The sequence below is a fragment of the Schistocerca americana genome, chromosome 1 (assembly GCF_021461395.2).
Source record: "Schistocerca americana isolate TAMUIC-IGC-003095 chromosome 1, iqSchAmer2.1, whole genome shotgun sequence".
Lineage (NCBI taxonomy): Eukaryota > Metazoa > Arthropoda > Insecta > Orthoptera > Acrididae > Schistocerca > Schistocerca americana.
Window position 1 is genome coordinate 81,713,793 of NC_060119.1, and position 288,358 is coordinate 82,002,150.

General features: G+C 43.0%; 1 protein-coding gene across 2 annotated transcripts; it reads right to left on the reverse strand.

Moving 5' to 3' along the window:
- Positions 1-60,175: 60,175 nt before the first annotated feature.
- On the reverse strand, positions 60,176-205,685 carry LOC124548300 (leucine-rich repeat-containing protein 15). Of its 2 annotated transcripts, none has more exons than XM_047125165.1 (3): positions 205,546-205,685; positions 73,361-73,609; positions 60,176-62,647 (listed from the first exon to the last, which is right to left on the reverse strand). In XM_047125165.1, the coding sequence occupies exons 2-3, from the start codon at positions 73,607-73,609 to the stop codon at positions 60,701-60,703; spliced, it is 2,196 nt and encodes a 731-aa protein (XP_046981121.1). In that variant the 5' UTR covers positions 205,546-205,685; the 3' UTR covers positions 60,176-60,700. The 2 variants fall into 2 exon arrangements, with proteins under 2 accessions (XP_046981121.1, XP_046981122.1); XM_047125166.1 differs by lacking the exon at positions 205,546-205,685 and adding an exon at positions 165,607-165,727.
- Positions 205,686-288,358: the final 82,673 nt, after the last annotated feature.

Below are 288,358 nucleotides of genomic sequence, written 5' to 3' on the forward strand. Positions count from 1 at the left end.
AGAATGGCACATCTCTTTCAAAGAACACAAACGTATTTGTCGCATTTCTTTTCAATCATCCAACTGTTGCTTGCATCCAACAGCAATGGTATCACCATTGGTTTATTAAAATTGATTTTTATGTATCTGTTTCGGTTTTGCACATAAATTTTCTGTTTGTTGTTCCACATATTGCTTGAAATATCATTATCATAATCACAATATAGTAACAACCTAGATATCTAAAATGCGAAATCTGTTCAAATATTTCGTTGTTAATTATTATCTTCGACCGTACGGGGTATAGCTTTCATCTTCTGTAATGAGATTTTTAGATTTTAATATATACACACTTGACTTAACTGGTGGTCAGCTTGAGTTCTTTTATTATTAGTTTATAATTTATAAGCGATAGTGCACTTGAATAGAGTATTCATTTTGTCTCCTGGATAAATTTCTGATTGCAGTTCATAAGGCAACATCTATACAAACTTTAAGAAACGTGGGTGAAAGAGAGAGCTCTTGTTTCACTTCCTTATTTATTTTTAGCTTCCTTGCCATTTTTACTCTGTATTTATTACAATTTTTGTTTCACGATACAAGCCTTTGATTGCTCTTACGGGGTGTTGTAGATAGGCACTGTCACTCATTACTGCCAATAACTTATTTCAATCAACTTGATCAAAAGCTCTCTTGAAATCTATAAGTACAGTGCCGATTTCTAGATCCAATATTCTTTTTCCTATGAGTCGTTTTATTGTGAAGATATTGTTAAAAATATTGTCGCTACACCATCGTCCATCACTGAACACACTTTTGATTTTCTGGGAGAAATACTTCAGTTAGAACTGTTGTTCTGTTCAAGATTTTTGAGTATTGGACATTCGCTTCTATTACCCTTTTTGAACAAACAGACAACTCGGAGACGCATATTTTTGTAACTATGGATGCATGCTGTTCCAAATCTAGTTTTTTAACTCATTTGGGCCACGTGTGGATCACGATGCTTGTGTTTTTGCTGTGCTTTGCCGTCTACCACTTCTGGTGTTCTGGGTGAGGTTTAGTGGCTATTTTCTTGTTAGTACCTTGAGCTTTTCTGCTAGCTCTGTACCGTTTCGACCTTGCTTTCTCGGACCATTTTCTGGTCTCAAGATGATTAACTTCTGTAAGATTTGTTAGTGAGAGTCTGTTTTCAATAGCTAAGTAGCTGTCGCCCCCGTTAGTAATTATGTCTTGCCTAATATGAAATTCTGCATGGTCTTTCTCTATTTGCTTGATCCACAGGGCCAGTGGTTTTACGCTTGTTGACTACTTTGCAGGTCTTATACGATAGTCTATAGAGGACCATTCTTTACAGGTAGCCATAGAAAGGTAATTGTCTTCTTCTGATGGCATCGGTGAAGTTTTCTTGGTGTTGGTAGAGATTATGATTAGGTTTGTACCGTCATCTCCCGTTTGGTAGGACTCTTTGTCCGACTATCTTCCGCAAAAATTTCCTCTCTTGTAATTTGATGACTCATATTGGGATCTCCTAAGGGTAGGTACTTTGCTTCGTGGAGAACTAACAATCTGACTGTTACAGTGCCTCAGTTGATACTCATTAACAGGTGTTTCGAGGCGTACATTTTCCCGCAACGATAGTACGCCCTATCTAGTTTTATTCTCCTTTGTTCAAGAGCTACTATTTCACTGAGATCATCTGAGACCCATTCTCCAAGTTATTTGACGGTTTTGGCTCTCTCTAAATGCTGACATTCATTGTTCTAGGTGGGTATTTAATGTTGAAAATGAATTCGAACTTTCCGATGTTGATCAGTATGCCTGGTTTGTGAGCTTTTAAACACAGAGCTTGGAACTGCATAGAAGACCCTTGCATGTTGTATGCCAGTCAGGTAAGGTTACCACCAAAAGACAGACAGGGTTCCTCATGCTGTCTGCTTTGTTCCCCATACTTAATCCGGTGTTCTTTGGCAGAGAGCTGATCCATTCTCTGACAACATTTTCTAGGGCACAATTAAACAACAGATGTACGTGAAATGCCGTCTTCTTGCCTCACACCCGTATAGATTGTGAAACACTCTGAGAGTTGTTCTCGATTCTTGAATTTGGTGTTGAATCTGGTGGCCTGCATCAACCTACTGAGTTTTTTGTTGAACCTTAGTTCTTTCAGTATCCCAAAGAGAATGAACTCCATTTGGAGGTGCACGCAGGTAGCTACCCACCGTCTGGCTCGATTCTTCCAGTGTTGGAAGATGATCCTCACGTTTAGCATTTTTTCAATACACGATCTCTATGCTCTGAAGCTTGCTTGATATTCCCCTAACTCATTGTCCAACTGTCTCGTTACGGGTCTTTCGAGGACTTTGGAAAAGTTTTGTATGTGACTGTAAAGGCCGATACTCCTCTATAGTAACTGGGGTCCGTTTTGTTTTCTTTTTTTGTGAATTTAGTGGATACCGGCTCAGGGCCAGTTATCTGGGAGTTTATAGCTAGCCCATAAATCCAGGAGTACTGTATGTTTATGCTTGCGTGTGTTTTATCCTTCTGGTTTTAGTATTTATGCCACTATCTCGACTTCCCCAGAGGTTTTGTTGTTTTTGGTAAGATTGACGACCCCTTTCACTTCTTCGTACTATTTATTGTAACGGCTTTAAATTTGTTTACTCATTTCAGTGGCGATATCAATGATGAGGTGGTGAAATCACTGACGTTCAGTTGACAATACGAGTTGTATCACTGACCTAGTATACGAAGGAACTCTTATGGTGAACTATGTCTGAGATAGCGTAATTAGCATGTCGACCATATTCTACGTCCATAGCAGAACAATACATATTGGAGTACCTGATTCGAAGATTATTCTATCTTCAGTACCTAAGCAGGTATGTATTACCACATGCTACTAGTTAGCTTTTATGACTAGCGTATCTATAACACGTTACAATGCTGCGGTATACATCAAGAAGAATACTTCATGGTTGGCAGATTACATCAGATTGAAGAAGACTTAGCGAACTGCTAATAATGACGCAGTGTGAGAAAAATTATCAGAGGACATTACATTATACTGTTAATCGCTTCACTGATCGAACGTCAGGAGGTCTGGGTACAACTTTCTTTGGCATTTGAAACTTGCACTCCATTTTCTTTTCTTTCGCTCCCGGGCGCTGTTTCATTCTAATGAATCTCGAAATGTGGCGGGTTGTCCTCCAAGTACTGCCCGTTATTTTCTTGTGCACTGTTTTTGTGTTACTTCACTTTCCCGTGCCGTCTGTGCTATCTAATCATCTTATCGTCCACGGCTGCGGGATTTGAAGACTTTGCAAGATAATAACATGCTCGATTCTAATCTGACGTTGACGGATTGCGCGAGTTTCTTCTGGTTTCAGCTTTTATACGTTTTGGGGCTAATATGTGTTCTCCGTTGATGGTAAATGGTTTATTGATTTCTTACGTGGTTTAGGCGCTTGGTGCAGCGATGGAAAAGTGCTACACCTTAAAGCACCAGTCTATCAAAATTTACGGAGATGTTCATCACTTAATAGTTATAAAATGAGTAAACATTTTCATTCGGAAGTGATGATCGTCGTCAACATCAGCATCAGTTGTGACCCCACGGCCACGAATACACTCTTGCATTAGTTGTGACATGGAAGCAAACAGCCTGTGAATATCATCAGGAGGATTGTTTGCCATACCTGAAGCAGATACTGTGTCAATGTTGCTGCCTGATGCAGATATGAAAATATGTCTTCCACTAGGCAAGCCAGTCAATTATATGTCTGATTGCTGGTAATTCCAGTCGAAATAAAAATCAGTAACGCCGGCTGGCTTTTTCTCCCTACTTATTGAACACAAGAGTAATAAGTTTCTGGGAGTTAGTCAGTATCAGTGCATACAAAACCTGTAATTTTGTATTAAAATTTTGTTTGACTTTGCCAGACATAACATATTTTAAAAATTCCTAAGTAGCTAGCCGATCAAAAGTTTTATTTCCCACTTACGATGGGGACACTTACTATTCCGGTAGTCTAAATAGACTTTCTGAACTTGATACAAGGCTTATCCCGACAGAAGAAACGTGAGCGAACTTTCTAGTTATCTACAAGAGAGAGAGCGTGGTGGTTCTATTCAGAATTTACGGCAACATGGGTATGTCATGCTTACGACACCGAACATTTGCAGCGTGATTGACGTGGCCATTTAAAAATTTCCCAGAGATGGGATTCGAAATCGGATTTACTGGTTTTCGGCAGCGGTCGCTTTTACTAGGTAGGCCAACCGAGCACCGGCAAAAATTTCTAATGCTAGATGCGTGTGTGTTTGTGTGTGTTTGTGTGTTTGTGTGTGTGTGTGTGTGTGTGTGTGTGTGTCTATAATTTTTTCCGAAGGTATTTTTATGGTTGAAAAACTTTCTTTAATTTGTTTACAGTAGTGGGGCAGCGTGAAACTCTATCCCGCTATCAACTGATAGTCCTGTTACGCGGCTCCCATGTTACTAGTAAACTCAGCCTGGATAAAACATGTACGCTGTCGTGCAAAAATTTCTAGAAGCTGCGAAATATGCGGGAAAAGATAACAATTTATTCTTACGTTGGGAACTCTTCGTCACATTGTCTTTGGGCTGCAAGCGTTCTAAAAAGCGAATGGTTAGTGCTTTCTCGGTATGAACCGACGCGAACTGCCAGTACATGTATTTATTTGGTTAGCAAGGTGAGAAATTCTTGAATTGCAAGTGATTCCATCTCTCGGAATAACGAGCTATGTTTCATTTCTGTTAATGGCCTAAGAAACTAGTAACTGTCATCTTACTCGCCCTCGTAATTTTCCACTTAATTTTAGTTGGCTTATGAATAATACGCAGCCTTGTTTAACATAATTATGTCCTCACAGTTTTAAACGTTAATTTGAAAAAAGGATTTGGGGGAGCGTCGGCAGAGTATGGTGGGCGGCTCTGTCTCCTTATGAGAGTGCTCAGACACGTGGCACAAACTGTATATGTCTTACAGTGGGTGTCTTGCCGAAACACGATTATAAATGACCTGACCTGTAGGTGCTTGTATGCATGAAAATCTGTCTGCGTAATAGTGTTCTAATATAGGCGTATATTGGCCATGTTCGTCTAAAGTATGGTTCAAATGGCTCTGAGCACTATGGGACTTAACATCTGTGGTCATCAGTCCCCTAGAACTTAGAACTACTTAAAGCTAACTAACCTAAGGACATCACACACATCCATGCCCGAGGCAGGATTCGAACCTGCGACCGTAGCAGTCGCGCAGTTCCGGACTGAGCGCCTAGAACATCGAGACCACCGCGGCCGGCGTCTAAAGTATAAATGGTTCAAATGGCTCTAAGCACTATGGCACATCTGAGGTGATCAGTCGCATAGACCTAGAAACTACGTAAACCTAACTAACCTAAGGACATCACACACATCCATGCCCGAGGCAGGATTCGAACCTGCGAGCGTAGCAGTCGCGCAGTTCCGGACTGAAGCACCTAGAACCGCAGCCGGCGTCTAAAGTGTAACGGAGGTGGGTTGGTTGATTTGCGGGAGGGGCACAGACAGCGAGGTCATCGGGCCCATGGGATTAAGGAAGGGCATGGGAGGAAGTCGGCCGTACTCTTTCAAAGGAACCATACCGGCATTTGCCCAATCCCAAATCAGGATGACGGGACGCCGGTTTTAACCGTCGTCCTCCCAAATGCGAGTCCAGTGCGCCATCTCGTACGGTAACAGACGTTTTTTTTTTTTTTCTTTTTTTTTTTTTCATCAGTCTACTGACTGGTTTGAAGCGGCCCGCCACAAATTCCTTTCCTGTGCTAACTTCTTCATCTCAGAGTAGCACTTACAACCTACGTCCTCAATTATTTGCTTGACGTATTCCAATCTCTGTCTTCCTCTACAGTTTTTGCCCTCTACAGCTCCCTCTAGTACCATGGAAGTCATTCCCTCATGTCGTAGCAGATGTCCTATCATCCTGTCCCTTCACCTTATCAGTGTTTTCCACATATTCCTTTCCTCTCCGATTCTGCGTAGAACCTCCTCATTCCTTACCTTATCAGTCCACCTAATTTTCAACATTCGTCTATAGCACCACATCTCAAATGCTTCGATTCTCTTCTGTTCCGGTTTTCCCACAGTCCATGTTTCACTACCATACAATGCTGTACTCCAGACGTACACCCTCAGAAATTTCTTCCTCAAATTAAGGCCGGTATTTGATATTAGTAGACTTCTCTTGGCCAGAAATGCCTTTTTTGCCATAGCGAGTCTGCTTTTGATGTCCTCCTTGCTCCGTCAGTCATTGGTTATTTTACTGCCTAAGTAGCAGAATTCCTTAACTTCATTGACTTCGTGACCATCAATCCTGATGTTAAGTTTCTCGCTGTTCTCGTTTCTACTACTTCTCATTACCTTCGTCTTTCTCCGATTTACTCTCAAACCATACTGTGTACTCATTAGACTGTTCATTCCGTTCAGCAGATCATTTAATTCTTCTTCACTTTCACTCAGGATAACAATGTCATCAGCGAATCGTATCATTGATATCCTTTCACCTTGTATTTTAATTCCAGTCCTGAACCTTTCTTTTATTTCCGTCATTGCTTCCTCGATTTACAGATTGAAGAGTAGGGGCGAAAGGCTACAGCCTTGTCTTACACCCTTCTTAATACGAGCACTTCGTTCTTGATCGTCCACTCTTATTATTCCCTCTTGGTTGTTGTACATATTGTATATGACCCGTCTCCCCCTATAGCTTATCCCTACTTTCTTCAAAATCTCGAACAGCTTGCACCATTTTATACTGTCGAACGCTTTTTCCAGGTCGACAAATCCTATGATAGTGTCTTGATTTTTCTTTAGCCTCGATTCCATTAATAGCCGTAACGTCAGAATTGCGTCTCTCGTCCCTTTACTTATCCTAAAGCCAAACTGATCGTCACCTAGCGCATTCTCAATTTTCTTTTCCATTCTTCTGTATATTATTCTTGTAAGCAGCTTCGCTGCATGAGCTGTTAAGCTGATTGTGCGATAATTCTCGCACTTGTCAGCTCTTGCCGTCTTCGGAATTGTGTGGATGATGCTTTTCCGAAAATCAGATTGTATATCGCCAGACTCATATATTCTACACACCAACGTGAATAGTCGTTTTGTTGCCACTTCCCCCAATGATTTTAGAAATTCTGATGGAATGTTATCTATCCCTTCTGCCTTATTTGACCGTAAGTCCTCCAAAGCTCTTTTAAATTCCGATTCTAATACTGGATCCCCTATCTCTTCTAAATCGACTCATGTTTCTTCTTCTATCGCATCAGACAAATCTTCACCCTCATATAGGCTTTCAATGTATTCTTTCCACCTATCTGCTCTCTCCTCTGCATTTAACAGTGGAATTCCCGTTGCACTCTTAATGTTACCACCGTTGCTTTTAGTCACCAAAGGTTGTTTTGACTTTCCTGTATGCTGAATCTGTCATTCCGACAATCATATCTTTTTCGATGTCTTCACATTTTTCCTGCAGCCATTTCGCCTTAGCTTCCCTGCACTTCCTATTTATTTCATTCCTCAGCGACTTGTATTTCTGTATTCCTGATTTTCCCGGAACATGTTTGTACTTTCTCCTTTCATCAGTCAACTGAATTATTTCTTCTGTTACCCACGGTTTCTTCGCAGCTACCTTCTTTGTACCTATGTTTTCCTTCCCAACTTCTGTGATGGCCCTTTTTAGAGATGTCCATTCCTCTTCAACTGTACTGCCTACTGCGCTATTCCTTATTGCTGTATCTATAGCGTTAGAGAACTTCAAACGTATCTCGTCATTCCTTAGTACTTCCGTATCCCACTTCTTTGCGTATTGATTCTTCCTGACTAATGTCTTGAACTTCAGCCTACTCTTCATCACTACTATATTGTGGTCTGAGTCTATATCTGCCCCTGGGTACGCCTTACAATTCAGTATCTGATTTCGGAATCTCTGTCTGACCATGACGTAATCTAACTGAAATCTTCCCGTATCTCCCGGCCTTTTCCAAGTATACCTCCTCCTCTTGGGATTCTTGAACTGGATATTCGCTATTACTAGCTGAAACTTGTTACAGAACTCAATTAGTCTATCTCCTCTTTCATTCCTTGTCCCAAGCCCATATTCTCCTGTAACCTTTTCTTCTACTCCTTCCCCTACAACTGACTATTACATATTCGTCCCCCTTTACATACTGCATTACCCTTTCAATATCCTCATACACTTTCTCTATCTGTTCATCTTCAGCTTGCGACGTCGGCATGTATACCTGAACTATCGTTGTCGGTGTTGGTCTGCTGTCGATTCTGATTAGAACAACCCAGTCACTGAACTGTTCACAGTAACACACCCTCTGCCCTACCTTCCTATTCATAACGAATCCTACACCTGTTATACCATTTTCTGCTGCTGTTGATATTACCCGATACTCATCTGACCTTGTCTTCCTTCCACTTCACTTCACTGACCCCTACTATATCTAGATTGATCCTTTGCATTTCCCTTTTCAGATTTTCTAGTTTCCCTACCACGTTCAAGCTTCTGACATTCCACGCCCCGACTCGTAGAACGTTATCCTTTCGTAGATTATTCAATCTTTTTCTCATGGTAACCTCCCCCTTGGCAGTCCCCTCCCGGAGATCCGAATGGGGGACTATTCCGGAAACCTTTGGCAATGGAGAGATCATGACACTTCTTCAATTACAGAGGTATAAATCATTATATATCCCAACAGTGCCCAGAACAAGTGCGGGTGATCACCCAAGGAACCTCACCGACGCCGGCAGCCAGAAGCGCTTCAACTTCTCTCCCCATTAAAACTGAAGTTAAATGATTATGAATGAATAATACGCTACTGGCCATTAAAATTGCTAAACCACGAAGATGACGTGTTACAGACTGATTATCTTTTCAGAGCATTCACACAAGGTTGGCGCCGGTGGCGACACCCACAGCGTGCTGACATCAGGAAAGTTTCCAACCGATTTCTCATACACAAACAGCAGTTGACCGGCGTTGACTGGTGAAACGTTGTTGTGATACCTCGTGTAAGGAGGACAAATGCGTATCATCACGTTTCCGACTTTGATAAAGGTCGGATTGTAGCCTATCGCGATTGCGGTTTATCGTATCGCGACATTGCTGCTTGCGTTGGTCGAGATCCTATGACTGTTAGCAGAATATGGAATCGGTGGGTTCAGGAGGGTAATACGGACCGCTATGCTGGATCCCAACGGCCTCGTATCACTAGCAGTCGAGATGACAGGCATCTTATCCGCATGGCTGTAACGGATCGTGCAGCCACGTCTCGGTCCCTGACTCAACAGATGGGCACATTTGCAAGACAACAACCATCTGCACGAACAGTTCGACGACGTTTGCAGCAGCATGGACTGTCAGCTCGAAGACCATGGCTGCAGTTACCCTTAACGCTGCATCAAAGACAGGAGCGCCAGCAATGGTGTACTCAACGACGAACCTGGGTGCACGAATGGCAAAACGTCATATTTTCGGATGAATCCAGGTTCTGTTTACAGCATCATGATGGTCGCCTCCATGTTTGGTGACATCGCAGTGAACGCACATTGGAAACATGTATTCGTCATCGCCATACTGGCGTATCACCTGGCGTGATGGTATGGGGCGCCATTGGTTACACGTCTCGGTCACCTCTTGTTTGCATTGATGGCACATTGAACAGTGGACGTTACATTTCAGATGTGTTACGACCCGTGGCTCTACCCTTCATTCGATCCCTACGAAACCCTACATTTCAGCAGAATAATGCACGACCGCATGTTGCAGGTCCTGTACGGGACTTTCTGGATACAGAAAATGTTCGACAGCTACCCTGGCCAGCACTTTCTCCAGATCTCTCACCAACTGAAAACGTCTGGTCAATGGTGGCCGAGCAACTCGCTGGTCACAATACGCCAGTCACCACTCTTAATGAACTGTGGTATCGTGTTGAAGCTGCATGGGCAGCTGTACCTGTACACTCCATCCAAGCTCTATTTGACTCAATGCCCAGGCGTATCAAGGCCGTTATTACGGCCAGAGGTGGTTGTTCTGGGTACTGATTTCTCAGGATTTATGCACTCAAATTGCGTGAAAATGTAATCACATGTCAGTTCTAGTATAATATATTTGTCCAATGAATACCCGTTTATCATCTGCATTTCTTTTTGGTGTAGCAATTTTAATGGCCAGTAGTGTATCTAGTTACTTGAATGGAAACCTTTTTGCGAGAGAACTCGCTTCCCCAATATTTTAACACAAATATCTCCCACACTCCCAGGTACAGATTTAGTTCCTGAACGTTTGAATTCTCATTTCTATAAAACAAAGTGATTAGACAGTTACACTCCACAATCATATTCCATGAGATGCCAGCTAAACCCGCAGGGCAGAACAGGTGATTAGGATTGTGGAAAGGGCCAAATAAGGTGTCAGTCAGGTTCACTAAAAATAGTAATTTATTATAATTTAATAACACCTTTAAACCAAAATTGGCAGATAGTTGAACCTTTAGAACTACGAATTTCAAAAAGGCAATTGTTTCACGGCTGAGGGCCTCCAAACAAGAAATCTCAAAAGCAAAAAAAAATAGCAATGCAGTTAAAATAGCAAATAAAATAATTAAAATATATAAGGTGTCACAGCTAGGCTGGAAAGCCTCAAGGCAAAAGTAGATAGAACAAACATACGCAAGGTGCAACACAAGCTTCTGAGGACCACAATTAAATTTGAAAATTTTAAAATATATTACCATAATCTTTTAAGACAGAAGGCTGCAATGCTTTTGCTTGGAGGGTAATTTCGAGAATAAACGGCTGAAGGCCCACAATTGATTTTCCAAAATTCAAAAATACATGAAGCCCCATAAAAACAAGAATCTTTAAATCATTGGCTATGATAGATTATAAACAGACAATTAAACGCCAGTGAGGAGGCCAAGAAAGAAAACGGCACTCAGAAGCCTCCAGGGAGGTCGGTCTGCCCTCGTTCACTTAGGTGAGACAGTTGGTGAGCCCAACTACACTTGATCCGTCGAAGCCCAACCAGGGGACAGCCACGGACCAATCAGTACATGAGAACTCAAACACAAAAGGCTACGAACGTGATAATCCACAATGAAGCTGTCAAAACTACACACCATGTTAGACAGCGACAACAGATGAAGAAAGAACGCTGCCTGAAATTACGTTAGTGGCCAGGGCAGGTAACCGGAAAACTAATAGCCACAAGGCAGAAAATTCCGCTGGTGCACTCGAATTGTAGTCAACCATTATAGTTAACTGCACCGCATGGCGGCTAAATTTCAGCAATATAAACACTCGGTGTCACTCACAGGAAAAGCTCCCCAACAGCGAACCACCGAAATGAACCACCACAACATGAATGGACGTGGCTTGGGTAGTTGAAACTCCTACTCAACTTTGACGTCCTGGGTCACAGTGAACCACGAACCACGAAGCTCGTAGCGATCGGACAGCTCCACACACGCTCCGACACTGCGCAGGAACTGCCAGCGGACCCAGCACCGCGCGGAGATAACTTCCCTGGTGCACAGCAAAAGACCGTCTCCCCTCAGAATGCCGACAACATCTAAAATAGTCGTCAGTAGAAATAACAGCAACCACACACACAACCTGACAAACACTTGCATGAAGACCTGAACGGTACCCGAACAGTAACTAAGCATGCACGAAGACAAATCGGAAGTCGATGCGCGCACACACACACACACACACACACACACACACACACACACACACACACATGAACGATCGGAGAGCCAAAACGCATCGTCCGGTAGGACGGCTGACTGACGATCCACCAAGACCGTGGCCCGGCTCAAGTGATGCGTGGCGGCAATGGTCGGGCGGGCCGCGTCGACGCAGACCTCACAGCTCCAACCCGACTACACTAGCGCCGCATTGCAACTCCCCTACTACCAGGTCCGGACTGCGCTCCAGACACGTTCCATCTGACTGGCCGCCCAAACTCGCGACGCGAACCCTCGACCGGCAGTGGCTTACGACAGACGAGACCAGGAAGTAACAGCAGTCAAGGAAAGATACTACGAGAGGGGATATATCGATACGCGCTGCTAGCGCCGCTCACGGTCAGGCAAAGCAGCAACTCAGTGACAGTAGTAATTGAAATTAACGTAGTGAGGTGGAAATACGTTAAAAACGGGGTGTAAAGTACATGATGGCGGGAACATGAGCCACGCACGGCTCAGTCTGCCTCTCGAATTCAGCACCCGGAATAAAATTTGTGTGGTTCTGTAGATTTCAGACGATCGTCGACTCTGAGAATTCTTAAAATAGTCAGAGGCACAATCGTACGCCGTGGGGAAGCCGACTTGGGTGCTATGACCTACTCACTCTGCAGCATGGGTATCGTCGTCCAAGTTGCGCATTAATTTCGATAAAAGTCCAGAAATTAACTTCTCAAAATAGATCATAAAGACCATTGTGCAGGCTTTACTGATTTCCCAGGACACAAGGTTCCCTACGAGTTACGACACGCCAAATAATGTTTCGAGCCACAGGCAAGGGATAAGTTAAAATAAATGTACTTTTTCCCTTGATGAAATTATATATATTTCCATAAATCATATCCATAACTACGTTTCAGGATGCATCATCCTCTTGTATGAGATGAAATGTTATCATAATTAATCTCATTACATTCCATATTGAAAATGGCAGCTTACAACACTGCCTCTAATTACAGTTCCGCTGCGATCCCACTCTCCCCAGTTGCCAAATCAGAAGTAAGTAAGTAATTCCACATTCTATCGACAAAGTGTTTATATCACGATTCAGAAATAATCTCTTTCTCTATCGCAGCCATAATGTGTCTTTGATCAATATAGATCACTTTCGCATTTACGCATAAACATTTGCGCTAGTAGAGAAAAAGTGCCAGAAAAACGGTAATATTACAGCGCCTCAGATCGGTGTAGCGTCGAATAGCGACAGTACTCGCTTCCACAATCCGACAATCTTGAAACGCTACCCTATAGCGACCTTACCGGGTTGACGGTGTCCTCATTGGGAAGACAGACGAAACATTTGCTGAGAATATTGACTTGTATAAGGTACTGTTTTTTTGTCTTGCAGTGTGACTGGAGTTAATGAAAGTCAACTGAGTTTAACTATCGTGTCTTGACAAACATATATTATAATAATCAGATGATGGTTCAACTATCAGAGTGCATAGCATCTTCATGCACTGGTGAAATAAAATTTTATTAGACGCTGCAGTCACGTATTAGATGGGAGCAGAATAATACATTTTAAAAATATATGAGTAGATCTTTATATTGGGTCCCTTCATTTCGTCAGTTTCAAAGCCCCCCCCCCCCCCCCCCCCCCCCCGACCTTAAACTGGTCATTGTGAAAACTTAGTGAACACAGCCCTTCAAATTTGTCATTTTACCAGACCGCACATATAATGCTATGTTGGAACTTCTTGCAGGCGCCACAGGCAATCATAGACTGTGGGAGACTGGAACTCGAGATGAACGAAGCTGTTACAAAAACTTCACCCAACCAGCGATTTCTCTATGTGGTTGTTTAAAACTGAAGACACACTTGCCTTATTGTCACCAATGAGATGGATGCTAGTCAGTAATCTGGATGCTCAATTAAACGGTAAAGCTCTAGTTAAGTGCAAAAAGATAAGTGACCCTACACAGGAAATCTATATGTCACAGAAAATCATGACCATCAGAAGCTGTCAAGGAGGGCACTGTGTCAGCAACTGCTATGAACAGCCCACAACTCACCCCAAAGAGTATGTGCATAGCGATAGCCCAACCAGTCCAGGGAGGTCACCTCAGTGCCACAGATGAAGAATCATGCACTACCATTACTGACTTTCCACTGGAAGAATCTACTATCCATCCACAAACAGATCCCAGCTTGATTAATGATCACCATTGGGTAGTATTACCCATTCTATGTGAATTTTTGGGTGCATTTTAGAGTGTAGGCATGGCAGGAGTTACCCCATGTGACATATCAACACTTAGCATCATCCCCATACCTTAGCACTCATATCGAATGTCTCAAGCCGAATGATGGATATTTCAGAAGGAAGTGGAGAAGTTGCTACAAGATGACACAATTCATCTGTCAGAAAGTCGTTTACTGCAGTCCTGCTCAAAGAGAAACACGCCACATGGCGATCCTGCATCGAGTATCAACAGTTGCGGCTGCCTGAAGCTAGCGAAGCATTTCTCCACTTTCGGTATACAGACTGTTAGATCAGGACTGACCGGATGCAGACTGCTTTCATAAAACCTGATGGCCTCTATGAGTTCAAAGTTACGCCGTGCTATTTTTGCAAGGCTCCAGCCACTTTTCAACACATGATGGACAAACTGCTTCGATACCTTAAATGGAGAACAGGCCTTTGTTATCTAGATAACACTGTTGTTTCTTTAAAGATATTTTCAGAACATTTATGCATCTTGAGAACTGTGCTGATGTGAGTCCATGACACAGACCTTCGTCTGAAACTGGGAAACTACCTCTTCAAAACCCAAAAAATTAGCGTCTTTGGGCACTCTGTTAACAGAGAGAGAATTCTACCTTATACAGGAAAAGTAAGGGCCATAACATGGGAGGCTTCCCTGGAATGTACTCCTTCTACAACTATTTTGTATAGGATTTCAGTTCCGAGGCATAGCCTCTACAGGAACTGCTTCGGGGAGACGAAAAGTCTTTGTGCAGCAAGGAGCAAGAAAGATCTCTGCATCGTTCGGGGGACACTGACCTCTTCACCAGTCCTTTTGATGAGAATACGAGAATGTTGAAATTGAACTGTGTACTGACGCAGATCTAGGAAGGTGTTGAGTGACTCCTTATGCCTACAGAGTACTCTCCAAGCCTGAGAAGAATTACTTCACAACTGTGAATGAGTGTCTTGCAATTGTTTCGTCGAAGATGAAACGCTACTTATATGGCAGACTGTTCGCTACCGTGATTTACCAACATTGTTTATGCTCGTTGACAAACCTGAAAAGTCCATCAGAACGATTACCATGATGGTGACTGCGCTTTAAGAATACGAATTTACAATAGTATCCAAAAATGGATGCAATGACAGTGACAATGACTGCTTTTCTTGGACTCCATTGGAGGAACATTACACCACTTGTGATATCCCAGCACTAACGAACACAGCTGGACAGGGTTAAATTACAGCATCATTGAAGACCACAGTCCAGTTCAAATGCACAGATGGATCTTTGTATGAAACGAATTCCTATCCAACAGTCATCTTACCCAATTTTGTGCTCAGCAATAATTAAGTATTTTTACCACGCTCCCACAACGCCATCTGAAATTTGAGAAGACACTTGATAAAATCAGAATCTGGTATCATTACCCACCTATCTACTGATCTCAGGAATCAGGTAAGCCACTGTAGGGAATGCCCACCACCGCATCCACTACACTGGCACCAAAGCTGTACCAAACTTCTGATGCTTCAGAAATTTCCGAGTGTCTTGTAAAAATAATTTTGAAGCATGGATCACCACGTGTGACAATCGCTGATTGTGGCAAAGTGTTTCAGTCAAGATGGTTAGCAGTAGCAATTTCACAATGCAACATAATCGACAATATGATAATGGTCTACCACCAGCAAATGAATGGCTTCCGAGAACATTTTGATTAGACGTAGGCCAATATGCACTCTCTCTCTCTCTCTCTCTCTCTCTCTCTCTCTCTCTCTCTCTCTCTCTTTGTGATGGACAGGTCATTCCGACCTACCTGTTAAGAGGGACCTGCACACTGTAGTCTCCCATCCTTTTGTCGTTCATTCATTCAGACATCATCTTTAGATCCTATTCAGAAGGAGCACATTCCCAATTTGTGGAACAAGTCAAGTCATACTGACATATGAGAAAGGCAATATAGGGACTTAATCTGTGTGCTGTATTGACAATAAACCATCATCTGCACTGCTTACTGCTGTTCTTACTTATGCCATCTAAATTTAATTAAATAAATTAATAAGGAAGATGCTACTTTTGAAAAATGTTTTACTGTGTATAAATTGTTCATCTGCTATTAACAATGTTACTTTTCAATGAAAATATTTTTTCTATCTATAAATAGTGAGTCCTATTTGTAATACATTACTGCTTGTCACACTGCTTTATAACAAGTAGTGCCACATTTCTGACAGACTTTTTCAATCCCAGAATGTAGATATTCAGATAATTCATGCAAAAAGTGGCTAATGAGGTAAGTTTTTAAATTTCTTTTGAAATTGTTGTGATTCCCAACTTCTTTCTTTATGTTAAATTTCAGCTTGTTGAATAACTTTGCATCAGAGTATGTAGTCCCATTCTGAACCTTAAAAATGTGGCAAAGTATATATGTAACTTATTTTTGTGTCTTGAATTGTGGATGTGTATACCACTGTTCAGTTGAAGCTGATTTTTTATCAGCGACAAAAACCACTAAGAGTAAATGTATTGGGAAGTGAGTATAAGAATTTCAAGATGTTTAAAAAGGCTTCTGCAAGATGTAAGGTTATCTACTTTACACAATATTCTTATTAGTCATGTCTGCTGAAGAACCTCTGGTATCCATCTCTTTGGAAGTCAAATGCTTGCCAGAGGAAATGGACCTAGATGGGCATAAGAGGGCATAGTATTGCCACAGTTCTGCATTCTCACAGTAAGCTTGCCACCTGTCTCAGTGCATAAATATGCTGGCCAATAGTGTTGGTTTGCCTGCTGGAGCAATAGAAACAGCTAAAGAAACAGTAACAGCTTCAGATAGGCTTATTACAAAGGTCACAATAGCTCCAGGTGGACAAACTCCAAACTGTGCACAAGGCCAATTTTCTCCAGGCCTCAGCACTTCCTGCTGTCAGTGCCCCCATTTGTATTCCATTGTTTTCACCTTTCAGTGAAGCTATGGAGGACTGGGACACATATTTGCATTGACTTAAGCAACATTTCATGGGATTTCCAGTTATGGATGATCGTTGCAGTGATTGGTATTTCTGTCACAGGTGTCACCAGACACATTTTATCTGCTCTTCAAATTTATGCCTCTGTGTGACTCTGTTGCACTCCCCTTTCAGGAGATATGCACTCTACCGACTAATCAATATTCCAAGAGATATCATGCAGTTGCCTTCAGGCTCGAGTTTTGCTAGTACCATAAATAGCTTAGACAATCATACTATTCCTGGGTCACTGTCTTGCAAGGTTTCAGCTGCAAATGCAATTTCACTTGCACCAATTGAGGCTGCAAGACTTTCTATGCAGACTCCTGACTTGTGATGTAGTGGTTCAGCTGGCTTCCAATCCTGAGGTCCACACAGTGGCACTGAAACTGGATAACCCCTCATTGGAAGACATCTTGTGCATTGCACACTTGTTCAGAAATGTACTGGTTGCTAATGATTAATTCATTGTGAGTTCACAAGTTGTGCCCCCTCCCCCCACACATTCCACCTCCACATTGCAGGTGTAGGATGAGCTCCAGGTTGTAGCAATGTCATGATTTGTCATTGTCTTAACTCTCTATGGCATCTGCACCTCTGGTCGCCCCTCATTGATGGCCATGGGTGCCCAAAATATTTTTCCGCTCTCTCCCAAGCAGACTGTCCAGATTGTTGCTGGTCCTCTACACACTGTGGCATGGAGGGGCAACTCCATTCATTGTGTCAGAGCCATGCAACCCACTCACATCCTGCTCCATGAGTGCACCTAGACACTGTTTATGTGTGCAGTCAGTAGTTCCTCTGGGTAATCCATTCATGTGGGAACTGCTTCTCACACTTAGCATTTCTCACCAAGTCATCCAGTCCATGTGAACACAGGGCCACCAGCTCTTTGATAAATCAGGTGACATATGAACAATTGAGCTCATGCAAGTTGTCCCCACCCTTATCACATTTGATGGCTACAAAAGCATTATGCAGCTCATCACGTCATTTGTTGTTGACCACCTGTCTGCTACCAACATTTTTCACCTCAACACCTTTACATTGATTGGATTTTCTATTTCTGATGAAGTCAGTCATATCAACTGTAGTTCCTTCCAAGGAACTGGTTGATCTTTGCACTACATTTGCATCTCTATTTCAGCCAGATTTAGAGAGTGCCTCAGGTTTTCAGGCACACATCTCCCTGTAGCAGGATGCCACACTTCATTTTTACCATACTAGATCAATTCCAGTTACTCTACATGCTGCTGTGAAGAAGAAGCTAGAATGTCTCCAGGCTGCTGTGGTTGTTGAGCTGACAAAATCTAGTGCATGGGCCACTCCACTAGTCATCATCAGGAAGCCCAGTGGTTCTCTCAGACTGTGTGGAGATTTCAAGGCTACAGTCAGTGCTCAATCACAGGGGAAAACTTATCCTACAACTCAGATGGAAGACTTCCTACCAAACATGCTGGAGGGGAATACTACATCAAGAGTGGCCTTGCTGATACGTAACTCCAGTTACCCTTAGATAACTGTTTTCATCAATACTGTTTTCATCAACAATGTCTTCATCAATACACCTTTTGGAATTTGTAAGTACAAACAACTCCTAATTGGCATCGTCTCAGCCCCCACCATTTGCCAAAGATTTCTGCAAAGGTTGATGCTGCATATTCTGGTTTGCTTGAATTACTTGGATAATCTCATTGTCGTGGGATCCTCCCACCAGGATGATTTGCAAAACCTTCACAACCTGTTGGATGCAGGCCTGCATTATTGTTAAGAGAAGTGAAGGCTTCTTCATCTAAAAGTGTAGTATTTGGGCCACTAGCTCATCAAAGAGGAAATGAGGCCCACTAATAGGAACATAGCCACAGTAGACTCCTTACCCTGCCCAACAAACCTGCCCAAATTGCTGGTGTTTTTGGGAAGAATCAACTATTATTCCAAATTGTTACTTCATGTAACCCACATGCACAACCCCTCAATCAGTCATGAAAAATGGGTGTGCCTTACAAGTTGACACCTGCCTGTGTTCTGGCACTTACCCAATTGAAAAGCTTGGTGAAATCCACTCCTCACTTCATGCCATTTTCTCCTGCTGGTCCGTTAATAGTGGCATCCAACACAACCACATACGGCATCAGGATGGTCTCTGTTCATAGGAATGGAGATGTATCTGAGCAGCCTATAGCCAAAGTGTACTAGACATCAATCCTTGCACTAATCCCATATCAAAAAGAAGGCACTGGTAATAGCACTTGGTGTTAAATGCATTTCACTTGTTTGGACATAGCTCTCTGCAATTATGAATCACAAGCCATTGGTGGCATTATTTGGGTTGCACTCCAGGCTCCTGGAGCAGAGAGCCCAACATCTCCTGCAGTGAGCATTGTTGCTGAGTGAGTTCAATTATAAATCTGGTATAATGCCACAGTGCAGTGTTCCAATGCAGACACATTCTTGTATCTTCCTGCTAGCCTGGGCATGATTCCAATCAATAAGAGGCCCTCTTGTTCCACGTATATGATGAGCAGCAACATACATTGGACAGCTTCCCCATTACAGCTGCTCGTGTTGCCCCCGTCAGACACCGGGACCCCACATTGCTGCAGGTCCTACATTATGTGATACATGGCCGGCCACCTTACCTCACTCACCAGTTGTAAAATGAGTTCAGCTCCTGGGAATGTATTTCTCACAGGCTTTAATTTGTTGCTGCTGTCATTCTTTCTAGAACTGACAGACATCACATGGTCATCATTGCAGAATAGCACCAGTGGGTGTTGAGCTTGCTGTACTGGAGGACATTAAGGGATGCCCCCATGATGACATTAGCTCACCAATATTTGCACTGGCCAGGGATCAACAGTGACATTGAAAGAATGGCCCATGGCTGCATGTTGTGGGCACAGCACCAAGCAGTACACCTACAATATTTCATCCCGTGGCCTACCCCTCACCTCTCGTGAAACTGTATCAATCTTGATTTTATTGGCCGTTTTTTTTGGGAGTGATGTGGTTTCTCATTGTGGGTCATTACTTGAAGTATCCATATGCTGTACCTAATGGCATCCACTATGACTGATGCCACCCTTTGCTCAGGTTTTGGCCATCGAATGGTTGCCTCACACATTGGTCTCCAATAATGGGCCACAGTTCATGATGTCTGCCGTAAATATTTCTGTGAAGCCAATGGTATAAAACATATTTGCAGCCTCCCTTTCCATGCTTTCTCACATGATTAAGCAGAACATCTCATTCAAACTTTTAAGCAGCAGATGAAAAACAAGCTGTCGCATTCTTTGCCACTACAATGGCTCTAACCTATTTTTAAGCACTTACTAAGCCATGCTGATTAACAATCATAGCCCCACTGAGCTCCTCCATAAACAGCAATGTGGAAAATGCTTCATCTTCTGATCCTGCACCCTTCAGAACACCACTCTTGTCCCTCCTATCATTATGCAACTGGAAAGGCCGTGTGGGCCCACTCCAAGGGGAGTACTGTGGCTTGGATGGCGGTGACGGTAGTGGAGGCTGACAGGTGATGAGTTAAGTTGGTCCAGACACAGAAGGCTCTTGAGTGCCGTCACCACAACCAAGTCCGGCCTCAAGTGCAGGCATTGTGTCCACAGTCACCTCCTACACCACCTTCCTGTGACAATGTGGTGTCACAGCCAGCATTCTTAGTGGCTACTTATGATGTCCCACTGTTGCACAGATAATCCCTTCTGCATCCATGTGGTTCAGTGGAGCTCTTGGCATGCCCATCCCAATGGATGCTGCCAAACATCCTCCTTCCCACAGCTGGCAGTTGATGGGACTCATCTTTTCCTATGCCTCAATTCCACTCTCTATGACACTGTTCAGAGCCTTCCTGCCCATTTACATCTGTTTTGTAATGGAGAGATCTAGTATCCCACTCTGCAGAAGTTGACTATCCTGCAGAGGAAATGGACCTAGACAGCTGTTAGAGACATAGTATGGCTGCAGTGCTGCAGCCACACAGTGAGCGTGCCACCCATCTTGCCCCATAAATACACTGGCCAATCATGTTCCTTGAACCTTGGTCTTTTCCTCATATGATTCATATTGTGTCACTCTTTTTCTCTTGACCTGGTGACACCATTGGGGTGAAAGTTTCTACTTTTCACCTGACTATTTCATAGGTTGCTTTGGACTTGTTCTTGTCTGTGTCCTTTCTACTGTCAGTCAGTTGCATTTACTTTGAATACCACTTGGAGTCACATTGTCTTTGCAGGTGGCCCTTTTGCCTTCTGGCAGCAGTAGATATACACACAGTCCTCTATTTAATGATTCAACTGGACTCCTCCATGAACATTAACAAGTGTTTAATTAGTCTACCCAGTTAGTACAGTAATTACAGTGTATTTTCTTCTTCATTTAATGTTCCATGATGAGTACAGGAGTAGTAATGGCCAGTGGTAGAGAGAGGCAAACTGCTTACTTAGTGGAATGTCAACCTGGTGTGCTGACTCAGCAATGGTGACACAGACACTGTATGAGGCTTTGTACAGCTGAGGTGCACAGTAAGGCCAACCAGCAGCATCTTCTGCCTTTACAGCAGGTCCTGGCATCCTTGGTGACACGGATGACATTGGCCAGTGTCGACCTGTGGGTTAATGCTGGACAGCATCAGCAGCTGGCTGGTGGAGTGCTGGTTGTCCAGACTGAGCAGACAGGCAGGGGTCTCTAGTTTGCGCCCAGTATCAGCAGAGTTATGGCTGAAGCTCCAATTGAGACAGACTGGGTGTCACTTACTATCCAGCTGTGTCCTTAAATACTGCTTCTCCATGCTGATTTCTGCTGTTTACATTGGTAAATGTGTCACAATGAATTGTCTGGAATGCGTCAGTGGCAAGTATGGTCTGTCATCATAGATATGTTGCAAAGCAGTTGACATGCAGTCCCATTGTCAGCTGCGACCATCCTGTCAGTAGCCTAACTTCACTGTGCCACTCCTCTGCTGTTTTCAAGTCTTTTTTGTACTTCATCCTTTACAACTTCCTCTTATCTGGAAAGAAACTTCATCCTTAAATTTTACTGAAACACGTACTGATTTATTTCCGATTCCTATTTCCACCTCCACTCATGATATCATTTTTGTCCTCTACATTTTCTCACAACCACTGAATTCATATATTCTCATTTTCACACTTTTTGCTTCAGGCCACATTTGTCCTGTTAGCAGCTATGTTGTTTCATGTTGTAGGATGATAATGGATATCAGGAAGACATTCTAACCTACCTATGCTTTTTTTCCAATGCTAAATTTGTGTTTTCCACATTCAACTATTACTGATATCACATTTCTCTATCAACTTGAATAAAAGTCTCAAATATGATGTTAAGTCATACTTTGCATGCACAGAAACATTATGACATGCTACCCAGCACTAACATTTAAAAAATCAGTCACTTGTTGACCCGTACATTTCTCTTTTCATTAACCTATATATTTACTATCCTCCTACTGTATCACTATGACTTAGAAGTAGGTAATGAAATCTATCTGCAACTTTACACTAATAACACTATTTGTTGAATATGTGTACTGTGAGATAAATTCTTCTTTAACCTAGGTGGAACAAAACTGACCTACACAAACAGAATGATTGCTTAGCAATAATAGCCTGTGTGAACTCTGTGGTTGCACACTGTCATATTGCCCCATATTCTTATACCTTAGAAATTCAGAAAAGTTTATTCTCAACAACAGAAGATCCATGGTAATCTTGCTTTGGTCACAGCGTCAATAAATTATGACTTGGGAATGAACCCATGTTTGCTTCTTCTTTCCACCCCATATTAATTCCTTAATTAGTTCCTCTCACTCTGATAGCTTTAGCCAGTGGCCCTGCTTCAAGAGCTCTCCTCTACCAAGGAGCCAGGTACAGGTGCCATAAAAACCCCACCTGTGCTTTACAAAAACCCTAACATTTCCCTAGCCACAGGCACTATATCAGCCTCACCTGTGCTTTACAATAATCATATCATTCTCCCTGATTCTGCTGTATCAGCCCCATGTGTGATGTACAATAAAAAAAAATCCCTTTAATGTCTTTATTTCCAGGTCTCTTCCAACATATGATAGATTTTCCCACTACTTTGCTTCTTTCACTTGGTTAGCTATTGCTGGTAGATTTATCACTTTCATGAAACAATGCTTCGTGAGGAATCTGGAGCAGATTAATTAATGACATCACAGCCAATGATGTGTCTCACTTCTGTGTGGTATCTCAGTGCTTTTGCTATTTTGAGACAGCTCTACATGATGTGAAGACAGTAAACCATAACTAAACAATACTGTTGTAACTCTTTCTTCTAGTTCTAATCCATTGGCCCTGCACCATGGCTTAAACCTATCTTAATTAACTAAGTTGTACCTGTTAACTGTTCTTCCTGGGCATTGCATTTTCCAGATTATATCTCCTAATATTGTAACTCAGCCATGACCTTGAATCCTACATTACGCCTTTGTCTAATTACTGGTATGCATGTTACTCTTGTCATCCTTTCTCATCCTCAAACAGTTACTTTACGCAATTCCTTATTCATAGCAAAAATCCTTATCCCTATTCTGGCTTATCCTTATGAAATTATCAGAGCTTTTGGGGTACTCAAGGTTTCCCATGCCTGAGCCAGGCACAAGCTCCTTTCTTGTGGCAAGCTCAAAGTATTATAGGATGTGACTCAGTGCAAGGGGCAGAGTGCTCAGGTAAATTGCAATGGGTGCATATAAATGGAATTAAAAACTCAGCACTTGGTCCATCACCAGACACTCCTGTGGTACCCAGCCCCTAAATTATAGAGAAAAGTAGGAAAAGATCCATCCAAAGACTGTAGAAAATCCCATGAATGAAAGCAAAAAAAAAAAAAAAGAAAAAAAAATTGTGCTGCTGCTTATGTGTCTTGCTGTCCCTATTGAATCACTGCTTGTAGTATTCTGCCACCACCATGTTGTGTATCTTGGACACTGTTGATCCATCAGTCTCCCAACCATCTCGATTCAGTCACCAAATACTGAAAGCGGCGAGCAGAATCATTCCCATTGGGCATAGCTGTGGAGAAAACGGAGTCACACAGTGACAGTTCTTGCTTGTCAGGATGGGTTCAAATCTTCCTGTGGACATAGTAGGGTCTGTTGATGGTTTGGGAGACAGGTGAGATGTGTGGGGAAGTGGTACACAGACCAGCTGCCACTAACTAGGCAGTGGTCAGGGTTCATCATGGCACTCCACTGCTGGTTTCAAGTCTTGTTTATTCTTTATCCTCTACCTCTTACAGAAACACCATCACAGCCAGCAGAATTACTACAGAATAAAATCTGTAATCTCTTTAGGGGTTGTATTTTTTAAATTACAGCCTGTTAGCAGTAAATGCAATATCTTCATAAGTAAATCTATCATATCTGTATTTAGCTGTTTATTACACAGTTCAGTGTTTGCAGCTAATTTGAGGAAGTGATCACTTAGCTTCTACCTGCTTCTGAACTTTATGGGGTGTCTGAATGCTTTTGTTGTTAGTCTCCAATGCACTGAAGCTATTGGAGACACCTAGTATGAGGCCATTCTCCCAGATCTTTTCACTGATTTGGAAGGTTTGACTGTAATCCAATCTTCTGTCCTAGATCCAGCATTACTACCATAGACTCCAGATCACAAAACTGCTTACTCTTCTTGAACCACTGCCACATTAACTCAAAGTTTCAAGGTAAGCTGCTCTTTTTCCATTATTTTGTATCAGTAGTGACAATCAATTCATCTCCTGAAGTGAACAGCATCATTCTTCATGCTGACCGTCTTTGCACTAATTGCCATTTCTGATGACTTTGTGGTGCTGTGTACATGTGTCCATTGTGACAGTAAAGGCATTTGATTAAAAAGCTTTGTTCAAAGAAACATAACACCCAAGAGAATTCTAAAACAGATTTACTTATAAAATGTTTAAAAAATGAGATTAATTTAGCAAGAATTTCGTTTCTTAATTTAAATGTACCATATTTTTTGGTGTCAAATATCTTGTGTAGTGAAACTCGCAAAAGAAAATGAAAATTATTTACACAAAATAACTTCTCCTCACAAGAGATAGGTCTCTTACAGATCTAAGCAACCTGCTCCTCCTTTTCAACCTTCCTCAGTCAATCTTTTTTGTTTTTTTGTTTTGTTTTTTTTACCTACCAAAAGAAGAAACATACAAGTTCCAAAAGTATATCTATTGGCTGTATTCATAAATTAATGAGTATACACATAGTGTTGCAAAAGTAGTTGCCATGTTCAATGATCATGAATTGGCACTAGACTACATATTTGACTGAACCTATGAGGGGAGCAGTTTGTATTGATCAACAGTTATTGTAAGTCTTAGCATGCTATATATTTCATGGACTGGTCTTGAATCATCAAATTCAGTATCCCAATGGTCAGAGCAGACTAATGTCATCAAAAGTTAAGCAAGCTCTGCACAACATTATCTTGATATTCTTCTTGTCTGAGGGAGCCTACAAGATATATAAACATGTGGCATGAGAGAGATTACAAGATACATAAACATTTGGCATAATTGGGATCAGTGATCACAATGCTGTCATACTCAAGTTGGCAACAAACTTGTGTCTAGAGTACTCTAACAGTAGGATCAAGTCAAGAGAGATACAAATGCAAACAATGTGATTTAAATCACATACAGATCTACAAAAAAATCTTGTATCCAAATTGAATGTGTAAAAGAGGAACAAAATTGATCCAACTTTTCAAAAAGAATGGCAGTTCTACTAGATTCTAGAAGTACATAAAATGTAGAAGGGGGCAAGAAAATAATAGCCCAGCAATAATTGTTCTTTTCCATTTCTAAGGCAAATGAATTAAATGTGAGGTTCAACAATGTTTTTGCAGGGATACATGCAGGTGATGTTGAAAACATTGATTTAGTCCTCACAAACTGAGTCAGAATGAAGTTTTCTGGATTAAAGAAGCACAAGCAGAATCTACACGCTACTATATCCCCAAGACCATATATCACAGCAGGAGATATCTTAAAAATAGGAAAATATTTAGTGAGTTTATATACATTTTAGTGTTTTACTTCATCCAACACTTAAAATGCACACCGACTTGAACACTGGAAAGCAGCCCTAGTTGTCTCAATCCATGAATCCAGTTCCAAGTTTGGAGTAAGTAACTGCAGCCAACCAATCTCACATCCACAATATGCAAGCAAATGGAACACTTCTTAGCAGAATACCAGTGAATGTACCTCATTTCAGAATCCTAGTTGTATGTCAAACAGCATGACATCAGAAAGGGAAGTTCATGTGACAGCCAATGGCTAGTAGCATCTCAAGATTTTGCAGAGGTGTTAGATAATGAATCAGTAATAAACATTGCTGTAATAGACCTTCCAGAAGTTTATGATGATGTGAATCAATACCTTAAGCCGGCAATTTATCAGTATTTGGGCTCAGGAATGTAAATAGTACATAATACTGTGCTTATATCAAATAGATCTGGACTCTGCAAGTGTATAGACAGCTGTTAGGAGTATGCTTAAATTACATCAAAGGCTTGTTTGAAGTATTAGATAAAAACAGTAACTGAGTTGTAGCAGAAGAAGAGCAGTAAATCTTTTCAGAGTAGTTGTTTTTCTTCTATTATTATAATCATATATAAAGTAATTTCTATAATTATCATTTGCATAGATTAACACAAGTCACAATTTATTGTTGGTATATTTTACAGAAGTAGCCACCTGTGGCCACTCGTTCCAGTGAATGCATAAGTTGAATTGTTCCACAACCCTGAGGGCTCTTCTTCATAATGGGATTTACAGAACAAAATGTCTGAATGAATGAATCTAATGTAATGACCAAATTGGTGAATATGGGTGCAGACAGTATCATTGTCTTGGATGAGAAGGCATCTCAGTATAGGATGTCATAAAACATGCTGAAAAACGTAGACACAAGTACAGTAACCAAAGGTTGTAGTAGAATCATAGAAAATCCCCAGGAATTAGCAAATTTTGCAAGTGGGTATTTTTCTGGTACTGCAGAAAATTTGCAAGAAAATCTACCAAAAAACATATAGACTCACAACGAAGTACACTGCAAGCACAGTGATGTTTCATACAACAGAGCTTGAAATCAGGAAAACGATACAGAAATTAAAAAAATTAGAAGTCAGCAGGCATAGATGAGGTTCCAGCCTCTGTTCTGAATGCATGCATAGACAGCATAAAAAATACCCTTAACAAACATAATAAATGCATAATTTGTTTCAGGCATTATTCCAAAGTAACTAATACACAAGTTGTGCCCTTACTAAAGAAAGGTGAGTGGAGAGTACAAAAAACTATAGGCGAGTTTCATTAATATAAGTATTCTTAAAAATAATTGAATTAATTATGAAAGAGTTTCATGAAAAAGTACAACCTCTGTAATGAAGCACAGTTTGGGTTCCAGCCATAAGAGTTCAAAAAAGTGATACTTAAAGCTCTTGACAAAGATGGCTGTGTTAAAAGTATATTCTTAGACTTGCCCAAGGCTTTTGACACTGTTAATCATAAAATGCTATTAAATAAACTAGAACCATTATGTGTAACAGGAATAGCAAATGGACACTTCCAGATTTACAAGGAAATTTTGTGTAAAAAAGTAGAAATAGTTCACATATCTGGTGATGATAAATTTTTACTTAAACAACAGTCAGACAAGAGATATATAAACATAGGTGTTCTTCACAATAATGTATTGGGCTCAATCCTATTTTTAATATATACTTTGGACATTATAAGATGCGAAGAAAAAGTTCTCTTGGCTGGTGACTGCTACATTATAGCCACTGATAACTCTTACTAGAGAAAACAAATAAAATTATCATGAATGTTGGCAAGGAGGCATCCACATAATGAATTAATGCGGAACAAGAACAAAACAAATGGTATGTACTTCTGCACAAAAAGAGAAATAACTCCACATTGAGCGTAGATGATAAACCTATAGACCATGTATTAGCACCAAGGTTTTAGGGATGAATATTGGTTGTCAATTACCAAGGAATGCACACACAAATATACTGGCAAGAAGAATGTCATCAACATGTGCTGCTCTCAGGATTCTACCAGTGATTTGTAACAGCCAATGTCTTTTTGGTGAAATACTTGTTCCTACATACACTCAGTTCTTAGCTATGGGAGTCTTTTATAGGGAACAAAGGCACAAAACAATGAACAGATTTCAAACAGCAGGAAAAGGCCATAAGAATAATAACTAAAAACAGCAGATGGTCTCATTGTAAAGGACTGTTTTTTTTTTAAAAAAACTGGATATGCTTGCATACATACATAATACAAGGTCTGTTCAGAAAATTCCGGAACACTGTCCACAAAATGTTACTACAGTTACCTTTTACTTTCTGTGCATTGTCTCCTTCAAAATACTCTCCTCCACTGCTCCCAGTGCCATTTCCACTTCCGGAAGCAGTCTTGATATGCCTCTTGCTGATCGAAGAAAAAGCACCATCTGCAAATTTTCTTTTATCTCATCTATCTTGCAAATCTTCATCCTTTCATCAGATCTTACAATCTCGAGGGGGAAAAGAGAGAGAGAGAGAGAGAGAGAGAGAGAGAGAGAGAGAGAGAGAGAGAGAGAGAGTGTCTGCAGGGGCCAACTCTGGAGAATACGGAGGATGAGACAGTGCAGTGCACCAATAGGGATGAATGTGCAGGTGCATTATCATGATACAAGAGCCACAAATTGTCTCACCACATTGTAGGCCATTTCCTTCTCACATTTTCTGGCTGGTGTCACAATACATCCTGATAATACCATCAACTAACAGTTTGTGCCTGTGGCATGAATTCATGATGAACTAAACCTTCAAAGTCAAAGAAAACTATCAGCATGGCTTTGACATTTGACCTGACCTGATGAGCTTTTCTTGGTCTTGGAGAACCTTTCCCAACCCATTGTGAAGACTGAACCTTGGTCTCAACATCATAACCATAGAGCCACATCTCATCATCAGTTACGATTCACTTAAGGAACATCTCATTCCCGATTCTCTTCACATATTGTGAGGCGAAGGTCTTATTGATCTTGACTCATGAACTATGGGACAAACTTGACAGCAACAAGATGCATTCCAAGATGCTGTGTCAGGATTTCAAGACATGATCCAGCTGAAATATTACATTCTTCTGCTACCTCTTCGACAATCAGTCTTCAATTGGCACACACAGTTTCATTGACATTCCTGAAATAAGCATCATCAGTAGATGTCAAAGGGCATCCTGAATGAGGATCATCTTTAACTTCCACCTGACCATTTTTAAACCACATGACCCATTTGTAAAACCAAGTATGGCTTAAGCACTCATCACTATAGGCTTCCTGCACAATTTGGAGTGTCTCTGTAAAGGTTTTCTTGAGTTTCATGCAAAATTTAATGCACAGGCATTGAGCCTCTAACTCTGCCATCTCGAAATTCACAAACTGTGCAACAAAACATTCTACTCAATAATCATCTTGGGATTGAAGCTCTTTTTTCTGTGTTTGCTTTAACAATACGTGTGTTTTTGAATAGGGTCCGCCTTTACCAAAACACAATTTTGTTTTTTAACCTAAATATGTTTCACTGCAGTTGCAGCATCTTCAGTGGGCTTTTATTTCTCATATGTTAAAGATAAAGAATGTTTTTTACTGTTAGTATACATATAACTGTTAGTTTTTAAATCATAATTACAGATATTTGAAAAAACACACGAATTAAAAAAGGTATGCATTCATAATTCATGTGTTTTTTTCAAATATCTGTAATTACAATTTAAAAACTAACAGGTACATATATACAGACAGTAAAGAACATTCTTTATCTTTAACAGATGAGAAATAAAAGCCCACTGAAGATGCTGCAGCTGCAGTGAAACATGTTTGGATTAAAAAACAAAATTGTGTTTTGCTAAAGGCAGACCCTATCCAAAAGTATACGTATTGTACTCAGTAGAGCACTGAACAACAACTAGCAGACATACAACAATGAAACTTCCAGCAGTTACACATCAAACACTGGCATGTGCAGGGATGCCAGCTGCATTTTGCTCCAACACACCATTGGCGTGAAATTATGAATGTTCTGAAATTTTTTTAGCAGGCTTTGTACTTCTAATTATCTGTTGCACATATCAAGAACAATATTAGTAAATATTTCATTAATAATTCTTCAATGATAATGGAACAAGAGCCAGTCTGGACTTGCATTTACCAAGGAAAAAAAATCTAAGCAGGATTTTCTACCAGGCATTAAGATTGTATAATAAACTGTCCAAGGAGATGAAAAATATGTCTGCTTAAAAAGCCAGGTAAAATACACTTCATGAGTAGTGCATATGTCACAACTACAGAATGTGTAGAGAATTCACAGTAGGGGTTAACAATGAAAAGGAACAACTACAGCACCCTGTCACATTACAGTATATGCTTGCAATGTAAAGCTTTTACAAGTAAATGTGCCAATACCTATAACGGTAGTAATGCCTTGTCATTCTTCAGAGCTCAACATTTCACTCATCGTGAGGGGATGCTGACTCAGATTTCCAGATGGACTGAAGGGACAACATGGAGACATGCATGTTCATTATGTTCATGGTCCTGGAGCCGCCAGCAGGTGTGCAGCTGCAGCTGGAGTCACCAGCAGGTGTCTATTGTGTGTGCAGTGGTGCAGTGCAAAACCATGTTTTTATTGCAATATATCTGGTCCAAATTGTGTATGACCAAGAGAGCATTGTACAATAGGGACTAATCTAATGAGGCAGTGTAGTTGTTAAGACACTGACTTCATATTAAAGAGGATGGAATTTGTTCTGACTGCCCATCTTAACTTATGTTTTCTGAGGTTTTCCTAAATAATTTCAGGCCAATTCCAGAAGGCTTCCTTCAGCAAGGCCATGGTCACATGATAAATGTGTTTATACAGGGTGTTTCAAAACTCAATGACAAAACTTCAGGAGTGGATTCCTGATATAACAAGAAGGAAAAAAGCTTTTTCCAGTTCATAATGGGGCTGGTACAGCAACCTATATGTATGATACGAGGAAACAAGCAGTCTTGGTTGCACTGTTAAAACTTTATTATTTTTTAATTATTTCACAATTACATTTCACGTTTATTTATGCATCTTCAGATTAACTGATGCTTGGTAGGGATGGGTACATGAAAAAACAAGCACATAATATCCGAGCAGGTAAATTACCTTTGTCAAATTTTTGAAAACACTGGATGGTGTCCTTATTACAGCATGTGGCACAGTCCACCACAAATCAAACAGGATCAGGCCTACATTATAGCTTTACGTCATAATCATGCCAAAGGTGTACTGAATATTCTGGATGCATACATTCACACAGCCAGTTCAAAGATGCCTAAATAAAGGTGAAACATGTCGTTGGGAGAAAAAATTAACACTGCAACCGAGACTGCTTGTTTCTTCACAAAAAATCATGTAGTTCTGTCCAGTAAGTCTCTCTTGAAGGATGCAAGGTCCTAACAAGCTACCACCAACAATGGCTGCCAGATTTTAAAGAAGAACCTTTATTGATGAGATGATTGGATTGGTGCATGGGTATTTGTGTTGTATCTTGGGTGGTCACAACAGTAATTCACAGACTAACTTGCAACAGTCCCCTTCCCCCCTGCCAAATCTCTCTCTCTGCCCATATTGCAGAATGCATATACTAACTTCGTCTAATCCAATGGCACCTATCGTCCCCTTTGTTTAGACATATCCACTCTCTGACCTGTGTCCCACTACTATCAGCTCTTTACTTATTTTTCTCTTTGATCTTGTGTTTTCACATCATTTTAGTTTGCTTTTGCCTTTCACTATCAGCCCCAGTCCCTCAAGTTACTTAATCCATTCTGTCCTTTTTGTGAGTTTTACCCAACTATTTTTACACATTTTAACTGTTTTTCCCAGTATTTTTAGGTATTTTACTTATTTTGATGCATTTTTTTATTGTCAACTATGGATCCTTGCTCCTTCCTTCTGTGCCAACACTGAAAAGTTTCCCTGTCCCTAGCCAGAGCCCAGTCCCACATACCGTTCCTGCATTATTGTCTAACTCATGGAATCCACCCCCAAATGGCCTTACCATCAAATTCTCTGGCTGTAATCCCTCTTTCCTCGATGACTCTATCTGTTCAAATTCTGTCTGGTACATGAAATCCCCCCCACCCACCCAAGTGGACTTACCATCAAATTCTCTGGCTGCAACCCCTCTTTCCACAATGACTGTATCTGTTCAAATTCTGTTAGTCAGTAGCCCTCACCAACCTAGTCCTGTAAAACTACGTACATCGAGATCCGACCTCCTTGCAGTACCTTGTATCCATCTGTAAAATTCTCCTGCTCTGTGGTCCCAAATTCATGTATCCCATCCCTCACACTGAAACTCTTGCCCTCCAAGAACTAGAGCAGCATGTGCAATGCCACCTCAAAAATCTCTCCAACCCATTCACCTCTTACCCCCACCTAGACTACTGCTACCTACCACCTCTACAAGAGCCTCCAAATATCTTCCACATCCATTCATAGCCAACAAAACCTACCTCACAGATCTGTCACACCTTTAGAAACTCCCTCCCACCACCATACAAAAACCATAACCTAAACAGACCTGAAACACAGTCATGAACCTTTTCCCCAAAAGCTTTAGTTGCACAGAATAACAGTCTTTTATAGATGCCATATCTTTCACCCCACTCCAAAATTAAGTTGTGCTGGATTTGTTAAAGACCATCTCTCCTCCATGCCCCTACAGTGGAAATACTTTTTTGCCACCAATTCTACCAATCAGACTCAATCCAGAACAAATACTGAACCCTGTATGACTCATTCCAAAATTTCTTAACTTCAAATTCTGCCTCACTGCCATTCCCCAAATCCCTCAACATGCAAACCAAACTTACATCTGCAAAAAGAACTGCAGCAATCCACTACCTAAAAACTGACCCTGGCCTTGTAATTCTACCTGCTGACAAAGGCTCCGCCACTGTGGTTTTGAACTGCAGGGACTACCTGGTGGAGGGACTCCACCCACCAGCTGTCAGATTCATTCGCCTCCAAGCCATGCCACAGCGACCCCAATCAAAAATTCAACAGGATCTCCAGCCCCTCCTCAGTGCTTAGAACCTCTCCCTTATCTCTCTCCTTCACCTTTAGCACTCCCCTCACTCCCACCTTCTACATGCTTCCTGAAGTCCATAAACCCAACCACCCAGGATGTCCCACTGTGGCTGGGCACTGTGCCCTTGCTGCTATTGAACCCTACCTTTACCAACACCTGACTGACTCCAAGCCTACAATTTCCTTCCTCAGCAGTGCTGATCCCATCTTCCTCTACACTAACATTCCCAATGCCAGTGACCTTGCCACTATCCAACACTATCTTTCCCAATACCCTACTGACTCCAAACCTACAATCTCCTTCTGGTCACCATGACCAACTATAGCCTCACCCACACTTACTTCTCCTTTGAAGGCATTACTTACAAACAACTCCTTGGTACAGCAATAGACACCCTGACGGTACCATCCTATGCCAACCTATTCACGGACCATCTAGAGGAGTCCTTCCTAAGCACCCAGAACCCCAAACCTGTCACTGGTTCAGATTCATTGATGATACCTTTACAATCTGGGCCAACAGTGAGGACACCCTCTCCACTTTCCACCAGAACCTCAACACTTTCTTCCCCATTCACTTCAACTGGCCCTTCTCAACCCAACGAGTCATCTTCCTTGATGTTAACCTCTATGATTAGGATGGCTGTACCAGTGCTTCCATTCATACCAAACCTACTAACCACCAGCAATACAGCCACTTCAACAGCTACCACTCACTGCGTACCAAGGAGTCCCTTCGATACAGCCTAGCCACTTATGGTCATCACCCAAGCTGCCTTAGCCTTTTGTTTTATCTTGTTATATGAGGAATTTTTTACTTGGGATCCTGCTGCATGAAAAGTTAAAATAAGTCAGCATACTGATGAACTAATCAAAAAGCTCAGTTTAGTACATTATGTCCTTAGAAGCACCTCCTGTTGTGCTGGCCTGAAGACAAGTGTTAGCACTGAATTTGGATCATTGCTTAGTATGCTTGTGTTGTCAGAAAACATTACAATTTTTGAACAGCCCTTTGAAGTCCCTGGAAGTTCATTCATGTAAGTTAGAAACAAGAGTGATTCCAGTGCTGATGCTCAATTCTGTGATTAGTTTTGTACCTGAGAGACAGTCTATTTATTTGTTTATTCATCCAGAGATCATCTTGCAATGATGCAGGCTTTGTCATCATAATACACTCTATAATTAACTCCAGTATACACAAACACAGAATTTATAGCATGTTTCAAAACTATATGGCAAACCATCAGGAATGAATTCCTCATATAACAAGAAAAAACAAAAGGCTAAGGCAGCTTGGGTCCTTAAATACTTAGTTACCAAATTATTCAAACATGTTACTGTTACACAGTGCATGCTGACAAGTACTGTTTGCAAAAAGAAACTGTACACTGCCCATCAGGAGTGTTACACAAGTAATCAAATTGTGAATGGGCCTGAATATTCCTCAGCATGCGCAGATGAAGTACAGTGATTGGAAGCTAAATAATAAGCTAACTATGGTGTGTCATCTGCTCTGAAATGATACATACAGATCACAAATGTCTGTAGCCATAACAAAGGCATGTATGGGGTGATTTGTAATTGATATACCAGTGGTTTGCAGTCTGGAGGTGTGCACCAATAAGGAGTTTGTAACTGTGAATTAAATGTAAATCGTGAATCTGCAAAATGACTTAAGTCCCTAGAGGTACATTTCCAGAGACAACAAAAAATTGTCTATCTTACTGAAGCAAATATTGCACTAAATTATTGGATTATATGTTACATACATTGAAACTACATAACACTGTCATTACAAAAGCATGATTTTGTACTTCATGTTCAAATTTTGGTTTAAAAAAGGACGACTTTAGTTGTTTTTCAATTTAACTTCAGTTTTGCTTCTTATGTAATAAAATTCTGGCATAAAACACATAATATTTTTGTTAAAACACATTCATAACACATAAAACAGTAAATCATCCAGGGAAATAAACATACAGGACAAAATTTCCCAAGCTGCAATTTTCTCATAAAATACTTTGGATTCATTACAGTCAGGAATGTACTTGAGTATTTTGCGTATTTCTTTAATTTTATTTTCATTGATTGGACACACACCATTCGGATAAGCATGTCTGTGTGATAGTTCTGGGACGTGTGGATATGTTGGCCCAAGGATGAAAGAATGTTGAATTATTCCTCCTATGAATGGTTTTGTCACAACTAATCTGATCTGTTCTGCAGAAAAGCAGAATTCCATATAAGTTGAAACAGTGAAAGATACCTTTTTATCTCTAGGAATGTCGTTAACAGACGTCTCTATGGAACTGGCATTTCTTTTGTAATAATGTGGTCACCAGTTGTTGTAATCATAAACATCCTCACTTTCAGTTATTGTAACTGTGAAATTTCTTTTAGCACTAGACCTATGTGCTATGTGTTCACACATGTCCTTCATTGTGTAGAGTCAGTCCACATGCCTCAATCATCTTTTCACTACTGTGAAGTCTCTGTCATTTAGCAGAAAGGAGTGTCCTCTGATAGGGAAAAGAAGTCTGATGTTCAAATAACGCCTCTGAGCACTTATAGCCATTAAAAACCTAATGAAAGTGTTGTTCTTATTCTGGCCTGGACAGCCATCACAAAACAACCAGAGTTATTTAACACTAGATGAGACACAGATATCTGATAATGAAGGAGAAAACTGCATACCTCATTTGGAGTTTTCTTAGCTTGCTCTTCATGGTAGATGTAGAAGGATACTGAATTAGTTTTCATGTTATGCACAGAAAAAACTGGAATTGTCAGTTGATGGTAATAATACATGTCCTGAACTGGTATCGTAGGCAAGCATACATTTTGCATGTAGTCAAAGCAAGAAAATCCTCTCTCTCAGTGCGTAACTTGGTTGCATCTTCTAGAGTTTTGTAGAACTTTTTGCTGCAATGTTTGTGAAGTAGGAGTTCTGCTGCAGCTACATGTTTAGCACAATCATTAAGTGCACTGCTTTTCACTTTAACATTAAGTTCTTCACACATAATGCATGTGTCTACACTGGGCCTACCAAATCTCAAATGGAAATGGTTACTGAAATATCTGTGGTAATAGTGGTAAGACAGGATATTTGACAAGAAACATTTCATGCATAGTTTCGCAGTTAGTTCACTGTTTAAGTAGACATCTGTTTTTCCATAGCAGTTTTGTTTAGTTGGAAATGATGCAATATGGGCATGAATAGAAGTGTTCCCTGGTTTGTTTTTTAGACATTGGTCTTTAAGAGACTTGTCACGAAGCAGCAACTTACACAGTCTCTTCATCCTGGATTCGGTAACACAATAAACACTGAGAAAGGCTTCCTTACATGCCTCTATATGCTAGTCTGAATCTTTAACATAATACTTGAACATAGCTGTTCCGTTATTGGAAATAATGTACAGAAGTTAGGGACTAAAGTCTCTTTGATATTAAGTGATGTGTGTTGGGTATTGGAACATTGCTGTGCCCGTAACTCAAAACCACGAAAATGTGGACTTAAGTCTTTTGCAAATTCATGATTCATGTACAGTTCGGGATGGAAATCCACTGGAGGCATGTTTCTTGTACCAAGGATGCTACCCATTGTGCACATTAGCAGACCAAAAGTCATTTGAAGGAATTCATCACCACTTCTGTGAATATGGGAGTTTTACACAACCAACACGCATCAGGGGTCAGCCAAGACATACAACACAAGAGGATAAGGAGACTCTGCTCAGCACTGTGGAGAAAAGTCCACAAATCAGCATGATTATGCTTGCAGAGCAACATGCCACATGTGAGACATTTATATGAAAACATGCTGTACCCATACTATCTGCAATGTGTACAAGCCTTGTCTCCTGTGGATTATCCTCCAAGATTAACATTCTGTCAGTGCTTCCTGCAGCAGTGTGCTATGATATCCAACTTTGCAGCTCTTGTTTTATTCTCAGATGAAGTGAAATTCACGAGGGACAATCTCCATAACTTGCATAACCTGCACATAACACAATTTGTGGTGTCATCATAAGGCATCAGTCAAGCACTGGCCATCAAAAGCCTGCCAGTGCAAATGTCAGAATCTGCAGACACTGAGGGGTGGGGTGGTGCCAGAGTGGCAGTGTACACAAACCAAGTCCACACCTCCTCTCCCAGGAAGACTACATGGTGTCAGTGCCCTCTCTGGTGCTGGCACAAAGGACACCAACGACAGTGTTTAGGAGCCAGTTCGTCAGTGCAGATCATCTTCTCAGTTTGACAGCTCAGCTCCATGAGACAGCATCTGCCAATGTCATAGTCAGTTAGAAATGTGAGAACCAGTGTAGCTAGAAAGATAGTTTACTATTGATTTGACAAAATATTTTATACAGAGGTTTGAAATGCTTACTATGTTATGCATGACTGCTTCTCAAAAGAAAGCAAATGTGTTTGACTATTCAGCTATAGCACTGCCTATTGATATTCTGTAGGATGCTGACCTGCCCTGGTCTGTCCCTTAAGGAAAGAAGTGTCATCAATTTCTTCAAGTCATGGATGAAGTATATTGGTGGAAAGAATATGGGACATGAGATGCTCCACCAACAATCTGTGTGGTCACATATGGCGTTTGATGTGTGTGGATGGGATCATTGATACATTTGGACCTGTAAGTCAGAGAGTGAGTAGTTTGGATGGCAAAAGATAAAATATGGGGAAGAAGGAAAAATAAATGGACAGACATTGAGTAAAGTAATGTGTTAGAAAATAGTGAGAAAGGGAAACAGCACTGGGTGCGAGGTGGTAGATAATTCATAATGTAACATTTTTTCATTTGTAAAGACACTGTGAAAAATTTGGCATTATTACTTGTAGTGTACTTGAAGTCTTGATTAGAGCTAGTTACCTGTGTTAAAGAGAGCTGTACTCCTGGCACAAGAGCTGAATTGAATTTCAAAAAGCATTTCACTCAGTACCACACCTAAGCTTGTCAAAAGTACTATCATATAGGGATCAAGTGAACTTTGTGACTGGGTTGAGGACTTTTTTGTATGGAGGACACAGCATGTTATCTTGGTTGGAGAGTCATCATCAGACGTAGAAGTAACTTCGGGTTCACCCCAGGGAAGTGTGTTGGAATCCTTGCTGTTCGTGTTGTATATTAATGACCTTGCAGACAATATTAACAGTAAAATCAGGCTGTTTTTGTAGATGATGCAGTTATCTATAATTAAGTACTATCTGAGAGAAGCTGCATGAATATCTAGTCATATCTTGATAAGATTTCAGCATGGGATATACTACAACCCCCTCTGTATCACTCACACAGGGATCATGAGGGTAAGATTAGAATAATTACTGCATGCACAGAGGCATTCAAACATTCTTCCCATGCTCCATATGTAAACGGAACAGAAAGAAACCTTAAGAACTGGTATAATGGGATGTACCCTCTGTCATGCACCTTATGGTGATTTGCAGAGTATAGATGTAGATGTTATGCACCCTTTCTCGCAAGCTTTCAGTTTACTGGCCCTCACCTTTCTTAAAGGAAAACTGGATTGTAGTGTTGTAATAATATATTTAAAAAGGAATAAAATTCCCCATTTTTGTGTGCCTTTGGCAAATGTGTTCCAATTGTTTGCTCTGAACATCTCTCTGAACAGTATGGCTGAAATAGCTTTCATAATTCTTTGAAAGTATACCTTTCACTTCTTAGCTAAACCTGATTGGTGTAGATATTTTATTGTTGCCATTTGACCATCATAGTCAGATAAGGCGAATGACACTGTGGATAACTTACCAAAGCTGGACATTGGTGACTCTAGGTGCATTTGATCAGAATTATCCAATATTGAATCAACACAAGACTCTCCAAATGCAGTATCTTCCCTGTTATTTCTACTAAATATTGTTAGTGCTCTCTCTAATTCTCTGATAAAGTTCAAAACATTTCCACTGTTAGAATAGCTGTTCTGCATGTTTCCAAATTTAATACTGAAGCACAAAACTCAAAGAGCTGTTCAAAGCTGGTCTTCTACTTACGTCAAATTTTTATGTATGTATCCACTCCCTTTTCCTTATATTATGCCTACAGTAATGGATTACTAACTTGTAACATGCAGGTGAATCTGTTACATTTCTGCAACTTAAAATGATGTTCTGCCATGCAAAACACATATCCAGAAACACCTTTAGATTCACCATTCATATTCAACAAGCTTCTTATGTCTTTATGAAAAATTCCACATATATAATGATTTTTATACTTTGTGCTGTCCAAGCTGCAGCTTTTTGTTTTGTCACTTGTTGTTTATACCATACCTATTGTTTTATGGGATCTCTGGCTTTCAGTAATATTTGCACTAAAAATAATCAACTGAAAACATCGGAAATTTTAGGGATTAGATGAACAGTACTACAGTTCCACCGAATGGTTCCTAAATTATCAGAAACATTCAGATGTAGACCATGCTTTGTATGGTGCTGTCATATGACGATCCTGTTGAGTGGCTCTTGACAATCTGCATTTACACATTCAACAGAATGTTCATTCATGGCTTATTGCATTGATCAGTGTGACAATTTTCACATTAGTATATGCCTAAAATATGACAAGTAGATAGAAGAACTTGAAAGTGTTGAACTTTTGGGATCACAGCTTGATAATAAATTCAATTGAAAGGAGCATACCAGAGAACTATTAAGGCACCTAAATGAATTTAAATTTGCAACGCAAATGTAGCCAACAAGATGTGATGTAAAAATAAAAATACTAGGCTACTTTGTTTACTTTCATTCCACAATACCATATGATATTATTTTTTGGGATAACTCATCAAGTCAAGCTAAAGTTTTCCAGTTAAAAAAAAACTATGCCATCAAAGAACAGTGTGATTGTCTTGCTACTGTTTCATACACCCAAACAAATTTCTGAGTGAAAACTGCCTAGGAAAGGATGGCATGCATTTAAACAGATTAGGGTCTGTAAAACTCAGCAGAATGTTTGCAGATGTCTGCAAAATAATCAGAAGAAAGGGAAAGTAATATGTCCTGATGGGGATGAAAAATCAAATGCTGGAGCTGAAAAAGTAAAATATAAGCATCACACAAAAGAGGGACTACAGAATATACTTTCAGAATGCAACAAATAACATGTAAGTCAGCAAAAGAAAAGTTACATAAAAGTACTACATCAGAATATTCAGTATGTTGGTAACAAGAAACTAGAAGCAAAAATACAATCAGATGTATTATGTATCAGTGAACATGGTCTAACTGAAACCCAAATCACTAACTTGATAATAAAGGACTATATCTTATCCGGCAGGAGGAACAAGATTTATGGTCAGGCGAATACAGGGTTATAAATACAAAATCAAATAGGGGTAATGCAGGAGTAAGTTTAATAATGAATAAAAAAATAGGAGAGCATGTAAGCTACTACAAACAGCATAGTGAACGCACTATTGTGGCCAAGATAGACACGAAGCCCATGTCTACTACAGTAGTACAAGTTTTTATGCCAACTAGGTCTGCAAGTGATAAAGAAATTAAAGAAATGTATGGTGAAATAAAAGAAATTATTCAGATAGTGAAGGGAGACAAAAATTTAATAGTCATGGGTGACTGGAATTCAGTAGTAGGAAAAGGGAGAGAGGGAAACGTAGTAGGTGAATATGGATTGGGCTTAAGAAATGAAAGAGGAAGCCGCCTGGTAGAATTTTGCACAGAGCACAACTTAATCACAGCCAACACTTGGTTGAAGATTCATAAAAGAAGGTTGTATACATGGAAGAAGCCTGGAGATACTGACAGGTTTCAGATAGATTATATAATGGCAAGACAGAGATTTAGGAACCAGGCTTTAAATTGTAAGACATTTCCAGGGGCAGATGTGGACACTGACCACAATCTAGTGGTTATGAACTGTAGATGAAAACTCAAGAAACTGCAAAAAGGTGGGAATTTAAGGAGATGGGACCTGGATAAACTGACTAAACCAGAGGTTGTACAGAGTTCCAGGGAGAGCATAAGGGAACAACTGACGACAGGAATGGGGGAAAGAAATACAGTAGAAGAAGAATTAGTAGCTTTGAGGGATGAAGTAGTGAAGGCAGCAGAGGATCAAGTAGGTAAAAAGATGAGGGCTTGTAGAAATCCTTGGGTAAAAGAAGAATTATTGAATTTAACTGATGAAAGGAGAAAATATAAAAATGCAGTAAATGAAGCAGAGAAAAAGGAATACGAACATCTCAAAAATGAGATTGACAGAAAGTGCAAAATGGCTAAGCAGGGATGGCTAGAGAACAAATGTAAGGATGTAGAGGCTTATCTCACTAGGGGTAAGATAGATACTGCCTACAGGAAAATTAAAGAGACTTTTGGAGAAAAGAGAGCCACTTGTATGAATATCAAGAGCTCAGAGGGAAACTCAGTTCTAAGCAAAGAAGGGAAAGCAGAAAGGTGGAAGGAGTATATAGAGGGTCTATACTAGGGCGATGTACTTGAGGACAATATTATGGAAATTGAAGAGGATGTAGATGAAGATAAAATGGGAGACACGATACTGCGCGAAGAGTTTGACAGAGCACTGAAAGACCTGAGTCGAAACAAGGCCCCGGGAGTAGACAACATTCCATTGGAACTACTGACGGCCTTGGGAGAACCAGTCCTGACAAAACTCCACCATCTGGTGAGCAAGATGTATGAGACAGGTGAAATACCCTCAGACTTCAAGAAGAATATAATAATTTCAATCCCAAAGAAAGCAGGTGTTGGCAGATGTGAAAATTACCGAACTATCAGTTTAATAAGTCACTTCTGCAAAATAATAATATGAATGCTTTACAGACAAATGGAAAAACTGGTAGAAGCCGACCTCAGGGAAGATCAGTTTGGATTCCGCAAAAATGTTGGAACACGTGAGGCAATACTGACCCTATGACTTATCTTAGAAAATAGATTAAGGAAAGGCAAACCTACATTTCTAGCATTTGTAGACTTAGAGAAAGCTTTTGACAATGTTGGCTGGAATACTCTCTTTCAAATTCTGAAGGTGGCAGGGGTAAAATACAGGGAGCGAAAAGCTATTTACAATTTGTACAGAAACCAGATGGCAGTTATAACAGTCAAGGACATGAAAGGGAAGCAGTGGTTGAGAAGGGAGTGAGACAGGGTTGTAGCCTCTCCCCGATGTTATTCAATTTGTATAATGAGCAAGCAGTAAGGAAAACAAAAGAAAAATTTGGAGTAGGTATTAAAATCCATGGAGAAGAAATAAAAACTTTGAGGTTCGCCGATGACATTGTAGTTCTGTCAGAGACAGCAAAGGACTTGGAAGAGCAGTTGAACGGAATGGATAGTGTCTTCAACTGAGAGTATAAGATGAACATCAACAAAAGCAAAACGAGGATAATGGAATGTAGTCGAATTAAGTCAGGTGGTGCTGAGAGAACTAGATTAGGAAATGAGACACTTGAAATAGTAAAGGAGTTTTGCTATTTGGGGAGCAAAATAACTGATGATGGTTGAAGTAGTGAGGATATAAAATTTAGACTGGCAATGGCAAGGAAAGCGTTTCTGAAGAAGAGAAATTTGTTGACATTGAGTATAGATTTAAGTCAGGAAGATGTTTCTGAAAGTATTTGCATGGATTGTAGCCATGTATGGAAGAAAAACATGGACAATAAATAGTTTAGACAAGAAGAGAATAGAAGCTTTCGAAATGTGGTGCTACAGAAGAATGCTGAAGATTAGATGGGTAGATCACATAACTAATGAGGAGGTATTGAACAGGATTGGGGAGAAGAGAAGTTTGTGGCACAACTTGACTAGAAGTAGGGATCAGCTGGTAGGACATGTTCTGGGGCATCAAGGGATCACCAATTTAGTATTGGAGGGCAGCATGGAGGGTAAAAATCGTAGAGGGAGACCAAGAGATGAATACACCACGCAGATTCAGAAGGATGTAGGTTGCAGTAGGTACTGGGAGATGAAGAAGCTTGCACAGGATAGAGTAGCATGGAGAGCTGCATCAAACCAGTCTTAGGACTGAAGACCACAAGAACAACAATATCTTATCCAGTTATTTCTGTAGATCTACACATAAAGGTGGTGGACTTTCGATATATGTTAAAACATGAAAGCCCCTAAAGACTGCAAGCAGTAAAGTGGTGAGATTACCTATAGCTGGTGTAGTGAGTCGTGACTTGGTTTTTTTTGTGTGTACAGATCACAAGTGGCAAGATTAGCATCTTTCTGGAAAAATGGCCAACTTACTAATAATGAATATGAAGAAAATTTTGACATGGGAAAAGAATCAAAGCCAAGACAAGATTTTGAAGAATTGTTAATACAACACAATATGGAGGCAACAATATCTGCACCAACAAGAGTGACTTATCAATGTCAGGCAGCTAATGATAACATCATTACTAATATTAGTAGGTATAACTATGGGTCACATGTAGTCCAAATGGAACTATCTGATCATTATGAACAGCTAATAGGCTTCTGCAGAAGCAAGGACATAATATCTGAACAAATCAGACAACCAAAGGTAGCAGGAAGATCAGTGAACAAAATATTAGCATCTTTAGAACAATATTAAGCAGGGAAACCTGGAAAGAAGTCCTACAGATGCAGAATGTAAATGAAAAATATGAGTCATTTATTACAACAACTACACACCATTTTAATGTAGCATTTACCAAAGTAAAGAGACAACAAAAGATGCGAGATGAGACAATGTGGATTACCAGTAAAATAATAGAACTCCAAATGAAGCTGCAGGATCTGAGACAGAGGAGTGAAGCTGAAAATTGTACCATGCTGCAAAAGATGTATAGGAAAATAATATGAGAGGCAAAATCAAGAGCAATTAATGTTACCATAACGAACTCAAGAAACAAGACAAAGGCAGCTTGGAATGCAATTAATGATGAAAGACAGGAAAAAGCTGGATCAGACAAAGAAACAGATATCTACTCAATAAAGGTAAACAGCACAGTGGTTACTGATCGTAGAGAAATAGCTAACATACTGAATGACAACTATGTAAATGTGGTAGAGAACTTAAAACTAGAAAGAAATAATCCACTAAAGAAGGCTACTAAGTTATCACAAAAATCAAGCAAAACTATGTTCTTGAAACCATTCACACAAGGTGAACTGAGGAAAATTATGTAGAAACTGAGGTCCAAGAAATCAGCTAGTGATGACGAAATAGTGAATCATGTAATAAAGCAAGTAAGTGAGCAAATCATCTCACCATTGCAAACAGCTCTTTCAGAGATGGAATTTTTCCAGAAAAACTGAAGATAAGTAGGGTGGTGGTACCAATGTATTTTTTTATTTAATCATATGGTTAGTGCCCCCTGCTGGGAAGACTGTTTGCTGGGTGCTGGTCATTCAATTTGACACCACTTCGGCAACCTACAGTCGATGAGGATGATAGGGTGATGATGAGGACAGCACAATACCAAGTCCCAGGGCAGAGAAAATTCTCTGACTTGGCTGGGAATTGAACCTGGGCCCAGAGGATTGACGATCCATCATGCTGACCATTCAGCTACCGGGGGCGGACAGGTAACAGTGTACAAGAAAGGGGACAAGGACAACCCCAACAGCTACAGGCCCATTTCACCGATACCAGGTTTCTCAAAAATCCTGGAAATGCTTATGTATAATAGATTAGTTGATTATCTGGACAAATACAACATTCTCATACCATCACAGCATGGTTTCAGAAATAGTGGATCTACAGAAAAAGCAATTGCCAGTCTGACAGAATACAGTCCTTAGATGGAAAAGCAAGTTGTATCATCAGTGATTCTGGACCTCTTCAAAGTATTTGACACTATTGATCATGAAATACTGATCAGAAAATTGGAAAACTATGGTATTTGAGTGCAAGCAGGGAAGTGGATAGAATCATACCTATGCAACAGGAAGCAATATGTGTCAATAAGGGATGCATATCAGTCAGAAACCAAAACCATCAAATATGGTGTGCCACAGGGATCGGTAATGGGGCCATTGCTGTTTAATCTGTTTGTTAATGACATAGATGCTGAAGAGAAAGAGAAGAAAATATTGTATGCAGATGACATGACAATACTGAACAATGTCCAAACTGTAGCACAGGTTGAGAGTAGAGCAGACATACCTGATCAATGGCTCCTGGAAAATGGACATGTTATAAATATAAAAAAGACTATGTAGGCAGTGTTCAGAAATAAAGAGAAGGCTGTGCACGTGGGTTTAGAGGTAGATGAAATGAGACTAGAAGAAGTAGAATCCACTAGATTCTTAGGTATTACAGTGAATAACAAGCTGTAATGGAAACCACATATTAATTCTGTCTGTAAGAAACTCAGCTCTATTTATATTGTTTATAATGAGGCAGACAAACAGCTTCTGTGCACAGTACAACACAGACTCTTTGAAGCATACCTGCAGTATAGAGTGGTAGTGTAGGGAAACTCAAACATTCAAGAACTAAAAAGGGTGTTCATGTTACAAAAAAAGCATTCAGAATCATATTAAGAACACAGACTTCTGAAACATACAGAAACTGCTTCAAAAGACTAGGCATCTTAACTTTTTCCTCCTTGTGATGATGATGATGATGATGATGATAAGGTCCCATACTCTGAGAAGAGTAGGGACGGTGTGGGATACCTGCACCTCCTACTAAGCAAGGTCCTAGCGGAGGTGGTTTTCCATTGCCTTTCTCCTTGTATGTATGTGTGTCTATCGACCTGCCAGCGTTTTTGTTCGGTAAGTCACCTCATCTTTGTTTTTATATATAAAACTATACTATATATCACAAAAGATAGTGCAGAGTAGACTACAAATGCTAGTGCACAACCCACAACACACAGAGTAATAATGACATATGAAGCACACCACACTGACTGTCAATGCTTGAAAAAGGGCCCCAGTACTCAGGTATCAAATTACTAAGAAGTCTGCCTAAAAAAGTGCATGATAAAGTACACAACACTAAGTTTTCAAAGAACCTAAAAGACTGTCTGGTTCATGAATACTGCTCATATTAAATTTTAAATGCTGTTAATTATAATCAATAATGTTATAATAGTTTGGGAATATGTAATAATGAAGGTTTTTGTATTTTTGATTGTCCTATATTACATGTACATTCACTGCCCACCATGTAATCCTAAAGGATCAAATAACATTCCGTTCAATTCAATTCAATGTAATAAGGATTATTTGTGATATAAACTCAAAAAAGTCTTGCATAGGCCAATTCAAGGAACTAATAATGCTAACTACTACATTCCAATATATTTATTACTTAATGAAATTTGTCATTATAATATATCTCTTTTCAAACAACAACTCAGTTAATGGAATCAGTACTAGAAATAAGAATAACCTTCACAAAGTTTAAAGTTACTTACATTAGTCCAAAAAGGTGTCCATTATTCAGGAAGACATATTATCAATAACTTCCCAGCAGTGATAAAATGTTTAACTACTAATGAAGTTCAGCTTAAGATGAGGCTAAGGATTTATAGATGGCCAGATCCATCTAGGCCATTGATGAATTTCTTACCAGAACTGATTCATGTGTATTCAGAATGGTTCTGTGATGGTGTTACACACTTTGAGGGATGATGGATGGGGGATGATGGAGAAGGGTAAAATATTTCAATTTGAGGCAAGGGACCCTTATCTGGAAACAACCAAGTCAAAATTTATAGGCAAAAATTGCTCTGATACCTCTGAAAGTAGACCTCTTCTACTGCAAGCCCTTGGCTTTCCATATTTTACAAGGAGGCAGTATGAACCAAAACAAGGAAAATATATCCAGTAAATGTTGGCTCTAAAGTGCATATCTTACCAGCTATGAGCACTAGTTCACTAGAAAAGACATGTTTTGCACTATCAAAATGAACAAGTGCTCATGGGTTATAAATTATATCTTAAAATATGGAGGCCCACAGTCAGAGATATCAGAGCAATTTTTGCTTATAAAATTCAACTTGACCATTTCTGAGCCAGGGTCCACTATCTAAAATTGATATATTTTAACCTTCTGCATCATCCCTGAAAATTTGTAACATCAGAAGTCACCTTGTTTGTTACTAATAAATGTCAAATAAATTGAGTATTACATACAGTGTGACTTCTATACAAATTCAGTATAGTAACACAATCATTGTAAATAAATATTGTAACATGATCTTTCTTTTTGATGATGTAGCACTACAGTAGCCTTAGAATTATCATATGGTCTCAGTTTAGTGCACATTTACGTTTTGTGACAAGTTATTGATTATGTTTTAAACGAAAATACATGTAAGATTATTTGACTTATTCCTCATCCATGAGAACCATTTCACTTGGGATCTGTGGTAGGTACATTACCATAGCTGTTTTTCTTTGTAAATATTTACTGTGTACTCCTATCTCCTTACATGGTTCAGATCCTGGAGGATTTCTTCACTATGGATCTATTTGAATGAAAATTGCATCTAATCTAATCTAATCTGAGGACCATTCTCAGTTATGTGCTGAAACCAACTACTGAGAACACTACAAGAATTGGAGTATGATGTCCAACACTTTCCACTTCAGAGTTCAGCAGCTTTTCAATGAAATCAACAGTTATCCAAATACTGTTTTAAAGACCCTTATCCCATACCTTCTCTTATTTGGCACCTGCACATCCATCTCTCAACAGTGCCCTTCAGAGAATTATCAAAATATTGTCAAGATTTAGTGTTACCTCTTGATGCAATATCAGGGAGATGAGCAGTAATATATCTTCATGTTTATTTCTTCTAAAACTTTATACACTCCTGGAAATGGAAAAAAGAACACATTGACACCGGTGTGTCAGACCCACCATACTTGCTCCGGACACTGCGAGAGGGCTGTACAAGCAATGATCACACGCACGGCACAGCGGACACACCAGGAACCGCGGTGTTGGCCGTCGAATGGCGCTAGCTGCGCAGCATTTATGCACCGCCGCCGTCAGTGTCAGCCAGTTTGCCATGGCATACGTAGCTCCATCGCAGTCTTTAACACTGGTAGCATGCCGCGACAGCGTGGACGTGAACCGTATGTGCAGTTGACGGACTTTGAGCGAGGGCGTATAGTGGGCATGCGGGAGGCCGGGTGGACGTACCGCCGAATTGCTCAACACATGGGGCGTGAGGTCTCCACAGTACATCGATGTTGTCGCCAGTGGTCGGCGGAAGGTACACGTGCCCGTCGACCTGGGACCGGACCGCAGCGACGCACGGATGCACGCCAAGACTGTAGGATTCTACGCAGTGCCGTAGGGGACCGCACCGCCACTTCCCAGCAAATTAGGGACACTGTTGCTCCTGGGGTATCGGCAAGGACCATTCGCAACCGTCTCCATGAAGCTGGGCTACGGTCCCGCACACCGTTAGGCCGTCTTCCGCTCACGCCCCAACATCGTGCAGCCCGCCTCCAGTGGTGTCGCGACAGGCGTGAATGGAGGGACGAATGGAGACGTGTCGTCTTCTGCGATGAGAGTCGCTTCTGCCTTGGTGCCAACGATGGTCGTATGCGTGTTTGGCGCCGTGCAGGTGAGCGCCACAATCAGGACTGCATACGACCGAGGCACACAGGGCCAACACCCGGCATCATGGTGTGGGGAGCGATCTCCTACACTGGCCGTACACCACTGGTGATCGTCGAGGGGACACTGAATAGTGCACGGTACATCCAAACCGTCATCGAACCCATCGTTCTACCATTCCTAGACCGGCAAGGGAACTTGCTGTTCCAACAGGGCAATGCACGTCCGCATGTATCCCATGCCACCCAACGTGCTCTAGAAGGTGTAAGTCAACTACCCTGGCCAGCAAGATCTCCGGATCTGTCCCCCATTGAGCATGTTTGGGACTGGATGAAGCGTCGTCTCACGCGGTCTGCACGTCCAGCACGAACGCTGGTCCAACTGAGGCGCCAGGTGGAAATGGCATGGCAAGCCGTTCCACAGGACTACATCCAGCATCTCTACGATCGTCTCCATGGGAGAATAGCAGCCTGCATTGCTGCGAAAGGTGGATATACACTGTACTAGTGCCGACATTGTGCATGCTCTGTTACCTGTGTCTATGTGCCTGTGGTTCTGTCAGTGTGATCATGTGATGTATCTGACCCCAGGAATGTGTCAATAAAGTTTCCCCTTCCTGGGACAATGAATTCACGGTGTTCTTATTTCAATTTCCAGGAGTGTATTTACATGCCTTGGTATTTCAATCTCATTCTGGAATAATAGTATTATTTATGTGTGTCTATCAGCAGAACTAAAAGTTTGTTTCACCTACATGCTGTATGTACTGGCCAGCAGTTCTCTCACATTTATTACTTTTCATGATAAAAATTTCCATCGATACCACATCTCCCATAATTGTGTATTAAACACCAATGGCATATTCTTGTTTGGTGCTGATAGATGGGCATTCTGGATATTTCTTGCCATCCGTTAAGTTTTGGACAATTTTCAACATGTCAACTAATTTAAAATTTATGTCTTTTGTAACAATCATATAATTCCTCATAAATTTTTTTTCCAACTAGGAAAGCCTACATTCATGATCGTATTCATGTTCTGCAAGCCACTGTAAGAATGTTGTTGCAGAATTTCCAACTCCATTAGCTTTAAAGCCACTTACTTTGTGTACAGCAGACACTCAAGCTATTTCCAACTGTCTCATCATCTAATTCTGCCCTTTTTCACACTTTGGCAACAAATACATTTTTACACACAAAAATTATATCTGTAGGAAATGTGAAATTAGGAAACCAGAAGTCCACTTAAATTGAAGTTTCTTCTTGTGTTAACTTAAAATTAACAATGTAGGAATAGACAGATTGCTACTTGCCGTAAAAAAGACACATCAAGTTGAAGACAGGCACTGTTAAAAGACACTTACATAAAGCATATTGCCACAGCATATTCATCACTAAAAGGGAAGCACACCATTCACACACACAAGCAAGCACATCACACACACACACACACACACACACACACACACACACACACACACACACACACACGACCAACTATTCCAGCATCTCGGGCTGGAATGCAACTGGCACATGGGTTGCAATTTGCAATCTCAAGGGGTGGGGAAGGGGAAGGGGAAGGGATAGTAGTACACGGTATTGGTGGGTAGAGAGATGAGCGCTGCCTAGTGGAGTGTGCAGGGACTAAATCAGCAACAGGTGCAGTGTCAAGAGGCCATGAAGCAAGGAGGTGGGGAAAACAGAAACACAAAAGGAGAGGAGCAGGGAAAGATGGGAGGATGCATTGTCAGAGGGCTGAAAATAATAGGGTGGGAGATGAGAATGGGAAAGAGATGACGGACAGAGGGGGTGGAAACTATTGGGTGGAGGGTGTGGAACAGTATGTTACTGTATGTTGAGGCCAGAATAATCATTGGAGCGGAGAATGTGTTTTAAGGGTGACTCTCATCTGCACAGTACAAAAAAGTGGGTGGTGGAGGAGAGGATCGAGATAGCTTGGGTAGTGAAGCAGCCACTGAAAGCAAGTGTGCTATGTTGACCTGCATGTTGTGCCACAGGGTGTCCTACTTTGTTCTTGGCCACAGTTTGGCAATGGCCACTCATCCTAGTGCACAGCCAGTTGACAGTCATACCACTAGAAAAAGCTGTGCAATGATTGCAGGAGAGCTGGTAAATCACACGGCTACACTCACAGGAGGTCTGGCCCCTAAGGCTGCGTTCACAATGCCGGCCGGGCTGAGCCGAGCCCGGCCGGGCCGCCGCCCGCTTTGATATCAAACACATGGTTTTGAATTGCGGTGTTCACACTGGCGGCCGGGCCGCACCGACACTGCGTGAGCCTCCCGGAGCTGAGCTAGCGACATCTCGAGTGTTTAATATTGCCGGTGCAAGCTGACCGCAGGTGCGAGCCTGTGGAGCAGCACTACAGCTTCTGTAGTACATGCATCACTCGTCTCCCTTCTGCTTTCATCACAAGAGTGACTGCACACGTCTTTTATTTTAAGATGTTACCTCACGTTTCACAATTAGTGAGGAAAAATTACATTTATTATAACGATACATGCGAAATTACTTTTATTTCATTTATTTATTCTACCGTATTTACATGCATTTACAACAATAGCTTGCCAGCGATCGTGGTATTGCTGCCACTGAATAGTTCGCATTTACTTGTAAACAGAGACAGATATGAGTGTCACTGAGGGACGGAAATGTGTCCCTACTGGATGACAATGCATTGTAAAGTCATGCTGTGGCACGTTGCTATAAGCTGTTGTCTGTGACATTTTTTTGCAATGTTCTTACTTTAATGAATGCAGAATAACATATACATGACATTAACTTGTGTCCATCAATTTGGTATCAGAAATTTGGCTAGTATGACAGTAATGATGCAGTTTCCAGATTATGGAACGAAGTAACCAAGGAGTGTGTTTCAGATAGTACACACAAATATAAATTATTTTCCTTTATAATTTTATTTGTTTTATTTACAATGAAATGAGATACACAAAAATACAGTAAATAGCTAAGTACTTTCAATTCCAAAATTTATTTTTGAAAGGTTTTTTAATTATTTTAAGTTGCATTTTTAACGAAATATTCAACAAAAGTGTTCCTGACAGTTTTCGAATGTAATGTGGAATTTCTGTTGAATGTGGCACCAGCTGTCTGCATATCAGCATTGCTACAAAACTTTTCAGCTTCAGCATTGCATCCTTCTCTGTCAATGACAATATTATGAAGTAGACAAATGCACTTGACTATGTGATCAGCTACGTCAATGGAAGTTTCAGTTTCCTTCCTCAGTAGTCTCCATTTATTGGTCATTATACCAAATGCACATTCAATAACTTTTCTTGCTCTGGAATGCATATCATTGTATAGAATCTTCTTGTTGTCCAAATTTCTGCAAGAAAAAGGTCTCATCAAATTCTCTAATAAGGGGTAAGCTTCATCTCCCAAAATGACGTACGGTAGTTCCTGACATATTCCTTCAAGTCTTGTTGGTGGCGGTAATAACAGCTCCCCATTTGTAAGTTTCTTACATAACATACTTTCTTTAAACACGCCTGCACCAACATCTACAGCTATAAATTTGTAATTTGCATCAGCAACTGCTTGGAGTACAATCGAATAATACTGTTTGTAATTGTAAAACATGCTGCCAGAAAGTTTAGGACATTGGACACGTATTTGCTGAGAAGCAACTTGATAAACTTACTACTCAAATGTGGCAATGTGGAAAGCTTTTTAACAGTTTTATTAGAGAATATAATACAAATTTACGTAGTTAGTCTATTTTCATACTTCTGTGGTAGTAGGGAACTATGGAACCTGTTTTCTTACACCATTTTATTATTCTTTCAGTTAAAACGGCGAAATCTAAATGGGAACATCTGAGAGACAATTACAGAGCAGAACTTAAAAAACTTGGTAACGTTAGATCAGGTGATCCAGGAAAAAGCCCACAGAAATGCAATTCCACTTAGCCTTGGTTCCAGCACATGCATTTCCTAAGGGATATTTTAATTCCAAGAGCAATGCAGAGTTCTTTGTCATCAGAAACGGAACCAGCAAGTCAATCTCAACTATCTCCAGAATTTTCGTCTAACGACCACTCTAGTCCACAAGATTAACAAGATCAGTCTGATATATCATCATCAGTGGCAGTTGATGAAACGTCGCCACTGGCAAGCCCAGTGTAAAAAAAAAAAAAAAAAAAAAAAACGTAGTGGGTCAAATATTGAAGAAGAATTTTTAAAGCTCGAAAAGGACAAATTAGCTGTGATGAAGGCACATCAAGACATGACCAAAAACGATGATGCATACCACTTCCTGATGAGTCTCAGGAGTGCAATAAACTCCCTTCCAGTTCAGTGGCAAATGTTTGTGAAACTTAAAATACAAGAGCTTGTTTATAGTGAATTGGAGGCAGTGAGTGCAGTGCCAGGTTCTTCAGAACAATGACTGCACTAATTCAACTTACTTCTTCATTACAGACAACTTTGCTTTTTTGTTATATTAATGTGAAACTGTATTCAGTTTTGTAATTGTTGCCTGAAATGTTCTTTGATAGTGATACATGTTATTACTCAATCTGCAATATAAATAAGTTTTTCAGGAACGTTCTTTATTGTTGTAATTAAAAACCTTTACTAAATGCCAGTCGATATTCTTAGGGAGAGTCAATGTCCATCCTATTACAATGTGCTCAAAATTCGACGAGTCACCATAATGTGAAAACATAACTAAGATAAAATGAAATCATTGTTACATAAGACGGTTCTAATTGGATAGTGGTGAAAAACTTCTGGCTGCACCTGTGTTATCTTCAACCTTCAGCTGTTAATGAATTAAGATCCCTTTGCCGCTGGGGACAAGACCACCAAGGGGAAAAAATACACAGAAGCAAACAGTGGCACACACATCTCATCCTTTACACTGCTTTGAACTAGACGAGAACCCAACACATCAATCAACAATAATTCATTTACCTGTATTGCTGTGCTTGAGGCTATGCTGAATCCGCACATTTTCTTTCAGTTACAGTAGAAAAATCGAAATGGCATTTCATCGTCAAATGACCCAGCAAAGTGTTGATTGAAATTCTGTCCCACTCAGCCTTGGTTTCATTGCATTCATTTCCTAAAATAGACTATTTGTAAGAGCTATCCACAGATCTTTCTAAGTGGAGATAGGGTCGCTTTAAATGATGTAATTATTTACAGCTTGCGGTACTACACTTACGTGAACTGCAAAAGCGATAATACAAAAAAATGAACTTTCTGTGCCTTAGTCAAACTTAGGCATAGAAACATCTGTAAATGCATTTATATTTTTTAACATCTGCTGTTTATTATATGCAACTAGAAATAAATCACGTAGAATGTTGCAAGCTTTTATTACAATGCATCAGGAGCAAGATCTCATCTTAGATTAATATACTCTAATCATTTTGTTCAAAATACAAAATGTACATTATACTAATTGTAGGATGTTGATGACAAATAATTGTTTGTCTTTTGTGATGCAACGTGTGGCCAATTATAAAAGCATAGCAGATGACTGTCCAGTAGCTGAGGGAAAAATTCTTATACATTTGGATTTATCTAGACAATGAGACCATTAAAATAATACGAGGGACCGACACTAGGTCTGCGCTGATCACTAGTAATTAGTTTTTTTCTGTCCTGCATTATATGAGTACACTAAACCAAGCTGTAACTGCGCGAACTCCGTGGCTTGCGGACGTGGCACTGACGCCACTGAATAGCTCACATTACTTGTGACCAGAGACAGATATCAGTATCATTATCATTTCAAAAACTTATTGGTACTATTAGCTACATTTCATTCCCAACAATGTATGGTCTAAAATGTATCTAACAGTAAGCTACCTGCTACATAACTTTTTCACTACAAGATTTGTAAATCAAGCGCACAACATTGACAAATAGCATCATTTCACAATGACTGTTAAGAAATATGGAAAGATAAATTATTCAATATGAAGCTCAGATGTTACACTACCACATGTACAAAAATCAGATTTTTTAGCCACATACTTTCTTCAAAATCAGTTGGGAGGCATTACGAAACTAAGAGATCACGCGAAACGAAAAGTAGACTTTTTCTTTTTTCACGATGTAAGTAACACTTTTAAGGAAAAAATAAGTTCATAAAACGATGTGACGAAGTCTTATATACCGCTAAGAATTTTTAAAACATGAAAATCGGAGAAGTGGATTTTCCCCCATTTCGCTGTCCTGGCTCAGCACGGCGCGCAATGTGAATGCACTACATATCGGCCTGAGCTGGCTAGGTACGAGCCGAGCCAGTACGTGTCATCCCGGCCCGGCCTGGCCAGCAGTGTGATAGCAGCCTAATGGGATAGGATAAGCTTGTGGCAGGACTGGAAGTACTGGGTGGATGGGTTCGCAGGTTTTGCACTCAGATCTTCCATATGGACATGATGCTTGTGGCAAGGGGTTGGGATGGAGAGTGGCATAGGGATGGACTAGGATGTTGTGGGTGTTAGGTGGATGATGGAAGACCACTTTAGGAGAGGTGGGAAGTATCTCAGGTAGGATAGCCCTCATTTCCAGGCATGATGATAGGTAATCAAACCCCTTGTGAAGGATGTCATTCAGTTGTTCCAATCTGGGGAGGTACTTGTTGATGAAGAGGACACTGCTTTGTGGCCAGCTCTTGAGGGTGGTGGGAGGATTGGGGACATGAGGGGAAATGGCATGGGAGATCTGTTTGTGGACTAGGTCTGAGGGTTAGTGCTGTCTGTGAAGGCCTTGGTGAGACCCTCAGCATACTGAGCAATGGACCTCCAGGATTGTTGGGTTTGTGGATTTTGGGGAGCATGTAGAAGGTGGGGTGTGTGGGGTGTCATGGGGGTGAGGAAGGAAATGGATTCAGGGGAGATGTTCTACAAAGAGCCTAAAGCTTTAAGCAGGGATTGGAGCTTGTGTTGGACTTCTGGGATGGGACCACTGGCATAGTTTATAGATGGACGAGTCAGATGATTGGCTGAGGCCTTATGCCAGGTAGACGCTCCAGTTCATAAGAACAATGGTGGAACCTTTGTCTGCAGGAAGGATGATTAGGTCAGGATTTGTGCTGAGTTTTTGTATGGCTGTTCTTTCTTCTACTGAAAGGTTTGTGATCTGAAGAAGGGACCTGGGAAAGGATGGTGAGGCTAAGTTTGAGGTAAGGAATTCCTGTAAAAAGACAAGTGCATGGTTAAGTGAGAGGAAGGAGGATCACAGTTGGATGGTGATATGAACAGGAAGAGGCATGATTCATTGTTGAAATTAGGGTGGTTTTGGTTGGAGGGATTGACAGCACAGAAGTGCTTCCATTGCAGGGATGGGTAAGAAGGAGAGTAGGTCTATGGTAGGTCCAGCATGGTTAAATTTGGGTGTAGGGCTAAATGTGATGTCTTTGAATAGGACTGGAACTTCTGTGGAGCTGAGGGTTTGGTGGAAAGGTTAATAACAGTGTTATGGGAATGTTTTGGCTCTGGATTTGGTGGAGAGTTGGTAGGGAGTTTTTGGGGACGTGGCAAGTTGAAAAGGTAGGCAGGGTTTAGCTGCTATGAGAAGGAACAATATGGGTATGATAGGGGTTGGACAGTGGTGCCCTGAGGTGGCAGTAGGATGTCAGCAGGTTGGATAACATGGATGTGATGTCTGGAATGCTCCTCCAGGTGCTGGGGAGTGAGAGATTCAATTTCAGAGATGTGATGTATGGAGTAGGTACTGGTGGTTCTGGGATACCTGTGCCATGGAGAAGTTTTTGCAGTACTAGGTTTGTGAGGGCCAGCTATAGGGGAATCTGAAAAGCTGTAGATCATTGTGAAAGGAGAGGTGGGATCCAGAGAAAGGAATATTTACAGTTAGGCCATTCAGGAGGGGGTGGGGGGATTCCATGACTTAGGCAGTATTTGAGAAACAGTATTTGGACTGTGTTTTAACTAGGGAAAGGGATACTTTTCTGAACTTATGCAAAAAACTGGAGCTAGGGTCCATTGTGGGAAGAATGGGTTAAAGGGAACAGGAATGATGCAGAAATGGTAAAATAGGTGATGGTTGTGAGACAAGCTGAATAAGTGGAAAGGCACATAAACATGCATAAAAAGTACAGGGTTATTACAAATGATTGAAGCGATTTCACAGCTCTACAATAACTTTATTATTTGAGATATTTTTACAATGCTTTGCACACACATACAAAAACTCAAAAAGTTTTTTTAGGCATTCACAAATGCTCGATATATGCCCCTTTAGTGATTCGGCAGACATCAAGCCGATAATCAAGTTCCTCCCACACTCAGGTGCAGCATGTCCCCATCAATGAGTTCGAAAGCATTGTTGATGCGAGCTCGCAGTTCTGAGACGTTTCTTGGTAGAGGAGGTTTAAACACTGAATCTTTCACATCACTATGCGTGAAACTTGCCCGCACGCGTTCAACCGTTTCTTCGCTCACTGCAGGCCGACCCGTTGATTTCCCCTTACAGAGGCATCCAGAAGCTTTAAACTGCGCATACCATCGCCGAATGGAGTTAGCAGTTGGTGGATCTTTGTTGAGCTTTGTCCTGAAGTGTCGTTGCACTGTTATGACTGACTGATGTGAGTGCATTTCAAGCACGACATACACTTTCTCGGCTCCTGTTGCCATTTTGTCTCACTGCGCTCTCGAGCGCTCTGGCGGCAGAAACCTGAAGTGCGGCTTCAGCCGAACAAAACTTTATGAGTTTTTCTACATATCTGTAGTGTGTCGTGACCATATGTCAATGAATGGAGCTACAGTGAATTTATGAAATCGCTTCAATCATTTGTAATAGCCCTGTATGTAAAGACACAAAGAAACAAGCACAGGCCAAAATAAGCACAGATTCGTAAAAATATGCACAAATATGACAAAAATATGCAAAAATAGTGAAACCACATAAAAATGTGAAGAAATACGTTAAAAAGTACAGAAACATGGTGAAAAGGAATCATGAGGGGTGTGTGTGTGTGTGTGTGTGTGTGTGTGTGTGTGTGTGTGTGTGTGTGTGTGTGTTTGCAGTAAGCGAAGAGAGAGGGAGAGGGGCTGGGTTAGGTCAAGGATCAACAGTTCGTATGGCATGGGCAGGTGTGGAAAACAAAATACTAAAGTACATCAGGATGAGGGATGAAGTGGCAGCAATAGGAAAAATATAATTATAACTATCGGAGGATAGAATCTGGAGTATTATATGCTGCATCAACAATCAGTGTGGTCATGAAGTCTGTGTTGTGCATGGATGAACGTTGATACAGCGTGGCTCAGGAGAAGATGCAGTTTGAAAGGTGGTTTATAAACACAGGAAAGAAGAGAAAGAATGGACACTGAGAAGAGTAATGCTATAGAGAAGAGTAACAAAGGAAAACATCACAGGGTTGTAAGATGGAAGGAAGACATTTGGAAAAAATGAAACAATGGAAACTCCAGTTAGGAATATCAACAATGTAGAAAAAGATACACCAGACTAACCGTACAGAAGACACACCAAGTTGCACACAGGCACAATTAAAAGACACTCACATAAAGCTTTCAAAGGCACTTCTTAAAACTTTCAGCCACAGCATTCATCAGTAAAAGAGAGGCACACACCAAACGCATACACAAGCAAGCATACCTCATGCACACACACACACACACACACACACACACACACACACACACACACACACAAAAAAAACCATGAACCCCAGTACCTCGGGCCAGAATGCAACTATCACATGGGATGCAAGTAGCAATGTGGAGGGGGCAGGGAAGGGGAAGGGATAGTAGTGTAGGGGTGAGGAGAGAGATGAATGCTGCCTGGTGGAGTGTGCAGAAAATAGACTGCCAACAGGTTCAGCATCTGGAGGTTGTGGGGCAGGTAGATGGGAAAAAAGGAGTGAAAAAGGAGAAGAGCAGAGAAAAAGACAGGTGGATATGTTAGCAGAGGGCTGCAAATAAACAGTGTGAGAATGAGAATGGTGAGGAGATGATGGACAGAGGGGGTGGAAACTGCTGGATGGAGGGTGTGGGGATAGTATGTTACTGTAGGTTGAGGCCGGGATGATTACAGAAGCAGAAAATGTGTTTTAAGCATAATGTCCTTCTTCACACCTGGAGAGAATAATGCAGATGGCTTGGATAGTGAAGCAGCCACTGAAATCAAGTGTGTTATGTCCAGCTGCAAGTTGTGCCACAGGGTGGTCTACTTTGCTCTTGGCCACAGTTTGGCGGTGGCAATTCATCCTGGTGGACAACAGACTGGTAGTCACACCAATATAAAAAGCTGTGCAATGATTGCAGCAGAGCTGGTAAATAACATGGCTCCTGTTACAAGTGGCGCAACCCCTGATGGGGTAAGACAAGCCTGTGACAGGACTACAATAGGAGTACCAGGTGGGGGGATTCGGCAGGTTTTGCACCTGGATCTTCCACAGGGATATGATCCTTGTGGCAAGGGGTTGGGATTAGGAGTGGCATAGTGATTGACTAAGATGTTGTGGAGGTTGGATGGGCAATAGAACACTATATTAGAAGGGGTGAGAAGTATCTCGGGTAGGATATCCCACATTTTAGGCCATGATGATACGTAATTAAAGCCCTGGTGAACGTTGTGATTCAGATGTTCCAGTCTTGGGTGATACGATGGAGGGGACACTCTTTTGTGGCCAACTCTGGTGGTGATGTGAGGATTGGGGGCATGAGGGGAAATCTGAAAGAGTTTTATTTAACTTCATAGCACTATTTCTGCTCTCAGACTTCAAGAGACACATTTATAAACTTTTAACACAGAGAATTGTGCAAGAAAATTCTTTTATAAACTTGTCCCAATAAACCCCCAAGGTGTAGTAATGTTTCTGTGTATTGTAGTCCATTTGTCATTCTTTTCTTGTACAAGATATCGAACACTGCATACAATACATGCAATTACACTTGAGACGACTTAATCTAAATAAATAAATGAAAAAAAAAAAAATAAATAAATAAAATAAAAAAATTAAGAAAATATGCTATCCCTTAGAGGTGATATTATTCCTTAATTCAATTAAAAATTTGTATGTAGTGTCAAAGTAACAAACCTGCCAGCTGTGTTAGGTAATAGTTACAATATAATAACTTCAGTTGGATATATTAATACATTATGATGAACTGTACATTTTAATTTTTTTGTATATTGGTTAAATGGCATGACCTTAGTGGCAATCTGAATGACTCATATTTAAATAACAAAAATGCAAATACTAATAATCAATTTAAAATTTGTAAACAAAATATTTTTTATGTAATTCTAAATGCTTTTAAAGGTAAGATAACTGGAAGTCACTTTTCTAATTTTTTCCTTCTCTTTCCTGGAAACAGACAGATTTGCTTTGAAAGAAGTAATAGTCTGCAGGAGGAGAAACTAAATGATCTAAATAAAAACATTTATTCTCCAAAAAATAACTTTAATACATACTGCATGTGCAATTACAATTCTTATACATTAATTACTTCATGTCTTTTGTCTCACATTCAACTATTTCATCATAAAGTTAGCATACTTTCTTCTAAAAATTGAAAAATAGCTTCACATTCTGCTTTGCTCAGAGCATTTTACAGTCAAAAGTATATGTTATGCACAGTACTCCATCTGAAGGGAAGAGTTGTGACTGACCAATCATTACTACACAGTGTTTCACATAATTGATTATTACAGCCTTTCACAGCACAGCTCTTTAAATATTATACAATTACATTAAACATAGTCTGTACAAAATCACTACACAATTATTCACACGATCATCCCACATTTTCTTAAATCAACTCCCACAAATTTGGCAAAACTGCACCAAAGTATAGGCACTAGGCTGATAACCTAGTTTTTTCTCCCTAATGATGAAGTAACACTTACACAAATAACTGTTAAAATATTAGCTGTCCAAAATTGTTATGAATCCTTAACAATGCAATTATACAGCCTCTGGCATTACGGCATTATCCCCTTTGCCCATGTATACCATCTGTTCTATCTTGCTTTTTCCTGTGCTGCCTTCCTTACTAGCAACCAGTTCATTATGTAGCTGTATGTTTCTGTCTTTCATTATTGGTGTTGATGGAATACTGTGCTGTTCCTGGAGTTTCTTATAGTCACCCAAGTACCCATGCCGTAAAATGGGTGTTTTGTATGCTTTCACTTTCCTGACAGCCTTTTTTGTAGCATTCTCTTGGCGAATACACAGAACAATGACAGCAAAAAGAATTATTATAATAAAGATGATAGCAAATGAAGTCGTAGTTGCCACAACTATGGTCCACGTACTTGGTTCATCAGAAATCTGATTAGAACTGATGTGGATTTCTCCTGCTGATGTATCTTCGATGTAACTATCAATTTTCTCATCATTATCACTAAATGACCAATTGTCTTTAACATCATCAACTGTTTCATAGTTTATGGTGGCAACTTCTTCTCCACAAAGTTGTTTGAGGAAGAAGTCCCAGGCATGTCGTGTATTTCCGCCAAAGGTTATGATGTCATCATCAAACAGTTGCACAGATGGATCTGTTAGCTCAACAGACAGCAGTGGCTTAATATCAGCTCGAGCCAAGTAATTTACAAGATTTTTCATCACGTGGCAATCTAGAGGGTTCTTGGAGACATCGATGATTTCCAGTGCTGGCATATGTTCAAGATCACTTTTGTTTAGGGAAGTGATCCTATTTCCAGAAAGGTACAGATGGCGCAAGCTTTTGAAAACTGATACACTGGTGTCCATCAGAGATGGGAATGTTGTCAGGTCACAGGAACTTAAGTCCAAATCCATGAGAGCATGGAGGTTTGAGAAGGCGAAAGGTGAGACAGCAAGGAGAGGATTGCCTTTTAAATATAGTTTTGTAATCCTTGAGTCAGCAGGGAAATTGTATTTTTCTATGAATGACAGCTGGTTGTCAGACAAATCCAGTATTTTCACATTGCTTCCAATTGCACCATGTGGTAGGACCTTCAAATTGTTGCCTGCCAATTTCAGAATTGTGAGACGATTCATATTTCTGAGACTGAACACCTCTAATTTTTCTAGTCCACAGTGAGAAAGATCCAAAGTTTCTAGAGTTGAAAATTCACCTTCAAATCCACCTGGTGGTAATAATTTCATTGTAGGATTGTTTGATAAATCAAGATGAAGCAGTTCTACATTGTTTACAAATAAATTTTCTGGAAGTGGTCCCTCAAGAGAATTGTGTGAAAGATCCAAAATTTGAAGATGCGTTAGAGGGGCAAATGCATTTACTTCAATCCTATTTATGGCATTTCCTTCAAGACTTAATTTCGTTAAATCTGGGAAGCCAGAAAACATGTCTCCTGTGATTTCACTGAACTTACATTCAGATAAATCAAGAGTTTCCAATTCTGGTATTGAGATATTACGTAATGATCTCAAAGGATTTTTTCTGATGTTTAGTGAGACCAGTTCACTCTCACTGAAAACTTCAGGGTCCAGCTCTCCAATTAGATTTTCAGATAAATCAAGCTCACTTAGTGAATAGATAGGTTTTAAAATATCTTTATGCAAAACTTTGATCCCATTGGATCCCAGATTAATGTAATCAAGATTTGGCATGCGAGTAAACATAGTAGGGAGAAGATTACCGAGACTACAGCCATAGAGATCAAGTTCTCTGAGGGAATCTATATTCAGAAAGTAATTTGCAAAAGGAGACTTTTCACTTTCCATCAGACGTAGCTGGTTGTATCTTAGTGAAAGAACTTCCAGCTGTGTGTTGTTGGCGAACATGTCAGGATGCAAGAGTATTAGGTCACTTCCACTTAAGTTGAGGTGCATCAGACCTGGTAGGTTTGAGAATGCATTCTCATGCACTCGTCGGAATGAGCTGTCAATGATGCGAAGATTCGTAACCTGTAACAATGAGATGGGAATGAATGAAGCACACATCAATTACATCCTCACTTATGAACTACTTTATTAATGTAAGGAATAAAAATAATAGATATGTGAACTGGCTAATGTAATAATTGTATTGAAAACAATAGCATCAGCTATGGAGAATAAAGAAAATAGACACCAAGCATGCAGGTGTCCACATTTACAGCATGATGCAACTATTCACTTTCAGCTTTAAATAATCCATAAATTGGAATTTAAGGCAGTGTTTGCCTACAACACACTTATTTCTTGTTTTGCCACAGTTTGTGGTTGGTGAATATTTATTCACACTTCTGTGACATTTTCCAATACAATAAAGGCAGATAAAAGTAAGTGTAATTTCAGTTTTTGGCAAACAGTTAAGTGTTATGTAATTATTTACTTTAGTATAAGGACTGAAACAATAAATGACAACCAATATCTGGCTGACTGTTAAGTAAATGATGTATGGATCAGTCACTTTGATACAGATTAAAATCTAAAACTTTTCAATAATTTAGACATTAAAATCTAGGACATGTCAATAATTGAGTCTTTCCCTCTTTTTCATTGTTACCAAACTTCAGAAGCAGAGGATTAGAAAATTCTAGCAATATTTTCTTCTCAGTGTACAGACCATGGTCTAATTAAATGTGTAGCACCAGTAAGTAGCTATTACAATTAAAACACACTATGAAGTCTTCTCACCAGAAGAAATCATGTGTCATAGGGACACCTCCAACGCAAAGCCTGCATAATGGTATTTCCTCCTACCTCAGTGACTGACTACATCATTGATTTTATCTACCATAGATCAATATTTTCTATTTCCATCTCGCCACCTTGCCCATTTCAGATTCGTATCTGACCTTCCTCCTTAATGGTGAGGTAATTGCAGTTTTAGACTCACATGTTGTACTAACTGCACACATTTTTTGAAAATATTATAAAAGTAAAGTCAGGCACACAAGATTTTTGTTACCAAGTTATGATGAAAAAACTACTAGAGCAATAAGACCATGCTATAGACTAGTCCAACCCTCCTTCATGATTTTAATGTCCACTTTATTTAAATATATAGCACAGTGTTTCGCTCATATAGCAAGTTTGTCCTTCTCAGAGTAGTTTAGGGCGTCATGCTACAGTCATAGGTGGCTTACCCGATGTGTGGATGGATATGTGTGTGTGTGTGTGTGTGCGAGTGTATACCTGTCCTTTTTTCCCCCTAAGGTAAGTCTTTCCACTCCCGGGATTGGAAGGACTCCTTACCCTCTCCCTTAAAACCCACTTTCTTTCGTCTTTCCCTCTCCTTCCCTCTTTCCTGATGAGGCAACAGTTTGTTGCGAAAGCTTGAATTTTGTGTGTATGTTTGTGTTTGTTTGTGTGTCTATCGACCTGCCAGCGCTTTCGTTCGGTAAGTCACCTCATCTTTGTTTTTTTATATATATATATATATATATATATATATATATATATATATATATATATATATATATATAAAAACAAAGATGATGTGACTCACCAAATGAAAGTGCTGGCAGGTCGACAGACACACAAACATACACACAAAATTCAAGCTTTCGCAACAAACTGTTGCCTCATCAGGAAAGAGGGAAGGAGAGGGAAAGACGAAAGGAAGTGGGTTTTAAGGGAGAGGGTAAGGAGTCCTTCCAATCCCGGGAGTGGAAAGACTTACCTTAGGGGGAAAAAAGGACAGGTATACACTCGCGCGCACACACACACACACACACATATATATATATATATATATATATATATATATATATATATATATAATGCTATGGGCCCTGTGCTATCAGGAATCCCACATCATACTGCCTATTATCTTTGGGAGGGAATGAACCATTAATAATTTTCGACTGAAAGTAGTAACACTGTTTGATATTGCGTGTGAATGATACTCCAGTAATTACAAAACACTCAAAATAATAGCTCACTGCCATAAATTTGGGTGTGTTACTAAATGACTGAAAGATACATTCAACATAATTCAATCTTATTAAACTAAATTTTGCATACTAACAATCAGCATGAGAGATTTATTTGCATGTTCTGTTCCCCTATACCCTGCTGTGCATTATTCCAAACTTGTGCCACAGTACTGTCAACAGCAATTATTTGCTATATATTATTCAGAAAGCTCACCGAAAATCATTTATTGATAGACCATCACATCAAATGCTGAAATTTTACTGCTTCATGTGGAACTATGTAGTACGATGCTGAAGTCTGTCATATCCAAATCTCTAAACATTAGACTATTTGCAGGACATAAAATTTTTTTTTCCTTCCTTTCTTTCTTTCTTTTTATTTCATATGTATATGTATATGTATATTTGTCCTTTGTTTGTTAGAGATAATATGATTTTGAAATTAATGTTTTTTTTTTCATGAGTAAATACATTTCTCTTGTTTATTGAGTAGATAAAATGTTTTGGTTCTTTGCCCATCCTTCGCTGAAAATGTTTATTGTGATTAAAATAGTTTGTACAATGAAAAATATGTTGAGATACTATATACATAGAGTGAGAGTGATCTGGGAGTACCGACAGTGATGGTCGAACAGTGTGTAGAGAGAGTCTGTGTTAGAAGGAGGTGGTTTGAACACGTATGATTTGATGTCTGTCTTTGTTTTCTTGCAAATTGGTGCAAACAGAACTCGTTAATGATGATATATGTTGCTGTTCTTTCTGTACTGGATTCTGAAAATCTTTATTGTGAATAGAGAAGTTGGTCTGTGTAAAACTGCCAACTGAACTGGGTCGTGTAACGACGACAATACAGCCGAGCACGGATGACATTGTAGTTACAGGTTTTGAGGTGAACTGTGTTTGCTTTGACTGTATCGCGTGCACTTTGCAAGACAGAGAAGTTGGTCTGTGTAAAACAGCCAACTGAACTGGGTCGTGTAACGATGACAATACAACCGAGTATGGATGACATTGTAGTTACAGGTTTTGAGGTGAACTGTGTTCGCTTTGACTGTATCGCATGCACTTTGCAAGTTTCAGAACTTCAATGTGTGTTCGCATTGTGGCTGAGAACAGAGTAAATAATTATTAACTGTGCCACAGGCATGTTAGAAACTGTGTATCATGAACGTGCTGATTCCTGCTGAGCGTGGTGATTTCATGTAACTAATGAACTATAATTACATGATCAGAAAACTTTAAAACTGTGTAATGGACAGTGTTACTGCAAATATCGTGAAATCACGTGCACACGCCAGTCTGAGTGTAGGTAACAACAACAATGACATACAGTTTGCCAGTGGCCTATAATACACCACTGACATCAACTCGGCTGCATGGAGTTCATTTGCCACATGAGAAGATCATCAGCAGTCTTCATTCAATCAACAGAGCTGATCCAATACGCTGCCTCTACTGACAAGCTGCTGTAACATCATCTTCAGCATCATAACATACTACCATCATCTCAACATATCAGCAATGAAAAGATAAGATGCAATGCTTTGCGCTCTCCCTATTGAAAAACTAAACAGTAGTTCAGCAGATGAACTTGTAAATTCATTTGTTTCCATTCAAAACCATAAATTTGTTTAACTTTGCTTATGGTAGTAAAACAACTTTCATTGAACTGTTAGCTTTCATTGTAGGTATTGTTGACCTGCCATTATTTATAAGCAGTTTTCTTTCACTGAAACTGCATTTCATTTTTAGTTAATGCTGCTGCATTTGCATGTATGTTTGTGTCCCTTCTGGAGGGAAGTGTTATAAAAGAGAGTGTAGTATTAATCCAAAGTGAGTAGGCAAAGTTCATTGTGTGATACGTTCATGCACGTAAATCGCAGTGTCCGCCATGAATTTGTGGGCACCGATCAGTAGGATTAAAGCTACTTCTTCACTATTAGTGCAAGCTTAGCGCTGAGGGTAAATTTGAATGTGACAGCTGTCAGACAACACAGGCTATGTTTGCTTCATACTCAGTCATGTTACCATACTATCATGAGTAGAAACATCAATTTTTGATGATCATAAGGGATAAGTGTAGAGATGTAAAGCCTAAACCTTCAGCATTTATGGGATTATTAATAGAGTTGTGTGGGACTTACACATTTAGGAGACTAGTTCATTGAGGGATGTTTTGTTCCACACAATTCAGAAGTAAAATGGGTTCTTTTGGGGTGATATAATTAGATACATTCTCAATAGCATTATTTTCACAAGACTTTGTATAAACACACGGTCTGTAATCTCACAAAACACAACCCCTGGGAATCGTTTTCTTCACAACATACACATTATTTTTTAATGTAAGGTGCAATAAAGAATATGGTTTCAAGACAAATGAAAACCTGCATTGGCAGGCAAATGCAAGTTCTGTTGCCACTAATTCGAGTAATGATAAACATCTTAGTGAAAACAAGAGTAAGAACTCCCTAGTCACTTTGCCAGTTTGAGTGTATATGCTACCAAAGTACTTGGTGGATGAAATACCATATTTCAGTTTTATGGCAGAGGGACATGTTATTTGTAACTGGTAACTTTTTTCTTACTGTGCGAGTGAGGTTGATGAGAGTCAAGAATGATTTGTACCTTGAGTAATGTTGATTATATTTCTCAGATCATGATCCAAAAATCAATGTGCACACTATCTCTTATACTTAAATTAGTAAAATAATTTTTATTAGACTTTGCCTTCACATAATAATACAATACAAAAAATAATTTTCATGTAAATTTTGTCTCCTTGTCTATGATTCAAAATGGAGTTTACATACTCTGAAGGAAAAGTATTCAACAGACTCCTGTCTAACAAAAAGCAAGAAAATGGGAGTTCCTATCAGTTCAGAAGAAAATTAAAAACATGCCTCATTAGCCACTCATTTCACAAAATATGTGAATAGCTGGATTCAGGGACTGAAAAGTTCTATCAGCTACATGGCAAATAGCAGTATTCACTGTAAAGCTGCACAATAAGTAGTGAAGTACTGTAAATAGGACTCAGTATTTACAGACATAAGTAAATACACTGGTGCGCAAAACTTAAGGATGAAAGTAACTTTCACATCACGTGTCACTGCGAGGCAACAGAGTGATGAAACGTGTGCCATGCATAGAAAGAACTATTACAGTACAGTGCAGAAGATAGCTGAAAGAAATATACAATGAAATTAACAGAAATGACACTTTTATTCAAAGATAGTAATTACACTGAGGTCACCACAAGTTATGATGGTCCCCTGGTCTTTATAAAAGGTGGGGCATGGACCTTAATAAGGTGTGTGAACCTCACTGACAGCAATGCATGCTGTGCAACTTGCTCCCATGCTGGCTGCAAGGTCGGTAAGGAGTTCTTGTGGTAGGGCATTCCATTCCTCCACCATTGTGGCTGACTACTGCAGGACTGTCCATTGGTGCATTTAGTAGTCATTAGCGCATGTGGCCATGCTGCAATATGTCTCCTCAATGCATGGGATTTAAGTCAGGGGAACAGGCATGCCAATCCATTTGCCAAATATCCTCTCATTCTAAGTGCTGCTCCACCTGCTCTGTTTGATGCGGTCACACATTGTCATCTATAAAAATTACGCTAGGGTGGACTGCATACCTGGAAAGACACACACGGGGAAGGAGTACAGCGCCACAATAATACTGACAGGTGAGCGTACCATGTTCAAAGATATGCAGTGGTGTCCAAAGCATGGGGACTGGACCAGCTAATAGTGGAGTCAGGTGCTCTTCTCAGATAATTGCTCATTAAGTTGAATAGTGGTGTGCACCTTTTCAGGGGCTCATTTGGTCCTGAATTCATTTTTATGGATGTCAGTGCAGGACTGCACGGGACAGTGCAGATTGAGGAGCTCTTGGAGCCGGCCGGTGTGGGCGTGCGGTTAAAGGCGCTTCAGTCTGGAACCGCGTGACCGCTACGGTCGCAGGTTCGAATCCTGCTTCGGGCATGGATGTGTGTGATGTCCTTAGGTTAGTTAGGTTTAAGTAGTAATAAGTTCTAGGGGACTGATGACCTCAGATGTTAAGTCCCATAGTGCTTAGAGCCATTTGAACTATTTGGAGACAGCACCGATCCTTGTGGAGAGCCCACTGACAATGGGCAAATGCCGGAACGCATTCCCCACTGAGCCACTAGGAAAGTCCTACCACAGTGGAAGTCATCCACATTCTTGACATAGATATCTGGTATAGGGGCCTGTGTCAGCATCTTGTGCACTAGGTTGTTATGCCAGATCTTATCATAGGCATTCTGCAAGTCCAGAAAAATGGCAGCTGTCAACTTGGCGGTGTTGAAGCCTTTGCTGAAGTATTCAGTGATTTGAAGAACCTGAAGTTCGGCAGAGACATGCGAAGTAAATCCAAACTGTTCAGGTCAGATCGTTGCAGCCAGAGGTTGAGAAAGTCATTGGAGGGTGACAGATTCAAGGACCTTCGCCATGGTATTTAACAGGCTGATGGGCCTGTTGGTGGGAACAGTAGGGCCCTTGAACCGCTTGGGGATCGCAATGAGCTTCACTTGCTTCCACTGAGGGGGGAAAAGGCCAGACATAAGACAACTATTTAAAATCACAGTGAACAAGATCAGAGACATGCATGGTAGGTGGCAAAGAAGTTCATTTAAAATTCTGTCCAAAACAGTGGCTGATTGGCCACGTTTCTGAACTTCTGCCATGGACATCAGGTGGGGAGGCAGACAGAGGTGGATGGTTGTGAAAAGTGGCAACAGCTGTCAGGACATTGTGTTCATCTTGTAGTTCGTCCAGAGAAATTTCCTGAACAAGGGGGTGGTTTTGGGCCTTGAACGCATCTGCCAGCATTTCCACAATTTGGAGGTTATCATACGACAAGCTTGCTGCTGTGCGAATGGGATGGGCAGTTGGTGGCACAGAACATCACAGGGTGCGAATGATAGCCCAGCCAGACTTATGGTGCAGGAGGAAAGTGGACATCCTATCCTCCCATTGTTTGGACCTCCAGTCGGTGAGCCGGTGGCAGAATTCGCTCTGGAGGCGCCTCATTCCACATTTGTCCCAAGGATCATGGAACTGCTTCCACTGCTGGTGGTAGCAGTTGTTTTCCACCTTCAGCTCCCGTAGCAGGGGAGGCAAATCATTCAGGGGGGTTAAGGCCCAAGGGACAGTGGAGGTGGAGAGCTTCACTGCTTTCTGTATTTTGGCGGGAAGGTAATCCACAGCATGGACTATGTTGGCCGGTGTTGGTAAGTCGACGTCATGCCAAGTGGTGTTATTAAGTACCATGGCAAACTGTCCCAATCAGTGAGGGTCACAGTGGAATGAACATCAAATGAAAGAGCAGCATTGGTAAGGTGCTGGAGTACTGGGTCACAGTCAGAGGCCAGTTCATGGAAATCTGACAGTGAAAAAACTGAGTGGTGATGTTTTTGAACAGGGCCACATCCAGAACATCTGGCTGGCAGTTGGAATAGACTGGTATATGGGTAGGTTCACAGGGGCCATAGACTGACAGTGCTAAAGCATCCTCCAGGTCAAGGAGGAGTCGGCCTTGTCAATGTGCAAAGGTCCACTTCAAGCAGTGGCTTGTTTGGGCGCAAGTACACTGCTGGAAAGGTAATGGCACCAAGGCATATGGAGATAGTAACTGCTGTGGCGCCTATGTGTTCCATTGGTTGGAGAGTCTCTTAGGTATGGACAAGAACTTTGTTGAGGAACACAGCTGTGCCTCCACCACGGCAGTCAATGCAGTCAGAGTGGTAATACACCATGCTGCGAAGGCAAAAATTGTCTACCAGTTTGAGGTGTGTTTCTGTGACCAGTAAAATATCCACACAACGGTCATCGAGGAAGGCGTTCAGTTCCATCTTCATCCGTTTAATGCCATTGGCATTAAAAATGCGAGTGACAAGATTCTGAGGGGGCTGGCGGGGTTGTCGTGGTTGATTCACCATTACAACAATATGTGACTAAGCCCTTCCACTAGGGCAACAACGTTGGAGAGACCGTCCTCTGACTGATTTTGTGTGCAGTGTCACGAATAACAGCCTGGATGTGGGGTTTCATGAAGGAGGAGATGACCTGGAGGGGGGCCAGTGTAGTAGGAGGCAGAGTGGGGGTGGGGTGAGACAGCTGGGATACAGCCACAGGTGGACTGGAAGGGGCTGCAGCTGGCTCCTGTAGTCAGTGAGCAGTGGAAGCCATCATGGAAGATGGACAATGAGAAGGAGACTGGGCTGCAGCAGCAAAGGATGTCGTGGGAGTCTGGGCAGAAGGGGGCACATGTGCCTCAAAACGACTGGTGCCTGAGAGGCTGGTACCACAGTAGCTGCTGAGAAGGCACACCAAGCTGACCCCGCAAAACAGGAAAGTTGACGGTGTCCTGTTGCGGTGGGGGAGGTTGATTTGTCCTTGGCTTCCTTTTGGGATGATATGAAGACTTTAGTGCCTTCTGGTAAACAGGGCACCCCCTCCAGGATGCCATGTGATGGGGATCATGGGTCATGCCCAAACACAGGGCACATGTAGGCTTCTCCGAGGCGGGGAGCATGCAGTTCTCCCCGAAATGTGGGCTGGCCCACTTAACACACCGCAATGGCAGGGAGCAGTAATTTCCAATATGTCATAGATGTTGGCATTTGCCACAGATGACGAGCCTGTTTTGACACTCATTTGATACAATCCAGACCTTTGTGTACAGAAGGTACTGGGTTTGATAAAGCCGCTCTATGTCCTCCCTCCAGGAAAGGGAGACGACATGGGTACTGCAGGGTATCAACACCCGGGTCTCAGGATCTCAGGATCTCAGGACCAAAGGGTCCTTGAAACGGAGCCGAAGCAGTTCCTACTTGGCCTCCTCTGCAGTAACCTGTGGTGGCAACTACTTGGTGACGATTTTGGTTTGGCAATTTCCCAATGTCTGATGGATAAAGTAAGGCATTGACCTCGATTTGACAAATTTGAGAATGATAAGATGGTCGTCCCTACTCCCTACTTTTGTGCAGGTATTTCACATGATCTTTTTGGTAAACAGCCCACAATTGGCCGAAGATGAGCCGCTGGAGCTAGTGTTCAGTTTTGTATAAATAGTGACTTTATACACCACAATAGGGGTATCTTTTTTCAGAGGGCTTGACGGGGTCTCTTGAAAAGGAGGGTTGGGAGCAGGAGCCATTTCCTGACCCACAGGACCGTCCAGTGCAACATCCCCTGGGAGGGAGATATTGGACCTTGATCCGCTCTCACCATGGCCCATGTGGGCAGAGGAGCATCTTGAGTGACGGCCAGACAACTTTCCAAGTGAGTCAGGGTGCCCAGAAGACTCGCCACAGTGGTGGGACAATGTAGGAAGAGGTGCACTCATAGGTACAGCCAGGTGGTTGTCAGACACAGCTGAGGCAGTCGCCGCCTCACTACGAGAAAGATCAATTACTAAGCAGTCAGGTGAGTAGTCAGACAATGATGTCATGGATGAACGGTCCCTGTGATGGGATGGTGGACAGTCATCATGGTGATAGGTTTCAGTGCCGGTGATATCCGCAGACAATTTGTGGCAGTTGGCGTGATTCAAACGATCCTTTGCCTACTGCGAGTTGGGCGGAACATCAGGCGTGACTGGAAGCCAGGGTGAGCAGCATTTCCAAAATGATTCACCACAAGGGGTGGCAGTGGAAGTGTTGGAGAGCCACAAAGGATGCTCTTCAGGCTCATCCATGGTAGACAGGGATCAGCCTGATGTAGCCAGGGGTCCAGCAAGGGAGAACTATGCACACCACAAACTTCCCAACTAATCTGGGGCAAAAAACTATGAACTACCAATGCTGAAAAGGCAGGTAAACAATGGTGATATACGGTGAAAAGTACAATGATACGACACAGAAACACAATTGTACAAGAAAACACTTTCGGGGATCCAACCTGTAGTGCGAAGTGCCACAACAACAACAAAGTAATAACTATCTTAATTTTCCTATTATGCATGCAATAATAAGCATGTATAAAGAGGATTGTGAGAATTTAATACATGTTTTAGTTTTTAAGAAAGTACAGTTTTGTAATCTTTACTGTTCTTAAAGGCCACTCACAAAAGCAGTTGATTTTAAATATGAAAAGTGACTTATTTATGCTCTGTTACATGGTTTGGATCTAAGAGCCATCTAGTGGCTGCAACATATTATACAAATGTTATCCTTGCTATAATGCTTGTCAGTTGTACCTTATATGCCATTTAAAGTGGATCTGCACTGTTTAGAATATGTCCAGCATTTGTAAACAGATGTGCAATTGTGAACCATCTTCGTGTGATGTAACAAACATCTGTGAGCAATATGTATATGGACATGGACTTTTGCCAAGATGCATTACGTTTTTAAATATTTAAGGTTTAAATAAACCTTTTATGATGTGCTGACTTTTATTAACTTGGCATTTTGGTGTGAGGTTCAGCATAAAATAAACACATTTTACAACAAATGATTTTTAAGGTATGTAAATGTACAGGTCCACTTCCTGCTTTTGTAATGCCAAACTAAAACTGTTATATCAAATGTTACATCTTAACTTATGAGGCATATTACATGTGTATACACTTTCTTACAGACCTGAAGATTACATCAAAGTCTGTTGAAACTGGTTGTCTTAAATAAAGAAATATTTTATGCAGTATTGGCTATTGAATCATTTTTATCAATTAAAACAGATCACCCTTCAGTAGTCTCAACATGAGAAAATTCAGTCACCTGCTGCAGTCCCATCCTCTTGAAGGTGTCATGGTCGAGCACTATGCCATGTTCCTTGGGGACGCCACTGACGTGAAGATGGCGCACCTCAGCAGCAAACACTTGCCTTGCTGGGTCTAACTTGGTGCAGCGTGCCACCATCTCGGAGAGTCCAGCTCGCCGCGTGCACACACAATCCTCTGGGCATGACGACAGTGGGTCTGCCGCCAGCGCCAACCCTACCAACAGCAGCAGATACAACTGCCGCATCTGCAAAGGAAAATACCGAGTACAATTAAGTTTTGCAACAGAGGAAATGCTACCAATATAGTAATGCTATGTAATAGTAATTCACCTTCATCAACAGGAAACTAAAACACTTCACTTAAAAATACATAGTGATAACAGCTGATGTTTTTAATATTTTAAACATCTGTTCCACTGATAATGTTGCTGAAGCTGTACAGCCATTTTGTAGGAACAAAACAATGCTATGAATCATGAATATCAGTAAAAAAACTAGATTAGAAAAATACTCCAGATTTGTAATCTAAACTACATTTTACTGGATCATCTTTTGATGCCATTTCAGACCTAATACCAGTTACACAAACAACCCATGCGAATGAACTAATTAAGACACTTTCTTAACATGAGAAAGAAGTTATGATATGCAGAACAAGTGATAACAACAAACAGAAGAAAGTTATGACTTGTAGCAAAAGCAAGCTCAATAAACTTCTGAGCTTTGACACATGGGCATGCTAGAAAATAATGGTTCCAAATTTTTATAGAAAAGCTCTTAAAGCTTATTAAATACAACAAACTTTATCAACATTCCACATGTCTACATATTTGCAGCACTCTGTCACCAGAGGGCTCCATATTGTAGCATTTAACATGGAGGTATGTAGCCTAACTATGTCAGTGCATGAGGAACAGAGTGCTTTCATTAAGTTTTGAATTCAATGAATTTGTCCATACAGAGCACCCTCTCATAAATAAATACGTAGACATAAAGAATAAATATTTAGAATGTTAATAACATTTGTTTCATTTAAAAAGCTTTAAGAGTTTTCACATAAAAATTTGGCACACCCTCATATGATTTGATGATCAGCAGGTGAATAATATTATTCCAGATTATTTGCTGAATACAAATTTCATGACATTAACTGCAATAGATATAGATGTATTACCCAATGATATAATAAAATTCACATTCAGTGAATAATTTGGAATAATATTTCATACACCTGAATGATAAAAATGGTCACAGTTCCTTGTGGGAGTGTCATTCTCCCCGAGCGGGAATCAAGTATTGTTATGAACTTTATGACCTTAAAGGGAGAAGTACATAAGATTACAATAACAGCCTTGGACAGCAGCATAAGGAGGTTTGGATCGAGCCAGGAGTGTGCATGGATAGCCGAAATGGTTAAGACAGGTCATGGTAAATGAGAAATATAGGTTCAAGTCCCAGTCCGGCACAAATTTTCATGTGTCGCAACTGTGTAAAACATCTATACCTATTGCAGCTGATGTCATAAAATTTGCATTTAGTAAATAATTTGGAATAAAACTGCTGAAACTGCATTAGTCACTTTCCTTGATCCCTCTTTCTTTCCTTTCAACCCTTTTGCCAGAAGAAGGGGACCATTGGTTCTGAAAGCTTGCACATTTCCATAACTTTTACATGTTTTCTCCTACTGCTGCCTGGTGAGTGGATTCTTTTATCTATCCAATTATCCTGCATTATCAAAAATTAATTATTTTTGTTGATAAGTTTATCAGTTTTGAATACTATGTGGTGTACAACTAGTAGCATGCCATGATGTGACCCTCCACTTTTGACATATTTCATGGTAGTGAAGTTAAGTGCCAATCAGCAACAGTGAGTTGGGTCAACATGGAGATGAGACGGAATGGCAAAATGGAGCTAATGTGTTTGGACATGTCCATGAACACACTGTGAATGTAGTTGTCCAATTTATTGATGTACAAATATGGAATGTTGAACTTGTCTATAAGAAATGGTGTGCCATTTGCAAACATGTAACATATCGTAAGAAAGTGATAATAAAAATATCTTACCTGACAGGGACTGGAGTCTGGTACCTTTCAAAAGGCCACTGATCACAGCTGTACATGTGACTGCACATCTTAAATGGGTACTTAGTGTGGTCCAACCAGTCACAAGTTCGCCTCTTTTCAAATGATGCAAGACTACTGTTGTAACTGAACTTAGGTAACGTAGATGTTTAGTTTTTTTTCAGTAACTGTAAAATTTTACCATGAGTGAGAAGTGTGGGCTCTGTCATAGGTTTGTGAGTAGTGGGTTATGGTGTGGGATTTGTTCAAAGTATTTTCATTGGGGGGATGCAGTGGGGAAGCCAGTGGGCATTCTAGCGAGATCCCCTCCTGAGAATTCAGAATTTGTAGTAGAAATTGTTGATGAAGGAGCAGGAGCCTAAGATCTGTGCCCTTCAGGTGCAGTTACAATACGCAAACAAGGAACTAGATAGGTTGAGGAGGGTGAAGAGTGCTGGGGAATGGGAACTGGCAATTGACAAAAAAGCAGGTAGGAGATAGAGGTGTTCAGACAGTTGTACTTTGTGTATGTGCAATAGATTTGACCTATTGTCAGAGCTGAGTGGAGAGGAGCTTCTTGCAGCTGTAGGTGTCAGAAACATGCAGCAGTTCTCAGCAGTTAGAAGGCCTCTGTTAGGTAAGTTCGCACGGTCGAGGTGTAGGCCAGCAGTTGCAGGAAGTGTTAGGAGTGAGTACCAGGTCACCAGCATAGTGAAGCCTAGTGCAGGGTTGGCTCAGGTGACTGACAGCATAGGGGAGATATGTAAGAATTTTATGAAGAAGGATCAGGTACTGATAGTGGGTGGAGCTGGGAACAGTCTTGATAGGGATGGAGAATATAATATAGGTGGTGGCTTGGTAAAGATAGCTACTCAAACTGGTGGCACTAATGTGCATTTCATGTAGCTGTTTCAGTGTCATGATCGGCCTCATCTTAATGCAGCTGTTAGGCATGTTAACATGGAGCTGGAGAAGATACTGATGGCAGAGGGCAAGGGTCACATTGCAGTGGTGCAATTTATGTTTTCAAGTAGAGAAGGAATTAGCACATTTCATCAAAATATAAGAGGTATTAGAGATAAGATTAGTGAACTGCTTATAGATGTTGACTCTGAAATTATTGGTATATCAGAGGACCACTTAAATAATTTGACAATTCAGAGGCTTCCTTTATCAGGATACGGATCACCTGGCTGTTTTTCAAGGAGTTCCTTGAGGAGTGGGGGAGTGGCCATGTATGTAAAAAACAGTATTCCATTTGAGTCCATAGATATATCATGGCACTGCACTGAAGTCCGCCCCCGGTAGCTGAGTGGTCAGCGCGACGGACTGTCAATCCTAAGGGCCCGGGTTCGATTCCCGGCTGGGTCGGAGATTTTCTCCGCTCAGGGACTGGGTGTTCTGTTGTCCTAATCATCATCATTTCATCCCCATCGACACGCAAGTTGCCGAAGTGGCGTCAAATCGAAAGACTTGCACCAGGCGAACGGTCTACCCAACGGGAGGCCCTAGCCACACGACATTTCATTTACTGCACTGAACAGATACTTGAAAGTTGTGGAGGGGAAGTTGAATTTAGTGAAACTAAACTAATTTTTGTTGTTTATAGGTCCCATACCTCTGACTTCAGAGCATTTCTGCTCTAACAAGAGAGGGTTCTTGATTCACTTTATAGAAAGTACCAGAAATTAGATATATGTGGTGACTTCAATATTAACTTCGTATATGACTGTGCAAGAAAAAGGATGTTGGTAGATCTCCTAAATTCATATGACTGTGTTTTTTCCAACTAGGGTGCAGGGGAATGTAGCACAGCCATAGACAATATTTTTATTCATTTTTCATTACTATATGGGCATTCTGTTAGTAAAAGGGTGAATGGCCTTTCAGTCCATGATGCACAAATTTTAACAATAAAAGGTTTTTGTACTCAAACAAATGTCACATATAATTACAAACTATGTAAGAAAATTAATCCATTGGAAATAGAGAGTTTTTAAAACCTCATCAAGGAACAAGAGTGGCAGGATGTTTATAGTGCCAATAACATAGATGACAAATATAATTCTTTCCTTAACACATTTCTCATTCTCTTTGGGAGTTACTTTCCATTAGAACATTCTAAACGGGTACTAGCAGTAAAAGGCAGCCTTGGTGGCTGACTAGTGGGATAAGGATATCATGAAGAACGAAGCAGGAATTAAATCAAAATATTAGAAGTAGTCACAATCAAGCTACAGTTGCCCATTACAAATAGTATTGTAAGGTGCTTAAAAATTAGGAAGGCAAAGAGTATGTGGTAAGCAAATAGAATAGCTAATTCACAGGATAAAGTTAAAAACATACGGTGATTTGTGAAGGAAGTGTGTGGTCAGCAGCACAAGGTCAACAACATAAAATCAGCTCATATTAAAAATATTTCTGTTACTGAAAAATCAGATATATGTACAATATTTAACAATAATTTTCTGAGCATTGTTGGTGGGTTAAATAAAAATTTAGTTTCTGCAGGGAATCATATAACTCCCTTAGCAAATGCCTTTCGAAGACCGATATCTGAAATACTCCTCTGTGATACAGACAAGGGGGAGACTGAGTCAATAATTAAATAACTAAAGACTAAGGACTCTCATGGATGTGATGGAGTGCCTAGCTGAATATTAAAGTACTGTGCTGCACATGTTGGCCCTGTTCAGTCCCCTGAATGATTAAAGTACTCAGTAGTAAACTAATGTAGACAATTTTAGACCTATTTCTATTCCATCAGTGTTTGCTAAAAGCGAAAAGGATAAGTGATGATTTTGTATCATACAATTTGCTGTCAAATGTACAGTTTGACTTTAGAAGTCGTTTAACAACTGAAAATGCTACATTTTCTTTTCTCTGTGAGGTACTGGATGGGTTAAACAAAAGGTTTCGAATGCTAGGCATATTTTTTTACCAAACTAAAGCATTCATTTATGTTGATCACAAAATATTGCTCCAGAAGTTGGACCATTATGGAATATGGGGAGTAGCTAACAATTGGTTCACCTCTTACTTTAGCAACATAAAGCAAAAGGTCATTATTCACAGTGTTGGAAATGGCTGCATTGTGGGGTCTGAGCGGGGCACACCTCTAGTATTATGGGTAACGCTAAAATATTTCTGTTTGCTGATGACACTAGCTTGGTAGTAAAGGATGTTGTGAGTAACATTGGCTCGGTTTCAAATAGTGCAGTTCATGACAGAAGTTCATGGCTTGTACAAAATAAACTACTGCTAAACCACAAAAATATTCAATTTTTAGAGTTTCTAACACACAATTCAACAAAATCTGACATTTTAATTTCACAGAATGGGCATATGATTAGTGAAACTGAACAGTTCACATTTCTAGGTGTTCAGATAGATAGTAACCTGTTGTGTGAAGCGCAAGTTCAGGATCTAGTTCAAATAGTTAATGCTCCCATTTTTACTATTCAAATGGTGTCTGAAGTAAGTGATCGTTCAACATGAAAATTAGTCTGATTATTTTCATTCGCTTATATCACATGGTATCATATTTTGGGGTAACTCTTCCCATTCTAAAAGGAAATTTTTGGCTCAGATATGGGTGGTTCAGGCAATAAGCGGTGTAAGTTCGTGAACCTCTAGTCAACCCCTTTGATTATTTTCATTCACTTATATCATATGGTATTATTTTTGGGGTAACTCTTCCCACTCTAAAAGGAAATTTTTGGCTCAGATATGGGTGGTTCGGGCAGTAAGTGGTGTAAGTTCGCAAACCTCTAGTCGATCCCTGTTCAAGGGTCTGGGTATTTTGACATTGGCATCTCAATATATATATATTCTTTACTGTCATTTCTTGTTAACACATATCAGCTCATTCCCAAGAATAAGCAGCTTTCATTCAGTTAATACTCAGCAGAAATCAAACCTACATTTGGATCGGACTTCCTTAACTCTTGTGCAGAAAGGTGTGCAGTATACTGTTGCATCCATTTTAAATGAGCTACCACAAGAATTCAAAAATCTTAGCAATAATCCATGCACTTTCAAATTGAAACTGAAGAGTTTCTTCATGGGTCACTCCTTCTATTCTGTCAATAAGTTCCTTGAAAAATTAAGCTGATTCTTATGCTGTATTGTTGATTGTGTTTACTTAAATTTATGGCTTGAATTTTTTGGGTTCATAAACATTTTATTTTAATCTGTTATTACTTTTACCTTGTAATTTAATGTACTGACACATTCTATAACCTTGGATATTTGCTCCTCAATTTGGTTCTATGGAACTTGACGTGTAAATAAACAAATAAAATAAAACTTCAAGTGAACCACAGCCCCATTAGCCATTTAATCTGAAGTGTGAGGACGGTGTAGTTCAGCCTGGTGGTAGATCTATGATGTTTTGTGGGTGTCTTTTGTTGTACTAATATGCCTTGAGCCCCTCATTCAACTTACTGTGAATATTAATGAAGGTAATGTACTTAGTAATCAAGTGTTTCCATTTGTTCTCCTTCTTCATGATGACTATGCTGCAGACACTCCTGTCTTCTGATAAGCTGTATACATACGTTCCTGGTTTCCATGAACACCTAAGCTCCCTATCACACCACAAACAGCTCGCTAAATGCCCCATCTTAATCCTACAGAACATTTCGAGGAGTATCTGGAACATGTATGTGGAAAGTAGCAATGAACATCCCTACAGTTTAGTAGTCCTACAGGATCTAATCATCAATGAGCATGTTCAACTGGACATACAAACCTGGAGAAATACTTGTGAACTCTCCTCGCCAGACTGAGGCCATTACCAAGGCTACAGGTGTTTTACATAGCAACAGTGTGATGTTTCATGGTGGAGACAAATCTTTTGTCTTTTGTACTTATTTAGAATAGTGTAAGGGGTGATCAAAAAGTTTCCGTTTGAGCTCATTGCTGCCGCATACATGCAACATAGTATGACTCTGATGTGCATATATGTAAATACCCACATGTATGCAATGGATTAGTTGGGCATTGAAGTCTTTCCGACGTGTATGTGGTACAAGTGGGAAAGTGAACTTTGGTGATATTATTATCAAATGCATCTCAACGGGACCAATGTACTGTTATCCTTTTCTTGGCTGCTGAAGTAGAAATGAACATCCATTGGAGAATGAAGAACGTGTGTGGGGCAGCATGAGTGTCAAAAACCACCACTGTGGAATGGTATGCCAAGTTATGTGTTGGTTGCAATTCAACACAAGATGCTGGTCTATTTGGGAGGCCAGCCTCAAGCGGAAGACACTCATGAACCTGCCCTATGGTCCTGACCTCTCCCCATGTGACATTATACCTTCAGTCCCTTAAAAAGAGCCTTGAAGGGTCAGCGATTTCTGTTGGATGAGGGCATGCAGGAGGCATTTATGGACTTCTTTACAAGTATGACACGATGTTTTACCAAAAAGGTACATTCAACCTGGTGCATTGGTGGGATGATTACCTCACTGCTCATGGTCATTTTGTGAGACTGACATACCGATTCTGGACTCTTTGATCACCCCTCATAGATAATGGGAAAACACAAATTGTGCATCACCAGCAGCTATCTGTGAACTGTGATTCATCTGAGAGACTCTGAGAAAGCTTAAGCTTAACGAACTGCTTATGTTCCCCACTCTCAAGTATCAGCACTGTTTTTCTGTCTGTGATTCACATCAGATGAATCAAAAAAATTGAAAAATTCAAAGAACACCTTAATGATGTTTTGACAAAGGTCGCTTGAGGATATATTTCTTGGAGTCAAAATGAAAGTTTTTGTTATAAGTATATCCCCTTGGAGAGCTGTGAGTGCTGTATAGTTTATAGTGGGAATATGTAACCCACTTGTGCTAAGACCAAAAATGTTGCCTATATTTATCGTCCTCAACCTCCAGACGAAACATGAATAGTTTGCTTTTGTAATGTAAAGACACTGCAGATTCAGAATGAAACAATGACATGCAATTTGGCCATCACCACCTCTTCTATCCTACCACGCAAATTCTAATGAACAAACTTATTCTTAAGTTGTATTATAATTGTTGTTGTTCTGCCTTTCTGAACTACGAAACATACAACGAATTGCATTTCAGAATTTCCTTTTACTCTTCTTTGGCGCCCATATTACTTTCATTCTCCAGAACTGATTCTTTCCCTATGATCCAACCAAGAAGTACCAAGTTTCTTGATTTTTTCTACCTGGTCAACCTTCAAGTTGTTAATTTTCTGTCAAAACTTTTTTCTATTGTGAGGACGCAGAACCACTGGCTCTACCCCTCAATAAATCGCAGAACAACTGTATCTTTGGCAGATCAGTTCTCTGTAGTACGCGCCCAGTGATCTCTATACTACCTGGATGTTGAACTTCATCTATCTAATCGTGCCAGCCATATATGTAAATATTTCGTTTCTTGCCAGACTACAACATGGCTGCTAGGAAATGTCACTAGAACACGCAAAGAAAATACTTTTCAATTCCGCTTCCTAATCAGCCTATTACATCATATGTTGACATAAAGTTGAAAACAAGAAATCAGCCTGCAATTCATTGTCACATGCAGAACGATTGAAATTTGTTTGCCAAATTACAATATGGCGGACGACGTGTATCTGCAGACACGCTGCAGTTCTATACTCAGAAACCAGACTTCTACATCCTGGTTGTAGATCACTGTACGCGCCCTATGCTAAACGCATTGTGTTTCCGCTGTGAGAATAAAGGTATTCATAGGAAGTGACGGTAGTGCGAGTAATTATTTATCGTCGTAATTACCACGCCTGCTCCCCACTACCTACACTATCTTGCACTTTCTGTTAAGTGTAACCGTCGTATTTCTTATACAAGGAGCGAAAGGCTATTTACAATTTGTACAGAAACCAGATGGCAGTTATAAGAGTCGAGGGGCATGAAAGGGAAGCAGTGGTTGGGAAAGGAGTGAGACAGGGTTGTAACCTCTCCCCGATGTTATTCAATCTGTATATTGAGCAAGCAGTAAAGGAAACAAAAGAAAAATTCTGAGTAGGTATTAAAATTCATGGAGAAGAAGTAAAAACTTTGAGGTTCGCCGATGACATTGTAATTCTGTCAGAGACAGCAAAGGACTTGGAAGAGCAGTTGAGCGGAATGGACAGTGTCTTGAAAGGAGGATATAAGATGAACATCAACAAAAGCAAAACGAGGATAATGGAATGTAGACAAATTAAATCGGGTGATGCTGAGGGGATTAGATTAGGAAATGAGACACTTAAAGTAGTAAAGGAGTTTTGCTATTTAGGGAGTAAAATAACTGATGATGGTCGAAGTAGAGAGGATATAAAATGTAGACTGGCAATGGTAAGGAAAGCGTTTCTGAAGAAGAGAAATTTGTTAACATCGAGTATAGATTTAAGTGTCAGGAAGTCGTTTCTGAAAGTATTTGTATGGAGTGTAGCCATGTATGGAAGTGAAACATGGACGATAAATAGTTTGGACAAGAAGAGAATAGAAGCTTTCGAAATGTGGTGCTACAGAAGAATGATGAAAATAAGGTGGGTAGATCACGTAACTAATGAGGAGGAATTGAATAGGATTGGGGAGAAGAGAAGTTTGTGGCACAACTTGACTAGAAGAAGGGATCGGTTGGTAGGACATGTTTTGAGGCATCAAGGGATCACAAATTTAGCATTGGAGGGCAGCGTGGAGGGTAAAAATCGTAGAGGGAGACCAAGAGATCAATACACTAAGCAGATTCAGAAGGATGTAGGTTGCAGTAGGTACTGGGAGATGAAGAAGCTTGCACAGGATAGAGTAGCATGGAGAGCTGCATCAAACCAGTCTCAGGACTGAAGACCAGAACAACAACAACTGGTTTAGTATTCTGTGTTTTGTTTTATACATTCGATGAATTGTTTGTATACTTTTGAATTTTGTTACTTGGTCTGAGTCTGTGTGTTTTACGATTTATTTTCGGAAAATTAATTCAGCCCTGCGCGGCAGCCACTGCGTTGTGTGACGGGCTCTTTGCTTTTCGGAGTGGTGTCTGTTTGCTTGCAAATGGGCACTAGGAGCTGCATTTGGACGCCTCACACGTACTGCGTTCGCTATCGGTGCTGCGCTTGCGTCAGCGGAAGGGGGAACAACAGCTGTATTTACGTCACCATCGGCTTGCGAGTACATGCGGAAGTACTGGACACGGGGATCTGCATGAAGCAGCAATGCCAGTGTCCCCTTTCGTTAGAAGAATAGACCGAAACCGAGGTCGGAGCTACTTACCTTTTATCACAGAAATTGAGGAGGATCCATTAATCAAGTGAGCAGCTACCCCCGACCCGTATCGTCATATTCTGATATGCTGCACTCCTCTCTCTACTTTCCAGATTGCCCACCGTGAGTTTGGATGCCCACTGCTTGGGCTGCGGGAACGAGACGCGGTAAGAAAGTACCGTATATAGGGCGGAGCACGGACGAATGGGGAATCATTCCACTGACCGTAAAGGTCGAAAATGGGGAATCATTCTAGTGATGGTGGTACAGAAACAGGAGAATCCACTGGGATAATCGCCTCTGGCAAATGACAAGACTCTTGCGGCCTTGGACAGAGCATCTCGAAAGAAGAGCTAATGTACTCGGTTGCTCAAGTGTTACTGCCGTATCTATGGCAGTGGTTCCCGGTCAGGGGGTAATTATTTACACCTCAGGGGTAATATCGAAACAAAATTATTTTTGAGAGATCATTACCATTACCACTATTTCGTACGATTGCGTTATTGATTACAAAGGTTACCAATAATTATAATATTTTTCCAGATACTTACACTAACATGCGACACAATGTGTTGGAAATGGCTCTGAGCACTATGGGACTTAACATCTGAGGTCATCAGTCCCCTAGAACTTAGAACAACTTTAACCTAACTAACCTAAAAACACCACACACATCTATACTCCAGGCAGAAGTTGAACCTGCGACCGTAGCGGTCGCGCGGTTCCGGACTGAAGTGCCTAGAACCGCTCGGCCACAATGTGTTGGAGGCTGAAGCTTGTGAAAGGAATGCGTGAACATTGTCCATTCACTACACTACTATACTTTGTACGATGCATCTATGACAGTACAACTGAAACATATCCGTCACATATGCTGAATGTATCGTTTAAATACTTTCTCGAGTTCTAAGTAGATCCCGCGATAGACAGGAAATTGCTTCATTATGCGCATCGCAAAAATAAACTAACTATAATGGGCGATCAGAAAGTTTGCGTTTGAAGACCGTACTGTCCAAGATCGATATTTCAGTCAGGAAAAAACGACATAAGCACTGAGACAATCATACCGCTGACGCACCAGGTTGAAGACCTGGCAGAACACCTCGTCCTGCCGCGGCAACAAGTCCTTAACTGCCTGTTGCACATCCTCGTCCGACAGGAATCGTCGACCCTTCTGTTATATCCTAGCCAGTAATGCCACCCGAGTCCGCTGCCAAAAGGTTGGCAGCATCTAAGTCCGGACGCCGTCCGCATAAGCAGCGCCAGCGAGACAGGAAATCGCCGCAAGTCTGCGCGCGCCACCGCTGGCTTCTGGCTTCTTAAGCGCTGGAGTCGCGAGCGCTAGGACAGTTCTGTATTCGCCGCTCAGTTGTATACTCGCCACCGAATTGTGTACTTGCTAGTCAGTTGTGTGTTCATCGCAGCAGAGTTGTTGTTTGTCGTCAGCCGACGCTGACCTAGCCACTCCGACTCGAACTAGACAGATCTCTGTAGACACGGCGTTCACTACTGTGTTTCTGTATCTTCGTTAATAAAGATAAGTACCGACTTTCATTTAATCAGAGTGTTTGGGTTTTCATCTTTCTGTTCACTGTTCCAGCGGACCGGTCGGCCCGCTATTAAAAGTGTGGCGGTGACTTCGTAAGCCGTTTCTACAGCGAATTGCTTGTCGCTACGAACACCGCCACAAAACCTTCAATGCCTTTTTCAAGGGACCGAAGGTGTGATATTCGCATGGAGAGAGGTCAGGACTATAAGGGCGGGTGCTCGAGTGTGTCCCACTACAGTCTGCCAGGTGGTGCTGGCCTTTCAGATCTTGTGGCGAATACCGACCAGCACGGGAGTTGGTGCATCATACCACAACGGTGGTTTTCGGCAGGCGTACGGCCCTACAGACATTCTCCATTCTCCGACGGATATTTTCCGATGTTTGTGCTTCGGCTGCCAAGAAAGTAGTAACAACATGTTGGTCCTGTTTGGATGCATTTGGTAATAACATCGCCATAGATCACGCTTCCGAATTTTCAGCATACACGTCGGAAATACACGAATGTCACAGCAATCTTTTGGCTGATGCGCAGTGACCAATTTCCGTCCTGGGCCCTGGACGTGTTCATTGGTTTGTTTGGAAGGGGAGGCCAACATGATTTCCTGCTTTCGGCCGGCCCGCGATGAGATGCGATGACAGAGGCATACGCCCTGCAATGTTCCTCAAACGATTTTACAGAAACTATTCGGTTAAAAATGTCCTTTCTGCGTTGCTAATAACTTTTAATGTCAGCTTCATGATGACATCCCCATCATTTCATTAATGGCCACAGTTATTGTGATATTTGCAGTTATGTAAAACAGTGCACGAATTTCGTAAAAGTATGTAATGAAAAACAGGGGTCGCTATAATTTTGCGTTTGGCGCATATTACATAGCATTTTGCTGCGTATGAAATTTAGCTAACATACTGAAACTTTTCTTTAGACTTTGGTGGAGATCTCTATCTGTCACCACTCTCGAGAAAATTGATCTGATGTAGCATACACATTTGTGATCGCGAGTGACAGTGATAAAGCCAGAATGAAATATTCCTCATATTTCATAAACGATTTGAGATATCGAAATCAAATTTTGGCAAATGATAGTACAAAAAGAGGAGAGTATTTTGCTACATGATTATTACACAAAATTTCATTACCTACTGTCTTGTTCTTCTAACTACAGACTTTAACGATGAAAGACTAGATTTAAAGAGCCATTGATAGCTGGTGAAATGAGAAATGCTGTAGATTTTGGAACAACAAAAGTGAAGAGATTAACGTTTATTTTTGTGATGAGGATGTGCTTTTTCAGAAGCTATTGGCCTCACTTGTCCTCAGTTACTCCCATCCTGATTTAGGTTTTCCGTGATTTCCCTAAATCGCTTCAGGCAAATGCCGGGATGGTTCCTTTGAAAGGGCACCGCCGATTTCCTTCCCCATCCTTCCCTCATCCGAGCTTGCGCTCCGTCTCTAATGACCTCGTTGTCGACGGGACGTTAAACACTAATATCCTCCTCAGTTACTCACTTAATAAACCACTGTCTCAGATTTCTCTCTCAGTTGCGTCCGTAGCTCCACTGTTTTGGTAAAAGAAGCGAACTGTAACATGGCGACAAGAGAAATGTCGTCTGGTCGAATTAATGTTTCTTGTTATACATAGCTCATGTCTGGACATACTTTTATCCGGTACAACGCGTCGGAAGATCTTTGAGACTGTTCGCAGATGATGCAGTCCTCTATAAGAAAGTAGCAATGCCAGAAAACAGTATCCATTTACAGCGGACTGAAGAATTGTGCAAGCTGATGCAGTCGACCTCGAATGTAAATAGATACGTATTGCGCATATACAGAAAAAGAAATCCACTACTGTACAACTACACTATTGATGACAAATTGCTGGAAACAGTATCTCCCATAAAATATCTAGGAGTAACTATCCAGAGCGACATTAGGTAGAATGGCGAAATAGGCAAATAATAGGAAAAGCCGATGCTAGACTAAGATTCATGGGAAAAATGTTAAGCAAATGTAATACATCCACAAAGGAAGCGTTCGACCGCTTCTTGAGTATTATTCATCAATTTCGGATACCTACCAGGCAGGACTGATAGAAGAGATGAAGGTTCAAAGAAGAGCGGCGCGTTTCGTCGCGGGATGATTTAGTCGGCGCGATAGCGTTACAGTGACAGACGTTGCAAGAGAGGCGTTGCGTACCACGTAGAGGCTTACTACTGAAATCTGGAACCGGCCGCGGTGGTCTAGCGGTTCGAGGCGCTCAGTCCGGAGCCGCACGACTGCTACGGCCGCAGGTTCGAATCCAGCCTCGGGCATGGATGTGTGTGATGTCCTTAGGTTAGTTAGGTTTAAGTAGTTCTAAGTTCTAGGGGACTGATGACCATAGATGTTAAGTCCCATAGTGCTCAGAGCCATTTGAACCATTTTTTTGAAATCTGAAGAGTGTACACTTTCCGGGAATAGTCGGACACAATATTACTTCCTCCAACACACATCTTGCGAAATGACAACGACGAGAAAATTCGAGATATTAGAGCCGATACAGGGGCTTTTCCCAGCCGCCATTCACGATGGAACAGAGAAAGGCAATCAGTTAGTGGTACCCTCTGCCACATACCGTTAGATGGCTTGCGCTTCATAATGTACACGCAGATCCCTGCAGCGCCGTCCAGCGTTGTTTTTAAAATATTAAATAGGCAACTGACTGGATGGTAGTAGGTCTGTTGATAAAATACCGGTATACAGGCATATCGATATCATTCACAAAGAATATCGATATATGTCAGTAGCACAACTCACAAAGATGAATCGACAAGGAAATGGTAATATCGACTACCAAACCTTTTTATATAATATTTTTTCCACAATTTTCGGTAAATATTTGAAGTTGTTCTTTTGAAATTGTATTAGAACATAATTTTACTTTCACTGTGTGAACGAGTCGTATTAGCTTTTTGAGCTTTCATCACGTCCAATCTTTCTCTTCGACTGTGTGAAGCAAGCAAGTGTGGTACAAAAGAAGTAGTCCGATTGCACTGGAGGGGGGAGAGGGTGGGGGGGGGCGGGCTCGTGTCAGTGTGAATGGAATAACAAGATTTCCGACGTGAAGAAATAGCACACCACTTGCGTTGAAAAACAGTTTATTCACATCGGCGTCTTCGAAAACAGTCGCTGAAAAAGAGGAACAAAAATCTAAATGAAAACACTGGTCTTTCCCGTGTGCGGAGACGTACGAGGGAAAAGGGGTAGCCGGCCGATGTGGCCGAGCGGTTCTAGGCGCTTCAGTCTGGAGCCGCGCGACCGCTACGGTCGCAGGTTCGAATCCTGCCTTGGGCATGGATGTGTGTGATGTCCTTAGGTTAGTTAGGTTTAATTAGTTCTAAGTTCTAGGGGACTGATGACCACAGATGTTAAGTCCCATGGTGCTCAGAGCCATTTGAATCATTTTTTGAAAAGGGGTAATGCTGACGTAATCGGTGCTCGCGCTACCAGCAAAAAAATGGTTTAAATGGCTCTGAGCACTATGGGACATAACTTCTGTGGTCATCAGTCCCCTAGAACTTACAACTACTTAAACCTAACTAACCTAAGGACATCACACACATCCATGCCCGAGGCAGGATTCGAACCTGCGACCGTAGCAGTCCCGCGATTCCGGACTGCGCGCCTAGAACCACTAGACCACCGCGGCCGGCCGCTACCAGCAGAAACTGCAAAGTTTATGCAAAGTTTAGCTTCACTACGTAATTCTAACACTCGAACTGCTAGTTCGCTGGTGTTGTCAGAAATGAGAAAACAGGTCAGTCGACATGAAGTGTTTCGGACAAATGCGATATATGACGAAGCCGAACGACGGACCCATCGGAAACATTTTATTGTGCCACTTACACACAGTTACCGTTGTTAGCAAAGTGGTTATCGCCAAGCGTGAACGTGCATCGTTTTCCTTTCAATTCTTCCTGTAAGGTGGATAGCCAGGCTGCAAGCTTGTTGATGTACCCGAATATCTAATAATAATCAGTACTTACATACGCAGCTCTAAAACCAGCAGTACATTTATACTGTGTAGCCGATATTTTTATAGGCAGGTGTGTCGATAGTGTCTTTCGATATATCGATACCTTTCCTCGATATGCCAGGATGCAGTATTGATATTTAATATCGATACATCGGATTCCCGATATTTTGAAAAATAGCAACAGTGCCAGATGGTACGTACACGAAATGCGCGTGCAAAGGACGCCAGGGCGGGCGCACCTGGTAACGGCCGCGCGACGCGGCCTGAGTCATCTGGCGGCGCAAAGGTCCGCCGCTATCCACCGCCTATCTTATCGGGGCCTCGATTTCGCAGCAGAGGTGGGCGCGGCAGCAAACTCGTGAAGTGACCGCGTTCTCTGGAAGAGCGGCAGGAGCGACAAGTGGCTAACCGCGTGGTTTTGGGAAAGCCTGCAGTGGCACAGGCAGGGCCGCCTGTCCGCCTCCTGCCGCTCCCAAGCCGTCCAACTACTGTGGAGGAACCGTGAGCACCGACACCACGTACTCGCACGGCACGAACGTCAGAGAGAAGTGCAGGCTCTGCACCGGTATACGAAGAACAGCGAAACTCTGACACGAAATTACACAAGGCTGGGGAAACTGGTACAAGCCGACCTCGGCGTAGATCACTTTGGGTTCTGCAGAAATGCAGGAACACGCGAGGCAACATTCACCACACCATTTACTTTAGAAGATACAGGGTGACAATTACTGAAATATGTGAAATAGATTGTGAACGGTTTGCGTTAGGACGTTCAAACTGCACAGTTGGCCGCGTGGCATGATGGGAATCAATATGCATATGCGCACGCGCCTTGTTGTTGTCAGGGCATTTCACGTGAAAATGTCACTTGCGAAGGCCTACTATGCGCGTAATAACAGGCCAACTGCGGCTTCAAATGGCTCTGAGCACTATGGGACTTAACATCTGAGGTTATCAGTCCCCTACTTCAACCTAACTAACCTAAGGACGTCACACACTTCCGTGCCCGAGGCAGGATTCGAACCTGCGACCGTAGCAGTCGCGCGGTTCCGGACTGAAACGCCTAGAACCGCTCGGCCACCGCGGCCGGCTGACTCCGGCTCAAAAGAAGACTGATACCGAGTTCTAGCTGAAGACAACCGGTCCAAGTGTGCAAACAATCAAGAATTTGATTCCCAAGTTTGAAAGAATGGGTAGTGTTCGTGATGATGGTGTTGGCAACGTCGGTCGCCCAAAAAGGGTGAAAACACCTGAAAACACCGAGAAGACACGCGCTCCAGGAAATCGATCAGACGAGGTGCACAACAGGTGTAAATCAATTGGGAGACACTGGCACAAAGACCTGCATCTCCTCCCATACAAAATTCAAACCCATCAGCCATTAAACCCCAGGGCCAGGGAGTAGCGGTTGCGTTTCGCCATCACTATTGTCCACAGAATTAACGAACAGGACTTTGATGTGAATATGGTTTCGGTTAGCGACGAAGACCACTTTCATTTGGATGAGTTGGTCAATAAGCAAAACTGGCGCATTTGGGAGGACTGAGAATCCGCATTTCACGATCGAGAAGTCTCTTCGCCCTCAATAGTGTACAACATCCAGTCACGGAATAATTCAGAATATCTGTAGTGACGTTTACATGTTGCATAAAGTGTGTGCACTCCATAATTTGTAGCTAATTTACATTTTTTTCATATGGTTGAATAATTGTCACCCTGTATGTTGAAGAAGGAAACATAGTAGGTGAATATGGATTGGGGGACAGAAATGAAAGAGGAAGCCGCCTGGTCGAATTTTGCACAGAGCACAACATAATCATAACTAACACTTGGTTTAAGAATCATGAAAGAAGGTTGTATACATGGAAGAACCCTGGAGATACTAAAAGGTTTCAGATAGATTATATAATGGTAAGACAGAGATTTAGGAACCAGGTTTAAATTGTAAGACATTTCCAGGGGCAGATGTGGACTCTGACCACAATCTATTGGTTATGACCTGTAGATTAAAACTGAAGAAACTGCAAAAAGGTGGGAATTTAAGGAGATGGGACCTGGATAAACTAAAAGAACCAGAGGTTGAACAGAGATTCAGGGAGAGCATAAGGGAGCAATTGACAGGAATGGGGGAAATAAATACAGTAGAAGAAGAATGGGTAGCTCTGAGGGATGAAGTAGTGAAGGCAGCTGAGGATCAAGTAGGTAAAAAGACGAGGGCTAGTAGAAATCCCTGGGTAACAGAAGAAATATTGAATTTAATTGATGAAAGGAGAAAATATAAAAATGCAGTAAGTGAAACAGGCAAAAAGGAATACAAACGTCTCAAAAATGAGATCGACAGGAAGTGCAAAATGGCTAAGCAGGGATGGCTAGAGGACAAATGTAAGGATGTAGAGGCCTATCTCACTAGGGGTAAGATAAATACCGCCTACAGGAAAATTAAAGAGACCTTTGGAGATAAGAGAACGACTAGTATGAATATCAAGAGCTCAGATGGAAACCCAGTTCTAAGCAAAGAAGGGAAAGCAGAAAGGTGGAAGGAGTATATAGAGGGTCTATACAAGGGCGATGTACTTGAGGACAATATTATGGAAATGGAAGAGGATGTAGATGAAGATGAAATGGGAGATATGATACTGCGTGAAGAGTTTGACAGAGCACTGAAAGACCTGAGTCGAAACAAGGCCCCCGGAGTAGACAATATTCCATTGGAACTACTGACGGCCGTGGGAGAGCCAGTCCTGACAAAACTCTACCATCTGGTGAGCAAGATGTATGAAACAGGCGAAATACCCTCAGACTTCAAGAAGAATATAATAATTCCAATCCCAAAGAAAGCAGGTGTTGACAGATGTGAAAATTACCGAACTATCAGCTTAATGAGTCACAGCTGCAAAATACTAACACGAATTCTTTACAGACGAATGGAAAACCTAGTAGAAGCCAACCTCGGGGAAGATCAGTTTGGATTCCGTAGAAACACTGGAACACGTGAGGCAATACTGACCTTACGACTTATCTTAGAAGAAAGATTAAGGAAAGGCAAACCTACGTTTCTAGCATTTGTAGACTTAGAGAAAGCTTTTGACAATGTTGACTGGAATACTCTCTTTCAAATTCTAAAGGTGGCACGGGTAAAATACAGGGAGCGAAAGGCTATTTACAATTTGTACAGAAACCAGATGGCAGTTATAAGAGTCGAGGGACATGAAAGCAGTGGTTGGTAAGGGAGTAAGACAGGGTTGTAGCCTCTCTCCGATGTTGTTCAATCTGTATATTGAGCAAGCAGTAAAGGAAACAAAAGAAAAATTCGGAGTAGGTATTAAAATTCATGGAGAAGAAATAAAAACTTTGAGGTTCGCCGTAGACATTGTAATTCTGTCAGAGACAGCAAAGGACTTGCAAGAGCAGTTGAATGGAATGGACAGTGTCTTGAAAGGAGGATATAAGATGAACATCAACAAAAGCAAAACAAGGATAATGGAATGTAGTCTAATTAAGTCGGGTGATGCTGAGGGAATTAGATTAGGAAATGAGACACTTAAAGTAGTAAAGGAGTTTTGCTATTTGGGGAGCAAAATAACTGATGATGGTCGAAGTAGAGAGGATATAAAATGTAGGCTGGCAATGGCAAGGAAAGCGTTTCTGAAGAAGAGAAATTTGTTAACATCCAGTATTGATTTAAGTGTCAGGAAGTCATTTCTGAAAGTATTCGTATGGAGTGTAGCCATGTATGGAAGTGAAACATGGACGATAAATAGTTTGGACAAGAAGAGAATAGAAGCTTTCGAAATGTGGTGCTACAGAAGAATGCTGAAGATTAGATGGGTAGATCACATAACTAATGAGGAAGTATTGAATAGGATTGGGGAGAAGAGAAGTTTGTGGCACAACCTGACCAGAAGAAGGGATCGGTTGGTAGGACATGTTCTGAGGCATCAAGGGATCACCAATTTAGTATTGGAGGGCAGCGTGGAGGGTAAAAATCGTAGAGGGAGACCAAGAGACGAATACACTAAGCAGATTCAGAAGGATGTAGGTTGCAGTAGGTACTGGGAGATGAAAAAGCTTGCACAGGATAGAGTAGCATGGAGAGCTGCATCAAACCAGTCTCAGGACTGAAGACCACAACAACAACAACAATGTTGAAGAAAGGCAGATCAACGTTTATACACTGCTAAGTTCAGAGAAAGCTTTTGACAATGTATTGACATTTTGAAGCTATCAGGGATAAAATAAGGGGAGCGAAAAGTTATTTGCAACAAGCACAGAAATCAGACTGCAGATGTAAGAGTCGAAGGACATGAAACTGTAGCTGTGATTGACAAGGAAGTGATTAAGGGTTATAGTCTCTGTCTGGCGTTATTCTATGTGTATACTGACCAAGCAGTAAAGGAGTCTGTGGCTATATTTGGAAAGGGAATTCAAGTTCAGCGAGAAGAAACAAAAATTTCTAAGTTTGTCGATGACGCTGTAATTGTATCAGTGACTGAAAGAATTTGAAGAGCAGTTGAACGGAATGGATAGTCTCTTGTAAGGAGGTTATAAGATGAATATCAACAAAAGTAAAGCAAGGGTAATGGAATATAGTCGTATTAAATCAGGCGAAGCTGAGGAAATCAGATCGGCAAACGAGGCACTAAAAGTAATCTGACCAGCAAAATAACAGACGGTGGCCTAATGACAGAGCATATAAAATGTAGATTAGCTATAGCACATCTAATATACATTTAAATTTTAGGAACTCTTTTCTGAAGGTATCTGAAATGCAGTCTTGTACGGAAGTGAAACCTGGACGGCAAGCAGTTCCGACAAGAACAGAATACAAATTTCTGAAATGTGTTGCTACAGACGAATGATGAAGACTCGATGGATACAGCGAAGATTTAACGAGGAGGTAGGCTTACTGAACTAAGTGGGGGAAAAAGAATTCTATGGGACAACTTGACTAAAAGAAGCGATTGGATCATATGACAGTTCCTGAGGCATCCAGAAATCGTCAGTTTGGTAATGGAGTGAAATGTGCAGACTAAAAATTGTGGGAGGAGACCGAGGGATGAAAACAGTTCAAATACTTGTAGTTGAAGAGTTGCGTCAAACCAGTCTGCGCTGGTGCTCGACACGGAGGTAGCTGGTTCGAATCTTGGCAGTGGATAAAATTTTCACAACCAGTATTTCATCGGCAAGGGGAGGAGAGGTGGACGCGTAAAGTTTCTGACTTAGGTTTTGCGCCAATGTCGCCGATAAATTTGAAACCTCTCAGGACTGTCTCACGTACGGAGCACAGGTGTTGGTTGTGATACGTCAAAACACACACACACACACACACAAATTGGTATACACTCATCTCTGAAAGACTAGATCCTTTGCCTCTCAGAACCTGAAGTTGCCTATTACAATGCAACGCCAACTGAAGTAATTTTTGAAAGTCTAGTTTCTGTAGCCTCAGCGTCTTCAAGCCGTATATGAACCCAGTTATACCAGTTTTAATTACATTTTCCGGGATATATATTGCAGGTTCACTGAATTCATTCAGTGGCCAAAGTAGTTGATTCTAAACTGCCTAAACTCATTTTCGCAAACACGTAGATCGTTTTTCATATTACGTTAGTCTGAAAAGTACGTGTCTTTCATACTAAGCTTCCTTCATACTACGTTGTATACCACAAGACTGTGGTTTTGAACATCCACGAAGTCATATTTTTTCCCTATTTTGACCACTTTATGCCCTAAATTTAGAAAGGTTATATACTGCTAAATGGCCTCACTTCCTTAGCACACATTTCTACACACTTGTCTTTGTACTCTTTCAACATATTTCTGCAGTGGGGAAATTGCTGGTCAAACTTGCAGGCATGTTATAGCATACTCGAGGTTCTCAAATGAGTGTTTAGTAACCTTTTAAACAGTTTGAATTTCGAGACACTTACCGGTTTATTTGAAGCTGCCTCATAAACACACGACAACTTTCCCCTGATTGACTTGAGCTCTGTTTCGTGACTACTGTATATTTCCCAGTTTTTAATTTCTGCTCAGTCTCCTTTAATTTGTTCATTTTACTGCTCCCATCGAGCTGCAGAGAAACTATCTACGCAAACATATCTGGCTAGTCACGTTGAATTTACAGCGCAAAGCGTTGTCTGGCGCATCAGGCTGAACGGGTCCGGTGAAAACTTGTCAGGCTTGTGGAAACCCAAGTGGCTTGCTTTAACTGCCGCGCCTCAGTACACATGTAGTTTCGTGTCTCCGTTGCTGCAGGCTGAGCTGCTTCAATGGTTGTGGCGGAGATAGGGACAGGTAGGTTGGAAGGTGAATTTATACACCTCTGGTTCAGCCACGACGTGATGCCGTGTTGACTACACACCTATCAGCGACGGACTGCTCAGGCATCGTGTTTACACTCGCTCCATACGTAACATCTCGCCGCAACACTCTTCCGTCGTATACGGCACATCTTCAGCTGGGAAAACCCTTGCTGCGTCTTGCCGCCATCCAGTTTACACACCGAGCGAAATGGTGCAGTGGTGCAGTTCGGTGGATGGTGGTTCAACTCTCCGTCCCGACATCAAAATTTAGGTTTTCCGCGACTTCTCTCAGTCGCTTAAGCAGAGTTCCGAGATGGTTTCTTTGAAAGAGGACGGCCCATTTCCTTCTCAGTTCTTCCACAAACCGAACCTGAGCTCCATCTATAGCGACCTCTTCGTCGACGTAACGCTAAACCCCACTCTTCATTCCTTTCTTCAAAACACACTCTACAGACAAAATTCTCAGACACCGTGTGGAAAGGAAACACTGTGTGCGGAGGGAGAAAAACATTTTCGATTTGGAGGCTGAACTTGTCTTCCAGCCAACACTGCCACGCGATTCTTTATGTTTTCTGATCACATTCATCCTCCACAAGCCACCATACAGTGCATGGCGTAGGGTACCTTGTACCATTACTTGACATTCCCTTTCCCGTTCCCCTTGCAAACAGAGCGAAGGAAAATCGTCTGTCCACCATATGCTTCCGTGCGACATCTGAATTTATCTGTCTTCGCGGTCATTACGCGAGGTGTAAGTTGGTGCTGGTAGAATCACTCTGCAATCTGTCACAAATGTCGTTTCTCCAAACTTTCTCAATATTTTTTTCGCGAAAAGAACGTCGTCTTTTCTGCAGGGATTGCCATTTCAGTTCATTCACACGTTGATCGACTCTGCCGGTAATAAAGCTAGCAACACGCCTCTGTCTCCGTGTGTGTATGTGTGTGTGTGTGTGAGAGAGAGAGAGAGAGAGAGAGAGAGAGAGAGAGAGAGAGAGAGAGAGAGAGATGGGAAATTAGGATAAAAATGATAATTACACAGCGTCACGACTCCAGAACAGCAGCAAACAAACTCAAACACTCAAGTGGTTTCTTGAGGAGGCAGCAATAATCTGCTCATAGTCAACCCTCAGGCTACGCTGAGAATATACCACTGCCCCGAAAGACTGGTAAAACTAAACAATGGCATAATTTATTAATTATGGTTATTTGATCATTATAGTCCTTCAGGCACGGTAAAACTCTAGAGGAAGACAGAGATTGGAATATACCCAGCAAATAATCGAGGAGGCAAGTCGCACGTGCTACTCTGACATGAAAAGGATGGATCCGTGGAGGAACTCGTGGCGTACCGCATCAAACCAGAAAAAAAGGGGCGTGGTCCATTTGCAGGATGGTGGCTTTCCGACAGTAACATGGGATTCCACAATTTAATGGTATGTGAAGCATAGCAAGATTGGGAAGATTTGGAATATTTCACTAATACAATGCTTCATAGGAGTTGAAACATTTAGAAACAGAAAAAAACTAAACAAAAAAGAAATAGTTACATTCGTGAACTTACAAACCGGACAAAACGGAAAGATATTACTGATATGGGAAACTTGCTGTGCAATACAAGTTCACGTTAGAATTACCTGCGTATGAGAACTGTGGAAGACGTATGAAATCAAACTTTCCACCTATCCTTGATCAGGTTTTGTTTGCTTTGGCATAGATGGTGGAGGGAACCACAGGAGTGGAACAGAAAAGTTCTCACGTATCAAAATTAGCATAAGGCGCGGATGTAGGCTTCCTCCTCTACTGTTCATCATATAAGCCGAAGAAGCAATGAAGTGCGTTTAAAATTCAGGGTGAAAGGATACGAATAGCATATTTTTTGATGACGTAGCTGTCCGGTGGAGAAGGGAGGAAGAATTACATGACCTGTTCAATGAGCACAGAATATGGACAGAGAGTAAACCAGAGCAGTAGCGGAAACGATATTAGCGATAAACTTAACATCACAGACGGGGAATGAGCCGTAGATGAAGTGAAATAATTCTGCCACCTTGGACGTAAAGTAATGCATGAGGGGCGAGGCATGCAGGAGATGCGAAACAGGTTAGCTCTGGCAAAGAGGGCACTCCTCGCCGAAAGAAATCTACTATCAAACACAGCCCATCCTCTGAGAAACTTCTGAGAACGAACGCCTGGAACACAGAATTGTACAAAAGTGAATCATGGGCTGACAGAAAACAGAATCGTTTCAGGAAGGTGCTAAAAATCAAATAGACTGAATGATAAGATAAGAAATGAGGAGATTTCCCCGAAAAATCAGCAAGGAAAGGAATAAGCGAGAAATCGCTAACTAGAGGAAGCGACAGCGTGTGTTAAGATAAGACAACGTGGAATAACTTGAGTCCCGGCCGCTATGGCCAAGCGGTTCTAGGCGCTTCAGTCCGGAACCGCGCTGCTGCTACGGTCGCAGCTTCGAATCCTGCCTCGGGCATGGATGTGTGTGATGTCCTTAGGTTAGTTAGGTTTAAGTAGTCGGAAGTTCCATGCGGCTTTTCGCGGATGATGCTGTAGTATACAGAGAAGTTGCAGCATTAGAAAATTGTAGCGAAATGCAGGAAGATCTGCAGTGGATAGGCACTTGGTGCAGGGAGTGGCAACTGACCCTTAACATAGACAAATGTAATGTATTGCGAATACATAGAAAGAAGGATCTTTTATTGTATGATTATATGATAGCGGAACAAACACTGGTAGCAGTTACTTCTGTAAAATATCTGGGAGTATGCGTGCGGAACGATTTGAAGTGGAATGATCATATAAAATTAGCTGTTGGTACGGCAGGTACCAGGTTGAGATTCATTGGGAGAGTCCTTAGAGAATGTAGTCCATCAACAAAGGGGGTGGCTTACAAAACACTCGTTCGACCTATACTTGAGTCTTGCTCATCAGTATCGGATCTGTACCAGGTCGGGTTGACGGAGGAGATAGAGAAGATCCAAAGAAGAGCGGCGCGTTTCGTCACACGGTTATTTGGTAAGCGTGATAGCGTAACGGAGATGTTTAGCAAACTCAAGTGGCGGACTCTGCAAGAGAGGCGCTCTGCATCGCGGTGTAGCTTGCTGTCCAGGTTTCGAGAGGGTGCGTTTCTGGATGAGGTATCGCATATATTGCTTCCCTCTACTTATACCTCCCGAGGAGATCACGAATGTAAAATTAGAGAGATTCGAGCGCGCACGGAGGCTTTCAGACAATCGTTCTTCCTGCGAACCATACGCGACTGGAACAGAAAAGGGAGGTAATGACAGTGGCACGTAAAGTGCCCTCCGTCACACACCGTTGGGTGGTTTGCGGAGTATAAATGTTGATGTAGATGTAGAAGTTCTAGGAGACTGATGACCTCAGATGTTAAGTGCCATAGTGCTTTGAACCATTTGAATAACTTGAGTGGTAGTAGGGTGAGCGTAGGGCCAAAAATTGTAGGGGAAGACAGAGATGGTAATGTACAAAATAAATAATTCAGGGCGTTGTTGGGTGTAAGCGCTACTTTGAAACGAAGGGATTGGCATATGAGAGGAAGTCTTGAGGGGCCGCATGAAAGCAAATAGAAAAGAGCGACAGAAACAGGCAGCGTGCATTGCGTGATGAAACTGCACCACCGAAAACAGGCCACGCCTTTCGTTTCGCACTATGAATGGCCATCCGCAGAAAAAAACCCAACCTTCAAGTTCTGCTTCGACTGTTTCCTCCGTGTGTTGTATACGGTACTTGATGCCTTTCGCGTAACTCTCGTGCTGCCGTGCTCCGACTCTCCAACCGCACGGAGTGAACGAGTGTCACGTCAAACAGCAGGTGTAGCTTCCATTGTCTTTATTAAGTGATTCACGACGGAAGCCGAAATGCATTCTCAATGGCGACCGCGCGCGGTTGCCAGCTTCGTCGTTCACCTGCCTGACATTGAACACCTAGCCTCTCTCCGTCCTATCTCCTAACACGACATTCCACCGTCATAACCCAGCTTTTATTTTCACTTTACAAAGCAAACTGCCTCTTTTTTTACCTCGTGATTGTTCTTCTGTTTCGTCCTCGGTGTCATCAGTTTATAACGGGCTCGTAAGTTTTTATTACGCCATTCCTCCTCCCACGACTTTGTTCAGTTTTCAGTGTTACAAAATTTATCTTTCCCTCTGCGATGGGGTCTACACACTTCGAAACTTCCTAGCAGTCTAAAACTGTGTCCTGGTCCGGGAGCCCAACCAGGAGCCTTGCAGTGCTCCTACCTTGTGAGCTATCCTGGTGCGATTCACGACGCGACTTCACAGCTTCGCTTCTGGCGGTACCTGTCCCCAGATTTCCGAACTCGTCCATGTCTGGTGCTACTTGCACTCCTGGAAGAGGGGATACTGCGGAGAAATGATTCAGCCTGGTACTGACAGAAGGGAATCTAGAATGAGATTTTCACTCTGCAGCGGAGTGTGCGCTGATATGAAACTTCCTGGTAGATTAAAACTGTGTGGTGGAGAGAGACTCGAACTCGGGACCTTTGCCTTTTGGCGGACAAGCAGAGCATTTCTCCGCGAAAGGCAAAGGTCCCGAGTTCGAGTCTCTGTCCACCACACAGTTTTAATCTGCCAGGAACTTTCAGACGAGAATTTGTGAGATCGGGTCCGCGAGTCATGTCTGGATAGCTTACAAGGTAAGAGCATAATTATTTCTCGATTACGTCTGTGGGCAACTAAATTAATGTAATTTAAAACATAAATTGAAAGTGTTGCGTTCAAGTAAGAATGTGTACGTATTTCATGCCACAGAAAAGTTTCAATGAATAGAAGTGAAATGCCTGTGACAGTCATAAGTACGTAGCATTTACTGAGTTGCACACAGCCTAACCTCAAAGCCAACAACATAGACTTGTTACAGGGTTCTTATGCCGACAGTCTTTCCTGTCCTAAGCCCACTCACAACTAAAATAGGATGATCCCGGTCACTGTCTCCTAAGGCGACGCAGAAGTTTAAAATATGGCTCTAAGTTGCCTACAACCTTTGTAATGGTGCAAACGCGTGGCATCCTGTGACGTCACCCTCGGTCTCAGTGACGCTTCAGGGACGTCCCGTCGACGGCGTGGGTTTCACAGACTGAGAGTCTCTGAGAGACGGAAACAGACTGCATCGTATTCAGAGCACTATCTCGGCATTGGCCCGATATGATTTTTAGGACGTTCTGCACAAAACAGTAACACCGAGCAGACTAACCAAGCACTTTACAATATAGGGGAATGTAAAACCGGGCACTTCGCAAAAAGGAAAACTGTAGTTGCGTTTCACTACAGAATTAATAATTGATAACCAGAATCAGGCATGACGTACATTACAAAATAACGGGGAGCATCAACGTGAAACGCTCCTTCGACTCGTCCTCCACCACTTCCAACATGATCCATGTAAGAGGTTCAGCTTAATTATCTTATTATCATTCTGTTTTATTTTTATGTGATTTCCAGTGTGCCACAGAGAAATGTGTTTGGAGTCTTACTGTTCATATTGTATTTTAATGACCTGAAAGTATGAATGTATAATAAGGGAAGATGGCGCTACGGACTTAGGCTATACATTACTCCTGAAGCTGGCGCGGCCATGTTAGATGCCCCAAAAGATTAGCAGACTATTGTTCATGATTGCTTCTAGTTCTTAATTAACACAGCGTCAAGATGGCACTTCCAGACATTTATGTGTCTTTAATGCATGTTTGAAGCAGCAATACAACGCATTACGACTCGTTAACGTAACCTTGTTTTTGTTATAATTTTCGAGTAACGAAGAAGTGAAGTACGTCATTAATGCCGACTGATGACTATACCCTCTTCCACAAAATGCTGGGAATATATCTTGCTATGTTTAGTCCGTTTCCAATCTTCCCTTCTCACAAGCTACATCTGGAGAGTTTTTCGAATTGGACTGAAAGGAAGTCAAAAGCCAAATGACAAAAATAAAACAGCTGTATTAAAACCAAACAGTGCAGGTAGAATGCTTTTGTGTAAAATAAAATGATAACTTACGTTTTTTCATATGTAAAGCAGGTGGCGCACATGAGTTCAGTGGTAGAACACAGGGGAAAACGTAGTCGCTGTACAAAGGGCATTGCTTACAAAACATTCATGCGACCCATCCTAGAATATTACTCAAGTGTGCAGGACCGGTATCAGGACGGTCTAATAGGAGATATTGAACGTATAGAATGAAGGGCAGCAAAATTAGTCACAGATTTATTTGACTCACGGTAGAGCTCGTCACACAATGCGGACTCTCGAAAGCAGATGTCACCACCCCGCGAAAGCCTGCTATCAAAGATTCAAGAACCAGTAGCAAGTGAGGAACCAACGAATGTAGAACATCGTCTGGGGCGGAAACAAAATAGAGGTGCGTCCACTCGATTCCTTTTTCTGATCAACTTCGAGCATGCGCATAAATTTCCAATAGCGTAACTACGCATGAGCATTTGTCCTTGAAATTGAGAACGTGCGTAAAGCGCATTGCTTGTCCTATGTAGTACACTTCAGGCATGGTCTATGTATTATTGTGTAGTGTGCTGGTGTTATGCTGTGAAGCGATTCATGTGCAGTTGACTCTAATTAAATTCCCACATGAGGTACAAGTCCTCCCTGGGGCATGGGTGTGTGTGTGTGTGTGTGTGTGTGTGTGTGTGTGTGTGTGTGTGTGTGTGTGTGTTGTTCATAGCATGAAAAATGAACTGTACGAAGAAATTACATTTCCATGTATAAGTGAAAACACCTTTTAAATTATGAAACAGTCGAACAAAGAAACATGCATAACCTACGAATGTAGATGATGATGTTTGGTTTGTGGGGCGTTCAACTATGCGGTTATCAGCGCCCGTACAAATTCCCAATCTTTACTCAGTCCAATGTCGCCATTTCGATGAATGATGAGGACAATGCAAACAGCCAGACTCCGGGCGGAGAAAATCCCCAACCCGGCTGGGAATCGAACCCGGGACCTCGTGATGCAGAGGCAGCAACGTTAGCCGCTAACATCACGAGCTGCGGACGCGAATGCTGAAGTACAGTATCCCCGACAGTTTTTGTACGCTGGACGCAGCCGCTTCGTTTGTCTAAAACGCTATTTTGTAAACGTTTCCCTGGCAACGCATCGTCACAGCTCTACAGTCGGCTGTTTGTTTTCACCTACAGCGATTTGCGCCTCACAGTTGAAAGCTTTCAAAAGCGAGCCAGCTGTCAGGGGATTCCTTAAGTTGACCCACTTGTAGGAGTGTCTTATTAATAAAGAACGCGGCATTTTTCACACAGTTCAATGTTTATGACGTCATCTCTTGAACTATGTGTCGTACAATGATAATATTTGTGTAGATACAATCACCGGCGTACGTGGATACCGCCTGCGAAATTTGCTGCGAATAAGAGTTAGCAGCAAAGAAGTAAGAAATTTACACGTCGCGCACAATGCAGCAGTTATTCACGCATCTCAGTATTTATGACGTCATATCTCTTGTGGTCCTGTGGTACCATGATACAATTTTGTAAGTGCATTTAGCGGTATATGTGTATATTGTCTGCGAAACTCACTGCGAATAGAGTTAATAGCACCGAAGTAATAAATTTAAACGCCGCGCATGATGCAGCAGATTTTCACGCATCGCACTGTTTAGAACGTATGGATTACGGACGAAGAAAAGTCGTATGGAATCCTGCTTCTGAAGATCATTCGCATAAAAATGTCAGATATGTTGCTCTGAGCATCAAACATTAGGAAAAAAAGTCTCTGGTCACATTACGGTAAAAAATAAGTACCGATGAGAATAAGCCAGAAATTAATGAAAAGTGAACATGAAAACTGTGGACGAAGATTCATGCTATGACGAGTTAACAACACAGCAGCTGAGGTGTCTGACATCTCAACAAAAGAAATGGTGGGGTATGTGTGGCTCCTCAACAAACTACTAGACGTAGAAATGACGGACACCGATGATGCATAAAAAAAAAAACGAAATTCGAAAACACAACCCCCGTTCTAGTGCATTCTGGCATCTATGAAACTCATATATTCGCCGACTCCAGGGATGTTAAGGCACATATAATCTTTAGTGATTAAATTTGTGTAAACAACTTTTTTGTAAAATAAAATACATATGATGCACTGAAAGTTAATGAACTTTCTCGTAACGACTACGAACGCCATTTAAGTATTTCTCAGTTTCAGGAAAAATGAGTGAAAGGCTTTTTTTTTTGTTACTGCGAAATAAATAGTTCAAACTGGTATAAAAGTTGCCGGTTACTAGGTAAAGATATTTTATGGCCACCTTATCGTTCCTTTTTCCCAAGCTCCAGCTTTTCTTAGCAATACTCCACAATTTTGCGCGTATGTCCGGTGACGCCTTTCGCTGACTTCTTATTACAACTGAGTAGGAAAATAAAAAGCAGAACATTAGTTACCGACGACTAACACACGCTGATGAAAGGCTAACATTTACAGTCTAGCTTTTAGCAACCGAGGACTTTTACTTTAGTAACAATTTCAAATTTCAATACCTCCTATATATCAGATAGTTTCTCATGTCTGCTGTGACATATGCGAAGTACTGCAAAGATTTGATTGAAATACATGCAGGAAAGAAATAACAATAAAATATGATTAATGAACTGTGAAATATATACATATGACCTATCAGATAGGATACCTGATAAAAATCAGATAGTTTGTAAGGGGGCAGATAGCGTGCTCCCGGGTAAACTATTTTTATTTATCGTCAAAAACCTCCACAACAGTGAGACATCAGTTGCGTAATTTTAGTTACCATGAACGTAAGGAATAGGAATGATCACGTCCTTTGCATTTAATTCTAATTAGCATAATAAGCACATATTCGCACTTTCTTAGTTTCAAGGAAATTAATTGTGGTTTTGCATTTCCATAAAAATAGATACAAAGCTTGTGCTCGTTCTGCATCTACATCTACATCCATACCCCGCAAGACACCTGACGGTGGGTGGCGGAGGGTACCTTGAGTACCTCTATCGGTTCTCCCTTCTATTCCAGTCTCGTATTGGGGAAAGAAAGATTGTCGGTATGCCTCTGTGTGGGCTCTAATCTCCCTGATTTCATACTCATGGTCTCTTCGCGAGATATACGTAAGAGGGAGCAATATACTACTTGACTCCTCGGTGAAGGTATGTTCTCGAAACTTCAACAAAAGCCCGTACCGAGCTACGGAGCTCTTGCAGTGTCTTCCACTGGAGTTTATCTATCATCTCCATAACGCTTTCGCGATTACTAAATGATCCTGTAACGAAGCGCGATGCTCTCCGTTGGATTTTCTCTATCTCTTCTATCAACCCTATCCGGTACTGATCCCACACAGGTGAGTAGTATTCAAGCAGTGGGTGAACAAGTGTACTGTAACCTACTTCCCTTGTTTTCGGACTGCATTTCCTTAGGATTCTTCCAATGAATCGCAGTCTGGCATCTGCTTTACCGACAATTAATTTTATATGGTCACTCCATTTTAAATCACTCCGAATGCCTACTGCCAGATAATTTATGGAATTAACTGCTTCCAGTTGCTGACCTGCTATATTGTAGCTAAATGATAAAGGATCTTTCTTTCTATGTATTCGCAGCACATTATACTTGTCTACACTGAGATTCATTTGCCATTCACTCTGTTCCCGCCAGATGAAAGGATCTAATGACACTATTGTCCTTCTCATCTTCCCAGATGCATCGTTGAGTACTTCGGCTATTTTCTACCAATCGTACTTCCTTTCCTTCCGCATTGTGCTGTGGCTATTTTGAATCCTAAAAGCACGTATGATATCTATATCTTCTATCATAAACATTACATTCTCTTTGGATCACTCCACGGCTAACACAACTCACATGAAAAACAACAAAAGCAGACTAAAGTTACCTCTACTGCTAGCGCCGATTTCCTTAGGTTGTCTGCTAAAAGACCGACAACCAGAGGAACGCGAGCGAACACAAGTCAGTGCGAACCGAACTCGTGCGAAAGCTGTTTCCTCACATGCAACTAGCGATTACACCAGAGACAATTGTCGTTCACTGTTGCAATTTCGCTTGCGCTCGATTCGGAGTAAAGGGGACTTAATACCGCCAGAGTGAATTACCCCTTGCCATGCACTTCACACAGTGGTTTGCAGAGTTTTGCTGCAATTGTAGTAGCCGGCCGGTGTGGCCGTGCGGTTCTAGGCGCTTCAGTCTGGAACCGCGAGACCGCTACGGTCGCAGGTTCGAATCCTGCCTCGGGCATGGATGTGTGTGATGTCCTTAGGTTGGTTAGGTTTAAGTAGTACTAAGTTCTAGGCGACTGATGACCACAGATGTTAAGTCCTATAGTGCTCAGAGCCATTTGACCCATTTTGCAATTGTAGTAGATTCATGCCTGCCATAATTAGGCGTCCGCCTGCAGCCGAGTGTGTATACACCAAAACGGCGCAGACCAGCTGTGAGCCAAGGTCTTCCTGCCGCCTCCCCTCCCCCCTCCCACCTCCGCCACCATCCGACCGCTTACTACGCAGGCCCGCGGTGTGTAATCATAGTTATCTTTATGGTGCTGCGGTTTACGACGCTAACCCTATCGTCGACAGGAAATGGAGGACGGGCAAACGGCTGTGGCACCCTAAGAATGCCACACGGCCGGATGCGTGGTATAAGACGCACTCCCACGGCCAGGAGAGGACTCTTGGATGTGAAGTCCAAAATACCACTCTTTCCTCCCTCGCTATACGTAGGACGAGCCGAAAGTAGCTATACGTCTCGCAGACTTCGCCTTTCATTCAAAGTAACCGTACTCCTTTGTGTACTCACAGTATTGGACAGTTTGAAGATTGTCTGCACGATAAACGTATTCGTCTGGGAAGCAGAAACAGCGCCCAGAACACCCTCTGCGTGAAGCACTGCATAGACGGAGCACGACCTTGTTGCGTGATAAACACGATACCACAACATTTCTTCGTGTGTGAACACGTTAATGACTGTCGCTGCCGCGCGGTATGAGGCGCTATGTCACGTACTGCGCGGCCCCTCCCACCGGAGGTTCGAGTCCTCCCTCGGGCATGGGTGCGTGTGTTGTTCTTAGCATGAGTAAGGTTAAGCAGTGTCTACGTCTAGGGACCGATGACCTCAGCAGTTTGGTCCCTTAGGAATTCGCACACATTTGAACATTAAATAAAATATGGCGTTTCAGTCTTCGATCGCTATTCTTTATTTTCAATTGCCGGTTTCGGGCTAGCTGCCCATCTTCAGATCTGTTAGACAAAGTTAAAAATATAATTAATAAGAGACGGCACTTTTTACTGTTACCAATCAGGTTACTCTTAAAAACTCCGATATAAGGTTTTAACATATTAAAATTTACTTTACTTATGACAGCGAACCGATTGTTCTGTACGGACAAGTTACTCTGTAACTGCAATATATGGTATGTTGGCATTTAATACGTTCCAAAATTTCTTTTTGTAAACTAAGATATTTCTATCACTAACTGTATCTCTCTTATTAATTATATTTTTAACTTTGTCTAACAGATCTGAAGATGGGCAGATAGCCCGAAACCGGTAATTGAAAATAAAGAATAGCGATCGAAGACTGAAACGCCATATTTTATTTAATGAACGATCGCGGAATTCCCATTAAGACAATCATGTCTAGTTTTGATATACATTTGAACATTATTGGATGTCGCTGCCTGGCATAATGTCAACACAAATACCACACAATAATAATAACCCGGTTCATCATGGACATTTTGAACGAATGTGCGAAAATAGCAGAAAAGAAATAGATTCTCCACGAGGAAAACCCAACTCCATCCTATACAACCTATTTCAAAAACTTCGTATTCTTACAAGAGGTTAGTACTGATTAAAATTAGAAAGAAAGGTATACAAACAAATGATCGGTAACAAATACTGCTTGAGATGTGGGCCATTTTACTCGTGTGGAGAATCGTCAGTACTCACTGGTGTAGTAGGCTGTCTTCCTCTTGACGTTCACTGTTGATTTCCTTCTGGTTGTGAGTCCTCTGACTGTGGTATTACACTATCTGATCAAAAGCATTGGGACATCCCTCCGCAATTTTTGTTAATTAATTATTTAAGAACCTGGCACTGCCCGGGCATTCATTTTGTCAATTTTCCATTAGAAACGAGAGCAAAAAAAAATGAACTGTGTTTATAGTTTAATATCGAGAAAAAAAATCATTTCCGTGTATTTGTGAAATAACATTTGACATTGTAGAACAATCGTACAAAGAAAAGTGCATAATATATGAATGTATAAGTAGCTCTATAGGCGGCTATTATGTTCGGTTAGCGCTGTCAGGCATGAGGAAATTCCGTAAGTTGACTCGACTGTAGGCGTGTCTTAGTAGTAGAGAGTAAAAATGTATTACAACTTCATACACGATGCGGCATTTTTTCACCCGTGTCAGTGTTTATAACATCATATCTCTTGAACTATGTGTCAATGATGTATTTGTGTAGGTACATTCAGTGACATATGTGGATGCTACCTGCGAAATAAGTTGCGAATAGAGTGAGCAGCGAAGAAGTAATAAATTTAAACGCATTCTTGACGCGGCAGTTTTTCTGGAATCTCAGTTTTTGTGACGTCATCTCTCGTGATCTCTGTGTCATACAATGATCTAATTTTGTAGGTACATATGTGCATATGGTCTGCAAAATGTGCTGCGAATATGGTTAGTAGCAAATAAGCAATAAATTTAAACGTCATGCACAATGCGGCACATTTCCAAGCGTCTCATTGTTTATAATGTCATTGCTCCTGAACTACGATATGTAGTAGTTCTTACGTACACAGCGATTGTTGCCTGACTTGCTGACAGTAAGGGATATGTGTACCAAGTTTGGCTGAAATCGATCCAGTGATTTAGGAGATGTGAACCATACATACGTACATACATACATACGAGGGTTGCCCGGAAAGTAATGCACGGCATTTTTTTCTCAACCGAAAACTATGCTACGAATCCGAAATGTTACGTATGTATTATTTGAAGTCTCCTCAGTGAACGCGCCAAGTTTCCGTCACTTCCGACAGATAGCGTAGCTGCAGGAGAGTTTCAAAATGGCGTCTGTAGGTGATGTACGTTGCAAGTAACGTGCCGTCATTGAATTTCTCACTGCAGAGAAAAAAACTGAGGGGAATATTCACAAACGTTTGTGTAAAGTCTACGGAGCATCTGCTGTCGACAGAAGTACAGTTAGTCGCTGTACACGGAGGGTGAGGTCATCAGAAGGCGGTTCCGCGGAGCTTCACGATTTACAGCGATCGGGGAGACCATCCACGGCTGTCACACCTGGTCTGTCCCCCTCGACATCCACTTGTTTGGGCCATTAAACGATGCCATTCGTGGAAGACATGTTGAGGACGATGAGAAGGTGATTCACACAGTGGTGGTAGCAAATTCCTATGGGACCAAACGGCTGAGGTCATCGGTCCCTAGGCTTACACACTACGTAATCTGACTTAAATTAACTTACGCTAAGGACACACACCCATGCCCGAGGGAGGACTTGAACCTCCGATGGAGGAGGCCGCGAGAACCGTGACAAGGCGCCTGAGACCACGCGGCTTCACACAGTGAAGCAATGGCTCCTCCACCAGGACAAGGATTGGTATCCCCAGGACATACATACACTTGTATGTGGAGGAAGGCCATAAAACGGGACGGAGATTACGTGGAAAAACAGGATGGGTAGATAAAACACCATTCTTTCGTGTGTGTAATTCTCATTATCTTCAATAAAGAATTGTTGAAGAAAAAAATGCGGTGCATTAGTTTCTGGGCAACCCTCGTACGTCCATACATTTTTATAACATGTATAAATGTACGTATTTTGAAGCTGAATTACTTTCTGCGTTGTGCACTATTTCGCTCATTAGGGGTCTCTAAAATATACATTCATACTGACGTAAGAAATGCATGACTAATCATCGCATCACCTTGTTGCTTGTTTATACTTGGCTATTAACAACAGTGCACGATAAAAGCATTCGTCATGCGGTGGCAGGAAGCTGTGCCAGCCAGTGATGTCGCCAAATCATGCTAACAGAAACTGTGTTAGCACCAAACTCTTAGTGCGCTAACTGCAAGTAGATGAAGCAAGTCAACGACTAGGTGTGGCTGCCACATCTGAGCAGTGCGTTGCCTGTACCTGAGCGTTGTTGTTGCTGGCGCAAGATTCGCCACGTTAAACACTATTAGAAAAATTGACCCTTATCCGCAGGGTAACAAAAAAGATTTATAAATAGACAAATTACAGCTGAAGGGAGAAGAACAAGGCCTACAGGCATATCAAATATAATTAGTATTCTACGCCTACAGTATCGCAATAATGTTATGAACATACACTAAAAAGTTCAAGTGTCTAGCGCAAACAGCTCTCTAGAAAACCAGTAATTTATCACAAAAATAAAGATTTTTCCACAAGCAGCAACCGCAAGAAGTGAATAAAAAATGTTGTTACAACGACCACAAACACAGCACAATTCTTCTCACCTTCTGTGCTGTCCACATTTACTTTTCTAGCCTACTCGGTATAATGCCTCGTAAGTCACATTTTTAGTTTGTAGCTCTGTTCTTGTTATTCAGTGATTGTCTCAGTCCTCAAGTAAAATTTTACTGTATTCCAGCCAGCCTTCACACATAGCTTCCATCAGTTAACTTGACAATAGCATCATCTATCCCAGGCTTGACTATCTGATATATATATATATATATATATATAGATTGATTTACAATATACAGGGTGTAGGCCCTAATGGATATAAGTGCAGGTATTTTTATTGGTGGCTGAGGACAGCGTAATGAACTACATTACGTCAGTATTTTCATTATTTGCAGACTAGTAATTGTAGCTATTATGAGTCATGTGTAACAACAGCAAGCCATTAATGCCTAATTTTCCCTTGAGCGAAAAGTTAGGTGCTGAAGTGTGAATGCAAAACGGTTAGTCTACATTAACAGGCGTAGTCCACTAAGTGGTGCAGTTACGACTGCGCACAAAAAATCGGGTCGTGAAGTTCGTGACGTGTGTTTTGGAAGACTGTTAGAAAAAAGAAAACCACTTACGTGTGTACATATTACGACACCACAGATACAAATACCTGCGCTTATAACCGCTGACATTTTGAGAATATGCTGTCAGTTTTTCAAGATGTGAAGAGGATGATGATACGTATAAGTTTTGTAATGATATGTTGACTGTATTGGCTTTTCTGATTACATCAATTTTATTTTTTTATCGTTCCTAATAGCTAGGACATAGCTCTGATTCGTTGAAGATGGCATTAGTTTCCATTATAGAAGAAAAAATTAAGTACACTACTGGCCATTAAAATTGCTACACCAAGAAGAAACGCACATGATAAAAGTGTATTCATTGGACAAATATATTATACTACAACTAACATGTGATTACATTTTCACGCAATTTGGGTGCATAGATCCTGAGAAATCAGTACCCAGAACAACCACATCTGGCCGTAATAACGGCCATGATACGCCTGGGCATTCAGTCAAACAGAGCTTGGATGGCGTGTACAGGTACAGCTGCCCATGCAGCTTCAACACGATACCACAGCTCATCAAGAGTAGTGACTGGCGTGTTGTGACGAGCCAGTTGCTCGGCCACCATTGACCAGACGTTTCCAGTTGGTGAGAGGTCTGGAGAATGTGGTGGCCAGGGCAGCAGTCGAACATTTTCTGTATCCAGAAAGGCCCGTACAGGACCTGCAACATGCGGTCGTGCATTATCCTGCTGAAATGTAGGGTTTCGCAGGAATCGAATGAAGGGTAGAGCCACGGGTCGTAACACATCTGAAATGTAACATCCACTGTTCAAAGTGCCGTTAATGCGAACAAGAGGTGACCGAGACGTGTAACCAATGGCACCCCACACCATCACGCCGGGTGATACGCCAGTATGGCAATGACGAATACACGCTTCCAATGTGCGTTCACCGCGATGTCGCCAAACACGGATGCGACCCTCGTGATGCTGTAAACAGAACCTGGATTCATCCGCAAAAATGACGTTTTGCCATTCGTGCACCCAGGTTCGTCGTTGAGTACACCATCGCAGGCGCTCCTGTCTGTGATGCAGCGTCAAGGGTAACCGCAGCCATGGTCCCCGAGCTGACAGTCCACGCTGCTGGAAACGTCGTCGTCGTCGTCGTCGAACTGTTCGTGCAGATGGTTGTTGCCTTGCGAACGTCCCCATCTGTTGACTCAGGGATCGAGACGTGGCCAAAATCGGAAAGGTGATGGTACGCATTTCTCCTTTTTAAACGAGGCATCACAACAACGTTTTACCACGCAATGCCGGTCAATTACTGTTTATGTATGAGAAATCGCTTGGAAACTTTACTCATGTCAGCACCTTGTGTGAATGCTCTGAAAAGCTAGTCACTTGCATATCACAGCATCTTCTTCCTGTCGGTTAAATTTCGCGTCTGTAGCACGTTATCTTCGTGGTGTAGTAATTTTAATGGCCAGTAGTGTATTATGCACCTTTATGATGACACGAGAATACACTGAAAATCGCACACTTTTACCCAGAACTCATAATACTCATGTCAACAGGAAACAACCACTTTTTTCCTGCTGCTAACAGCTGCACAAAACTGTCCTGCTACGCTACAGTCTTCTGAATTATGTGGTATCTTATCGAAAACTAACAATCCACAGAGTATTTATATTTAAAAAAATTAGATCAGCAGATAGTTGCGTAATCGGACGTGGTCAACCTTTTCTGGGCGCAAATTTCAATGGGCGCAGTGAACAGGACACCGTATTAAGGATAAAAAAATCCACTGTTTGAAAGATGGAACTAAAGGCTACAATGGCCTGCTAGTATCTGCGTACAGGCGCGTGAGGAAGTATTCGATACGCTACGCGCATTTTCTTGTGAATTCTGCAGGCTGGTACATTTTCGTGTAACACGCCAGCCGCAGCAGAATTCCAGCGACTGTCACACAATATGTGCTGTTCAAGAGGTCTCTCGTCGCAACGCAGATACGCGAAACCTCTCCTGACTGTGCTAAGTGGGAAACTTTTTCTTGAAAGTCCGTTTAGAGGCTGATAACGACTCGTTACTTGCGAAATTCGGTCTTTACAAAGTTAAAAGTACCGTATCGAGAGGCGTTTTCCACGCTGCCAATACTTGACTGATATCTCTGTATTGCAACTATTGTGCTCACAAAGTAGCGATAAAGTTTCTTTTCTCGGCTCCCAGCAACTTTTAATGCCTTATAATCTCCCGTCAGGCGTCTGAAACCAATTAATGTGAGTGCTGTCACGTGTGTGAGCAACCCTCGGTGTTGTGGGAGGAAGTCCAGTTTTTCGCAGAGTTCTCGTCAAGGATCTTAAAACATAAAATCTCTTTCCTTCTTCCATTTTATTGCTTCTGGGCTACTGGACTGGTTGCTGCTAATATGCTATAATATATAACATCATTTAATATCAGGTGATACTTGACGTAATGTGGAGAATACAAGTATTTTTATCACTCGGCGTTTAATACAATATATCAATTGATAATGCGAGCACATTTTCAGTTTGCGACCGCTTGATGTGCTTCTCAACAAGAGAAAGAGAAAGAGAGAGAGAGAAGAGAGAGAGTAATCTTTTCATTTATTTTCAATCTTCGTCAGATATAAGTGAAAAAGAGTTAGCAGTAGAGAAATATTTTGCTCAAAGCACCTAATCGATTTGCAGAATATATGAACGAAAAAATAATAAAAAGCCATAACGATAATCTTAAAATAACATTCGCGTGGGCGGAGCTTGTGTAGTACGTATTTCTGCCGTTAGGCGTGCATGACACAACTCATTGGCAGTTCTGTGTCACCTGTGTTGTCCACCTGGCTTGTTCCGTTGATCTGCAGTGATTGTATTTGCTAGCGCTGTGTTGTTCTTGTCAAGTTTTTTTATGATGGCAAGTTTAAGTGAACAACGAACAGCTGTGAAATTTTGTTTTCTACCCGGTAAAAATACTACAGTAACGGTTTTTATGTTGAAAACAGCTTACAAAGATGACGCAATGGGAAAAACAAATGCACGAGTGGTTTGCTCGATTTAAAAACGGTGACATGTCGATTGATGACAAACCCCGTTCTAGACGTCCACCACCAGCCCGAACCGAAGAAAATACTGAAGAAATTCGAGAGCTTGTGCTCACGGACCTTCGATAGACAATCAATTGATCAACTGTCAGAGATTAGCGGCTCATCTTGAATTTAGAGTGAGCGAGTTTTAACAGAAGATTGTGACAGACAGGAGACTGGTTCTTCCACCACGACAACGCACCAGCACGCACAGCCATACCTGTTAGACAGACACTTTTGGCTGAAAGTGTCATGGTTCCGCTGCTCGCGCGTCTTACTCTTCTGACCTGCCTCCATGCGATTTTTTTCTATTTCCACTCTTGAAAATGGGCATGACAGGACACTGATATGACAACACTGAAGAAGTCAAGAGCAAAACTAGGGAGAAGCAGTCAACCATTTCTAAAGATGACTACAAAAAATGTTTCGAACAGTGGAAGTATGTGGAGCAAATATATTAGTTGTAATGGAGAGTATTTTGAAGGGGGTAAGGTTGTTTTGTAAACAATTTGAAAATACATAGCTTTTAAAAAAATAATTCCGGTCTTTTTTGGGTACCCCCTCTTATGTCGCGATAATTTCTGATACTACAATGTCTCGAACAATATCATAAAATACCGGCAAAACACTGCAATTAGAGGCTCACGCGGTTGCTGATAAAAGCCCACCCTGTTTCCGATATTCGCGTTTATATTTTTGGATAGCCGTAATGATAATTTCGAGGGCATGCTGAAAAGTAATGTCCCCGAATTTTTTACTCTGTCTCGAACTTCGCTGACGCAAGTTGCAACACTTACTGTAACGTGACGGTGTGTCGGTGCGTGAGAAAGAGCGTGCTCTAATCTAATTTCGAAGATATCGACAACACATGGAGCAACCTCACCTTCAGCATGACAAGTGCCAGACTACAGACGAGCGTGTGCAATCTGCAGTAATCCCACGCCTTCAGTTCGCTGTCGATCATCTTCCATACATTGCCGACTTGACCCCATCCGGTTTTCATCTGTTTGCAAAACTTCACTTTCGTAGTTACGAAGTGGTACAAGCAGAGGTGAGGTTATGCCTCTGTCAACAAAATCAAACGGTCCATAGTGACGGTATCAACAAACTGATCTCTCATTGGGAGACATGTGTTCGACGCCAGGGTGACTATGTTGAGAAATAAATGTGTAGCCATGAAGAATAAAGAGGTAGAATGTTAACGAAGTTTGGGTTACTTAAATAAGCTTCAAGAATTTTCACACACAAAAAAAAATCGGAGGCATTAATCTTCAGCACATCCACGTACTTCGCGGTTAAAAAAAGTCTATCTGGCTTATATACGATCAATAACTATAATTATTATTGTTTGACGTCACTACTATTATACTGGAGTGGTACCACATTGGCTTAAATGCGCAGTGTTCTCGAGGGCGTAGAGTGGTTGTTGATACCTGCAAAGACTGGAGATGGTGACCTGCATCTGTTGCTGGTTTTCAGCACGACCACACCCACTGTGCGCAGCTGAGGAGAAAGCGCGCGGCTGCAACGCGGCGGCGAGTCGTGGAAGTGCATTTGTGACGTCTTCTATAGCGGAAGAGTACGCGCGCCATTCTAGTAACATATCCCTGAATGCAATTACGCCAACACAGTAACTGTGACACAGGTGCAGATGGGGTGGGAGGAGCCAAGGGTAGGTCGTTTTTCCCGCTACCCTAGCTCACCCTCATAAGCTTACTCCTCAGCTGGCTACTGTAAACCCTATTTTCGTCTAAAAGCAGCTGCCTTACGTCGGAGTCATTCCTGCTGCGTTTGCATTAACAGTTGTCATTGGTGGAACTACCGCAACGTGCCACAAAGCGACATAAAGGTTACTACAGGACACTCCATCGTTTGTAACTCTCACTCCATGTTCTGACACCTTTCTGTGTTTCACACGCAGAATAAATAATGCACGGTATACAATCAAACAAGGCAGGTACTTACTGGTGTGAACACTACCGAACCCCCACTTTAACTCATGGTTGCAATATAATGTTACAGATTATTTACAGAAGAATGAAAAAATTGGTGGAAGCCGACCTCAAGTAAGATGGACAAATGAGGTTACACTGACCCAACAACTCCTTTTAGACGACAGGTTAAAGAGAGGCAATGTTACACTAATAGCATTTGCAGATCTCGTGAACGGTATTGGCTGTGTTGTGTGGATTTCATTCTTTGCAATTAAGAACGAGACAGCAGTTGTGAGAATGGAAGGACATGAAAGGAAAACATGTTATTCATTGTGTTCGTTGCGAAAGCAGCAATGGAAACAAAGGAGAAATTTGGAAAGGGAATGGGAGATGAAATCAGGTTTGTCGATGACATTATAATTTTGTAGCAGTTTAGTGCAGTTCAACGGAATAGATAGTGTCTCGAAAAGAGGTTACAAGACGAACACCAAAGAAAGTGTACCGGTAACTATAACAATGACAAGTAGTCAAATCAGATCGGGCGGTGTTGAGGGAATGGGATTAGGAAATGACACGCTAAAGTAGTCGACGAGTTCTGCTTCTTGCCGAGAAAATAACTGATGATGACCTTGTACGGGATCAAAACGTGGGCGACGAGTAGTATAAACAAGAAGAAAATACTGTGTAAGCTTCTGAACTGTGGAGCTGCAAAAGAATGTTGAACATTAGAACGAATACACCAGGTATCTAGAGGTATTGAATAGAAATGCGGAAAAAAGATATTTATTGCCGAACTTGATTAAAATAAGTGACCTGTTAAAAGGATACATACTGATGCATCAAGGAATGGTGAGTTTGGTTCGAAAGTACAATTTTGTTGACAGAGTCTACACAAAATCCTAAGAAATTTTGCTTACGTTAACCCACTAAGTACCATTGGAGTTACCACGTATAATTTTTTCGCTCCTGGTTCATTGGTGTGAATATTAACCAAGCCATAACTCAAGGTAGACTTAGAAACACACAATATTGAGGATATGTTCTTATTTCTATTGCCAAAGAGTAGATGCTGACATTAATTTCATCGTTATGCTGGAAAAAACTTTTGTCATTTAAAACCGGACCAAGACCATCTGCCCAGACACACTGCGACCATAATGACATTAAAACAGAGGTTGTCGCAGAAAAGGATGAAATACTGAACGCCTTTTTCTAAAATTGTTTCACAGAGGAAGACTGCATTATAGTTTCTCCTTTAAATCGCCGCATAAACGACACAATGACAGATATCTAAATAAGTGACCAAGATATACAAAAGCAACTGAAATTGCTCTTCAGAGCAAAAGCCACTGGACCTGACGGAACACCAAATTCAATTCTACATAGAGAATGTGAAAGAACTCGGCCGTCTTTTAGCAGCTGTGTACCGTAGGTCTCTGGAAGAGCGAAGCGTCCCTAATGATTGGAAAAAAAGCCAGGTTATTTTCGTTTTCAAGAAGGGGCGTCGAACAGACGCACAAAACTGTAGACCTATATTTCTGACGTCGGTCTGTTGTAGAATTTTGGAACATCTATTACGCTCACGATTTAAAACATTCCTGTAGACAGAAGATCTCCTTTTTAGGAATCAACCTGAGTTTCGCAAACAGCGATAGTGTGAAACCCAGCTTGCTCTCTTCGTGACGAGACCCAGAAATCAGCAGATACAAGGGTCCAGGTTTCTGCCGTGTTCCTTGACTTCCGAGAGGCATTCGGTACAGTCCCGCTTCGCCGCCTAATGAACGAAATACAAGCGTGCAGAATATCAGACCATGTGTGAGATTGGACTGCAACAGAACATGTTTTCAACGGGGAGAAACCTTCAGACGTAAGAGTACTTTCGGGCGTGATTTAAGGGAGTATTACAGGACTATTTTACAAAAAAAATAGTTCAAATGGCTCTGAGCACTATGGGACTTAACTTCTAAGGTCATCAGTCCCATAGACTTAGAACTACTTAAACCTAACTGACCTAAGGACATCACACACATCCATGCCCGAGGCAGGAGTCGAACCTGCGACCGTAGCGGTCGCGCGGTTCCAGACTGTAGCGCCTAGAACCGCTCGGCCACCCCGGCCGGCGACTATTTTACACCACCATAACTTTTCACAATACGCATATAGTAATGACTTGGTAGATAGCGTCGAACTTCCATAAGGCTTTTCGCGGACGATGTTATTGTATACAGAGCAGACGCGGTGCTAGAAAAATGGTTCAAATGGCTCTAAGCACTATGGGACTTAACATCTGATGTCATCAGTCCCATAGACTTAGAACTACTGACCTAAGGACATTACACACATCCATGCCCGAGGCAATATTCGAACCTGCGACCGTAGCAGCAGCGCGGTTCCGGACTGAAGCGCCTAGAACCGCTCGACCACAACGGCCGGCCGCGGTGCTATAAAATTGTAGCGAAATGCAAGAGGACCTGCTGAGGATCGACTCTTGATGGCAATCGACCCTCAGCGTATACAAATGTAAAGTATTCCGTACAGCCTACGCAGACAGAAAAAGACGCATTATTGTATGACTGCATGATTGCAGTTACTCCCTAAAATATCTAGTGGTATCCGTACGGGACATGGGTGTGGAATGATCACATAAAATTAATCGCTGGTAAGGCTGATGCCACATTGAGGTTCATTGTAGAATCCTCAGGAGATATCGCCCATCAATAAAAGAAGTGGCCGAGCGGTTCTCGGCGCTTCAGTCCGGAACCGCGCGACTGCTACGGTCGCAGGTTCGAATCCTGCCTCGGGCATGGATGTGTGTGATGTCCTTAGGTTAGTTAGGTTTTAGTAGTTCTAAGTTCTAGGGACTGACCTCAGATGTTCAGCCCCATAGTGGCTGGTTGGCTCTGAGCACTATGGGACTCAACATCTGTGGTCATTAGTCCCCTAGAACTTAGAACTACTTAAACCTAACTAACCTAAGGACAGCACACAACACCCAGCCATCACGAAGCAGAGAAAATCCCTGACCCTGCCGGGAATCGAACCCGGGAACCCGGGCGTGGGAAGCGAGAACGCTACCGCACGACCACGAGATGCGGGCAGGCCCCATAGTGCTCAGACCCATTAAAATTAAATTAATAAAAGAAGTAGCTTACAAGACACTCGTTCGACTAATACTTGAATATTGCTCGTCAGTCTGGGATCAGTACCAGATAGGATTGATAGAGGAAATAGAGACGAACCGAAGAAGAGCAGCAGGTTTCGTTGCTGGTTCGCTTAGTAATCACGAAAGCGCCAGGGAGATGCTCTGTCACCTCCAGTGGCAGACGGTATAAGAGACGTTATACATCAAGGTGAGATTACTGTTTAAGTTCCGAGAACGTATGTTCCTAGAAGAGTGAACCAATATATTGCTTCCTGTTACGTATATATCGCAAAATGTCCATGAAGATAAAATAAGAGAGATGCGGGCTTACAAGGAATCGCCCTTCCCGTGAATCATAAGCGGCTGGAAGAGGAAAAGGGGAAAGTGGCACGCGTACCCAAAGGACTCTCTAGCACACACCATAAGGTGGGTTGCGGAATGAGGCTTGAAAAGTTACATCACACCAGTTTGCGGACTGAAGACAGCAACAACATAAAGTCACCGATATCTCCGCACATCCATCCTCTGGTGGATATTAGGACAACAACTGTTATTGTATCTTATACGTTACAAGGATGACACCATTAGGTTTATTTACTGGTTATATTCACACGCAACCGGTTTCAGTGTTACAGTAGACCATCTTCAGGAGCGTACTACCACCATTCATACCACAGGCGGCAAAAAGCTTCAGCTATACAAAGTTTGATAATGATTCCCGATATCAACATGATCACCGCGGGTCAGAGGGGCCTGAACACTGTAACACCGACAATGGCTGCGTATGAACAAAGCTAGTAAATACAGCTGTGGTACTATCCTTCGTACGTGTAAGATAAAGTCGTTGAATCTCTCGACATTTCTCTTAAGTATATATTAAAAGTGAGGAAAACTTGTAACGACTTTATTTTACTTCCCAGTATCGGGAAAATTTTCGCCAGACATACACACAAAATTGATTTCAATAAACTGTAAGTATGAAGAATATGAAAAGCTATAGTGTATTAAAATCCGTTCATGCTCAGCTTGTACCTGCTTAAGTCAATGGAGCGTGAATTACGAGGTCCAGTTACAGCAGACGAAAATTCAAGTCACGCACAAGCCTACTGTGTACCGAACGGATTTAAGTGGTTTAGAAAAGTTTAATATTGTCAGATGCCGGCAAAAAAGACTAGCAGATGAAAATAAGGCGCTTGCGGATAGCATTTCTCTTGCCCGCGCAGGCCTCTCTCTAACAGTGGTCGAAAACTTTTTAGAGATAAATTTCGTCAGTTTCGGCGCGCCTCTTGACAAAGCTGTATTTGCTTGCTTACACACAAAAGGTCTCCATTTAGACGTGGACTGGTCGACAGGGCATCTGCAGCTCTATATGGTCTGCCCAAATACTCTACAAAGTGGGAGTGCAGGTAGAATAACAAGGTCTGCAGCAGGTAGAGGAAAACCCGAACAGTGAGTCACTCCCACACACAATAGGGTGGGATGCGAGTGGCCGACAGCTGGAGCCGACGTGTCCGCCAGTCAATGGTCGACTTCCCTCTTGCGTACCATTGTGCCAGTAGGGCTCTTAAACGCGCAAACTGACTAATACGAACAGCTATGGGCGGCTGTTTGTGCAAGTTTCACTTCATGTGGAAACCTAGTCTTAATCTTGATACTGACTGGACGGCAACAAAAAGAAACAGCACCATCAGAGGGAAATGTTAACAGAACATTATGTTAATCAACGATGAAGTTATGAAGGTAAGTCTACTGCACGGGCATTGATAATACAGCACCAGCATTTAAGGGACAAGTTATGGTAGAAGAGTTTACCCGTAGCGAGGCGAAACTTACCCTGCGTACACAGATCAGCCAGAACATTATGACCACTGACCTATCAATACAGGGTGTTACAAAAAGGTACGGCCAAACTTTCAGGAAACATTCCTCACACACAAAGAAAGAAAATATGTTATGTGGACATGTGTCCGGAAACGATTACTTTCCATGTTAGAGCTCATTTTATTACTTCTCTTCAAATCACATTAATCATGGAATGGAAAAACACAGAAACAGAACGTACCAGCGTGACTTCAAACACTTTGTTACAAGAAATGTTCAAAATGTCCTCCGTTAGCGAGGACAGAACGTACCAGCGTGACTTCAAACACTTTGTTACAAGAAATGTTCAAAATGTCCTCCGTTAGCGAGGACAGAACGTACCAGCGTGACTTAAAACACTTTGTTACAAGAAATGTTCAAAATGTCCTCCGTTAGCGAGGATACATGCATCCACCCTCCGTCGCATGGAATCCCTGATGCGCTGATGCAGCCCTGGAGAACGGAGTATTGTATCACAGCCGTCCACAATACGAGCACGAAGGGTCTCTACATTTGGTACCGGGGTTGCGTAGACAAGAGCTTTCAAATGCCCCCATAAATGAAATTCAAGAGGGTTGAGGTCAGGTGAGCGTGGAGGCCATGGAATTGGTCCGCTTCTACCAATCCATCGGTCACCGAATCTGTTGTTGAGAAGCGTACGAACACTTCGACTGAAATGTGCAGGAGCTCCATCGTGCACGAACCACATGTTGTGTCGTACTTGTAAAGGCACATGTTCTAGCAGTACAGGTAGAGTATCCCGTATGAAATCATGGCGGTGAATCGAGGAAGTACAGTACGTACTGACGAAACTAAAATGAGCTCTAACATGGAAATTAAGCGTTTCCGGACACATGTCCACATAACATCTTTTCTTTATTTGTGTGTGAGGAATGTTTCCTGAAAGTTTGACCGCACCTTTTTGTAACACTCTGTATAAACCTCTCCCCGCAATACCAGCGTCACCTGGTGAGGAATGGTTGGTTGGTTGGTTTGGAGAAGGAGACCAGACAGAGTGGTCATCGGTCTCATCCGATTAGGGAAGGATGGGGAAGGAAGTCGGCCGTGCCCTTTCAGAGGAACCATCCCGGTATTTCCCTGGAGTGATTTAGGGAAATCACGGTGAGGAATGACTGCTAGGCAGATACGCATGGTGCATGTAATATCGGTGAGCGCGCTGTCTGTGTGTAGAATGGGGAAGGCGCCCCCCATCTATCTGAGTTTGACCGAGGGCTGATTGTGACGGCCTAGACGCTCGGCACGAGCATTTCGGAAACTGGACGAGTTGCCGGTTCAAAAATGGCTCTGAGCACTATGGGACTTAACATCTGAGGTCATCAGTCCCCTAGAACTTAGAACACTAACCTAAGGATATCACACACATCCATGCCCGAGGCAGGATTCGAACCTGCGACCGTAGCGGTCGCGCGGTTCCAGACTGAAGCGCCTAGAACCGCTCGGCCACTCCGGCCAGCTCGACTTGCTGGGTGCTCGACAAGTGCTGTGGTGAGTGTCTTCAACACGTGGAGAAACCAAGGTGAAACCGCATCCAGACGTCGTGGCGTTGGGCGGTCACCCCTCATTACAGATGTCGAAGGCTGGGCAGGCTGGTGAAACAGGACAGGCGGCGAACTGTGGCGGAACTAAGATCAGACTTTAGTGCTAGGCAAGGTGCCACTGTGTCTGAACACAGTGTCCACTGAACACTCCGAACGACGCGCCTCCGCACCTGACGACCCGTGCACGTGCCAATGTTAATACCACATCGGCAACTACGACTGAAATGGGCACATGACCATCGACACTGGACGTTGGGGCAGTGGCAGAGTGTTGCATGGCCCGATGAATCCCGATACCTTCTTCACCATGCTCATGGGAGGGCGCGAATCCGTCTTCTTCCAGGGGAACAGCTCCTCGACACCTGTAATGCGGGACGGAGGCAAGCTGGTGGCGCTCCCATTATGCTCTGAGGAACGTTCTTCTGGGCATGCATGGGTCCAGTGGAGCTCGTGTAAGGCGCCAAGACTGGCCAAGGAGATTCGTACACTGAAACTTCCTGGTAGATTAAAACTGTGTGCTGGATCGAGACACGAACTCGGGACCTTTGCCTTTCGCGGGAAAGTGCTCTACCACCTGAGCTACCCAAGCACGACTCACGACCCGTCCTCACAATTTTACTTCCGCCAGTACCTCGTCTCCTACCTTCCACACTAGTTTCGTACAATGGTTGTAGACCATGTAGAACCCTTCATGATGATCCCTGTTTCCCGATGCCGTGGTATTTTTCAGTAAGACAATGCGCCACGTTAAAAGGCCAGGAGTGTGATGGAATGGTTCGAGGAACACAGCGGCAAGTTCCAACTGATGTGCTGGCCGCCCGACCCGCCAGATCTGAACCGTATTGAACACATCTGGGCTGTGATTGGATGTGGCGTCAGAGCTCATCGCCCCCTCCCCAAAATTTACGGAAACTTGGTAACTTGTGTGTGCAGATGTGGTGCCAACTCCCTTCAGCGACCTGCCAAGGCCTCGCTGCTTTCATGCCACGACGCGTAGCCGCTGCTATCAGTGCCAAAGTAGACATACCGGCTATTACGTAGGTGGTCATAATCTCCTGGCTGATAAGTGTATTCTTCACAAAACATCATATTTTTTGCTTTATTCTTTGGAGTAGTCTTTTTTTCTTTCGAATGCCCCAACAACTGTATTTTTCTACCTCGATGGAGCTGTTTCACTGTTGACGCCATTTCTGCTTTTAAAAAAAAGATTTTACCTTCTTATTTTGAACAGTCGACTTGTCCAGGAATAGCAAAATATGAATTATTTTTAGTTGTCAGATATTGGGTCTCTGTTAACACTTAAAGGAAAAGTATCAAGCCTCCACGAAACGTTGGTAATACGTCACGAAAACAAAGCAAAAAATCAGACACAGGAACACAAATCCCACTCCTATAATGGCCACTCGAACACGAGTGACAGTGCAGTATGACTACCTTACTTCCGATGCTAGCAGATGCCATCGCCGTCAAAACTTTCTTCCCGAGAGTCACTTTCGAACATTCGATTCCCTTGCATTGACGGTTTGTGCAAATTTCGGCATTTGTATTGCATTGTGAGATGCCAGAATTAATTTACACTCTGCAGCGATGCGTACGCTGATCTAAAATTTCCTGGTAGATTACAACTGTGTGCCGGACCGAGACTTGCATCTGTGACCTTCCCTTTTCGCGAGCTGGTGCTCTACTCTGAGCTATCGAAGCACTACTCACAATCCACTCTCACAGGCTCACTTCCGACACACTCCCTGGGCTGTTACAAAGCCATTTCCTGCTCTGTATCCTTTCTTCCGGCAGTATTAGCTCCGCAAGATATGGAGGAGAATTTCTGTTCAATTTCCAGACCTATAAGATGATGTACTGGTGGAAGTAAAGCTGCGTGAACACCTCAGTCGGTATAGGAGTTGGTTGCGAAAGGTCCCAGCTCCAAGTCCCTAGTGGCACACAGTTTTAACCCACAGGGAGTTTCATTGTGGGACGATTTGGCGTACTACTTCACTTCGTTCCTTTTCGTTATGACCCGCACGCATCGGCATCGGCGGCACGTTGTCCATAGAAGATGTGCAAGATCCAGTTGGTCGGCCTCTTATTCGTCACAGACCTGCGGCAGCCACAGCTGACACCGCGTGAACACTCTGACAAACCAGTGGAGGAAGATCTTCCACCCCTAGGCTCCTATGAAGGTCCTTTGTGATTCCATACAGTGGTGGCAGATTTGAACATATGGGGGTGGGGGGGTTTCAAAGCACAGTGAACTCTCAAAGTTGGAGATCATGTACAATTCTGTAATCCTAGTGATTTGTGTGAAGACATGTACCTAACCGTGGTTTTAAGTTCATTTCAAACCAACTTAATCGTCTGCCATGTTGCAGTTTTTACAAACGTTAGTGCGTACAATGGACATCTTGTAGGTTTTTACAAAAACAGTAACAAATACAGGGCTATTACAAATGATTGAAGCGATTTCATAAATTCACTGTAGCTCCATTCATTGACATATGGTCACGACACACTGCAGATACGTAGAAAAACTCATAAAGTTTTGTTCGGCTGAAGCCGCACTTCAGGTTTCTGCCGCCAGAGTGCTCGAGAGCGCAGTGAGACAAAATGGCGACAGGAGCCGAGAAAGCGTATGTCGTGCTTGAAATGCACTCACATCAGTCAGTCATAACAGTGCACCGACACTTCAGGACGAAGTTCAACAAAGATCCACCAACTGCTAACTCCATTCGGCGATGGTATGCGCAGTTTAAAGCTTCTGGATGCCTCTGTAAGGGGAAATCAACGGGTCGGCCTGCAGTGAGCGAAGAAACGGTTGAACGCGTGCGGGCAAGTTTCACGCGTAGCCCGCGGAAGTCGACGAATAAAGCAAGCAGGGAGCTAAACGTACCACAGCCGACAGTTTGGAAAATCTTACGGAAAAGGCTAAAGCAGAAGCCTTACCATTTACAATTTCTACAAGCCCTAACACACGATGACGCTTTGAATTTTCGGCGCGGTTGCAACAGCTCATGGAAGAGGATGCGTTCAGTGCGAAACTTGTTTTCAGTGATGAAGCAACATTTTTTCTTAATGGTGAAGTGAACAGACACAATGTGCGAATCTGGGCGGTAGGGAATCCTCACGCATTCGTGCAGCAAATTCGCAATTCACCAAAAGTTACCGTGTTTTGTGCAATCTCACGGTTTAAAGTTACGGCCCCTTTTTCTTCTGCGAAAAAAACGTTACAGGACACGTGTATCTGGACATGCTGGAAAATTGGCTCATGCCACAACTGGAGACCGACAGCGCTGACTTCATCTTTCAACAGGATGGTGCTCCACCGCACTTCCATCATGATGTTCGGCATTTCTTAAACAGGAGATTTGAAAACCGATGGATCGGTCGTGGTGGAGATCATGATCAGCAATTCATGGCATGGCCTCCACGCTCTCCCGATTTAACCCCATGCGATTTCTTTCTGTGGGGTTATGTGAAAGATTCAGTGTTTAAACCTCCTCTACCAAGAAACGTGCCAGAACTGCGAGCTCGCATCAACGATGCTTTCGAACTCATTGATGGGGACATGCTGCGCCGAGAGTGGGAGGAACTTGATTATCGGCTTGATGTCTGCCGAATCACTAAAGGGGCACATATCGAACATTTGTGAATGCCTAAAAAAACTTTTTGAGTTTTTGTATGTGTGTGCAAAGCACTGTGAAAATATCTCAAATAATAAAGTTATTGTAGAGCTGTGAAATCGTTTCAATCATTTGTAATAACCCTGTATTTAATGGTACGAAACGTTTTCTTGCTTCATAAAATATTGGTGTTCAATATTTACACACTTTTGCATGGGATCGAACCACTTCTGGAAGAATTTTTACCACTCTCATGTTGGTACCTCAAAACACGGTTTTGGGACGATTTAACAACTTCGTGAGATAAGGAAAATCGCTGTCCGCGAATGTTTTGTTTCGACACACAGCAACAAAAACCATCAAGTCAGGTGAACAGGGGAAAGGACACACTAATTCGACGCCTTCCTCTGTCAAATGAAGAGTGGAATGGATGGAATGGAAAACGATCCAAGTGCCACGTTTTCAGTGCTGTTGTGTTCTGAGTACTCGCATTCGGGAGGACGACGGTTCAATCCCGCGTCCAGCCATCCTGATTTAGGTTTTCCGTGATTTCCCTAAATCGCTCCAGGTAAATGCCAGGAGGGTTCCTTTGAAAGGGCACGGCCGACCTCATTCCCTATCCGTACCTAAACCGACGAGACTTATGACCTCGCAGTTTGGTCTCTTCCCCCAAAACAACCAACCAACCTCAGTACTCTGTTTCATGTCCCCAGAGGTGTACGTAGTATCAAATCGCGGAGAAAAAGTATCAAATATTCATTACTAGATTGTTTTGCATGCTCTTTGTGATTAGCGGTGCTTCACTTTGGAGTTCCAAGCGCCATACGTCAATGCCTCCTCCATCTCGTTTGGGACAAGAGACAATTTTTTGGTGAGTGGGCACAGCTTTTTGAGCACCGACAAAGATTTTGCAATTACAGAAAAACGTAGAAAGGTAAACAAGTCGCTTTTTCAGTAAGATTCACACGAGACTGTCGACTCAATTAGAGCTGTGAACATATTCCTGTAATTCCAAAGTATACAACGGACTTCTTTCATTTTAAGGATGCTTCTCAATCACTTGTGAATGCCGGCGTGTAGGCTCTTCAAATGCAGTATGATCGAAGTGTCTCGTACTCGGCCATCTCAAATAGCTATTAAAAATTCTCACTCTGAAAGAGGAGATAGGAAAAATGTCACTGTATTCAAAGCAGGAAAGACGTTAGCAGGTGTATGGCGTGTCGTCCTTCATCTGAAAGACAAGCCGTGATTAGCAGTTACAAAACAGAAACACCAGTTGACGATGTTACTACTTCTTTCTCAAAAGCACAATGAGTTTCACAGTAAACGTGGTAACATCTGACCTCAAGAATGCAGTTGTGGAAGAAGCCAGAAGTGGGAACTTCTTTTCCTGAATTTAAGGGGCTCCGGAACGCCCTATACTTGCAATGTTAAAATAACGCTTATAAATTACATCTTTCCTCACAAAGTATTTGAGGTAGGAAGTTGAACTTTTTACAGATTATTTATTGGAATATGGGCTACAACTTAACACAGGGATTTTACAAAATTTTAGTTCAGTTATTAAAGATGATTTTTTTTCAATTGTAATGAAAATTCACAACATTTTTTTGCAATTTTTTATTTATATATTCAAAAGTATACAGTTTTTTGGAAAAAGGCTGTGTTAAATTATGCAGAAGGTACTGTGTAACATTTACTGAAAGTTTGAAACAAATATGTTTGGAAGATCCTTCGAAAACATGTAATTAGTATGAGAAAATAAAAGTTTTGGGAATCGAGCGACAAAGATTGGATTAACTTTTTAGTGCATTCCAGGTCCATAGGATGGATATCTTCATCCTCTGCAAACTCCTCCTCCAGCTTCCTCTTGTTCCTCCTCCTGTTTACTCTTGCTTGTATTTCTAGACTCTTTACAGCCCTGTCTGCAGCCCGAAGGCGTTCCTTGTCTAAAGCAAGCATCGCTCGTTGTTGTGTTCGTAGATTTTGCTACCATTTTCTTCAGTTGCAGTTACTGCAACACTGTTCCAAAAGGTGGTCATGTATGAACACTTATCACATTTCAGTTGTATTTCACGAGCAAGTCCTACATGCTTTATTATGGAGAGTTCCAGACCAACTTCACTACAATGAATACATCTTACACAGTTTGAAAAAATTCCTTTGAGAACCGACATATCAAATATTTCATTCACATCCGATTCGCCCATAAAACATTCATAGTTTTCACTCATTGAACCAAGCTTCTTCTGTGAAGTATTTTCTTTCCCACTTTGACTGCTATGGGCAGGTGTACTTGAGAGGTTAGGTTCACTCACTTGGTTATCGTCTTTATTGTTTACAGTAATAACACATACCTTTGGCTTTCCAACATTTCTCCTTTTCTTAAAGGCCTTCAGAGGATTTCTAATAACTTTACTTTTACTCATTATTATACTTCAACAAAACAGAGACTCAAGAAACAGAATTAATTACGAATATTTTCGAGATAACGACAGAGTAAATAAACATGAAACAATCGACAATCACACCAGCGATATATATTGAACCATCACAGGTTAGCCACAACACATACTTTATCTCACATCACTAAAATGTACCTGATGAACACGGACGTTAATAATAACACCATTTGACAGCAGTTTAACAGCGCCACAGTGGGTCACGCCCATGTAGAACACATTTCAAAAAAAATTTAAAAATAGTTGTAGTCTTCGGAATTGAATAAATTATATATCTTTTAAAAGGTAATAATCTGCAGATTCAGAAAACGCAAAAAAGTAAAAATGGAACTTTTCATGATTTTGAGCCTTTCCGGAGCCCCTTAACTTTGTAATTGTCATTTTAAAAAACTAAAGGGAAGGACAGATGTTTTTTGTTGACTACTAGATAAAATTGCTGCTGTATCATCACAAATAAAACGAAGTGCTCCTATATTAATGGCACTTTAAACAAAAATTTCCTTACCGGTGCTTAGAATCTTCTTAATACAGTATTTATTTTCTGATCTGTCTCAATATTTTCTGCAGTGATGATGTCGGCGGCATAATTCTGTGGTACCATAATACCTTCAGTTTTTCGGATACAAAGAAATTACGCACGAAAATAGATACGTTTTTTTTTTATTCTGCTGGCACTTAAAACCCTTCCCATTTCCATCGTTCGAAGAGTCAACTGTTTCACGTGCAGTGTGACGCTGGGCACTGACATGATGATGAATGATGCGACGTTTAGGGTATTTTTACTGATTTCATCGGCGACCTTTGTGAAATAAATCTGTATATATAAATCAAATTAACAGTTGTTCCACCATCTAAAGCAATGGTAGTCAACCTGGTCCCTGTAGATCATTAGTGGGTATTTACAGTTATCATTTCAGGCAGTGGACGGTAAAAGATATTTTCATTAGGTTTTTGTAAAGTTTTGACATAAAGTATTTGGTAAGTAATTATTATTATTATTATGCTTTAAACTGCTGCAACTCTGTTTTATAAATTTTGTAACGCCCTTTATATATCACCAGTACTGTTGAACTGGCGGGCGGTTATAAAATTTAAAACTACCAGAGATACAAAAGTGGGTGGTGTGTGACAATAGTCACGACATGTACAATGTAACCAGAGAAACAAGCGACCATTTTCCTTGTAAGTGCTTCGCCTTCACCTGCTGTTACGATGCTGTAAACGGATTTTGCATTATCGGTCGAAATTTTTGAGCACTTCCGCACAGCTATTGAAGCGCGCCTGTTTTTGAGCTTCGGTCAGATTCTGCGCAATCTATCGGGTACAGATCTTTTCGTAGCTACATGTTTGTACAAGATCGGTGTACAGCAGCCTTCGGAAAGCCCAAAGATGGCGCTATCTCACGGCGAGGCACACACTCGTTCTTTTCTCTCACATTGCGTACAGAGCTTATGTTTCATGGAACAGCAGCCGGTTTTGGTCGACCTTCACCTAGATCATCGCCTACTGAATGTTTTATGGAACAGCAGCCGGTTTTGGTCGACCTTCAACTAGATCATCGTCTACTGAATCACTACCAATGCGAAATTCTGCAAACCAATTGCAAGTAATAAATATTAAGTACGTGATGTCCCACAGCTTGTAAATATTTGAAAAACGTAACGACTCATTGCCAAGAGTTGCGGATAAGTATTTACTCTACAGCCAGTTTCCGTCCACACACCATCATCAGGAAACAGAAAATATTTACACCAGCATACACCGCATTACGAATGTACGTGAAGTGCCTTCTCTCGTAACGGGGTAAGCCGACTGTTTAACGGGGAAGAGCCAGTGTCTGGCACACTTTTACGACTGGTGATTTAATTTATATTACCGTCTGACAGCAGGAAGAAATCTTGAATTTTGTGTTATTCGACACCCATGATTTATATAGCATTGTAAACTGTTGTAAATATTTGATGATATCTGATGACGGTTCGAGGACCGAAACTTATTGTACTGTATAATAAAGAAGGTTTTATCAGCAAATCTTAGCGGCGATCATGACGTTTTTCAGTTTTAAGCAGTGGCTGATTACCTAAAGTTGAAAGAAGCGATTTGAGGCATTATTCTAGAGTAAAGGCTTTACGAAAGTATCAAAAACTCATCCAGCAAAATAGTTCATCTGAAAATTCAATTCTTTCCCGCAACACCGTTCTGTTTTAAATTTTAAAACAATAGCAACGTCACATCCAATAGCGCAGTCTAAGTATAGTACACAAATGAGAGATGCCGAGCCAGCCAGCGCGCATTAAATTGCGAGTAACATCGCGATATCTGGCAAGTGGAGGCGCTTTCTCATCACTGCGATATACGTATCACATTGGCAAGGGCACTATTTCTAAATTTTTTTGTGAAGTAATGGATGCTATTGTGGTGTCACCGCCAGACACCACACTTGCTAGGTGGTAGCTTTTAAATCGGCCGCGGTCCGGTAGTATACGTCAGACCCGCGTGTCGCCACTGTCAGTGATCGCAGACCGAGCACCACCACACGGCAGGTCTAGAGAGACGTCCTCGCACTCGCCCCAGTTGTACAGACGACTTTGCCAGAAGGGGATCACTGACAAATACGCTCTCATTTGCCGAGAAGATAGTTAGCATAGCCTTCAGCTAAGTCTATTGCTACGACCTAGCAAGGCGCCATCACCAAGTTATATTGAGATGATAATACTGTATCAACAAGACCAATGTTCACCAATTGTGGATTAAAGTTAAGTATTCCAGAAGCTACGTACTTTTCTTTATAGCATTCATTGCGTATCCTGTTTCAGACCTCACGCCAGCCTGCGTGAGTTTAAACGCGTGCTATTCGGCTACAAGTCATAGTGGATTGGCTGTCGGGTCAGTCTACTACAGCTATCTACAATACATTGAAGGTACACCGGTAAATAAGAGTTCGTGCTAGGAGTTCTGGTTTGGTTTTATTTTAACAGTTCGTCAAGGTTCGATGAGTCACAGGAATAGTAAATAAAGGGTGTCTCAGGACACTGAAGGATATGACAGGATGGACCATTAGAAGGAAAAACTTCTAGTAAACATGGGCTCCAAAACGCATACCGTAAGAGATTAGTACTTGCTTCTCTTAACTGCTGCGAAACACATCTGAAGAAGGGCTCATAGCTTTTAAGGCATGCGTTTTAGAACCCATCTTTACAAGACGGTTTTTTCTCCTTTTGGTCAATACTACCTTCTCACAAATATATAGAAAGCAAAGAGCTTACAGAGAAGAGATTTGTTTCACACTGTGAAAGATGAAGAAGTGCTCATAGCTCTTGAGGTACGTAGTTTAGAGCCGATGTTTACTGCAATTTTTTGCTTCGACTGATCGTTCCTGTCATATCCCTGAATACTGACCATTCCTCTTGAGGCACCCTATGTAATGTTTCCTTTAACGGTACAGTAGACAGTTTTGTAGCCGAACTACCGTGCAGAACAGTCGTTACTGTGAGTAACTGCGCCAATACAATCACTGTTGTAATTACATAGTGTTTTAATTACGGTCCAGAGTAGCTTTAAATCTCTAAAGGTACATTTTGCTTTTCCACTTCACAGAAATATTTACATTAAATCTTTAAAGCAAAAAATTATTATCATTATAATGAAATAAAAAATAACTTCGTAACGCTGTGTGATTGGATTGAAGAGTTCCTAGATAACAGAACGCAGCATGTCATTCTCAATGGAGAGTAGTCTTCCGAAGTAAGAGTGATTTCAGGTGTGCCGCAGGGGAGTGTCGTAGGACCGTTGCTATTCACAATATACATAAATGACCTTGTGGATGACATCGGAAGTTCACTGAGGCTTTTTGCGGATGATGCTGTGGTATATCGAGAGGTTGTGACAATGGAAAATTGTACTGAAATGCAGGAGGATCTGCAGCGAACTGACGCATGGTGCAGGGAATGGCAATTGAATCTCAATGTAGTCAAGTGTAATGTGCTGCGAATACATAGAAAGATAGATCCCTTATCATTTAGCTACAAAATAGCAGGTCAGCAACTGGAAGCAGTTAATTCCATAAATTATCTGGGAGTACGCATTGGGAGTGATTTCAAATGGAATGATCATATAAAGTTAATCGTCGGTAAAGCAGATGCTAGACTGAGATTCATTGGAAGAATCCTAAGGAAATTCAATCCGAAAACGAAGGCAGTAGGTTACAGTACGCTTGTTCGCCCACTGCTTGAATACTGCTCAGCAGTGTGGGATCCGTACCAGATAGGGTTGATAGAAGAGATAGAGAAGATCCAACGGAGAGCAGCGCGCTTCGTTACAGGATCATTTAGTAATCGCGAAAGCGTTACGGAAATGATAGATAAACTCCAGTGGAAGACTGCAGGAGAGACGCTCAGTAGCTCGGTACGGCCTTTTGTTGAAGTTTCGAGAACATACCTTCACCGAAGAGTCCTCCCTCCTACGTATATCTCGCGAAGAGACCATGAGGATAAAATCAGAGATTAGAGCCTACACAGAAGCATACCGACAATCCTTCTTTCCACGAACAATACGAGACTGGAATAGAAGGGAGAACCGATAGAGGTACTCAAGGTACCCTCCGCCACACACCGTCAGATGGCTTGCGGAGTATAGATGTAGATGTAGAAATCGTCTGTATTGCAGTAATACGAACCACACAAGGCCATAGCCTCACCGACAATAATTTTCGAATACGTTTTATCACTTCAAACAATGCTGTTTTACTTTATCATAAATAAATGACTAAAAGGGATTTCTGCGTTCCAGAAAGAATACTCTGCCACTTTACAAAGCATTTGTTTACTTAGTTGACGACTAATCTCGTCATTTGGCATAATGCTAACTACTTTGAGGTAACAAAAATCATGGGATAGCGATATGCACATATACTGATGGCGGTGGTATCACCATACGTAAGGTATATAAAGGCGGTGCATGGCGGAGCTGTCATTCAGGTGTTTCACGTGAAGAGGTTTCCGACGTGATTATGGCCGCACGACGGGAATTATCTGACGCATGGTACATTCCATTTCGGAAATCGTCAAGGGATTCGGTATTCCGAGGTCGACAGTGTCAAGAGTGTGCCGAGAATACCAGATTTGAGGCTTTACCTCTCGCCACGGACAACAGGCTGGCCGACGGCCGTCAGCTACCGAAAGAGAGCAGCGGCGTTTGCGCACAGTTGTGAATGTAAACAACAGTGCAACACTGCTTGAAGTAATCACTGAAATCAATGAGGGACGTATGACGAATATATCAGTTAGGACAGTGCGGATGGCAATAACGCGTTATGGCAGCAGACAACCGATGTGAGTGTCTTTGCCAAAAGCGCGAGAACGCCTGCAGCGCCTCTCCTGGGCTCGTCACCGTATCTGCTCGGCCCTACACGACTGGAAAACCGTAGGCTGGTCAGATGAGTCCCGATTTCAGTTGGCAAGAGCTGACGGCAGGCTTCGAGTGTTGCGCAGACTCGACGAAGTCATTGAACCAGGTTGTCAACGAGGCACTGTGCAAGCTGCTGATGGGCCCCTTATAGTGTGCGCTGCATTTACATGCAATGGATGGGGTCCTCTGGTCCAACTAAACTGTTCGGCTACTTGGAGACCATCTGCAGCCATTCATGGACTCCAAGTTACCGAACTATGTTGAAATTTTTACGGATGACAATGCGCCTTGTCACTGGGCCACAATTATTCGCGACTAGTTTGAAAAGTATTCTGGACAGTTCGAATGAATGATATGGCCACGCAGATCGCCGGACGTGGCACATAATCCTGCACCGGGAACCCTGTCGCAATAATGGACGGCTATTAAGGCAGCATGGCTCAATATTTGTGCAGGGGACTTCCAACGACTTGTTGAGTCCATACCACGTCGAGTTGCCGCACTATGCCGGACAAAAGAAAGTATCCCATGACTTTTGTCACCTCTGTGTATTCACGTGCATAAATAAACAATCCAAGACCTTTGCTGTCGAATGAAAGAAAGCAGAATGAGGGCGGATCCACCTAGAAGCATTTACTGAACCTCATAGGCGATTGGTGGTGGTGGTGGTGGTGTGGTGGTGGTGGTGGTGGGGGCGGGAGGCACTACTTCTTGCAAGAAAGTTCAACACCTTTTCATTTTCGTAACTTAAGAATGGAAAAGAAAATTGAGAATGCGCTAGGTGACGATCAGTTTGGCTTTAGGAAAAGTAAAGGGACGAGAGAGGCAATTCTGACGTTACGGCAAATAATGGAAGCAAGGCTAAAGAAAAATCAAGACACTTTCATAGGATTTGTCGACCTGGAAAAAGCGTTCGAGATTCTGAAAAAAGTAGGGGTAAGCTACAGAGAGAGACGGGTCATATACAATATGTACAACAACCAAGAGGGAATAATAAGAGTGGACGATCAGGAACGAAGTGCTCGTATTAAGAAGGGTGTAAGACAAGGCTGTAGCCTTTCTCCCCTACTCTTCAATCTGTACATCGAGGAAGCAATGATGGAAATAAAAGAAAGCTTCAGGAGTGGAATTAAAATACAAGGTGAAAGGATATCAATGATACGATTCGCTGATGACATTGCTATCCTGAGTGAAAGTGAAGAAGAATTAAATGATCTGCTGAACGGAATGAACAGTCTAATGAGTACACAGTATGGTTTGAGAGTAAATCGGAGAAAGACAAAGGTAATGAGAAGTAGTAGAAATGAGAACAGCGAGAAACTTAACATCAGGATTGATGGTCACGAAGTCAATGAAGTTAAGGAATTCTGCTACCTAGGCAGTAAAATTCTGCTACCTAGACAGTAAAATAACCAATGACGGACGGAGCAAGAAGGACATCAAAAGCAGACTCGTTATGTCAAAAAAGGCATTTCTGGCCAAGAGAAATCTACTAATATCAAATATCGGCCTTAATTTGAGGAAGAAATTTCTGAGGATGTACGTCTGGAGTACAGCATTGTATGGTAGTGAAACATGGACTGTGGGAAAACCGGAACAGAAGAGAATCGAAGCATTTGAGATGTGGTGCTACAGACGGATGTTGAAAATTAGGTGGACTGATAAGGTAAGGAATGAGGAGGTTCTACGCAGAATCGGAGAGGAAAGGAATATGTGGAAAACACTGATAAGGAGAAGGGACAGGATGATAGGACATCTACTAAGACATGAGGACTTCCATGGTACTAGAGGGAGCTGTAGAGGGCAAAAAATGTAGAGGAAGACAGAGATTGGAATACGTCAAGCAAATAATTGAGGACGTAGGTTGCAAGTGCTACTCTGAGATGAAGAGGTTAGCACAGGAAAGGAATTCGTGGCGGGCCGCATCAAACCAGTCAGTAGACTGATGACAAAAAAAACAAAAAAACTTAAGCGTAAGTTGACAGGACAGTGTGCAAGTAGGGCGTTTCAACATGTAAGTTGACTTAACGTGAGTCGGGGTGGAGGCATGCACGTAAAAGTTGTTTCACGCCTGCGGAAACGCGCCTTTCCACTGCGGTACCTGAATGCTGAGCGATCGCGCGTAGCTGACTTGCGAGTGGCGGGCAGACCTCTGCTGAGTATGCAGCGGGCCCCTGTATGCTGGGGTCGTTCACCGCGCCCCATATGCGTGCCGCGTACGTGCGTACACCGCACAGGCGTCGCCAGCGACAGCTCCCTCACTCGCCTACAGGCAACGTTAACTCAACCGCCGGTGTAGTCAGAAAGTCTGCCTACTGCAGAACCATCGAATTTTTTTTTTTTTTTTAATGGCTGGAGTTCCTTATCCAAGTGGAACATTCTCTCTCAGTAGCTGCACGAATTCGGGAATCATGCGTCGTGTGAAACATCACTCGTTCTCTTCACGCAAGACACCAGGCGCCGGTCCAACAAAGTGGGGTCATGACGTGCCCTCCTCCCGCCCCCCCCCCCCCCCAAAAAATAGGCGAAGGGTTTATATTTTTACATATTTAAACTTCCGAATTTCAGAGCTCGTTTTCGAAGAATAAATGATGATGAAAACTACATGTCTCGAGCCGCGCGGGATTAGCCGAGCGGTCTAAGGCCCTGCAGTCATAGACTGTGCGGCTGGTCCCGGCGGAGGTTCGAGTCCTCCCTCGGGCATGGGTGTGTGTGTGTTTGTCCTTAGGATAATTTAGGTTAAGTAGTGTGTAAACTTAGGGACTGATGACCTCAACAGTTAAGGCCCATAAGATTTCATACACATTTGAACATTTTTTTTTACATGTCTCGAAAATAGTGCGCAATTCTAGGAAATTACAAGGCAAAAATACCAGGGTGGCAGTAGGTCAAGTGCGAAACAAGTATGCCTACTGAAGACTAGTATAGCTCCGTGCAGTTGCTTCGAACGGGGTCGCAGATACTAGCTTCGTTTTTCAGCTGATATTGCTCGAAAACAGAACAATAAGTGAATCACGGAAGGATCCTGAAAATTTGGTGAACTGGTAAAGTATAAGAAATGAGCGAGGTCCTCTGCAGAATAAGCGAAGAAAGGAATATATTAAGAACATTGACTACAAGAAGGAACAGCATGTTAGACACCAGGGAGTAACTTCCATGGTACAAAAATGAGCCACAGAACAAAACCGATTGCAGAGAAAGTTATAGATTAGAATACGTCCAACAAATAATAGTGAGCGCGGAGAGGAAATGAAGAGGTCGCCGCAGAAGACGTCTCAGCAGGACTCATCAACCAAGTCAGAAAGACTGCCGACGAGTAATTTTGTTGTTGTCATCAGTTCTGCTTTGCGATTCTCTCCTCAGTTGCAGTGACAAAGCAGGAAATATTGTCTACTGTGCAATGTTTTGGAATAAGGCTAAATGAGTGAGATGCATTTCCGTGATAAGTTTCATTACCGCCGTGCCTTTCACGCTTGCCCAAAAGGCAAGCTACATTGCTTTGACTTGCTTCATCACCAAAAGCGGGACCTCCATCCAAAGTAATCCTACCTGAATATCACGGTTTTGCATCGCGACTACAACTAGCATTGTTCCGTACCTGCCACCGATGACTATACCACCTACTTTAATAAAGTAAAGAAGTTTTCAGTCAGAACATTGGTTTGATGGATTTCCGAAAGACCTACGACACTGATAGTTTATACTGACAAGCGGTTATGACCGTGCAGAAAACATCAGGTAGTACATTAAGCGATGTGTTGGCAGGAAGACTGCTAGACACAGAGAAAAAAGAACTTAAGGCACTGACTTTGGTAAACATTAAGCTACCAATGATCACAGTATCTATAAAAAAATGTTCAAATTTGTGTGAAATCTTGGCCACACCGGCCGGCGGTCCAAGTAAACTGATGCTGTTGTTTTGTTCGTGTTCCACTGTATCACTTTATGCGTTTGGTCGTTTACTAGTCGATAGTTATGAATATTACATTATTTGTGATAACAAAAATCAATAGACTGCCAAATAACATCGTAAATTTAATAAAAGTTCATCCGATTACACGTATTTTCCCCATTATATCAAATGTAATAGAAACAGTAAAGAAAATGACTGTGTTGAAATTAAAACAAAAACAAAAAACAGACGAACGGGACTCGATCCAGTGATTACGGGGCTTGAACGCTAACCACTTGGCTGCCGCCACTTCATGGTAAAAATGGCCACGCACAGGTATATATTTGACGACCGAAATTATCTTACGATTTTCTCAATAACGCTTGAGAAGTACGCGCTACTGCTCACACGTTTTGTTGTCCTCATGGAGTACTACGAGTGCACGAAGTTTGCAGTAAATCCGCGTTCCAAACGTTGTGGCCTCCCCTTGTGGGATCCCAGGCCGAAGACATGTCTGGAAACGCCCGGACCTTGGATACCTACGTAACTGCACCCCGCCAAAAGGCCCTACAAGCAGAAGCGATGATCTGGGGTGCCATTTAATTTCATAACAGGACCCAGTTGGTTGTCATCTGCACGGCGTTACATCACAGCAGCACGTGGACGGTATTATGCGCCCCACTTTGTTGTCATTTATGACAAGCCGTTCTAGGCTTACATTTCATTTCGGCAAGACACTGCCCGCCTGCACACGGCGAGAGTTTCAACTGCTTGTCTTTGTGCTTACCAAACCCTGTCCTGGCCAGCAACGCCGCCAGACTTGTGCCCAATTGAGAACTTCTGGAGCATTATGGCGTGGGGCCTCCAACCAGCTCGTAATTTTCGCGATCTAACGCTCCAATTGTACAGAATGTGTCACGATATCCCTCAGGAGGACATCCAACAACCCATCAATCAGTACCAAGTCGAATAAATGCTTGCATAAGGGCCAGAGGGGAAGCACGACGTTTTTGACTTGCTCAACCAGTGAATTTCTTTCTCTTGATTAAATCATGAAATTTTCTGAAATTGTAATGATTTGTATGTCTGTACATGTGCATCACACCTACCAATTTCCGTCTCATTCGGCTAATTTCTTCGTGGTGCATCGTTCTTTTTTTTTAGTTTTAAGAATGTATTTTGCGGAGCCCACCTTCTAAGGGAGAAATAACCATCATGATAAAATAGGTGACATCACAGTTCGTACGCAAAAATTAAGGTGTTCATCTTTCTTACGCGATATTCGAGAGAGGTACGGTCGAGAATTAGTTTGTAGGTGGTTTGATGAACCCAGCGCCGGAACACTAGAGAGAATACTGAAAAGTGATTATTTCGATGTAGAATTCAGATAATGTTTGTCGATGTCAGACTGTGCACGCAGCGTTTTGATCCCGGCATGCCGTTCCTTGTGTCTGCTAGTTGTAGCGCGCGACGCGGCAGCACGGCTAGGATCACACAACACAGGCCTGTGGGCAGCGCCGGGCGCCGCCGCTTCCTGTCCTTTGTGCCCGGGGATGCCGAGTCACTGGCCGGACCACACCTGCCGGCAGCCATTAGCCAGGCCCGCGTCCTGTCCACCTGCTAACGGCCGCCAGGTACCTTGTCGGCAGCGACACACACACTGGCTCCTCCCGAGTGCGGGCGCCTGCACCTGCACCTACACTCCGAAAGCCACCTTAACTGTGTGTGGAATAGGCCACTTCGTGTACTGCTATGTAACCTCCCCCCCCCCCCCTTCCTTTTCCGGTTGCGGTAGCGGTTGTCATTCGGGAGGAACGACTCTTGGTAATTCTCTGACTGAACTCGAAATCTATCGGTCTAGCCGCGCCGTCTGGGGCGCCTTGTCACGATTCGCGCGGCTCCCCCCGTCGGAGGTTCGAGTCCTCCCTCGCGCATGGGTGCGTGTATTGTCCTTCGCGTAAGTTAGATTAAGTAGTGTGTAAGCCTAGGGACCGATGACTTCAGCAGTTTGGTCCCATAGGAACTTACCACTAATCTATCGGTCGGTCGGTGACACACAGAGTGAACAAAACACTCTGACGGCACAACTGGATTTCATGCATACCAACAGGACAAAAACGCCTCAAAGAAAATTTCGTGCCGTGCACATTTTCGTTAGAAAATTTACACCACAGTAAGAAAATTTGGTAACACCGTAATCAGATGCCTGTCAAGTATCTTCCGCAAGTATCATCATTTAATACTCCGTTAGTGTGGTGCCCACTTGCTGAACGGAAGCGCTGAGAGCCGCGTATCAGGGAATGACGCCCTTCATCCCTGTAAACCACATGCAAAACACAAAAAAGTTGCCTAACGGAACATTTTGTGCCCTTCGTCACAGCAAACAAAGCAGCCACTCTACAGGAATGCGTAACTCATATTACGGAAAAGCAGCGGAAAACCGACTATTACAACACTAGTAATAATAAACGTTGCATTGCTTCGCTATAAATACTGGACATAGTTGGACATACTGGACAAAGAGATGAGACTGATTTTGTTCTGTCGGGTATATTCACAAGAAAACGAAAATAAACAGAAACAAAAGACAAAAACAAAACCTCACAAAAGAATCCACAGCAAACACTACTGTTCCCTCTCACTACCATCGTGCATAACACTGTTTACAAAATCACTTGAACCTCCTCGTAAACCGAGCGAGGTGGCGCAGTGGTTAGCACACTGGACTCGCATTCGGGAGGACGACGGTTCAATCCCGTCTCCAGCCATCCTGATTTAGGTTTTCCGTGATTTCCCTAAATCGTTTCAGGCAACTGCCGGGATGGTTCCTTTGAAAGGGCACGGCCGATTTCCTTCCCAATCCTTCCCTAACCCGAGCTTGCGCTCCGTCTCTAATGACCTCGTTGTCGACGGGACGTTAAACACTAACCACCACCACCACCTCCTCGTAATTGGAGACACTCTTGAATGCGGTTAGGCATAGTCTTTACCAAATCGTTCGGATATTCCTGTGGGATACTGTTCCGTTCCTCCGAAGAACGATTGAAAATCCCTCGTTTTAACACTCTAGGTGCAGGTGAGATCTGGAGATATGCAGACCATTCGATCTGACTGATTCCACGCCCCACTAGGAAGTTATTCATAAGTTTGTGATCACAAAAGCGTTCATTGTCGTCTATCAGCATGAATCCCGCTCCAGTGTTCACCAAACGGAGCCACAATGTGTGCAAGGATGTTGTCCCTATATTTTACAACAGCCGTCCTCCCATGTATTGGCACAAAATGTGCCTGCGGCCGTACATAATTCCGGTCCAAAACATGACTGAACCAGCTTGATAAGGGTGGCGGTCTAAGATAACAGTGTGCAAACGTCGTCCTCGGTGCCTTCACATACATCAGTATTGTCAGAGTGCAGACTGTGGTGTATCCGCCAGACACCACACTTGCTAGGTGGTAGCCTTTAAATCGGCCGCGGTCCGTTAGTATACGTCGGACCCGCGTGTCGCCACTGTCAGTGATTGCAGACCGAGCGCCACCATACGGCAGGTCTAGAGAGACGTACTAGTACTCGTCCCAGTTGTACAGCCGACGTTCACAGCAATGGTTCACTGACAAATACGCTCTCATTTGCCGAGACGATAGTTAGCATAGCCTTCAGCTACATTTGCTACGACCTAGCAAGGCGCCGTATTCAACTGATATTTATTATATGAAGCATGTATCATCAAGAGCGATGTTCTACAATTGTAGATTAAAGTTAAGTATTATATCAAGTACTTACTTTATTGGCAATGCTCAAGATATTGTCCTGTTCCAGACCTCACGCCAGTCAGCGTGTAATTAAACGCGTGCATTTCGGCCTCCTCTAGAAAAACAGTGTTGGCTCTTCTGCCAACACTACACAGACTAATTCGGGTCTCATTAAAAAAGAGCGTTGTGTCCCACTGCTGCGTAGTCCACAAAGAGTGGTTTCGTGTAAATGCGACACGAGCCCCCCTCCGAACCCGATTTAGAGGAGGATCCTTGAGAAGTCTTCCGGCATGTAATCCCAGCTCATGCAGCCTTTTTCGCGTCGTTTCTGTTGACATCTCCACTCCTACAGTTGTTTGGAACTGCCGCCGTAGACGTGTGGCACTGTATTGAGGGTTTCTGATTTCTGTTACACGCTGATATCTGTTCCGCATACGTATTGTTGTTCTTCCGCGGCCACTTCTGTGACGATTCTCAACTGATCCCGTAGCTGGAAACTTGTTCCAGATTCTAGAGATATCACTTTAACTCGTGGTGACATTCGCCGCGACGTCCACTTGCCTCACTCCCTGCTATGATTGACTATACAGAGCCTCCGATCACACGTTACCGTTGTCTGAACCATCCTGAAGCAACACAACGCTCGTCATCACACACATCCCCTATACCCCAGGTCACACTTTTACCACAGACTACAAATACTGCCCCCTCGCGGTACAGATATGGACTGTTTCGCGCTAGAATTACATTACAAACAAACCGGTGTATCCATATCATAACTTATTTCTAGACCACAACTTTCAATATTAAAAGGTTCAGCGATAGGCAAAATTTATTTAGAGCACTGTGTTTCAGTGGACCTCTGAAAAACAACGGTCCTCTGACATGCATGAAAGGAAACGGGATTTTGAATTGATGTACAAAAGGAAGTTTATACTTATTCTACAGTCATGACGAGAATGCAAGTGTGACGAGACGATGACTCTCATTTCAAGTGGATTTCCTTTACTGATCTGTTTAATTTCACTGTAGGTTACGGCTAAGAAAAACGAGGGAAGCTGTTTACATCTGCGGAAGATGGGAACACTGTATTTCACGAACCTGGCTTTGTTCATCTCTTTCATTAATAAAACAGAATAAAAACTTTTAAGGCTCTGGTTTTAGGCACCGGCAGACTTAAACTAAATTCATTATGAAACTTCCTGGCAGATTAAAACTGTGTGCCCGACCGAGACTCGAACTCGGGAGCTTTGGCTTTTGCGGGCAAGTGCTCTACCATCAGAGCTACCGAAGCACGACTCACGCCCGGTACTCACAGCTTTACTTCTGCCAGTATCTTGTCTCCTTTGGAAGGTAGGAGACGAGATACTGGCAGAAGTAAAGCTGTGAGTACCGGCCGTGAGTCGTGCTTCGGTAGCTCAGATGGTAGAGCAATTGCCCGCGAAAGGCAAAGGTCCCGAGTTCGAGTCTCGGTCGGGCACACAGTTTTAATCTGCCAGGAAGTTTCATATCAGCACACACTCCGCTGCAGAGTGAAAATCTCATTCTGGAAATTCATTATATTTTACTTTTGTTCAGTAGATACCCAATTGTATTCCAAAAATATGCTTTTATGTGCATTACATTACACTGTGCATATCGTTTCTTGTCACGTTTCAACGAAGTATCGGTAGAGGCTCTTCAGTTAGGAGGATTTTCTGTGCACGTTCCACATCTAACGTAAACAACGATAAGCCAGCCCAAAGAAGGCGTCATGGTCGAGTGAATGGAAGGGCTCAAGAGAAGGAAGTAGTACCTCCCCCACCCCCAACCCCGCCACCCATAAAAAGAAGGTGGTGCAGTGTGTAGATTTTTATTTTATAATATTAGAGTTCGATTCCCGGTCTAGAAGTATTTTTTATTGAATTTTCGTCTGCCCAATAATGCTGTCGTACACTGTTTTTTTTTAAACGAAATATATCCTTCAACTACACTTTTGTTAACGTTGAACATAACAGTTATTGGTGAGACGTATCTAGGATCAGTTAAACATAAATTACATGTCATACGACAGAAATAACTACAAAACTTAACACTGTGGAGATGCTAAACACACATACAAAGTAGTATATTCAGGAAGAACAGCCCGTTTTATTTTACATTAGGGGGGAGGGGTATAACTAAAGAAAAGAGAAGCTAAGATGGCAACAGAATGTAAAGCAAGGAGGGATGTAGCGCGTGGAAGAGAACAGAGTAAAAGTTAAAAGACAAAATATATATTTAAAAATGGGATGATAAAAAAGATTGTACTCGCATTTCTATGTTGATATTTAACTGCACTCACAACAGGTCTTATACAAAACACTTTTTATTTACAAACTTGAAAACCCCGTTGAAAAGACGAAAATTTGCAACGATTGACGAAATAAAAGATCGCTACGCGCGATCCAGCAAGAGGCGTACTGAGACAGCTTCCGGAAGTGGAAACGGCGTTGGGAGCGGTGTATCAATCGTGGAGAAGAGCATTTCGAAGGAGACCATGCACAATAAGTAAAAGGTAAGCGTAGAAAAATTTTGTGAAGAAAGTTCCGGATATTTTTTAACAAGCCTCGTACAGGGACTTTGTTACCAAGCAGTTCGGTAACTCAGCACATATATCATCACCCACACCGAAAAACTCCTTTCGTCCGTCCTTGAAGTTCCCGCGGCGTCGCGCCCGTGTCGAGAATTCTGGCACCCACCACGTGCGGCGTGAGGGAGCGATCAGACTGGATCATGTATTGGCAGTCCTGGATAAACTACACTACTGGCCACTACACTACAGAGCTTGGATGGCGTGTACAGGTACAGCTGCCCATGCAGCTTCAACACGATACCACAGCTCATCAAGAGTAGTGACTGGGGTATTGTGACGAGCCAGTTGATCGGCCACCATTGACCACACGTTGTCAATTGGTGAGAGATCTGGAGAATGTGCTGGCCAGGGCAGCAGTCGAACATTTTCTGTATCCAGAAAGGCCCGTACAGGACCTGCAACATGCGCTCGTGCATTATCCTGCTGAATTGCAGGGTTTCGCAGGGATCGAATGAAGGGTAGAGCCACGGGTCTTAAAACATCTCAAATTTTACGTCCACTGTTCAAAGTGCCGTCAATGCGAACATGAGGTGACCAAGACGTGTAACCAGTGACACGCCATACCATCACGCTGGGTGATACGCCAGTATGCTGATGACGAATACACGCTTCCAATGTGCGTTCACCGCGATGTCGCCAAACAAGGATGCGCCCATCATGATGCTGTAAACAGAACCTGGATTCATCCGAAAAAATGACGTTTTGCCATTCGTGCACCCAGATTCGTCGTCGAGTACACCATCGCATGCGCTCCTGTCTGTGATGCAGCGTCAAGGGTAACCGCAGCCATGGTCTCCGAGCTGATAGTCCATGCTGCTGCAAACATCGTCGAACTGTTAGTGCAGATGGTTGTTGTCTTGCAAATGTCCCCATCTGTTGACTCAGGGATCGAGACGTGGCTGCACGATCCGTTACAGCCATGTGGATAAGATGCCTGTCATCTCGACTGCTAGTGATACGAGGCCGTTGGGATCCAGCACGACGTTCCGTATTACCCTCTCGAACCCACCGATTCGGTATTCTGCTAACAGTCATTGGATCTCGACCAATGCGAGCAGCAATGTCGCGATAAGATGAACCGCAATCGCGAAAGGCTATAATCCGACCTTTATCAAAGTCGGAAACGTGATGGTACGCATTTCTCCTCCTTACACGGGGCATCATAATCACGTTTCATCAGGCAACGCCGGTCAACTGCTGTTTGCGTATGAGAAATTGGTTGGAAACTTTCCTCATGTCAGCACATTGTAGGTGCCGCCACCGGCGCCAGCCTTGTGTGATTGCTCTGAAATGCTAATCCTTTGCATATCACAGGATCTTCTTCCTGTCGGTTAAATTTCGCGCCTGTAGCACGCCATCTTCGTGGTGTAGCAATTTTAACGGCCAGTAGCGTACAATGCTGCTGATGTAAAATATCGCTCGATTTGTCTGGCGAGGCGAACTTCACACTACTGCAACGTCAATATTAAAAATCGTAGCGTACCGCGCCCGCAGCCGTGTTGCGACTGGGGAGAAGACGCAGGCCTCTGCATCCAACAAGGTCAGCTTTGTGCAACGCTGGACCCCGCCTCGCTGCCCCCCTCCCCAAATACCCCACCACTCCCCCCCTCCCCCCCGGACCACCCACCCATGCTACAAGCCAGAGTCGGATTCGTGAAGAGAAACTCTTTCCGCGTATGCTTGGGCACCTCTGCAGAAAGATTGTGACAGCTCCTACTGTCGCCACACCTAAACGATCTTCACAGCGGCCTCGGAATTGAAAGCCATTTGCCACAGAAACATTTCAGAATCATTCAATATTTTGTGCTGATCGAAGGCGCATCGACAACTGATTAAAAATAACAAAAAACACTGGACAAGTGCGAGTAGATCTCTCCTTCTGTAGGTTCCGTACAAACTTAATTACGCATATAGATATTTCATCAGGTTTTGATAAGTCAGTTTGCGGTATCAAAGTATGACATTCATGGTCATATCTTTTGATTGTACTGACTTAGAAGCTTAAATTTTTTCACCGTGAAGGGACAGTAGAGCTAAATTTCACTTTTATGTGTCTACCTGTTCCTGAGAAAAAAAGCCCCTCAACAGGCAAAGTGGTCCCATAACGGTTCCGTTTTTACCAATTGAGATACGGAACCATAGAAACATAAGGCATGTGCTACGTGAAGGACATGAACTTCAAGATAATTGTATAGAAGGAGAAGATAGACAGGAGCTATCATACTGAAAGAAGACTCTGACGGAGCACTGAAAGCCCTAAGTGGAAACAATAAATGTCCCTGGAGAAGACGATGTCACATCATAATTATTAAGGTATTTCGGAGAGCCAGCGAAGACAAAACTTTATGACTGTCCTTTGTATCTCGAAGAATTTGCTGCCGCACCACTCTCAGGTAGCAGACGTTATTTCTATAAAAAAAACCGTGAGTGGCTAGTTTTAAACGGATACAACTCACTTATCTAGTCACCATATACTTCTGTCCAGTGGCGGATACTTATGCGGGGCCACCCGCATTGCCACCCGCGCCGCCCTCGCCAGTCAGTCCGCACCTATTCGTCCTTTCTTTCGTCAATCGACTCGACTGAATCGAGTTATCGAGTAGTTGTACTTTCCTCTGTAGCACACGCCTGCGCGTCACGGTATTTCAGACGTTTTTTTCTGGGAAATAGGTAGCTAACACATACCTACGAGAAAAGTCGCGGCTATTCTAGTGATCTCGATACGTTATTCTGTCTGGCATTTGTTCGAGAAAAGTCGCGAATATTCTACTGTTTTCTTGTACAGAGAACCTTCGATATGTAACGTTATAAATACAGACTATACGTCGAGTAGGAAGCTAGTTTACACTCAGAAGCATACATATTAAGACTGAAGAATGAACAAGTAAAAAGTCCTGGCAGTAGCAAGTGCAAATGTGAAGATTAGTCAAGAGTTAGAGTGATCAGTTGAATGTGAAGTATTAATAATAGTTAATCCATAGTAATTTCTCAGTAAAAATTTACTAATAATGTAACAATAGTTTCCCACACCTAGGTATGCGAAACTGTTGATGCGTATATCTCCGGCAACAGTGACTTCGAGAAGATTCCTAAAAATTCATTGTTACTATATAGGTCCTCCATCGGATGCACTAGAAAAGAACGTAATCGACAACAAAAGTTCCACACACATAAATTTCCGGATGGCGTCATCATTGGAAACTCACCCTTATACGTCGTAAGGTACATATTGGCTTGTCGCTTTCACAGTAGGAATTTGTTCACACACTATAAAAGACTGAAAGCGAACATTCTGGTAGCGAATGTTCTCGAAACAACCGAGCCACATATATAAGGGAAGCACAGTCGCTGCCAGCTAGTCAGCTTGAAAGCTACAATCATCGCGATAACTTGGAAGTGATAAAAAGTGAACAACTGCGATTATTGGCTATTACGACGGACGTCAGTCAGTGTTGTGCTTAGTGATATTAGAAATAGCGGAGTGCGACCGTGTGTGTTTTACGGCTGAGTGTACTAGTGTTGCATTCGTATATGTGTATAATCAGTTTAAATAAAACTTTCTTGAACTTTGCATGTAACTTTATTTTTTATTACGATAAAAGTAAAGGTGGCTCAAGATATCTCTAGCACCCCCCCCCCCCCCCCCGCTTCCCCAAGGTTTTTCTGTATCCGCCACTGCTTCTAGCCATACACCCTGTGTTGATGACTTTAAACATTTCAATAATACGTGGTTATTCTCATATGTGCCCAAGCATACCACAGGTTCGCAGGAGCCTGTCACCTCATTATGTTCAAGAAATTCAACAAGCAGTGCAAATTATTTTCCTTTCTGTATTAGCACAATGTCCAATATATGGTGTTGACTACTTTTAGCATGTAAAAAATTTTTTGTGGACGGCTTTTTAAGGCCACAATTATCTTATTTTGGTCAAACTATCATTTCCAGGCAGGTGTTCCTTCTTGGAAAAATGCGTTTGCCGACCCGCATATTGTACTAATCGAAGTCGTGTTGTCTTGAGATATCTATAAGGGGCTTACGCCAAGGTTACTTTGCATTCTCATATGTGGCCACCTACTGCTCGTTAATGTCAACTTACCCTGTTTCCCTAATCAGCAAGAAGTTCCCAGTCATCCTGCGTTTCTACTCATTTGCGTACGACCAAATCGAAGCTGCGTCGCTATAATGGCAGTACTTTTACTGTTTGATCCCAAAACTGTCGGTGTTAATCACACGGGGACTCGATAAAAATATGGAAACACCGCCAGAAATGCATACTTTAAGCAGGCCGGAGTGGCCGAGCGGTTCTAGGCGCTTCAGTCTGGAATGGGGCGGCCGCTACGGTCGCAGGTTCGAATCCTGCCTCGGGCATGGATGTGTGTGATGTCCTTATGGTAGTTAGGGGACTGATGACCTCAGATGTTAAGTCCCATAGTGCTCAGAGCCATTTGAACTATTTTGCATACATTAACATAAACGCAGATGATAGCCAAGTCTTCAGACTGCACTGCTGTATTTGACCACGAACATCACCTCTCCAATATCCTCACTGCGTTGCAAGTGCCTGCTGACGGTGGTCGTAACTATGTTCTATGTGGTTGTGAGCATTACTTCAGAACCAAGTGAATTTGGAAGTGGGATAATTAATTGCGCTCATATTGTGGCTGCTTCCGTAACCGAGGAAGGCAAAATGTTTGGTGTTTCAAAGAGGCACCGTATTGAAGATTTATACCGCAAGCAGGGAAAGTCGAAACATCATCCACTAAGCCACAACTCGGACCAAAGTGTGTATTGAGTGACCGTCCTTGAACAGGATTGTGACGAAAAATTGGCGGAAAGCTTTTGACACCGTCCCTTACAAGCGACTTCTAATCAAGCTGCGGGCCTATGGGGTATCGTCTCAGTTGTGCGACTGGATTCGTGATTTCCTGTCAGGAAGGACGCAGTTCGTAGTAATAGATGGCAGATCATCGGGTAAAACTAAAGTGATATCAGGTGTTCCCCAGGGAAGCGTCCTGGGACCTCTGCTGTTCCTGATCTATATAAATGACCTGGGTGACAATCTGAGCAGTTCTCTTAGGTTGTTCACAGATGATGCTGTAATTTACCGTCTAGTAAGGTCATCCGAAGACCAGTATCAGTTGCAAAGCGATTTAGAAAAGATTCTTGTATGGTGTGGCAGGTGGCAGTTGACGCTAAATAACGAAAAGTGTGAGGTGATCGACATGAGTTCCAAAACAAATCCGTTGGAATTCGATTACTGGATAAATAGTACAATTCTCAAGCCTGTCAATTCAACTAAGTACCTGGGTGTTAAAATTAAGAACAACTTCAGTTGGAAAGACCACATAGATAATATTGTGGGGAAGGCGATCCAAAGGTTGCGTTTCATTGGCAGGACACTTAGAAGATGCAACAAGTCCACTAAAGAGACAGCTTACACTACACTCGTTCGTCCTCTGTTAGAATATTGCTTCGCGGTGTGGGATCCTTACTAGGTGTGATTGACGGAAGACATCGAAAGGGTGCAAAAAAGGACAGCTCGTTTTGTATTATCACATAATAGGGGAGAGAGTGTGGAATATATGATACGCGAGTTGGGATAGAAGTCATTAAAGCAAAGACGTTTTTCGTCGCGGCGAGATCTATTTACGAAATTTCAGTCGCCAACTTTCTCTTCCGAATGCGAAAATATTTTGTTGAGCCCAGCCTACATAGGTAGGAATGATCATCAAAATAAAATAAGATAAATCAGAGCTCGAACAGAAAGGTTTAGGTGTTCGTTTTTCCAGCGCGCTGTTTGGGAGTGGAATGCTAGAGAGATAGTATGATTGTGGTTCGATGAATCCTCTGCCAAGCACTTAAATGTGAATTGCAGAGTAATCACGTAGATGTAGATGTAGACACCTAGAAAAGTCATCGCAGAAGTAAAAGTCGCACTCGCGAACCCTACGAGCACCTATACAACACAAAGGGAGCTTCATAAGGACGGAAATGCAGGTCGAGCTGGACTTCCAAAACCACTTGTTAGTGATGCAAATGCTGGTAACAGGAAAAGGCTGTAATGCAGCCATAAAACCTGTACTACGGAGCAATGGAAGAAACTCATTTGTTCAGTTGAGTCTTGCTGCACCGTGTTTCCAACTTCTGGCCGAGTTTACTCCCTAAGAGTGAGACGTGGCGGGGATTCGGTGATGATTTTGGCAGTCATATCGTGGTATTCCTTGGCCACCATGGCTACTCTGTAAGGTCGCATTACTGCGAATGATTATTCGACCATTTTGGCTTATCAGGTCCATTCCGCTGTATAGTATTTGTTCCCCAATGGTGATGGGTCTTTTCCGAGACGACAGTGCCTCCGTTCACCAAGCTCGCATCGTCTAGGATTGGTTTTGCAAGAACAAGGGTGAGCTGTCACATCTCCCCTGACCATCACAGTCTACAGATCTCAATATTGTCGAGTCTTTGTGGTCTACTTTGAAGACAACCTCCAGCATCTTTACTTGAACTTGCCGCTATTTTGCAGAAAGAATGGTATACGGTCCCCTTGAAAACCGTACAGAACCTGAGTTTATCCGTTCCGCGCGATAACAACAGTGAAGTCACTGATGATAGAGCCACTAAAGCAGAGTTATTAAACACGGTTTTCCGAAACTCCTTCACCAAAGAAGACGAAGTAAATTTTCCCGAATTCCAATTAAGAACAACTGCCAAGATGAAGTAGATATCATCGGCATATCATAGCAGCTTAAATCACTTAATAAAGGCAAGGCCTCCGGTGCAGATTGTATACCAGTCAGATTCCTTTCAGAGTATGCTGATACAATAGCTCCATTGTTGTTGTTGTGGTCTTCAGTCCTGAGACTGGTTTGATGCAGCTCTCCATGCTACTCTATCCTGTGCAAGCTTTTTCATCTCCCAGTACCTACTGCAACCTACATCCTTCTGAATCTGCTTAGCGTATTCATCTCTTGGTCTCCCTCTACGATTTTTACCCTCCACGCTGCCCTCCAATACTAAATTGGTGATCCCTTGATGCCTCAGAACATGTCCTACCAACCGATCCCTTCTTCTGGTCAAGCTGTGCCACAAACTTCTCTTCTCCCCAATCCTATTCAATACTTCCTCATTAGTTATGTGATCTACCCATCTAATCTTCAGCATTCTTCTGTAGCACCACATTTCGAAAGCTTCTATTCTCTTCTTGTCCAAACTATTTATCGTCCATGTTTCACTTCCATACATGGCTACACTCCATACGAATACTTTCAGAAATGACTTCCTGACACTTAAATCAATACTGGATGTTAACAAATTTCTCTTGTTCAGAAACGCTTTCCTTGCCATTGCCAGCCTACATTTTATATCCTCTCTACTTCGACCATCATCAGTTATTTTGCTCCCCAAATAGCAAAACTCCTTTACTACTTTAAGTGCCTCATTTCCTAATCTAATTCCCTCAGCATCACCCGACTTAATTAGACTACATTCCATTATCCTTGTTTTGCTTTTGTTGATGTTCATCTTATATCCTCCTTTCAAGACACTGTCCATTCCATTCAACTGCTCTTCCAAGTCCTTTGCTGTCTCTGACAGAATTACAATGTCATCGGCTCCATATTTAGCAATTATATACAACCGCTCGCTCACAGAAAGATCCGAACTTAAGGACTGGAAAATTGCTCAAGTCACACCAATACCCAAAAAGGGAAATAGGAATAATCCGCTGAATCACAGGCCCAAATCACTAACGTTGATTTGCAGTAGGGTTTTGGAACATATACTGTGTCGAACATTATGAATTACCACGAAGAAAACGATTTATTGACACATTGTCAGCACGGATTCAGAAAATATCGTTCTTGTGAAACACAACTAGCTCTTTATACTGATGAAGTAATGAGTGCTATCGACAGGGCATGTCATTTTGATACCATATTTTTAGATTTCCAGAAGGCTTTCGACACCGTTCCTCACAAGCGTCTTCTAACCAAACTGCGTACGTGTAGGATATCGCCTCAGTTGTGCCACTGAATTCATGATTTCCTGTCAAAAAGGTCACAGTTCGTAGTAATAGACGGAAAGTGATCGAGTAAAACAGAAGTAATATCCGGCGTTCCCTCTATTGTTCCTGATCAATATTAACGACAAGGGAGACAATCTGAGAAACCCTCTTAGATTGTTTGCAGATGATGCTGTCATTTACCGTCTTGCAAAGTCATAAGATGACCGAAAGGAATTGCAAAATGATTTAAATAAGATATATGTATGGTGCGAAAACTGAAAATTGACTCTGAATATAGAAAAGTGTGAAGTTATTCACATGAGTACGAAAAGAAATCTGCTGAATTTCGATTACGCGATAAGTCACACAAATCTGAAGGCTGTAAATTCAACTAAATACTTCGGGATTACAATTACAAATAACGTAAATTGGAGCAGTCATAATGTTGCGGGTAGAGCAAACCAAAGACTGCGATTCATTGGAACAACACTTAGAAAGAGCAACAGGTCTACTATAGAGACTGCTTACACCACGCTTGTTCACCCAATTCTGAAGTACTGTTCTGCGGTGTGGGATCCGCATCAGGTGGGACTGACGGATGACATCGAAAAAGTACAAAGAATGGCAGCTCGTTTTGTATTATCGCGAAATAGGGGAGATAGTGCCACAAACATGATACGTGAATTGAAGTTTTTCGTTGCGACGGCATTTTTTCATGAAATTTCAATCGCCAATTTCCTCCTCCGATTGCGAAACATTCTGTTGGCACCCACTTACATAGGGAGGAATGATCATCACGATAAAATAATAGAAATCAGGGATCGCACAGAAAAATTGAAGTGCTAATTTATCCCGCGCGCCATTCGAGAGTGGAACGGTAGTGAGACAGCTTGAAGGTGGTTCATTGAACCCTCTGCCAGGCACCTTATTGTGAATAGCCAGAGTAATCACGCAGACGTAGATGTAGACGACTAGAAGTTGTTTTGAATGCAAACGGTTTTCGTACACAGTGTTAGGCTTGATAATGTGTTGTGTTTGTGGTGTTTGTATATTTTTATCCGCTCCCTGTGGTCTGCCTGAATTTCCCAGATAGTGACATGAATCACATTTGTTTCATACGGATACTGCTTAATACTATAAACGGAAAAATATCATATTCAAACGAAACGTTACATCCATGTACTTGGTCATTTGAAGAAGAGCGCAGTAATCGATTTGCCTTATTACAGAATCTGCTCTTTTCCCTGCCTGTTGGATCATGTGACAGGAAGAAAGTACAATCGACTGATGGTGGTACGCCAATGAGGACAACGCAGCCGCATTCTGACGTCAGTAAGTATGGCGGTACGCGTCCTGGCGCCTCGCCACACGGCGGACAGTGAATTTAAACGCCGGCGCTAGCCTTGCGGTGGGTGCGGGATAACCGATTACGCAGGTGTTTCGCTAATGGTAACCCAAGACGGAGTTGTTCCCAGGTAGACACCTCGCGTAACGTTAGAAGGCCGGCTCGTGTGACACACGCACACGCACACACACACACACACACACACACACACACACACACACACACACACACACACGCCAGTGGTCAGAGCACAGACTTCCTGGCATTTTCAAGTAGGCCGCTACAGCACACGGCGTTACTCATTGCAATATGGATACTTTTCTATTCTATTTGTCTCCGGCTGCAATGCCGACTTTTGTTGCTAGAATAGATCCACAATGACTCCTCCTTTTAGCAGACTTACGTGTCACTGTGATGGTCAGACGCTAGTTCTTGTGACGGTTTCATTCGGATACAGATTTTTGAGCATTATCTCCACTGAAGGCTGAGTTTGGTATTCATAGTCTTCAGTTGCTTCTTAATGTCAGCCTTTTGAGTAGCTGGTCAAATACAAAATAATGGGTCTGCAATCAAGTGGCTTCATTCCCTCTTTGTATGCACTTCAAAAATGGTTCAAATGGCTTTAAGCACTATGAGACTTAACATCTGAGGTCATCAGTCCCCTAGAACTTAATCTAACTAACCTAAGTACATCACACACATCCATGCCCGAGGCTGGATTCGAACCTGCTACCGTAGGAGCAGCGCAGCTCCGGACTGAAGCGTCTAGAACCGCTCGGTCACAAAGGCCGGCATGTAGGCAGTTGTTTCCCTCGAACTGTATGGTTACAGTTCTAACCATGTTCTGGACTTTATGTGTGGAACATGGTTTCAGACAGACGGTGGCTAGTCTGCACTTTTCTTTGAGTGCTGCCTCAGCTTGCTTAGCGTGGCGGATTTCTACCACAGGGGAGGAACGTATTCGTCAGCGGAGTATCCAAATGCCAATGCTGTTGTTTTCATCAGTTGTGGTTTAGCACCACAATTTTAAGGAGGATATTGTTTCTACCACCGACTTACGTTTTGCTGTTGGCACAGTGCAGCTCATACATCAAGGCCAAGTCAAGGCAATCATTCATGTACTTGGCATTAACAAGAATCAATATACAGGATGTACATAATGTCCGGGAATACTTTCAATTATTTATTGCACAGCAACCAAAAACTGTACGTATATCATACATATGTCATTTTGAAGAGAAACCCTGAAAGTTTTTTTTTCATGTATCCCGCCACAGCGTAGTTTGGTAATTTGCCGATAGTCAGCGCTAGTCACAAACATGGCGAGTTCAGGTGCGGAGCGAGCTTTCTGTGTGTTGGAGTTCGACAAAAACAAGTGTGCTACAGGTCTTAAATGGATGTTTAGAACCAAGTACAATAAGAAGCCACGAACAAGGAAGTCCATTTACCACTGGCACAACAAATTCGTTACAACGGGTTGCTTGTGTCAAGCAAAGAGAAGCGGACGTCCCAGTGTGAGTGAAGTGAATGTGGAGCGCGTACGAGAGACATTCATAAGGAGTCCAAAGAAATCGGTGTTTCGTGCATCGAGTGAACTCGAAATGGCTCCAGTGGCAGTGTGGAAAGTCCTGCGACAGAAGCTGTCTATGAAACCACTCAAACTGGAGGTAGTGCAGAAGCTCAATTGCGACGACAAAAACAAGCGTTTGAGTTTTGTTCACAGTTGCAACAACTGATCGCTTAACTTTTAGCGTCGAAGCCACTTTTCACACTAATGGGAAAAGTGAACAGGCATAATTGTCGAATGCACTGGACCCCATTTTCATCGTGAAGTTCGTGGGTACCTGAACACGGAGCTGCCGCATCGACGGATCGGCCATGCTACAGAAGGGGACAGCTGTTTCATTAAATGGCCTCCCCGATCAACAGATCTCACTCCGTGTGACTTTTTTCTGTGGGGACACATTAAAGATCTGGTGTATGTACCGCCTCTACCACGTGATGTAGCAGAGCTCCGGGAGAGAATACGGGAAGCGGCTGCCACTGCCGACGATGCCATGCTGGGACGGGTATGGCAAGAATTCGATTACTGTATTGACGTCTGCCGCATCACTCATGGTTCGCATATCGAATATTTGTTAAAATAAATGTCAGAGTTTCTCTTTAAAATGCAATATCTATGACGTTTGTACAATGCTTAGTTCTTGTGCAATAAATAATTGAAAGCGTTCCCCAACTTTATGTACACCCTGCATAAAACGTGGATATGCAGTGTTGCTGTCACATTGTACCACAATAATAATTTCAGAGAAACGATAAACAGCCGGTTTAGAGGCACATATACCTTTCACTGACTTCGGAAAATTTGTCGACAGTGTGAACGGAAAGAAATTACGGATTTAATCTGAGGCTATAGAAAGCCTATCCAAGGACACAGAAAATAATAAACGTTGACAATAACAAAACATCCAATAAGGGACATGGAAATGGCTGTAGCTTGTCACCAACCTTGTGTAATGTGTAAGACAAATGATTTTATTTACAGCTGGAGACAGGAAGCAAGTCTGGGTATACAGATTACTCGAGATAAACGTGTTAATTTCATCATGCGTGTAGACGATGTAACAATTTTGGAAAAAGTGAAGATGAGTTGCAAAAGCCGAGTATCAACGACGTCAGTTAGGAAAAGAGAATATAACCTTCTCAGCCTTCTCAAGAAAGAAAAGTAAAATCATGAGAAATACCACACCTGCTCAAAAATAATAATAGATAATACTCCACTTGAGCAGGTCTCCAGCTTTAATTTTCTAGGATGCGATATAAGCTATGACATGGACAAGGTTAATATCAATTAATATGCGGTTTAATAAACAAATCATTCCAAAACAAAATACGGAAATAAGCAAAATTAAAATTTTCTTAAACCATGGCTACATCTGTATTGCTATCAAAGTAAATTACAAGCAACAGAAATGACATTTTTCATGAGAGTCAGAGATGCTGCCAAGGAAAACCGTAAAGGAAATGATGATATGGAGACTTAAATAGATATTTGTAATATTAATGGAAAGATTGAAGAGAATAAAACATTATGATAACATCAGCTACAAAGAATGAGTGCAGAGTTCCACGTCACGCCATGCTTCACCAGCCGAGAGAGAGAAGGGACCTACGAAGACCCAGAACGAGGGGGCAGTGAGAAATGAAGGCGGAACAGGCACAGGTGCCTAGACTTTGAAGTGCAAAAGAATAAGCAGAACACCGATATTCGATAACACTGAGTAATTCTTTAGAGTTCCTGTTCCCGTAATCAGTTATAGTTTGAACATTCCGCGGCGGTGAAGTACTACGGACTTGCATTACTATGCTTGTCAGTCTTGGTGACGTGCAAAGCGGGAACGAAATAACAACCAGTTCCAACAGAACTGGTTGAAGAATTGTTATCACCGGATTTTAGACAACCTGTGAGAAGCATCTGGTGTAGAGTACTGTTGTCAGTAAGAAGACGACACACCTACGTCCTTCATAACATTTTCCACCTGTGAATAGTTTTACGTACTGGGTGACCAGAGTAGTATTGCTAAGAACCCGTTCTTCAGGTGGACATCTTGGTGCCTCTCGAGGAACAATAGTTATTGTTTTTGGGCCATTTTCACCCAGACCATGATTTCTCCGACGTATGTAAGCAATGCATCCTACTTTTCCAGAGAACTGCAATAACATCTCGTAACACTATTTCTTTTGAGAATACTTCCCTCGTAAACATAAACACTTAATCTCACCGTTCGGCTAGAAGTTAAAAGCCTGAAGCATAGAACTCTTGGGACAGCGTTCGCATCCCGGGATATACACTACTGGCCATTAAAATTGCTACACCACGAGGATGACATGCTACACACGCGAAATTTAATTGACAGGAAGAAGATGCTGTGATATACAAATGATTAGCTTTTCAGAGCATTCACACACGGTTGCCGCGGTGGCGACACCTACAACGTGCTGACATGAGGAAAGTTTCCAACCGATTTCTCCTACACAAACAGCAGTTGACCGGCGTTGCCTGGTGAAACGTTGTTGTGATGCCTCGTGTAAGGAGGAGAAATGCGTACCATCACGTTTCCGACTTTGATAAAGGTCGGATTGTAGCCTATCGCGATTGTGGTTTATCGTATCGCGACATAGCCAATCGCGTTGGTCGAGATCCAATGACTGTTGGCAGAATACCGTATCGGTGGGTTCAGGAGGATAATACGGAACGCCGTGCTGGATCCCAACGGCCTCGTATCACTACAAGTCGAGATGACAGGCATCTCATCCGCATGGCTGAAACGGATCGTGCAGCCACGTCTCGATCCCTGAGTCAACAGATGGGGACGTTTGCAAGACAACAACCATCTGCACTAACAGTTCGACGACGTTTGCAGCAGCATGGGCAGCTCGGAGACCATGGCTGCGGTTACCCTTGACGCTGCATCACAGACAGGAGCGCCTGCGATGGTGTACTCAACGACGAACCTGGCTGCGCGAATGGCAAAACGTCATTTTTCCGGATGAATCCAGGTTCTGTTTACAGCATCATGATGTTCGCATCCGTGTTTGGCGACATCGCGGTGAACACACATTGGAAGCGTGTATTCGTCATCGCCATACTGGCGTATCACCTGGCGTGATAGTATGGGTGCAATTCGTTACACGTCTCGGTCACCTCTTGTTCGCATTGTCGGCACTTTGAACAGAACATTTCAGATGTGTTACGAACCGTGGCTCTACCCTTCATCCGATCCCTGCGAAACCCTACACTTCGGCAGGATAATGCACGACCGCATGTTGCAGGTCCTGTACGGGCCTTTCTGGATACAGAAAATGTTCGACTGCTGCTCTCCCCAGCACATTCTCCAGATCTCTCACCAATTGAAAACGTCTGGTCAATGGTGGCCGAGGAACTGGCTCGTCACAATACAGCAGTCACTACTCTTGATGAACTGTGGTATAGTGTTGAAGCTGCATGGGCAGCTGTACCTGTACACGCCATCAAAGCTCTGTTTGACTCAATGCCCAGGCATATCAAGGCCGTTATTACGGCCAGAGGTGGTTGTTCTGGGTACTGATTTCTCAGGATTTATGCACCTAAACTGCGTGAAAATGTAATCACATGTCAGTTCTGGTGTAATATATTTGTCCAATGAATACCCGTTTATCATCTGCGTTTCTTCACTGTGTAGCAATTTTAATGGCCAGTAGTGTATTATTTAGTAATTTGTAGTTTTACTTGGTTCGTCCTTTAGCACTTCGGCCATTGCTGGTCTACGCTATGCATTTCTTTTTTTTTTCCATTGCTCGGCCGCGACTACATTTCGAGTGGTTTTCTCAGAAGCCGGAAACAATGGAAGTGGAACGGCGCCATACGGTCGCAGACGGCACGTGTCCACGCGACGGTCACGAAGGGATCACAATGCACTGGCCGTCGGCGCTGAACGGGTCGCCTATGACTCACAATGCGCCATTGTGGGGCCTATCAGCAGGCAGCAGCGCTATTGCAAATATGGGCTGCCCCGTCTGCTGTTACATCCCTCCGTTTTGGTGAACTCGGACGACCACTTAATGACGATGACATCGCTGTACACAAGCCAGCGTTAAGTTCAAATCAAGGCACTGCACAACTTTACAGTCGGATTTATGAGATGAACAACCCCTTTTTGGTACGCATTTGACTATAAAATATTGATTCCAGTGTGGGCATCACAGGAGAACTGTCCCGAAAAGCAGCTTTGACTTCCTCCCCCACGTTGAGCACTTGTTACGCTCTTCTCGCAAATGACGTTCCCGCAACTTTAATACTAAACAGCACCGTGATAAACAATACCATTCCTTAGCGTCCGCCGCTGGGAGGAGTTGCATCGGCATCTTCGTGACACTCCCGCTCCTTCTAAACGAATCTGTGACCGAAAGTGCTCCCCTACTTTGGAAATTATGGTATATTGTAGAATCCGACTTCGAGGAAGATCAGTTTGGACGCTGTTAATTATCTTAGAAGATAGGCTAAGGAAAGGCAAACCTACATTTATAGCATTTGTAGACATAGACACAGCTTTTGACAATGTTGGCTTGAATACTCTTCGAAATTATTAAGGTAGAAGCGGTAAAATACAGGGAGAGAAAGGCTATCTACAACTTGTACAGAAACCAAACGGCAGTTATAAGAGTCGGGCTTGAAAGTGAAGCACTGGTTGAAAAGAGAGTGAGACAGGGTTGTAGCCTAGCAGTGGTTGAAAAGAGAGTGAGGCAGGGTTGTAGCCTAGCAGTGGCTGAAAAGAGATTGAGACAAAAAGCAAATGGCTCTGAGCACTATGGGACTTAACATCTGAGGTCATCAGTCCCCTAGAACTTGGAATTACTTAAACCTAACTAACCTAAGGACATCACACACATCCATGCCCGAGGCAGGATTCGAACCTGCGACCGTAGCAGTCGCGTGGTTCCGGACTGAAGCGCCTAGAACCGCTCGGCCACCGCGGCCGGCGAAAGTGAGACAGGGTTGCAGCCTATCTCCGATGCTATTCAACATGTACATTGAACAAGCAGTAAAGGAAACCAAACAAAAAGTTGGAGTAGGAATTAAAACTGAGGGAAAAGAAAAAAAAAAATGTGAGGTTTGCCGGTGACGTTATAATTCTGTCAGACACAACAAAGGACTTGGAACAGCAATTGCACGGAAGGAAAAGTATTTTGAAAGGAGGATAACACATGAACGTCTACAAAAGCAAAACAAAGATAATGAAATGTAGTAGAATTAAATTAGGGAATTATCAGAGAACGATACACTTAAAGTAGTAGATGAGTTTTGCTATTTGGGCAGGATAATAACTGATGATGGCTGAAATATAGAGGATATAAAATGTAGACTGGCAATGGCAAGAAAAGCATTTCTGAAGAAGAGAAATCTGTTAACATCCAATACAAATTTAAGTGTTACGAAGTTTTTCCTCAAGGAATTTGTCTTGAGTGTAGCCATGAATGGAAGGGAAACATTGACGATAAACAGTTTCGATGAAAAGAGGATAGAAGCTTTCGAAATGTGCTGCTACAGAACAATGCTGAAGATTAGATGGGTCGATCACGTAACTAATGAGAAAATACTGAATAGAATTGCGGAGACAAGATATTGGTGCCACGATCAAAAGAAGGGATCGTTTGATAGGACACATTCTGAGACATCAAGGGATCACCAATTTAGTATTTGAGGGAAGAGTGGGGGGAGACCAAGAGACGAACACAGTAAGCAGGTTCAGAAACATGTAGGTTGGAATAGTTATTCGGAGACGAAGAGACTCACACAGGATAGAGTAGCATGGAAGGCTGCATCAAACTAATCTTAGAACTGAAGACAATAACAACGCATTTCCTCTGTCAATTTTGCCTCGAAAGAGTCCCAGACTGCAGAGCAATGCCCAATTAGCAGTCCCGAAGATTCTTCAAATGAATATCACACTGGCGACGTCTGCCTTTCCTGCGATCAGTTTTGATTTTAAGTTGTTCCTTGCGCATACGCCCAAATATTTAACAGATGTTGGACTTTCGAGCCAATGGTCGGGTTTTTCAGCCTGCTAATCGGCAATACGTTGCATCTGTTTATATAGAAGGCCAACCATATATTTAATGGTTGTTCCTGTTTCGAGTGATTCTTTGGGATGCATGTAATCAAACAATATTTGTGCGCATTGAGTTACATTTGTCGAGGGTCAACTGTCAATCCTAGCACGAAGCGTCGATCTCTGCAGGTCTTCCTACATTTCGCTACAGTTTTCTTGCCTTGTGACTTCTCTGTGTACGGACGTATTACCCGAAGAACGTCATGGAGGTTACGGCGTTATCCACTAGGTCTAGGTCATCTATATATAGGAGATCTGTTCAAAAAATTCCGGAACTTTGTCCACAAAATTTTTCTACACTTACCTTCCACTTATTGTGCGTGGTCTCCTTCGAAACACTGAAATACTCTATTCCACGATTGATACAACGCTCCCAACGCCGTTTTCACTTCCGGAAGCAGTCTTGGTACGCCTCTTGCTGGATCGCGCGAAGCGCCGTCTGCGAATTTTCTTTTAGCTTGCCTATCGTTGCAAATCTTCGTCCTTTCAAATGGGTTTTCAACTTTGGAAATTAAAAAAGCGTCCGATGGGGCCAGATCTGGAGACTACGGAGGATGAGGCCGCACAGTGACGTCATTATTTGTGCAACAGTTACGCGCCAAAAGGGATGAATGTGCGGGTGCGTTATCGTGATACAAGAGCCATGAATTGTCTCGCCACATTTCACGGCGTTTCCTTCTCACGTTTTCTTGCAGGAGTCGCAACACGTCATGTTAGATTCTTCTGCAAATCTCGCGGACAGTCAGTTTTCGACTGGCGCGCACTATTTCGTTGACGTTCCTGGCTTGAGCGTCGTCGGTAGACATCAAAAGGCGTCCTGAACGAGGGTCATCTCTAACATCCGTCTCGCCATTTTCAGACAGTGTGAACCATCTGTAACACCGAGTACGGCTTACACACTCAATCACCGTGGGATTCCTGATCATTTGGTGCCTCTCTGTAAAGATTCTCTCGAGTTTCACGCAAAACTTAATGGAGACCTACTCAATACAGCACTGAACAATAACTGACAGACATACAACAATGAAACTTCCGGCAATTACACATTAAACACTGGCGTGTGCAGGGATGCCCACCGCATTTCGCTTCAGGACACTATTGGCGCAAAAATTACGAATGTTACGAAATCTTTTGAACAGACCTCGTATGTCAGGTAGAGAGGTAGTCTTATAGTACCACCTTGGTGTTCCTCCAAAGCTATTTTTACTTCTGAAGCTTTCTCTTCGTTGTGAGGAAACCTTCCATCCATTCACAAAGCTTGTGTGATATTCGGTGTGTACGTATTTTGATCACCGAACGAGAGAGCTGATCTGTGTCGAACGCCTTTCGAGAGTCAAGGAATACTGCAACAATGTGGTCATCCATATTTGCTTCCTTCTGTCTCTCGCAGATGAACAGAGCGAGCTACGTTACACACGCTCGTTGTTTGCGCAGTCCATCTTGATTCCTACAGAGGAGATTTTCAGTCTCAAGCTATTTCATTACACAGCAGCGTAAAAAATTGTTCCAAAATTTTTGAACATCTACACCTGTATGACTACTCTGCAATTCTCACTTAAGTGCCTGACAGAGGATTCTTCGAATTAGCTTTTCAGAGTAGCTCCACTCTCTAACATCGCGTAGGAATAACGAACATCTAAATCTTTCCAGAATGAGATTTTCACTCTGCAGCGGAGTGTGCGCTGATATGAAACTTCCTGGCAGATTAAAACTGTGTGCCCGACCGAGACTCGAACTCGGGACCTGCCAGGAAGTTTCATATCAGCGCACACTCCGCTGCAGAGTGAAAGTCTCATTCTGGAAACATCCCCCAGGCTGTGGCTAAGCCATGTCTCCGCAATATCCTTTCTTTCAGGAGTGCTAGTTCTGCAAGGTTCGCAGGAGAGCTTCTGTAAAGTTTGGAAGGTAGGAGACGAGGTACTGGCAGAGGTGAAGCTGTGAGTACCGGTCGTGAGTCGTGCTTCGGTAGCTCAGATGGTAGAGCACTTGCCCGCGGAAGGCAAAGGTCCCGAGTTCGAGTCTCGGTCGGGCACACAGTTTTAATCTGCCAGGAAGTTTCATCTAAATCTTTATTTGTGAGCTCCGATTTCGCTATTTTATTACGATGATCATTTTCCCTTACGTACCTTGGCGACAGTAACATATTTTCGCTTTCGGAGGAGAAAGGTGGTGATTGAAATTTCGTGAAAAGATCTAGCTGCAATTATTATTCCACCCAAACTCACGTATAATATCCGCGACACTCTCTCCCTATTTCACCATAGTAAAAAACGAGCTGACCTTCTTTGGACCTTTTTTATGTCCTCCGTCAGTCCCACGTGGTAAGGATCCTATACCGCACAGGAGTACTTTAGCAGAGGACGGAAAAGCTTGGTGTAAGCAGTCTCTTTAGCAGACCTGTTGCATCTTCTAACTATTGCGTCAATAAAACGCAGCCTTCGGTTTTCCTCCCCCACAACATTACCTATGTGATCGTTCCAATTTAAGCTGTTCGAAACTGTAATTCCTAGGTATTTAGTTTAGTCAAAAAATGGTTCAAATGGTTCTATGCTCTATGGGACTTCCATCTGAGGTCATCAGTCCCCTAGCCTTAGAACTAGTTAATCCTAACTAACCTAAGGACATCACACACATCCATGACCGAGGCAGGATTCGAACCTGCGACCCTAGCAGCAGCGCGGTTCCGGTCTGAAGCGCCTAGAACCGTTAGGCCACAGCGGCCGGCTTTAGTTTTTCGAGAGCCTTTAAATATTTGTGAATTATCATGTGACCAAAATTTAAAAGATTTCTTTTCGTACTCATGAGGAAGACTTCATGGTTTTCCTTATTCAGACACAATTGCCACTTTTCGCACCATGCGGATATAGCGTCTAAGTCAAAGTGCAATTGGATTTGCTCTTCTGACGACTGGACAAGACGGTAAATGACAGGATCATCCGCAAACAGTCTAAGAGACCTGCTCACATTGTCACCTAAATCGTTTAAATAGATGACGAACGGGAGAGGGCGTATAACACTTCCTTGGGGAACGTCCGTTTCGATGATTTTCCGTCGACTGCTACGAACTTAACCTCTCTGACAGAAGCCACGAATACAGTCTCACAGTTGAAGCGATACGAGTGTTGCATAGGCACGCAACTTAGTCAGATGTCTCTTGTGAGGAACGGCCTTTTGGAAATATAGACATGCGGATTCAATTTGAGATGTGGATCGCACTCATTGCGTTGTTGTTGTTGTTGTGGTCTTCAGCCCTAAAACTGGTTTTATGCAGCTCTCCATGCTACTCTATCGTGTGCACACCTCTTCATCTCCGAATAACTGCTGCAACCTACAACCCTTCCAACAACAATCCATCTCTTGGTCTCCCTCTATGATTTTTATCGACCCCCCCCCCTCCCAATTCCCTCCAATACCAAACTGATGAGCCCTTGATGTCTCAGCACATGTCCCACCAACCGATCCCTTTTTAGCCAGGTTGCGCCACAAATTTCTTTTCTCCACAATTCTATCCAGTACCTCCTCATTAGTTACGTGATCTACCCATCTGATCTTCAGCGTTCTACTGCAGCACCACATTTCAAAAGCTTCTCTTCCTGTCTAAAATGCTTATCGTCAATGTTTCACTACCATAAATGGCTACACGCCATATAAATACTTCCACAAAACTCTTAGCAACAATTTAAATCTATATTCGATGTTAACCAGTTATCCTTCTTCACAAACACTTTATTTGCTACAGCTAGTTTACATATTACATCCTCTCTACTTAGGCCACCAGAAGTTATTTTGCTGCCCAGATGACAAAACTCATCTACTACTTTAAAGTGCCTCATTTCCTAATCTAATTCCCTCTATACTACCTGATTTAAGTCGACATCATTCCATTATCCTTGTTTTGTTTCTATTCATGTTTATCTTATACCCTCTTTTCAATACAATGGCCATTCCGTTCAACTACTCTTCCAAGTCCTTTGCTGTCTCTGACAGAATTATATTGACTTCGGCAAACCACTCAGTTTTGTCTTCTCCCTGAACTTTATTTACTTTCTATTCCAAATTTCTGTGTGGTTTCCTGTACTGCTTGCTCAGTGTACAGATTGAATAATGTCAGAGTAGACTACAACCCTGTCTCACTCCCTTCTCAACCACTACTTCCCTTTCATGCCCCTCGACTCTTATAACTGCCCTCTGGTTTCTGTACAAATTGTAAATAGCCTTACGCTCCCTGTATTTTACCCGTGGTACCTTCAGAATTTCAAAGCCAGTATTCTAGTCAACGTTGTCAAAAGCTTTCTCTGAGTCTACAAACGCTAAAAACGGATGTTTCCCTTTCCTTAACCTATCTTCTCAAATAAGTCGTAGGGACAGTATTGCCTCGGCTTCTACAAAGAATTGTATTAGTATCTTAGAAGCATGACTTATTAAACGGAAAGTTCGGTAATATTTAGATCTGTCAGCGCCAGCTTTCTCTGGAACTGGAATTGTACTCATTAGTATGTGCGGATAAAGAGCTAGTTGCGATTCACAAGAACGATATTTTATGAATCCGTGCCGACGATGTGTTAAGAGACCGTTTTCCTCGAGGTGATTCGAGAACAGTGGCTCGGTTCTCCGCAGTACAAAGACACGCGGCGTGGTCACGTACCTCTGACAGCGGACGGTAGACCTGCAACTCACTCGGGCACCCACCGGCAACTGCACTGCACAGAACCGGCTCTCGCCGCCCGGCTGGGGACTCGCGTTGCGGCGGTCAGGGCTGGCAACATGGCGGCGCCAACAGCTGTGTCCGGACGCGTCACCTTGGGGCGCCCCTCCAGCTGCTTTGCAAAACACTCCAGGCGCCTCTGCGCAACCGCGCGTCCGCAGCGAGCCTGCTGCTCCGCAACAGGTGTCCGCGAGGGAGCGGAGGGGGAAGCCCATATACTGATATACCCAGGAACCTTCATTTGTTCTGTGTACACACCTGCAATCGGTAGCTCAGGTCGGCTGCGAAGAGTGACGCGGGAAGCCGCTTTCCTCGCTCCCCTCAGAAACTCCTCCTCCACCTCGAGCAGTCGTCTGCCGCATTATTGCATAGTGTCGGGGATTCACATGCCACAGAAGTTCCGGCACAGTAAAGCTATGTCCACACGATGACTCTTCCCACGTCTACTGACGCACGGTAATAAAAGTGCATGGACAAAAAATTGTGGAAAGAACGCTTGTACGCATGTGCGTCCTGGTTTCCGCATGTTGCCTCAAGGCGCGAGCAGCCTGCTATGGTTCTCCGTCTTTGCTTACGAGCTTGTGCTGTATTTATTGGATGAAAACGAGGCAGGAAAAGATAACACTAAAGCGAATGTTGGTATAGAAGTATCTACATAACAGAGGTACGAGAAATACAGAGAGACAATAAAGACAATAATGTCTTGTTTGCAAATTTCAGAAGGAGGCCACAGCGAGATTTTAGGTTTTCTGCTTGGGAAAATGCAGCGCTGAGGCTGAGAACAACGTTTTTCGTTAGCTGGTAGCCGGCGATTTACACGAATATCAGTTTGAACTATTTAGTTCGCATTTCAGCGATTATTCCTGAAACTGAGAAATAATGAAAGGAGATTTTCAGTCGTTATGTGAAGGTTAATTAACTTTCAATCTGTATTTTATTTTATTTAAAAAGTTGCTTACACAACTTTAATCATGAAGCGTCAAAGAAACTGTTATAGGTATGCTTATTCAAATACAGAGATATGAAAACAGGTAGAATACGGCGCTGCGGTCGGCAGTGCCTGTATACGACAAAAAGTTTCTGGCGCAGTTGTTAGATCGCGTACTGCTGCTACTATGGTAGGTTATCACGATTTAAGTGAGTTTGACCGTAGTGTTATAGTCGGCGCACGAGCGATTACACACTGAAGCGCCAAAGAAACTGGTATAGGTTTCCTTATCCAAATACGGAGGTATGAAAACAGGCAGAATACGGCACTGGGGTCGGAATACGGCGCTGAGGTCGGCAATGTCTATATATAAGACTAAACGTGTATGGCGCAGTTGTTAGATCGGTTACTGCTGGTACAATGGCAGGTTATCAAGATTTAAGTGAGTCTGAGCGTGGTGTCATAGTCGGCGCACGAGCGTTGGGACATAGCATCTCCGAGGTAGCGACGAAGTGGGGATTTTCCCCGTGCGACCATTTTACGAGTGTACCGTGAATATCAGGAATCCGGTAAAACGTCAAATCTCCGACATCGCTGCGGCCGGAAAAAGATCCTGCAAGAACGGGACCAACGACGACTGAAGAGAATCGTTCAGTGTGATAGAAGTGCAACCCTTCCGCAAATTGGTGCAGATGTCGATGCTGGGCCATCAACAAGTGGCAGCGTGAGAACTATTCAACGAAACATCATCGATATGGGCTTTCGGAGCGGAAGGCCCACTCGTGTACCCTTGATGACTGCACGACACAAAGGTTTACGCCTCGCCTGGGACCATCAACACCGACACCAACAATGGACTGTTGATGACTGGAAACATGTTGCCTGGTCGGACGAGTCTCTTTGCATATAATATCGAGCGACTGGACGTGTATAGGTATGGGGACAACCTCATGAACCCAGGAACCCTGCCATGTCACCAGGGGCTGTTCAAGATGGTGGTGGCTCTGTGATGATGTGGGGCGGGTGCAGTTGGGAGTAATATGGGGTCCCTAATCCGTTCTAGATACGACTTTGACAGATGACACGTACATAAAGCATCCTGTCTGATCATCTGCTTCCATTCATGTCCATTGTGCATTACGACGGACTTGGGCAATTCCAGCAGGACAGTGCGACACCCCACAGGTCCATAATTGCTACAAAGTGGCTCCAGGGACACCCTTCTGAGTTTATAGACTTCCGCTGGCCACTAAAATTCCCACACATGAACAATATTGAGCGTATCTGGGATGCCTTGCAACGTGCTGTCCAGAAGACATCGCCAACCCCTCGCACTCTTACGGATTTATGGGCAGCCGTATTACATTAGTCGAGTCCATGTCACGTCGTGTTGCGGCACTTCTGCGTGCTCGCGGGGGCCCTACCGATATTAGGCAGGCCGTTTCTCTGGCTCTACAGTGTATTATGTTTAAAGTTTAAGAAAGTAAGAGCCAACTGTCTTGCCGCAATGGTAATACCGGTTCCCGTCAGATCACCGAAGTTAAGCGCTGCCAGGATGGGCTAGCACTTGGGTGGGTGACCATGCGGTCCGCCGAGCGTTATTGGCAAGCGGGGTGCACTCAGCCCTTGTGAGGCAAACTGAGGAACTACTTGATTGAGAAGTAGCGGCTCCGGTCTCGGAAACTGACGACAGCCGGGAGTGCAGTGTGCTGACCACACGCCCCTCTATATCCGCATCCAGTGACGGCTGTGGGCTGACGATGATACGGCGGCCGGTCGGTACCTTTGGGTCTTCACGGCGTCTTCAGCCGGAGTTTAGTTTCAGTTTTAAGAAACTCAGGAAAGTATTATTGCTAGGAATTGTGTAACGTCTTGAAGCTGTGTAACTCAAGTCGCGCATATTACCCGACTATATTGGCTCAGTATTTGAGAATCAGACCGCTTAACGACTTCCAGCTAACTTTATACGTTTTACGATACGTGTCGATTCGACTCTCTCCACTTTGCTCTGTCCTGTGCGTATTCCACAATGTCGGTACTTCGTTCTTTTCCTAAATGTCATCCAGCTTCGAACTATACTCCATTACTGTAAAATCTGAATATAGTTGAACCTACGATAACGATGGAAACTGAAAAAATGAATTAAATTTTGTGCCATTCCCAGGACTCGAACCCAGATCTCCATGCTTACTAGACAGGAATGCTAGCCATTACGTCACTGCAGCAGTAAATCAAACATTACTGCGAGGACTACGAAAGTCCACCGCCGTAAGACAAACTTCAGTTCACATCTTCAGCTTATTTTCCCCTTTGTAACCCGTCTAATCAGAATCGACAGCAGACCAACACCGACAACGATAGTTCAGGCATACATGCCGACGTCGCAAGCTGAAGTTGAACAGATAGAGAAAGTGTATGAGGATATTGAAAGGGTAATGCAGTATGTAAAGGGGGACGAAAATATAATAGTCATGGGCGACTGGAATGCAGTTGTAGGGGAAGGAGTAGAAGAAAAGGTTACAGGACAATATGGGCTTGGGACTAGGAATGAAAGTGGAGAAAGACTAATTGAGTTCTGTAACAAGTTTCAGCTAGTAATAGCGAATACCCTGTTCAAGAATCACAAGAGGAGGAGGTATACTTGGAAAAGCCCGGGAGATACGGGAAGATTTCAATTAGATTACATCATGGTCAGACAGAGATTCCGAAATCAGATACTGGACTGTAAGGCGTACCCAGGAGCAGGTATAGACCCAGATCACAATATAGCAGTGATGAAGAGTAGGCTGAAGTTCAAGACATTACGCAAAGAAGTGGGATACGGAAGTACTGAGGAATGACGAGATACGTTTGAAGTTCTCTAACGCTATAGATACAGCAATAAGGAATAGCGCAGTAGGCAGTACAGTTGAAGAGAAATGGACATCTCTAAAAAGGGCCATCACAGAAGTTGGGAAGGAAAACATAGGTACAAAGAAGGTAGCTGCGAAGAAACCATGCGTAACTGAAGAAATACTTCAGTTGATTGATGAAAGGAGGAAGTACAAACATATTCCGGGAAAATCAGAAATACAGAAATACAAGTCGCTGAGGAATGAAATATATAGGAAGTACAGGGAAGCTAAGACGAAATGGCTGCAGGAAAAATGTGAAGACATCGAAAAAGACATGATTATCGGAAGGACAGACTCAGCATACAGGAAAGTCAAAACAACCTTTGGTGGCATTAAAAGCAACGGTGGTAACATTAAGAGTGCAACGGGAATTCCACTGTAAAATGCAGAGGAGAGAGCAGATAGGTGGAAAGAATACATTGAAAGCCTCTATGAGGGTGAAGATTTGTCTGATGTGATAGAGGAAGAAACAGGAGTCGATTTAGAAGAGATAGGGGATACAGAATTAGAATCGGAATTTAAAAGGGCTTTGGAGGACTTACGGTCAAATAAGGCAGAAGGGATAGATAATATTCCATCAGAATTTCTAAAATCATTGGGGGAAGTGGCAAAAAAACGACTATTCACGTTGGTGTGTAGAATATATGAGTCTGGCGACATACCATCTGACTTTCGGAAAAGCATCATTCACACAATTCCGAAGACGGCAAGAGCTGACAAGTGCGAGAATTATCGCACAATCAGCTTAACAGCTCATGCATCGAAGCTGCTTACAAGATTAATATACAGAAGAATGGAAAAGAAAATTGAGAATGCGCTAGGTGACGATCAGTTTGGCTTCAGGAAAAGTAAAGGGACGAGAGAGGCAATTCTGACGTTACGGCTAATAATGGAAGCAAGGCCAAAGAAAAATCAAGACACTTTCATAGGCTTTGTCGACCCGGAAAAAGCGTTCGACAATATAAAATGGTGCAAGCTGTTCGAGATTCTGAAAAAAGTAGGGGTAAGCTATAGGGAGAGACGGCTCATACACAATATGTACAACAACCAAGAGGGAATAATCAGAGTGGACGATCAAGAACGAAGTGCTCGTATTAAGAAGGGTGTAAGACAAGGCTGTAGCCTTTCGCCCCTACTCTTCAATCTGTACATCGAGGAAGCAATGATGGAAATACAAGAAAGGTTCAGGAGTGGAATTAAAATACAAGGTGAAAGGATATCAATGATACGATTCGCTGATGACATTGCTATCCTGAGTGAAAGTGAAGAAGAATTAAATGATCTGCTGAACGGAATGAACAGTCTAATGAGTACACAGTATGGTTTGAGAGTAAATCGCAGAAAGACGAAGGTAATGAGAAGTAGTAGAAATGAGAACAGCGAGAAACTTAACATCAGGATTGATGGTCACGAAGTCAATGAAGTTAAGGAATTCTGCTACCTCGGCAGTAAAATAACCAATGACGGACGGAGCAAGGAGGACATCATAAGCAGACTCGCTATGGCAAAAAAGGCATTTCTGGCCAAGAGAAGTCTACTAATATCAAATACCGGCCTTAATTTGAGGAAGAAATTTCTGAGTATGTACCTCTGGAGTACAGCATTGTATAGTAGTGAAACATGGACTGTGGGAAAACCGGAACAGAAGAGAATCGAAGCATTTGAGATGTGGTGCTACAGACGAATGTTGAAAATTAGGTGGACTGATAAGGTAAGGAATGAGGAGGTTCTACGCAGAATCGGAGAGGAAAGGAATATGTGGAAAACACTGATAAGGAGAAGGGACAGGATGATAGGACATCTACTAAGACATGAGGGAATGACTTCCATGGTACTAGAGGCAGCTGTAGAGGGTAAAAACTGTAGAGGAAGACAGAGATTGGAATACGTCAAGCAAATAATTGAGGACGTAGGTTGCAAGTGCTACTCTGAGATGATGAGGTTAGCACAGGAAAGGAATTCGTGGCGGGCCGCATCTAACCAGTCAGTAGACTGGTAATGGGGAAATACTGCACCTCACGTGTAGTTGATTTAATGTCTCAAAAATGGTTCAAATGGCTCTGAGCACTATGGTTCTTAACTGCTGAGGTCATCAGTCTCCTAGAACTTTGAACTACTTAAACCTAACTAACCTAAGGACATCACACACATCCATGCCCGAGGCAGGATTCGAACCTGCGACCGTAGCGGTCGCGCGGTTCCAGACTGTAGCGCCTAGAACCGCTCGGCCATTCCGGCCGGCTTTAATGTCTCAAGGGCAGACTACCTGTAGGGAATGACAGGTTCGGATTAATCTTTTGTTTTCTCTACTCGAAGAATGAAGATCTGCCACAGATCTGAGCCTAGCATACTTCACAGAGCGGCCATAGCCCTGAGCCCTAATGAGGCGTGGACGCCCAACATCTCGCCGCCTGCACGCGATTTCACCGTCCTTCAACCGCTTTCCACAGACGCTTCCAGAGACCAGGAAGCGAACAGCCAGTCAGCTTCGTCGTTTCCGAGATGCTCGTTCCCAGGCACCGAACTGTAACAGTGTGTCCTCTTACGTCTCTGGATTTCCCCATATGAGGCCCGCATCGTCACCAGAATGATTTCCCATTCGTCTCTGTTCTACTTCCACAGGATGTATTATAATTCATGGCTGAAACGCGTGCAGTTGAAAGTTCGAGGTACTAGAAGCAAACAAGTCTCGACTGCGACTTTGTGGTTACCAGCCACCACTGACGTGATCCTACCGATCCTTAATGTGGTCCGTCCTTGTTTACATTAGAAACACGATTCACACGACAGTACAGTACACGGCCAGAGAGCCACTCGTGTCAGTTGTTTGCGTGGTGTCAAGATCACCTGATCTGAACCGGATGGTTTCCTGTGTTTGAGGGCCACCTTCACGGTGTAGTGTACCTTACTCCGGCTAAGAATTGAAGAAATGGAGTAGGGACTTGTCAGTGCCTTTCAAGAATTTCGAAATGATCCAGGCGTGTTTGAAAGGGCTAGAAACTCACAGCGGCGACGGGTACAGGCCAGCATCCAGGTACAAGAACGACACTTTGAACAGCTCCTTTACCTACGAGTACAATCATGTACGAGGGTAATCCCAATAGTAAGGTCTCCTATTTTTTATAAGTACATAGACCTGTTTACTTGTACAATAGTTTACATCAGTTTACAGCTTGAACATTTAGCTATTTTTCGACATATTCGCCATTTCTGTCGATGCATTTTTGTAGACGCTGTGGCAGTTTTTGCATGCCCATGTCATACCAGCTCGGCGCCATGCTGTTTAGAAGTCAATATTGACATACAAAAATGCCTCATTTAACATTCACACCCATGTCGCAGTGCGGGTGTGAATTCTTGAATTCTGGTTTATAGGGCAGCCATTCTACCCCAACTGTCACTTAAACCTCCCATTAAAAGCCATTAACTCACTTTTTCAGAAGCTGCGACAAAGCGACGAAATCTGATAAAATGGCCGCATGAGTACTCAACAGATACGCAATTGTTGTTGTTGTTGTTGTGGTCTTCAGTCCTGAGACTGGTTTGATGCAGCTCTCCATGCTATCCCTCTTGGTCTCCCTCTACGATTTTTACCCTCCACGCTGCCCTCCAATACTAAATTGGTGATCCCTTGATGCCTCAGAACATGTCCTACCAACCGATCCCTTCTTCTGGTCAAGTTGTGCCACAAACTTCTCTTCTCCCCAATCCTATTCAATACTTCCTCATTAGTTATGTGATCTACCCATCTAATCTTCAGCATTCTTCTGTAGCACCACATTTCGAAAGCTTCTATTCTCTTCTTGTCCAAACTATTTATCGTCCATGTTTCACTTCCATACATGGCTACACTCCATACGAATACTTTCAGAAATGACTTCCTGACACTTAAATCAATACTGGATGTTAACAAATTTCTCTTCTTCAGAAACGCTTTCCTTGCCATTGCCAGCCTACATTTTATATCCTCTCTACTTCGACCATCATCAGTTATTTTGCTCCCCAAATAGCAAAACTCCTTTACTACTTTAAGTGCCTCATTTCCTAATCTAATTCCCTCAGCATCACCCGACTTAATTAGACTACATTCCATTATCCTTGTTTTGCTTTTGTTGACGTTCATCTTATATCCTCCTTTCAAGACACTGTCCATTCCGTTCAACTGCTCTTCCAAGTCCTTTGCTGTCTCTGACAGAATTACAATGTCATCGGCGAACCTCAAAGTTTTTATTTCTTCTCCATGAATTTTAATACCTACTCCGAATTTTTCTTTTGTTTCCTTTACTGCTTGCTCAATATACAGATTGAACAACATCGGGGAGAGGCTACAACCCTGTTTTACTCCCTTCCCAACCACTGCTTCCCTTTCATGTCCCTCGACTCTTATAACTGCCATCTGGTTTCTGTACAAATTGTAAATAGCCTTTCGCTCCCTGTATTTTACCCCTGCCACCTTTAGAATTTGAAAGAGAGTATTCCAGTCAACATTGTCAAAAGCTTTCTCTAAGTCTACAATTTCCAACATTTACCACCCGCGAAATTTAACAGTAATGTTTTCTCCCGTTTCACCCCAACAGATACAAGTTTCTATTATTAATGATATTCAGTCTCGATCTTGTGTCGCCGGTTCTGTGGCTCTCAGCGTGCACCAGCCTCCGTACCTGGTTCAAGGGACTCGTGGCAAGAGCCCTACCCAACTGCAGCCCACCTCAGCAGGAGCGAACCTAGTTTGCACGTGCCAGAGCTATAGTGATGGCTCAGAATATTAGAATCACATACGAACACTAATACTGTCAAGCACTGGTTTGCTGTATGCCACATATGGATTGGAAGAATTACCAAAACTGTATACTTTTCGTACCATAAACGGCACCGACACGTTCCGACGTGGATTCACCAAAACCAGACCTTTCCGTTTTTCATACCATATATGGCAGCAATACGTTACCCGCCAGATTAGGCGAGAGCGCTAATGCGCTGCTTCCTGGACTGGGGTAGGCGCGCCGGCCCCGGATCGAATCCGTCCAGCGGATTACCGACGTAGGTCGGTGTGCCGGCCAGCCTGGATGTGGTTTCTAGGCGGCTTTCCACATCCCGCTAGGTGAATACCGGGCTGGTCCCCACGTTCCGCCTCAGTTACACGACTCGCAGATGTCTGAACACGTTAGTACTATTCCATGAATTATACTAGACGCATACAGCTGGGGTACACTAATTCCGTCCCAGGGCGGTACGGGGTGACGGCAGGAAGGGTATCCGGCCACCCCTTAACACTAACATTGCCAAATCCGTTCCTAACAATGCCGACCCAGCGTCAGCCCAGGACATGGCACCAGTGAAAGGGGAAGAAAACGGCAGCAATACGTTGCGACATGGATTCTACAATGTCTTGGCACCCAACAACAGATGTGTACGCCTCAACTGTCCTTGCTAACAACCAGCCATGACAGAGAACAGAAGTTCCCCACTTCCCGCTGCCCGACTAACACCACGCAAGCGCTTCCGATGTGTTTCCTATGCACGGCTACACTGTTGACAAAAGTGGGGAGGGGGGAAGGGTGGGCAGCCTAATGACACCGCCCCCTCCCAAAAAGCATTTTACTAAAAGCTTTTTTCTTCATACACTGAGTTCCAAATTTTTAAGCTAACTTTCGGGGAATAAGGTACCGTTTAAACTCTGCAAGGACATTTGGAGTAAAAAATCGATCTTCATGAATGCGAAAATTACACTCTATGAAACCGCTATAAAACCGCAGTCGCTCTATGCGGATGAGTGCATGGAAAAAGTGGAAGAGAATCTTTCGAGAGATTGTGAGACCCACCGTAAACGAAACTGGCAACTACAAATTAAGGAGTAACAAAGAGCACATCAAAAAACTTCCGAAACGCTCACACACAATCCGAAGGAGGCGATTCAGTTCATTTGGACACGTAAAATAATGGAGGATAATTGACTAACTAAACAATTCTTGCAATATTTCAGGTTACTCATATAGGCTGGCTATACTGCGCTGTACTGGCCTCAGTTATTAATGTATATACGGGACGCATACCGGCCTTCACCAGCATTTACTATGTACCTACGTAGATAAGATTTTGACGTTGATACCTCAATCAGGATACTTTATGGTATCAACATAGGATTAAACAGCTAACCGGTTGCACGTAATTGGTAGGGTCATTGACCTAGGTTTCGAAACCTACTAGGGGTGTCTTAATCAGAACGAAAATTTTGATACGGCGTAAAATTACATTGCTGAAAAGCAATGGTCAGAATTTAGAGCACCTATGCTCACGTCAAAAGTGAAATAGCTGCTCTAAATTCTGACCATTGCTTTTTTAGCAATGTAATTTTACGATTTCTCAAAATTTTCAGTCTGATGAAGGCACCCTAGTAGATGTCGAAATCTACGTCAATGTACCTACCAATTATGTGCAACCGGTTGGCGTTTAATCCTATATTGAAACACTATACTGTTGTTGAGTAGTAGACATGTTTAAAACTTAATGGTATGTATAGCTGGCATGTATTGCTGTTAATCACGTAAATATTTTTTTTTATATATTTCTTATGTATAGCCAGACCTGTTATAGATTTTGCTTCAGCTAACCGAACTTAGTTGGTTACACCATTGTTTTCCTATTTGTAACAGATCTGAAGATGGCAGTATCCGAAACTGATAACCGTGAATTGTAACATTTGTGTGATCGAGATTGACCTTTACAATCAAAGTGCCATAACATGATCGCGGACTCATTTAACGACCTTAAATTTGTGCCTACTAGGGACAAGAATGAGGTAACACTGTTACTTAAAATAAATATGCGCACTACAAAAGATACAATGAAAATCTGGTTTAACAAATTCTGTTTGGATGGGAGGATTACTCTTAAATATGTTAATGACAAGATTAATAATCTTTCTACAAATAAATATGAAGGAGGAATGAACATAAACAACAAACTTCAAGGCGTTTGAAGAAAAAGAGAAGTGGATATATGTTCACTCAGGAAGAATAACAACAGCAATGAGGGAAATGAAAATTTGTTGGGGAGATGGGAATAAGCACGTCGTTCAGAAGAACAGTTCCTCTAAGTTACTGTTTCACGTTGTCCACAGTTGCCCACTGCCGACGAGAGAAGAGGAAGAAAAGGAACTGCACAAGAATGTAAAGTTTTTCTTCCACGCGACCCTCGAGGCTCATTATTCACGCTCTCCCGCAGCGGGTTCGCGACACATTGTTTTCTGTGAGTTGCAGGTCTGGTATCACAGAACATACTTTCGAGGTGCGTCATGCTCGTACGCTGCGCATTCCCGTAGTGCAACGGAACGCAACGGTGCCGCTGCCCTCGCGTAACGCTGGGGAAGGGCTTCGGGAGGAATGAGTCGGCCAGTGTGTTACAGGGCAGCGTGCTCCACTGCGCACCTCGGTCGCTGAGTCACTCCACATCGTGACCTCGTGTCGTAACATCTCTACTGCTTTTGTCACCTGTCCACATAAAAGGCACTGTCGTTATTACGTGCACTGTTTTGCGGTGCGTTGTAGCTGGTAAACCTTGTGTTTCGCTTTAGGTTCAAATGGCTCTGAGCACTATGGGACTTAACATCTGTGGTCATCAGTCCCCTAGAACTTAGAACTACTTAAACCTAACTAACCTAAGGACATCACAAACATCCATGCCCGAGGCAGGATTAGAACCTGCGACCGTAGCAGTCGCGCGGTTCCAGACTGAGCGCCTAGAACCGCTAGACCACCGCGGCCGGCTTCGCTTTAGGAATAGAGTATAACACACGAGGGTCACTCCAAAAGAAATGCACACTATTTTTGTGAAAATACAGTTTTCATTTTACACGTGTGATAGTTTTACAGTGTGTAGAAACATGTTTCCCGCTTGTTTTCAAACTTAGTTCAACCTGTTCCCGTGAGTGGAACCGTCACAGCATGTCTTCAAAATGGCTGCTACACTTGACGTTCGTCAGAAGCAACGTGCTGTCATAGAATTCCCGTGCTGTGAAAACGAGACAGTGGGAAACATCCACAAGAGGTTGAAAACGGTGTATGGAGATGCTGCTGTCGATCGCAGTAGACTTAGTCGGTGGGCAAGCAGGTTACGTGATGAAAGCGGGCACGGCAATATTGAGGATTGTCCTCGCAGCGACAGGCCTCGTACTGCACACACTCCAGACAATGTGCAGAGAGTTAATGAATTGTTGACTGCTGACGGACGCATCACAGTGAACGAATTGTCACGCTACGTTGGGATAGGGGAAGGAAGTGTTTGCAGAATACTGAAAGTGTTGGCGTTAAAAAAGGTTTGTGCCAGGTGGGTTCCTAGTATGTTGACAGAGGCTCACAAAGAAACAAGAAAAACGGTATGCAGAGAACTTTTGGAACAGTACGAGAATGGTGGAGATGTTCTTGGAAGAATTGTGACAGGTGATGAAACATGGCTCCATCATTTTTCACCAGAGACGAAGAGGCAATCAATGGAGTGGCATCATGCAAATTCACCCAAGAAAAAAAAAATTCAGAACCACACCTTCTGTTGGAAAAGTTATGGCTACGGTGTATTTCGATTCCGAAGGACTCTTGCTTGTGGACATCATACCAAGTGGAACCACCATAAATTCTGATGCATATGTGACGACACTGAAGAAACTTCAAGCTCGACTGTGTCGTGTTCGACCACATCGGCAAAAGCAGGATGTTTTGCTGTTGCACGACAATGCACGGCCACATGTCAGTTAAAAACCATGGAAGCGATCACAAAATTCGAATGGACAACACCGAAAAACCCGCCTTACAGTCCTGACCTGGCTCCATGTGACTATTATCTCTTTGGGAAACTGAAAGACTGTCTTCGTGGAACAACGTTTGTGCACGCTGCCAAACAGTCGCTCCAACATGTTGATCCAGAATTCTACCGTGCGGCTATACAGGCGCTGGTTCCAAGATGGCGTAAGGCAGTTTCGAGGGATGGAAATTATGTGGAGAAATGAAAATATTGTTTCTAAAGGATGTATCTACACACTGTAAAACTTTCAAACATGTAGAATAATAGATGGATTTAAAAAAAAAACAGTGTGCATTTCTTTTGGAGTAACCCTCGTATTTTAGGCGAGCGACGTTTTCGTTATTGAGCGTGGCAAGCAAATGAAAGTGAACCTTAGCTACGATTTGTATTTACTCCGAAAAATTCTTTACGGTGTGTGGTGGATGGTACTTCCGTTATCACACACATTTCCATTTTTTCTTCTTCTATTTGTGAATTGTGCACGAGGAAAATAGCTGTCGGTTAAACTGCACATGAGCTCTAATTAGTACGATTTTTCCCGTAACAGTCATTTCGCGAGATGTTCGAGGATGACTGACTGAAAACTACTTTTTATAATTCTAATGAGACAATACACAGCATTTGCAGATATATCGATTTTCGACGTAGTCCCCGTGACGTATGAGGGGTGCACTGCATCCTCGCGAGAAGGATTCTTTTATTTCAACCTCTTTATGGTAGAGCTATGTCGTCAGTCCTTGCTCGATCTCTTAGTCTGCGGTAGCTAGGAGTGCAGGTTTCATCTTCTGTAAAAATTCCGTCCCAAAATCCATTACCAACGACCTGGACCCGACGAAAAAGTTCCCCAGGAGCAGAGATTCGACGATCTATCAACTCTACAGCAAATTGGCACTTGCAGCACTTCACGGAGGATATTGTGTTCAAAACCAACACTAATATCCAAAATAGTGGCTATTTCGTTTACAGTAGTACGCTTGTTTCCCTTCACGAGCTCTTTCGCTGCGGCTTTGTTTTACGTCGTCACCACGCGGTGTGTCTGATGCGGGTGTGGAGTTTGTTACAAAGAAGTTACGCCTCTTTCAGACTTTCCGCATCATTCATACTCTTGCTCCAGAGACACACGAATCACCATACTGTGCTTTCGTCCTGCGATGCGTTTCCACAACTTTACCGGCTTCACTATTAAAAAGGAAAAATGTGTCACAGCTGGTTACTCCAGTGCGATGAAAACTGACAATGTGTCAGCCATCTCTACTCTGACACAGCTTCCTTTTCTGTGTGTAGCAACAGGCTGCCAATAGACGAAATCTTGCGCTTCCATCCGAGGGGCTGGGTTTCATTTCAACGCAGCCACCTGGATGCAGCCCGAAAAGATTTCATCATCAATATACACAGGGAAAGACTACATTCATACTTCCAGTTATTGGTTATTTGTCGAAACTAAAGGATAACGCAAAGAACTGCAAGTTGACCGTGCAATTTATAGGAATTTTATTTAACTTTTAAGATTTTCACCCAAATAACCCTCGTATGTGACAGTATCTAATAATAACGAATGGTAGTTAATTGAGGAGCACGAATTCTCAGTGCAATGCATAAAACGTTTTAGTATTTCTAGATCTGTTCAACTGTTACAAGCAGGCCAGATTCAGCCATTATATGCGGTCATCTTCAGGCCGTACAATGCTTATCACAGCAAACCGTCATGGTTGTCTAATCACCACTTGTCATACCTTAAGTGGTGATCTGACAACTTGACGATTTGCTGCGATAAGCATGACTGCACGTAACTGCTGACGCCGGTCGCCTTGTAATTACTGTAGAGATCCAGAAATACTACAAAGTATTTCTCAGGACATAGTATGTTGTCTGACTCTTCGTAGGACAGTGGTTTCCAGCCTGGGGGTAATTACCCCCTGAGAACTAAAATGAAATTTTCTGAGTGGTAAAAACCAAACGATTCGATTCTGTTTATCACGAGTCTAAATTATTTTCAAAAGATCATTATTATTATTAAAATTTTGTGAGACTCTAGTAGTGGTTGCGTAAGTTATCAATTATTACTTTTTCTGAATTAGTAACATTAATGCGGTGAGGTTACAGGTTCCTCACATAGTCCACCCATTGCACACATATGTTATGCTTTGTTCCGTACATCGCTGATGATAAAGGTGAGACATATATGTAACAAATATTAAATATCTCAAGAAAATGTCTTCTCCAAGTAGTAGATAATACCTGCTATAGTCCAGAAATTGCTTCATTACTCGCTTAGAAACAGAGAAATGAATTAATTAACACCACGACACAGCAGTAACTACATAAGGGCTACTATACTGCTGTACACATTGTTATTATTATTATTACTGAGTGGTTACACACAAAGCGTTAACAACCGACGGCCGCTGTGGCCGAGCGGTTCTAGGCGCTTCAGTCCGGGACCGCGCTGCTGCCACGGTCGCAGGTTCGAATCCTGCCTCGGGCATGGATGTGTGTAATGTCCTTAGGGTTAGTTAGGTTTAAGTAGTTCTAAGTCTAGGGGAATGATGACCTAAGATGTTAAGTCCCATAGCGCTTAGAGCCATTTGAACCATTTTTTCGTTAACAACCTTAATTCATAAAATTTCTCGCAGTTCAGAAATAAGGCATGCAGCAATCAAGTTATTCATGAACTGTAAGCATAGTGCACACATCTCAACCTGCTTCATTCGAAGTGGGGTTGCAGTTGAAGATCAAGCAAGTGCCGCAATGAAGGGAAGTAATGCACGGGAAGTATATTCTGTAACAAGTGTCTGCCCTCGCTGTGGATACTTAGCTTTCTTATCTGGGAAGGAGTTGTGGGTAGCACTTGCGATGCACCACGGATTCCTTCGCTATTCACTCAAACACGCACGCACGCACGCGCACACACACACACACACACACACACACACACACACACACACACACACAGAAAGAGAGAGAGAGAGAGATACACAAATTAAATATAACTCATCTTTCATCATTTTAAAAATAAGTGTTCCAAGGAAAGTTTTTCATTCTATAGTTTCGTTTGGTGCGAAAGTTGGTAATGATGTGGGGGAGGGGGGAGAAGACATCAGATAGCAGGGGGTAAGGGTGTGATTACTAGCTTATGTTTGATTGTACTCAGGGGTAACGTTCTAAGAAGGGTTGGGAACTGCTGTCTTAGAACGTACGCTATCGAAATTACAATACTACCCGTGCCACTTTCACGCGTACTAAACGATCCTGTCAGGAAATGCGTCTTTCTTCTCTGGATCTTTTGTGTCTCATGTATTTACCCCACCTGATAGCAGCATCACACTGTCGAACAAAACAATCAGTCAAATAAAGGTTCGGTATCCTACTTACTTCGCACGTTTAGGATTTTCTCAATCTGGCACCTCGTTTTCCTAGATCTGGTTTTCTACGGCCATTCAATTTTTGGTCATTTCTTCGAGAGTCAACTGCGTTCCCTGTAAGAATCGTCGGTGCTCTGCACATCCTGCATTTCGCTGGTTTTCTGGAGCATTCACCAACAGCCTCGCGGAACTTGCGACGTTATCCGCAACATAACAAAAAATGGTTCAAATGGCTCTGAGCGCTATGGGACTCAACTGCTGTGGTCATCAGTCCCCTAGAACTTAGAACTACTTAAACCTAACGAACCTAAGGACATCACACACATCCATGCCCGAGGCAGGATTCGAACCTGCGACCGTAGCTGTCGCACCGTTCCGGACTGCGCGCCTAGAACCGCGAGACCACCGCGGCCGGCCGCAACATAACAACTATGTATAGGAACAGTAATGACCCCTGCAATACTCCGTCAGCGTACTCCCGAAAATACGTAGTTATGTTTCCATAAGACGGTTTCGCTACGTTAAACGGGACGCAGTTAGCTCCCATCTACTAGGAAGTCTTGATTTCAGTAACAAAGCTTGTCCGTTACTCGGCGAGCGCGTCTTTATTCGGTGCATTTTATATTTCCGGAGTACACTTGAATGTATAGCAGGTAGAAATTTAGTTACTGGATACCTAGGGAAAAGCAATATACCACCACTATCACCTATTTTACGAGCAACTTGGAAACGTTTTACGACGTGAATTTCACTTCTTTAGAGTAGGAATCGCAGTGAGAGGAATTATGACATTAAACGGTCAGACGTTTTGCCCTATTTTGATTTCCAAAGACGCAGACTAGATTTTTTTAAAATTTAAACATATACTAATTTTAAGCGTTTTAGAATGGAAACTATTTCAAACACGTATGTCTCTTTGTATACAAGAGAACAGTGTTTGTGAAAACAGCTGTTTCTCCTTTCTTTAAGTGTCGATAGAAACTGCAGCGTAACATCACGTATTTAGTTTATCAGACCGAGTGGGGAAAGTCGCACGTGCGCCCTTCAAACATACGCGCATAGTCCTCGATAAAAACACAGCTGCTTCCACAGAACTCGTTCGCTTCCATGCAATGGCACATGCAGATTTACCTTGGCTTTATAAATCAAATTCCGAAATGCCAAAACAAAGTCTCATAGTATATTTACACAGCGGCTCCATGCACCGGTTTCTCAAGTCATCTGCAGCACTGGTCTGAGGATGGTCTTATGGACCGAAATCGGTAAACACAATTAAAAATGAAAGCTCACTGCGATGTGGACTGCTTTTTATTTTAAAAAAAGGTAAAATACTTAGGATCTTTGTCGAATGTGAAAAAGACATTCATATTTTGATGGCTGAAACGACAACTGATATGTTAAAACGCCGTGATCTTCTTTCCTAATGTCAACAAGACACTTACTTGACTACCGTCCTTACGCGGTTTGATAAAATGGCGCTTTAGACCAACTAAACAGGAATTACATCTGTGAAAGCAGCAAAATAACGGACTTTGCAAAGCAAAAGTTTTTGTAAATATGTGCGGAAATTCCAAAAATGCAAAAGGGAAGATGCCACTTGTTCATGTCATTTTAATTAGGAAGATAGAAATGGGAGGATTCCTCTTCAATCCATCTCCACAAATACTCTATTGTGAATACTACAGGTGTACTGCATTTCTTCTACTTCTTGAAGAGCTAACTCTATGGCAGCCTAAAATCCGGAGATACTAAATTTTTATCAAAGAAACAATGCAAAAACCCGCTTTATATACGACTATCGGCTGTAACGACCGTAAACCGTCGGTCCCTTCGACGTCGTTACAACCGGCTTTGATTGTACTAATACGATTTCCAGAGACGTGGGGTCGCACTTCGAAAAACGAGCACGCCCGGCCACGTGCTTCTCCCATGCTGCCTGTGTACTCTGGCCACTGAGCCACGCGGTCACTGTTGTTATAAACACCCCCGTGGCAGAAGCTGGAAGCGGCGCGTCGCTCCAGCCTCGTGCCCTGTTGTTGACGTCGCTCGCCACGGCCATTAGACTCAATTAGGCGCGCGCCGCTAACTCGTTTGGCTGCCCACACGCCGAGTTGCCTTCGCTCGGGAGGAATCGTACCCATCACAGACAATCACGGCCGAGCTGTGTCACGCCACACACGAGCCACTTGCTCTGTCTCTGACAAGGCGCGCATCCTCAGGAAAACGTGGCACCACCACACGTGTATGGGACAGCTAACACAGAACGTGGGCAGAAAGCGAAAGCATCCGTAACCACCGCCTATTTGGGAGGCAAATTCGAATGTTCACCACACCAAATGCGCCATGGAGACCACGCGTGGGCTGCGGGATGATTCATCTTTAGTTAGTTCTTATGTTCGTTGTACAACCAAGCAGAACGCTTGAGTTCCAAACACGGACAACACGGTTGTGTATGCATCCTTCCTCTTACCACCCGTCAACGCCTCTTAACGTGCATATCAATTCTCAGAATACAATCTAAGAAAAAAAAAATAAATAAACACAACACGAGGGAATTAATGCGAACGGAACGGAAATCGTGTGGTGTCACCGCCAGGCACCACACTTGCTAGGTGGTAGCTTTAAATCGGCCGCGGTCCATTAGTACATGTCCGACCCGCGTGTCGCCACTTTCAGTGATAGCAGACCGAGCGCCACCACACGGCAGGTCTAGAGAGACGTACTAGCACTCGCTCCAGTTGTACGGACGACGTAGCTAGCGATGCACACTGACGAAGCCTCGCTCATTTGCAGAGCAGATAGTTAGAATAGCCTTCAGCTAAGTCAATGGCTACGACCTAGCAAGGCGCCATCAGCCTTACATAGCTTGTATCTAAAGAGTCTCACTTGTATCGTCAAGAGCGATGTACCACAAGGATGGATTAAAGTTAAGTATTCCAGAAGCTACGTGCTTTTCTTTATAGCATTCATTACGCATCCTGTTTCAGACCTCACGTCCATCTGCGTGAGCTTAGCGCGTGCCTTTCGGCTACTTCCGAGTGGCGTGGTTGTCTTGTTACGCCACAACAGTTGGCGACGAGAGTAAAAGCGGTCTTCTTCTTTATCCTTGCTTTGCTTCAATTTGCTTGTGTCATGGCTTCGCCACAATCTCCAGATGTACTGTCCGAATTTTATCGCTTGCAGAATCAGCAGACGCAGGCGTTATTGGATGCCCTTGGACAGCTCGTTCAGGGTCAACGTGCAATGCAAAACGATGCGGCAGCCGCCGCTCCACCGCTACCGCAGCCACAACATGCTGTTGCACCCCCGTTCCGGCCATTTGACCCAGCTGTGGAAAGCTGGACGGAGTGGTCACGCCAATTTGGATTCCATCTCGCCGCCTACAGAATTCAAGGTAACGAGCGGCAGCCTTTTTTATTGGCCTGTTAGGTGTGTCCACCTACCGTGTGATAGTGAAATTGTTTCCCCGCCGCGACGTAGCAACTCTGTCCTACGAAGAAATTTTGTCGGCGTTAGATGCCTATTTCAAAAAAACAGTAAATGTCGTTGCAAAAAGGTATACGTTCTTTCGTACAAAACCTACAGCCGGTCAGACTAATAGGGAGTGGGTTGCAACATTGCAAGGCCTTACTAGAGATTGTGCTTTTGAGTGTGAATGTGGACTCCCTTATTCAGATACCATGGTGCGTGATGCAATTGCACAGAACGTTTCAGATGTTCGTATCCGGGAACAGATTTTGAAACTAGTTAATCCCTTCCTTCAACAAGTGATAGACATATTGGATAGGCAAGACACACTTGACTTTGCACAGGACTCATCTGAAACTTCGCCAGCCGTGTGTCACATTAACCGGCCCGCCGGGCGCGCTGCACGGAACGATAAACAGCCCTCGCGCTCGTCCGCGCAGCTGCCGCCTCGCTCTCCACGTGTGCCGCGTAAGCGAGCAAATGCAGTGAAATCATGCCCGCAGTGTGCGACTAGACATTCGCGTGAACATTGCCCGTCACGCCAAGCTATTTGCTTTTACTGTAATAAGACAGGACATGTTAAAAGTGTTTGCCAGAAAAAGCTCAGATCAGACAATCACAACCATTCCAGGCCCTTTGCTTCGCGCCGGAATCGAACCAAGAATAATCAGGCTCGTGACCCTTCGCCCATGGACGTTCATGTAGTTAACTCCACTCCGTCCAGTGACACTTTCTCTAACAGTGACTGTGTTCGTCCCACAAAAAGTGTGCGTCGACGTCGCCGGAAATCACGTCAAGTCGCGAGTGATTCTGTACCAGTGTTTGTTCACGTTGCACACAACAGTCGCTCTTGTCGTCAACAGGACAATAAACTTTTTGTAGACTTGGACCTTGTAGGCAAAGTGATCCCATTCCAGCTCAATACGGGAGCTGCAGTTTCACTAATCAATCACAACACGTACAAACAACTGGGCATACGTCCGTTGCGTGCCGCAAATGTTAAGCTCACTACATATTCAGGACAGCATATCCCTGTGTTAGGACAGTGCAGCCTTCTTGCAACATATTTGGAACTGAAACTCAACGCGCAACCGAAATTTTTCAGAGCGCGCATTGTTCCCCTCGCATTGCGTGATGAGGTAGCAAGAACATTACACGCTTTTGGGATCACAAGGTGTGATTGAATGTGCGCAATGCCTCTTCTCTTTCAGCTCCGCTTCATCGCTTACGCCGTACAGGTGTTCCGTTCGTCTGGACGGCGGAATGCGAACGCGCCTTTCGCCAGTTGAAATCGGCGTTGCTTTCTAATACTTGCCTTACGCCATTCGATCCCCAGAAACCCCTTTGATTGATGGTAGATGCATCGGATTTCAGGATCGGTGCTGTGCTTGAGCACAAAGATGGATTGCATGATCGCCCTATTGCCTTTGCGTCCAAATTGCTCTCATCTGCGCAAAGAAATTATTCACAGATAGAGAAAGAAGCTTTGGAGCTCGTGTTTGGTGTTACTAAGTTCCATGATTTCTTGTATGGTCGTCACTTTACCGCCATCACGGACCACAAACCTTTGACATCGCTTTTTCATCCGAACAAGCCTGTACCTCCACGTACAGCGCAGAAATTCATTCGCTGGTCTCTTTTCCTCTCGCAGTACCGCTACGATATCTTGTATCGGTCCACTGCTAAGCACGGCAACGCTGATGCGTTGTCCCGTTTGCCTGTTGCTGAGGATAAAGCATTCGATTCTTCCAAACTTGCTTGCATGTTCCTTGATGCGGAAACCGATGACGTGGTCGAATCGTTTCCGATTGATTTTCGTCGTGTAGCTGCTGCCACAGCTGCTGACCCTGTCCTTGCTACCGTTTTGCGTTTTGTTGCTACGCAATGGCCCTTGTCAAAGTCATGGATTGAGGATCCGTTGGTTTGCAGATTTTTTGCTCACAAGGAGAGACTTTTTGTACGACGTGGTGTTTTGTTGTTGCGTTCTGATAATGATCAGTCCAGAGTCGTGGTCCCACATTCGTTACAGTCCTCTGTCTTACGGCTTCTCCATCAAGGACATTGGGGTATAGTGCGAACGAAACAACTTGCTCGTCAGCACTGTACTTGGTTCGGCATCGATGCTGCGATTACGAATATGTGCTCTTCTTGTATGGCGTGTGCCGAACAACAATCCGCACCGCCGCGGAAATTACTTGCATGGCCGAAAGCCACTTCCCCTTGGCAACACTTGCACATCGATTTTGCTGGTCCATTCTGGAATGCTCGATGGTTGGTTGTGGTCGATTCTTTCAGTAATTTTCCTTTTGTTGTCCGGATGTCTTCCATGACGTCTTCTGCACCATCCAAGCGTTATCCGCTATTTTTTGCATTGAAGGTCTTCCACAGACTATTGTTTCCGACAATGGCCCACAATTCATGTCCGCAGAATTTCAGTCATTCTGCACGGCCAATGGTATTCAACATCTGACATCCGCGCCGTTTTCGTCTCAGTCAAACGGTGCCGCTGAAAGATTGGTCCGGACTTCCAAGTCACAGATGTTGAAGTTGAAAGAGTCACATTCTCGGGAGGACGCGTTGTTGCTCTTTTTGTCTTCGTATCGCTCTCAGCCCCGGGATGGTCGCTCGCCGGCTGAGTTGCTCCACGGTAGTCCTCATCGAACCTTGATGTCTTTGCTGCATCCGTCGCATCAGGTTCCTGTGCAGCAGCAGCCACCTGCTCTTGCTCCAGGCGACGTTGTATTCTATCGCAACTATCGAGGTTCACGGCGTTGGCTCGCAGGGCGCATTCTTCGCTGCCTCGGCGGCGCGATGTACTTGGTTTTGGGGACCTCTGGTGAGGTGCGTCGGCATCTCAATCAGCTGCGCCTCTGTCGTCGCCCGGGTTCTGCCGCTCCCGTCTGCTTTCAGCGACGGTGCCGTCTGGTCAGCGCCCTGGGGACCCATCTACTGGCTCGCCTCATCCCCAGGTGTTCCCGACGCTGCCTTCCATTTTGCCCCATGGCGACGCGCCGCCGCCGCCGCCGCCTGTTCTTCCGCCGGCGTCGCCCGCAGTGGACGCGTCGCTGCAACCGCCTGGCGCCTCCCTGGGTCACGCGCCGCTTCCCGTGACCAGCAGTCCTCCGCCATGGAACTCTTGCCCGCTCCGGACCACATGGCGTCATCGCGCGTCGGGTACCCCGACGCGATGGAGGTCGACCCTTCGGCCCCTCCTGTCTCTTTACGGGCGCATACACCGCATGTTGGCGTGCACCCTGGACTAGGTTTTCAGGCGTTTCCTAGCTCCCCTCGGACCGAATGGCAGGGTGCGGGTGGCACAGCCTCGCCTGTTGTTAGGCTCCCCACCTCATCGCATACGTCACCATGGGGTCCTCCCCACGGCGGGCGGAAGCCTTATAACACAACCGTTCGCCGATTTGCGGGGGAGGAATGTGGTGTCACCGCCAGACACCACACTTGCTAGGTGGTAGCTTTAAATCGGCCGCGGTCCATTAGTACATGTCCGACCCGCGTGTCGCCACTTTCAGTGATAGCAGACCGAGCGCCACCACACGGCAGGTCTAGAGAGACGTACTAGCACTCGCCCCAGTTGTACGGACGACGTAGCTAGCGATGCACACTGACGAAGCCTCGCTCATTTGCAGAGCAGATAGTTAGAATAGTCTTCAGCTAAGTCAATGGCTACGACCTAGCAAGGCGCCATTAGCCTTACATAGCTTGTATCTACAGAGTCTCACTTGTATCGTCAAGAGCGATGTACCACAAGGATGGATTAAAGTTAAGTATTCCAGAAGCTACGTACTTTTCTTTATAGCATTCATTACGTATCCTGTTTCAGACATCAACGCCCATCTGCGTGAGCTTAGCGCGTGCCTTTCGGCTACTTCCGAGTGGCGTGGTTGTCTTGTTACGCCACAACAAATCGGGCCGGCCGCTATGGCCGAGCGGTTCTAGGCGCTTCAGGCCGGAACCGCGCTGCTGCTACGGTCACAGGTTCGAATCCTGGCTCGGGCATGGCTGTGTGTGATGTCCTTAGGATAGTTAGGTTTAAGTACACTTATGCTCATAAATTAAGGATAATGCAGATACATGGTGAAACAACGCTCTGGTGGGCGGATTGCGGGTTTAAATCACCTCGGGGTATGACCATGCGGTGCATTTGACCTGTGGTCGTCGCGCGGTGGCGCTGGCAGCAGTCCACATACGCAAAGGTGTGTTGGTGCATGTCAGAGTACGGTGCAGCGAGTAAGTGTGCAGACGTTTCCAGACATGCTAATGGTGACTGTGTGTTGAAAATAGCTCAAAGAACACATTTTGATGACGTTATGAGGGGAAGAATACTAAGGCTACTGGAGGCAGGTCAAACACAGCAGGTCGTAGCACGGGCCCTTCGTGTGCCACAAAGTGTGATCTCAAGATTATGGCAAAGATTCCAGCAGACAGGAAACGTGTCCAGGCGCTACAGTACGGGACGTCCACAGTGTACAAGACCGATGTCTCACCATCATTGCCCGCAGACAGCTACGGAGTACTGCAGGTAGCCTTGCTCGGGACCTTACCGCAGCTGCTGGAACAGTTGTCTCCAGACACACAGTCTACAGACGACTAAACAGACATGGTTTATTCGCCCGGAGACCTGCAAGGTGCATACCACTGACCCCTGGTCACAGGAGATCCCGTAAAGCCTGGTGTCAAGAACACAGTACATGGTCATTGGAACAGTGGTCCCAGGTTATGTTCACGGAAGAGTCCAGGTATAGTCTGAACAGTGATTCTCGCCGGGTTTTCATCTGACGTGAACCAGGAACCAGATGCCAAACCCCTTAATGTCCTTGAAAGGGACCTGTATGGAGGTCGTGGTTTGATGGTGTGGGGTGGGATTATGATTGGTGCATGTGCACCCCTGATGCCTTTGACAGAGGAACTGTAACAGGTCAGGTGTATCGGGACGTCATTTTGCACCAGTATGTCCGCCTTTTCAGGTGTGCAGTGGGTCCCACCTTCCTCCTGACGGATGATAACGCACGGCCCCACCGAGCTGCCATCGTGGAGGAGTACCTTGAAACAGAAGATATCAGGCGAATAGAGTGGCCTGCCTGTTCTCCAGACCTAAACCCCATCGAGCATGTGTGGGATGCTCTCGGTCGACGTATCGCTGTACGTCTTCAAACCCCTACGACACTTCAGGAGCTCCGACAGGCACTGGTGCAAGAATGGGAGGCTGTACCCCAGCTGTTGGATGTCCTTCTGAGGGACATCTTCCGAAATTTTGTCCCATCGACGCATTAGATCGTTCGACAGCCCTGCCCTTAATGCTCAAAATATTATCTACTGGGGAGAGGTCCGGCGACCTTGATGCAAAAGTACGGTTTGGTAAGAACGAAGACACGCAGTACAAACTCTTGCCGTGTGAGGACGGGCATTATCTTGTTGAAATGTTAGCCCAGGGTGGCTAGCTATGAAGGTTAACAAAACGGAGCATAGAATATCGTCGAGGTACCGGTGAGCTGTACGGGTAGCATGGATGAGAACCTAAGGGGTCCTGCTATGAAATGAAATGGCACCCCACACCATCATCCCTGCTTGTCGGGCCGTACGGCGCAGGACAGTGAGGTTGGTACCCCACCGCTGTCCGGGGCGTTTCCAGATATGTCTTCGGCCTGGAATATCATTGATGGAGTTGAATATTACCTTCGCCCCCTCTGGTTGTCATTCGGGGCACCCTTACAGAACAGTGGCATATCGACGGCGTTCTATGCTCAGTTATGTTACCCTTCATGGCGAGCCATCCTCGGCTTACGTTTCAGCAAGATAATGTACGCCCGCGCACAGTGAGAGTTTCCATCGCTTGTCTTAGTGCTGGCAGAACCCTACTTTGGCCAGCAAGGTCACCGGATCTCAACCCAACTGAGAACGTTTGGAGCATTATGGGCAAAGCCTTCCAACTAGCTCAGGAATTTGACGATCCAATGCGCCAATTGGGCAGACTTTGGCATGATACCCCTCAAAAGGGCATCAAACAACTATATCAGTCAATGCCAAGCTGCTTGTATATGGGCCAAAGGTGGACCAACGTATCACTGACTTGTTCAGTTTGTGAAGCTTTCTCTCTCTTGAATAAATACCCATTTTTTCTGAAATTGTGATCATTTGCTTGTCTGTACGTGTACATGCCTCTACCGATTTCTGACCCACTCGGATTATTCCTTCCTTAAAGTGTATGAAGCCAATATACACCAAACAAAAAAATAAGTCTCACTCACGAGACATCACACTAATGCCGTGTAACATTGTTTTCTATTTTGAAAATCGCTTCCAATCGGCGAGGAAGAAATCGACAAGTTTCTTCGTGTTTGACGCTTCCAACTGGAGCCACTCATTGATGATTATATTCCGTAGAGCGACCAAACTGCCGCGATAATGAATGCTACGATTCGTCCACTGTTTGCAAATAGTCGCAGACAAGTAGCGCCATTTGATGTGGTATGGAGGGCAGTGAGGTCAGCTCACCGCTTTTCCGGCCGTTGTCAATTTTTGTGAGGTGCAGCCGCTACTACTCGGTCAAGTAGGTCTCGAATAGGCAACGCGAAGCTCGGTGCACTACTTCCAGTCTTCCCGCCAAGGAAACCTCGCTGTCTGTACCGGGAATCTAACGCGGATTTTCCGCATGGTAACAAGCGGCCCTGACGACTCAGCTCCTGAGGCGGCCGCAGCTTCTTAGTATTACCGATGTGAAGAGCTCCAGATTTTCACCACTAATCTTGCAGTCAGATACTATCGCGTTCTTTCCCTTTATTATAAGCATTGTCTCACGGTTATCCACATTTAGACGCTCGAGTTCCGAACGCACGTGGTCTTGTCTACGATTAGTGGCTCCCAAGGCCAGTGGGATTGTGACGCGGCGACCAAACCGCGTCGTTGAAATGCTTGTCATTGTATCGTGCCGGTCACAAAGAGTGCGGCTTTCACGCCAGCGCTATCAAGTTGTCTCGGCGGAATACAGATTCGCCGCTGCGGATGGCGTCACCTGCTGGTGCATGTAGTATTCGCGCAAACGAAACGGCGCGGCTTCTGTTGGGAACGGCCGTAAAGATATTTACAGTCACCGCGCCGAGCGTCAACTTAGTTTGCGTGTATAATAATTGCTGTGTTCTCACACTTACACCTTTACCACCACGAAAATCGCGCTACACGAGCAATAGTCCCATCAATGAAGGACAATAAGGGTAATAATCGTGTAGTCGCAAATTTTAGCACTGTGCTACGTGGGAACGTCATTTCCTAAAAAAGAAGGTCCTATTCATTTTTTTCGCTAGGAGTAATAGTTTCCGCGTTGCAAGGGATAGAAAAATCCCAGATTATTAATCATATTGTTTTAACGGTATAAAATTAATGTTTATCTTTTAAATGATGTGCGTAAAAACAAATAAATGTGTGTCCCATGTCCAATAGAGCCGCATTAAGGAAAAAATTGTGTCCTGGTGATGTAACAGGGTGGGGCGGGGGTAGAAGTGCGAGAGAAGACAGATTTCTGCCGGCCGGTGTGGCCGAGCGGTTCTAGGCGTTTCAGTCGGGAACCGCTCGACCACTACGGTCGCAGGTTCGAATCCTGCCTCGGTCATGGATGTGTGTGATGTCCTTAGGTTAGTTAGGTTTAAGTTCTAGGGGACTGATGACCTCAGAGGTCAAGTCCCATAGTGCTCAGAGCCATTTGAACCATTTTTGATGAGGAACTCTGCAATCCAGTCATTAAGCTGGCCCGATACTTCGAGGGTTCGTGATCTGATCACTACGTGACGACGCGGAACTGAATCGGACGGCCTCCTCAAATCAGTGAACAGACCATCAACCCTGAAGCTATTATCTAGTGCCTTGTGGATATCGTCCAAAAAAAGGGGTGCACAGAGTTTAACGTCCCATCGACGACGAAGTCATTATAAGACTGAGTACCAGCTCGAAACGGGAGAAGGAAACTGGTCATGTCGTTTGAAAGGAGCCAGTCCCGCATCCGCCTTTGGCGTTTTAGGGAAATCACGGGAGACTTACGTCTAGGTGTTCGCACCGGAGGGAGAGGGGGGGGGGGCAGCCATTCTACCGACCGCCAGTCCAGAATCACAACAATGCGTCACGTCTCATTGTTTAGAGATTAGAGCGCGCACGGAGGCTTTCAGACAGTCGTTCTTCCCGCGAACCATACGCGACTGGAACAGGAAAGGGAGGTAATGACAGTGGCACGTAAAGTGCCCTCCGCCACACACCGTTGGGTGGCTTGCGGAGTATCGATGTAGATAGTAGATAGATGTTTCATCCGGCCGGATAGCCGAGGACGTTAACGCGCCACTTCTGGGATATGGGGAGCCAAGCCTATGCAGAATCGAATTCGCCTCGCAGATTAACGACGAGGACTGGTGAGCCAGCCAGCAAGCCAGATTGGATGTGGATTTTACGCGGTTCCCCACATCCAGCTAGGTAAATACTGGGATTTCGAAAACATTTAGAAAACGGTCTCACACTTTGATAATACAAGAGAGAGACAAATGAAAACAGAACACCTGCCACAACGGGAGCGTGGAATTGTTCCATTCAAAAGTAACCACCACACGTCTTATGGCATTTATCCCACTGTGGGACGAGACGACCAACTCACGTTTCGTAGAACGCGGTCGACCGCTGACGGATCCACAACACCACCAACTCTTGCACTTCCTCGTCCAGCTGAAACCGAGATCCACGCATGTCTCTTTCAGATCGCCAAAGCTGTGAGAACCACACGGTAAACGACCAGGGCTGTTCGGACGAAAGTGCCGTGTTTGCTGAAGCGTAGCCTTCTTGCGACGTGCTGTGCGGGGTCGGGCGTTAACGTGCAACAGGATAATTCTATCCCACAGGATTATTGGGCATTTTCACTTTACGGCGCGTCGCAGTTTCTGCAAATAGTGTTCATAGCGTTGCGCATTAATTTTTTGCTTCCACTCCCGAGGGGCCCTGCAGTCGAAGGAGGACGGAACGTTGTGTTGAGTAGCTTTGGATTTCTTTGGCATGGGAGATGTGGGTGTTTTCACTGTTGGCACTGCCGTTTGCCCTCGGGCTGTCGTGATTTTATGCAAAAAGAGAACGAACTAAGTTTCATAAGATCGATTTCTGCGGAATCCAATTCGCTTCCTGTTTTTGCAACAAAATCGCAGTACTTCTCACTCCTGTCCGAAATTGGAGACACGAGACAGTTCTTATACTAAGTTGCACAACATTTCGTGGTGTGGACATGTTGGCATATATAGACCCCAGTTATTTATTCTCTTTGCACCGTGTAAAACGCATCGTCTGTTTTTTATTACTTTTATTTTTGTCACTGTTCAAAAATGGTTCAAATGGCTCTGGGCACTATGGGACTTAACTACTTTGGTCATCAGTCCCCTAGAACTTAGAACTACTTACAACTAACTAACCTAAGGACATCACACACATCCATGCCCGAGGCAGGATTCGAACCTGCGACCGTAGCGGTCACGCGGTTCCAGACTGTAGCGCCTAGAACCGCTCGGCCACACTGGCCGGCTGTCATTGTTAACGACCACTTATCAAGACGTGGCCAACGGAAAAGGTGTTGCACCAGACTGTAGATTTTCATGTGGCATCATATTTGTGGGTAGTTAATAATTCCGAATATGAATATCGCAACAAGAAGAAATTGTTTATCAAAGAGCTGACCAAAAAATGTTCAGTACCAGTGGCAAAAAACATTCTGTCTTCAGCGTCGAAAATAAGTTACTGCCGAAACGATGCCCTTTCACAAACAAAGAGCTGATCAAAAATATTAAGTATCAGTGAGTGACGATGGAAAAAAAAACATGTCTTCTACTTTGATAGTCCCCAAGATTGGCAAAGTTTTACAGAAGTTCGAAATATAGCGCGTACTTCAATGCGAGATGCTTTTAATAATTTCCACAACGAATTTCTGTCTCGAAATCTGACAGAAAACCCACACAGATTCTGGTCATACATGAAGCAGTCGCAAGACGCAGTCAATACCTTCACTGCTCCGTAACAACGATGAAGTCACTGATGACAGTGCCACTAAGGCAGAGTTATTAAACACGGTTTTCCGAAACTGTTTCACCAAAGAAGAAATAAATATTCCTCAATTCCAATCAAGAACAACTCCCAAGATGAGAGACATAGAAGTATATATCCTCGGTGTAACAAAGCAGCTTAAATCACTTAATAAAGGCAAGGCCCCCGGTCCAGATTGTACACCAGTCAGGTTCCTCTCAGAGTATGCTGATAAAATAGCTCCATATTTAGCAATTATATACAACCACTCGCTCACAGAAAAGATACGTACCTAAAGACTGGAAAATTGCTCAAGTCACAGCAATACCCACCCATCTACATAGGGAGAAATGATCATCACGATAAAATAAGAGAAATCAAGACTCGCACAGAAAAGTTTAAGTGTTCGTTTTTCCCGCGTGCCGTTCGAGAGTGGAACGGTAGAGAGACAGCATGAAGGTGGTTCATTGAACCCTCTGCCAGGCACTTTATTGTGAATAGCAGAGTAATCACTCAGATGTAGACGTAAATTACTGTCGAAACGATGCCCTTCCGCAAAACATTTCACATTTCCACCAACGTCTACTCTTTCGATTTATCTCGCTATCTATTCTCACTGCACAAGCCGCGATGCCAACAAGGTGGGCCACATTTCGCAAATATCAAGGAACAAGGCATTCAAAAGTGTACACGATACAAAGTATCTAGAGTTCTAGACTGTCTTTATACAGTGTCTGGCTACATGTCTACAGACAGTCGCTCTACAATGTCTGTAGCAAATTGCTCTATTCTGTATACACGTGTGTTCTTACGATTGCACTACCGTTGCTGCGCAACCTGATTCGCTCTCGGTGCAATACGGACGAGTGCAGGTGTAACCGGCAGGTGTAACCACGCCAAGGTGACAGACTGTTATTAGCATTGCGGGAGTTCCCGCTTGCGCAAGTCGCTGTCGGTTTGTCTTTCCCTAAGCGCCCTATTGGCGAAAACACACACGCTTATCGTGCGACGACCGCCGCGCGGCCTGAATGCGTTCGCGCGCGTCTCTGCAGAACAAAAGGCCGCCGTGGGACGCCTCGCTTGTTTCGCCTCTGTTGACATTTGCCCCCTCCTGCCACTTCTTCTCATGCACACACTGCACAGCACGCTCGGCCACAAATTAAACCGCAGACAGCTACAGCAACGCGCATTGTCTGACCGTTTCTTACGCAACTCTGTGCTTACATAACGACATATTATTCGCTTGACTTCTCTCTTTTGGATATGCAACTGCTATAAAAGTATTCCACTAAAGGCGCTTCCGTGTTCGAGGGCAGTAAAAGGTAGCGTACCGGCCTTAATTATCAAATCATGTTATTACACCTTTCTTTCTTTCTTTCACTTAGGCCACAGTCCCGCTGCGATCGCAGGGTCGGCGTGGTTACAACGGATTTGGCAATGTTAGTCGTTGGGATGGCCGGATGCTCTTCCTGCCGCCACCCCGTACCCCCCCAGGACGGAATCATTGTACCACAACTGTCTACGTCTAGTGTAAATCGTGAAATAGTGCGGACTGTTTCAAATGTCTGCGACGTGTGGAACTGAGGCAGAACGTGGGGACCAGACCGGTATTCACCTAGCGGGATGTGGAAAACCGCTTAAAAACCACATCCAGACTGGCCAACACACCGGCCCTCGTCGTTAATCCGCCAGGAGGATTCGATCCGGAGCCGACGCACCTACCCGAGTCCAGGACGTGGCGCGTTAGCGCTCTCGTCTACCCTGGCGGGTAAACAATGTTATTACACCGTCCGTCCAAAAAGTTCCGAGGTAGATTTTACTTTTGGCGTACAAGCGACGTCAGCGCAGTAACTACAGTGGCAGGTTGAACTACGAATAACAACAGTGAGCAAGAGAAATGCATTCGACCAGGTAGTTGTGAGCAGGCAGTGTTAAGGTCAGATGCAGGGCAAAACTGCGAAATAATCGAATTTTTTTGCGTAATTTATTAGATTGATTGTTTAAGAATAAGATCGCAACCTTTCATAATCGGAGTCCGGCTAGAAATATGTTTTAAAACAGTTTGTTTGGGCGTCTGCACCTGCCACGCCCCCTTTCCTACGTTGTGATCCACACCTTCTCTACGCTAAAAATGTTTTGTGCTTTAATTTTTCAAAAAATGTTCAAATGTGTGCGAAATCTTATGGGACTTAACTGCTACGGTAATCAGTCCCTAAGCTTACACACTACTTACCCTAAGTTATCCTAAGGACAAACACACACACCCATGCCCGAGGGAGGACTCGAACATCGGCCGGGACCAGCCGTACAGTCCATGACTGCAGCGCCCCAGACCGCTCGGCTAATCCCGCGCGGCTTTAATTTTTCGTTCACACAGTCTAAACATACTGCAGATGAGTCTAGAAGGCTGTGAGGAAAATTACCTTCGCTTCCTCCTTTGTTTACACCGTCGTTTGTTTGAATAACACGTGCTGTAAACTTACTTCAGTGTTTAGTTTTCCACATTTCAACCTGTTTTGTCCGAACTGGGTCGTAACAGTGGACGCATATTCAAAAACGCGAGAAAATCTCGAATTTCACGCGTAAAGGTACAGGAAATTTAAAGAACAGTGTTACAGATGCTGTTCCTAAGTGTGACGAACAATTATTTTCGACAAAGTCAATCACTTAATCTTCAGGCAGAAGCCAGTGGTGGCAGCCATAAAACCACAAACACGGTTTGCCACTTGCTGTTTTAGATGTTATAAAACCAACTTTCAGGTACCATGCCAATCCCAAACTGGTGAAAAAATGTGTACGTAGGAAAACACAGATTACAAATGAGAGCTACAATCACCTTATATGGATGCGTCGTTCAAAACAGTATTTGTGTCATTGTTGTGAAGATAACTGCATGTGATGTCTGTCTAGTGTTCAATAGTGGAAACGTAGGTAGGATCAAGTGCCTGCAGAGATTAGGATTACACCCAGGTGCACTCACGCTGAAGATACTCAGAAGCATCGATGGAGCGCGACTGGACAAAGCTCAGGCAGAACATTTTAGATTTTGACTTGTTTGCATGTTTGTAGCCAGAAAATTCAATATCTGATCTGGCTGCCTATACGTTATAAATTATAACTATGATGCTGCTGGCACAGAACTCGACAGAAAACTATGGGTAACATTGAAGAGAGCTTGCACTGGGCATGGACGGTTTGCAGACTCTCCTTACAAATGGCGTGCTACAGAGTCTCCGGTTTGTGACTCTGGGGCTCCGCACCAGGCAGTCAAGCACGTTAGAGATGCCTGCCCCTTGCGTTCTTACCAGGCGAGTTGAAGCGACCTCATGAAAGCTGATGATACGGCTCTTACCTGGCTTAGGAACTTAGATATTGACATTTAGTCTTATATGCAGTACTATATTTTCATATTCCTGTTACACATAGTATTACTGATCTTATATACCTGTATTTTTAAACTGCATGTGAGCCATACGAATAAATAAAATAAAAATCAGGCAGCAGAAGAAAAAAATGCAAAAGCTGGCTAGGCAAAAGAGGAAGGGGAAGAGATTGCTCCAAAATGAGGGGAGAGAGATTAAAGATTATGGATGTGGACAGCATTTGTCACTAGAGGTATAGTGATATTGTCAAAAATTGAAAATAAAAACTTTAAATGAGAATTGCCGTAACCTGAGTTTTTGAGCTATTACGTATCTTTTCTCAGGAAAGCTAACATCCTGAAATTTGGGATTACTTACTGAATAATGCCGTGCAGTACATTTTCGTTATCTTTTCTCCGAGAAAAGATCTCCTTTAAAATCTGAGAAAACTAAAAAATAATTTAAAAGCAGCTATGACCTTAAACAAAGATCTGTTCCACTCGTTTTATTACCCTCTTATACCGATGTAAACTGCGAAATTCCAGTTTTATTGTTTGGTTAGGTTACTAGAAAAAGGTACATTATAGAAACAATGATAATTAAAAATTCAAATCCTTATAAAATGTACGTCGATACGCATTTTCAAACAAAAATTGGACATAATACGAAGCATTATGTTGTACATAGTAGTCTCAAGTTTTACTATTTTAGCAGTATCATTTTTGAAGATGTATGTTTAAGTACAAGAATGCATTTTGCCCTACGTCTGTCCTACACTACTGGACGTGCGACCTGTAGTGGATCAACGTCATTGGGTCACAAATCGCAGTGGGACAACGTTCCTACATCAAGTGTTGAAGACATTCTCCAGAATGTTTCGAAGAAGAGAAAAGTGTGTGCAAAGTCTACCTCGCACTCCTTGACTCCCGAACAACAGCAAATGGTTCAAATGGCTCTGAGCACTATGGGACTGAACTGCTGTGGTCATGTCCCCTAGAACTTAGAACTACTTAAACCTAACTAACCTAAGGACATTACACTCATCCTGAGAGTGTTGTAACCCTCTGCCTATCGGATGACAACACTAAATAAGGGCACGTAACCCTTTGCAGCTTCTGCACCAGCGCCCCAAAACAGTTTCCCCTTGTCTGCCACAATCCTCATCAACAACGCAACGAAACAGGATGGTAAAGGTCCACTTCTAAACTGTCTTCAATCGTAATCACCAACGAAGTATTACACTTTCCACACATTCGTTATATTCGTCTGCACTCAACACTTAATCAGTCCCTTCGGAATACATTTCTTCCCTATTTGCGAATTAAATTTACGTTTTTTAAACACTGTCTTATGCCAAAACACGAAGTATTTCTATTTAACATTTTGAACATTCTTTTATGCAAACGTATTTCGACATCCATGTGTCATCTTCTGTAGGTCTCCATTTATTTTTGAAATTATAGCCGCGCGTGATTACCCGAGCGGTTTAAGGCGCTGCAGTCATGGACTGTGCGGATGGTCCCGGCGGAGGTTCGAGTCCTCCCTCGGGCATGGGTGTGTGTGTTTGTCCTTAGGATAATTTACGTTAAGTAGTTTATAAGCTTAGGGACTGATGACCTTAGCAGTTAAGTCCCATAAGATTTCATACACATTTGACATTTTTTTGAAATTATATTACTTGGCTTGTTTTTATGCCTTTTTTATCGTTTTGACAGCACGTCACGCCATTTCATGTGTTTTGTCGAGGTGGGCGTCTCTTGCGGGTTGTAAACACCGAAAACATAACATGCTGTCAAATCGATTAAAAGGCATAAAAACAGGCCAATTTAACAAGTGATGTAATATCATAAATAAATCGAGATACCATAGAAGGTGACACATATATATCGAAATATGCGTGGGTAAACTGAAATAAATTGGTTTTTGCGTAATCCGCAGTTTAAAAAACACGAATGTACACATGTGTTCGGCAGAGGCGTCTGCTTTTGTTTGGGTTCGATTACTATGCGGTAGTTACGTTAAAGTAATCTTACGCAAGACAAGTGAGTTAACGCAAGTGTCTTTTTACCTTATCCGATGACACGCGTGTTCTCATAGTGCGCTCTTTTTCTGTTTACAGTAGGAATAACAATCACCCGAATACTCTTAAAAATATCCATCGCAAAGATTGGCAGATTCAAATGCCAATAAGACAAATCAGTGTTTCAGTTCCGTATTAATAACGCATCTTCTGTAATATGAAGTCCGGACTTCTAGCAAGATGGTACCTATCAGTGAAAATGGGGATGAAAATATTCCACCGTTCTTATTAATCCTGCAGCTAGCAATATTATCTTGAGTATTTTTGGGCAGTCTTTCGTTTCAGTATTATCTGTTTTCCACAGATCTTTTTTAGGACCTATCAAGCTCACTGAATTACAGTATTACAAACCGGCAATTATGTTCCCACAAAAGTCGTTTAACCGATATTAATAATAACCTGAAGGCATTATGCAGACGATGAAGTTATCTATAAGAGTAATGTCTCGTTGCTGAAGTTCAGTCAAGTAAAATTCTTCAAAGGACACCATGGCCTTTTTCTGTAAAATTATGTTGTTAAAAACCAATATTGCAGCTTCGATCGCGTGGCCATTATCAAGTGGATTACTGCGAAATTGTGCATCACCACACGTCAAGCCATTAAAAATATGACAGAGTAATCGTACTGGGGAAAACTGGGGAACGGGGGATCTACAGTGGGACGTGAATTCCGAACCACGTTTAGTTCCCGCAGAATTCTCAGATCACTGTGGGCGAAGGCTATGTTTATGGCAGAATGAAAAATTCTCTGCCTCAAACGGGAGACGATCCCGTGAACTTTCGGTTTCTAGACATGCACTTTGCCACAAGACCACCAGGTTCCGCTAGTTTCTACGATATCGTGTGACTAGGACCTCCCGTCGAGTGGACCGTTCGCCAGGTGCAAGTGTTTAGATTTGACGCCACTTCGGCGACTTGCGCGTCAAGTTTCTACGGTGAAGTCCTATCTGAAAAAAAAGCTGCTCAAATATGGAGTCAGACCTTGATAAGATTTTTTCAAAAAGCGGAGCAAAGACTGGCAATTAGCTTCAAAGTTCGGAAGTGTAAAATTTTATATTTCACAAAATATGTGTTATGACTATAATATCAATAAGCCATAACTGAAACCAGTCAACTCAAGGAGACGTACTTGTGCGTCCAATCCTAAAATATTACTAAAGTGTGTGAATCCATATCAGATGGGAATCACAGGAGATACTGAATGTATCGAAAAGACAGAACAATTCTACATCTACATGTATACTCCACTAGCCACCATGCGGTGTGTGGCGGAGGGCACAATTCGCGCCAAAGTCATATCCCCCCTCCCCCCCCTTCCCCCCCCTGTTCCACTCGCGGATCGCGCGTGGCAAAAACGACTGCCTGAACGCATCAGTACGAGCTCTTATTTCCCTTATCTTTGAATGGTGATCATTGCGCGATCTGAAAGTTGGTGGTAATAATACATGCTCTACATCCTCGGTGAAGATCGGATTTCGGAATTTAGTGAGTAGCCCCTTCCGATTAGCGCGCCGTCTATCTGCAAGAGTGTCCCACTTCAAACTTTCTATGGGATTTGTAACGCTTTCGCGATGGCTAAATGTACCAGTCACGAATCTTGCCGTTCTTCTTTGGACCTTCTCAATCTCTTGAATCAGACCCAACTGGTAAGGGTCACATACAGACGAACAATACTCCAAGACTGGACGAACTAACGTATTGTAAGCTATTTCCTTTGTTGAAGGTCTGCATCGCTTCAGGATTCTACCAATAAACCGCAATCTAGATTTCGCCTTACCTGTTACTTGTGTAATCTGATTATTCCATTTGAGGTCATTTCGAATAGTCACACCGAGATACTTGACGGACGTTACCGCTTCCAAAGACTGGACATTTATTTTGTACTCATACATTAATGGGGATTTTCGCCTTGTTATACGCAGTAGGTTACACTTACTAATATTGAGAGGTAACTGCCACTCATTACACCACGCATTTATTTTCTGCAAATACTCATTGATTTGTTCACAACTTTCGTGTGATACTACTTTCCTGTAGACTACAGCATCATCGGCAAACAGACTAAAGCAGCTGTCAATTCCATCAACCAGATCGTTTATGTAAATCGTAAAGAGCAGAGGACCTATTACGCTGCCCTGGAACACACCTGAAGTTACGCTTGTTTCTGTTGAAGTCACCCCATTCAGGACGACATACTGCTTCCTGTCTGTTAGAAAACTTTCTATCCAACGGCATATGTCATCGGATAGACCGTAAGCGCGCACTTTTTGTAGCAAGCGACAGTGCAGAACTGAGTCGAACGCCTTTCGAAAGTCGAGAAATATGGCATCAACCTGGGAGCCGGTATCTAGAGCCTCTTGTATATCATGCACAAAGAGGGCCAGTTGTCTCGCATGACCGCTGTTTCCCAAAACCGCGCTGGTTTCTGCAGATGAGCTTCTCAGAGTCTAGAAAGGTCATTACGTCTGAACACAAAATATGTTCCATGATTCTACAACAAATCGATGTTAGTGAAATTGGCTGCTAATTAAGTGCATCCGATTTTCTACCCTTTTTATAGATTGCTTTGACCTGGGCCTTCTTCCAGTCCCGTGGAACTTTCTGCTGTTCCAATGATCTCTGATAGATGATGGATAAGAATGGTGCTATATTTGTAGCATAGTCAACATAAAATCTTACGGGGATACCGTCTGGGCCAGATACCTTCCTGGCGTTTAAGGATCTTAACTGTTTTACAATCCCAGATACACGAAACATTATGTCAGCCATCCTTTCGTTTGTTCGATAATTGAAAGGGGGAATGGTGCTGCAGTCCTCTACCGTAAACGAATTTTTGAAAGCGAGGTTCAGAATTTCGGCCTTCTGTTTATCATCATCAGTTACATTACCCGTACTGTCAGCAAGAGAAGGTATTGAATTATTTGTAGCGTTCATACGTTTTTACGTACGACCACAATTTTTTGGGGTTATTTTTAGAATCTGCAGATAAAATATTGCTTTCAAATTCGTTAAAAGAATCTCTCATTGTCCTTCTGACAGCTGCTTTCATTTCGCATAATATCTGTTTGTCGGTAGGGCAGTGACTACGTTTAAAACGACTGTGCAAAATTCTCTGCTTCCTCAGCAACTTCCTAATATGTTTGTTGTACCAAGGTGGCTCCTTACCCTCACCTATACTTTTGCTAGGTACATACTCCTCTAGCACATGGTGGACAATACCTTTAAATTCCGACCAAAGATGCTCAGTATTTTTGTGTCCCGCGGTGAATGCTTAGAGCTGACTATGAATTCACTAATGACACTTTTATTTGCTTTCCCAAACAATAAAACTCTACGCTGTTTCATTGATTTTTTTTTCAACTCCCACTGAGATGGAAGCCACGACATTATGGTCGCTAATACCTTCTTCTAGATTAGCTTCCAAAAAAAGATCAGGTCTGTTTGACGCCCAGACATCTAATATGTTCCGATCTCGAGTTGGTTTTCTAACCAATTGCTCAAGGTTGTATCTTGAGAGCACTCCTAGAATAACTTCACACGAATCTTTGCTTCTGCCCCCTGTGATAAACGTGTCAATGGATGCTATTAAAGTCTCCACCTATAACTAATGGATAATTTGGATATTTACTTCCTATATACTCAAGACTTTCCCTGAAACGTTTTGCGGATGCTGGTGGTCTATAAAAACATCCTAATACAACGGTCATCCTAATACAATTGGTCATATGTCTGCTTGACTCAAGGGTGAGCGTTACAGAAATGCCGAAAAACCTGAAGTAGCAGACGTATGAAGATAAGATGTCAATTACTTCGCAAAATGCATGTCATAAAGTTACAGGGAACAGTGTAACATTAAGAATATAACATTACACTACAGCCCTTATGTCTTGCTCCCATAGGGCTAACGAGGACAAGGTTGGACTAAGAACAAGATTAGATGCACGAGGGCATTTAAAAATCATTCTACTTCGCTCCATGTGCGAATGGAGCGGGAGGAATCATTAGTATATGGTACAATGAGAAGAAAACTCTGCCATGCTCTTCAGAGTGGTTTGCAGCGAATGGATTCAATGAAATAACTGTGACTGTATTTCTCATTTTTCATAATCAAATCTGAGCAATTGGAACATGTATTTATCCAAACATTTTCGATAAGCAGTGACCTATTTACCATCAATTTCAAGAAATGTACGTTTCTATGTCATGATGTGTCGCTGACATTCTGCAGATGGATACAATTCTTTTAGTACAATGTTTCCGATGATAGTCCAATCACGACAACGGTCACTGCAATCTTCTTCGCTTTCGCTTTGAACTACGTATTGAGTGAAAAGTAACATTATTTTCCAGTGGACAACGTGTCCAGGAAATTATATTGTCCTCGTTGATGTTATCTCGCTATTGCGCTATAAAATTATGCCATCACTGATATTGTTGGACCAGGTCTAGGTTGGCGAATCTCGCACTGAAGTTTTAATGAACGCACTGCAATATCTCGAAACGTTTTGAGACAGACGCTTCCTATGAAAATGACGGTCTTCTTATCAAATAAACGTCAGTCGATGTTTTGAACTACTATTGTTGCAAGTATTACAGCCTGCTGTGCATAAAATAAGATTAATAATTCTGTGTATGACAGAAGTGTTCAGTTATTGCATGGTATATCATCATATGCAAATAATTTTCTCTCGGCAGCTACATTTATTTCCCTATCCTTCGGAAATTAGTGACAACGCTTTTGAAACTCAGCGAGAGATTCAGGCAACAAATTTACAGATTTAGACATTAAAACACCAAATATTTGGAAGATAGGTAATCTGAGAGTTTCTTTCCAGCATCTCAGGACCGCGCTGACGTACGCATGGCTGTACCTGATTGTTGTTTGCAGATCTAACCAAAGATGTAGCTTAAAGTGCGTCGGCTGAGATAAAAATACTTACCGTGATAACTGGCAGTATTTCCAAGATGCACGCAAAAGCCAGCTTCGGGAAGGAGACAAACACCTCTCCACACAACACTTCGCTCTTCACGACTGACAACTTTTCTAAAGGTTAGCTGCAGGTTCCCCCCTCCTGTCTCTGCCTTTATCGTCCTTCAAACACCTTCCGCGGAAAGACTGCACACTCCGCCCGCCGTGCTATGAGGGACGCAATTTCCTCCTATTACGAAGCGCATCTTTCACACGCCGCGCAAACAAACACAACAGACGATGTTTTTTTCTCTCTTTTCCTTTGTCAATACCGGTTTTTTTCTAGTGTGACTACTGACGTGGCTACGCAGGGGAATTTCAAACCATAGATGATCACGCATAGCGCACTGGCTCAGAATGCTAGCATCTTTGCTCAGTGTTTGGTTCCGGCGGTACATAAGAAACTCTTAAGAGTTCACACCTTATCGCCACAGAACTAGTCAAAAATGACACGGAACTAAACCTAAATAAAAACAAATATGTTAAAGGTAGCATCTAAATACGTTAATACTTCTTAACAAATCTCAACTCTAGTTTCAAACTCACAGAGGTTGACGATGACGCCTGAATTAAGCCCTACTACGTAAACTCTGGTTTCCTAGCCACTTGACTTTGTTGTCACAATCTCATACCTCTCTTTCTCTTGTTTTTCGTAGAAAGTCTCACTGTCAATTTCGGGGTCATTAATAGTTGAACCAATAAGGGAAAGCTTTTGGCGCTGTTCGCCAGTCATCTGAACTTCATTTTGTATTTGACTGCAGATCGTGCCCATTTGTATACTCTTCTCCTCGCAGCTTGTACTGCCCATTATTTTTTTTTTTTTTTTTTTTTTTTTTTTTGGTCATCAGTCTACTGACTGGTTTGATGCGGCCCGCCACCAATTCCTTTCCTGTGCTAACCCCTTCATCTCAGAGTAGCACTTGCAACCTACGTCCTCAATTATGTGCTTGACGTATTCCAATCTCTGTCTTCCTCTACAGTTTTTGCCCTCTACAGCTCCCTCTAGTACCATGGAAGTCATTCCCTCATGTCTCAGCAGATCCTATCATCCTGTCCCTTCTCCTTATCAGTGTTTTCCACATATTCCTTTCCTCTCCGATTCTGCGTAGAACCTCCTCATTCCTTACCTTATCAGTCCACCTAATTTTCAACATTCATCTATAGCACCACAACTCAAATGCTTCGATTCTCTTCTGTTCCGGTTTTCCCACAGTCCATGTTCCACTACCATACAATGTTGTACTCCAGACGTACATCCTCAGAAATTTCTTCCTCAAGGCCGGTATTTGATATTAGTAGACCTCTCTTGGCCAGAAATGCCTTTTTTGCCATAGCATGTCTGCTTTTGATGTCCTCCTTGCTCCGTCCGTCATTGGTTATTTTACTGCCGAGGTAGCAGAATTCCTTAACTTCATTGACTTCGTGACCATCAATCCTGATGTTAAGTTCCTCGCTGTTCTCATTTCTACTACTTCTCATTACCTTCGTCTTTCTCCGATTTACTCTCAAACCATACTGTGTATTCATTAGACTGTTCATTCCGTTCAGCAGATCATTTAATTCTTCTTCACTTTCACTCAGGATAGCAATGTCATCAGCGAATCGTATCATTGATATCCTTTCACCTTGTATTTTAATTCCACTCCTGAAGCTTTCTTGTATTTCCATAATTGCTTCCTCGATGTACAGATTGAAGAATAGGGGCGAAAGGCTACAGCCTTGTCTTACACCCTTCTTAATACGATCACATCGTTCTTGATCGTCCACTCTTATTATTCCCTCTTGGTTGTTGTACATATTGTATATGACCCGTCTCTCTCTATAGCTTACCCCTACTTTTTGCAGAATCTCGAACAGCTTGCACCATTTTATATTGTCGAACGCTTTTTCCGGGTCGACAAATCCTATGAAAGTGTCTTGATTTTTCTTTAGCCTTGCTTCCATTATTAGCCGTAACGTCAGATTTGCCTCTCTCGTCCCTTTACTTTTCCTAAAGCCAAACTGATCGTCACCTAGCGCATTCTCAATTTTCTTTTCCATTCTTCTGTATATTATTCTTGTAAGCAGCTTCGATGCATGAGCTGTTAGGCTGATTGTGCGATAATTCTCGCACTTGTCAGCTCTTGCCGTCTTCGGAATTGTGTGGATGACGCTTTTCCGAAAGTCAGATGGTATATCGCCAGACTCATATATTCTACACACCAACGTGAATAGTCGTTTTGTTGCCACTTCCCCCAATGATTTTAGAAATTCTGATGGAATGTTATCTATCCCTTCTGCCTTATTTGACCGTAAGTCCTCCAAAGCTCTTTTAAATTCCGATTCTAATACTGGATCCCCTATCTCTTCTAAATCGACTCCTGTTTCTTCTTCTATCACATCAGACAAATCTTCACCCTCATAGAGGCTTTCAATGTATTCTTTCCACCTATCTGCTCTCTCCTCTGCATTTAACAGTGGAATTCCCGCTGCACTCTTAATGTTACCACCGTTGCTTTTAATGTCACCAAAGGTTGTTTTGACTTTCCTGTATGCTGAGTCTGTCCTTCCGACAATCATATCTTTTTCGATGTCTTCACATTTTTCCTGCAGCCATTTCGTCTTAGCTTCCCTGCACTTCCTATTTATTTCATTCCTCAGCGACTTGTATTTCTGTATTCTTGATTTTCCCGGAACATGTTTGTACTTGCTCCTTTCATCAATCAACTGAAGTATTTCTTCTGTTACCCATGGTTTCTTCGTAGCTACCTTTTTTGTACCTATGTTTTCCTTCCCAACTTCTGTGATGGCCCTTTTTAGAAATGTCCATTCCTCTTCAACTGTACTGCCTACTGCGCTATTCCTTACTGCTGTATCTATAGCGATAGAGAACTTCAAACGTATCTCGTCATTCCTTAGTACTTCCGTATCCCACTTCTTTGCGTATTGATTCTTCCTGACTAATGTCTTGAACTTCAGCCTACTCTTCATCACTATTATATTGTGATCTGAGTCTATATCTGCTCCTGGGTACGCCTTACAATCCAGTATCTGATTTCGGAATCTCTGTCTAACCATGATGTAATCTAATTGAAATCTTCCCGTACCTCCCGGCCTTTTCCAAGTATACCTCCTCCTCTTATGATTCTTGAACAGGGTATTCGCTATTACTAGCTGAAACTTGTTACAGAACTCAATTAGTCTTTCTCCTCTTACATTCCTTGTCCCAAGCCCATATTCTCCTGTAACCTTTTCTTCTACTCCTTCCCCTACAACTGCATTACAGTCGCCCATGACTATTAGATTTTCGTCCCCCTTTACATACTGCATTACCCTTTCAATATCCTCATACACTTTCTCTATCTGTTCATCCTCAGCTTGCGACGTCGGCATGTATACCTGAACTATCGTTGTCGGTGTTGGTCTGCTGTCGATTCTGATTAGAACAACCCGGTCACTGAACTGCCCATCAGAAATTTTCAAATCATTAACTCATGAAGTATCTTGCCCCACAGTTCAAAAGCTTTTCGGAGCGAATCATTTCTAGTCAACTGCAGGCATGCGCATGCATGGGAACAGTCTGCTTTGAGATCGTCATCTTCTCTTAAGTATTTCGGCTTAAGGTAGTCTCATTATCGCTATTTTTGTTTTCATTTCGTTAATGTTGTAAGCACACAGTGTTTGATTATGAGCATTCATTCGATATTGCTGTTGTCTGTGAAATTATAATCGTCGTTTTTTGTTGTTGTTATTTTTTTCTTTCATTTTCTTGTAACATGGCATGCAGTTACGCAATTTCATTAATTAGTAGTCCGGACAAGATAGCCCACAATAGATATAATTGATGTTCTATAGCAATTTCTGTGGTATTGCGGAATTACGTCCGCTATTGTCATCTCTGTCGAGCTTAAACAGAAAGCAAGGACTTGGCGTCTATCTTCGATAGCTTGTCAACTCATGTTTTTCAGCATTTCCATGAAATTCTCCCGTGACTCAAGCCATCCTGTGACCATTTGCGCCACTCTTCTTTGCATACGCTCGATATACTTTGTTTGCCCTATTTGATACTGGTCACACGCACTTCAGGGATGGGACGCGAGAGCATTCGTAAGCAGTCTCCTTTGAAGGCTGACTGCATTTTCGCAGTATCCTGCTAATAAACCAAGTTTACACTTGTCTTATCTACGAATGAGCCTACGTAATCATTAATTTCATTATCCCTATAAACTTGAAGAGATTGAAAAACTCAGTCCACCAGTTAAAGACCATAGTTTTATGTAGCCCTTGACTTAGGCTTCGATATTTATAAAGACATCTTCTTAAGAAGGAGTGGGCCTTGTTTTTATAAATATCGAAACCTAGGTCAAGGGTTAATTAACCTTTGGTTTGCAACTCGTTGGCTGATTTTTTGAACCTCTTCAAATTTATACATTCTCTGAAGCGCAGCCATGTCTAAGATCCCTATAAACTATTACTCCCAGGTATTTGTGTGAGTTGACTGATTTTGTAATCATAAGATACTATGTTTTTTCGTTTTGGGAAGTCAAAATTTTATTTCTGTACATTTAAAACAAGTTGTTAATCTTTGCATTACCTTGAAATATAAGTAAATCTGACGATATCTGCGCAGCTTTTCTAACATAGGAACTACATTACAGATAACTGCATCTTCTACAAAAGTTCTGAGGTTTCTAAGTCACTATCATATGCCACTTCCGTGGGGCAAGCCTGAAGTTACCCCTATTTCTATCGATAACCATTTATTCTGGATAATATGCTTCATTTTCTCTACCGAGATTCTCAGTCCAGTCATAAATTTTGATTGCTACTTCATAACTGCACTTTGATAATAAACTTTGGTCTGTTACAAAGTAAAATCCATTTCAGAAGTCAAGAAATAGTTTATACAGCTGATAGTTTTCATCTATGGTTTTCACGATGTCATGAGAGAATGGGATGATCGATGTTTTCATAATACGAGGACGTGTTGGTTGTCATGGAGAAGATCATTGCGTTATATGTGTTCGGAATATATTTTTGTCTTATGAGAGGCCTTTCGACAAGACGGTTAACACTGAAGGCTTCACGTACCGGCCTCTTGACAATCAAACTCGTTTCGTTTACTGTATCTCTCTCCCTCTCTTCCAACATGTACTGCCGGCCGCGGTGGCCGAGCGGTTCTAGGCACTTCAGTCCGGAACCGCGCGACTTCTACGGTCGCAGGTTCGAATCCTGCCTCGGGCATGGATGTGTGTGCTGTCCTTAGGTTAGTTAGGTTTAAGTAGTTCTAAGTTCTAGGGGACTGATGACCTCAGATGTCAAGTCCCACGGAGCTCAGAGCCATTTGAACCATTTTGAACCAACATGTACTCACTGACGGAAAAAGATCTCAACACCAAAAAGATAATTAGTGTAGAGTAATGAAATTTCTAGGATACATTTCTCTGGGTGCATACTTACGTGATTAACTTTGCAAGATCACAAATCAATTTAAGCGCAAGATGAGCCATTGCAAATGTGGAATGCTGTTACATTAATAACCAGTGTAATAGCCAGAATGTTTCATGCAAGCATCCAAACGTGCATACATGATGTTGCACCATTGCCTGATGTCAGTTTGGGGGGGGTGGAGTTCGTTATCTGGTGTACTTGGTCGCTCAGTACGGAGACGTCTAAACATTGAGTTGTGTTCCGATTATGTCCCATACGTGCTCAATTGAAGACAGATCTGCTGATCGAGCAGGCCAAGACAACACGTCGACACTCTGTAGAGAGCGATGGGCTACAACAGCGGTACCGGGGACGGGCGTTATTCTGTTGGAAAACACTCCCTGGTATGCTGTGCGTGAATGAGAGCACCGCAGGCATTATCATCAGATTGACTCACAAATTTCCGGTGAAGATGCGTGAGATCACCGAGAGGGTGCTCCTGCTGTCATACGAAGTGGCACCCCAAACCTTAACTCCAGGTATAGGTCTAGTGTGTTCAACGCGCTGACAGGGTGGTTGCAAACTCTCAACTGGTCTTCTTCTAACCAACACACGGCCATCACTGGCACCGAGGCAGAACCAGCTTTCATCAGAACACACAACAGACCGCCACCCTGCCCTCTAAAGAGCTCTCGTTTGATACCACTGAAGTTGCAAATGGTGGTGGTTTTGGGGTCAGTGGAAAGAACGCTAGGCGCTTCAGTCTGGAACCGCGCGACCGCTACGCTCGCAGGTTCGAATCCTGCCTCCTTAGGTTGGTTAGGTTTAAGTAGTACTGATGGCCTCAGATGTTAAGTCCCATAGTGCTCAGAGCCATTTGAACCATTTGAATTTTGAAAAGACGCTATAAGGCATCTGGCTCGGAGCTGTCCTTGAAGGAACTGATTTGTAACAATTCGTTGCATCACTGTGGTGCCAACTAGTGCTCCGGCTGTTGCTGAAGATGCAGTACGATGCATCACAGCCGTACGCCGTATGCGATGAACTTTCCTCTCACAAGGGAAACTGCCCATCGCAACCCCTTCAGATTTTGTAGTAAGATTGCCCAGTGGATAGACCGTCAAAAAGTGAACACAGATCAAGCATGAAGAAAGGAGGAGGGTGTACTGAACTGTGAAAAAAGAAGCAAAATAGAGTGAACAGTCCAAGCTCAAGACGTGCAACATCGTGCGAATCTGGATATCAACGGCGTCGTAGTTTTGTGGTCACGGTTCTGGACTGAGGAGGTGAGATTCGTGTTCAAATCCTCCTCATGTCCCGAAATTTCTTTTTCGCAAAATTATGAGCTGTCATCGAGCCGCACGGGATTAGACGAGCGGTCTCAGGAGCTGCAGTCATGGACTGTGAAACAGGTCCCGGCGGAGGTTCGAGACCTCCCTCGGGCACGGGTGTGTGTGTTTGTTCTTAGGATAATTTAGGTTTAGTACTGTGTAAGCTTAGGGGCTGATGACCTTAGCAGTTAAGTTACATAAGATTTCACATATATTTGAACTTTTTTTTCCAGTCATCAACGTGTCTGTTCGCTGTATTAAAATTTGTGTCTGTTTCGTGGTGTAACGTCCATTTGCAACAACGAGTTGTAAAGAAGGGGCCTCCAGACGTACGTACCTCCTATTTGTTCTACACAAGTAACTCATCTTATTACTCTTGCATTTCGTTTTGAAAGTTGTTATTTTCATTTCTGTGAGAGGTCTTTGCGGCTTCTCGCCTCTTTCTTCTCAGTGCAGTACACCTTCTTCATGTTTTCATGCTTGGTCTGTGTTCAGTTTCTGATGGACTATCCACTTGGCCATTTTGTCATTAAATCAGAGGGGGGATGCGATAGGGAGTTTTCCTCGTCAATAGTGCCACGTGGGCGTCAGCAGCCCGGTCTTCTTGCGACCGTGCGTTCTCCTGAGCAACGCTGCCAGCAATCATGGACAGTTGCTACTTTTCTGCCAAGTTTTTCTGCAGTATTGCAGAAGGAACATCCAGCTTTTCGTAGCCCTATTACAGGACCTCGTTCAAAGTCAGTGAGATGTTGATAATAGCGTCTTTGTCCCCTTAAAGGCATTCTTGACTGATAACTCATCACGTCCATTCTCAAAGGTAACTAACGCTCCCAACCGTTTAAAGCAAACCTGAATTACACCCTCATAGTGCTACTACTAGCACCACCTTTATGTGACTGACGTGGAATGTGAATAGCCATCATCTTTCAAATGTACAAACTCACCTTCCAACTTTCGTTTACGTTCCACGACTTCTTCTTGGTGTTATTTTTATTATTTTGAGCTTTTCCTCATTACAGAGGCTTATCTCCAACATAATAATTTACTTGGAAATTACAATACAAAGAATAAACGTTCTTAAACTATATTTTCAAAATATTCCTCCAGATGTTTCGACCTTGTGTGTCCTCTTCCTCTGCGCCCATTCTCCTCATTGTGTGCTGTACATTTTGGAGCCAGGTGGTCATTGGTCGTCGTCTTCTTCTTCTCCCCTCCGGTTCCCACTCCAGTATCAGTTTTGGTATTCTGGTTTTCTCTATTCGTCGTACATGCCCGTACCACTGTAATTTCTTCCTATCCATTACGCCATATATTCTTTCTTTTATTTCCATTCTCCTTATTATTTCGGTGTTCCTTATCTTTTCTTTCCTGGAGATTCTTGCCGATCTTCTCCAGAAATCCATCTCTATAGCTTGTTGTTTTTTAATGTGCTTCATGTTAATTGTCCAGGTCTCCGTTCCATACAGAACCACACTCTCTAATATGGATTTGTATATTAATTTTTTAGTTCTGCTCATTACATTCCTGCTCCATAAGCCTGAGTTAAGCATCCCAATGACCTTCTGTCCGCTACTAATTCTTTTATTGATTTCTGACTCTGATTTTCCCTCGATTTCTAAAATGGATCCCAAATAACAGAAAGTGTTTATCTTTTTGATTTTCTTTCCTTCAATGTATAGCTCATCTGAATCATTAGTCAAGTATTCTGTTTTTTGGTAATTAATCTTCAAACCCCAAGTTTTGTATGCTACTGCTAGTTGATTGTACATATAGTTAGCATCCTCTCCATCTTGCGCTACGACTACTTGATCATCAGCAGACAATAAATGATGTAGGTAAACTCATCCTCTTGGTGTTGCGATGTTTTTTTTTGCGTGAGTGTATATAGACCCCTGTCCTTTGTTCTACCTACACCTGCTACGGAGAGATCACCGTTTTCTTTCAAATATCATTACAGAATTTATATATACCGTGGAGGATATCTCCCATCATGAACTGTTCATGAGGGAAATACCTGTTTTGCGTATGATCAACTATGACTTGAATCTCTTGCTTATGATATTGTATTATTTGCCTCTGGTGCAGATAAACGTCAACCACTAACAGAAGTGCAGAAAAGAGCAATGCTTTATGATCATTATTGCTGCATGTGAAGGAAAATTACCAGCCAAGAAGCTATACTGAGCGAAGTTAACAGAATTCGCAAATTTTAGAACGAATGTGGAGCACCATAGACTGTTGAATAATAATAAATAAATGAGTGTTGTATGATGCTTATACAATCACATACCTGTACTCCTCTCCTAGTATCTCATTCGAACAGTGGACACGAGGAGTCCCTCACCTCCTGAGACTACTGTCAAAGGGTCCATAGCTGTCCACTCGTGTAAATAAATCAACTGGCAGACCGTCTGTGGCAAATACCTTCGTTAAATTAGCATCTGAGGCCTCTGTGGTGGTGGTCTGCGTGCAGACAAGATATAGGGACTTGGACTGGGTGTCCATCACAATCAGCTTCATGTCCTGCAGGTAACAGCAGATTCTAGGTGTGGGAATTACCAACGCCATCTTAGGATAATTCATGGAGAAAAAAGCTGGGGAGATGACTGTAGCGCAACATCCAAATGTAATGGGGCATGACGCTAAGAAATTTTACTCGCTCCTAGTTGAGAAATAGCAGCGTTTTAACCAGTGTCAGGTTGCGGCGAAGCAATCAAAATGCACGCAGAATGAGGAAGAGAAGGGAAGCTATCCCAAGTGTAGGCAGGACGAACAAATACAGGGATTGGACAAAAATGTGGAAAACATAGAAAAATGCAGGTTTGAATAGGGCTGCATGTGCCAGCCAAGACGACAGGTGGCGCTGTTGTATTTGGTGTGCAATGCCCTCAGTATGTTGCAAGGGTCAGCCTGATCAGAATAGTGTTCTCTGTAGTTGTGAGTGTGTTATATTGGAGCTAAGTGAATTTGAACGTGGACGAATTGTTGGTGCTCGTATGGTGTGTGCTTTCGTGAGCAAGGTAGCCGAGGTGTTTGGTGTTTCTAGAGGCACCGTATCGAAGATTTACACTGCATACAGGGAAAGTGGAAAAGGTCATCAGCTAAGTCACAACGAGGACGGAAGTGCGTGTCGAGTGGTCGTGAAAAACGGTTATTGAAGAGGACTGTGACGAAAAATAACAGAACGATAGGTGCAAAAGTTGCTGCAGAATTAAATGTCCCACCCGCGAACCCCATCTGCACCAAAACAACACGAATGGAGCTCCATAAACAGGGCATCGCAGGACGAGCTGGCGCTACGAAACCATTCACGTGTGATGCAGATTCCTGTAACAGGAAAACGTAATGCCGAAGCCATAAAACCTGGACTACGAGGCAACAGAAGAAATTCATTTTTCGGTTGAGAGCTGATTATTTCTAAGTTCTGGCCGAGTTTACGTCCCAGGAATGAAACATGGTGGGAGTTCGGTGATGATCGGAGAAGTCATATTGTGCTGCTCCATGGACCCCGTTAGTAATTGCAAGGTAACATTACTACCATGGATTATATGATCATTCTGGCTAATAGGGTACATCCTATGGTAAAATCTTTGTTCCCCAATGGTGATGCTATGTTCCAAGACGAAAGGACACAGTTTGGATGGTCCAGGACTGGTTCTGTGAGTACGAGAATGAAGTATTATATCTTCCCCGACCGCCACAGTCACCAGATCTAAATTTTATTGAGCCATCGGGATCTACTTTGGAGAAAAATTTGAGTGATCGCTATCCACCTCCATCATCGTTGCCTGATCTTGCCTTTATTTCGCAGGATGAGTGGTGAAACATTGCTTTGGAAAACATACACGACTTGTGTTTGTCCATACCGTGATGAATGGAATCTATTTTGAACGGCAACGATTTTCCCACATCGCTTTAGGCATGGTGATGTGTTTGTGGTGATTTCATACTTTTTTCCTATCCCCTGCGTATCGAGGTACTGTAATTTGCAACTGGCCGTTTATGACATCAACTTTATGTTGATGGCGCTACGTAGTTTTTTTTGTATCATTGGAAAGAATATTCTAAGAGTACTTGAACCACATAACATTCTCGTAAGTGGATGCAACAAGATAAAATCGCCGCAAACCACGGCTTTCCGTCATGAGAATAGGCCCCTCATATGTCTACGGTTCTGTACCAACAATAACGAGACACGCGACTTAGGTACGGCTGTTGCGTTTATTATGATGACTGTCATATGAAGCGCTCAGATTATTGACCTTGATCACTGACACATGCTCTAAAGCGCCTCAATAGAGACAACACTGATCGTCGAATGCCATCTGGGCTTATCACAGCAGACATCCTACTTACTTTTATTTCACGTAAGTTTCCTCTCAGCTAAAAGTCCAGAGGTGTTAAGTCGGTTAAGTCTGTTTGTTTCCAGAACGACCGATCGAGCAATTTCCAAATGTTATGGGTAATTATCTGCGCGGAATGGGCATGGTATGTGTCATGTAGGCACCACACGTATTTCCTTATATTCAGTTGGATTTCTTCCAATAATTGTGGCTGCATATCTGTCTGGGACTGACAATACATGTGGCTCATTTGAACCCCATCAATAAAGCAGGAACCAATGATGTGATTCTTGAAATGCCTGCTCCACACATCGAAAGACCAAAGCTCATCCACTTCTCTCAGCCAGCGTGAATATTCATCATATTTCGAAGTTTGGCTTGTAAACGATGGTCCATTTGTAAACAAAATCTAGAATAGGAACGCCACATGACTTTGCAGTTTTGGCACACACCATTCAGATTACTGTAACCGATTTTGGAAGCCATTGCAGTGAAGTTGTTGATGGAGCCAAATGAAGAAAGGATGCAATTTGGTATTCATAGAACAGTTCTTATGCCGATCCTACTGGAAAGGTCAGGCTGCCTCATAGTATCTGAAGATTGCGTGCCGGTGTTGTTTAAGTGTTAGTTACATTTCTCTCATCAGTTGCTGTTCTTCTTTCACTGATGTATTTTAATTTCCGCTCTTACAGTTTCCTGAATTATTGTTAACCTGTTTGCAAAGATAGTTTCGTGAAGGCCTCGAACGATCGGGGTCTCTCGCAGCTGGCCACACAGCTGCTCTAACTCTTCGACAACATTTGACATAAACGAAAACTGTATACACTTTTACGACTGACGTATACATTCTGAAAATCTGAGTAGCTTCACACAGCCAGTTGCCTGATCACTACAATAGCCGAGTACAGACTAATAGGGTTCAAGCACCTAGGTGAACACGCAAACTGTACTCCAGATAGGTGTTGATTTATATTTGGTATGGTTGGGCAGCTATCGTGTGGCGTCTTGACTCTGTTTTACTCTCATCCGTCCACCAGTCTTACTGGAAATTCTTCATCCCTAGGGAATCAAAAGCGGAGTCAAGATTCTCACAGTACCCCTGGGGACTCCAGCCGATATTGGGCACTTGCGTTAGCTGATTCTATGGCTGAATATTAAAAAAATCGTAATGATATCTATTTAAAATGGGAGGGGGGTTAGGTACTGCAGTTGCTCAGCTATCGTTTTCGTAAACCAAAAGGGACCCAAAAGGGCTGTAAATGCTATCAATCACCATATGGAACTGTTCGTCATATAAGTAGATGTGGAAATACCAAACGGCACATCTTGTGATTGATGGTAAGCTTACCAGATGAAATTTTTAGTCACCCACTCAGAAGCTCACACTGACCGCTTTATACCGCTGCAGATGGTGTAGAACTGATACCAGGTAGCCATGTGACCCTTAACCAGTAGCTTAGGTCACAGAAGTGAACTGGTGTGTATGTACCAGTAGGTTGCGTGGAATCAGTCCAGTAAGATGTGTTGATGCAGAGGTGTGAAAGAATGGCAGAAAGTGAGAGGAAACATCTGTTAAGTTAATTAATTGGAAGAATCAATTAATGAAATGGAGTGATCGAATAATGAGGCAGTGTGACCCGGATAACACGTCATGGGTCTGTTAGATACGCATGTGTTTACATCTGGGACCTGTTCCAAAATCCCTAAACCAACACAGAAACCGCAGGCCTCTCGAGCATCAACACTGAAAGGTTTATAAAGTCCTAGCTCCAATAGGAGTAGATATAAGGGCATAAACATAGTTTTTCGAGCCTCCTGCACACAGGCTGCTCTGCACAATAGGCATGTTGCGTGGGAACAGTATAGGCCCACCAAATCAATCTGCATTGCAGGGCAGGGGTAAGATACAGTTTTCTGGTCCCCAACGTGTGGGCTGTCTTGCATGAAAGGTGGGTTGTGTTGGAGAAGTATCGGCCTGCTTTATCGACCCGCTTTGCGTGATGGCCTTTATGTCAGAGACAAATCAATGATTTTCAAGCCTCTGATGTGTAGTTTGCCCTGCTTGACAGATGTGTTGTGGGAGTAATATTGGCTTGCTCCATTGAACTGTAATGCAGGAGTTACACATGCTGATGATCATGGATGGAGACAGCTTAAGATGGATAGAGGACAGGATGGATGGTGTGAGGGGAAGGAGAAAATAAACAGAGAGAGAGGGGTGGTGGGGGAAATGCATGATGTAGGTGTAGAGGAGTAGTGGGGAGGTGCAAAAGGAAGAGGGTTAGGCAGAGATGAAAGAGAAAGGTGGAAGCGGATATGGTCGGGGGCAGTGAGGAGGAAGATATGGTCAGAGAGTGGGGCGAAGCCACAGCGAAAAAGTTAGTGTGTATAGTGATTGTAGGTGAAGTTGAACATTCCTCCAAAACCAAGACACTGCTAGTTACTAGTTTTTGTGTCTGGTTGATACTCATGACTGCCATGTTGCGCAATATACTGGTTGTGATGTGGTGGTTGTTGTAGTTGTGGTGATATGAGTGTTTGAAGTGCTCGCCATGACATCACAGTGGTCCCGAGGACATATTTTACGTCGATTTATTTCTGAAGTGAAAAAAGTCGGCTTTTTATATGTCCTAAAATATTCTCGAATATTACAGAATACAACTTGGAAACCGCATATATCGCATCGATCTGCACACCGGCAAAATTGTCTTTATCGACGAGTTGAGCAAGTAGTAAAGTGGAAGGAAAAATTCGTCAAAAAAGTGCATCCTCTTACAGTGAAAAACTACGAAAACAAAGAATGATTGTGAGAGCGAACAATGTTGATAAGAATATATGGCCTAGTCCAACAAACAAATCAGCGAATATAGAACACGATACTAGACGAAGAAATTGTATTTAAATCCATTGATGTCAGGATGAACCAAGACGAAAGCGTAAATTTTCCACCAGATTTCCTAAATTCACACCAGGTTCCCGGTGAACCATCACAAAAAACTTCTAAACAACATCATGCAAGCGAAGATATTATCTGGAAAACTTTAGCGCACGGAATAACTATCAATAAAGCAGAAGAGTAAACACTCCAGTGATATGGAATGAAGTTTGTTTCATGCATGGACAATTAAACGTAGCGTGTTCGCGGTTTAGACAAGCACAACAATTATTCGTCTTTGCACCCGAAAGCAAAATATCAAATGTAGTTCATAGCAGTCTACTTAGAATAAGTTAGGTGCTTACAAATGAGATGATTAATTGCACTTTTTTCGATTCAGGAAACAAATGGAAGTAAAAGTCGAAGCAAAGTGTGTTTCTATAAGGTCCTCATGTATTAATTCCATCGCAAAAGTTACATTCCACACTGCTGTATAAAAAGGTTCAGAACTTTCAATGAAATTTTACACTGTAAGATTTGATTAATTGCACCGAGGGAAAAGGAAAATAGTAAGTACATTTGACCCTTAATAGTTTCTTCACGTGTATATCGGATTGGCTTAGCTCAAAGGACCCATGCTGTTGCAGAAGACGAAATGAGAAAATGGGTCTTGTATACAACGCAGCTAAGTTCAGGACAGAAGAGTTCAGATTACTCGTATGAGAAATCGTCAAGAGCTGGGAATAATTTGTTTACGGAAGCTAAATTAATAATTCCGTGAACTGAATAGAATTTTAATTTGCAGGACATTTGTTAGGATTCAACTTTCATAGCTGCACAGTCGACCTACGTTGGTAGCGGATATTACGTACGTTCGCAACTCTGGCTCTTTTCGTCTAGGCGTAATGATCAGAACCCTTGCTCAGTTCGAGGTGTGCTGGAGGGTACTTGAACACGCCTTCTGACTCACCTGCGCCTGACGAAGAGAAATTGAATGGTAGTGTTCTTGCGAGTTACTTTTGCGGTTAAGTAGGCGAGAAGAAACTCCTTTCACCTTGGCGCCACTGCAAGCAAAACTTGTAATTTTCTGCCGAGCACGTAAACTGGACGAGGTTGACGTTAACTTGAGCCTTCGATTTTTCTAGGCGTATCTAACCTCCGTAGACTTGAGGTTGTTATTCTTCATTTCTTCACAGTAGCCAAAAGTACACGCCGTAATATATTGCATCGAACAGGCAGGTGGACTGATCTGCCCGTTCTCCTGAATTAATTCCCGTCTAGCACCTGTGGGATGCGTTTGGGAGACGTACTGCGGAGACTTCAGCGTATTTATTGTTTTGAATAAAATTTTCACATTTGTTCGTCTCACTGCGTATTTCATTCAGTTGCCTTCTGTACTGTACTGTGGCAGTTCTTTCTATGTATAGTTCATGTTTCGTCGAGTTATGCTACTTGACACTTCATGCGAAAGTTACTTTAGTCCTTCAGTTTTGCACACCATTGTATAATGAAAGCTGTACTGTGATGCAGCATTAGAAAAGCTGAGATATGGGATAGTTTCATTCTAGGCGTAACGTTTTGAAAAATATTCGCATTATGTGATATTAACGAAAATATATTTTTTTCGTTAATAACTTTGTAAATGTAAGTACCACAATCTAGAAACTATTATGTACTATCGTGCAAAAAAACCTCTCTAAATGCTGTTTGACAGAGAGTAAATGAACACACTGACGAGAGCGAAACTTCATCGAAACATGTTTCGGTGTTAAACAAGAAGTTGTGCTTGGTCAAGGCAGAGCCACGTTTCTATAATTATATATTACGCGGAAAAGACGTAAAAAGAGGGGTTCAATCATAAAATGAATACAGCAATCAACTTTTTGGGTGTTGGAGATGAACCGGAACTACCAGGAATGGTTCATTCTCGAAGCACTCAAAAGAAAATGACTGCTCGTCCCTTTGATTAAAATGGACCATCGGAGAACAGTTGACCGCTTTTATCGCCTAATGACTTCATTTTATTCCCTCACGTCATCAAAAATGCATACGATTTTCAGCATCTCAAGACAATGTTGAAGTCTTTCTAGACAATGTATTTGCAGTACAAGCAACAGAGGGGAAAAGATGCTCCAGAATTGGTTAGATCGCGTGCAGAAGTGTATGGATTTGTAAGATGAATATGATGGGAAATAATTAAAACAATTTGTACCAAAACAATTTCTTACATTCATCGTTTGTGTAAAAACGTAAAAGGTGGCCATCGCACAAGATCGCATAGCCCACCTACTCGTACAGCTGCCACCAGAGGTGTTCCTCGTTACGACTCACGTAGTCTTGTCAGACAGCGTTCGAGTTGTGAGTGAGGGAAAAACGGCATAGCGAATGAATTTGGATAGCAATATATATGGCTTGCTAAAATCAGTTTGATTTTACTCGTAGCGGTGACTCATTAAACATGTGAGAACCAGCTTTCTTTGGTATTCGGATTGTTACGTCATTCTTGAGGTCAGAGAATATTTTGGCCAGCTCATATATCCTGCATAGAATAGTTTTGTCATATTTCAATAATACAGCGATCATAAGAGCATATAGTCACGTTAGAGAGTAGCATTGGTGTTTTTCCTTTTATGCACGACAAGTTTAGCGCCCGATGCTTCGCCCTCGTGGACTACATGGTCTGCACAAATTATTTTGTTTTAACGAAATATTTTCAAAAAAATTTCACCTCCTATTTCAATCTCTGAGGGATTGAATTTCCAAAAGCACTGAAACACGCATTTTTTATTTTTAACCCAGAAGTCAAATAGCAGTTTTCATAGATGCAGCATTAAAAATACTTGTAGTTATTTAATAATGATTAATTTTCAAAAAAATTTCACCTGTTATTTAACCCCCTTTGGGGTAAAATTGCGAAAAATGCTGAAAAATGTGTTTTTTATTTGTTGCCGAAAAACCACACATCAATTTTCGCACTTCTAGCTTCGAAATTGCCTTCATAGCAACATATTTTAAAAATTACATTTCATCCTCTTAGGGCTGGAATTTTGAAAAAAACCCTTCTTAAACGGTGCCTAAATTATAAAATCAATACCCTCTCCAAATCTGAAGTTTTTATACTTTGCGGTTTGGGCCTGGCGATGATGAATCCGTGAATCAATCTGGACAATTCCTTTTATGTTTTGTAGAGACTGGAACAGGAAACCGATCGATTAATAATGAACCAAATAAGGTCTGTCTCGCTCTCCACCGTGACATTCAGAGTATTTGTGAAGACATAGACTGGGTGCAAAATGAGATCTTATATAGTGTGGATATGGTGATCGAGCAAGCGACCCTGTAATTTAGTTGGTTTTCATTCTCCTTAGTGCTTGTTTTTTTTCATATACAATCTCTCTATAGTGCAACCAGAAACTGACGACTGCTGTAATGTATGTTGATCACTTGTATCAACAGCAGCTTCTGATGCTGTTTGCTGTATTGTGATGTTCACCAGCCTAGCTGTCCGCTTCTGGTTGTAGCCGGGTTACCTTATCTGTTGACATGATGTGGGTCGTCTCTCAGGTGTTGTGACCGATAACTCAGCGCCAGATATCTCTAACGGGTGACAACGAGATCACCGGCAAAAGGTCCACCAGGAAAATTTTCCCTTATTTAAGGTTTCGTGCCAGAATCCTTTGAGCAAAGCGGGTCCTGCTTCTACACCTACGCACGTACTCTGCAAATCACTGTGAACGGCGTGGAAGAGGGAACTTAAAAGGGCACCACAACTCAGAACCTCTTCCCGACCAATCGAGCATAGATAATGGGAAGAACAATCGATTAAATGCCACTGTGGGTGCTATAAGTTGTTAAATCTTGTCTTCACACTTCCTGCTATAACAATACAAAATGGAGTGAAGAATATCTCTAGATACCGCATTTAATACTGGGTTCTTGAAACTTTATTATTAGGTTTTTGTGGAATTATTGGCGTCTGTCTTCAAGATTCTACCAACTCTCCTGCGAGTTAAAGAAACCTGAGACCATTAACCGACTTTCAAAATCTACATACTTGCTCCGGCAGCCACCGTAAGGTGTCTGTACCATTACTAGTCATTTCCTTTCCCATTTCACCCACAAACGGAGCGAGGGATAAACGAATAACTATATGCTTCCGTACAAGCCACAACAATCTTCTCTTAACCTGTTTCGCGGTCCTTAACGCGAAATGTACCTTGGCAGCAGTAGAATCGTACTAAAGTCAAGCTGCACATGCCTGTTCTCTCAATTTCCTCAATAGCGTTTCGTGAAAAGAATGTCGCCTACCCTCCAAGTGCTCCTGTTTCAGTTCGCAAATCCTCTTCGTAACACTCGCCTGATGATCGAATCTTCCTGTAACAAAGCTAGCACCACGCTTCTGGATTGGTTCAGTGTCTTCCTTTATTTCGACATATTGAGATCCCAAACACTCGAGCAGTACTCAAGAATTGTCTGCATAAGTTTTCTGTACACGCTCTAGAGTCGACCATTCATCTTCCCTACTACCGTCCTTGCGTACTTGTTCCATTTCGTATCGCTTTGCAACGTTACGCATAGATATTTAACCAACATAACTGTGTCAAGCAGTGCGACTTAGACAAAATTTACAGTTGGTGTGATGAACGGCAGCTAGCACTATATGTGTAAAAATGTTAGTTAGTGCAGATGAATTGGAAGAAAAACCTCTCATGTTGGGATGCTGTGATATGCAAATGATTAGCTTTTCAGAGCATTCACACAAGGTTGGCGCCAGTGGTGACGCCTACAACGTGCTGACATGAGGAAAGTTTCCAACCGATTTCTCATACACAAACAGCAGTTGACCGGCGTTGCCTGGTGTAACGTTGTTGTGATGCCTCGTCTAAGGAGGAGAAATGCGTACCATCACGTTTCCGACTTTGATTTCGGTTTGTCATATTGCGACATTACTGCTCGCGTTGGTCGAGATCCAATGACTGTTAGCTGAATATGGAATCGGTGGGTTCAGGAGGGTAATACGGAACGCCGATCTGGATCCCAAAGGCCTCGTACCACTAGCAGTCGAGATGACAGGCATCTCATCCGCATGGCTGTAACGGATCGTGCAGCCACGTCTCGATCCCTGAGTCCACAGATGGGGACGTTTGCAAGACAACAACCATCTGCACGAACAGTTCGACGGCGTTTGCAGCAGCATGGACTATCAGTTCGAAGACCATGGCTGCGGTTACCCTTGACGCTGCATCACAGACAGGAGTGCCTGCGATGGTGTACTCAACGACGAACCTGGGTCCACGAATGGCAAAAACTCCATTTCTTCGGATGAATCCAGGTTCTGTTTACAACATCATGATTGTCGCATCCTTGTTTGGCGACATCGCGGTGAACGCACATTGGAAGAGTGTATTCGTCATTGCCATACTGGCGTATCACCCGGCGTGATGGTATGGGGTGCCATTGGTTACACGTCTCGGTCACCTCTTGTTCGCATTGACGGCACTTTGAACAGTGGACGTTACATTTCAGATGTGTTACGACCCGTGGATCTACTCTTCATTCGATCCCTGCGAAACCCTACATTTCAGCAGGATAATACAAGACCGCATGTTGCAGGTCCTGTACGGGCCTTTCTGGATACAGAAAATGTTCGACTTCTGCCCTGGCCAACACATTCTCCAGATCTCTCACAAATTGAAAACGTCTTCTCAATGCTGGCCGAGCAACTGGCTCGTTACAATACGGCAGTCACTACTCTTGATGAACTGTGATATCGTGTTGAAGCTGCGTGGGCAGTTGTACCTGTACACGCCATCCAAGCTCTGTTTGACTCAATGGCCAGGCGTATCAAGGTCGTTAACGGCCAGAGGTGGGTGTTCTGGGTACTGATTTCTCAGGATCTATGCACCCAAATCGCGTGAAAACGTAATCACACGTCAGTTCTAGTATAATATATTTGTCCAATGAATACCCGTTTATCATCTGCATTTCTTCTTGGTGTAGCAATTTTAATAGCCAGTTGTGTAAATGTTAAGAAAAAATTCGATACGTTACGTCTTTTCTTAGTTGAATAGCATTAAAATTAGCCGACCAGAGCGTTGTGAGCAAATTCAGGTGGCCGGCCAGATACAGTGTTAGTTGTCCTCATAGCGTAGATGACAGACCGCTCAGTCTTTGGTTTGTGTTCGACCTTTATTGCTGTCCCATGCCTCGTTTTTGTACAGCTCTCTTTTTCGATTTTAGGAAACCAAACGAGGAACACATTTTGTGACACCTTCTCTGGCGGCGGCTTCAATTTGTACGCGCACGGCCTGACTGGCTAACTTCAATGCTAATTAACTCGGAAACGACCCAATATATCGAATTTCGTTCTTAAGAATTATTCCTCAGCAAAACCTGCCCTCCAAAACTCTTACAAGCTTTTCAGATTGTTTCTGACCACCTTTCATAAAAATAAAAATAAAAAACAAGAACGGTTCTATCATACTCTCCGAGTGTGCTCCTCACGATATGTTTGTCCTTCCTTGTATGCAATCAATATCTCCCGTTAGTCCTATTTGGAGTAGGTCCCATGCACTTCAGCGATTTTCTGGGATGTTATGTAAGCAATCTCCTTTGTAGACTGACTGCATTTGCACAGTGGTGAAAACGGAGATCTCTTCCTGCAATTGCTGACATTTAACTCTCCTTGCCCATAACTCAACAGTATCAACAACGTCATTACCACAAACGTTTATGGATGTTCACTTCACCTTCCTTTCTGACAACGAAGAATTAAATTACAGTACGTTGATTGTAGTGAGTGTTTTGGGAAGACAGCAATTTGATGGTTTACTGTGGCTCTGCTATCTGTTCGAAACTTGGCACACATGTGGAAGAAACATCACATTTGAGGCACGCAAAAGGGTGTTCTAAGAAGGAGAAAGAAAGATACTACGCACCACGAAGGAATTTTCCGAATTGAACGGAAATATACAGACAAACAAATAATTACAATTTCAGAAAAAACTGTATGATTCATTCAAGCGAAACAGCTTCACAAATTGAGAAAGTCAATAATGCGTTCTTCCACCTCTGGCCCGTACGCAAGCAGCCATTCGAATTGGCATTGATTACTACGGTTGTCGGATGTTCTTCTGAGGGAAATCGTGCCAGATTGTGTCCAATTCATCTCACAGCAGGACCCCTTTGGCTGTCATGCGCGGAAGCCTTACACCACAGGGGTACGTTGGTGACATTCTACGCCCCATTTTGTTGCCCTTCATGGCAAGCCATCCTGGACTTACATTCAACTGGATACAGTAATGCCCTTCCTGTTTCGGCGTAACGACAATCACCGGCACGAAGATCAAGAACGATGCAGCAGAGAGGGCTGTCAGACGACATCAGACAGTAGCACGCTGACTGGGACGTCAACACGACACGAGCGGCATCTACACAAAGAGAATAAAATCGACGCGCCTCCTAGCCGCGGCCGGACAGTAGAAGACGCGCAAGAGAAGAGAGCACTAGAAGAGCCGCAGTGATATTAACGATAGCAGTGACTTATGAACTTGTGTGATTAGCTTGCATGGATGTATCTATCAAAGGACATTGATTATTTGCATGTCGTCCAATTGCTTGCGACCCATCATGTTGAAATGAAAGTTAAGTATTTTCAATTCAATTATTGTAATAAACTTCATTAATATTATTTGCTTGTATGTTGTCTAGTTATCCGAGAAAACAGCTTCCTAGGCACCCTATAAAAGACGAGTGGGCAGCATCTCACATTTGAGAATATTTACCCTGAGCTTTGGACAACACTTTTGACGCGAAAGGAATAGGCCCACTGCACCGATTCCGTAAGAGGAAGCGTCAACTTGCAAGACAACTGGTTTGCCAGCAATGCATCTCTAATTTTTTGAAGAGGTACTTGGCAGTCATAGGTCCAAACAAAGGGGACATTCCTGATACGCAAGTGATGCAGTGGAGCCACGATGTGTGCAGCATTAGGTATGAATATAATAGTTCATTTTACCTGGCAGCAATTCGGTGACATTGCGAGGAACTGGCAAATCTCGTATGGCTAACAAATGAGACTGAAAAGCATGTACACCTTGACTGTTTATGAAATGACCAAGATACTGCAATTCAGGTTTTAAAAAGCCACACTTGTCCAGTCTACACGTTAGTCCTGCATCAGACAGCACACGAAAAAAAACCACGTAATTGACGGCATATAATGGACAAGACCTCCCCGTACCCTGAAAGTGTACTTTGCCTCCCATGTATCGCTAGCATACGCGAACCGTAACTTTTACTGTGCTACAATCACGGAATTTTGAGAACATATTTCGTCTTGATTCATTTGATTTATTTGGCTTTAACATTCAGGACAACATGTTGTCAGTGTGTGGATTCCATGCAAAAGACAGTGTAGCTAGCTTGCTAAAAGAATTCCCAGAACTCTTTTCTGAAGGTTTATGCAAGGCTAACAATTTTGTTACACATTTTACTACGAAAGACAATGCTCAGCCGAAATTTTGCCCGGCTAGTTCCCATTGCATTACGGGACAACGTCGCTGCTGAACTTACAGAAATGCAAGATAGCGGAGCTATTGCGCCCATACAAGCTAGTCAATGGGCAAGTCCACTGGTTTTGCTCCCCAAACTTTCAGGTCGCATTCGCCTCTGTGTTGACTAATTCTACAGTCAACCCACAAACTGTGATTGATACTTATCCGTTGCCACGCCCAGAGCATCTCATGGACGAATTAGGCGATGGTCGCTACTTTTCAAAAATTGATTTCCGCACGATGAAGAATCTCAGAAAGTGTGTGTAGTTAATACTCATTTGGGCTTGTTTAAATATTTGCGTCTGTGTGCTACAAGGACTCCGTTAATCTTTGGTTACACTATATCAATCATATCTACCGGCCGTAAATTCGACTAAATACCTAGGAATTACAATTACGAACAACTTAAATTAGAAAGACCACATGGGAAAATGTTGTGGGGCAAGCAAACCAAAGACTGGATTTTATTGGCAGAACACTTAGAAAAAGTAAGAGATATACTAACGAGACTACGTACACCACGCTTGTCCGTCCTCTTTTGGAGTACTGCTGCGCGGTCTGAAAGGATTAACGGAGTACATCGAGAAAGTTCAAAGAAGGGCAGCACGTTTTGTATCATTGCGAAATAGGGAAGAGAATGTCAGTGAGATCATACAGGATTTGGCGTGGACGTCATTAAAACATGGGCGTTTTTCGTCGCAGCGGAGTCTTCTCACGAAATTTCAATCACCAACTTTCTCCGCCGAATGAGAAATCATTTCGTTGACACCGATCTACAGATGGAGAAACGATCACCATAATAAAGTAAGGGACATCAGAGCACTCGCGGAAAGGTATAGGTGTTCGTTTTCTCCGCGCGCTGTTCGAGACTGGAATAATAGAGAACTATTGCGAAGGTGATTCGATGAACCCCCTGCCAGACACATGATTTGCGGTGTATCCATGTACATGTAGATATTGACCCAACGACATCATCAACTACAATTGACTCAAAATTATCGAAATTGGACAGTGTATCAACGGAAATGAGTTGTCTGATGGAACAAATCACGTTTCTTGTTACACCTGCTCGATGGTTGCGTGCCGAACTCTGTCAAACATTTTCTCTACATGTGCGCCATGCCATGAACACCTGTGGGAGCAATAAAAAGCTGTGAGGGACATTCACTTTGACTTTCTGTAATAGTAGTAGTAACGGAGGCACCGTGACAGCTCTGGACCAACTTAAAATTATTGCGAAACGATCTACACTCCTGGAAATGGAAAAAAGAACACATTGACACCGGTGTGTCAGACCCACCATACTTGCTCCGGACACTGCGAGAGGGCTGTACAAGCAATGATCACACGCACGGCACAGCGGACACACCAGGAACCGCGGTGTTGGCCGTCGAATGGCGCTAGCTGCGCAGCATTTGTGCACCGCCGCCGTCAGTGTCAGCCAGTTTGCCGTGGCATACGGAGCTCCATCGCAGTCTTTAACACTGGTAGCATGCCGCGACAGCGAGGACGTGAACCGTATGTGCAGTTGACGGACTTTGAGCGAGGGCGTATAGTGGGCATGCGGGAGGCCGGGTGGACGTACCGCCGAATTGCTCAACACGTGGGGCGTGAGGTCTCCACAGTACATCGATGTTGTCGCCAGTGGTCGGCGGAAGGTGCACGTGCCCGTCGACCTGGGACCGGACCGCAGCGACGCACGGATGCACGCCAAGACCGTAGGATCCTACGCAGTGCCGTAGGGGACCGCACCGCCACTTCCCAGCAAATTAGGGACACTGTTGCTCCTGGGGTATCGGCGAGGACCATTCGCAACCGTCTCCATGAAGCTGGGCTACGGTCCCGCACACCGTTAGGCCGTCTTCCGCTCACGCCCCAACATCGTGCAGCCCGCCTCCAGTGGTGTCGCGACAGGCGTGAATGGAGGGACGAATGGAGACGTGTCGTCTTCAGCGATGAGAGTCGCTTCTGCCTTGGTGCCAATGATGGTCGTATGCGTGTTTGGCGCCGTGCAGGTGAGCGCCACAATCAGGACTGCATACGACCGAGGCATACAGGGCCAACACCCGGCATCATGGTGTGGGGAGCGATCTCCTACACTGGCCGTACACCACTGGTGATCGTCGAGGGGACACTGAATAGTGCACGGTACATCCAAACCGTTATCGAACCCATCGTTCTTCCATTCCTAGACCGGCAAGGGAACTTGCTGTTCCAACAGGACAATGCACGTCCGCATGTATCCCGTGCCACCCAACGTGCTCTAGAAGGTGTAAGTCAACTACCCTGGCCAGCAAGATCTCCGGATCTGTCCCCCATTGAGAATGTTTGGCACTGGATGAAGCGTCGTCTCACGCGGTCTGCACGTCCAGCACGAACGCTGGTCCAACTGAGGCGCCAGGTGGAAATGGCATGGCAAGCCGTTCCACAGGACTACATCCAGCATCTCTACGATCGTCTCCATGGGAGAATAGCAGCCTGCATTGCTGCGAAAGGTGGATATACACTGTACTAGTGCCGACATTGTGCATGCTCTGTTGCCTGTGTCTATGTGCCTGTGGTTCTGTCAGTGTGATCATGTGATGTATCTGACCCCAGGAATGTGTCAATAAAGTTTCCCCTTCCTGGGACAATGAATTCACGGTGTTCTTATTTCAATTTCCAGGAGTGTATATCCATTCATGCTTTATGTCTTGCGCGACAACAATGCTGTCTTCCAGCTGGACAATTGTCTCTGTTGCAACGTCAGTAGCATGCTAAATTGGTTTGAGGATCATTGTAGGAAACTCATGGTAATTTCTTGGCCGAGAAATTCTCCTGATGAATCCAATCGAACACATCTAGGATACTATGGAGCATCGTTTCTGCGCGTACAAACCACCGACCCACAACTTACGACGATTACGCGACCTGTGCTTAAGCATCTGACGTCAGATGGCAAAACGCCAAGCTGATGAATTTCTCTGAATCCTCCAAAACTAAGTGTTGGCAGGGCACCTCTTTAAGAACTAATCTCTAAATATCTGTGCACGTGGAAATTATGATATACCTCTTAAATTGGGGAATTTCCAAAACAAATATCTTACTCTGATTAACGCTATCTGACTGAAATAGTAGTGTGGTGATGATTTTGAGCTGATCACTAATATTCTCCAGGACATAATGTAGAAGCCTGCAACTTTATGTATGTTGTAAGTGACGTGCACTTAAGTGGTGTTTATGAAGTGAGTGGAGCCGTGAGCCATATCCTGGTGGCTAAAAGAGCCACACGGAAATGCTATCTCACATTAAAATCAAAGTAAAAGATTGGGTCGCCACCAAGTCTAGCCACACGACAAACAGGAGGTTCGACTGAGTTGGAAAAGTACTTACCTACAAGAACATTCATTCTAATGTCACTCATGAAAAATGGGATGCAATTATTAATATGATCCAGGAATTGTTCACATGAATCAAATATTAAAATAAAGTAGAAGTGTGTGAACACTGTGAATAAGAGCTGCTTGCAGAAACATTCCTGAAAATAAGATCTATTCAAAAGAATTTGTTTTAAATAAAAAACTAACACTAATTATTGTACCTGTGCGTATGGAAACGCTATGGATGGGATAAAAAGGAAACTACAAGGTAAATGGCTTAGGTATAGGAGACGTAACATTGGTATACTGGATAAAACTTGAAACAAAATTATTTATTTCTTAAGACATTGATATATGGCATTTATATAACTGCTGATGCCTGGTAACTGCGTACGATTGCTTGTGAAACGCTTTATGATTCACAACAGAATCTCTTAATTTAGAATCGCGATCGTAATTAGAGAGGGACGGGAAAGGTGTAATACTCGCATTCAGATCCACATTCACTCAAAGGACGGCCCCAACACCAACATGCAACGAAGCTAGCAGGTTTCTTCCGCTGCGTTGAGAAATGATTAAATAAAAGAGCAAATCTGAATATCACGGTTGCATTTAAAGTTGAACCCCGGTTTGGAGAAACGGCCTCAAAGAGGGCCACACATAAACGCTTACGCGCTTAACATGAAATCACAAACCACAATCACAAGTGAATAATACGGACAGGATATATTTAATATTCCAAAATCACAGCAGTAAGTAAACTGTAGGACAGAGGCAGGGGGCCGCAGGAAAGTTAAGCTCACAGTTAACTCGTGTGGCCATATGGTTCGCGGAGACACTATTTCTACGTACCGTGGCCAAATTTTAGCAATATTAAACCACGCAGCCGCGAACAAGTAACATTTTACAGAGGACACATTTGAATAGACAAAGGGTAACGGCAGAGGGCCAACAAACTCTAATATTAACCCACGCGGATGGTTTCCAACGGACGTATAGTAATGAAACAAAGAAAATTCACAGAGGGGCAAAAATTATCAAGATTCGGAAAACATTAGAATGTATACACACGCAGTCGCAGGCACACAAATATTCACACAGAACCGAGGGCGCACTTCCTCCGTGAGATCGCTTCAACATATGCAACACCGTTGTACTACATTCTTCCTGCGGATCAAAGTCTGCTTTGGGAATCAAACTGAGAGTCTTCAAAAGCCTTGCATTCCTTGCTGCGACTCAGCAAAACAATCTTTATAAGACAAAACATGAGACTGAAATACAAAAAGCTCCCCTCTCGCTATGAGACAAAGCAGCACATCATTCTTCGAAGAGACCTCGTCAGCAGACCTTCGGAGAGCTGGAAGCAGACTGCCCATCTCACACTAAAACTTCTCCCACACAACCCTGTGGCCAGGAAAACCCAGAGATGAGGCTTCCGCCACCACCCTAACACCGGCAACTTTCACACAAGGGGAAGAAACCTCTTTGCCTACCTGAAAACTACAAGGGCTGGCCATTCTGTAAGACTACCGCTAATTCTCTGCAGCAGACTAAACCACCGGACAGCAAAATGAAACACACCCATCTTCATTCACTCACGCATGCCAGAGAGTTTTGGAATAGGAGAACAAGGGATAACGCTTTATGGAATCACAGTCGTGAGTTGGGTTACATAAAAAAAACACGGAAGGCTTATAACGGCGTTGTAGACGCATTTGCAAGTATGAGAAGAACCAACATGACAGCCATATGATGCTTGTAAATCGTAGAAAGAAATAGGCTACGTCTAGATTGAATCATAGCTCAGTCTTCTCTGGTAGGAAATTTAGCAACGAAAACACCTGAATTGTTCTGTAGGATGCAAAGTGCACCGGAAAGCAAATAAATTTATAATGAAAGGGGACTATAGGACCCTTTCAATGTGAAGGAGTCGAACAGGAACAACGATTAAACTCAGTACTATTTATTCCTAAACCCATTTATGAGATCAAAAACTTAATGAATAACCAATAACTGTGCTAATTATCTTTAACCAGATTTATATAAAGATTACATGGAAAGCAGTGTCAGTCCCCCATCAGTTATTGCTTCTTGCCCGCCTAAGAAATTACTCTCTCCTGAGATTCAGTATCAACTGACCTCTACTGAATCTCATAAAGCTCGATCGGAACAGTGACTGAAAGTTGGTGACTGAAGCCGAGAAGACTACACATTCATTGCCAGTGCAAAGGAAGTGACACAGGCGATCGTCCTGGATTCCACGTGTGAAATCAGCTTAGCTACTGTGCCTTGCTGCAAAGTTAGCTCACCCTGAGTAAGACTACGATGCGCCGAGCTGCGCGGTGCAGACGTGCGAGCCCCTTCGTGAAGACGCAATCATCATCTCCTGAGTAGGACTCCAAAATGCGGCACTCTCAACGGCGCTGTCACTCTAAGTCGATCCGGGCACTTCTGCTTTCTACCCGCAAGAGCTTCTGCGATACGGACACTGCCTCGTCCAACCGTCCCGTTCTCGAGCTTGCTTACGACCTGCATTTTCCTTGCCGCCAAAACGTGTCCAGTCGCCAATGACAAAAGTACAAACTACTGTGGTCCAACGACAAGGATTCCCACCAACAGGGAATCCCGCCAAAAATAGTGCTTTTTGTTCAGCCTCCAAAACAATGTGAAACTCTCTCCTACTACCAGAAAGTAATTTCAACGCTGTCATCTGATGTCACACTTCTTTACACCAACTGTACGTAAACGATCAAACGTGTTTGACAAAATCCCCTCTTATCTAGCCACGGATTTGCCAAGCAAGCCCGTACACGTTCAAACAACATGTGTCAGTTTAACTTCACTTTGAAGCAGATGCTGTCGTCTTTGTAAGTATTTTGACAGTAGTGAGTACGGTCACAAATGCAGACAAACCAGTCCTGGCATTGACCTTATCACTCTGTTTAAAGAAGAACAAAAAGAAGAAGAAAAGACTGGTTCATGAATGGCTTAAAATGAGAGATTTTTCCACGAGTATCTGCTAAAGGAAATATTACCCTCAGAGCCCGATGACGAGTCAACTTTCTTCGAATGGACAACGAAATTTCTTAGAACTTGTTAAAGCCCTCCTAAAGGATCAAACTTCACGGATGTGTTAAAGACGCCCGTACAAGTATCAAGAAAGCTTGTCAATTTAACCTTACTTTTGAAGCAGAAGCTTTTCGTGTATGCCGGATTTTGATGTCAGTGGGAATTGCTACAAATGCAGACAATAGTAGCATGGAGAGCTGCATCAAACCATTCTTCAGGCTGAAGACCACAGAAACAACAACATTGACTCTGACAATGCGTTGAAAGAAGAAGAAAACAATACACTGGTCCAGGGAATGGTTTTTAAATGAGAAATATACAACTGAAAAATTGTTAATGGAAATGTTACAGTCAGAACCTTATGATTACATCAGCTTCCTGAGGATGGACAGTGAAACATTCAGTAACTTGTTTAACGTTACTACGTCCTCACACTGAAAAAGAAGACACAAGAATGCGGAAATTTATTCTCTTCTACTTAATCCTCTAAGATATTTAATTAAAATGCCACAACGTAGGAACACACAGCCCGCATCGTCCGTGGAAGGACCGGAGAACTTCGCTTTGTTTTAAATCACTCCACTTCCGCTTGTATGTCACTGAATGCGTAAATTATCGATTTTGTTCATAACCTTTTCATGTGTAATATATGACTGGGAAAGATGCTATACCTCTACCATTTTGGTAACTGTCATTGCTATTTTGTTTTTATAGTTGACCGCAGTTTCCATGGTTGTGGGAACTCGCGATATAATGAGATAAATTGTAATAAAACAATTTTTCAATAACATATGCGGCGAAACATCGTCACAAATAAAGTCAGCCATCTTGTCAAACTTTCCGTCAATCAAAATTTCTGGCAAACACGACAAATAGGATCTACGCTTGACAAATACGTCAAACAGCACCGTGTACGGTCAAATATTTGGCAAGCATACTTAAGTTCAGCAAAATGGTTGATCGTTTACGGGGGCTTTTACACCATTGTCAATGGCCTCGCAACCTGGTTCGAGAAATTCAGAGAGAACCTCTACCAGGTTAGAGCATGTTTCCGGTGGCGGCAGATACTAACCTTCTAAAGAAGTCAGAAAAACTTGGAAAAGTAGTCCTCGATTTCTGCATTCGGCGCCGTACCGCCTGAGACCGTACCTCGGGCGTCAGCAGTCATTGTGGGAGGACAATGCTTGTCGCTCCCTGTATGTACAGGCCCGACCTCGCTTCCCAGACTCTTACGCCACATAGGATGCGATCCAGTGCACCGGTCACCGACCGGCTCGGCCAAAGCGTTTCCTGTCGTTATGTCTCGAGTCCTCTGCGCATTCGCACGCTCCCCAGGCACTCATAATCAATTAAAAACCGTCTCTGAGTTAATAAGGAGAGACATGAAAATTACACATGGCACCCTACTGCTAGTGACCGTGTTTTATGATATCAGTAACATTTTACACACGAATTTCCCTGCTATCAGGCTCAGAAATAAGAGCCAAAGAAACTGGTACAGGCATGTGTATTCAAATACAGAGATATGCAAACAGGCAGAATACTGCGCTGTGGTCGGCAACGGCTATATAAGACAACAAGTGTCTGGCGCAGTTGTCAGTTCTGTTACTGCCACTGCAATGACAGGTTATCAAGATTTAAATGAGTTTGAACGTGGTGTTATAGTCGGCGCACGAGCGATGGGACATAGAATCTCCGAGGTAGCGATGAAGTGGCGATTTTCCCGTACGACCATTTCACGAGTGTACCTTAAATATCAGGAATCCGGTAAAACATCAAATCTCTGACATCGCTGCGGCCGGAAAACAACCCTACAAGAACGGGACCAACGATGCCTGAAGAGAATCGTTCAACGTGAAAGAAGTGCAAATTGCTGCGGAGGTCAATGCTGGGCCATCAATAAGTATCAGCGTGCGAACAATTCAACGAAACATCATCGATATGGGCTTTCGGAGCCGAAGGGCCACTCGCGTACCCGTGATGACTGTACGACACAAAACTTTACGCCTCGCCAAGGCCCGTCAACAACAACACTGAACTGTTGATGACTGGAAACATGTTGCCTGGTCGGAAGAGTCTCGTTTCAAATAGTATAGAGCGGATGGACGTGTACGGTTATGGAGACAACCTCATGAACCCATGGACCCTGCTTGTCACCAGGGGACTGTTCAAGCTGGTGGAGACTCTTCAATGGTGTGGAGTGTATGCAGTTGGAGTTGTATAGGACCCCTGATACGTCTAGATACGACTCCGACAGGTGACACGTACGTAAGCATCCTGTCTGAACACCTGCACCCATTCATTTTCATTGTGCATTCCGACGGACTTGGGCAATTCCACGAGGACAATGCGACAACCCACACGTCCAGAATTGCTACAGGGTGGCTCCAGGAACACTCTTCTTAAAGACTTCCGTTGGCTATCAAACTCCCCAAACATGAAAATTATTGAGCGTATCTGAGATCTATTGCTACGTCCTCATTAGAAGAGATCTCCATCCCCTCGTACTCTTACGGATTCATGGAAAGCCCTGCAGGATTCATGGTGTTAATACCCTCCAGCACTACTTGAGACATTAGTCGAGTCCATGCCACGTCGTGCTCTGCCACTTCTGTGTGCTCGCGGGGGCCACACATAATATTAGGCAGGTGTACAAGTTTCTTTGGCTCTTCAGTGTATGTTATAATTAGTAATGAAACTGGCATGCAAAATGCTTGCCGCATTTCAACATACCTCGAGAAATCTACCAAGAACTTGTCAAATCTGTGTCACTCCGAGTAGCTGGTTTATTGCATTCTGAAGATAGTCCAACGCATTATTAAGCTCTGATCATAATGTTTTCGTTAATAGTTCATGTTGCAAGAGGACTTACATGTAAACATATAACATGTTATCCAATACAAGAAATGACAGAAATAGTAAAAACAGTGATATGTATAGGAAAAAAGCAAAAAAAAAAATTCTACTAGATTGTGAAAAGTAGAATAATCAAGATAATTGACGGGCTGGTAGATTAGGATTGTGGGCGCGATGAACGTGAGAGAAGAGATGGGGGAGCAAGATAAAGAGGAACTTGGTAGAACACCAGTATTCGAGAGAGAGGGGAAAATGTGGCGTGACTGACTGAGACACGCAAAGGGGAAAAATCGTCCAGTTTTGTAGGAAAAGGTAGAGGCTGACAAAAAGAAGTTCTTCAGATTTTTCTGAAACGCAACAGAATATTTAATTATGTGGCGAGTGCGAGGTAGTTCGTTCCAGAGGCAGACAGGGGCAATGGAGAAGGAGTTTGCGAATATTTTTGTTCTATGGTTGTGCACACTCCCACCCTTTGCACTGTCCCACTGCACATTTCCGCCGTTCGTTTTGCATCAGGCGCTTGTTTTCGTCTGAGTGTTCAGTTCCAAATGTATAACTCTTTAGTTGGATAGCTTGCGAGGAGCTGGGGCTAGCAGTGTATTTAACACTAAATTCTTCTCGAATTTTCATATGCAAACGATGCTCTAAGCCCCCCTTTTCTAACTCCTACTTTTGCTGTTGCACATGGATTAAGAAGAAACGCGAACTGACTGTAGTCGACCCTGCAAGTGGAGTAGAAAAGAGTTTAGCACCTGAAATAATTTAATTTGATAGACATTAATTAAATAAAGGAATGTTTCAGTAACATAGTGAGAAATGAAAGGGTTGCTCTACCGATTAACAGAATGAAAGTTCTGTCCAAAATAATAATTTGATTTATTATTACTAAACTCAAAATAATAAACAAAACACATGAAACATTTACAATACATCAAATTGGCTCAAATTGGATACTCAAATAAATGCTGTGAAGGTGAAGTTGTCCCTAAATTAGCTAAATTAGATTGTGACATTTATGACGAAGTGGTATGTGGAGCCAATTCCTTGCAACTCAAATCTTAAGAGAAACACACAGCCAACCCAACATGAATTGCTGCTACAGTAGCGAGAACTCAGACAATGAACATCCAAGACAGAACAAAGTTAGAAAAGACGAACAGGCGCGCTCAGCTCAGCTCTGATTATCGCCTAGCAAAAATGCCTGCTTTGCCGATGCTGCGGACATACATTACCAAGCTGTCTTCTTAGCTGCAAGGACACGATCTGGCGTACTGGAAGCGATGGCTGGTTGCTTCGACGTCCCGAAACAAATTGTCCTGGTCTGGTTGTTCCAGACTAAAGACTTCCTATCAACACAAATGCGCCTCTGAGGGAGACGGAGAAGGCTCGCCACACAATCACTGACGATACAGTGATTGATTTTCACAAGCGAAGTCATGCAGTAACTCCGATACAGTCAACTTTAGCCCAAACTGCCCAAGACAGACAACATAGGCCGCTTGTACACAGAACGCTCAATTGCCAACTGTACTCGGAAAGTTACGTTGAAGTCGAAACTTCAGCAACTTCGTTAAACAGTTACAATCAAATAAAAGTATATTAGCCAACGGAAGGCAGGCTGTCCAGAGCAGCGAGAGCTCAGTCTTGTAACCTACTCCAGCCGAAACGCGAGAGCCGACCCTCTCTAGAGCACCCGTACAAGCCGAACACAGAACATTCCCGCCCCCACGACAGTGGTCGTGGTTAAACGTTCCAATCAGCAACTCGAAAACCGGCGGAAAATTCCACTCTATTGCCGAAGCACTACCATTCCACCAACGGAGATTCTTGGCGCCAATTTCTGCTCCGATTTTGCTACGTCACGGAGCTATGCCCTGAGCAAGCCAATCACAGTTACGATTTTGCAGAACACGCGGGAATTTGCCCGCCAAGACTGCTTGGGAACACAAGTCATTCCCACGCCTCGCTGGTAGCCCGCCAGAAAGTGTTTTCGCTAAGTTTCTGCGAAGTAACAGAATCTCTAGCCCAGCCACTCCTTCAGGCCCCTGCGGGCGTGTCTCCGCCGCTATTATACACTCCTGGAAATTGAAATAAGAACACCGTGAATTCATTGTCCCAGGAAGGGGAAACTTTATTGACACATTCCTGGGGTCAGATACATCACATGATCACACTGACAGAACCACAGGCACATAGACACAGGCAACAGAGCATGCACAATGTCGGCACTAGTACAGTGTATATCCACCTTTCGCAGCAATGCAGGCTGCTATTCTCCCATGGAGACGATCGTAGAGATGCTGGATGTAGTCCCGTGGAACGGCTTGCCATGCCATTTCCACCTGGCGCCTCAGTTGGACCAGCGTTCGTGCTGGACGTGCAGACCGCGTGAGACGACGCTTCATCCAGTCCCAAACATGCTCAATGGGGGACAGATCCGGAGATCTTGCTGGCCAGGGTAGTTGACTTACACCTTCTAGAGCACGTTGGGTGGCACGGGATACATGCGGACGTGCATTGTCCTGTTGGAACAGCAAGTTCCCTTGCCGGTCTAGGAATGGAAGAACGATGGGTTCGATAACGGTTTGGATGTACCGTGCACTATTCAGTGTCCCCTCGACGATCACCAGTGGTGTACGGCCAGTGTAGGAGATCGCTCCCCACACCATGATGCCGGGTGTTGGCCCTGTATGCCTCGGTCGTATGCAGTCCTGATTGTGGCGCTCACCTGCACGGCGCCAAACACGCATACGACCATCATTGGCACCAAGGCAGAAGCGACTCTCATCGCTGAAGACGACACGTCTCCATTCGTCCCTCCATTCACGCCTGTCGCGACACCACTGGAGGCGGGCTGCACGATGTTGGGGTGTGAGCGGAAGACGGCCTAATGGTGTGCGGGACCGTAGCCCAGCTTCATGGAGACGGTTGCGAATGGTCCTCGCCGATACCCCAGGAGCAACAGTGTCCCTAATTTGCTGGGAAGTGGCGGTGCAGTCCCCTACGGCACTGCGTAGGATCCTACGGTCTTGGCGTGCATCCGTGCGTCGCTGCGGTCCGGTCCCAGGTCAACGGGCACGTGCACCTTCCGCCGACCACTGGCGACAACATCGATGTACTGTGGAGACCTCACGCCCCACGTGTTGAGCAATTCGGCGGTACGTCCACCCGGCCTCCCGCATGCCCACTACACGCCCTCGCTCAAAGTCCGTCAACTGCACATACGGTTCACGTCCACGCTGTCGTGGCATGCTACCAGTGTTAAAGACTGCGATGGAGCTCCGTATGCCACGGCAAACTGGCTGACACTGACGGCGGCGGTGCACAAATGCTGCGCAGCTAGCGCCATTCGACGGCCAACACCGCGGTTCCTGGTGTGTCCGCTGTGCCGTGCGTGTGATCATTGCTTGTACAGCCCTCTCGCAGTGTCCGGAGCAAGTATGGTGGGTCTGACACACCGGTGTCAATGTGTTCTTTTTTCCATTTCCAGGAGTGTATGTCGGCATCTGGAAAGTATTCACTCGACTCCCTCACACCCGTCGGCTTAACCCTTTCAAGATCAGCAGATCCCACCTGTCACCGGACCACCCGGGTCACGAGAGATGCTGCGTGGAAAGTCCGTGTGTGAAGGAATAGCAACTTTTCACTGCATGCAATTAGAGAGGAAAATCGAATTACTCAGAGTAAGATAGAAATATGAGAGGGGGCTTCTGCCACCTCTCAAGCTTACATCACCATCTGAATACAAAAGTTATCTGGATACAAACAATAATAACTTTTTTCCGAAAAAAAAGCCTTGCAACCAAAGATGATACACACTGATCAGCCAGAATGCAATGACCACCGACCCGCTATCGATATAAACCTGTCCAGGCGATAGCAGCGTCACCTGACGAGGAATGACTCTTAGTAAGACACACACACAGTACACGTAATATCAGTGAGCATGCTGCCTGTTAGTACCTAGAATGGGCAAGGCACGCGGTGTATTGGGGTTTGGCTGAGGGCAGATTGTGATGGACTGGGCGCGGCACGAGAATATCGGAAACCACAAGATTGTCGGGTGTTCGAAGAGTACTGTGGTGAGGGTCTTCAACACGTGGCGAAACCGAGGTAAAACTGCGTCTGGACGTCGAGGGGTCGGGCAGGCACCCCTCATACTGATGTCGGATGTCGTAGGCTGGGCAGACTGGTAAAACAGAACAGCCGGCGACCTTTGGTGGAACTAACATCGCACGTTAATGCTGGGCAGTGTACAAGTGCGTCTGAACACACAGGCCACCAAACACTCCTAACGACGAGACGCGCCTCCACATCCGACGACCCATGCATGTGCCAGTGTTAACATGACGACTTCGTCAACCACGACTGAAATAGACACGTAACCATCGGTACTGGACGTTGGGACAGTGGGAGAGTGTTGCATGGTCCGATGAATCCCGATACCTTCTTTATCGTGCTGATCGGAGGGTGCGAATCTGTCGTCTTCCAGTGGAACATTTCTTTGATACCTGTGTTACAGGACAGAGACAAGCTGGCAGCGGTGCCATTATGGTCTGGGGAATATTCATATGAACATCCATGCGTCCAGTGGAGCCCAAACAGGGCACCATGACAGCCAAGGAGTACTGTACACTGGTTGCAGACCACATAAGTAGCGGATTGATGAGAGTACAACCCCAGTTTTGACATCAAATTAATTATGCAAATTAATTAAATTGATCAATTAATTATCACCCCAATGATGTTGTGGGATTTGCTCAGCCAGCAAATGGGCCCCTTCCCCCTCAACCCCCAGAAATGTCAGGAATTGAAATTTTGGCAGGAAATTCAAAAAAATGGTGGGAAATTCAAATTTATTTGGGGGAATATCAAATTGTGTGTGTTCACCTTCAGGTCTGGAGACCTGCTGACCTGGCTCACAACACCACCATTAGAGGGCGCTGTTGACCCTGCTCCGCTCCCCACTCCCCTCTCTCTCACCCTCACCACCATCCTTCCCCCAATAACCCATATCCCCTCCCCTCCTCCACTTGTGAGGAGCTTCTGTCAGTGTTGAGCCATCAGACAGGACTATGAAAGTCTTTACTCTGTACTATGTGTTCAGTGGATGAGATGTCTGTGTCGCTCAAGGAGAAATTTAACATTTATATTAGCTGTAATCATCTAGCAGAGGTTGAAAATACTGCTTCAGTTGTAAATGTCTTTATATTCACACTACTGGTTTCGGACTGTTACAAGCCCATCTTCAGGTATCGTAGCTGTGCTGTGGTCCCCGATAATTGCAAGTTTTGGTAATTTGATAATTGATCTGATAATTGCAAATTAACTAATGCCAGAGTCTACTTGAACTCAGAATTCTACCCGTACAATAGATTACACCTCAGTGGGATGAAAATGCATACAGTCTACCATATGACATGTATGAAAGGTTCTGTGTCTCATACTATGAAGAGGAAGGATGTCTATTCAGTCCACAGAAATTCATGGAGCTGGCGCCAATCATCGTAATAGACTACTCAAAACAGAACGAGATAACTAAGTCTGGAGCTATAGATGTACGAACTGAATTTGAATCTTCAGTAAATTTCCCAGAACATACTGGAGCACATGCTCTAGTTCTACATGACTGTGTGATTAACTACTGTCCGCTCACTGGAGTTATGCAACGAGCTTTGCAAATGAACAGGTGCTGCACCATAACTAGAGCATTCCACAATGGCATCTCAAGATGCGTACATCATTGCAGATACTCAGGGTTTTTCTATGATGATGAGAGTAGCCAATTCATATTTAAAGATGTTTCACTCATAGTGAGCATAGAAGATGCCAGAATGGTACAGACATTCTCAGCAAAGACTGCACCACCAAGGTATTTCAAGGACGTGAAGTGTGCTAAAACACAGAGGAGTACAAAGTGGTTAGCACATTACTACCATGGAATTCGCTGGGATGATCCTGGTATACGCTATAAAGATATGGTGACATCGCTTCGCTTATTCGACCACATGGATACCATCATTTACGTGAAGGGGAAGGAGAAGATCACATGGATGCATCAAATCTTCAAGCATACTGCTATTTAATTCTATGGGTGTCCTGCTCTCCATCGGCTCAAGGCAAAGAAGTGCGAAAACAGTGTTGTGCCTGTGGGGTCTTGCCCACTCATCGCTAATAGGGTGCCTATGGGATGCAGCGTTCTCGGAATGCTATACAACAATTTCAAACAAGTAACATTAGTAGTTTTACTTCCAGAAAGCAAACTGACAATACTTGACTATAGCAAATGTCGTTAGCGAGAGGCGACATGAAAACAAAACAGTTCTTGCTATACACAGAGTCCAAGGAAACAATTGATATGGTACACGACAAGTTTAGCATTAATCACGTTGCAGACTCGGGTCGATTTGAACTGGCCGAGGCTATCAGGAGCGTCACTTATACGTACTTGCTGCATGAGGCGTGCCTGGCGCGGCGCTGTCCAATTCCGCGCGCCATTGGCCGCCGTTTCCCCACAGCCTTCTCTGCTCTTGCATTCCGCATCTTCGTTCCAGCGTTTGTGGTTACGCCAGGACAGTGTCTGCTTATGAAAATGTAAAATTACTTATAAGTTGGATGAGAAATAAATGAATTTTTTATCTCAAACCTGTGTTTGATTTCTCTTCACCCTGATCCACGTAGCTTAGCCCAAATACTATAACTGTGATTTCCCTCAAACAAAGGAGATATAATTTTAGACACGTTTGGTATATGTCTCTGGAAACGGACACCGTCACGTGCTTCCTGCTCCCATAACCAAGTACATGCAGCACGATAGGCAAAGTTCCACGTCACCATTTCGTGTATTTTGTTTTTCTCAAGCTTAAATGTCACCTCCCACGTGCTTTGAACTAATATCTTGTGCATCTTGCACAGCCTTTGTATTCATTTGTGAGGATAGGGATTTGTGAAATAACAGCAAAAACGTATGGTAATGAATAACAATTTTTTGTATTCAGACACAGTCACAGTAGCAATACTGCTTTACATTCACAAATCTTGTTTTCACAATGCATGAAATAATACTACTTTTAAATTCACAGTTATTATTACTGTTTGAAATTTGCTTACACACATTCACAGTTCTTGGTTTTACAAATAATAGTATTGGTTGAAAAAAATTTTACTTTACAGTGATGTACCGACTGAATACTGCTACATCACTAATAGTAATGGGTGAAATTCTCTACATTGCGTTACAGTAATTTATTACAGCCATTGCAGAGGTACAGTTCCTCTTACTCTATTACTATTACTAGTGAAATTACACCCAAACGGATGACTTAATTTATACGTTGAACTGAGAGGCTCATTTTCCACCTCAAGCAGCTGAAATAATTCAATAATACAATGAAGTGGGCTCCTAAAAACGTCTATCCCATACAGCTGCACTAAAATCAACTGGTTGGAAGTGGTGGTTGTTAGTGTTTAACGTCCCGTCGACAACGAGGTCATTAGAGACGGAGCTCATGCTCGGGTTAGGGAAGGATTGGGAAGGAAATCGGCCGTGCCCTTTCAAAGGAACCATCCCGGCATTTGCCTGAAGCGATTTAGGGAAATCACGGAAAACCTAAATCAGGATGGCTGGAGACGGGATTGAACCGTCGTCCTCCCGAATGCGAGTCCAGTGTGCTAACCACTGCGCCACCTCGCTCGGTAACTGGTTGGAACTCACACTTAAAACGTGTATGACTTTGACAGCTAGCAGTAGGTGAAACTTAAAAACTGTTCTATTTACACATGCACTTAGACAGTCAACACACACACACACACACACACACACACACACACACACACACATGAAGTGCAAAAGAGAAAAATACTGTAAAACTATATTTTTTCTCCATTTTCAATTTTTAAATTTTTTGATGATTTTTCTACATTTTTTTAACTTTTTTATTTGTACTTTGCCTATTTTTTAATTTTTTTTATAGCTTTTAAAACTTTTTCCAGCATATGGTGCTTATATAATCTTGCATACATAGTATGCTACTTATTAAGAAGAAAATAAGCACAATGTATTTACATGCAGACATACATATTTACACAAGCATCCACACTCAAATGCACTCACATGCATACATACACATGCATATAAGCAGTCACACAAGTAGGCACACCATACACATGCAGTATTTACACTATGATAAAAGAGCTATACTATTTGGCTCAATCTCTCACTCAGCCAGTCATTCACTCTCTCTCTCATTCACATTGTCAGACCCCCAACTCTCTCATGCTTCAAGTAAATAGTTTGAGTACAGGAGAATATCTTCATGAGGCATCAATCTGACTTTAGACCCCATGATAAAATACTAGTTTGCGTACCATATGCGGACGTTGTGGTGAAGCACCACGAACACCAATGTACAATTACTGCAAGTAGTCTTCAACGTCGAGGACACTTGATGCTGCACTTCACACACCTTTAGCCTGCCTCTGAGTGGCTCCGTACATTGTACAATTTGCATACATTTTTAATCTTAGACTCACAAACTCCACAATCGACAATCCATTCGCCTCATCTTTCATTATGCTGATAACCTTCTTGTTGTGAGGTACAATACCATAAGCATTATCAGCTGTGTATGGAGATGTGTAGAATTCATTGCTGTGACACATCATTACTACATATCTGTATTCATAAAACGTAACTTTTGTTCCACAGAATTAGTTTTAGAAAATTCATGGTGAACCAGTACATTTTAAGTTGGTCACTATTTTCAGTGAGAACTTTGTTGCTGTGGTGATGTCGAAGTTTTCAGTAGAGTTTACGAAACCTATCTATTTGAAGATATATAGTATACACATATTCAAATAGATAGGTTTCATAAACTCTACTGAAACCTTCGCCATCTCCACAGCAACAAAGTTCTCAACGAAAAGAGTGCTCTGCTTAAAATTTGGTTTCGTGATGCACATTTTTATGCCCATGGCCCCTCTCAGTTGGTCCTAATCAAAACATCATGTTCATTTCATACATTATGCATGGTTTTACTGAATGTGGAATTATTCATTAATTTATAAAAATCTTTTTGAAAATCACTAGTCACATCTGTCCTCTTTTCGGTATTTAATTCAATATGCTCCTTCAACCTGGAGAAGTGACTGAGGGAGATAGCCCAGGAGATTCTAAGTAGCTCCAACCCTGAGACACTACTGGAGATTATGACAATGAATTATATACCTCTGCTTGTACCCAACAGTGGTCATCAGTTTAGGGACAATGCTTCCTCGTGGAATTTGTTGCTCTAAACATAACAGCAAGTAGCTTGTTATTTCATGCATACTATACTAACAGTGTATATGATGTCTGCCTCCACCACTTACCCTACATCAGAATCAGTTGCAGACCCATTATTTTTTCACCTAATCCCTCCAATTCGTTTTTGGCACCCACTGAAATCCACCAACCAGCAGCCCTGCATCATGGTGTGTGTATATAAATTATTCACGCCCATATATAGCATATAACTTGAATCGCGTGATGCATTGAATCCCACACCCATAAGTGGGTTATTTGTCTTTGCATACCTATGGACACACTTGCAAAGTCCCCTATGGGTCCTGCACTCAAAGAAAAGAAGCAGATCAAAGTATATCAGTATCAGTCAAAAGTGTGATGCTGTGCCTTGTTTTCTTGAGCATTGCATCCTAGTGTGACCCAACTCTAATAAAAGATGGGGTCCAGAGAGGATATGGTGATGAATACACTCTGGAATTTTTCAAGAACATCCGCAAGCCAGCACACGTTGGTGGTCATGCATAGTCTTGCGTATTCACCCAAATTGGGACTGTTAAATTCCCACCAGACATTCACTGCATGCTCATAATCTGCCTTAGTTATGGCATTGCCTGTGAGAGTACTAGTAGATGCAGATCTGTCAGGTAGCCTGACGTTTACGAGTTCTGCCATACTATCCAGATACTCATAAGGGAAAACACCTTTCCTAATCACAAGTTGAAACTTCTCCTCATTGGGGTATGCAGAACAGGTGATGTGCATACTCTCCTGAGTTATAGTGTCAACTTTCTGGGGTGAAATCTGCATGAAATGTAAAGAGCAAAGCAAGCATCATTCGTTTCGAGAAAGAAATGTACTTCTCCATATTCTCAGGCAGGACGTTGACCTAATCTTTCTTGATACCGAAATTAGCCAATTGCTGAACTCGGAAGTTAGCATCATTTGCACTCAAATTGTGAAAGAAGACAGCTGTGTGTCATCGCAACTTCAAGTTGCATGCACTGAGAGCTGAATCGTAGAATTTCCCTGTAAGATGACAATGATCTTTATGGGGAGTTTCAGCTTTTCTATCTAACAGAAGCCTACAAATATGACTGTTAACCCATCATTGTATAATTTTTTCGGTCATGGGGATGTTGGTGCCATAAAACCTGTCAACATCCAATGAAAGCTGTTTGAGCTCAGTGAGCAACCAAACTGCAGGATTATTCATACCAGTTAAGACTTGAATCATATGAGCACACAAACTGATGTGCTGACACATACAGTACGTGCTTTTGCATGAAGGTGGTGTGTGAGGCTGCAGGGTCACCTTCACAGCCAATGAAGACATTCGAAGTCAGCTTATACAAAAAATGGGCATCGCTCCTAGTGGTGAGCATTCTTGATTTAATGAACTTATTTTCTTCTGTAGGCGTAACGACACATACTGGTTCCTTGAATACGCAGCCCTTCAGATGCCTTTTTAAATACTTTTCTTCGATAAAAGACATTTAGACACCTGATGCAAATATGCCATTTACCAGTGTGTTTACTCAGTTAAAATGAAAGGAGGCAAGACATGTCTCTGGTCCATACATAATGCCAATTATCACCTTCGGAGATGAGCAGCATGTACTGGTAGATCATGCTCACGTGCGTATTTCGAAAAATGGAGTGATCGAACTACAGTATCCTTATCCTACTTATGTTTCTGATTGTCATCATCATCAGCTTAATATGGCTTAAATTTGTGCTTCTTCTGGCCATAAACGTGGATATTCTAGGATTTTGGGCCCCAAATTTAGGTGTAATGTTAAGGCCTATTCTGTATTGGAATGTGTGCCTGCGATGGTATCTATAATGCTAATTTCTCTGGAAATTATTATTTTCAATGTTAATACAAGCCTGTCTGTTACTAATATACTCAGGGTGCTTTATATAACTGGACCTTCCTTTTAAAGGATCATAGACATGAATATGTAAGTAGGCTGTTTATGTTTTCTCTATGTAAGTAGGCTGTTTAGGTTTTTTATTGGTAACGCCACCTCTGTATGACAATCACTGGCTGTGCTGTGTGCAGTCTGTGGCTGCTTTGCATTGTTGTAATACTCGCCATTGTAGTGTTAGGCAGCTGGCTGTGAACAGCGCGTAGCGTTGCGCAGTTGGAGGTGAGCCGCCAGCAGTGGTGGATGTGGGGAGAGAGATGGCGGAGGTTTGCAATTTGTCATGAACTGATATATATATTATGACTTGTGATGATATTAAGGTAAATACATTGTTTGTTCTCTATTAATATCTTTCATTTGCTAACTATCCCTATCAGTAGTTAGTGCCTTTAGTAGTTTGAATCTTTTATTTAGCTGGCAGTAGTGGCGCTTGCTGTATTGCAGTAGCTTGAGCAGCGAGGATTTTTGTGAGGTAAGTGATTTGTGAAAGGTATAGTTTAATGTTAGTCAGGGCCATTCTTTTGTAGGGAATTTTGAAAGTCAGATTGCGTTGCGCTAACAAAGTATTGTGTGTCAGGTTAAGCACAGTCCTATATAAATTGTTCAAAGGGGACGTTTCATATGTCGACCCTTAGCCGAGGATACCTCACTGGAATCTTCTGATTTTTTCTTGTAGTTTGTGTATTTAGTGTAGCTTTTGTTTATTGCTAGCGCGTAATTGTAGAGAGAATCTCCTTTGTAGTTGTAGTTTTTCATTGTTGTAGAGTAAAACAGTTGTGGCATGCATGTAGATTTGCACCAAGTATTTCGCAGCTGCAATTAACTAGACATTATTTCCATTGCTACGTTATTTTATTTTGCTCTTCAAATTGTGTTTTTCTGTGTTATCGTGTGAAATATTGTGACAATTATGGCGTGTGAAAAACGTAATACTAGGCTCCAAAGTAAACTGAGAAATGACAGTGAAGACGAAGGCAGTGTGTTAGCGCCGCAGAGTAATGAATTAACTGATGTTCAAAGTAGTAATTTGGTAATCGTGCATAGGGAAATGGAGCGGGCGGCAAACAATGGCACGGACAGTGAAACAATTAGTGAAGAGGGAAGCATTATCGATCGATCGGTCGGCAACAGCTCGCCTCAGGAATCCGAAATGACAGGACACAATTTCGCAAATACTGTAGATTCAGGTTTTGGGTTATCACCGTTTTCTCAAATAAGTCAAGACGCATTTTCTGCTTGTCAAAATGTGAATGTTGCCGGTGCAAATGCACTGCCGAAAAGCGTAGAGAAACAGATTCCAGACACTAATACATTATTATTGCAATTAATGCAACAAATGGAACAAAATCAGAGACAAATGGGACAAAATCTTAAAAAGTTAGACACAGTGGAACAAAATCTCAAAAAGTTAGACACAATGGAACAAAATCAGAGACAAACACAGCAAAAGCTTCAAAAGTTAGACACAATGGAACAAAATCTTAAAAAGTTAGACTCATTGGAGCAAACTCTTGAACGAACACGTGAGGATTTAACTGCTGAGTTACATCACATTGAATCGAAATGTCAAAAAGTCTGTAATGACGTAAAAACACAAATTTGTGAGCATTTCCAACCTATTTTTTCGCGTCATGAAAATGCACTACAGAATCACGAAGCAGCTATAAAAGAACTGCAAACTATTGTTCATGAAAATCATGAGACCTTGCAAGCAAAATTTGACTCAGTTGCATCTACCGATACGGTTATGCAACTTGCAAAAACTCAGGAAAACTTAAAGGTCACAGTAGACACGATTGCAACACAAATGGACACTCTGAAACTTGGTTCAGAAAAACATAGAGAGGAAGTGATTTCACTATCGGATAAAGTAGCCGAACTTTCAGATCAGTTCACTAACTTATCTACAAAGGTAGATGATGATCTGAATGACACAACACCTGTAGCTTTCATGGACACTGAAGAGTATGAACAAATTAGAAAATTCAAACAAAATCAAAATCAAATCAATACACAGTACAAAAGAGAAATCCGGGAAGTGCAAGATCAGTTGGCACAAGTAGTACAAGAATTACGTATTTCAGAGGACACTCGCGCCCCAATACGGGAAGAGGGACACAGAAATACGGAACAGCCACAAAATAATAACACAGGGCACTTCGGAAATTGTGAAAGAAGTTGGCAAGGTACGCCGAATTTTGAGATGGAACCGCCTAAACGACGTAACAATGACCGACATGCGACTTGCCGACATGATGATTTTGACTATAAGCTGTTCATTACTACACGTAAATTCAAAACATTTAAGAATTCTGGCAACGACATTCATCCACAAGCATGGCTCCATCAATTCTCTCATTGTTTTCCTCCCAACTGGTCGTTAGAACACAGATTAGAATTTATGTGTGGCTACTTAGAGAATGAACCAGCTGTAAGAATGCGATCGGTCATTCACGATTGCCACAGTGAAGGAGAATTTTACCATGCCTTCCTCTCAGCGTATTGGTCTCAAGCCACACAAGACCGCGTAAAACATGGTATCATAATGATGAAACATTTCGAACAATCTGAATTCTCCAGTCTTGTGAAATATTTTGAAGACATGTTGCACAAGAATCAGTACCTGTCAAACCCATACAGCCCCTCAGAACTCATCCGCATTTGCTTAATCAAATTACCTGAACATTTACGACATATTATTTTAGCAGGACGTTGCAAAGACGACATTGAAGCATTTCAGGGACTTTTACAAGAAATAGAAATTGACACTGACAATCGCGGAACACGAAACCAGGAACACAACAATTACAGGTCACATCCGTCGCAATTCCGCGATGAAAGAAGTAATAACTTGACACGACAAGGCTATTCTCACAACACAAATCGTGACCAAAACAGACACCACCCATATGACAACCGCTGGCAGAGTAATAATAGTTACAGAGAAAGATCGCATTTCCGTAGTAATGACTATCACAGAGACAATCAGAGAAACAGACAATATGGGAACCAAAACAATTATTATCAAGGGAGACAAAATAACTTCAGACGCAACAGTTCAGCACGCAGTTACGACTCAGGGAGAAATTCTCCACCACGTGACCGACAAGAAAGAAACTATGGAAACTACCGACAAAACGACAGACCTGATTTCCATCAGAACTGGCGAGCTTTAAACAGAGCTGGGCCCACTCGGAGAGGCGAATTTGTGGAAGTTAGGCCTCCTAATCCCAGTAACGACGCGCGCCAACAAAGAAACAGACAATGACTCGCACCGCAGGCAGCCGCGTGCGCCAGGTGGCTCAGGGAAAAATAACATTGACGCTAACCTTGAGCAAAATTCCCGTATTCTTTACGGACGAATACCGCATGATAATTGCATTCAAGTTGAAACTCTGCGTATTGGGAAGAGTAAAGGTTTACACCACATTTCTCATGTAAAACCATTTATTGACAGATAATCTGCCTTTTAACTTTGTCTTTGCCATAAAACGTTTCACTTCACGTTACTAGTATGCTTTAGAAACTGTTACCATGCAACAATGTTTGAAGTTAAATATCCAATCAAGAACCAAGAGAACTTATTTAAACAGCACAGTTTTCTGAATTCTTCTGGAAATCAAAACATGTTTTATTAGTAACTTTTGTGGTATAGCTACAAGGAGACAGCCTTTTCCATAGCACAACAATACGTTACAGCACAGTACTTTCATCATCACAACAATAAGCGTAATAACTAAGATATCTCTACGCAAAGCATTTCACTTTTGTTTATCATGAGGTAAGTACATTGGCTTCTGCAGAACTTAGCTTTTGGAGGAAAATAACTACGACACTTTCACAGAGATTATCTTACAACAATATGCACATTTAGCGCTACAGGACACGCATTTCAGTGATTAATTTTGTACTTAAAACATTTATTTTTAAAGATTTTTGAATTACAAAGAAAGTTTTCAGTGATACATTTCATTTCATTGCTGTAATCTGTAACAGCTGAGGGTATAATTACATTAATCCTCAGGGGGGTACACGCTTACTTTGTGTACCATGTGTGTGGCAACCACAAGGAACCCTAGCTAATATGGTATTTTGCTTATACAACTTTACACATCGGTACCATATTTCTCTAAAACATAGATTACACAGCGATCTGATCATTTAACTGAGAGAGACAAACATTTATTTTACTACATCAGTGACACATGTTTACGCAATTATACAGATGGATAACTTCACAATTATGAAACTGTATTTTGTCTGTACTTTGTAAACTGTTCATATTTTTTCGGAACCATTGTGATATTATGAGAGCTTTGAATGATATATTTGGTATGAGATCATGATTTTTAAAGTACGTTTGAGGCAGCTGACACTTTTGACATGAGCAGAGAATTATTTTAGGCTTAGAAATTATTGGCGGAAGTTACGACGATTTTGAGATTTGACTGAAGTGTTATGATGTTATTATTACGACGACGATGTGTATTATGTTGTTGAGGAATGTTTATTATGCTACGTATTTCTCACGATGAAATATTGAAGAAGTGTCGACGAATATGTATATGTGTAATAAGGTAAGGAGTAATGAATAGTGGGTAGGGACTCTTGATTTGTGAAAAAGGATGTTGGAAACCAAGAATCGTACTTTAAGAGTTATGACATGTGTGAACCATGTGTGAATGTATCACAATGCCACTGAAAATTTTTTTGGACACTTATATTTATAGGATTTTGTTTCTACAGATTTGCAACGCTAATTCTTGACCTGTGAAATATTTTTAAATGAGACTGCAACGGTAGCAGAAACTGCTGTCGTAAATATTTCCGTACGAAAGTTAAGTGACCACCTGCACGTAATGCGTCGCGGGCACCCAGCTGTGTCAGACGCCTGGAGAAAAAGCCGTTATTGCGAGCCCTTTTCAGCGGCACAGGTAGAAAAAAAAAAAAGGGGACGTGGGACGTGTCAAACACCTGGAGAACAAGCCATTAGGGTGTGCCTTTCATCGCTAATGCGACACCCTCGTTACTTGAAAACATATGATTACTCGCACTTTGTGCTAATTACTGAAATGCTTATGAATTGATGGGAAATATTCGTACATCTGCACACCTGATTACGACAAGCGTCTTTCTACGAGAGTTGAGAGCTACTAACTTATGAAATGTCACATGACTACTGAATGATATTTTTATGCTTTGCTTTTCATAGTTGCTTATTTCATTTGACATCTGTTTTCCAGCTGTGTTGCAGCATTGCTTTTATAAAATAAAATGCATTTGCTAATGTGAACACTTTCTGTCAACAGATCTATTAAATAATTATTTTATGATCCACATTCTTTAAAAAAGGAGCACTTGGAAAGGAAAGAACAATAAGAAGGAACTAGTAACTGCATTCATAATTTGCTTTTCAAGTAATTGGTAACTTTTTGGTAGAATAACTTCTTGTGGTGCACCACTTTAATTACATAGACATTAAGATGTGAATATACATTTCCCTTATCTGCATTGTTGTTTAGTGTAATATTTTTTCTGCTTGCGCTATGTCATGTTTAGGTATAAGTTGCTGCTGTTTGCCAGGCATAGTGTTATTGAATTTGACTTTTGCTCATTTATGCTGCTAGCTTTGCCAATTTGCATTTTTTTGCATTGCTGTTTGTGTTGATTTGTTATGTGATGCTGCATTGCCTCGTCCCTTAGTTTAGCATCTGAGCTCAGTAGATTTAAGTTAGCTTAAGAGGGGGTAGCCTCTAAGAGAATGAGTTGCGATGAATTGGAAGACAGGTTTAGGTAGGATTTTCTTGGAAATAAATGTTGAGGTAAGAAATGTGTGAACATATAAATACAGAAAGCATGCTTAGATAGAATTTTTTTGGTGGAAACAAAGGATGAAATAAGAGGAAAGATATATGAAGTTTTGGGTTGGACTGCAGTACCAAATGTTACACTGAAAACGAACCCTGTCCTTTCCTATTGGTGTTATCCCACTATGTGTTTGTGTACCCTTGAGTATTTGTTTTCTTCCTGTCTCTGTGTACTGTTTCATAGAATTTTTTTCTCTTCTAATACTAAGCTATATTCACTATGAGGAGGAATACTGTTATCCTCAAATATAAGTTGCATTAATAATATGTTATTTTCTTTGTAAAGTTGTTTACAATTCTGTTCTGTTTCAATGTTCATGTGTGAAATTAATGTTTCGAAAACTATTCTCATTATTTTATGTATGTACTTATGTCACTATTTTTGTAACACTGATGTATATGTTTATTTCTATTCTTTTGTAAAGCCTGTACTACAAATGTTATCTGTATTATTATGTTTTTAATGATGTATTTTGTACCTTTGTAATTGTATTCTTATGTTATAAAATTGTAATTGTCACCAGTTCATGACATTATTAACTTGTTAGTTACATTTCACTGCACACGTTTCTGTTGGTCATAGTATGTGGACAATATGTGAGAAGTAGGGACTGTTAGTGTTTGCACGTGTGTTAATAACTCAGCAAGGGACTGGATAACAGCATTGCTGGTTCTAAGGACAATTTCAAAAACTTTGTGAGTGCACAAGTGGTGGTTTATGGACTTGCTATATTATCCGCAAGACTCTTCAATGGTGATTGTGCACCTGCACAGTCACAACAGATGGCTGCTGGCCATCTCTTCAAGGACTACAGTGGGTCTACATCTTTGATGATCCATCAATACCATTATTTCTACAAGGACTGCAGTGGGTCTGCACCTCTGGTGGCCCACCAATACCGTAATCTCTACCAGGACTACAGTGGGTCTGCTCTGTGATGACCTACCTACCAATATTCTTCCAAACTTCGAATGACTCTGCTTTGGGTTTGCTCTGTTGTGGCCCATTACCTGTCTGCATGTCGAGAGTCAGCACTGTCTTTCCGTTGGAAGGTCAACACTACTTCTTCAAGACTGCATGGAAATCCACTACTTCTATGTGCATTTTCTTTTACTGCTTGGACTTTGAGAAAAACTCTGCATTTTTACTGTGATGAACAATGTGGACTGTCTTTATGGACTGTGAGAAATTTTGATCTTTTGACCAACATAATATTAATAAGTGTGTGCATTTTATATCTTTGTTACTGTAATTGTGAAAAATTTTTGTCAAATCTGTATTGGCCAGTGCCCAACACCATTTGTAAAAATTTTTGTGGGGAGCATGGGGGCTATGTAAGTAGGCTGTTTATGTTTTCTCTATGTAAGTAGGCTGTTTAGGTTTTTTATTGGTAACGCCACCTCTGTATGACAATCACTGGCTGTGCTGTGTGCAGTCTGTGGCTGCTTTGCATTGTTGTAATACTCGCCATTGTAGTGTTAGGCAGCTGGCTGTGAACAGCGCGTAGCGTTGCGCAGTTGGAGGTGAGCCGCCAGCAGTGGTGGATGTGGGGAGAGAGATGGCGGAGGTTTGCAATTTGTCATGAACTGATATATATATTATGACTTGTGATGATATTAAGGTAAATACATTGTTTGTTCTCTATTAATATCTTTCATTTGCTAACTATCCCTATCAGTAGTTAGTGCCTTTAGTAGTTTGAATCTTTTATTTAGCTGGCAGTAGTGGCGCTTGCTGTATTGCAGTAGCTTGAGCAGCGAGGATTTTTGTGAGGTAAGTGATTTGTGAAAGGTATAGTTTAATGTTAGTCAGGGCCATTCTTTTGTAGGGAATTTTGAAAGTCAGATTGCGTTGCGCTAACAAAGTATTGTGTGTCAGGTTAAGCACAGTCCTATATAAATTGTTCAAAGGGGACGTTTCAATATAACTGGACCTTCCTTTTAAAGGATCATAGACATGAATACGGATGTTGGGGTTTGCTATTTGGCTGAGTGTTTTATCTGACCCTCTTACTTCCATCTCAGAAAACTGGGCCAGTAAAGCACTGTGATGGTTCATGATACTACTCAGTGATTGGTGAGCTCCCAAACAGAATGCCATTATCGCTCCAAATACAGTCCAGGCTTTTCTCCTTACCAGCACCCTGCTGTTTGAGAGCGTGAGTCAACTCACAGCAGAGTACTGCATAACATGTAACGGCATTAAATCTTGTATCACCTAGGGCTTTGAGGAGCCCCATGTCCAGCACCAGAAGGCATGCTTCTAGAAACCCGACTGAGTCGCAATACCCTAGGCCGGATTCTTAATTATAGTGAAAGAGATAACACGTCTCAAAAGCCTAAGCAACTGCTGAGTATTCTAGAGGGGTCGAAATGGTACAAATGGTTCTGAGCACTATGGGACTTTACATCTGAGGTCATCAGTCCCCTAGAACTTAGAACTACTTAAACCTAACTAACCTAAGGACATCTCACACATCCATGCCCGGGCAGGATTCGAACCTGCGACCGTAGCAGTCGCGCGGTTCCAAACTGAAGCGTCTAGAACCGCTCGGCCACCGCGGCCGGCTGGAGGGGTCATGACGCCGCTAATCTGTTCACTATCAGGGAGGGAGGGACCACTTCTATTAGCCACCGTTTCATTATTATTAACACTATCATTAATACTATGTCTAGGAGATGTAGGCGACAGCTACGCCCAGCTGGTGGATGATGGCGTCAGGGAGGTTCACAGAGGTATGCGCTGAGGCACACATACTTTGTGATGTCGGCGATTGTGACGAGGATGATGTGGCGCTACAGGGTCATGCCAGTGGGAGCAGCCTGGATGCAGTGATGGCTCCCGATGTTGCTGCTGCTGTAGGTCTGTCTCGCTAGCCTGAGGGATGGTAGTTCATTGCTTGATCCATGGATGCCGTATCAGTGCTGGGGCGTTGGTGGCGGTGCCCACAGCTTCTCGCACCACAAGTAGTGGCACTCTTGCCAGTGAGGTGTGTCTCACTGGGTCACACTTTGGCGAGGCAGACATAACTGCCACTGGCACCCGCGCCACGGCTGTGGAGATGCGACTGAAGTAGAATAACGAAAAAATTAAGTACATCGCCTGCTGCCGCAAGGAAAGCAAGAATACAGACATTCACATTGTCGTTATATACAAGCAGAGTGCGTAATTACTTTTCCTGCTCTCTGTCCGTGGTGCGAGCATTTCATCAACATTGTCGGGTACCTCTAACACCCTTTTCAGAGAAGTCATCATCCTCTAAAAGGCCCAGGTCATGCTGCCTCTGCAGCTCTTCCTCTAGAGCCATCTCCCCGACCCATTTAGGCATCTCATCCTCATCCTCATCAGAATCTGTGGTGCCGCCTATCCATTTTGCCTGTATATATATATATATATATATATATATATATATATATATATATATATATATATATATATATATATATATATTCAGGTTCCACTTACGGGAGTGGAGTACTCGGCTGTCTCATTGGAGAATGTTGCGTTTGGTGAATAGTCTCCGGCTGTCTGTCTAGTGCCTGTAGAGCTACGTAACAAGATTGAACACAGTTTTTGTAATTACATAGCTACTACTACTACTACATAGATATTTCTTTCTATACTTACACGACTGTTGCTGCTGTGTTTTCTCTGCTGGAGACTGTTCCACAGCATGTAACTGATGTATTTTTTCAACCACTAGCATCACCACAAGATTGGCTTCCGTTTCAATTACGTAAAGTATAACAAGAACAAGAAATGAACCATCGATTCAACACAAGAGCAAATTACACTACTACCATGAAGATTTTTTATACTCGCATGGCACTTCTGGTTGTGGGCTTTTCATAGGGAGAGTTCGCTGCTCCTCCTCCCGTCTTTCCCTGCATTCCGGGATAAAATCCTGGAGTTGCGTTGTAACGAGGGAAATGAAACGAAATTACTGACAATATTTTTTTAACAAACGAAATTTTTTTCACGATTTCAAGGCCATAATCACATATTTACAAAAACAAATTATTATCTACTTACATGGTAGTTCGCACTCTTCAATTCTATGTCACTCGCCGCTGACGCTGATGCAACTGTTCGTGCGGTTCTTTTTTCCCCCAAAATAACTGACACACACACACAAACACACACACACGCACACACACACACACACACACACACACACACACACACACGCGCACACACAGGTAAACTGATGGCGTCAGAATGAGAGCGACTGCGCCGTGACAGTGCACTTCTACTCCCTCCACCCACTTTGGCTAGACTGGCTGGAGAATATCTCTAGGGCTAGACTAATAGTGAAAATATCCACTCCACATGCAGTACTTATTCACGAAACTGTAAAAGCTGTTGTCTAGTGCTTGATCATTGGCAACTCAAATTGTTGAAATAAATAATATACTGCACTTTGTACAAAATAAAGACTTACGTCCACCTTGTCCAACAGACCAGCACAGACTTGTACTTTTCCTTCCAATTTCCAGGTGGGAGAGGGCCATGGGCCTAGAGCGCCCTCTGGTGGTGGTGATGTGAATTAGATCAGTTGGTCTCTGAACCTCAGGGTCAACACACAAAATTTCGTAGTCCCGGCAATAAATTTGAATTTTTCGCAAAAATTTCAATATCCAATCATTTCCAGGCAAGAGGGGGGAGGGGGAGGAGGACGGAACCCACGTGCCAGCTGGGGAAAACTCATGACGTCATAATGGGATAGAGGACGATTAATTGACTAATTTCATTAATTTGCATAATGAATCTGATATCCATTTGATATAAAAATTGGGGTGGTACTTTCATCGCCCCACTGCTCACATGATCATGCTTCCCGAATAGCAGTTGTATTTTTTGACGAGATAATTCGTCGCGTCACAAGGCCAGGAGTCTGATGAATGGCTAGAGGAACAGTGCGGCGAGCTCCAGTTAATGTACAGGCCTCCTCCCAACTAGCCACATATGAACCTCATCGAACACATCCGAGATGCGATAGAACGTGACATTAGAGCTCATCACACCCCTCCCCAGAATTTTCGGGAATTAGGTGACGTGCTTGAGGAGATGTGGTGCAAACTCCTTCGAGCGGCCTACCAAGGCCGTGCCATGACGCGTCCCACTGTTATCCGTGCCAAAGGTGAACATACCGGCTATTAAGTAGGTGATCATAACATTCTCGCTTATCAGTGTACAACACCTCAATTAACATATATACTGAAGAGTTATTGTGTTCGTGGTGAGCGAGCCCCCGGTCGTATAAATTAAGGCTTATGGCGGAAGTGTGTGTGTGTGTGTGTGTGTGTGGTTTTCATTTGACTGCCCATCGTAAATCTGTGAGTTGCTCCTTTGCTCGGCTCTCAAACGTTCTGTTTGTTGCTCTGTCATTTGGGAAGGAGGCTTCAGATGACGTCCAGGGAACGAGATTAAACCAGCGTTACTTTGTGGGCATGTCGCCTTATTAGCTATTTTCGGCTGATGGGGAGCGGTGTCTTACCATCTAAAGCGCGTTTGCTGTGTCTGCGACTTTTTCTATACCAGCAGAGGACCGATATAGCGGACGCTGTCTAACGACCTTACACAATAATTTCTTGCTGATCCATAGATCATGCAGTCGTAGTACAGATGATATCGAAAGAAGGCTCTCCAAGAGAGGAAGAGGAAAGACCTATGGGGACATCAAGTCATGCCACTGAGATACTTAAAAATATTTGGAGACTACAAAGTTCTTGAATTAAAAGTTCTCCGATGTCGCAACGAGCTAAGTTTTTCGTCAAACACGTGACCGAGGGATTTAACTATTTCCTTAAAGCTAGGAATGATATCATCTAGTCTCATTAGCGGTTCATTGAAAACATGATACGTACGATTGGAATTAACATTCAATTTTTTTCCAGCAGAGGATGTAAAACATTTGGCTTCCCCACAAACCTCAGATCTCCTCAGCGTCATTTGATCGCGACGAAGTGCACAAATAAAAAACTCTTGACAGAACTCATTACAGCTGAACCTATTCTCTCGATTGGTATGGCAGAATGTGTGACACACTAGGGACTATCGGTCCCAAAAGGAAAAATCATTACTAACTCGAGATATGAAGCGCTGTTCAGCAAGTCAGTTTGCAATATAATTGGGAGGCGACCACGAAACCTCCAAACGTTTACCTGTTGTAAGATGTTACGCGTCCAGATTGTATCCTAAACCATAAAAAAAACACGCCTAATAACTACTTCTTGGGTACAAAGGCCTCCCGTATTGCCGCCTCCAGAAGGGTCGGGTTGTCCAGTGTTGAGCGATGCCTCCTGAACCCACACATAAGTTGGCCTAGACTAGAGGCTTCCTAGGTTCAACGGCGCAAACTAAGTGGCAGTTGATCAGGCATTCGCAAGTCTTCCCAATTCAGCTGGAGAGAGCCGCATTTTGATAGCTGCCTGGTTTTGTGCAATCCTTCTTTGCTTTTAAGACAGGGGTGATGGTTTGCTCTCTCACATGTGTTCGGGTATTCATTATTTCCTCGCTCCATAGGTGAATTAAACAGGATAGAAAGTTTACGGCAATGGTATCCTCCACCATGTACTCTACAGTGAGTTGTCAAGTATATATACGAGTATGTAGACAACAACGGAGCCGCAAAGTCACCGAGGAACACTTTTTTCTTCGAGTCAAAGAGTGAAACTTCACCGACGTGCATTTGTCACGTAGCACGGTACCCAGGGACTTTGTCTTCGTCATTTCTCCGTTTCCTTTCATATCGCCAGTACTTCATGAACGATAAGCCACACGTGCTAAAGAGCACTCGTTTCAAAAGCGCATAGGGTCATCTATATGAGTACTTCTGAAGCAGTTTACTCTAAGATAAGTGTGGAGCTTTCACATTTATTTCAGCCTGCATCCATGCTGAAACGCAATAATACGAGAAACTGTAGGCCTCTTTTTCTCCTCTGTAGGTGAGGAAAGTCAATGAAGATAAAATTATGTGTTGTAATTTGGTCATTACCTTGAGGCAAACAATTTGCTTACTCTGTTTACCTTTACCAATACGTATCTTAAAACTGTTGCATAATTAGTAGCGCTTCTTTTTAATTACTGTTAAAATGAGTAGAAAAAGTACATAAAAGTTTGGAGAAGGTCACAATAAGCAAAAAAATTTACTGAGGAGTTTAGCAGTTGACTGATTATGTGACCCTATTCCTTGGTTCACATAGCCGAGCTTTTACTGCAGTTTACCGTCTGCAACTATTAATGCTTTGGTTGACGACATTTAAGACGAATATTAAAGTTATAGACTTACTATTTGCACGATTTTGTTTGTTACTCACTTTTCACAGACAGTCTGCAATTAAAATTTGTCTGCTCCTTACCTTAAGCTTTCTTCACTCTGGACGAGGAAGCGTTTGTGGATGAGGAGATAGTAGAGTTTTGTGACGTCACAGCGGGCAGTTTCACGTTCCACAGCATACCGTAGCGTGAAAGAGAATGATTAAGAAGAGCCAGATTTTCGCTTTGTTGCCAGTGAATGCAAGAACAGTACATAAAATGTAACAGCAATATATAATACCCTATATATATATATATTGCTGTTTATTTACATGTACATTATTTATTTCCTGCAAGGAAACAAACAAGGATAAGCCCAATTGCCAGGAAGTCATGATGCAGCTTTTGTTTACTTTACTTGTCCATAAGGTGGTCTGTTGTATCTTATTTACATTGTCCCATGGCAGAATGTGCTATGAATCAATGACAGACACATTCATTGCTCAGTGTAACAATGGAAAATTGCACTGAAATGCAGGAGGATATGCAGCGAATTGACGCATGTAGCAGGGAATAGCAATTGAATCTCAATGCAGACAAGTGTAATGTGCTGCGAATACATAGAAAGAATCTTTATCATTTAGCTACAACATAGCAGGTCGCCAACTGGGAGCAGTTAATTCCATAAATTATCTGGGAGTAGGCATTAGGAGTGATTTAAAATGGAATGACCATATAAAATGAATCGTCGGTAAAGCAGATGCCTAACTGAGATTCATTGGAAGAATCCTAAGTAAATGCAGTCCAAAAACAAAGGTTGTAGGTTACAGTACACTTGCTCGCCCACTGCTTGAATACTGCTCACCGGTGTGGGACCTGTACCAAATAGGGTTGATAGAAGAGAGAGAGAAGATCCAACGGAGCAGCGTGCTTCGTTAGAGGATCATATAGTAACCGCGAAAGCGTTACTGAGATGACAGATAAACTCCAGTGGAAGACTCTGCAAGAGAGACGCTCAGTAGCTCTGTACGTGATTTTGGTGAAGTTTCGAGAACATACCTTCACCGAGGAGTCAAGCAGTACATTGCTCCTTCCTACGTATATCTCGCGAAGAGACCATGAGAATAAAATCGGAGAGATTAGAGCCCACACAGAGGCATACCGACAATCTTTCTTTCCACGAACAATACGAGACTGGAATAGAAGGGAGAACCGATAGAGGTACTCAAGGTACCCTCCGCCACACACCGTCAGGTGGCTTGCGGAGTATGGACGTAGATGTAGATGCTATTCGGACACGTATAGTACAGTGCGATGGAGCAGTACCGATACAGTATTTCCTGGTTCAAATGGCTCTGAGCACTATGGGACTTAACTTCTGAGGTCATCAGTCCCCTAGAACTTAGAACTATTTAAACCTAACTAACATAAGGACATCACTCGAACCTGCGACCGTAGCGGTCGTGCGGCTCCACACTGTAGCGCCTAGAACCGCTCGGCCACTCTGGCCGGCATTTCCTGGTCACTGGATTGGAAGGGGAGATCCTATTCCATGGCCTGGAGATTACCTGACCTGAATACTCTTGATTATTTCCTATGGAGATATCTAAAGTCACTTATGAGACCCCAGTGTACACGGAGATGGAATTAGTTGCCAGAGTTGCAGCTGCCGGTGATCTAATTCGAAACACACCAGGAATATTTGTCAGGTCGCGTCAGAAACTTGTTCGCCGATATCATGCTTGCATTGAGGTTGATGGCCGTCAATTTCAGCACATTTTGTAAGATACAGCACAAATGGTAAGTTAATTGTGTCAGTGATGGTGTTTGCAGTTAACTAATGTAAATAAAAAAAGTGCACATTAATGTGATTTTATTCCTATTATCTCCTTAAGCTGGCTTTCCCGACCCCAAGTTCCCGACCTCAACTTGTTCCTTGGAGCAACCTCTATGTCTTGTTAAATTTTTGCGCGCTCTTACAGCAACACCCTGTTCGTATATTTGCTATCTCTAAGAGATCGTGCACTACTTGCAGTACGATATTTTGCACTTCCTTGTTTCAAGTCTTGTATTTCACACGTTCTAAAAATTCCGATGCTGGATAGAAGCAGAGATCTAGTAGGAATGACCTAAGGATTTTTCTAAAAAATGAGAATGATGAAATAATTTCTGTCTTTTGTGGAAGAGTATTGTAAATGTGTATGGTACTATTTGTTTCGGAACTTTTATAAGCTGATGTCTAAGCTGATGTCCTTAGTGAGTGGACATGGAACTTTTCGTTTTGCCTTATAACATGTTCAGAATTGTGAACTTTTTACTTGTGCATAGTTCAGATTGTACAATATGATTAGCTTATTGATAGTTGGAGAAATGTACTTTTTAGTAAACTTAACACAGAAATTTTACGGTGGCCAGTTTTCGTATACAAATTATGTGATTTCAGAGCCAAATACAGCAGATAACTACCGCAGATAAACGCTGCAGTCGGAAATCATGATGAGGAGCACGTTCTGTATGATGTACCAGGCCATTTCTAAGCTTACATTAGTCACGATACAGGCACGTCTGTCGTGTTAACCGACGAGAAACACGTCCCCTGTGAGGACGACGGATTTAGTCTTGCAATCTAAATCCGTCGAGTGAGTGCGTTTCAGCATATATCCTGACACTACAGAAAGTGGTCAAAAAATTATACAGCAAGAAATCATGCCTGGACATAAATGGAGTTGCTACGAAAACCTGCAAGTTGCACTGTTGTATTTGACCACGAACGGAACCGGAGTGATGCCCTCAATACGTTGCAAGTATCAATTGTGATCAGATTACCGTTTTGTGAAGTTGAGAGTGCATTACATCGGAGCTAAGCGAATTCGAGCGTGGGCACATTGTTGGTGCTCTTGTGGTGGGTGCTTCCGTAACGAAGGTACCTGAACTGTTCAGTGTCTCAAGAGACACTGTATCGGCGTTTTTTCCCATGTACTAGCTCTAGGGATTGCGAGAGGATGTTGTTGTTGTTGTTGTTGTGGTCTTCTGTCCTGAGACTGGTTTGATGCAGCTTTCCATGCTACTCTATCCTGTGCAAGCTTCTTCATCTTCCAGTACTTGCTGCAACCTACAGCCTTCTGAATCTGCTTAATGTATTCATCTCTTGGTCTCTCTCGACGATTTTTACCCTCCACTCTGCCCTCCAATACTAAATTTGCGATCCCTTGATGCCTCAGAACATGTCCTACCAACCGGTCCCTTCTTCTTGTCAAGTTGTGTCACGAACTCCTCTTCTCCCCAATTCTATTCAATACCTCCTCATTAGTTATGTGATCTACCCATCTAATCTTCAGCTTTCTTCTGTAGCACCACATTTCGAAAGCTTCTATTCTCTTCTTGTCCAAACTATTTATCGTCCATGTTTTACTTCCATACATGGCTTCACTACATACAAATACTTACAGGAACGACTTCCTGACACTTAAATCTATACTCGATGTTAACAAATTTCTGTACTTCAGAAAAGCTTTCCTTGCCATTGCCAGTCTACATTTTATATCCTCTAGAGGATACAGAACAAAAAAGGTCTAATGAACTTATGTCCGGAAATGCGTGGTTTCCATGCTAGAGACCATTTATTCAGTCATACATTGTTAGACTGCGGTCTAATTCGCGCTGTACCATGCAGTCACAGTTACAGTATGTGTTGAAAATGGTTTCCATGTGCCTAAACACATGCGTGTACGCGCCGTAGCATGTTCTGTCTCACACGTTCATATCGGCCAGGCTGCATCCGAACAGTGTCAAAGACAGCATGAATACGCTGCTCCAGTGTCTCCACATCTGGAATGGCCTCTGCAAACGCGATACTTTTGAGATGGCCCCACAACCAGAAATCGTACGGGTTGGGATCCGGTGAACGAGCAGACCATGCAACTGGATCCACTCGTCCGATCCATCGACCACGGAAGACACGATTGAACTGCATCCGGACGTTAACGGAGAAGTGGGCTGGAGCACCATCATGCAGCAGTCACATAACCCTTCGAGTCATCAATGGCACCTCTTCCAGCAGATGAGGCAAAATCACCCTAAAAAAACGCCGATAGTTCCGCCTGTTAGGCGACATGGAAGGAAAACTGGAACCCAAAAAACAGTTGCCAATTATCCTGGCCCACACATTCTGGCTGCACCGATGCTGATGATTCGGTGTCACCGTACCATGAGGGCTCTGTATACTTCCCCAGACATGACTGTTACGAAAGCTGTAGAAACCATACCGTGTAAAGGTGGCCTGATATGTGAATAGCATGGATGACATAAATCCCGGAACCGTTGTTGCCTGGCGAAGAAACCAGTGACGAAATCGCCCTCGTTGTGGGAAATCTGTCGCTAGTAAACCCTGCACACGCTGTAAGTGATGAGGGTAGTAACAACTGTCGCGGAGAATGTTCCTTTCGGTTTTCTTAAGTCCCGTATAAGAACATTTCGGGTACGTCCTCAATGATTTCCCGCTGCCTGAAATGACCCATCTCAGACAAACGGCGAAACACTGTTGTGGGCTGGTTCAAATCGCTCTGAGCACTATGGGACTTAACATCTACGGTCATCAGTCCCCTAGAACTTAGAACTACTTAAACCTAACTAACCTAAGGACAGCACACAACACCCAGTCATCACGAGGCAGAGAAACTGTTGTGGGGATAGGTATGATACAACCTTGCTTCCTGCCGATGTGGGCAAGCTCTCGATTCGAATACAGAACCACTTTGTACAGTACTGTATCACATCCACTACAAGGTGAGTCAGCAAGAGAAGTGAATCGGACACGACATTACCTGTTACTATGACAGGAGAGGGCGCTAGGGTCTAGGAGGAAACCATGCATAATGTAGCTATGGCTACATGGTAGAGCGCGTATTAGACCGCAGTCTCTGTGACAAAGTACACTACTGGCCATTAAAATTGCTACACCACGAAGATGACTTGCTACAGACGCGAAATTTAACCGACAGGAAGAAGATGCTGTGATATGCAAATGATTAGCTTTTCAGAGCATTCACACAAGGTTGGCGCCGGTGGCGACACCTACAACGTGCTGACATGAGGAAAGTTTCCAACCGATTTCTCATACACAAACTGTAGTTGACCGGCGTTGCCTGGTGAAACGTAGTTGTGATGCGTCGTGTAAGGAGGAGAAATGCGTACCATCACGTTTACGCCTATCGCGATTGCGGTTAATCGTATCGCGACATTGCTGCTCGCGTTGGTCGAGATATGATGACAGTTAGCAGAATATGGAATCGGTGGGTTCAGGAGGGTAATACGGAACGCCGTGTTGGATCCCAACGGCCTCGTATCACTAGCAGTCGAGATGACAGGCATCTTATCTGCATGGTTGTAATGGATCGTGCAGCCACGTCTCGATCCCTGAGTAAAAGGATGGGGATGATTGCAAGACAACAACCATCTGCACGAACAGTTCGACGACGTTTGCAGCCGCATGGACTATCAGCTCTGAGACCATGGCTGTTTACAGCATCATGATGGTCGCATCCGTGTTAGGCGACATCGCCGTGAACACACATTGGAAGCGTGTATTCATCGTCGCCGTACTGGCGTATCACCCGGCGTGATGGTATGGGGTGCCATTGGTTATTGGTTACACGTCTCGGTCACCTCTTGTTCGCATTGACACCACTGTGAACAGTGGACGTTACATTTTAGATGTGTTACGACCCGTGGCTCTACCCTTCATTCGATCCCTGCGAAACCCTACAATTCAGCACGATAGTGCACGACCGCATGTTGCAGGTCCTGTACGGTCCTTCGTGGATACAGAAAATGTTCTCCAGATATCTCACCAATTGAAAACGTCTGGTCAATGGTGGCCGAGCAACTGGCTCGTCACAATACGCCAGTCAACACTCTTGATGAACTGTGGTGTCGTGTTGAAGCTGCATGGGCAGTTGCACCTATAAACGCCATCCAAGCTCTGTTTGACTTAATGCCCAGGCGTATAAAGGCCGCTATTACGGCCAGAGGTGGTAGTTCTGGGTACTGATTAAAAATGGCTCTGAGCACTATGGGACTTAACTGCTGTGGTCATCAGTCCCCTAGAACTTAGAACTACTTAAACCTAACTAACCTAAGGACATCACACACATCCATGCCCGAGGCAGGATTCGAACCTGCGACCGTAGCGGTCACGCGGTTCCAGACTGAAGCGCCTTTAACCGCACGGCCACACCGGCCGGCACTGATTACTCGGGATCTATGCTCCCAAATTGCGTGAAATGTAATCATATGTTAGTTCTAGTATAATATATTTGTCCAATGAATACCCGTTTATTATCTGCATTTCTTCTTGGTGTAGCAATTTTAATGGCCAGTAGTGTATTATTGAATAAATGGTCTCTAGCAAGGAAACCGTGCATTTGCGGACGTAAGTATAGGCCTTCTTTGTTCCGTATCGTCTGATCGATCAGTCCCTAGCGTTCACGGTGGAAAAAATCATTCTGTATACCGCATACAGAGAGACCAGACAAACGTAGTCCGCTAAGTCACAAGGCAGACGAAAGTGTGTGTTGAGTGATCGTGACAGACTTTTATTGAAGCGGACTGTGACGAAAAATGAGAGGACGACAGATGCAAAAGTCACTGCAGAACTGTATGTCGCACTCGCAAACCCTGTCAGCACCAAAACAACATAAAGGGAGCTCCGTAAGCAGGAAACTGAGGGCGAGCTGGAATTCTAAAACCACTCAACAGCGATGCAAATGTCTGTAACAGGAAAACGTGGTGTCGAAGCCCTAAAACCTGGACTGTGGACTAATGAAAGAAAACCATTGGGTCAGATGAATCTTATTTCACACCATTTCCAACTTCTGGCCGACTTTGCACCCCAAAAGCGAAACATCGTGAGCGTTCGGTGATGATTTGGGCAGGCTTATCGTGGTATTCCACGGGCCCACGATTAGTCTGCAAGGTCACATTACTTTCAAGACTTTGTAACGTATTACTATGTTTACGACGTTGCTCATCGAGCCATATACGTTATCTCGCATTTCTCGCTGCTTCTCTCACACAATTAATGATAAAAATTCAGAAATACAGGGTCGCCACCAGCCCAAGCCCTACCTAACCACTTAGAAAAAAACCGAGCTGGAAAATTATTAGTTTAATTACTTTAATAATTTAATTACAAGTACGCAAGTTTCTTTAGGCAGCCAGATAAATAGCACTCCATGTGGTGCATGAAGCAACTTGACTAATTCAGGATTGGAAATCAGAGTAAGGGGGTAAGATCGACACCAAAGAATTTATCTTTCGCGTAGATTATTTATTGTGACCAAATATTTGGTTGCACATCCTAACTACACATAACTGGTGCCTGAATCGAAATATTTAATTAAGAATTGCGTGAGAATGAAATAGAGCACAATTTAACTACAGCAAGAAGAAGCAGAAGACGGGGGTGGGAAACAATTATGCTATCATCTCCACTGCGTTAATACCATAAAAATATCTAAGTGAGATTTGCATTACGATTCTTCAAAAAATGGTTCAAATGGCTCTGAGCACTATGGGACTTAACATCTGTGGTCATCAGTCCCCTAGAACTTAGAACTACTTATACCTAACCAACCTAAGGTCATCACACATATCCATGCCCGAGACAGGATTCGAACCTGTGACCGTAGCGGACACTCGATTCCAGACTGAAGCGCCTAGAACCGCACGGCCACACCGGCCGGCATTACGATTCTACGCATGCACTATTCTGGACAGAGGTTGAACCAGTACACAAGTCTGTGCGATAATTATTTAACATACAAATTGCGTCTGCTGCTTGCAAACGGCCGAACTAGAGCACGTGGTGCATTCTGACTCAAACTGCTGTGCTGCTTTGTAGAAAGCGCACGAAAGAACAGATATTCTTGCAGAAATTGTAGCTCATTAAACAAGCAAACTGTTAAAATAAAGCATATTGCGGTGCCGTGGTGGACCAGAAGGGTCATTGACTACCAAACACGTGGCACAAAATAGACACACAAAGACAAATGCAATTTCCACAAAATATAAGATTAAAATCATTAAAAATCATACTCGCTTCACACGCTTCAGTTAAGCTGAAGTTCGTAAGTATTTCAGCAGTTAAACATAACGAAGTCCTAACTCAACCTGATTCCTATCACCTGAAACCCCCCTTAAGAGCTACGATCCGTACTCACCAAGCGTTCACCGAAGAGTGCCGCTTTGTCTCACGAGATTACCTAGCTCCCCGTGCAGCGGAAGCTACCAGAGGGGTAGCCCTACGTCACCAACCTCACACACAAAAACAGCCTTCGACACAATCTTCGACTAAGATGGGTAAACCTCTCTGTTCAGGTATTGGAAACCTAAGTTGGTCATCTTGTGCTCTCCTTCAAACGAGAAGCAACATCGCCTGCTCCCAGCAGACGATGACCAATTCAGCGATTCCCACAAAACAAAACCGAAACCCCACATTAAAACACACATATAATATTCAATAGGCCTTGTTTGAGTGCTCATTCTTTCTGGAAGAGTTCATGCATTGAGCTAAAATTAGGTAGTAAAGTGAATAAGTTGTACCGAATTCGACAAGCGTCTTATGAAACAACTTCACAGAGACGTTTCAACTTATAAGACTATTTTGGCTTATCAGGTCCATCGCACGGTATAGTGTTTGTTCCTCAATGGTGATACAGTGTTCCAAGACAACAGGGCCCCTGTTCACATAGCTCGCATCATCCAAGGCTGGTTAGACCTTTGTAGTCTTCTTTGGAGAGAAGGATGTGTAATCGCTGTCCACCTCCATTATCGTTACCTGAACTCGCCACTATTTTGCAGAAAGAATGGCATGATCTACCATTGGAAACCGTACAGGACCTGTATTCATCCATTCTGATATGACAGTTGGTTGGTTTGTTGGGGGAAGGAGACCAGACAGCGAGGTCATCGGTCTCATCAGATTAGGGAAGGATGGGGAAGGAAGTCGGCCGTGCCCTTTGAAAGGAACCATCCCGGCATTTGCCTGGAGCGAGTTAGGGAAATCACGGAAAACCTAAATCAGGATGGCCGGACGCGGGATTGAACCGTCGTCCTCCCAAATGGGAGTCCAGTGTCTAACCGATATGACAGGAAGCTGTTTTAAATGCCAGCTGTTTTACTGCACTGCAATTGGACATGGTAATGTGTTGCGGTTTTGGTATTTCTATATTTTTCCACCGCTTGTATGTGGGATGATGTACCCTAGGATCTCGGCTTCAGTGTAACACACTCAGACTTGACAGGTCGCACCAGTAGGTATTAAACACAGGTAAAGAAAACATGTTTCCCTGCCGAAGGTCCCACGGCACCATCACCATCACCACCACCACCACCGGACTGTTCCTCTACGCCTGACAAAGGGGCCGTCTTGGAACGGAAATAGTAACCTTCCGCACAGTGGGCACTTAACGGGCCACTCAGCACCTAGCCAGCCATTTCAAACTGTGGAGCCAGTCCCAGAAACTACTCCAGCAAGCCAGTGGACAGCCAAGCTGTCGCCTGTGTGAAGCCCTCGTTCTCATCAGCGACCAATGCCTCGTTAGACTTAATTACCAAAATCACCAAGTGAACAGTTATCTTCTACTTGTATTTAGCCTCCAGGTGAACAGTTAACCTTGTATTACACTTAGCCTCCGTATGATTAATTAACGTACATGAACTGGATTGGGTAGGCATGTGAACTTTACTTCCACATCTGGACTTACCGTCAAAATGATCATAGATTCCCAATTAAAATGATAATTTGATTCTGTTACTTGTAAAATTGCACCTCAACATGATTACTGAACTTGTAACTGTGTGCACTAAGAGCTATTACTATGTGCACAGAGCCGGCCGGGGTGGCCGAGCGGTTCTAGGCGCTACAATCTGGAACCGAGACGGTCGCAGGTTCGAATCCTGCCTCGGGCATTGATGTGTGTGATGTCCTTAGGTTAGTTAGGTTTAAGTAGTTCTAACAATGGAACCTCCCCATCGCACCCCCCTCAGATTTAGTTGTAAGTTGGCGCAGTGGATAGGCCTTGAAAAACTGAACACAGATAAATCGAGAAAACAGGAAGAAGTTGTGTGGAACTACGAAAAAAATGAGCAAAATATACAAACTGAGTAGTCGATGAGCAAGATAGGCAACATCAAGGAGAGCGTGGGCTCAGGAGCGCCGTGGTCCCGTGGTTAGCGTGAGCAGCTGCGGAATGAGAGGTCCTTGGTTCGAGTCTTCCCTCGTGTGAAAAGTTTACTTTTTTCATTTTCGCAAAGTTATGATCTGTCCGTTCGTTCATTGACGTCTCTGTTCACTGTAATAAATTTAGTGTCTCTGTTTTGCGACCGCACCGCAAAAACGTGCGATTAGCAGACGAAAGGACGTGCCTTTCCAATGGGAACCGAAAACATTTGATCGCAAGGTCATAGGTCAACCGATTCCTCCACAGGAAAACACGTCTGATATATTCGATACGACACTGGTGACGCCATGTGCGTCACATGAGAAGAATATGTTGTCGACCCACCTAACTTGTACACTTGGCGAATGAGTAAAAAGATTTTTCTACCTTGCCCGATTTAGGTTTTTTGTGGATGTGATAATCACTCCCAAAAAGCGATGAAAACATAAGAGTTTGTCAGATAATAATCGTCTGAAAATTTTCGCGCGAGGGAAGACTTGAACCAAGGACCTCCAGTTCCACAGTTGCTCACGCAAACCACGAGACCACGGCGATCCTGATCTCACAGTATCATTGATGTTGCTTATCTTGCGCGTCGACTACTCAGTTTGTATATTTTCTTTTTTTTTTTTTTTCATACTTCCACACAACTTCTTCCTGTTTCCTCGATTGATCTGTGTTCAGTTTTTCAAGGCCTATCCACTGTGCCAACTTATAACTAAATCTGAGGGGGGTGCGATGGGAAGGTTCCCTTGTTAGTTCTAGGGGACTGATGACCTCAGAAGTTAAGTCCCATAGTGCTCAGAGCCATTTGAACCACTTTTATGTGCGCAGAGCAATAAATAAATGTGCTTATTTGTCGGTAGCCACATGGAAATAACTGTCAATTGTGTGTACGATACCACATTCGGGGCCTGCCATCACAACATAAATGGCGACGAGGTTGTTTGCGCTTAAGTGATACCACACATTCCAATTTTCGTGATAAGTTGTTTTCTCCTCATTATTACAAAACTGTTCTAAATGGACGCTCTCGCATTTCAGTATGCTGACACATAACTAGGACACGTACTGTTTTGGTTACAGAGAATACAACGGGAACAGGAGCTTCTTTTGGGAAATTTGTCCCACCTGGGTTCTTACCCAACCCAGGCAAGAATGTCGCCGACTCCACCATTTCCTAGTTTTTATGAGGAGTTGGTGCAGTGACGTGACTACATTATACAGTTGGAACAGTATTTAGTAGCCATATTATAGGTAACACTCGTCACACAGCTGTTTTACTGGTGCTGAGGTATATAAAAGTCTTCAGCTACTTAACCCAGCTGTAAAACCTAGTGAACTTACAATAAGGACCAGCTGGCAGCCTACGTTCATTCGTACGAAGTTCTCAGTGGTACTGCAAACAGTAAACAATCCTTGATGTCATCGACACCGTTGCAGTATTCCCTGCCCTTCTTTCAGACTTTCAAATGAGCCCGAAATGCTTTCACCGTCCCAATACCAGCATCTGCCCTCAGGGAGCAACACAACCGGTTCCCACAACGTATGCTCTTGCCTACACTGCCTAGTAAGTTACATTTCCACTCTGCACCTTCAAGGCAGGATTCCAGACGACTCTGAGGATTTACGTCTCAACTTCTCGTTGGTATCACTCAAGGTGGTAAGTGATTTAATATCAGTTCTGACGGAAGAAACAGCAACAACAAATGAGGCACACAAGGACGTCATAGCCTCTGTGGAGACCTCCACTCCTTTAGAAATCAAATGGCTCTGAGCACTATGGGACTTAACATCTATGGTCATCAGTCCCCTAGAACTTAGAACTACCTAAACCTAACTAACCTAAGGACATCACACAACACCCAGCCATCACGAGGCAGAGAAAATCCCTGACCCCACCGGGAATCGAACCCGGGAACCCGGGCGTGGGAAGCGAGAACGCTACCGCACGACCACGAGATGCGGGCTTTAGAAATCAGTACTACTTCAATATCAAATGCAGCGTTTGAACATTTGTCATTATCAGTGAGTTTTTGACGCAAGGATTTTCGAATACGTAAGTGGCATCCAGAGTAGTACCACTAATTCAGTCTACAGGCGAAGTTGTAATAGAATCCTTGGATGCTATTGCCGAATCACTGGTTTTTATTGGTTATACCATTCTGGATGAGGACTAGTGTACAAGAGTTCCACATCGGAGTCTGTTAGACCCATTGAACGGCACAGTATCGCAGTCTTGGACACACACCAGCGCAATTCTGTTTGACCAAGAACAACTTCGGCGCAGAGTGATGATGATGGATCATTGACAGAAGGGAACAGCGGTAAAGAACCAAGCTGCGACGCAACTGCGTGCTATGATTTCAGACACAACGGCAAGTGATTTACAATGGTACAGATGCAGTTCATAACTCTTCGATAAATGTGGGCGTAAAAGTATGGTGCTGCATCATAGGAAATTACACTGTGGGACCTTATTTCATCTCAGACGTTCCAAATGGACATTCGCACGCACACTTTCTGGCGAATATTCTGGCGGTTTTTCTAGAACAGGTACTGCCTGATATTCGACAGTGTGTGTGGCTGCAACGCGACCATTGTCCAGCTCACTCGTCCCGTGTAGCAATGCAAATACTGAATGAGAACTTTTGTGGACGTTGGATATGACAGAATTCAGTTGCTAAATGGACTGCGAGGTCCCCCGATTTGACTCCTCTTGATTTATTTCTGTCGGGAGCACTCAGTGATGCAGTGCATGACGAAGCCCCAACTACATTAGACGATATGTGTCGTCGAATTGCGAGTACAAGTTCTCCCATATCATCCACTGTAATTACATCTGTTCATCGTTTTGCAGCGCACTAAGACCAATTTATTTTTGAAGCATGAACAGTTGATTTCTCTGTTTCAGCTTAAATCTGAGAGGGTACAGTTTTCCTAAGCCCTTTGTTATACGCAAGATTCTAGCTTACGTCGTATTTCCACATACAATATTCGTAGGTGAACCAGCATCTAGGTCGTAGGTTGGTTCAAGGGGAAATAAAGCTTTATTCTCGTAGCGCAGGACTGCCTTACGGTATATAACAGCCAAGTCCGAGACGCAAATACCATTTTCGGCCACAATGCTTTACGTTCTAGAACATCTCTAGAATTTTTTTACGACAGGTTTCAACGTCAACATTAACAAACGCTATATCACTGTAATTGTCGTCACGAGAGCTACCGAATACACTTACTAAAAGTATACGGTACCATTAAAAAGTACTTACTTCAATACCTCAATTGATACCGGCGTTAAAAAATTACGTGACCTTCGACGCTCTAACATTTATCGAAAACAGCGTTTCGATATGTGTAACCGTTCACGAAATTAAACGGGTGTTACGTCTTACGTGACTCAGCACGTATGTAATGTCTTCATACTCTTCCTTTAATTCTATCGAAAACCGTTGCGGCCGACAGTGGATAATGCATGTGACTTCAGAAATTTTACTATTCGTACCACCAAATCCATCACGTTCTCCATGTTTGCAAACTTAGGGCGAAGTACTTCTTGATGTACTGAACAATAAACCCCGTGTGTCGTTCATCGTAATATTTTGCTCTTTCTTTAAAAACTATGTCTTTAAATTCTTTCTGCAAGGTACTGCAGAACTCACACTTTTCCTTATTTAGGGTCAACTGCCACTTTTCGCAGCATTCAGATATATTTTCTAAATCGCTTTGCAGTTTGTTTTGATCTTCTGACGACTTTATTAGTCGATAAACGACAGCGTCATCTGCAAACAAACGAAGACGGCTGCTCAGATTGTCTCCCAAATTGTTTATATAGCAAAGGGCCTAAAACACTACCTTGGGGAACGCCAGAAATCACTTCTGTTTTACTCGATAACTTTCCGTCAATTACTACGAACTGTGACCTCTCTGATAGGAAATCACAAACCCAGTCACATAACTTAGACGATATTCCATAAGCACAGAATTTTCCCTACGAGCCGCTTGTGTGGTACAGTGTCAAAAGCGTTCCGAAAATCCAGAAATACGGAATCGATCTGAAATCCCTTGTCAATTACTGACAACAATTTGTTTACTCGTGAGCACTGAGTAGAGTAACCAATGGTAGCATAGAATCTGATGCTGAATCACCCAGAACCATGTGCCTTTGATGTTACAGTCCATGTTTATTAACATTGTCCATTCCAGTATTACTTGGTTGGCAAGTGTACGGAACATCCAACTGAAGCTGGCATTGCAAGGATCCCACTGAAATACGAGGGCTATTCGGAAAGTAAGGTCTGATCGGTCGCGAAATGGAAACCACAGTGAAAACCCGATGGAGCTTTGTATAGATGTGTTGGACAGCGTTTCTAGTATGCTCACCGACCGCTTCACGTACCTCTTTTCAGTTTGACTGCACAGTGAGCGCATAAAGATGCCTAGAAAATAGTATCTACCGCCGAGTATGAGTGCCTGTGAGAGATTTCGCCTGATTTCATGCAGGCCACACAACTGTTATTCACTTCATATTTCAAGACGGTTCTCTGTCACACACTGCAAGGGCAATGAGGACGCTCCTGCAGCGTTTTCTATGGGAAGTGCTCGATCAATCACCATACAGCCCAAATTTGGCTCCCTCTGATGTTCATCTCTGCTCACTTGACCCTCTGGCTATATTTCAAAATGGTTCAAATGGCTCTAAGCACTATGGGACTTAACATCTGAGGTCATCAGTCCCCTAGACTTAGAACTGCTTAGACCTAACTACAACTTTTGTAGTCCTGTCTTTCTCAGTTGCGTGTAATATTACGGTATATTGATAATTTTTACTTATGGACCGTCTGATAGCAACTGAATAAAACACAATTTTAGTGCCATATGCGTTTCGCCTTATTTTCTGCAAGGCTTCATCAGTGGCCTGGAATATGTACACGTGTTTTCTATTTAATTTACATTTTTGTCACCGTGAATATAGGTTATAAACAGTTCTGGTGTTTGGTATTTCCTATTAAGTAGTAATGTTTTGAACTGTACTTACAGGTTGTGTGGACAATTTCTAACATATTACGCTCTTGTTGCATTTTTGGTGTTGCTCTTCTTCTTATGAATGCCAATTTGAGGTTTTTCCCCACATTCCACAGCACTATGAACTGAACGCTCGTTTCAATGCAATGTTTTGGTTTCTGTTGCCGACTGTCAAATGTTTTTGTCAAAGATCGAAATGTTATTGCCAAACATTCGAGTGTAATTATTGAAGTATCTGTGATCTGTACATGTATGCATTTGTTTGTGAGTTTGCGTATGTGTGTGTGTGTGTGTGTGTGTGTGTGTGTGTGTGTATGTGTCCAGATGGTGAAGGGGGAAGAGTTTTTTTGTTTTATGTTAAATAAAGGAAATGATAACAAAACAAAAAAACTCTTCCCCCTTCACCATCTTGACAGACACACACACACACACACACACACACACACACACACACATACAGCCCACAAAAAATATATATATATACCACACCATAGCACACACACACACACACACACACACACACACACACACACACACAAACACAAAGCACAAAAGAATTATATCACATCAAAACGCACGCACGCACGCGCACACACACACACACACACACACACACACACACACACACACTCACACACACACACATACAGCCCACAAAAAAATTATATACGAGGGCAGTTCAATAAGTAATGCAACACATTTTTTTTCTGAAACAGGGGTTGTTTTATTCAGCATTGAAATACACCAGGTTATTCCCAAATCTTTTTGATGTGTCGACAGAAGTGCCGACACAGTGTTATTTTGAGGGGGCCGAAAGGCACGCTATCTAACGCAGATGGGCGTGAATTCTGGAACAGGATAACTATTGAATGGTAGCAAGAAAAGTACGTAGCTGCTTTATACTTAACTTTAATGACTCCTTGTGATACATCTCTCTTGACTATACAAATGCGACTCGTAAGATACATGCACTGTTACAATTGGCGCCTTGCTAGGTCGTAGCCATGGACTTAGCAGAAGGCTATTCTAACTGTCTCTCGGCAAATGAGAGGAAGGCTTCGTCTGTATTGTCGCTAGCAATGTCGTCGTACAACTGGGGCGAGTGCTCGTCCGTATCTCGAGACCTGCCTTGTGGTGGCGCTAGGTCTGCGATCACACAGTGGCGACACGCGGGTCCGACATGTACTAAATGGACCGCGGCCGATTTGAGCTACCACCTAGCAAGTGTGGTGTCTGGCGGTGACACCACACTTTTAGCTACACAACACTATTTTTCAACGTAATCTCCATTCAATGCTACGGCCTTACGCCACCTTGAAATGAGGGCCTGTATGCCTGCACGGTACCATTCCACTGGTCGATGTCGGAGCCAACGTCGTACTGCATCAATAACTTCTTCATCATCCGCGTAGTGCCTCCCACGGATTGCGTCCTTCATTGGGCCAAACATATGGAAATCCGACGGTGCGAGATCGGGGCTGTAGGGTGCATGAGGAAGAACAGTCCACTGAAGTTTTGTGAGCTCCTCTCGGGTGCGAAGACTTGTGTGAGGTCTTGCGTTGTCATTAAGAAGGAGAAGTTCGTTCAGATTTTTGTGCCTACGAACACGCTGAAGTCGTTTCTTCAATTTCTGAAGAGTAGCACAATACACTTCAGAGTTGATCGTTTGACCATGGGGAAGGACATCGAACAGAATAACCCCTTCAGCGTCCCAGAAGACTGTAACCATGACTTACCGGCTGAGGGTATGGCTTTAAACTTTTTCTTGGTAGGGGAGTGGGTGAGGCGCCACTCCATTGATTGCCGTTTTGTTTCAGGTTCGAAGTGATGAACCCATGTTTCATCGCCTGTAACAATCTTTGACAAGAAATTGTCACCCTCAGCCACATGACGAGCAAGCAATTCCGCACAGATGGTTCTCCTTTGCTCTTTATGGTGTTCGGTTAGACAACGAGGGACCCAGCGGGAACAAACCTTTGAATATCCCAACTGGTGAACAATTGTGACAGCACTACCAACAGAGATGTCAAGTTGAGCACTGAGTTGTTTGATGGTGATCCGTCGATCATCTCGAACGAGTGTGTTCGCAGGCTCCGCCATTGCAGGAGTCACAGCTGTGCACGGCCGGCCCGCACGCGGGACATCAGACAGTCTTGCTTGACCTTGCGGCGATGATGACACACGCTTTGCCCAACGACTCACCGTGTTTTTGTCCACTGCCAGATCACCGTAGATATTCTGCAAGCGCCTATGAATATCTGAGATGCCCTGGTTTTCCGCCAAAAGAAACTCGATCACTGCCCGTTGTTTGCAACGCACATCCGTTACAGACGCCATTTTAACAGCTCCGTACAGCGCTGCCATCTGTCGGAAGTCAATGAAACTGTACGAGACGAAGCGGGAATGTTTGAAAATATTCCACAAGAAATTTCCGGTTTTTTCAACCAAAATTGGCCGAGAAAAAAAATGTGTTGCATTACTTATTGAACTGCCCTCGTACATACCACACCATAGCGCGCACACACACACACACACACACACACGCACACACACACACACACACACACACACACACACACACACACACACACACACACACACACACAGCCGGCCGGAGTGGCCGAGCGGTTCTGGGCGCTACAGTCTGGAACCGCGCGATCGCTACGGTCGCAGGTTCGAATCCTGCCTCGGGCATGGATGTGTGTGATGTCTTTAGGTTAGTTAGGTTTAAGTAGTTCTAAGTTCTAGGGGACTTCTGACCACAGCAGTTGAGTCCCATAGTGCTCAGAGCCATTTGAACCATTTGAACCACACACACACACACACACACACACACACACACACGCACGCACACACACAAAAAAGTTATATCACATCAAAACGCTCGCATGCACACACACACACACACACACACAAATGCGTACACGAGCAGATCACAGATACTTCAATAATTACACTCGAAAGTTTGGCAACAACATTTCAATCTTTGACAAAAACATTTGACAGTTGGCAACAGAAACCAAAACATTGCATTGAAAGAGCGTTCAGTTCATAGTGCTGTGGAATGTGGGAAAACCGCAAATTGGCATTCATAAGAAGAAGAACAACACCAAAAATGCAACAGGAGCGTAATATGTAAGAAATTGTCCACGCAACCTGTAAGTACAGTTCAAAACATTACTACTTAATAGGAAACACCAAACACCAGAACTGTTTATAACCTATATTCACGGTGACAAAAACGTAAATTAAGTACTAAACATATGTACATATTTCAGGCCACTGATGAAGCCTTGCAGAAAATAAAGGCGAAACGCATATGGCACTAAAATTGTGTTTTATTCAGTTACTGTCAGACGATCCATAAGTAAAAATTATCAATATACCGTAATAGACCTAACTAACCTAAGGTCATCACACACATCCATGCCCGAGGCAGGATTCGAACCTGCGAACGTAGCAGTGCCTAGAACCGCTCGGCCACAGCCTCTGGCTATGAAGACTTCAGCACAGACAACAGATCAGCATATAGAATTGGCGGAAGGCAAAGGAGGCTTCCTTCTATGAAGAGGGTAGTGGAAAGTTGACACAGTACTACGACTAATGTCTCAGTCGGAGAGGCATCTTTGTAGAGAATTAGCTGGAAGGTGGAGGTAACTATTAGAAATAAAACTTTTTGATTTTCGCTGAGGTCTGCTTTTCGCAATCGATCGGTCCTTACTTTCCGAATAGCCCTCGTATTGCTGGCGGGAGCAGTCCAGCACGCCCGCTGTCAAATGCCGACTAATTTAGCTGATGGACAGTGGCGACAGACGAAACGACAACGTGCATCTGCAGCTGCACATTCGAGGAGTGTAGGACTCCGCTTGGCTGGGACAGGAGACAGACGAGAAGTGGGTCAGGGCGCCGGCATTGGAGCGCTCCTTGTCTCGCGACAAGAAGGCGTCTGCCCAACTCAAGGCGAAGACCTCTGGCGGTGAAACGCCGCAGGGATCCAGTTTCGAGTTACTAGTGGTAGCGTCTTCTCCGATAACCACACAACGATACCTGCTTCACCACCATAACACCTCAAAGGTATACTTTTCTTATTTCCCACTCTACTCTTAATTTTTATCACTCCAACTTTTAAAGGCACTCTGTAGCATCATTTTCAAAATCGGATTTCTACACTTCCTATTCTTCAGCTTCGTCTTTCTTGTAGATAGCCAAAATTTCTGATCCATACATGACAGTAGAGGAAGTGAGACAAGAACGAGTACCTTAACTTTCAACTCATATAAATTATTTTCAGTGCTCAATTAGTTTGGAAGTTTATTCAAATCTCTTATGTATTCAACAACATGATACTAGCTCGGTTTTAGCTAAAAATAAAGCCATCTCACCCTAAAAAATAAAAATAATGTAAGAGACAAACTACATGGTTCTGCCTAACCCTGGGTAAAATGGGATGCCAGTTTCCTTTCATGGCCGGCCGCTGGTGGCGCTTCAGTCTGGAACCGCGCGACCGCTATGGTCGCAGGTTCGAATCCTGCCTCGGGCGTGGATGTGTGTGATGTCCTTACGTTAGCTAGGTTTAAGTAGTTCTAAGTTCTAGGGGACTGATGACCTGAGATGTTAAGTCCCATAGTGCTCAGAGCCATTTGAACCGTTTTTTTCCTTTCATCCTTACTCTGGGAATGATCAAAACCATAGGTGGAAGCATAAGTGGCCAAAGATACTACTACACTCATGCTCATAAATTAAATATAACGCTCATACTGGTGAAACGACGCTCTGGTGGGTGGTTTGCGGGTTTAAATCACCTCGGGGTATGACCATGCGGTGCATTTGACCTGCGGTCGTCGCGCGGTGGTGCTGGCAGCAGTGCACATATGTAGAAGTGTGTCGGTGCATGTCAGAGTACGGTGCAGCGAGTAAGTGTGCAGACGTCTTCAGATGTAATAATGGCGACTGTGTGTTGAAAATGGCTCAAAGAACACATACTCATGATGTTATGGGGGGTAGAATACCAGGGCGACTGGAGGCTGGTGAATCACAGCAGGTCTTAGCACTTGGCCCTCCGTGTGCCACAAAGTGCGATCTCAAGATTATGGCAACGATTCCAGCAGACAGGTAACGTGTCGAGCGATATCTCACCATCAGTGCCCACAGACGGATACGGAGTACTGCAAGTAGCCTTGATCGGGACCTTACCGCAGCCACTGGAACAGTTGTTCCAGACACACAGTCTACAGACGACTGAACAGACATGGTTTATTCGCCCGGAGACCTACAAGGTGCATTCCACTGACCCCTGGTCACAGGATAACCCATAAAGCCTGGTGTCAAAACACAGTACATGGTCATTGGAACATTGGTCCCAGATTATGTTCACAGACGAGTCCAAGTATAGTCTGATCAGTGATTCTCGCTGGGTTTTCATCTGGCATGAACCAGCAACCAGATACCAACCCCTTAATGTCCTTTAAAGGGACCTGTATGGAGGTCGTGGTTTGATGGTGTGGGGTGGGATGATGATTGGTGCACGTACATCCCTGCATGTCTTTGACAGAGGAACTGTAACAGGTTAGGTGTGTCGGGACGTCATTTTGCACCAGTATGTCCGCCTTTCAAGGGTGCAGTGGGTCCCACCTTCCTCCTGATGCATGATAACGCACGGCCCCACCGAGCTGCCATCGTGGAGGAGTACCTTGAAACAGGAGATATCAGGTGAATGGAGTGGCATGCCTGTTCTCCAGACCTAAACCCCATCGAGCACGTCTGGGATGCTCTCGGTCCACAATCGCTGCTGCACGTCTTCAAACCCCTAGGACACTTCAGGAGCTCCGACAGGCACTGGTGCAAGAATGGGAGGCTATACCCCAGCAGCTGCTCGACCACCTGATCCAGAGTATGCCAACCCGTTGTGCGGCCTGAGTACGTGTGCATGGTGATGATATCCCATATTGATGTCGGGGTACATGCGCGGGAAACAGTGGCGTTTTGTAACACATGTGTTTCGGGACGGTTTTCTCAATTTATCACCAATACGGTGGACTTACAGAACTGTGTCGTATGCGTTCCCTATGTGCCTATGCTATTAGCGCCAGTTTTGTGTAGTGCCACGTTGTGTGGCACCACATTCTGCAATTATCCTTAATTTATGAGCATGAGTGTAGCTAGGGCATAACCACCTATGGCAAGCTAACATACGCCAACAAGCGACAAACGTCGGCAAGCCTCTGCATATGAGCAACGTTGACTGGATGTACCAGCTGCTATTAAAGCCGACCAACAGGCTACAACAGGGAAACCGACGAGCTCGCCCTCTGAAGCACAAACAAATTGCCAACATCACCCTACACTGTGCATCTGATATATGACCTATCGGACACAAAAAGATGATGAACTTAATGTATCAGCTATGCTGACGCTGACCGAGAGATCAACACCGGCACTCAGCGACAGCCGCCGAGTAACAACATCGTACAACGTCAAAGGTATATCGACATGCGTGATACCCGCTACTAACAAAGCCTACCCTTGCATGACCTGCCGCGGGCAGCAAGACATCCGCTACTGCTCTTACTATCCGACCTAACTATCGCAGAGGTTTTTTTCCCTTGGCTCTTGCCTTGGCACTTTCTTTTCCTCTGCCCCTTAAACCGCTACCCTTCGTTCGGCTTTCGACCCAATCTATCTACAGATGAGCGCTTATTAATGGTTAACCTTAACCAGACGTACGCAAACATCGCAGTACCTACATCCTGCGACACCTCACTTTAGTGAAAACTAACCCTTATGCAGAGATTGCAGTAGACCTATTGAGTCGGCCATCATGCCGGTGTGGGCGTGGAGAGGCTTCACCTCTTTTTTGTTTGCAGTTTCTATCAGGTAAACCTTTGGAGGGGGTCTCAGAAGCTTCGGTGACACAGAGGAGGACGGTGGCGTACCGGGTTTTCCAGCAACCAATCCTAAGTTCAGGGTACAAATTTCAGTTCACACAGTTTGTGGAAATTTTTCGGTTGCAGTGGACTGAGAAACTTTATTGGCTTGAAGAACGACATTTTGAAATGTCTCAGCTACTGAAACTTCCCGTTATGCTGCCTTGCCTTGTGGTTCTCCCACTTGGTGTATCCGGTTTGCCCCACAGTGCAAAACTGAACAAAACATGGCGTTGGAAAGTCAGCATTCATATTAGTGCACCATATAAACACTGAGAAACACGCTTAATCGAAATTATTACTTACCTCTTTCGTATCAGGTTATGTTTGTCTTGAAAACAATGCTCCAAGAAGCTCCAATATTGGAGAAAATTTCAACAAAAATATTTTAAAAAGTCTAGCAGCAAAAAGAAATCGCGACTGCTAATGATGATTATCCACAAATCCCCGAAATACCTGTCAGGCCAATGGCAGCACTAGTCACATAGATCTGAAGGTACCCAGTCTGACCCGCGGTCCCGGTTTTACCCTAATCTACACAAATAACCTGAGGGAATGGATCTCTCTCTTTGTCCTGATATTAGTGCTCGACAAGGAAGAGTTTACCTGTCTTGTTGTGGCTTTTTGCTGGCCACCTTACGGAGCACTTCTTTTTCGTTTGTACCCACGGCAGTAATGATGCCCTTCAGATTTGCGAGCTCCTGTGTCCATTGTGAAGTCTTCTCCCTAAGACCAAATATTTTGTTCAACGATATATTCAGAACCCACCTTGTAAACGCTTCTTTAAGTTCGTATTTTCGAGTTTCAGCTAGGACAAAATACGGTGAGTAGAGAGTTCAACTTTTTACGGTACATCTCTGAGCTGTGAAGATGGGTTATGACTCGTAGTTGGATAACTCAGTCAGTAGAACACTTTCCCTTGAAAGGCAAGGACTGCGGGTATAAATCATGGTCCTGCACGGAGCAGGAAAGTTTAGATCAGCGCAGTCTCCGCTGCAGAGTAAAAAATTCATTATGGAATAAATGATTCGTACATGTTTCTATAAGTTGTACACCCATCTCACCACTTTTTCTAGACCATTATTTCAATAATGTGTACTAAATGGTTCAAATGGCTCTGAGCACTATGGGACTTAACTGCTGAGGTCATCAGTCCCCTAGAACTTAGAACTACATAAACCTAACTAACCTAAGGACATCACACACATCCATGCCCGAGACAGGATTCGAACCTGCGACCGTAGCGTAATGTATACTATTTCGTCTTCTGGATCTGCAGCTCTTGTCTTTCTTTCCCTGTCTGCAGTTAAATTTCTGGCTATAGGTTCCCTCTTTTAAGCGAAAACACTGGTTTTTCTTGTTACCCAAACATGTTTCGGCGCCTCCGTGCCATCATCAGTTGGTTTTGTTTATTGAATGCTGTGAATAGTGAGGATATTTTCGATTATAACTGATCTAACAAAGTGAGATTCAAAGAAAGTTTTCGTTCCGTTTTCTTCTTACGGTTTATTTATTCTATCGTATGGCTACGGCCCCCTGTCGGGCAGACCGTTTGTTGGGTGCAGGTCTTTCAATTTGACGCCACTTCGGCGACCTGCAGTCGGTGAGGATGAAAGGATGACGATGAGGACAGCACAACACATAGTCCCTGGCCGGAGAAAATTCCTCGACCCAGCCGGGAATCGAACCCAGGCCCAGAGAATTGACAATCCGTCACGCTGACCATTTTTTTTTTATTCCACAAAAACAGTAACAAAAATGGCTACAATGAAATTAAATAAATAAGGTGACAGATAATTGCAGTCATAAATTACAGCATTCAAAGAATGAGTCTTTAGCAGTAGCACAGTTTAGCACCTTCACTGTCACCTTCAACTGGTGGTAGTTCAGCACGCACTTTTCCTTCTTCTGCAGCCTGAAGTTCCTCATCATCATTTCCCAGACGCAAATTAATCATTCAGTAAATCATTGATGTGTGTTCCTTCCAGGGTAAATTACGTGGACAGAAGAGAATTCCCGAACAGCGACATCGCAAAATCCTTCACTGCTTTGTAATTTTTGCCAGTTCCAGCCTTCTAAACGCATCCTTAGGGAGTTCAAGATCTTCCTTTATATCAGACACCAGATGTTTGTCACCATATTCTTGTATCTGCTGTACTACTGATTTATTTTTCATGGGTGACTTGCACGTGAGGTTAGGGTCGGGAACGTGACACAACCCATTCCCTCTCTACTAGGAATCCAGTTCCTTACCTATACCCATTTTGTTGAAGACAATTCGGAGCATGTTACCATATTCAGCTACTGACTGGGGTGGACTCTTCTTACGGTGATTTTACTTTGTACATTATATGGTTTCGCAGGACCATCTGTATGGTGTCCTGTACTCATAGCTTGTCGACTGCAAACAAAGCGATGTAAATGTGAATTTCATCGGTGAGTTAACAAATCCCTTGATTTAAAAAAAAAAATATGATTTTGGTGTGGCAAAATGTTTTGCTTTTATATTTGCTATTACTCACGTTTTGTTGAACTTCTGTTTCCTTGTCGTCACGGAGGTGTAAGAGGAGATCTCGTATTTTATCAATGAATGCCGCGAATAACAGTCGGTTAACCTGTAAGTTGCTCATGGAGTCGCTGCAGATTAGGGAAGACTCACGTGACTGGATACAGATGAAGTGACGAGCAGGCGTGATGGCCATAAATTCTGACAGAAAGGGGCTGCGTCCATTAGGTTGCTGCTCCTGTATGTAAAGGCGTACACTGCCTGCTCTTTACCTCTTGAACCATGCGAATAAATGTTCTCTAGGTACCGTGAGGAGCAATATAGTTGGAAAACTGAGCAATCTGTCACATCCCTTCGGCTAAGAGAAGATCCAGTCGGATTTGTGGGTAAGGCAAGTACTATTGGGGTATTTGTGAGAGTGATATAATGGAAGGATTGATAAAAGATAATAAAAATAGATGGCACCCGGGATGATACTAGAATTCCAGATTGAGGCCGCTTTTCTGGTACTTCGTTACAAGGGAAGACAGAGTGTTGATTAGGGTGTTCTGTACGGCTACGGACGTATATGGCTCAGCTAAGGTGTAATTAGTGGCGCCAGATCCGTTAGAGGAGAATCCCCGTCTCTACGTGGAGGCGAGACTATTTTCGGGGCTGGTACAGAAGACACTATTTACGTCCCTGATCCCACAATGGTGTACTGGGCATAGGAGTCCCAATGCCGACGACGCCATTGTTCCACAGGCATGCTTCTATAACCTGAACGTGACAAAATGAGAGTTTCATAAAGCTGTAAAACGGTGGAACAGTCTCAGCCCCCAGGAGACATTACTGATACAGTGAAGCACGATAAAATTAAACTGGCAGGTCCACTAATTTGCTTTATATAAAGTAACCAATGTAACTTACAGTCAAATACGAGTCTTAAGAGCGATATGTCTCGATCACTTGAAGCAGATAACGTTCTGGGGACGGATGAACGGTTCTGCGTCGGTAAAAATGTACGATGCGCGTTTTGTGGAAAACTGGAAGCCCGCTCTTCTATTTCCTCATGGCGCTCTGTAGGTGTCGTTCAGCGCCCCTCATGGTCGAAGAACTGCAGTAGTTGCAGACGTCATCAACACATAAGGATGGTGAGACTATAGATCCCACTGCCTCTGCGAGCCCATTGACCGCTATTAAGACGAGAGTAGTACCCGGAACAACCTTATGTCACTTCGTTTTCCTGCATGTAGAAGACATTGTGAGAATTACCGATTTGGACTCTGAAGGACAGGTGAGAGAGACAATTTTGGATGAAAATTGAGACGGAGTCTCCATTTTGGACAATGCTGATGAAAGATAGGCAACCTCATCTGTGGCCCATATTTATGGTGAATGCTGTAACACTGTTGTGGTTTAGTTCTACTCGTATTATCCTCATATAAACCTTTCATGGCAATAATGTATTACGGACATATTCATTTAGCTCAATTGATGGCGACGGTTTTGCTATTGATATACTTCTACACACTTCTTTTGGTGGATGAATGTTTCGGGAAATCCGGCAGGTGGCTGTGTTCGGAGATTGCTCTTGAAATTTCCTTTATCGTAACCTCTTGACCGTCCTCAGCTCCAGAGATAAGAGAAGCTTTAGTATCGTATTATCCTCATATAAACCTTTCATGGCAATAATGTATTATGGACATATTCATTTAGCTCAATTGATGGCGACGGTTTTGCTATTGATATACTTCTACACACTTCTTTTGGTGGATGAATGTTTCGGGAAATCCGGCAGGTGGCTGTGTTCGGAGATTGCTCTTGAAATTTCCTTTATCGTAACCTCTTGACCGTCCTCAGCTCCAGAGATTAGAGAAGCTTTAGTAAGACTCTTTGGCGAGCATGGTGTTCAACTAGTAAATCATGTTGCTGACAACCGAAATGTTTTGAAATCTGTAGTCAGCTCCACACAGCTTCCCTAGGAAATCTAATATC

Coding starts and splice junctions, on each gene's coding strand:
- LOC124548300 (XM_047125165.1), bottom strand. CDS start 73,609: ATGCGGCAGTTGTATCTGCTGCTGTTGGTAGGGTTGGCGCTGGCGGCA. Junction 62,648..73,360: donor AGAGGATGGGACTGCAGCAG/GTGACTGAATTT, acceptor TCATTGTTACAG/GTTACGAATCTTCGCATCAT.